We start from the raw sequence: 288,358 nt of genomic DNA on the forward strand, positions 1-288,358 counted from the left end.
CTGGGAAGTAACAGCACTAACCACTGCACCACCATGAAACCCCTTTCCAAAAACACTAAAGAAAAGTTATAATCCGTACGATTGGTTTCTAATCTCAAGGGCTCATGTAACTCTCTCTCAGCTGGGTTAATGTCCCCTCCTACTCCATGAACTGTGTGTGGATGAAGTCTCTCTGCTGCTTCCAGCTACTTGAAGCTGGCCAGAGTCCAGTTTGATGACCTGTTAGCTAGGGTCAGGACCAGGCTTTATCTGATGGACACCAACTACCAACATTAAGACTGCTCTAGGTCTCAGTTTCACTGTTTCTAGCTAGTTAGACTAAAATCCCTGGGTACTCTTAATACAGCACCAAATACAGATATATTGTGATTTAAAGACAGTAAACGGGCTAAAGGATGCTGAAATATCTGCATCATGATGCTGATTTGTAGAAAGTCTAAAGGCAAAGATGCGACAAGCACAAGACTTATAAAAGGCTTGTGTTTTTAAAATGAGGCTGGGAGAACAACTATGCACTTGTGCTAGTGGATGCTAAACTGCTCACTGCATATTTAATTTGTCAATTAGTCTTAGCAACCACTTTCTATGTAAAAATACTGACCTTGCCTGTCAAAAGGAGCTGGGAGGAACCTGTCTATCAGTATTTGCTGAGTCTCAGTTTCGCTGTATATAGCAAATGACTAGTTAGCTGAGATGTGGCTTAAGATACAGACAAACAACAACAACCACAACAACAACAACAACAACAACAACAACAACAACAACAATTTCACTGAGACTTGGTTAGAAAAACTGTTTAAAAGTCCATCCATCCTGTTCTGCTTGACAGGGGTCAAGTCGCAGTCGTATCAAGTTTAATAAGTCTACCCTGAAATCTCTCTCTCCAGCATCGTTTTCCAGCTCCTCCTGAGAGGTTACCAGACCAGATTGGACATGTAACCCTTTCAACAAGCTTGAGGTCTACCCGGGGGGTTCTTCTCAATTAGATGTGCCCAGAAAAATCTCCAGAGGGGGGTGTCCAATCCTAATCAGCTGCCACAACCACCTAAATTGGCCCCTTTGGATGCAAAGGACTAACAACTCTCCTGCGCTCGCACTGGACGTCTGAGCTCCTGACCCTATATCTCTGAGGCTGAGCCCAGACTCATTAAGCCTCTTGGGAGTTGGAATACTAGAGTTGGGTACACTGGAGGCTTTCCCTCCTGGCACAGTTCCCTCTTCACCACGACAGTCCAGTACTATGCTTGCATTGATGCTGACACAGCACCTACATGCCTGTGGATTAGGGATGGGAATTGATAAGATTTTTTCAATGTCAATGCCATTGTTGATTCTGCTTATCAATCCAATTCCTTATCAATTCTCCTGATGATTCCTGAGTATTTTTGAACATGAACATATTCAACTTGAACATACTGAACTATAAGTCAGTGGCGGAGCCACACAGTTTTGACTTGGGTGGCCAAACTGGGGCACTGACTGTTGAAGGGTTGGCCAGGCGTGGAAAACATTAGGGGCTTACCCCAAACCTAGGAGGGTTACTTCCAATAATCACATCTACTTTAACTTCTTTTTATGAAATAATTCAACAAATGTTACATTTTTGTAGATTTCTAACGTTAACATCAAAAATGTGGCTCGACAGTGTGTCAACATTTAAATCTGCTGAACTGAACTCTTTAGGGACTGAAATGAAGATGATTGTCCAAAGTCAAAGCATCAACAAAAATAATAGTCTAATCCACAGAAACTACTGTCTCTGCAGCTTGCTGAAACGCAATAGCTGATTTGAATATAAGTAATTCCTCTGACATGGCAAATAGCCAATCATGTTTAAGAATTCCAGGGTGACCAATGGGGGGGGGGATCAGTTTTCAGAGGTGGCCACCCCTGGCCACCTCCTGGCTCTGCCACTGCAATAGGTTCACCTCATTCTCGGCTGCCTGGATGAAAATACTTTGAATTTAGAGAGGAAAAACGCTTTTCCTGCGGGGGTCATCGTGGAGGTATTTTACTCGCTCTCAGTGCCTCATTTTCGGCCGCGTGAGTTCGAACGTAGCCCCTGGGGCCTGGAGGAAAAGACTTTGAATTTGGAGAGGAAAAACGCTTTTCCTCTCCATGTTTCCTTGTGGTTGAAGGAGTTCTGCGTCACAGAGTATGTGAAGTAATGCAACGTACCGCGACACGACGTGACGTCGTGTTGGGAAATGAATCGTTAAGAAGAATCGATAACATTTGAGGTCTACAATTCCAATAGAATTGATCAATTGGAACCGGTTCTTAGTCTGATCCGGTTTTCAATTCCCAACCCTACTGTGGATCCACGATCAATTCCAACCTCATTTATGAACAAAACCCCAATGCTCACCCTCATCCCAGCTGCCACGTATTTGGGCATCAACCCACCTTGATGCCTGCTGGAGGTCCAAGCCTGAAGAAGCAAAATAACTACATCATTTGCAAAGAGTACATCTGCAAGAAGAAATTCTTGAGGCCCTAAAGCTGCAAACTGTTTTCCCCTGCCTGTGCCTTGAGATCCTGTCCATAAAGCTCACAAACAGAATCAGGGATCATTGAGTGACAAGCCTGGTAGGCATGTAGTTTAAAATAAAGAAAACAGTATGCATGTGGACAGGATGATAGCAACAGCCCCTGGATGCTGTTTTCATGCAGTACCTGTCACATGACTCCAAAGGGACATGATCATAGGTCTTCTCCAAGTCCAAATGCATGTAGACTGGATGAACAAGTTCCCACCAGAAGTCCTACATGGGTAAAAGTGATAATCTACAATGCCACAGCCCATGACAGACTGCATTGTTGAAAGCTTGCTGAAATGACTACATCATGAGGCAGATTTGTAAAAAGTCTGATTTGTCAGGTCTGTCCTCAAGCAGAGAGAAGTGATAATCTTTTAACATGCCTCTTTGTTGAATGGAGTTTGGATCTTCCATTTCTGATGCAACAGCAGGACATCAGGAGAATCTCAGCCTCATCAGTTTCAACGACACGGCGTCATACCAATCTTTCCTTCGATTTGTGAGAAATTAATTGCGCCAGTCACACTTTAACAAAAGTGAATACTCAATCAACATTTGGCAGGAAGCTCTGACAAATATGATAGAGCTGTCCTTTGTTTGCAGGGAGAGTTGTTCTTTTTTGCCTGTTTTTGCAATTTGAAACCCACGCGATCTTTTCTTTGACCCTTTTAAGTCAATCATGTCTAAACTAAAGACTCCTGGTTCAACTGGAGCAGGAGATGTGCTGGAGTAATTATTCAGCTTTGCGAAATTGGCTCTAATCTCCTTTAACTTGTGCAGTTTAAGTGCTGATGCCGATGAGGAAACAGGAAACATTTGTAAGAGTAGTTTTTTCGCATGTGAGTCAGATCAATGCACATCAGAAATTTTTGATATTAAAAGGACGAGGATGAAAAAACTCCACTTTGAGTTGTTTTGTGAAATACCACACTGAGGGAGGGTGAAAGAGATGAAAACAAGCCAAATCAAATCCTCAAAAATGATGCCTGAGAGACATTTGCACTTTAAACAGCCTGAACTCGTTTTTCTCCTCTCTTCCTGTAAACGCTGAGTGAAGAGGAGCTCTCTCAGCCTCAGCTTTGGTGTCTAACGTTTTGATTGACTGTCGAGGAAGAGATGCTGCAGGGCTGTTACTGAGCGCACAAACTTCACTTGGTTTAGCATATGAGGGATTTCAATAATGTGAAGTTATGCTGATAATTACTGTACACATCAAAACAGTTTCCTCTCTCTGCTCTCCAGCCTGACAATGTCTCAACTCACATCACTCATGAACCTGTTTCATTATTCTATCCTGCTGGAATGCAAAGAATTACCATTCTTTCTTCTCTCTGTCTTCTGCACTAATGAAGATTGCAAATTAGCAGCTTAAAGGTTTTGGAAACCTTTCACAAAACAGGACTGCTGAAAAATTTGACATTATTTGTGTCTTAAGCTTCAGTTTTGCAACATAGATCCATAGCACCCCCTAAACCCTACATTTATCTTAACAGTATGACATTTGGTATACATACGTATCATATTATACCCCACAAAATAGTCTCTTGGAGATATGCCCTAAACTCAACCAGGAGTCAGCCAATTCACTCACATTCAACTCACATTCACTGTAAATAGCAAGTTCCACAGAGACTTCACTCTGGCTAACTTCAGCGGTATGAACCTGAAACAGAAACTGATTTTCTTGTACTTAACGGGTCTAAAGTTTGCTGAAATAACATCATAGTGCAGATTAGCCAAAAGTCAAGCTTTTTCCTCAAGAGGAGAAGAAAACTACTTTTCAATTGTTTGTTTGTTGAATGGAGGTGGGATCCATCATTTCTGATGCATTCCAGGAAGTCAGGAAATCTGAACGCTGATTGTCTTTAGTGACGCAGCATCAAGCACATTTGTGTCTCAGTGTAAATGTTTGATCTAGAACTGATTGTTAGATGCTGTCCATGCAGATATCTGTTTAAATAAATTGTCTTCAGATCACCAAAAATGGGAGCCAGGCTGCCATTAAGCTGGATTGGGCTCCTCCTGCATTTGCTCTCCATACTGTTTTTCCTGCAGACACCAAAGATACGTGCCATATGATTGGTCAATACTTGGACAACAAACATACTACAAACAGACTCCACATTTGAGTAGAGTATAGTTTAACTTTATTGTCCCAGAGGGGCAATTCGCTTTGCACACAGTTGTCCACACAATACAAAACAAAACAATACACCATACACAACAGAGCACAAGATCAAGGTTTATATCTGTTGGTGCTGCACCTGGGAAGACTGAACCTTCTCCCAGACGGCAGCATCTGTATTACATTTGTATGCAGAATCTGTACACAGAGATTATATTCTAACCACACATTGTGATCTGAGCCTAGCTGCCACGTTGTGTTGGTAAAATAAGATAGTAACACAAATTATTCCACAGGCGCTGCAGAAAATTTGCTTTTAAAGACACTCTGAAGGTAAAGCTGCAGATACATTATGAACTATAAGTCACCTTGGTGATGTTTGAGAACTTAGGAAACGCTTGCTTTACAAACTAAGACTCTGCAGATTGCATTACAGTGTGGAATCAATCAGAAAAGACATGAAGAACAGAAACACTTTATCTGTGCCAGGAAGAGGCACGATCGGAGAGCTAAACCTGCCCCTCTTCTCTTTGAACAACTTCTGGAAGTAAAGGAGCTGGAACTGTATTAAATAATTGAGAGTTGGAAGGTAATTGAGGACATAGATCAATAATATCTAGAGGGTTGTTCTCATTACTGAGAGATACCCCGACACTTCCCAAAGTTGTGGCTCAATGATGATGAATCTGGGGAGAGCAGTAGAGAGGAAGGAAGAGGAGAAAGGGAGCAATGAGATCTGAAAATTTAACAAATGAGACCCATTTCCCGTTCATGTCTGTCTCATCAGAGGCTCGTATCAAACGGCTGGATGTGGCAGGTGGTTCGGCCGGCTCACATTTCAAAATGTCAGATCTCTGTGCTTAGAAACGGGGATCCTTCTGGGGAGCTGACGGCTTCCCAAGCCCTGATTTCCCAGAGGATTGGCAGTCTCGACACGCATGGGCGTCTGTGAGTGTTTAAACAGTCATCCCCCCCCACCCAGCAATCCAGCCTCCCAACAGCACCCAGCTCCCCATTACAGCCTCTTTTATCCTCTCATCCACCCTCTCTCCCACTGTCTCCTCCATCAGGCACGCCTCGTTTTCTGCCTTCATCACCTGTTGTGGATGTAAAAAAGGACGACTTTTGAAGAACCTGCGGGATTAAAAAGAGTCATTTCATTAAATGTTTACACAGACCCGAGTGAGGGATGAGGAGGCGATGAAGAGTCAGGTTTCAAATCAGAGATAGAATCTTTTTCCCCACCTGGAGGGGCAAATGGAGGGCTGCATTTAAACTGATAAAGTGTATTTCTACCTGTTTATCCCTGAGGGGCTGAGAGCTGTTATTCATGCTTGCTCACACACTCACTCTAACACAACCAGCCACATACACACACACACACACACACACACACACACACACACACACACACACACACACACACACACACGTGCTCACTCAGTGTTGTTTCATTACATACTTAAGGACATTAGAGACAATTACATTCATTCACTGATGTCAAAGCCTCACCACAGACCCAAACAGAAACTCACACTAAAGGCTCAGCCCAGGATTTCTCTAATCCTGAGTGGAGTTGTTAGGACTTCTTCAAAATGTTAATAACAAATAAAAATAAAAGTTTAATCAACCACATTTTAATGAGCATTTATTTTAATGCAACCTTTAACTGCTGTTGACCTTCAAATGCTGAAAGCAAATACAACCATGTTCCTTTTTATGTTGGCACAAAGCTAATTATGAACCTTTCTGAGAGATGAAAATAAAAATCCATGGCTGTAAAATTGCAGCTCAACAACAGAAGGCTCGTCAAAAACTAGTCAAAACAAAGCTATCACAACAAATACAAATATGCATTACTGCTTGTGTGAAATCTCTCTGGGTTTAGTGATTCATTTTAAGAGAAAAATATCCAAAAGCAACTAAAAGCCAACTCAGGTCAACGTTTTCAAGTTAATCAGACACAAAGGCTAGGAGCTAGCTTGCTAAGCAATGTGCCTCCATAAGTCAAAGTACATTTGCATACTTACCAACATTAGACTGTAAAAAAGAGGGAGATTTTCTGGGCTTTTCAGAAAATTGACCTATTCCCAGCAACCACGTCCACATATAACCTTAAACTAATGCTGCTAGTACCAAATACTGAACAGGACAATTTTCTGGTACCTGTTTTTGCAGTTCATAACATCATAAGAAAAAAAGGGAGAAATATGCTCTTTCTATTCACTTTATTCAGCCAGACTTTAATTTGTAACCAGTTGTGTCACCCCCTTCTGGAAATTAAGGAGTGCTCAGGTTAAAGATTGTCAGTGCCTTAAGCTCTACTTGTGTTCAGTCTTACCCTCACCCTTGTTTAACCCTCACCCTGTATTCATGTTAAAGTTTACTTTGTCCTAAAATGTTCTCTCTTTGGAGCTGTTAAAATTCAGCGTGCCTCTCAGAGGGCAGAAATACACAGTCTTAAAGCTGGATTTACCTGTTATGGGGCCTTGGGATAAAAATAAGCTGTTTTACCCACTCTGTGTGCAGTGTCCCCTAACCTCCAAGTACTCATTAAGTGAAAACTGCAGGATAAACATGTCACATTACATTTTCCCTAAAGAGCCAGTAAACAGCAGCTCTACCTGCCACACGGCTGCGGTGCATCACGTCTCTGAACCTGGTTGATGTAATTTGTGTCAAAACTCACACCTCCACTTCTCACATTCCTAACTCTGTCAGGAACACTTTTAACACATACTGTTTCTACATTTATACCTTATGTAAGTCATCTATTGCAGGGAATGTCTATTCAACATGTATTTCAGTCTTTACAGCATTGTCAGTCCATTCTCTCCAATTACAGAGAAAATTAAAATATTTCAAAAGTGTGAAACCTTTTTTTAATCTAAAATGTTAAACAGAGCATGCATAAGTGTGTATCAATGTCAAAAATGTGTGGAATTAGCTGTAAAAAGATTTGGTAGTAGATGGGTTGTAGTTTCAATTTGTAGTCTCAGTGTCTGCAGGAAAACGTCTGTATAGAGAGCAAAAGCAGGAGGAACACAATCCAGCATAATGACATCCCGGCTCCCATCGCTGGTAATTTGAAGATTATTTCTTTCTTTCTATAACAGGAGCCTGGCTCCCATTTTTGGTGATCTGAAGACGATTTATTTAAACAGATATCTGCATGAAGAGCAGTTAACAATCTGTTCTGGACCAAACATTTATGCTGAGACACAAATCTGCCTGATGCTGAGTCACTAAAGAAAATCAGTGTTTAGGTTTCCTGACTTCCTGGAATGCATCAGAAATGATGGATCCCACCTCCATTCAACAAACAAACATTTGAAAAGTAGTTTTTTTCTCTTCTTGAGGACAGACTTGACAAAGCAAGACTTTTGACTTTTAACTAATCTGTATCATGATGTTGTTCCTTCAACCTGTTAATCACAACAACATCGGTTTCTGTTTCAGGTTCATACCGCTGAATTAAGTCAGAGTGAAGCCTCTGTGGAACTTACTGTGAACAGTGAAACTGAGACTCACCACAAACAGATGAACAGACACTCCTGATGTGAACCAAGAAATTATGGTGTTTATTTTGCAGACATCTGGAGGAACAAATTTCTCTTCTCTTTTGATTGGAACACAAAATCACTCCTCAAGTTGTTTATTGGACTGTGACGAATGCAATGGGAAAGGAAAGTGTTTATTTCTTATCTCTTGCTAAACTCGAAACACTTAACATTTGGCTGTTATTCCAATGAATAAACCTTAACAGCAGATGGGTTTATACATTGGAATTGAAACAGCCAATCCTGCAATTCTGGACTGACTTTCTGAGACATGAAGTGATAGCCACACACCCAATATAATTCTAAAGTTTGACAAAAAACAGAAAAGCAAATGAAAAATGTGGATTTAAATGTAGATTGATAGATTCTAACATTTTAATCATTTGAAGCAGTACCTCCTTTATTTGGCAATACATTGGTTTCAACCTGGTAAATCTAACCTTATGATTGACTCTCCTCTTTATCCCAATCAACTCCTGAGATAAATATGTGTTTGGTTAGCCACTGAACGATCTGCTTCCTCTGCCAGCTCGCATCTCATTGTGCCTTTCTGCGTTGTTGGTGCCGGACAGTCTGTTTATCAGAGTTTCTACACTAAAAACAGCTGGTTTGTTTGACAGAAAAAAAAGCTGATGAGAGCACAGCAACAGAGACTTAACAGTGAAGGTGTTCGCTTCAGCTTCAAATGTATTGTTCCCAGGGGAAAATTAGTTTTATAGCCAAACTAAAAGCAAAAGAAAAGCACATTTTCCAGACTGTGATTACAGACAAAGTGACAGAATTTCATTCTTAGTGATACAAATCATTCAAATCACGAGCATTTGCTCGTTTGTTCATGTTGAATTTCTTTCAATTGCAGCTAGAATTACTAGCTACTTGGGTACTCTGTCAGCATTCAGACTCTTCTGACAGGCAGTGCCAATATGTAGATGGAAAGTGGTTGCAAAGACTAATGGACAAATTAAATATGCAGTGAGCAATTTAGCATCCACTAGCACAAGTGCAATTTCTTTCTCAAAGCCTGTTAGAATTAAGACTTTCTTGATGTCCTGAGTTGACATCAGGACTTCTTTTTAAAAACACAAGCCTTTTATAAATCTGCATGTCTCATCTTTGCACTCAGACCTCACAAATCCAGAATTCAGACTTTCAGCAAATCAGCATCATGATGCAGATATTTCAGCAATCTATCAGCCCATTTATTGTCTTTAAGTCACAACAAAATCTGTTTATTTTGGGTTCATAGCGCTGTAGTAAGACTAACAAGCGACTCTACATACAGTGAAACTTAGACTCAGCAGAGACAGATGGACAGGTGATCCACTGAATGCAGGTAGTTGGTGTCCATTGAAATCCTGGTACTGATCCTAGCTTGCATGTCATGAAATGGGACACAGGTCAGGTCCAAGTAGCTGGAAGTAGCAGGATATTTCATCCAGACACAGTTCATGGAGGAGGAAGGGATATTAACCCAGCTGACAAGAGTCTAGGTGATGTCACATGACCTAAATATGACAGTGTTTGTTTCTTTCTTTATTTCTAACGCGGCAATTTCGAAGATATTGAGATTACGAGTCTTCCAATGAGAGGCAGAGCTGACTTGATTGACAGGCAGGAACACTGTAGCTGTTGGCTAGGAGGCTCAAAGCTTGCCTCGTTACCTCACAATCGCTCAACAGCAGCAATATGGCTCCCTACTGATGATTGGCCTCAAAACAGCGCTTCAGAAACAGATGGGTGACGTCACGGATACCAAGTCCATATACTGTATTATACAGTCTATGGTTTTGAGGCTAACTAGAAATGGAATACATTTTTGGTCGAGATAACTTATCATTCATACGTAGTATAACTTAAAGTTTTGAGTTCTGCATACTAAGATGTGAAAGTTGTGCCAACTTATTCTTTTTTGTTCATAAAATGTCCCTTTGTTACTGCGCGTTACTGCACCATTTTCACACTTGCAAGGTAGCTGGCTAATGTTCAAGGCGACAAACTATTGGTAATGACCATGCCTTATTAAAATAACTAAACAAATTAAAGTAACATTAACCAGTAATCAACTCACCATCAATTGACCAACTGTAAAGCTAGAGTTTCAATACAATACTAGAACAAAATACTTATCTTTAGGACGATAAAATCCACACAGGACAGGAGAGATGGCGCCACGTGGGAAATTAAAAGTGTGGAAGACCCCTGTAGATTTGAGTTGGAGACCCCGTTCTTTGCCTGAAGCAGACTCAAAGAATTTAGCCTTGCCTCAAACCCATAATTTCAAGCTTTGCCAACCTAACTTATGAAATGAGACCAACTTTACACAGCAAACTTAAAACAGGTAGCTGAGATAACTACTTTGATGTAGTTTGCAACAAAATGGAACATTTTTGTTCACATAACCAACAAATCATTTTCAGGCCAACAATTTTAGGTTTTCGTTTTTACAGTGTAGAGCTATCGCAATATACCGATTCTGAAGATAACTGTCTTTATAAAAACATTGAATATTGATGGTTAATGGTGCTTTACGCTGGTTGCAACCTGTGATAAGACAAGGTAAGAGGAAAGACAAAGAAGCAGCAGCAGAAGAAGAAAAATACCTAAAAACCAGCTAGCTAGCAAGCTTTTACCCCAGTGTGTGACTTCTACTGCATCACAAATCATCCAAAAAGAGTTTCTTCACCATAACTGGATTATTGCAACAACTTATTGCAGAATCTCATGCAGAAGAAGATGGTGGGTTTTTGTTTTGTAAGTCTTTTGTCACGGGGTTGGTGATGCAGTTAAAACATAACCTTAAACATTATTCGTGATGAATGATGAGTCAGTTGTGTTTATTAGTAAAGTTTATGATGCAACATAGTGCTCCACCTGTGTCTTGTGTTTCCTTAATTTGGTTGGTAATGTTTTACTTTCTAAGATTTCCATACATTTCGAATAATATCGTCCTGAGATCGTGAGGTGAAAAATCTGATATCGTGACAGCACTCATCCACACCAAGTAATGGAAATGAAACTGGGATCAAACTCAGAGCATTAAAGAAAGGCATAGAAACATGAGAGTTAATGTCAGTAAAAAGCTTCCTGGAGATTAAGGGGGGCTGCAGACTTCACTGTGTCCATCACTGAAAGCTGTCAGTGTTACAGAGGCTCTGGATGTACTGGTGGTGTAAAATTCTGAGCAGTGCAGCTTTAGGGATTCTGCACTGTCAGCACAATACGAGCATGATAAAACAAGCTCTTAATTTGACTTAAGGCTCCTCTATGGACAGAGTGAAGAAATTATGCAAGACTCATCTTTATGCCTTCAGTGTTTCAGCTGAAATTCTGTTTTAGTGATAAATATTCAGAAATAAGGACGACAAATTAGCAAAGAAGTAATTTACAACAAACCGATTAATAAGCAGTAAACTTGAAGGTCTGAGGGAACGAGTCAGATACCCAACAGGTAATTGAACCTCACAATAATACACACACTGTATGCTGCAGATATTACACACACACATACACACATGCATGCATTTATGTAGGGCTTTTTCTTTAAACCAGCTTGTTCTCACTCTCCTCTTTTAAATGCACTAGCTTGGTCAGCATCCCAAAACTTTAGCTTCCTCCATGATTGCAGGTGCTTCAGAAGTAAAATACAGGTCAAATAATTGTTTGTCGAACATGGTTTATGTCATTGTAGTTTGTTCTTTTCATGCTGATATATGTCACAGTGTTTTTTTTTTTGGAGAAGATTAATATGAATGAGTTATTTGATGCTATACAAAGTGGTATGGAAGCGATAATGTATGGTGAGCAGGTGGTTATGCGAAACAGAATCCTGACAGGGTGAGACAAGACCCAAACTTAGAGCAGAGGGTTCATTTCTTCTCTCTCAGTCAGTCCTGTAACTCTGCCTAAGTCCATACCATGTAGTGGTTGACTTTGCTTGTTTTCTTTAATTTGTTAGAGTTCTCTTTCGCTCACTCAGCTTCTTGTGTGTTTTAATGTCCCTCACCAGTTTTTGAGCTGTTTTCCTCCCCTTGTCCTCAAGCTCCCAGCCTGGGTTTGATTCCAACTCGTCAACCAGTCCTTCCCCACTTTCTCTCCCAGTTTACTGCTTTAACCACTGCCCTGTCCTCTCATTAAAGGCATAAAAGTCCAAAAGTAGACTTAAAAACAAATGTGTGTTTTGGTGTAAGCAAGAGGTTTGATGTCAGTACCTTGGTTCTACAAGCAAATATATACCTGTGGCGACAAAATGCAATGTGTCTGTGTCCTTTGCAGGACTATGTTAGCCTCACTTTTGTACAACAGGAAGAGGTGGAGATGCCTCGTCCATATTTATATAGAATTGAGGATTTGTACATGCCTAAACCCAACCTATTTCTTTTTTCATAAACATATCCCTTAGTATCTGTGATTAAAGTTAACTTGTCCAAGACTCCAAATGTGAATTAATTTTTTACTGATATGTATATATATGTATCTATTGCTAACTTGAAAGTGGGGCCTTACAGGTCTGAATCTAATTCTATGGTACCGCCAGCGTAAGTGGAATCAAATGTCTTGGCATTTTCACACACACACACACACACACACACACACACACACACACACACACTCACACACACGCACACACACGCACACACACGTACACACACACACACACACACACACACACACACACACACACACACACACACTCTCTCTCTCTCTCTCTCTCTCTCTACATTTCATTGACAGGCTCTGTATTTCTACATCTGACCTTTGTTTTGCCTCTTTCTGCAAAATCAGGTTCACACACACACACACACACACACACACAGCATCCTCTCTGTGAGGTCAAAGGTCGTTTCCCATCAGCTGTTGTCCTCAGAGATCTGCCCTTTATGGACAGTGTCTTCTGTTCATCATCTCAGGCCTCAGCGTCTCTTGTATCCACTCATCCTGAGGAGCTGACTGAGAAAGTGGTGCATCAGTGAAATCTCTCCCCTTGTCTCCCATCCTCCGCTCTGAGTGTCCGTTGTCTTCACCCCGCTCGAATAAATCAGGCCGAGTGCGAGAGAGGAGGAGGATTAAAGGAAGAGGAGGGAGGAGGGGAGGAAGATGGAGTGGAGAAGAAAAAAGAGAAGCAGGTCTTATGGCCAAACCGTCCTCTTCAAGGGCGTCACGGTGATTGGGCTGCTGTGAGGAGGAGGGGATTCTGGGAAATGAGAAAGCACAGCATCCACTCTGCTCTGTCATTTCCTCCAATACTCATTTTATTTCCGGAGACCTCCAGTCTCTCTTCTCCTTACGGCTTTTAAAGGACTACAGCACGAATTTCAGCACAATCATGTTGTGAAAACTTCAAAACCACATTCAAACTGGTGCAATATTTTGGGTGCATTGAATGAGAAGAGATTTTCATGACATAGGCTAGTGTTTCATACATTTTTCGACCAACTAAAGACCATTTTCCACCTGAGCTCACACTATGCAATGTATGTATTCAAAAGGTTGTCCTCCTGTTTCTGTCGGTGTGTGTTCTCACGCCTGTGTGTAATCTGTTACTATGACAGGAAGCAGATGGTTGTCACTCCCTCTCATTAGCCCGAGAGTCACTGTGACCCAACATTTATGTTATTGATGCACTCATTGACATTTCCAAGAAGGTCAGTGCAGCTATTCCAGATGCAGGAGCTTTCTCTCTGAAAAGATAAGAAATTAGGATCACCCTAGTCTGACAGATTCTGCTTAAGAGAGAGAGAGAGAGAGAGAGAGAGAGAGAGAGAGAGAGAGAGAGAGAGAGAGAGAGAGAGAGAGAGAGAGAGAGAGAGAGAGAAGGAGGGAAGGAGGGAGGAGGGAAGGAGGGAAGGAAAAATGAATGCCAATGGCGGGTTTGTGAGAAAGAGTAAGATGTGGAGCAGATGAGATTCCTCCTTATCTTTCACGGCAGTTACACTTTGTGGATTTTTATCTCAGCTGGCAGAGAGGCATGTGAGGCTTCCTTCATCCAGCCTTTAACTGATTATCTATTTGTCAACATTTCTCACCGTTTCCCCCTCTCGAAGCCCTCGGGAACTCTGGGAATATTGACTTCCACTCCTACAGAATGTAAAGTCGGATCCCAAATTGAGTGCAGAGCCTCCTCTGCTGTCAGCCGTGATTCTGTACCTTCAAAGTGAAGACTGGCTCTAAATCAACCGAGTATTTAAAGATCGACCCCACAAACAACAATAGATTGTCAATTAGCGGTCATCCCGTGTGGAGCCTGCAGGGAGCGGCCTGTGAGCGAGGAGGCAGCAGCACCCTCAGCTTTCTGTTGGTTTCCATTCATGAGTTATTAGCAGTGTCATTCCTCCGTCCTCACACAGACAACGTTCCTACCCGGATTGAAACAAACAATTGAACGTGTTGAAAGCATTAATATGATTAAAAAATGATCAGCGACGGCGCTGGCAGGAGCCAGTGTGTGTAATTGGATTACTAATGTGGAGCACAGATGAATAGAGGGGGGTAAAGAGCTCAGGACAGACCTGGATGAAGTGTGACTCGTATTCTCGTGCAGCATATTGTGAGGAGAAAATAAGCACGATAAATCATGTCACTGTCCCTGATGTAAGGAGTCATTAAATGTTTCAAATGAGTGGATTTCAGATAACCTCGGTGCATTTCCCTTTAGAAATGAAGTCCAGGACAATGCGGCCACTTCCAATTCATTTGACCAAATTAATGATTTCACAGCAGAGACTGTAAGAATAATAAGGGACTTTCCTCTATTTTTAAAACCTAGTCTTTTTATTCCACTTATTTGATGGTTTAAGAGACAATGTATAAAAGGTTTTGGAGCAAGCTTTAAAAGCTGAATGTAATCTGATCAAAGCGCCAAAATTAATTCACTAAAAGTTCTTGTTTTTGTCCCTGACAGGCTCTGGTTGTTTTTCTAAGTTTCTGACAACATCACTGATAGCGACACCCAGAAAACAGTTGGTACATCTGCCTTTCAAAAGCACCAGACTCCATTGAAGAAAACATTTCACTGGCAAAAACCACACCACCAACATGATGCTATGATAACGCTGAATGAGTGTGGGCAAACTTCTTATTGCTGTTGTTTTGGAGAAGCTTATTTCTACTGTAGCAGCATCACGAACCCCATCAGAGCCGAGTGGATAGAGGGACAGGAAGAAACAGAGAGAGGGTACACCTCAGAATGACCAGGTTGAAATTAAAAAGAGAGAGCTGGAAGAGCCGTAGCTGAGAATGAGGTCCTGAAACTCTGCTTTATATGATCTCTAATGTAGTTCACAGAGCTATATAGTCAAATACTTCCTCAGGGACCCATCACACGAGTGCAATTGGGGACTCATGGAAAAGTGCTAGCGTTAGTTAGCATAGCCACATAGCTACCTGTTCGTCGCTGTGTACCAAGACACACGTCGACATACTGACAAATAAAACAACAAGAAACACAAAATCTGTGACCAATCGTTCAGAAAGGTCCTGCTGCAGGCGCCTCTCCATCAGGATCAGATTCTGGATCAGATTCAGAGGGTTGAAGTAACGCGGGTCTGTGAGCAGCCGTGTATATTCAGCCAATATGTAAACATTAGATCAACGTGCTGGAGAGCCGAGGCCTCATCCACTTCTGGAGGGGGCATGGTCAGAGAGCTCATTCTCATTTAAAGGCACAGACACAGAAAACAGCCTGTTCTGAGCAGGGCTGAAAAAGAGTGGTTTACAGGCAGACCAAAATCTGATTTCAAATTGTTTTTTGAGCAATAAACTTTAAAGACATGTTTAGGGGACCTCTTAGACCAATATATCTTGATCAAAAAGAGCGTAATATGTCACCTTTAAATCCTGTTCATAGACATTTAGCTCATTTAGCTAGCAGAGCCCCGGAGTTTCTCTGTCTGAGACAAAACTTTGACAGAAATCGCATGTCTGTTTTCTAATCCTGCTCCAGTATCTGACATGAGGACTAAGCATTGCCTCTATCACCTCTAGATGAACCTCTCCATGCAGATAGTTGTGTTTGTTTGCTCAGGTTTTCATATATCTGCATCATTTCTGTTTCCACTCCCATGAATGGATTGTCTTTGTAGTGATCACAGTCCTGATAAATCATGTGAAAAAAAAACCAACTTCTCTTTTCAGAAACAGTGTCCCACTTCCTCTGGATCAGTACTCCAGCTCAAATAGAAAGTGGCAGAACTCTGAGAAAGCAGCTCTCTGTTTTCTTAGAGCTTTGCTCATGCAGAATTTTGGGCACAAGTTTCCCAGAAGTGATTTAGCAATGAGTCATTTAATATGCACAGAATAATCTGATGATCACATGCAGTGGACATGCACTTTGGGAGAGATGCCTGAGTGAGGATGCTGCCATCACCCAGCGCACCCCCAGCAGTTGGGGGTTCGGTGCCTTGCTCAAGGGCACCTCGGCAGTGCCTAGGCAAGTGAACCAGCACCTCTCCAGCCACCAGTCCACTTGCCAAACTTCGTCCATACTGGGACTCAAACCAGTGACCCTTCAGTTCCCAAGCCAAGTCCCTATGAACTGAGGTACTGCCGCCCCCAAGAGCGAAATATGTTACCTTTAAGCCGCATGTTTTGCCACACAGCTGCATGTTTGAGGTGAAATTACATCTTTCACTAAAAAACCTGAGACTTACAGAGAACTGAAACCTGCGCGGTAGTTCAGGCAGTCAACTGTAGCCTTCCTTTACCTTCGTAGTGTACACTCTTCCATCACTTCATTTTCACACTCAAGTTTCATCCTTTTTACTCTTGAAGCACACCTCTCACTCTCTCCATAGCCTCCTCCCCCACTGCCACAGTGCTCACAGTAAAACACATCATCACTAACTGCTGCTGCTGCTTCTTCTACAGCCCTTTGTATCCCAGCATGCACCTGTAGGGCTTTATGATTAATAATAGGGAGTAATGGGTTCACAGTCTAGACACCACATATCATTTCTGTTCATCTTTTACTCTCAGGAGTGAGCTGATGCAGCTTCACTGTGATCACTGACCCTTCTTCAGAAAGTGTTATAGGACTGAATAATGGCAGCAGAGGAACCAGACACAAGCACCAGCTCATGTTTTATAGGTGACAGTTTTCTATTCACCTGGTTGTAGGTTGAGCATCTTAAAACTGTTGTAAAGTAATACAGGGAGAGTGAAAAAAACTTCTCTTGATTTAACAATACAGACTTGACCTTGATGAAAAAAACAAGATTTAATGATTGTGAGATTATGATTATGAGATTCAATGAAACTGTAGTTTAAAAATAAAATAGTTAAAATAATGAGACATTAAAGTCAAATGTATGATATTAAAAGGTGAAGTCATGAAATAGAGTCGCATCTAAGATATAAAAAGTCAAACTCATGCGATAAAAAGTCGATTTTGTGAGATGAAAATTTTAAAGGGTTTTGATCTAACGATGAAACCCCAAACTATTAAGTTAAAATCATGAGATAAAAAAATGACGAGAATTAGGTATAATATAATATAATATTTCCCCTAGTTATGACCTTCGTTTATCAGTATCATTTATTTAATAGTTATGGACTGTTGTATCTCATGATGGTGGCATCTCCTTATTTCAAAATTATAACTTAACATTGACTACGACTGACCTTTTCATAATTTAGGTTTCTCCTCTTCCACGATCTCATATGAATGACTCAATGATTGTTCTTGTTTTTGTTTTCATTCAGGGTAAGGCTTCACGTTTTACTTTCTTTACTGGCAGAAATGGACTTCCTTAAATATGTCTGTCGCTGTGAATCACTCTGAATATGATATCTAAGTAGTTTGTCACAAGTTGGATGTGTGTTGAAGTTGCATGAACATTTTAAATGTTGTGTTTAAAATCTTGCCATGCCAAACGACTGTATGATGTTGAACTGGAAGCTAAATCTCAACAATTTTTCAGACCTCTGTTTTATGATGGTTGTTTGAGGAGGAGATGCATTTCGACAGTTGATTTTTGTCTCCAGACGAACAGAAGTAGAATGCACTAACACACAGCACAAGATGTATTTTCTGCATTACACACTGCCCAGGTTCAGAGCACTAAAACTACTCGATGTGTTCTGAACAAATGTGAATCGAATTTGTTGCTCAACGTAATTACTTAGAAAGTCAGTGGCTAGATGCATTTCTGAAGTGGGGCATGCAAATATGCAGCAAGCAACACGAGATATGTGATTGACACAGTGTGAAGTTTTATTGTGTGCTCGTGTGAGTTTGAACAATTCACTCCAGCACCAAATTTGCAGAAGCCACCAAGCGTTTACATTTCCTGACTTCCTTGAATGCATCAGAAATAATTATCAAACCTCCATTTCAAAAATAAGTCCTTAAAAAGATGTCTTCTTGTCCTCTTGCAGTCAGATCTGACAGAGCTTGCATTTCCAAGTTTCACAAATCAGCACCATGATGTTATTTGTGCATCAGTTTGATCTTTTGATTACAGTTAAATCAAAATAAAATCTGGTTTGTTGGGTTCACACCACTGTATTGAGCCGAAATGTTTCCTCTGGATTACTATACTGACAGTGAAACTGAGACTCACTTTAATGAGATGAGTGGTTGAATGAATGGTTGTCAGCTGAAATCGGATGCTTGTATTTAGCTTCCCCAGATAAATCTGTAGGAAGTTTAATGAATCAAGTAATGATGGTATTTTCTGTCACATCTGGAAGGCACATTTTTTAGGTCACTTCTGACCAGAACACACGAAAATGATCACACTTAAACTTGCACGAGTAAAGTACACATACAGATACAGACTGAGCCTTCTGCCTGTTCTCATCGTATATTTGGTCCGTATTTCTTCAGATTGGAACTGAATGTCAGTTTGATGGCAGCAAAGGAGAAGTGGAGGGTCCGTGCCAGACAAGTTGTTCAAGCATCCTCTAGTGGATACATTGTTTAATATCCATTCAAGAGAAGCCGGGTTACCTCAAAGCCAAATTCCACCTATTCCGTGTCCAGTCCGTCTCTGATCCATCATGGCACCGGATCTGATAAGTTTCTATTCTAGTCAATGTGTTAACTTCCACTGGATTGTTGCGTTCCGGCAAGACTTCTATTTTTACCTGATGCTGGAACGACCCACCATCTGCATAGAGCAGATCGAGAGGGACAGGAAGTCAGGCACCAAAACAAAATAAATACATCTGGTTAATTTTCAGAATAAAACACTCTGTGTTATCACCGAATCATATTTCACTTAACTATGAGACGAGCAGAGCCAGGCCTGGAGTCAACAGGTCAGAGGTTTTCAGAGGACGATAAAGACAACATGGATGAGGAGAGGAGGAGGATAACTGTTGGTTCAGTAATTACCGCAGGAAAACCTCGGTCACATTACTGCAGCTGTCCGGAGGTCCTGCTCCATGCTACATTTTGAAAATGCAGCTGGTGTGTTGATGGACTAGAGAGAACGGAGCCAAACTGCTGCAGATCAGAGACAGACAAGACACAGATTTGGCGGAAGTACCATTTCGGTTGGAAGAGCAGACATGCCTTGTAGATGCCACACTGGTCAAGGGATCAATTCCAAGTGCTGCTATTATTTGGTGCGTGTCATTCCCCAACTTTCTCCAATCATTTTCTGTCTCTAGCAGTCCAACAAGAGAAAGGCACAAAGTAATCTCAAATCAAAGTCCATTCCAACTAAAGTACGCCTGAGAGAATATTTTCATATGAGAAGGAAGCATAAATGAAGTAATGTGATGCAGTTTATTTTCTTTATGTTTGGTCTACAAACACCTTAACGCTAAAGTGTGTATGTTTTAATGTAAAGCATGTGTGTGATGTCACAGGTATAGACCCTTCTTATTTTTTAGGCTGCAGGAGGATTTTTTTGCTGCAAAATGGAGAGTAGCCACAGGGAAAAATTGGAAGCAAGACTAAGCGGCTGAAGCATATTAATGTCTTTACAATAAATCAATAATTCAGAGACATTTTGGTCCCATAAGGAATCTTATGTATTTTCCTGCTGATGCCTTGCTTGAACAAATACAATAAGACCCTCTTCGAAGAAAGAAACAGGTTACCACCATTGATTATCATATCACCTCAGCTTCACAATTAGGCCCCCTGATGACACCTGAGTAAACTCCATTTGCTGTGGAAGTACCTGAAACCTTGAAACCCTGCATGAAGTGAGAAAAATCTAATGTTCTAGTGGCATTTACCACTGTGTATAAACCCAATAAATGCTATATATAAGTCCTCTATTTTTCCTCCCTAATGGCAGCTCTCTTCCGTTGACTGTCCTCTGCAGATTTTCTTTTTTAACAGGGAATTTTGTAGAGGACAACATCAGCTATATGAGATTGGTGGCTTATGTGTTTGGGGACTGAGGAGATGCTATCCTCTCTTCAAATTTAACCTCATATGAGCTTCACTTTTTTTGCAGCGTTTTCCTTTTTTTGGTCTGGATGTGGAGATCTGTCTGCGGTTTCTCAGATTCTCTGCGCCCGCAGGCGTTAATAAACTACAGACATGTTTCCTTGGCTCAAACTCCACCTTTGCTGCCCCCTCTCTGCGACACCAGCCACATCATTATCCTTACCAAGAGGCAACAGAAATGCCTCTGCAGTCGCAGCATTGGAGGAATTTCCTCTGCTGCGGTCGGGACTTGCACTGAATGCACAAAATAACAATGAAAATCCACACTTCAGGCAGATATCGTGCTCCCTTTAAGAAAAGAAAACGTGAGGCTCTCCTGACACCATAAATCTGCTTCAGAGTGTTTGTTCTGTTAGAGATGCTGTTGTCTCAGAAGAAAAAACATGCCTAACCTAGTATGGAACTCGTCTGCTAACATGAGTGAAGTGACACAGATAGTAAGCGCAGACTACAGCGAGGATACAAGTGTTTCTGGCTGCCGTCCCAGAAAGCTATTGATCCTCCATGTTCTGTGCTGTGAGTCTGCGCCACTGCTTGTGTGCATCTGTTTGTCTGGCTGAGGACCAGATAAGGAAACAGAGTGCAGAGCCTGAGACGAGGAGGTGCAGATGATGGTGTGGAGAGAACGGCGAGCAGTCTGAACGTGACTCTTTCATGCTTTCAAGCAGCTTCTGACTGCTCGTCTGCAGGCAGGAGACGTACTGAACACTAGATGGCGATGTTTGTTTCTGTTTGGGAAACAAACTTCTCATGCACAGATGACAAAAGTTGCACTCTTAATTCAGATATTGATATTCTTATGCGATAAAGCACCCACACAGCATTAACTGATAAATGCTCTTGTTTGAAATGCTGCTTATTTCTTGCAGCATGTATTGATTTTTGAATTAGCTTGTATTGGGTTTAGCTTGAAGGGTTTTTATTATTCTTTTTTAACTTTTTACACATAAAAAGTAACAATAAGAGCACATTTGTCCCTCAGATGCCCCCTGAGGGCATCATAACAAGGGCTGGGATCAATTTTCAAAACACATAATATGCCTTTTCATTGCTTTGCTGATGACATCCAGATCTATGTGCCTTTAAAACAACATGGAAAGGGTCGGTGCAGCCATTCCTGAACTGTCCAAAAGATGAAAAACTTAGATGAACTTGAACAGCCTTAAACTTTCTGAAAATAAAACAGAGATTGTTATCTTTAGTCAATCAAACCTTCAGGATGACTGCGCTGCAGCTCTTGGTCCTCTAGTGCCCTACAAATGTCCATCGACAGTCCTTTTAATGTGGGAACAGATAACTTCAGATGTTAAAAGCAACATTTTCTGGCTAAAGTAACGTCTTATCTCCAACTTTGAAAGTGTTTCCATGCCTTTATTACATCCTGGACAGACTACTGTAAGCTATGTGGGTTTAGATGAGGGCTGTCATGATATCAGATTTCTGCCTCATGTTATAGTGGCCAAAAAAGTCAGGATATAGATACCATTGTAACATTTATGGAAAACATCGAAAATACACACAATATAAGTCAAATTAAAGACAAGGGTGGATTAACATGCCAATAACTTTACCCGGAGATTAACCTTTTTTGGTTCGGGTAGAGTTTCATCGGTCATCTCCTCTGACATGGTTTGTGCTTCAGTAGAAACCACATACTGCAGTAAAGACTAGCTGGCTAGTTGGTTACAGAGTCTTCTTCTGCTGCTGCTTTGTCTTCCCTCTGTCAAATAGCGGGTGGCACTACAAATCAGTTAGTGACATGGTACACCCATGTTTTATGTCATCTATTGGGGGCACCTGTTCATCACCTGTCATATCATTCTCAAGTTACAGCAGTTAAATCGACCAACCAAGAAGTCTTGAGATCCAACTTAATAATGGGGGTCGAGCCTTATCGCCTACAGAAGAGCTACTCAGACCAGTCCCTGTTAAAGACCCATGTTGTGTTTGATTCAAGCTGATGTGACTCTTGTTATTTATTATACGGTTTTAGCACTGCTCATATTAGTTAAATCTGTATGTCTCATGTAATTTTGTATTCCTGTATTTCTGTGATGTGAGAGCTCTCAGTATTTCATTGTGGCTTTCTTCCAGTTTGACCGCCTGGCTTGGTTGCCCAGCTTCTGTCAATGTAAGTTGCTTTTAAATGTGCTCTACAGATACATTTGACTCGACTTGACTGCCTTTCTCAAAATGAACAACAGACTCTTTAGAGAGGTTGGGAAAGAGCCTCTTCTTCTTCTGCTCCTGCCGTTATTCAGGCAGAGGAATGTAGACTGAGATGCCAAGTAAAGCGATCCATCGATATGCTATTGCCTGGCAACAATGACTCGCTAGGCATAATGTGAAAATTGGATTGCAGGACTCGTGATGAGAGTCTCTCTGTTCCTGCTATCACCGAGGTGTTACTGAGCGTGTTTATGCTCTCAGCGTCGCCCTGCACGTCCGAGCTATGAGAGCAAATACCGACACTCTGCTCTGAATCAGCCTGATAATTTATGCCCGAGCCTGCAGCGTGCATGCAAGTATTTTCTCATGGGAGAGGCTGCTACTGAGGGGTCATTCGTGGGTTTTATTATTGGCCAGAGGGGGGCAGAGGGTCCCACTCTTACCCTTTGTGCACCGGGTGGAGCAGAACACGAAGTATGGCCCGTTATTGACAGCTCCTGTTTGTCAGAAGGAGGCAGTGGACCGGGCTTGGATCACTTTCCATGTATTGATCAAAGCAAATGGAACGACCTGAGTGGAACACAGCCACCAGATTTAATGTGATTCTGAAGTGTGTGTGTGTGTGTGTGTGTGTGTGTGTGTGTGTGTGTGACAGGCGGGTTGATGTGGGGCCTGGGGAGACCTGATTACACCAGACCTCTGTCCTGTGTGAGACAAGGGACCTCGCCTCTTAGCGGTGTCCTTGACAATGCTGTCATATCCACCTCAAACACACACACACACACACATACACACACACACACACACACACAGAGGAAGTGTTCACATTTGAGAGATTGGAGAATAAACTCATCAATAGAGAGCTGTTGTTATCTGTCATCCTGTCCTCCTCTGAATGTTATCCCGCGCTGAAATTGGCACAGTGCACCTCGAGACAAAAAGACAGCTTCGTCTTTGTCTTATCCTCCACCTAAAGGAAACTCACAGTTTATTACAACTTTGCTGTCATTTTGTGGTTGTGTCCATCATGTCTTTGGTCATGATGCCACCAGGGACTCTCTGTAAACAGTTTCACCTTGGAGAGTCGCTTGAAGTCTCGTGTCCCTGCTCGTTCACATTGGGTTGTACTTTTTGAATCAGCTTTCAAACCTGCGACCTGGAAAGTGTTTTCTGGTGCCTGTTTTTGTTCACCTGCCGTGTAAAGCTCCAGAAGAGAACTGCCTGATTGTAACTTCACACAAAGACGATTTTGTGTTTGTTTCATATTTTAAACGTTTCACTTGGTGGAGCGACAGAAACCAAAGGCCAGACTCCCTGCAGATTTTCAAATGAAATTGTGTCGACTGTTGTTAAATGATTACACTGACCAACAGGAAGTTGCATTAGGCCATTGACATGAGACTTAATATATTCATATTTAAATGAAATATATTACGCACAACAACAAAAATCTACCCTGAGTACGAGTCACTATTCTGATATGAATGTATTACGTCTTTGGATCATACTTTGACCCAAACCCTGATCTTTTGCTGAAAGTAACCAGCCTTTGACTCTATAGATTGTAAAACAGCGACAGCTTGGTTGTTTTTCGGTACTAAAAAATTCAGTATATATGACACACTTCTAATACCGTATCTGTCATCTAAATGGTGAGCTGTGTCCTATAGACCAGTGACCAATAAACCAATATAAAATGCAGAGAGAGGTATTTTATTGTTGCACAGTATTACACCAAGAATATGATGCTTGAAGAAGCAATTTTATTATAAAAAAAAAAATCCTTACTTACTTTTGTGCATTGCCTTTACACTGCTTGGCAGTACCTGCACCCAAATTAACTTGAAGCACTTTGTTACTCTTACTGATCTTGTTTCCTCTTGTCTAGATATTTGCTTGTGTTGTTCTTGTTCTTGTATGTACAATAGAAGCGTCTGCTAAATGACATTGTAACATTGTAACAAGTGACTGCTTCAATGTGCAAAGTATGTGGAGTACGTAGTGAGGAAGACAAGTCCAGCAGCACCACTTTATAACTGACTCCAACTGATGATGTTGATGTTGTTATTGTTGTCTCTGTCCATCTCCTTCTTTTTGCATCTCCCTCTACCCCTCTTTCCAACACCAACACAGTATGCGCAGTTGGCTGTCTATCATGAGTCTGGTTCTGCTCAAGGTTTCTGCCTGTTAAAGGGAGTTTTTCCTTGTCACTGCAACTTACTGAATGCTGCAAAATGGTGGATTAAGATGAGATCAGACTGAGTCCTGTCTGTAAGATGGGACTGGATCTTAAACTGTCTTGATGTTGGGTCTTTGTTAATAATAGAACATGGAGTATGGTCTAGACCTGCTCTGTTTGTAAAGAGTCTTCAGATAACATTTGTTCTGATTTGTTGCTACATAAATAAGGATTGATCGATTGTTAACAGCTTTTCTCCCTCGTTAGGTCGTAACCATTCATCTAAAGAAAACAGTGGTATACTATAGTAAATAAACAGAGTGCTGGTTTGATTGATACGACTCTTGTGTTTAAGACATGAAGGGATCAGTAGACAGTCCTACGTCTACAAATGCTACCTCGACGGAGCACTTGTAGCTGGCAGGGTGGTGAAAACAGATGGTACCAAAAAGAGCTACACAGTTGAACTGAAACTGCTCATTGCTGAATGCAATGGAAGTCTTTGTGTAGGAGCACAATCGAAACCTTTTTTCCTCTGGGGGGCAGAATACAGAATAGGCAGAATACGTCCTTTAAACCGATGGGACTAATAAGCTATGTCCTAAACCAGGGGCTGCAGCCTCTGCTGGACTCAACCCTTGTAGCCTTCATACACTAAGCTTATTTGAGATGGTCTGGTCTATAGAGGATTCCCTGCTTGCGTCACAAACTGTTCCCTGGAAAAATAGGACACATTTATCTGCTGCATTTGAAGAGGCCTTTAAAATTGGACAGCCTTCAACGCGCTGCAGTGATGCATTCAGTCTTCAAATGCAGCCTTCAAAGGCTGCAGCATCTGAATTGGGACACGGCTATATTCTGGAGTTTATGATGAGTAAGTCAGCATTACATTTTTTGTCTGGAGTTTGAAATTCACAGCTAATGGGAACACACGGCCAGGAGTGGTTTAGGGTATCTTATGTTACATGATGATGGTTTGTTAATCTGTCGTTAAATCCAGATATGTGGCCTGATGTCTCTTTGAAGACATGTCGTTTTGATTGTCTTTAGTGACACAGCATCAAGCAGATTTGTGTCTCAGTGTAAATGTTTGATCTCAAACAGATTGTTAGCTGCTCTTCATGCAGATATCTGTTTTCCCTTAGGTTACCAATGATGGGAGCCAGGAGGTCATTACCCTGGACTGTGTTCCTCCTGCTTTTGCTCTCCATACAGACTGTTTTTGTTTGCAGACACCAAAGCCTGCTGATATCAGACTGGTCAATGTTACTTGGACTGCAAATAGAAAGTAGAACACTTCCCAAAACATCAAGAACTAAGACTACACTGGTTTTATCTTTGACAGCTTATCACAGAAAAGTAGAGAGCAGGAAACATACCCACACAGACATGTATGTTCCAACACATACTGGAGTAAGTGTGTCACACTTACAACCCCCCCACAGAGAGGGTGGTTATTATGAAGACAGTGATATGACCACACGTTTCACCTCTGCCATGTGTTATAGGCAGAGCGACATGGGCACCGCATCTCATTCTGCAACGTTTGACCTCATGTCAGCTTCAGTGAGGAGGCCGACACCTCATTCAGAAATGAGGCGTCGCTTTCTCCAGCTGATTGCTGCAACCTCTGCTCTGCAACCAACCTGAGCTAACCACGGGCAGAATGTGATACATCTAAGGATGCAGAGAAAAGAGGAGAGATGCAGGGGGAGAAAATATAAGGAGAGGAAGCGATGCAGAGGGGAGGGAGGGGGAGAGAGGAACACAGAGGTAGAAGTGAGGAAAAAAGGGGTCGATGTGATGCAGAGGAATGAAGGGTGAGGAGGTGAAGGAGCGAATCAACCTCTCTGTTTCATCTCTGCAAGACTGAAGCCTGGTTCGCCCTCAGACAGCAGTAAATAGACCCAGCCATTTATCTGTTTACGGAGCTGCAGAGACCAGATGAGCAGACCTGTAAAACCCCGATCCAGGGTCAGTTTCTCTCTGATCGGATGAGTTCAGAGGTGGGAGATTGGAAAAGCCGGTGCTACATCCACAGTCTGACACGGCTTGACTGCTTCAACAAACAATGAGGACAATCTGTGAGTCATTGTGGTTTCCAAATCACGACCCTGCCAATCAAAAAAATAGACGATACATGACAGGCTGGATGGCTGTCTTTACACAGAGAAGACAGCTGGGAACATCACCATCAGCAGATTCTACAGCATCAATTTAAAGCTCCTGTATATAAATTAATATTCACGCCCTTTACAAGTCACACAGGCAAAACAGATCATTAGCACCAAGATTGATAATATCTATGTTGTTATTTTTTTGTCTGAAATTGCTGCTGTGGGGGGTGGTAGGTTTGAGATGAAGAGATCAACAGCATGCTGCAGAGAAAGACTTTCTTTCTTTAACATTTTCAACCGCAAAGGTTCTCAATGAGTTACACATTTGACAGCCAAAAAGAGCAGGCCATGTTTTTGCTTTAAACACAACTTAAGCAAGTTCAGGGCAAAATTAATGATGTTCAGAGTTACCATTCTCTCCACAGGGGGCGCCAAATTCAAGACACACTCAACGTTCCTCACATGGGCTTGATTTGTATGTACAAAACAAATTAATAACCGGTTCTCTCTGTTCCACTTGTGGTGTATTTAATAGTAAGTATTAAAGTAACCTGAAATTCTTCTCGCCATGTATTTTTTTGCATCTTCAAATATTGTTTTTTTAAACTGAAAAGGAAAATTCATGTACAGCTGTTATGCAGAAACTCCTGCCAGCATTGCGATTCTTCTGACATCCTCAGGTTACATCATAAATACAAGTTCCAAACTCTTTTCACAAAACAAGCATTTAGAAAGCTGTTCCATGTCTTGTTTGTCAAAAGACCTGAAAACCCTTTTCTAACGATATGCAGGATCTTGTTATTAGAGCATCCTTTTGACATTTGTATTGTAAATCAAATTTTTACCCAGCACTGTTAAATACTTGGGTCTGGTTGGTAGAAACCCCCCAAAATCTGATATTAACTCTCAATAGCAACAGCTGCATCATGGAAAACCTGGTCACACATGTCGTATCAAATCAACACACAGAAAGGAGTCCTGCACAGAAAGGAGTCCTGCCCCCCCCCCCTTCTGGTTGAAGTGACTTTGTAGAGATCAGCATCTCTAAGCTACTGATCTTTACAAAGTCACTTCAACCAGAAGAGGTAGAGATAACAGCAACAATGTTCATTTATGTTTAAAGGTGTGTCAACGTCAAAGCAAGAGCTGATGCCTTCAGAAGTCCTGTTCACCTTGTCTAATGTTACCTTCAATGGAAATGTTCACTTTGGTGTGAATTAAAACAAATAAGCAGGATCAGGTTAGAACTGAACCCTGAATTTAATTTATTATAGAAAAAAATCTACATATTTTGGGTCACAGTGTAGGATATCTCTTAATGGTGCCTTCTAAAACAGTCCTGGAAACCCCCCCACATAAAATGAATAACAACTAGAACAAAGAACTGGAACCATGTAGATATTTGTGCAATGAGGAAATCCTTGAACACCGAAACCTGAGACCTCTTGTTATTTCTAGCAACTATGGATATAAATCGGAACACACAACAAGAAACTAATACATATTCTATGAGCATACAAGGTGTCAAGTTGCATTTTTGCTCCTCAGCTTTTCAAAGACACACTATTTTCAGCTTTTAAAGGAGAATGTCTTCACTCTCAGGAGAGAGTTGCATCTCTTTACCTCTTCTTCCTTTCATTTATTTTGCTAAAGGCTTATCTTGTGATGAATGTGTTGTGTGTAGTTTACTGTGTCACACACACTTCACGTGGGAGTTATCATCAAACAAGTAATACTTGACAAGTGTTTTTCCCCCTGGATGATCAAATATATCTAAATTAAAGCTGAATAATACAGATACTCCTGAAAATAACACACACAGGCTTCACGTTGGCCATTGTTAACGGCTGTTCAGTTAATTAAATGCTCATTTAAGAGAGCTTTATTGACCATGAACGGCATCTTATAGCCTCTTCCAACTAATTCTGCTGTAACACTAAACTCAAGCTTGTTAGTCAAAGCCACTGCAAGTGTCTCCCTATAAAATACATTTCAATTTAGGGAGGATTACCGTAACATACTTACAGTTATTCTTCCAGTCATTTCTGTTTGTCTTTGGCTGTGTAGTGTTGGTGGTAATTTATTTAAGATTCATTTTGGGAGTGAAAAAAATTGTACAAAGTAAAGCAATAATAATAGAGGTCATTGGTTGTTTGTTATCAATTCCTAGAATCAGAAATAGCTTGTTTGCAGTCATGTCAAGTGACGCTCAAAATTCCAATGGGGGTCAGGAAGAGACAGGAGTTGGAAACTATTAATAGCTATAATCTCTATATGCAAAACATCAGTTACTACAGCTGTTTGTAACTGGCAAAAGTTGAACAATGTAATTTGCATTGTTCCTATCAAATAGACTATATAAATAAATAAATAAAGAAGTAAACTTCAGAACGGATGCAAGTGAGGAAAGCCTGTACTGTTCTGCTTTAGACATCATTACAAGACAATGATATCACCAGAAAAAATGCTTGTAGTTTGCAGCAAGTAAAACGAGAACTTCACTAGCTTGCTAGCTAGCATTCCTAGATACTACCTTTTTTTGGCATTAAGTAATGGGTCAAATATCTAGCAGAACAAAGACGGAAAATAACCTTATAGAGTATGGGAGCTGTTCGCTACTTAGAATACATATATACTGAATATATATATTACTTAAACTTTTCTTGGACAAAGTGGTCACTACACACACGGACATAATCAGACTCCGTGCCTCCGGACCATAAACGAATGTTCGATATCCATTGGTTTAGTCTGTGCATTGCATTTATCTCCCTTATGAACGATTACCATTGGTACAAGATAAAAACTTATCATAGTCTCTCTGTTCGATCGATTCGAGCAACCGTAAACAACTAATACCTTTGGAATTTTTTTCTTGCATTCATGTTCTTGCGTTAACAGCTGAAAATCATTTCCTGACCCCCATCTGCATTTTTAGTCACTGCTATGCAGAGAATGTGACATTTGCAAACAAGCTATTCCTGGATTGCATCAAACGATCCAGTGGGACTACCATTGACAGTCTGAGCATCCAACATGTGCAAAAAGTGGATTTCATCAAATGTGCAACAACATTCCTCATGCAAGGCGATGAGGTGGAGGACAGCTGCCTAGCTGTGAATTGTTCTTCCATTAGCAGTGGCAGCACAGGACCTGGATGACACCCTGCTCACATTTTATCCCAAGAGGGGTGCCAAACAGACCTTTACCTTATTCAAAGCCGGCCTCTCACCACCAAAGTGCTCTGAGCTGTGATCAAGCATGGCCCATGTCAGCCTGGTTTGAAGGACAACTATAACCATCTTCCACAGGACAAGGAGAAACAACCCTTTAATCTATCATGGTAAACGTCAAGTGGGAACCTCCAGCACATTTGAGCGACTGTTTTGCTTCTGTTGCTAGCTGTTTAGCAAAAAACAAAACAAAATAACTGGGAAAGGCTGAGCCAATCCATGGCTTCTCTGCATACAGAAAAGGGATTGATTGAGATTTATGAAAATCCAGTGCTCACCACGAGGCAGAAAAGTCATATTAAATAACCAAGTTCCGTATTAGTCAGGACAGCACTGAGGTCGCAAAACTCATAAAAGCTGAGAGAGAGAGCAGGTTGAAAGGAACAGGAGGATCCTTCACAGGTTGGTCAATACCACTCTTTTCTTAGCTTGACAGGGCCTGGCTTTTCATGGCCATAGGGAATATGCTGGGCTTGGAGCCCCTAACTCAAATGAAGGTAATTTCCTGGAGCTTCTGGAAAACTACGACTCAATCTTTGAGCAGCACCTGATAAAACCGATAAAGCAGTCCTCAGCAACCAGTCACAAAACGAGCTCATTGCAGCTCTTGCCAGTGAGACATTGGACACTATAATCGACCAAGTCAAGGTAGCAAAGTTTTTCTCTGTTAGCGTAGATTTAACCATCAACATAACAAGAGTAGATCAGTTTTCTTGCTCACTGAGATATGTCACCAAAACAGGAAATAGCATAAAACGCTTTGTGAAATTTGAGGAGTTGCCTAATGGTGGAGCCGAGTCGTTTTATGATTGTCTGATAAACACACTCATGAAGGACCTTGGTCTCATTGTTACGTACACGAGGGAGCATGATGTGGCGAGAACGATGTCTGAACTGTTAACGAGGATGCAAGCCAGACTACAGCAAAACGGTTTCAACAACATGTTGGATTTTGGAACGGTTTATGTAGGAAGACATACATCCTGTCTAATTATCTGCAACAACAGCCCCACAGATCTCACCAGCACTATGACCTAGATCAGAGAATTACACACAGTTGACTTTGACGCAATGGAGAGCACCCCAAAAAATCTGGCAACAGAAAGATACACGACCACTGAGTTTGTGGAAGGAAAGAGTCCGCAAGAAGAAGAGGCATTTCGACGAGGAAGTCGATCCAGTACAGAAGAATTTGCTTTAAAACTGAGGTTTATTTTTACATCCCGTATAATACTGTGGATCACTTTGAGAATCGATTTTAAAGAAATGGCCAAACTATTCGCGACACTCAACCTGAAGCGCTTAGAGCACCCTGATGCTGATAAGAAAATGCTGGAGCTCGTACACTTCTATTCAGAAGACATCTCCAAGCCAGAAGAAGTTATGGAGGAGTTCCATTCTTTTTGTTGTGCAGAGTTAGCTATGAATCTTCATACTGATGCAATCCTACCTTTCCTCATTACCAACGACATGGACCGAGCATACCAACATCTGACCATTCTCCATAGAATTTATAAAACCTTTCCCATCTGTAGCACCAGTGCCGAACAACGCTTCTACGTTTCTTCACCCCCTCTGGGTTTAAGCCTCGGGTCCACAGGATGTGTGGTGTTACGTTACGGCTGCACTGCGCAGCCGATACGTTCCCATTCTAGTCAATGCTCTAGGGTCCACAGGGCGCGCTGCGGCACGTCTCAGCTCTGCCTCGGGAGCGTGCCCATGCCCAGCACACGTCAATATGCGCAGAAAAGAACGACCTGGACAGGAAGTCGGGCACGAGGATCGCATGCAACATCCGCCAATCTCAAAATAAAACACCATATACGGACTCCCGACCGTTTAAAGATCATATAGATCAGAAATACTCATCGATTATGGATGTAAGCTACAAACAGCCACATATCAGTGATCCAGGTCGACTACAACCAGACTTTAATATAACTGTGTCAGAAGGTAACAGTACAACAAAATAGAGCCAAATTCTTATTATTAAACTCACTGTTAAACTGTTAAGTTTCGTTTTTGCAGGTTTAGAACCTGCAAAAACAAAACTTAATAGTTCTGCAGCATACTCAGTGATGATTAAAGCACAAAAGTAATGGAATATTATCCAAATGAGCAGAAATTCAACCACAGAAAGGCTCTGTGACCTGTTGTTTGTATGTGGTTCTCTGTATGCTGGACCCAGCTGATCCTGCCTGCTCTGAGCTGTGCTACGCTCCCAACACGTGTCCTGTAGACCAGGGCGTGGGCCCTCAGACGGCGCAAAGCAGTGTCGCAGCCCTCACGCGGCGCACACGCATCCTATGGACTCCCCGGGTTAAAGTCTAGCTCCACCCCTTTGCAAAAGTATAACGTGGACAAAATGTATTGGGAAAAAAGTTAAATGTGCAGTAGTTACTCTTATTAAAGTGTGTTACAGGGAAGTTCATATAAAATAAAACAATTTAGTCCAAAACTCTCCCAGTTTATACTCCACATATATTTAATTATGTGATTAAAGTCCATTTTATTATTATTATTTTTTTTTTTTGGCATCATGGTGAGATGGTCCCTCTCCATCTAAGTGTGTTAGGTCTCTCTCTCCTTCTCTCTCCCTGTCCCTTTGTATATCCTTATGTAATCTTTCTTTCACTTTCTCTTATTTTTTTTTTATTTTATTTGGCCCACCTAGGTGTGCACGCCCTCTTTTACAGAACATGATATTAGCTGCCAATAAAAGATAGGCCAGAGTTCTAAGAGGGATGGTGATGGTTGCATGCACACAGTCACAAGCACAGAAGAAAAAGGTTTTCTTTCTTTTCTTTTGCTGCAAGAATAAATTGCATTAATATTTGACAGTTTGTGACAAACATGACACAAACCAGAAATATATATGCAGACAAGGGAAGAAAGAAAAAAAAAGAGAAAAAAAAAAAAAAAGTCCATTTTAAGTTTACTTAAACAACCAAATAATCAACATTTCTTTATTGATTACAAACAGTGAAAAAAGTTATGATTAAGGCCATCACTTTACCTGCCATATCTAATTTCATACACACATTTTCAACACAAGTAAGAAGAGCTCGGTCCAGTCGATATGCCTCTGGAGGTATATGTAATAACTTGAATGTTTTATGAGCCTTTACTTTCTCAAAATTGTAAAAAATATTGGTGCAAATCCAAGGCTTTGTCAGATTGACGACTTCCATCGTTGTTAGGTCATTGGAGGGTTTTCGTGAGCGTACCTTCTGCCCTCTTGTGGATTATCGTTACATTGCATGTAGCTGTATTCATTTGTGTTTTCTAGAACAAAATAATCTGAGACTGTAGAGGTCTAAAAAACTTATGTATCAATTATCATCAACTCCAACATAAAGATTACAATTTTAACTTTCTTAAATAGTGCAGATGCTAGGAGGACAAAAGTACATGAGCAATATTGAAATATTACAGCCAGAGAGTGAGCAACAATATTGATGCTTACATTCAAGTTCTCCTAAATCTCTTTGTCTCCGACTCTGTCACCCTCTCAACGCTCTCTTATTAGTTTCCATCCTTTCATAAACCCCAATAAAGACAACAAATTGGGACTGTGTCAACTACGTTCATGAGGAGTAAGCCGTGCAGAGTGAGAGCGAGCGAGCGCGAGGGAAACAAACCAATTACAAGCATTGATTTACTTCCAGGCTGCCTTATGGGCGGCTTGGCTTGCTGGTCAGGTTCTAGGTAATTCAGAGGATTGCATCCATCGCCATGTACTTCAGTTATCACTGCAATCCCATCTCAGCCTCCATGAAAGCATGCGCTGAGACAGGAATATTAATAAGCCGCACTGGCGCTCAGAGTCTGGGCCCGTAGGATCATACATGATCCACAGTGACACCTCTCGCCTCTTTCTGCACTCGACGGGCCACCATTTCATGGTTTATATTCTCCTGGTGTGTCAGTGGGAAGCTGAATACAAAGAAACCTGGCAGCATGTTTCTTTTATACCACAGGTCTCAGATGTTTCTGGATGAAACGCTTTCAAACATGCCACAGTGCACTTTCATCCGATAACGATTGATTAACATGGCACACTGTAATCATTCATGTGGAGGACTTTTTCTCACTGGGTTTCTCTAATTGTCAGGACATGGAAGACCTCATTCCCCTCTATGTTCGATGGTTGAATGCTCCCGTTAGGAGAAGCAGAATTATACAGTTCTGTGGTTTCAGAGGCTCAAGGACGACATCTGAAGGACAAGAGACAAAAGAGAGGCTTGGGCGTCTATCATGACCCCCTCCACAAGAAGTTAAACACGTCCAAACGCGCCGTCTTCACAATTCAACCATCCACTCCTTCTGCATCCTCAAACTCGTCCTCTCACCTCTTGACTTTCTCCTCTTCTCTGCCCCCCCCCTCCTCTGACTGTTCAATCCTGGGCGTTCAGCTGCCAGTGGGATCAGACCGCAGTGAGATGTAGGAGCGTGGAGAAAAATGGATAGCTAATTCAATCAAGTCTATTATTCCTGAGGCAGCGCCGTGTTATCAGCAACACTGCAAAGGCGTTTTGATGCATTGCCTTCATGCTCGGCCTCGCCCCCCTCCTCACTCACACAGAAATCAAAGTTGTTGTGGTCCGAGGGGGAGGGAGGAGATGAGCTGCACAGAGTCATCAGAGACCATAGAGGGCTCGTTTCAGAGGAGCGACACACAGCAGCGAGCCGTTTACCGTCACCGCGAGGAAGCTGCTGTCACAGCAGCGGGAAGTGGAGAGTCAGGTGTCAACATCATGTGAGAATAAGTAGAGGATAAAACTGTTACTGACTGTGTTCAGGTGCACAGATCCCTCAATTGCACCATTAACAAAGTCCTTTAATGTGAATCACTTTTCTTCTCTTTCATCCTTTCTTGTATGTAATGATAACTTAACTAAAAAGGACTCCCATACAGCTTTAACCTCTGAAGGGACCCTCCCTTGCCAAATCCCTTGAACATTACGGTGACAAGTACTAAATATTAAACAACATTTATTTTCATATACAGTATGTCCTTGTTTCCATTAACATGTACTTACCTTGTTATGAAGTCATATTATTTAATGTATTTTTTGTTATGAATCTCATTATTTCAGTCTTAACAATTAACAGCAATAGCGAGGGTGAGCATCCTCTTGTTTTCACTTATTTTGTCTCTTTTATAAGAAACCGTTCAAGTACTTCCATTGGTCTCAATATTCAACACTAATGGATAACAGCAATCTTGGAAACCATCAACAATCATCGTCTGTCGACACTATGTGATATTTGCTTCTGAGAAAGGATGCCAACTTCTCAGATATTTGAGGCCGTAACTGTTCACCAACTTCCTTTTCCATGTGCTTACAACTGCAATGTGAACACTGTCATTTTTTAGTCCATTACATCCCTTGAGAGAAGCACCCGTTTATTAGTTATAAGTGGGTCTCAGTTCAACAGCTTTCTTGATACACAGAGGATTCTTGTAATTAACAGGAAAAAACAACATCATGATGCAGATTAGTCCAAAGTCAAAAGTCAAGCTTTGTCAGGCCTGTCCTCAAGAGGAGAAGAAAACTACTTCTACAATGTTTGTTTGTTGAATGGAGATGGGATCCATCATTTCTGATGCATTCAAGGTAGTCAGTAAATCTAAACGCTGATTGTCTTTAGTGACACAAGCAGATTTGTGTCTCAGTGTAAATGTTTGATCTAGAACAGATTGTTAGCTGCTCTTCGTGCAGATATCTGTTTATAGAGAGAAATAAATCTCATCAGATTACTGCTGATAAAGTCAGTGTGCATACCTGCTTTTGCTCTCCATACAGACTGTTTTTCCTGCAGACTCTATTCGGCCAAATTCCACCAGATCTGTGTACGGTCCCTCTCCGATCTGTTACGGCACCGGATCTGATAGGTTTCTATTCTAGTCAATCTGTTAACTTCCACTGGATCTGCTCCATTGCGTTTCAGTGATACAGCCAGAATGCAACGGATCAGATTCACAAGACTTCTTTTTTTGCCGGATGCTTGAGCATGACGCATCAATTCAGCACAGAGCAGATGGAGTGGGACATGAAGTCAGGCACCAAAACAAAATGAAAACATCTGGTTAATTTTCACAACAAAACACTCTGTGTTATAACCAGATCGTATTTCACTTAACTACAACAACAAACCGTCATGATGAGCGGAGCCAGGCCTGGAGTTAACAGGTCAGAGGTTTTCAGAGGCCAAAACAACATGGATGAGTAGAGGAGGAGGAATTTATTAATGCAGTAATTACCGCGGGAAATCTCTGTCACTTGACTCCAGCTGTCCGGCGGTCCTGCTCGGTTCTGCGTTCCGAAAACAAAACCGGTGGGTGTTGACGGACGAGAGAGCATGGAGCCAGACCACAGGGGATCGGAGACTGATCTGGTGGAAGTCTCGTGTAAAGCCTGCTGCTACCTGATTGGTCTGTACTGCTTGGACTAAAAAGGTACAATTGAAAATCAGAACATTTCCCATGCTGAAAATCCAGACGCTGTGTCCAGATTCTCGATTTTGGATGAAGATTCTGTAAACAAGATTAAAGTAACATTGAAAAGAGAAGTTTTGGGCCTTGAGTTTTATTTTTGTAACATCTCTTGGTGCCTTCTGATAGGTTGAGACCATCACTTTGTAAAACACTGCCCAAGTGGAAAGTTTGGTTTTTTCGTTTTCCTTTTCATCTCCTTTTCCTCTTCTCTCCCCCTCTTCTTCCATGCCCTTCCCCTGCTTTCATTCTTCTTCTGGGCCTCTCCATCTTCTCTCTCCCTGTCCTCCTCCAAACCTCTGGAAAACTAAACCGAATAGTTGTGTTAGCACTCTTTTATTTCTAGAAATGTGTTTTTTCTCTTTTGTAAAGGACATCTAACAGTTACCTATAACCTTTTTTATGGAGGCTTTAAAGTAAAGCAGGCCAGTCCAGGTGCCCTGCATGTATAGAAAGTGTGTGATATAACAACAACATAATAGTCAATGTGAGCAGAGTGTGGGATGAGGTTTATGTTTAGAAGAATAGATGTATTTTTATTTTTTTTATGTTTTGCACCTTTTTCAATGTAACAACATTTCTTTCAGTTTGAGACCAGATCCCTCTGACAGGCTGGATCAGCTCCCTTAAATAAAGTAATGAAACCATATGTTGTTTCTTCTTTGTTGCATACTGTTTATTCTAACGCAGCACCATTTCATCACATCCAAAATACATGCATCTTTTATACACAATACCCAAAGTCAGCCAGGAACATTTGGTGTATTTGACACTTTGTGATCTTGACTAGAAAATTACATTTTTTTTCCAATTGTTCAGAGACTCGGCTCTGAGATGAGACTGCAAATTCCCCCTGAGCTTTCTCCTGGCAACACTTTTAATCCTCTCCCTAATGTAGAGAGAGCTGTTTCTGCTGTGCTGGCTCAGTCCGTGTGTGGAAATATGTCCTCTCACTTTGGCTCGGGACATTCAGGTGTTGTCGCCTGCTGTGTGTTACAAGTGTTGGAGCAGATGTGTAAAGCTGTGTGTTTTAAAGGTGGCAAAATCTATGTACATAACAGCTGCAGATATCCAGGAATATGACAGATCTATTAAGCAAACTGCTGAAGAGTGTATTTAGATAACCTAATGTAAACGACAGGTAGGACAGAGCATTTAAACACCATCTGAGGTAGTGTTTGTTAAAGAGGCTTGTTGTCTTTCTGCTGTCTGATGGAGAGATTTTTTGTGTCAGCGTTTTCTTTGCAGACTCTTTTATGTAATTCTCTTTTATTCCTCCAGTTTTGAGAACATGCATTTGCTTTTTTTTAAAACTGGAGCAGAGTTTTTGTGTCACATATTCTCCAAAGAAGGCTCTTTGTTTCATCTGCAGACGTGAACAGTGGATGTTTGCAGTTTGATGCTGTTATTTTTTTTAAGGCCTGTGTTTGAGAGCTCTGAGAATTGACAGGAACAAATCCTTTATAAAGCCTGTAACACCACTGCAGCATACCGAAGAGCTCATTAAGTCTCTGTATCCGGTCAGAAGTTGCTTACAGACTATAATATCTTGAATTGCATGTGCAGTCATTTCCTTAATAACCATTTTGTACCTGCAGGAAAATCTGACTCGGAAACAGTCTTAAAGTTTCAGGCTTATTCTGGAATTAATAAACTGTACCTCCTCCTGAAAACAGCTGATCCGTCTTTTGTCTTTTTCATTATTAAAGCCCTACAGACAGGGAGTGTGTGCTGTTTTAGACTGTAGATGTTGTCATGTATCATCTCTGTTATGTTCTGTATTTAATTTGAATGTGTGTCATTATTGAATGCTATATTTTTAATTACTTTTACTCATCCAAGACTTCTAGTCAATGGATGGATTGATGGATGGATGGATGGATGGATAGATAGATAGATGGATAGACTTTCATTTTTAAGAGAAAACTTTAACTAATACTTTGAAATGCTGTAAAAACATCAAAAACAACATTACATTGTAGCACTGAAGTCTGTGACTCAGACTCAAGTCCAGCTAGAGTCCTGATTTTCAGAGCTCGTGCCTGGACTTGGATTTGATCACAGGTGACTCAGAATTGGACTCAAGCCCGAGCAATGATTGTATTCATACTCAGAAGATAAGGAGGAGGACTCAGACTTATTTATTGATAAAGACTGTTTTTGCATACGGCTCTAATAATTTGTCCATTTTAGAGCTCGGGGAGTCACGTGTGTTCACCAGCAACAGCTCCAGGGTGCTTTCAGAGGTACCACTTACTGCTGCACAGTAAGTGCAGCAAGAGCAGAGCAACATGTTCAATATGTAAAACAACCATTGAGGAAATGCGGAGATAAGCTCAAACATCAACAGATATCTGTCTAAGATGAATCCAGAAGAGTTTGAGATGCTAATGTTAGCCTGCTTAGACTGTTGATTTTGTCGGCCCAGGTTCATACAGTCAGTAGTTTGGAGTCAAACAGTGCTCTTGTTTCTGATAAATAACAGTAAAAACAAGATTCTTCTTTGGTGACTCAGAGTTGTCTTGAAGACTTGAGACTCAACTACAACACTGCACAACAATTCATACACATATTACACATGCCATCATCATGACATTTCAGAAATTGTAAAAATTGAATGTTGAGTATGTGTATTACACCTTGCTTCTCACCTTGTGTTTTTTCTGTCCTGTTTAATTGTGTGCTTTGCCCAGAGTTTACCTTAGCTGGTATTACGTGCAGCTGTACGTCATGTAAAGAGGCCAAAATGTCAAATACCAAATATAAATAACTATATTGGTTTGATTATAAGAGTGTTTTTTCCCCTGGAAATACAGTATAAGGGAAAAAGTTGCTAGTCTTGTACTCTGGGTCTACACTTTTACATACCAACATATGTTCACGACCATGTATTGAAACACCTGATGTTTTTGCTCAGACCTAAACGCCACACGTCATCACCTGAATGCCCAACAATACAGCAGGAAAATGCTTCTCTGTTGATAGTAAAAGAATGAGCGGATACATAGCCTGACTTCCACTTCTGTCTGAGAGAGACAATAAAAAAAGGGACTTGGGTATAGGCAGGGAAAGGATTAACGAACAACTGGATGGTAAACAGTGCAATGGAATTCACAGCATCCAAGCACAGCATCGATCGGTATTAGTCTTCCACAAGTTGATCAGGATGAAATCCAGAGATATCTTTGGCTGTCTTTATAGATGAAAATAAACACAGTAACGGTAGATTGTTTTCTCAGGCACTCACAGATATCATACAGTATGACATATGCATTGTAACAACAGATCAAACACAATGAAATGTTTTGACAGCTCCATACCCCTACATGTCTGGAAACACTGGTACATGATTATATTAGCAGGGGTCTCTCTCCTTACCCCTCTTCCTCAATGCAGCAGGTTGGCATTGACGCACTGTCTCACGTTGCATGATCATGTTTATTAATAATTGATACATTTTGAAATTTAAACTGGATCTGTTGTTTTATGGTGTTCACATTTTTTTTTGTTTTTTTGGTAAATGTAAGTTATTAGGTATATATGGCTGTTCAGAGCTTATGTCCGACAGTTGTTCTGAATCACCAGCCAAACTGGCAGAGATAAAATAAGCCTGCCATAAACTCTAGCCTCACTTCTTTCTGTTTTCACCTGTGTCTGCACCTGAGATTGCTAATTTAGTCAATGGGCTCTTTTCATCCAACCTAATGTGTCCTCACATCCCTCACTCATGTAGTTCCCTCAGAGTTGAAGTCCTGCCAGCGAGGATTTCCATCAGAGACATGTGGAATCTAAATGTTAATTTGTTGCTTCTTTTGAGTGAAATGATTAAAGAACACAAAACATTTATTTTAATTAATTATTTTTGAGAGCTGGAAGTGGAAAAACCTCAGGGGACCCGACTGAACGCTCCCCAGACGGAGATGACAAGCTCCAACACATTAGATAACAGTATGTAAATGACAGCAGCATCAGGACAGCTGGGAAAAAATAGTCGGGGTGAACAATGTGAGCACAGAGACAATGGAAGTGAGAGTAAATTGTTTTAGACGGGGTGAGAATCCAGAGCAGAGACAGATATGGACTGAGACAGAAGAAACAGGCAGTCAGCGGAATAAAGAGTGATGGCTGAGCAAAGACAGAGAGAAAATCAAAAGAACACAAAGACAGAGATGAGATGAGTGTAAGGGCAACGACGTGCAAGTTCATGAAAACAGAGGCTGATAAAAGAGCGAGCGGTGGAGAAAAAAGGAAAAGGGAAGTCAGAAAAAAGACAAGAGTGAGTAAAATCTTTCTTTTAAGACACAGAGAGAAAACATTTCCCCTCAAATCTAAGCTGTGTGCTTTGATTAAGGCACTAATCAGAGCTGCTCTCTTTATTACACACACACACACACACACACACACACACACACACACACACACACACACACACACACACACACACACACAGTAACCCACTGTATAATGGATAGAAAGATAAATGGCATGACTGCGACCCCAAAGTGAAGCTGAAATATCCCCCTTCTGACTGGTTGCATAAAAGATCATAAACCACGCCTCCTCCATGTTAACAGATGGGACATAGGTCAAACTCTAAAGTCCAAGTACAGGTCAAATAAAGTGTGTCCAATATGGTTTCTATCATTAAAGTTAGGTCTTATCATGCTGATTGTCAGTGTGGATCTGACATCATGATTGACAGCTCAATTGACCAATGAGGCTCCTGCAGTGCTTTGTGCGCTGGATTATCATAGCAGAGGAGGAACGGTGAGAGGAAACGCAACAAAGAACTAACACAAGAGTCATTGAACTTTCCAAAACTGTGTCTGCTTCAAACCCACACAATAATCTGTTCAGTTGTGGACCAGACCCACCTGAGGGAACAACAACACTTTAACAAGTTAAATGTGGGTTTAGTTACAAGAAGGGATGGGCACATCAAGCCAATCGCTACATTACAGAGTCTGATTTTGATCACTTAAGATGTCAGCACTTGTTGTAGGGGCAGTTGGAGGTGAAGATGCATCACTCATCTTTATATACAGTCAGTGGTTCTAACTAGTAACCCTACTGGCACCCAAAGCGTAATTTCATCCACACACTCCTGAAAGTTTCTAGAGCTGGCTCTGAAATTGTCACCTGAAGTTGTCACATATCCCTCGCAGTGTGAAGTCTTCTCTGTTGAACAGGGGGAGTGGTGAGCAGAGGAAAGTCAGTCTTGGGAGGCAGGACAAGACCTGAAGCCCCACTATGATTACTTATTTTACATTTATATCAATGCTACATGTAATGGGACGGATGTGCAGATATCTTTTTTGCTCTAATCTTGGAAATGATTCCCCTTCTTCAACCTCAGATTCATTCCCTTCACATGATATAAACATCATCAACCCTAAACCCCTGTGTTCTCACATCAGCTAACCCTGTCTTCACATGGACATTTTACTAGCTGGCAGGAAAGTTCCTGTTAAAGTCAGGGTGAAGAGCTTAATTTTTTAGTGTGTGCATATGGCCTTAGAGAGAACTAGACTTCAATACAAGCAAAGCTTGTCTCTCCAAACTAACTGGTTGAAAAGCTGTCCCGTCCCCCTGTGTGAGTGAATCAGGGCGTGAGATAGAGGAAACTGTGCAGATGGATTTTCAGTTGGTTGTCTGTGTAAAGAAGAAGTGCTGCGGGGCAGCTTCATTTTCTGCAGAGAACATGTTTGAAAGACACTGATTTTTTGATTGGCATCGAATGAAGATCTTTTTTCTGCAGAAGATACGGCCTCGAGACTTCATCTTGAATCTTTGCTCTCACTTCAGGGGGTGGAAGAGGGTTAGCCTAGTTTATCACATGGCTGCTATAAGAGCTGACTTCTGATTGGTCATGACATAGCAATATTTCATAGCAGCAGTCTATTATTTCTTGAGAACAGACGATAGCTTTAAAAAGCAGTTCATCGCTCGAGATGCAACTCTGGACTCAGGAGGACAAACTCAAATCATATCAATGCGTCAAAAGAAATGGGACAGAAAGTCTGACATCTTTGATTTTTCTTCCTCCCTTCCACAATGTTTGACGTTGACCAATGACAGCACAAAGCACTCTGCATGCACAGTAGTCACAAGAGCAAACCAACTAAATAGTGAAGTGGAAGAGGAGGGATGAAGTTAGGGCTGCATGAAACTATGAGACAGAGGGAAGACTGTTAAGCTCTGGCAAACACACCGTTTCAGACGCCGTTATTTGTTTTCAGTCTTCATTACAGGTGTTATTGAGCCCAGCCACACAAGTTTATGGCTCTGTGATTGCCTGATCTGACACATTGACCATTAAAACAGACCGAAAGATTGTGTAGTCTGAGTTCAGCGTCAGGAGTTGGAATCAGAGTAAGTAACAATATGATACAATAAGTGTTGTGTGGTCCACGATAACATTAATGTCTCAAAACCGTGATTCTGTGATAATGGATATATTACTAGGCAATCAAATAATGATGTGTCATCATATCTGATAAACTGGAGAATACACAACATCGCCTTAAAGGTAAAGTGGAGGAATAATGTCATTAGCGCCACCACAAGGACTCATGAAGGAGTAACGAGGAGAGTCTAATCCGAAGACAAATCTGTTTAGAGATGTTTATAGCTTTGAATTAAAATAATTAATAACATTTTGCACCATTGATACAATACTCACATTGCATAAGTCAAATTCAATATTTCTTCCCACTTCTAGGTCTGATTATACATTTTGGGTCAATTTACTTGAAAAAATATGGACGATGATGTCACCAATTTTCTCCTAAATGTGTTTATAAACTCTGCGTCACAGAAAAGTTCTTACTTTTTATATTTCATTTATTTTTTGACATGTTTGGTGAGAAAAGTGACACAATATTGAGGTTCAGAACTTGCCCCTGTCAGCTTTAATAGTCATTTCTGAGTTCAAATGAATTAGGATTTCAGTTTGACTTTAATATAAAGGTTTGAATAATGGATGGAGAATAAATCTCCAAGAAAGAGAAAAGTTCAGGTGGGGTTACTGCTCGCCTCATAAATATTAAGAACCAGGATCAAACAAATCTGGGACGGTTTAGTGAAATGAATGAAGGAGTCAGAGACTGATATTCTGCCTGTGAAATAAAAGAAATACTCATCAAACTTGTGTGCATTTTCAACACAGATTCAAAGCTCTGCTCTTAAGAAAAGCCTGAGTCTGTCCTTGTCTGATGATGTCACCTCCTCCTCCTCAGAACTCCTTCATCAGCAGGGTCAGGAGGCGCTCAGCGTGGGGCTTCGCTGTGGCAGCTCTAATGCAGTCAGCTACAGATAATGGGGAGTTTTTGGGAAGTGGACCTTCAGCGCGACCCTGGAGGCGAGGTAGAAAAGCTGACTAAATTATTCATCGACCGTCACTGATCCCAATAAAATAATAAATAAATATGCGATGAGTCCAATGCAAATGAAGATGACGGATTCAGCAAAGGCCCAGAGTGAAGAAAATCAGAGATTGCACACACGCCCACCACCTCAGGAGCTCCTTTAAACGGAAATCAAAGCAGAAAATTTCATTTTTGCTCTTTCACCGCTCCATTTCACTGTTTGTTATCTCGCTTTGTGTGTAAGAGCTGCAGAGACAACCTCTCTGTGATGAGACATTATCTCTGTGAGCCAAAACGTGGGGGCGTTCTTCACATCATCATATATACGGTGCAGTCACAAGCACCTCAGGGAGCACATACACTACACAGAGAACAATCAGAGAGACATACAGCAGCCTTTATATCGCATTAGGAGGGTTTCACAGACTCTAACAAACGTTTTGTTTACCAGGTTTATTCATTGGAGCTGCCTCCTCCTGTCCAGCGTGGGCTGCATTAATAATTAATCAATTTTCTGTATTTGGAGTGCCCTTTATATATTTATACTGTGTGTTTGTGCCAGCGTGATGTTTGGGAGTGAAAAGTTTGCAGCCCATTTTTTGTGCTGCAAAAGGGCCACCAAGTGCTTTTCCCTGCGCAGACGTTATTGTTCCACAGTCAGCTCTGAAAAGCCTGTTTCGTTGGGATCCATTAGCTTGTTTTGTACCCTGCAGCTTTTACAGTAAAAACCCCTCACTACCCCCGCTGTGCTGCATACAACCCATATGCACAGAAGTAGGCTAGGCGTACTCTCACCCCCATGCCAGGTCCCTCCCCCACAGCATGCAGACACACTCAGGGGGGAAATAGGTAGGAGGTCAGGCTAGAGAGAGATGCAAGTCAGTGTTAGTTACTATGGCAGCGAGTCAGACCCTGCGTCTCTGGATGAGGGCGGCATCATGTCAGTACATAGATTGCTTTTGCACTTTAGTAGAGCCTGTTTCCAATCCACACAAACCAACAGTGAACGATCAAATGTGCTGCACAGGAATCAAACAGTGCAAAGCCCACGCAGTGTCACAGCTGTTGTTACTGTGTTTGTGAGGCCACCTGGTAAAGTGCTGAAATATGGGGCGGGTCATGCAATGAGCCGGAACTTGCCTGGAGGGGGGCTTGCAAGTAATGCACAGCAGACCCTTCATGACTTTAACCAAACTGACAGAGTGTCTACTGCTCTGGTCATTACAGCAGCATCTTCATCATGACTTTTTAATCCACCAGCTTCCCTTTACTCCAAAGCTTGGGAATCAAAGAGAGGTGTCTGTCCAGGTTTATTCAGTTTGTGCTTGGTGTCGCTGGGTTTTGAATTTATATGTAGATCATCTGTAGAGTGCACTTCCCAGGAAAAAATATATTACCTATGATGGCTGGTGTATGTGGTGTTTATATTTAGAATACAAAATACATGAAGAATTGAATGGTCAAGATGAAGATCTCTCTCGATGCTCGCCATTTGTTTGAATGAACTCGTACACAAGTTAGATTCCATATCCCATTTTATGTCCCTGTTGATGACCGACAGATTTCAGTCTCTGCTTCTCCTCTGTCAATGCCAACACTGCTTGGCACCAGTGCTGCTCTCTAACTTCAGCCCCACTACCTCGGAGCATCCACCTGCAGACTCTGAGTAAGGCTTTAAGATATTACCTCATCACTCCTCTAATTTCTGTGTATAAATTGAATCAGTGAGGAGTGATGAGGCTGGAGCCTAGACGCCAAACACAAAACACATAAAAACTTCAAACCATTAAAGAGTGAGTTGTCTGACTGAAATGAGCTGTATTTCTCCTGCAGAGTGTTCTCATAAAGTCACTGATAAGATGCAAATTTGCCCCAGGCTTTCATCAAATCAATGTAAACCCATCCACAGTAATATGTCAAGTCAACTTAACCAGGTGAGGATCATCTTTAGTTTTTTAAAATTTAAACCAAATACAAAAAAACGAAAGTACACACCCGTATTTTTTTTGTTTGTTGGTCAAAAACGTGGGAAAAAAACTAAAAATGTCGTCAGGTTTTTTTTTTTACATATAAGGTATTAAATAAATATATGTGATGGGAACCTGACTAAATATTCAAAGTACAAATTTCAAAATAAAATCCCAGAAAACAGAATGGAGTTTATCTACATACCTACCTATATTCTGTTCCCTGGGCTTTTATTTTGTAATGTTTTACTTTGACTTCCGTGTCTTTTGACCGCCCCAAATCCTTGTGTCATGCCTTATGTGAAATACAAAGAAGAAATGGACAAAAACTAAATTGATCCCTTTTTTAAAATTTGTTTTCATGTTTTATTGTTTTTGACGTATAAACAAGACACAAAAAAACAAGCAAGAAAAAGCTTGTGTACTTCTGATTTCTTCTTTTTTGTTTTGAATTGAAATATCTAGAAGAAACCTCACCTGGTTTCTGTCTGTCTGTTATATCAAAGAAAGAGTCAACATTTCCCCTGATCAAAGAGCCTCTGTGTTGTTCATTGATGCTGTCAGAGTTTATATTTGATGACCGGGAATGAGAATACATTACTCTCTTACAAAGACTCACTCTTTATGGAGTGCATTATTACCCAGGAAAGCTACCATGTGCACATCTGAATATAAAGGTATCATCAGCTTTGAGACTGATGAGGCTTGTAAACAAAACTTGGATGAATAAAAAATCGTCCAGGAACATTGCTTGTAATTTGGATTAAAGCTAAGTGTGTTTAGAGCAGTTTATAAACCTCTGCAGAGAGTGTTTACTCTGTTTGGTTCCGATTTGATCAAAGTGAGAACAGTTTGAATGTTACTGAAGGTTTTCTGGGAAATGTGCCCAGAGAAGTCCATCGAGGCCTGCTTCCACACCAGACATTAGATCAGATTAGTTTAGATTTCTCCATCACAAAATATCCACCCATGCGAAAAAAGCAGGTTTGAAAAAACTCCTGAACCTTCATCTGAACCCGTATGGCTGCTTGTGAGCTCTGCTTCTTGTAATATGATGATTTTCTTACACAAAACTAATTCAAAAGAAGAGTTCAGTGAACTTTCACCACAGAAATCTGTCCAGATATCAGCTGAAAAAGCTTCCTCAGTGCACTGTCACAGAATTTCTGCACAGAAATCTCCATGTTTTTACTGACCCCCCTCCAAAGACACTGTTTGACATTGTCTAAGTACAAAAGTATATTTCTTTGAGTCCAGTACCTTAACGAAGGCACTTGTCTGTGAGCTTTGTTCCAGGTTGGTATGACTCAGAGAGGACCACAAAGGGCCCCAGAGACACTCTCCAAACTGAGGCCCACAAAAAGAGGCTGTGTAAAGTGTGTGTGCTGCTCCGAGCTGTTAGAGGCTTCCCTATGAGTCACCTGAACACTTCTATTTATCACTGTCTCTCTGCGGCAGCACACTCATCCCTCAGCTGGGACACCACCATATGTGAGAAATGATTTTGGAGACTTGTGGAAGCAGCAGGCTGCTGTCCGACCTCGTCTTTGTGATGTTTGAGGGGAGGTCCTGAGCAGGTCGAGGCATGCCTCTTGTTCTTTTAATGGTATATGTCACTCATCCTCATTTTATGTTATATGAAGAAGGATGTATAAAAGGTTTAATTCCCTAATTTAAGCAAGTTAACAATCTGACTGCTGTAATCTAAAACATTTGGTGTATAGGATGCCCTTTTAATTAAATTATTGCCATCTAAAGGCTGATTTATACTTCTGCGTCTCCCCTACGCAGCAGGGGCTGACGCGGACTTGAGCCCCACATACTTGTGCGTCGGTGTGTCTGTGTCGCGCAGCAATTCTCCGCCGAAACACTAGAGGGCAGTGTGATCTCTCTGATAGCCGGTCGCCTGCTTCCTGCCCCGCTACGATCTCTGTTTACTTTACCACGGAGATTCAGAGCGTGTTATGTTAATCTACAGCTGATACATGTTGCTGTTTATCATACAGACATGATTACATGAAGAATAGAGAGGAGGAGATGAAATACACAGCCGATGTGCGGCCGCTGTCCGGGATCCCGGAAGTGTTGTAAATGCTGGAAATACAAAGCCGTCGAGCGGACCAATCACAGGGCTTGAGGTCCGCGTCGGCTCTACGGGGAGTTACATTTTGGAGGAGGTGCACGTCAGCTACGTGCGTAGGCCTCGGCGTAGGTACGGGAGCTACGCGGACCCCCAGCGTAGGGTACGCCGTTGATTCAACGCAGAAGTATAAATCAGCCTTAAGAAGCGGATTGTATCATATACACCAGTATAAAGTACAGAGGTAGCCACTTATTGTAGAAGATGGCTCTCAAAGAAGCAAGAAACAGGCAACCACATCGCTGCTCAAAGCATGCTGGGATACAGGCTAACACCACTTTTTAACACTTTCTCCCTTTCATCAGGTCATCATGCAAACAGATAGCAGAGTTCTATTTCTAAGAAAATAAAGTGAAGAAGTTCTTGTTTGAATAGAGATTATTCCTCAGATTAAAACAAGTGATAAGCAAAGGTTGGGAGCAGGACTCTTGGTTGATTGACCCTTAGGAGCACGCTGTAAAAGCCAGAATGTATTTACAACATTATGGTGTACAAAGCAACAGAGACCAACACTATGATGACAGTTCAGTCAGACAACTCACGTTTACTTAATAAGTTTATTGCAGCATACAGTATTGTGTTTGGCGTGTGGGCTCCGACTTCATTACTCCTCGTAGATTATTTAAATGCAGACATTAGGAGCAATGAGATAGGACTAACCCCCCTGGAGCCCGCAGGTGGAAGCCGGGGAGGAGGTGGGGATGAACTTCACACAGAACTGAGCAGAACAGCAGGAGCGCTGCAAGCAGAGGCAGAGACAGGGAGACTTGCCGTTTAAATAGACCGCCGAATGAGGATGTTGAGATCAGCTGATGGAGAGGTGGTGACGTGTCAGTATGATGAGTGCGGCTCAAGTTGTCTGCCTGAACTAGCTTGCAGGCGGCGCTCCATTTGTTTTTTTTTTACATTTATATCAATGCTACATGTAAACAGACAGATGTGCAGACATCTCAGCTGCTCTAATCCTGAAAACGATTGTCTGGTTTGTAATCCTCGAACAGATCGCTCTTTAAGGTTCACACCTGTTGCATGACACAAACTTCATCCCCCTGTTCGCTTGCGCAATAGCTGTGAATTTTCCTGAATATTTCCTGCTGCACTCTCACATCAGGTCACCCTGATTACACACTTGTAATCTTGTACTAGGCACTCGGGCTGTCACGATATCAGAATTTCCACTCAAAAAAAAATCAAGAAGGAACAATTACACTATTAATGAAGAGTGAAAAGGCAAGCAGATAAACTGATAAGAAAACATCCACAAGGCCTAACATCTGACACCATAATCAAAATCACTAGCTGGTGCAGGGACGGAGAGTCCGTAAGTGAGACCACTGACAGCTAACTACTCTGATATCTTTGGCTTAATATTCTCTGATCATGTCTTTAGCTTTTCTCAGTCCATTTTTCATTTTTGCCCTTTTGCAGTCTCTGTTGTTCCTCATTTCCTGCAGACTGAAGTGGCAACAAACACCCCGCCTTTGTACTAAATCCATAAAACTTCCAAACTGGCGAGGAAACTTTTGGGGGGTTCCAGTAGAGTACCTCTCTCTCATCTTTCATGTCCTCTGATATGATTTGTGCTGCAGTAGAAGTTACACACTGCGGTTACGACTAGCTGGCTTGCTGAGAACCAAGTCTTCTTCTTTTGCTTCTGCTACTTCTTTTTCGTCTAAGCTCAATTTTTCGTTGAGCAACAACCAGCGTAAAGAACCACTACTGCCCCCTACTATGAACCAACTAGTTACACAGTCATCGTCAATACTGATTATTGCGGCAGCTGGCAGGAAAAGTCAGGGGGAAGTTGTGGCGGAAATTCTGTCTGTCAGCGTTAACACATGCAGCCCAACCTTAAAGATGTAGACAAGTGTGCACAATTTTTGTGAATGTGAAAATACAGCTTAATGACTCTGTAGCTCTGTAGTTAGAGAATGTTCTTTTCTGTTCATGCACAGATAAAACAGACCAGAGCATTAGATTCAAACAGGTTTTAATGATGTGGATGAAGGTGTTTGTAAAACAAACATTGTGTTTAAGTGAATGAGTGGCGAGTTCTTTCAGATGCACTGCCAACTTTGTGTTCTCTGTTTTTCCCGTCACACTATGGTCTTTATCTTAAAAAAAGGGATCAGAGAAAACATGAAGAAAGAGGAATCCATCACTTCTGTTTCCAGATGCTTCACCTCTGGACGACTACCACACAATCCCAGAATTACACCCGGCCTCGTCACCTCCAGTGTGTTGTGCGTGTGTGTGTGTGTGTGTTTGGAGAGAGGATCAGGGCTACATGAAAATAGATTAAAGGGATTCATCCAGTTATCAAACTGCTGCAGACAATCTCTGCTAAGTGATAGCAGGGCCATTCAAAGAGGAGGACTGCACCCCCACCAACACACACATACACATACTGCTGCCCCCCGCCTCCACGTGTGAGCAGTATTTGAGCTCTACAGCCGTAACTATAGATTTAATTAAAGAGGGAAGCGGATTACTGATGAAATGCTGCAGTTTAACAGCATCTGTGTGTGTGGAGCCACACTGTTTTCACGAGAAGCTCTCTGAGGGATGTGATAGCATTCAGTCCAGACTTCTCATCATGCTCACTTTGATGTGGACGGTGAATATCATTGTCCGTCTACCTGATGGAACTCACACGTGAACTGCTGCATCGACCTTCTGTGGGGAAAACCCACACGGCTGACAGTCAGCTCTCTGCTATTTTTCTGTCAGTAGGTGAAGGAAAAAATCTTTCCTTAACCCTTAAGACTCATCTGCTGTCCTCTATGTATGGAAAACGATTTTAAAATTATGTTTTCAGAGAAATGCCAAAACATAAAGAAGGAATGTTAACGGTCACAAAGAAGCAAAAATCTGCACAACACTCTGAAGTCTCTTGGACAATTGGATAATTGTTGATTGTAGTATCAACCAAAGAGTGATAAAGAACAGATAAAAACACTTGCTGGGGTGCGTGTTGCAATTTTTTTTTGATCCTGTTTGCTTCCAGTTTCTCTCCACATACAGCATACATCATCATCTCACACAGCCTACTCACTGGATGTGACTTTTCTCTTATCTTTACCTGCTACATTCATACATTAGCTCACCCCGATTCTGTCCAAGTAAAGTCAGAGTGAAAAATCTGTCTGTTTGGATAAACATGCAGCTCAGCCCCAAGATTTCCAGAGTTTTGAGCATGTGTGAAGGAGCATCTTTAAAATGTTTTGTCATTTTTTAAACAAAAAAATGTAGCAATGACTCAGCTCATTCACTCTGAAACACTCCCTGTGACCATCATCCAGGCAGTGATCAGGTATTGAGAGAATGAGCTGTAAGGACAGTTTGCTTCGAGGGAATAAAGCTTCAGAATTTGAAGAACCCTCTGTTGACAATATCGCAATGCCTCAAGAGTTTAGTGACTGCGAAGCCAAAACATTTAGAGCTCCCTCTGCAACCGGCTGCAGTAGAGGTCATACACCTCACCTCCCCCACGTTAACAGATAGACATTAAAATAAACATCAAATGTTTCTCCATCATAGTTTCTGTCATTATTAGTTAGTTCTTATCATGCTGATTTATGTCACAGTGAGAGGAAACGTTCCAACACAAGAGTCATTGAACTTTCCATAACATTGAGTGTCTGTCTCAAACCCTGTCAAAGAATCTGTTCTGCTGGACTGGACCCACCTGAGGGACCTGTGACGTTTCAGTATGGTTGGTGTTTGCGCTGGTTGGAGGAAAGGATGTGACGTCAGTCCTGCAGCTCTACCAGCTCCATCAGCCAGGTCATGTCTGTTCATGCCTTGGCTGCAACGGCGGTGTTTTGGCTTCAAAGCTCATAATGCGCAAAAAAGAGTACCCGCTGACCATATTTTGTACAGTCCATGATATAAACAGAGCCACTGTTTGCAAATCTTTTTATTCAACATCTTTAAATTATTTCACTGCAACAGTTGAGCTGTGTTTAATGTTCTTCAACTCTGATCAGCACCTGAGACTTGCTTTTCTTTACGCAGCTGCAGCACTGAAGCTTTTATATGTTGTAATGTGAAGTCTTACGTTGTTCTAAATCATTTAAAAATGTATTCTTTGATTGAAACTGATATAATCCAGACTGATCAGCATGAAATAAGCCTGTAGTATCCTTATCTTTTGCAGCTGAATACCACGAGAGACTGTCACTGTTTCAAATCGTACAAGCCAGAACTGACTTTCAAATTATGTCACAGAAGTAAAATGACAAATTATTTTTCACTGTTGGCTGGATCATTCTCCAGCAGAACGAAAAACAGCCTGCAGCTCTGACATCAGAGCTTTCATCCAAACCCTGTGGACATCAGAGCCAGATGTGTCACTCTGACATCTCCATGTTCCTCCGTCCCTCATGGTCCACAATTACGAGGCTTGGATCAGGCTTTTGAATGCTCCCTTACCTCCGTGTAAAACCTCTCTTCCCCTCTGCGTGCTGGCTTTTCTCTCCACACGTCACCGGGACTCCTTGGCAACCGAATCAGCTTGCTCTGTGTTTCATTCATATTTTTCTGTGACCCAATTTTCTCTGGTTTAGTCAGAATGAAAAGATGAGGCACAAAGGCAATTTTTCACAGGGATTAGGGCCTTTTCATATGAGACAAATTGTGCAAAAGGAAAAGGGTCACAAAATTGTTGTAATGTAATCACCGGTGCCATGTGAATTAGGCTCAGCTGTATCACACGATCATGCCAGAGCTGATTATGGTAATCCACAGCAGTTGTATTTTGCAGGTATTGAAGCTGACTGTATGTACACTCACATCCACTCCAGCCGAATAACTAAATATCAGCTGACTGCAGAGAATATTAATTTTGCAATGCCATAAATTATTCCCACATCAAAGTAGAAATATGGATTTACTTCTACAGGCACAGAAAGACACTTGAAAGATTGGAGTCGGTCCTGCTAACATCGGCACTGATGAAACATGGAAGGATTGACATAATATGCTCCAAAACAAAACAACAACTGGACCTGTATGCACTTAAAAATAATGTAAAAGCTATGCAGTAAACATGTATTCCCAAACACTGTTATAGACTATTATACATGCAACCAGAAAGTTGTGTTTGCATGTTAAGTGATAGAAAGTATGTGGAATTATTTCAGATACTGCTCGTGTCTTGCATCATTTGAATAGGTCTCAGCAGAGGCAGCATGGTGGAAGCTTATTCACATATTTTTGGTGCATTCTTTATTTATTATTTGGAGAACATGAGACCATTATTATGCCGTCATGTGAAGCTCTGAGGGTTATAAAAAGTGGCATTTTGTTTATGTGATGTTTCCTCTGCCTGAAAGAGTAATGTAGCTTTCAAGACTTGAGTGTTGCAGCCTGTCAGAGTTTGAGACTCACAAAGAGATGGATTTTTATTTTGACTAAATTACAGATGCAGAGGAGCTGACTTTTCTTCAGGTTGTGCATATTCAGTCTTCAATATTCATGTTGTGTCAGTCCTGACAGCAATAAGCATTGTGTTATACTATTGATCAAGTATAAGGTTCTTGTCAATAGTAAGTGTGTTACCCACAGAAGACCCAGGTCAGCTCGGTCCCTTTGTTGAGAAACCAGCCGGAGAACCAGGAGAGAAGCTAGGCTATCAACCTCTACAGATGGGGTCAGCTCTACCACGTAGTTCAGGTAATTTCAAGAAAGTATGACCCAAACACATATATTGTGAATTTTGATAATTTTGCATCTCAGTTTGAGATACTTTGAAGCACCACAGTTTGAACATGATGCTGCTGACACAGTTTATAGAGTTTGTTAATTCAGCTCGGTCTTCTCCTTCAGCAGCTAACACGCTGTGTTTTGATAAGGTAAACATATGGTGTGGACCAAGGGTTGTATTATTATGCAATTAAAAAAATAGAGAGAGCTGAAAAATACTCTGAACACACACTTCCATTCAGCTTTTCTGGTTTTCTGATGTAGCTTCTGAAAATTGAAGCAAGTGAGTAAAACAGCAGCGTTCAGCAAGGCAGGGAACTCAGGATGGTGAGGGATGCAGACTGCCGCCGTATGTGAGCCGCTGGTATCCTCATTATTTAGAAAGGTCCTAAAGTACTGTTGATACCAAGTCCCACTCCTGACAGCAGGAGCTCTCTGGGTTCATGGGCTCCCAGTTTACACACCTGCACCACCAGGTAACTTGGGATCTCACCTGCTCATTAGTTAACACTTAGCACAGGCATTTCTCCTCTCTATCCTTTGGTCCGTTGGGTCTCGTCCTTCCTCTGTTAACTCTGGTTCCTAAAGGTGTTCTCTTGTGTCCACAGTAAACAGCATGTCATCTTCTCTGTCAGAGTCACTCATTTTTTATTTTTGTTGTATTTTTGTCTCTTTTGAAGGCTGAGACCTGAAGAGCTGATTAGTGGCACTGCAGGTTGAATACCATGGATGTGTTGCTTCTGCATAAGAGAGCCAAACACAGGCTTACTGGTGGTAGAGTGAAGCACCAATCATTTTCTATATAGTGTGTATAGTTACGTCTTCATCAGTGTTTGGGTCACACTTTCTTAAAATCTAGCTCTCGTGAAAGTTCAGACAGGAAGACTATAAAAGCAATCACAACAGTTGTTTAACTCTCCTCTCACTCGTTCAATATGTCACCCGCTTCCAGCTGCACGCTCCGGAGCTGTCATTGGTTAATCAGCGGCAGCTGTCATCCAATAGCTCAGTGGCACGCCTTTATTGTCAGCCTATCAATTTTTTGCTGTCTTTTTAAATGTGTCTCTCTCTCCAGATAGTACCCTCTTGCATTGATGGTGCACACCCCTCCACCTCCCATCTCCACCTGGATTCCGCAAAGTCTTCAATTCCTAGGATTCATCAACCACCACCACTAGTGTCTGAACTCTAGGGGGATTTCTTCTGCTGCCAAATTCACACATTCTATGGTCATAAAAGTATCCCCATAGAGTCCTTACGCCAAAGATTTCTGTCAAGTTTCATTATTCATTAAATTGTAATAAATAACCTTTAATCTTCAAACTGTGTCTCTCCTGATTGAAATGATCTTAATGACGTGGTAGAGCTGATCCTGTCTGCAGAGGTGGATTGTCAAGCTTACGTTCCAATTTTCCTGCCAGTTTCTCCACAAAGGGGCCAGGTTGACCAGGATTACATGTGAGTAATATAGACTTGCCTTTATAAAATTTTATGCAATAATTTACATAGAATGATTTTATATGTATCACACGCACAGTATATTTTTTAGTGTCAAGGAGTACACACTGAGCTTTGTGGCATGATGTTGTAGAGACGTGCAGGTGAGATGAGGTGCCCCGACAGATAATTTGGTTTAACTTTGGATATATCTTTTTCTCTGTATATTTTAACTCCCTGTCTAAAAATAACTTAACATATATAAATATAACTACTTTTATTTTGCAGGTACTGATCATAAAGGATTTTTAATCTGACCCAGGTGAATCTTGAAAAGGGAATTTTAGCAAACATAGTTTGGCAGAGTAAAAAGAGGGGGAAAAAAATCTGTATTCAAGGTTAAAATATTCCACCAAATAAAAGTGCATTCAGGAAGAAATTTAATGAGGCTTACTTGTGGACCCCTGGTCAACTCTGGAAGTAAGATTTTGCAAAACTTTGTATGCAATGAATAATGCAGTCAGTAATTGCTATGTTGTCATGTTTATTATTAGAGATCTGACTGCAGAAGTCTCTCTATCACAATGAAAAGATAAAATCAAGCATGCTGTTTGCTATTTTGCCTTTGTTAAACATTTATTTACATAGTTGATGTGAATAGATGTAGTTTGCAAGGTCTTAGATATAAAGTAGATTGTGTGTAGCTAAATCGAGCTCAAGGTGGTAAGTGAAAAATGTATTTCTTTTCATAAGGAGACTTCACATCGAGCCAGTTTCTGCTTTGTGAACAGACGTTTTGTTTAGCCAATATGTTTCACCCCCTCGCCTGTGCAGGTTAAGACATCAATTTACCTTTTTCAACATCTAAATGTTTGCGGGGAATGAAGACATTGTTTCCTCATACTGATCCAAAAGCGGTGATTTGAGGGTAAAGTGCTAAACAGACGGGCAGAGCGATGTGTATTTTTCAGACTGATAGTAGCTTGATTTGAAGTCACTCCTGAGACCTGGCTTAATGATCTGTGTACCTCTGAAATCAGCCTGCAGGATATCGATGTGTGTGTCTGATAAACTGAGCAGAGTTTGACTTCCAGCAGCAAGCTGGACCTGGTCCAGGTGAGCCCGCTTCACTTTGAGGCTCTGCTGGCTGCAGAATGTGAATGAGTCTCCCTCTCTCTCTTGCTTTGGCCTCTGCCCTGAAACAAAATGATTATTCTTCACATTTCAGTTAATGACTCTGGCACATCAGCATATCCTGCTCCCGAACACATATCAATTAGCTGGGGCCGCATGAATGCCTGAAACTGTGATGTGTGCAGAGTGCTGACACCAGCAATGTGACCGAGTCATCCTCGGCTGACTCTTAAGTAGTTGTGATAACTCCAAAGTCCAAAGGTCCCAATTTAGAGAGTCATAACAAGCCCAGTTCAGTCCAGTCACGAATGGACCCAATTAGTCAAAAATAATTACCAGCTCCACATTAGGACAGTGACATGTGGGAAAGTTTGGTCTGGCTGCACAAATAGAAAGTTAATAAGACAGAAAAAAAGACAGAGGGGAAGATGGAGAGAGAAAGGATTAACAGAAGTGGAGAGAAATGTACAGAAAAAGGAAGGGAATAATGTAGGAGTAAGTAAGGAAAGAGTTCATGAATATTTAATGATCAGACCTCATGTTCGGTGTAAAATCTGAATTGCAAAGTCTGCAGTAAAGGAAAAAAGAAACAAGTTGTGGGGCTGAAAGTGTTCTTGATAGTTCATGCAGGTTTGTTTATGTTCATGCATATGTTATGTGTAGATCTATCAATTGTTTAAAGCTCCTATGAGGAACTTGGAGTATTTATTCCAGTTTTGGCGCCTCGTGGACAAGCGAGAACTCGTATCTCCTTGCTGATCTTTCCTTGTATGTAAGTACCCATACATACATCGGAATGGGATCTGAAAATATAAACAGTCTGTTTTTAAAGTGTTCTGTAACCCTGAGTGTCACCACAAATTCTGGGCCCCATAATATGATATCACATCAGGCCGCACAACACTTCCCAAACCAACCTGCATAATAAATAATAAATGGACAGAAACAGCTGTCATCCTGTGTGAAGCCATCATTTTTGGAGCTCCCTCTGCCGACTGGCTGCAGTACAGGTCATAAAGCCTGCCTGCTGCATGATAACAGAAGGGATTTTGGTCAAACTATAAAATCCAAAATACACAACAAATAAGTTTAAATTAGTAATTTGGTGCTATAAAAAGATGATTGATTGATAGCTCTGTTGACCAGTGAGGCTCCTGCAGCGCTGTGTGCACCGGATTATCAGATTAGAGGAGGAACGGTGAGAGGAAACATAACAAAATACAAAGAGGGCAAAAAAGGAGCACACTCTAATTCAACACTTTTAAAGGTGCATGACTACACAGCAACGCTAAACAGAAAAAAAACAGCACACTACATGTCCTATAAACTATCTAATCTGGGCAATAGCAAAGACCAGTAAAAGCAATGGACATGTTTCTGTTGACCAGATTTAATAGTTTAAATGACATTTAGTGTGACTTTTTTCTATTTAGGGAACATGACAAACACTAACACAAGTCATTGAACTTTCCATAACCTTGAGTGTCTGCTTCAAACCCACACAAGAATCTGTTCTGCTGAGGACTGGACCCACCTGAGGGATCTTTGAAGCTGACATCAGTCGCGCAGCTCCAGCATGCTTCCGGCCTTTGCTGCACTAGCTGATATGTCAGCGCCGTTCAAGGTGTTATTGTGGCTTCATGATGTGACAATGGGTGGAAATATATGTATGTTGTCTATTATTTCTATTCAATGTCAATTCTGCTGTATGTTGTTAAAAGCTTTAATAACTTTACTTTGTGTTACATTCTAAATGTGGGATCAGTATTTCTAGTGTTGCAACATTGACATTATCACGCTGTCTGACCTAAAAACAAAGCTAGGATCCAAAAACACAGTGAGGATAAACAATAATACCTGTTGACAATATTAATTAGGTATTTGAGGAAAAGATATCAACAGATATCTTTCGGGCAGCTAAAGGAGATGTAACAATGCAAACCTTGATGTCACAAGGTTACTCATCCTTTCACATTACTACATGTCATCATGTTTCCTTGCGTGTTTACACCCCCTCTTCGAACTCTCTCTCCCCTCCTCTCAGTCCAGCTCTGTGCTTTCTTCCCTTGGCTGTGCCCTTAATTCCTAATGACAAGAACAGGATGGTTAAAAGCAGCACGAGTGGAGACGAGTGACAAGAGTCTACTCAGACCTGAGGATACCAGCCAGGTTCTAAAGGGGCCGGTCTTGCTCGAGTCTCTATCTGTTAGAGGAAACGAGAGAAAAAAACGACTCCCTTCTCCAGCCCGGCATAGCTCAGGTTGCTGGTAGCAACCATAGACTGTATAAAATATGGACGTAGTATCCGTGACGTCACCCATCTGTTTCTGAACGCTGTTTTGAAGCCAATCGGCAGCGGCAGCCATATTGCTTCTGTCGAGCCAGTGTGACGTAAAGAGGCGGGCTTTGAGCCTCCTAGCCAACAGCTGCAGTGTTCCCGCAGTCAGCCGTGCCTCTCGTTGGAAGACTAGTAATCTCAATAGCTTCGAAATTGCCGCGTTAGAAAAAAAATTCAGCCCCCTCACAGTGAGAGGACAATGAGAAATTAGCTATTCAGACTACACTCGTCTTTTGTACCAGGTTGTAAACATGTTTATTTCTGCTGTAAAGATCGACTTTTTCCCATTCATGTGTATGTGACTTCCGGTACTTCCGGAGCCAGCCTCAAGCAGATCCTCGATGAAATGCAGCTTTTTACACTTCCGCATTGACTCATGTTTTTAGACCGGAGGTTGCCGCTTGGTAGCAACTGATAAGCTAATAGCTGTCAGATCAGACCAGTTAAAATATCCTTTAAATGGGTCAAAATTGTGTGAAGGCTGATTAAGAACTTTAGAGAAGTGTTGCATTGATCAGACTTTTTTTGTCTGGACTAAGATGTCACAGGGGGGAAGGGCATGGAGCTCTGAAAACTACTGAATCAGGTGTGTGTTAACATGACATTGCTGAAAAACAGTGACTTCACAATCAGATAATCATCATATCAAGCTTAGTACACTGACAGGTTGGCATGGGCCATCCTTGGTTCCACCCCGAAATCCTAATCTATGATTTGCCCTGTCAGAGGCGGGACTTGGGTTTTCTTGGTTTACCCTTCATATCTAAATTGTGGCTGGAGGAATGTCTTCTTGTGGATCCTTAAAGCTTAGAGGATTTAAATGTGGTACTTCCTAAAGATGAAAAAAATATCCACAGGAATATGACTTCTGAATGATACTTAAATGTTAGTACTTTGGGTAGAAATTATAACTACTTGAGATCTTCTGGTGAGTCTCAGTTTCACTGTATGTACAATAGTAAGTCTTCAAGAGGAGAAGAAAACTACTTTTCAAATGTATTTGTTGAATGGAGGTGGGATCCATCATGTCTGATGCGTTCCAGGAAGTCAGGAAATCTGAATGCTGATTGTCTTTAGTGACACAGCATCTAGGAGATTAGTGGCTACGGTTACTTGATGTTTTTTAATTCAGAATTAAATAATTCGGAATTAAAGTATTCTCCTTCGTGTTTACATGGAAATAGTAATTCCGAATTGAGGTTCACATGGAAAACACGTTTAATCGTCTTTATTCAAGTCCACATAAGGTCTGGGGGTTGGGAAGGGTTCTGATTGGACAGGGGCGGGCTTGATGTATTTACGTTTACCGGAAGAAAACAGACACCTGATTGGTCAGTACTCAATCTGGAAATGTACAATAAAACCAGTACTATTTTCAAGGCTAAATCCAGACTCCTGCCTGCAGAGTATGTAGAATATGTATATAAAGGTTACATCTTGTGCTGCACTAAAATAGAGCAACTCTAAAATAACACAATGAATGCAAATGTTCCCATAGATCAGTTTAAAACCATGATTACAAACTACATCACTAATGAATGTTACTGATATTAAATACTTTAATACTCTCTGTGAGTTTTCTTTCTTTAGTTTTTTTTGTGTGTGTAGATGCATTTATTCAGTTTTAAATGAACTCCAGACTTCATAGAAAATCAGACCACATCCTCAGTGAGCCCTCTGCATTTAAATAGCTGTTGTGTAAATAACAGGCTCATTGAAATGTAAGGTTTTATCTCCTTTGTGGGGTGGAAAAGTGCTACAGACCAATCCACTGTCCCCACAACACCACCTTTACACGTAAACCATAAAATACACTTCTGTTAGTGGCCTGAACATTGTCACTCAGTGTCATTGGTTGTGTTCATCTTTCTTATTTTGGGGAGGATGCACAGTTCAGAAGAAAACAGCTATTAAAGTACAAGAAGTCCCCACACTGTCTTTTTAGGACTTACATATGTCTTGAAATAACACCTGACATCATCTGGCTGAATGGGGGAAGAAGAGAGGAAAGAGGGAGGGAGGAGGGAGGGAGGATGCACAATGGTGAAGGAGAGTGAGAGTGACAGCTAGAAGAAGGAGTTCAGGTAATGGAGATGAAGACAGCCTGACAAAAAGAGGTCAGAGCAGGAGGATGTGATGCTGATTTGTGGATGTCCTGCGAGCTGGACAGCAGACGGACTGCTGGTTTGTGTTTGTGGAGTTTCATCACGATGTTTAGAGGCTGATGAAAACAAGCAGCAACAAACCGCTGAAGAGAAAGCACAGGTAGTCTTTCTTTGTCTTTTAGGACACTTCTTCCTCTCCTTTTTGCTGCTGTTGCTTTCCAGCCCATGTTACAAATGGAGCACTATAAGAGCCTGAAATTGGTCAGAAATCTCTGAGGCATCATTGTGCGGGCCATCAGAGTAATAGACTGTCTGGATGCATTATCTGGCTGCATTATCTCGCTCTGGCTGCGGCCCGGCTTGGATCGGATCCCGGAGCAAAGTGATTGAAAAGCAAGAGGAATCGTGCACGAGTCGAGAGAGCCAAAGTCGTAATAAATGATAAAATACAGCAGCTTCACTACACTCACAAGTCAGGAGGTGAGAGCAGGAAAAGATTCTTTATAAATATGTTCATAGGGTGGAAAGACTGAAGTGATTTAGGAAGATGGAATGAGCTATTTGTAGTATGACAGTTTATGATGTGGAACCTTGCTCAATGAAAACACATCCAACAGTCCTTAACACCTAAACTACTCAGATGCTACAATGGCTATGGTGGTCATTCAACTTTAACTTCATTTTCTCAGAGGAGGAATTTGTTTTTCAGCTTGGTTTAACCCTGAAACATACACTGATCAGCCACAACATTAAGACCACCTGCCTGATATTGAATAGGCCTCCTTCACATCAACAAAAACAGTCCTGACCTTTTTTTTTATCCCTCTTCTAATGCTACATATCATTAAGCCACTCTCCACCCTTCTGTACAGTAGATTTCATCCAGATACAGAAACAACAAAGAGCAACAAGCTGCCGATGCATTCAGTAGGGCAGAAAACCACCAAAATGTGAAAATATTAAATATTATAAGTTGTACTTCTACACCAGCTAAGATATTCACCTTCCCTAATGTAGGTGGTTTAGTACGGAGCCCCTCTGGTGGCATTTTAGGAAGAAAAAAAAATCCACGACCACAAAATAATGACTTGTTGCGACGAGTTAGTAATTTGTGGCTGAGAGATAAGTGAATAATAGCCACAAATGACTATTCATGGCCATATTTATCTTTGTCTACAGTGGAACCAATGATTATTCAGACTTGGGGCACTGATGTTTTACATCCGACTATAGTGGCTTTACTTTCTGGCTCTAGCAGCCATTTCATTCAGGTGCCATGTGGTTGAGCACATATCTATGCACACTCAGTGCGTGTTGAAGCTGCTTTTATTAGACAGCTCTGTTGGATCACACTGCCACATACTGTTGGTGTATGTGCAATGGAACTATCTATATGTAAACAATGGCGGCAGTGGAGATGTTTGAGAATATTGTTAATTTAGCTTTTAGTTGTGTGAGAGAGCTTGGGTTTATGTGATCATGTGTGCAACAGTGTAATAAAAGCTGTAGTTTTTTTTTATAACTTGTTATTTTTGAAGATATGTAATTTACAAGTTTTGCCTATATAAGGGCAAGGCTGATTTGATTGACAGGCAGGCACCCTGTAGCTGTTAGCAAAGAGGCTAAAGCCCTGCCTCCTTACCTCACACTAGCTTGACGGAAGTTAGCTCAAGTTAAGTATTTCCAAAATGTCACCGCTTCAAAACAGGGCTTCAGAAACAGTTGGGTGACGTCACTGACACCACGTTGTTTCATTTTTTCCCAGTCCGATTACTTAGGATCTACAGACGGTAACTTATAAATTATTTCAAAATAACAGCATTTTTTTTTAATACAGGAAACAAAGCAACCGAAACACAAGAATGATGTTAAAATAAAAGCATCAAAAATCGTTTTAAAGGGCAACACAAGGTTAACACTACCTGGGTTACTCACACTAGCCTTTACTGCAGTATGTGGCTACTACTGCAGCGCAAATCATGTCAGAGGAGATGACGGTAACACTGCCATTAAGGTGCACTTTTTTTTTTTTAGCAAATTAATGCTTAATTCATGTTGCAGTAATCATTATAATTTTTGTTTGAATTCAGGATGCACCATTAGTTCCTGTTTCTCATCAGGAACTAATAATCAAGTTACACTGACTTCAGCTAATGACTATGACCACATCAGTTTGAGAGTTTTATGGGGTTTGTTAAAAAGAAGTGTTGTCTGTGATGGATATTTGGATAAATATTTCAATAATATTGCTGTTGTTAATTATTTTGACCGCGACAATCGTGAGGTGAAAATGTGATAGTGATTCCATCTTTCATTTTCTTAAACATGTTGTGGATTAAAACTCAGTATATTGTGTTAATGTTGTGAAGAAAAATGTCAAGAAGTAAATATTTTATGTTGTTCAGTGAAATCTGTGGCATGTAGAAGGACTCAACTCTCCACTATGTCACAGTTTTACAGGGAATGAGCACGCCTAAAGGTCTGATCCTCTGATGTATAAACAGCTGTCAGCCACACCACAGATATAAACAGGAGGGGTAATGAAGCTCTTTTAACTGCTAGCGAATTAGCCACGGTTGTTAACTGTTTTGCTTTAATGATTTCCTGTAGGCAAACCCTCACTCCTCAGAAACATTCTCTCCTCCCTGTACGACCACTTCTTGATCCAGAAAACCAACAATCTGAACTCAAGGCTTTATTTACACATTAAACAAACCAGTGGGTAACATCACAAAAATTACATCCAGTATACAGTCTTTGGATAATAATGACTGTCATGGCCCTCCAAGGTAGACTTTAAACTCTGTGTTACATAATTTAATCCTAAATATTCCCATACATATAGAAAAAGCAGGTTCTGGTGGGTGCTTTTTTTTATTTCATCAGAGTTATTGTACAATTATTTAAAGCTCAGGAGTCCTTTTAAAGAAAACCTGACGCTGCCTACTTCTACATGTATCTAACTTTTCAAAAGATCTCAGCCCCTCCTTAACAACATGCCTGTTGTGAATAAGTTGCAGAGCTTTATAATAACCTGTGTCTCCAACAGTGGAAGTAATAGGAATGAGCCTATGGACTGAGACAAGCAGCCATTTTATAATGAGGGATGGAGTCGCTCAGCCATACAGCAGCACTCTTCCTGTTAGGATTCTTAAATTAAAGAAGCAAACGATGCGTGCAGCAAATTCTCGCCCCTAAATCTCCAGGGCTACCTTTCTCTGAGAGGAATCTAACTCCTCTTTCTAGCAGCTCAACTCTGGTCTGCTTCACTGACTCAGCCCGCTCTGCTCTCTTCAGTGTATCACTGAATTGGAACTGTATTTATCTACCAACCATTTTCATCAGTGTGTGAGAGCAGTTACTCCTACATTTCATCACTCTGGAATCTATGGAACTTACAGCAGAGTTTCTTCAAATTCTGGAGTGTTTACCCTTCTCTTTAGACGGTTGGTTCGGTTAGGAACATCGCATTTCCATTTTAAGATGCCGCAAAACACTACCACTGAGACATGTGGGAAATAAAAGTTGTGACCATATGTTATTGAGCTGAGGGCAGATGACTGGAAGTGAGGTCAAACCAATTCATAAAGATCCCTGAGTTTAACATGAAGGTCTCAAAGAGCATCAGTACTAACTTAGCACCAAACAGTAAGAGAGTCTATGAGAGGTTTTACGTGATCCAAGGGTCTTTAAAATTGTAATCCTTCTTTAAATAGTTTACTCAGAAATAACCAGTTTGGGAAAATGTGTGTATCTGTTGCTTTCACCTTCCCACAAAGCATCTGAAAATAGAAGGTCAAAACCCAAGTCCCAAGAAATGCAGTACCTCCAGTGTCCACTAGAGGCTATCTCCTGCAGTGAGTCAGTCCCCATAGAGCCCCATGTTAAAATGTTAAACTTTACGGCAGAAATAAACATGTTTAAAAACCATAGCTCTATTATATTCAGTCTGAATTTATATACAACTCATCTGTTTACAGTAGATTAAAGGGATATTTCAGTTTTTTTGAAGTGAAGTCGTATGACTTACAGAACACTAATGCTCCTGCTAGCCACAATGCGTGCCCCTTTAATGAGAAAATTCCCAGAGGACCGGCTGGCAAGCTAGGCTACAATTCGCTGCGGTCAGGGCCTCCTATTTCGCGTAATTTCGCTAAAGTTGAGAAATTATTTTCCAGGCACTCATCATGGTGCAATGCATGCACCAGTAGAAAAAATTGGAGCTATTCAGTTTGCCGTCAGAAACCCCCTTTGTTTTGGCACTATTTTCGACGCACCTCGCAGACCGGTGTTCTTCCGCTGCATGAGCACGGATACACGCCGATCAGCTGTTTGGATCAACAAGCACGGAGCAGGATCAAGTAGTGGTATTGGTCTTTACAGTGAATTAAACTCACTTTTCTGCAAATTTAAAAGATGGGACATACCTGTCTTTATCCTGGCTGTTCAAACAAGCAAACCTCCTGTAATGCAGGGAACTCTGGATGATGAGTGATGCAGACTGGAGCCGTATGTGAGCCTCTGGTATCCTCTGATTCAGAAAGGTCCTGAAGTATTGTTGTCACTAAGTCCCTCTCCCGATAGCAGAAGCTCTCTGGGTTCGTTGACATGGGCTCACAGTTTACACACCTGCACCACCAGGTAACGTGGGATCTTTCCTGCTCACTCATTAGCACCGGTTAGCACATAACTTTCTCCCCTCTCTTCTTCGGTACGTTGGGTCTGCATCTGGAGTTCTTCCTCTGCAAACTCTGGTTCATAGAGAGATCCTCTTGTGTCCACAGTAAACGGCATGTCATCATCACTGTCAGAATCACTCATTTCTGCATTTTGTAGTTTTTGATCCTAAAAGTGTCTGGTAAAAATGTTATGTGCTTGTTGATCCAAACAGGTGATCGGTGTGTATCTGTGCTCAAGCAGTGAAAGAACACCAGTCTGCGAGGTGCATCCAAAAATAGTGCCAAAACCAAGGGGGTTTCTGATGGCAAAATTAATAGCTCCAAATTTTTCTATTGGTGCATGCATTTGCACCGTGATGAGTTCCTGGAAAATAATTTCTCAACTTCAGTGAAATTACTCGAAATAGGAGGCCCCGTCCGCAGAGAAAATAGCCTAGCTCCTCTGGGAATTTTTTCATTAAAGGGGAAGTGCTCACCGGCACGCATTGTGGCTAGCAGGAGCAATAGTGTACTGTAACTCATACGACCCCACTTAAAAAAAACGGAAATATCCCTTTAAAGGGGTTAACCTGTGTATTAGGCTTATTTTCACAGCCATAATGAAGATTAGAAAAAAGAGAAAACACAGGTATATATTTTTTGTGTTATAACAATAACTAGGAAACAGTTCACTTAGCTTTACAGAAAGACTAGTAGCAGGGGAACCTGCTGACTGTTCTTAATCCAAATGTCAACATAACCTTTAATTGAAAGCTAACAGTCGGTGTCTTTTTCTTTTTCTGTACCTGTTTTTTAAGTTATTGCTTTTATTGAGTTTGATGTCACTTTACTGACACCTTGAACACAATGTTTGGTTAATGGGTTAACAGTAACAAAAAAAAAAAAATATGGTTTCAGTTTTATTTGACATTGTCAACCAGCAGAAACAAGGAAAACAGCTAAAAATATTTCAATTCAAAGAATCACCAAAAAGTTTGTCAGAACTGATGAAGCTTCAAAGGAGGGGTGAAATGTCCTCAAGACCCTCCACAAAGTCCAGTTGCCTTATGGTGCGTTCACACCAAACGCGAATGAAATCATTCGCGCGGATGAATTATATGTAAAGTCAATGCAGAGACGCAAGTAGACGTGAGTAGTGGTCTGGCGGCGCGTATCGCGCGAATTGGGCAACGCAAATGGCACGCATCATTTGCGCGAAAAGGGCGCATATGAAGCAAATTCATTCGCGCGAATGATGCGCAAGAGTTGAAATATCTGAACTCCAGCTAATCCATCGCGGCGCGATAGCCAATCAGCGTGCAGATCCCCCGGTGATGTGTATTGTGTGACTTATGGACCAGCGGAGATTCCCTCATTTAGAATATATGGGAAACTTTGATTCTATCACCGTGCAGCTTCCCCAAACTCTGTGATACTACCTGTTTTTATGGGATCAGGAATAAACAGGAGCACACTGTGAGAACAGAGAGTGAGGAGGATTATATGGTGAGTTGTTAAAAACTTTGTCAGCTATCGGTTGCTGTAGTAGGAAGTTAGCTCTGCTCCCTTTAGCATAACCGGTTTCCCCATTCAATGTCCACGAGCTCTACCTTGTTACTGCGGTCAAGCCAGCCTCCACTGTAATCTTTTTGTTGACAACACACAATTTTGACATGCGAATAGAGCGAGTAAACACAAAATATTTTCGCGTCCATATTTGCACGAATAGCGCGATCATTCGCGTTTGGTGTGAACGCACCATAAGTCATACAACCCTGCTTCAAAAAACTGAAATATCCCTTTAAGGATTAAAGGGGGGTAGAATTAGGGGCGTGGCCTCTTTGAGTGACATGTGGGAGCTGCAAGGTTTCCCCTTAGCTAATGTAGTCCCTGAACTCAACCTTTTGGCTGTGTTTGTGGTGTTGGAGCCTTTTGTAGATCTGATCATGTAAATATCAGACAAATAATCTGTCAGTCTGGGCACTTTATTGGACTAAAATACCACCCAAGAGGGCTGACACAGTCAAATTCTAGTGCTGTTTTACAGTTTTGTTTGTACAAATTAGTAGACATCTGTCTGTGCTCACCCCCTGGACTTGTTAGCTTATTCAGTGTTTGCCATACATCGATTTATTTGTTGTGGACAGTGCGTGACAGTCAGGGTTGTTGTTGGATACTCCCTTCAGAAAGGATTGCAGACCAAAGAGATTCAAAGAATACTCCTTCAAGTGTCCTGGTTTCTTTTTAGTTTGATGAAAAATAAAGATCTTTCGGTCAGACTCGGGTCACTCACCAGCTGATGAATTTGCCTTGGGCATGGATTGTAAAGCTTTGATAATTTCAGGTTTGCCATCTCCTTGCTCCTCCCCAACTCCACCCTCATTCAAATATGGTCAAATGGCAAGGGCATTTGAAACCTGAGGCTTCAAAATGTCAGTTCACAAATTAGAGGATGATTTAACAGCAGCCCTTTCATTCTTCTTATACACAGTCTACAGTTCTCCTTTCCAGCTCATTAAATACAGCAGCCTAATCAAAGCCCAAATGATTCTAATGTTGATGATCTGGATATCCCTCTAGTGTATGTTTGAATTCGACAACCTCTTGTGTCGAAAAATGAATCTAGTTTGCAAGGTTTAAAAAACTGCAGTTCCTCAAGTATCCAACCAGAAATCCCTGTTAGGTCCCGTGTTAAAATGTTTCTATCTACAGCAGATTTAAACATGTATACAGCTGGTCCAACGAAATAATTTATGTCTCAATAACTCACTTTATCACTCATACTGACTGTACAGAGGTTGGATACTTTTATGACTCATTCAGTTAACAGACTTTAAGGCTAAGATCACTCATAGATTTGCATAATAAGTGGCACAGCTGAGTTGGTTGACAGGCGAGTGTGATGTAGCTGTTTGCCAGGAGGCTTAAGACCCCCCACTGCTCCACCTTTCTGTCTCTGTCTAAGAAGACTGTAAGTGAGGTTGAGTCAGCATTTTTAAGCTTTTCATTTTAACCGCATCATTCGGCTGCAAAAACACTTCAGAAACGAATGGGTGATGTCACTGAGACTACGTCCATGTTTTATACAGTCTATGGTTTGCTTAAGCAGAGCTTAATGAGCATTAATGATGATAAATAAGCCTCAGCCAAATGGACTTCTAAAATAGAGCATAGCATAATCAATTATAAATAGGTAAAATAACCTATTCTACATTGGGTAACATAAATAGGATAATTTGATCAATAAGTCCAGATCTACTGTTAGTTTCCCACAGGGAATTTTAGCCTTCTGGATAAAGGTTGGTTGGCTGGTAGGTTAGATGGCGAGGTCATCTGGGTGTTTGGGGGGTTGAGTGGTTAGTGGAGTGGTTGGATGGACGGCTGGTTGGTTGGTTGGTTGGTTGGTTGGTTGGTTGGTTGGTTGGTTGGATTGGTTGGTGATTGGTTGATGGTTGGGTGGGTGGTTGGGTGGGTTGGTTGGTTGGTTGGATTGGTTGGTGATTGGTTGATGGTTGGGTGGGTTGGTTGGTTGGTTGGTTGGTTGGTTGGTTGGTTGGTTGGTTGTATTGGCTGATTGATTTGGTGGCTGGTTGGTTAAGGAGTTGGTTGGCTGGCAGGTTTGTTGAATGGTTAGTTGGTTGGTTGAGTGGGTGGCTGGCTGGCTGGCTAGCTTGTCCTGGGGTTGGACTTAAAATTCAAGCACCCGGTCAAATTCGAGTTTGATTCCCATTGACTTGGACCCCACCTAAACAGACTTCTGTGCTTTTCAAACTGCACCAAACCTAACAGCTTAAACCTAACATTAAAACAATAAGAGGCAGAAAACACTGAGGAAGTAATTCACTAAGACTGGACTGGAGTCACTAGTAGCACCGAGAGTTGCACATCATTTACCGAAAATACTTATGGCACGCTAACTGATGCTCACTTACTTCCTCTGGCCTTACATTCCCTTGTCTTTTTTTTCTGGAGAGTTAGATCAAATTAACCCAAATATACAAGTCTCTGCAGTTATGGTTATGCAAGGAAAATCTGAGTGAAAGAAAACAACAGCAAAGTTAGCCTGGCTTTTAAAGGGCACTAAGAGAACATGAACCAATGCAGAGTTGGATAATGACTTAGGTCTGTGAACATTTAGACAGTAATAATATTGATTTACTGATACTGGCCACACATAAACAAACCAATGAATGAGTGGATAAGGGAATTACAGGCACTTATTTTCTTAACTTAAAGCACTGACTCGATTCGGCAACGAGGCTGTGCATTTAGGTGAATTAGATGTTTTTGCAATGAGGCTCATGTGCATAGAAGCGGGCCTATTTTGCCCCATTAATGCATATTGACTCATTATAATGCATGCAAACCACATAGGTGCACAGTGAGACTGTTTGCTCTGCAGCTCAGTTTTGGGAGCATTCATCCTTTTGCACATGCTGAATGAATTGGACAATGTCTCTTTGGCTCATTTGCACATGTTTAGCAGACATTAAGGCTGTGCTATCCTTTTGTGACTGTTTATGGTGTGTGTTTGGTTTGAACAGACTGAGCAATGAGTTCCACAATCTACAAAAAGCTTAATAACTTCTACACTTTCTGTGGCCACATTAAATTTGTAGTGCAGATCATGGATTCTAACTTTATCGTCATGCAGCATTTGTACGTGAGAGGAGATTTGATTCCTCTATTTTGCTTGTTTTTGCCTCCAGGCACCTCAGTAAAGATGGTAACAGAGGCATGCTGAGAATCTGTTCAACATTAAAAACACACCTAAGGCCAAACTGCAGACGCCTAAACAACTACAGATTCATGCAGCTACAGCAGCGCTTCATGTTTTTATAACTGCTGTGGACACGAGGGGAGGTCGATTACAGCAGGAGGTGCAGGAGGGAGTTACATGTTGATGCGTTTTTTACACCTCATAACAAATCTCTTATGCCAGTGAGGTCAAGCTGGCTCATTGAGTGAACCTAAAGCCACATACTTAAGTGCTGCAACTTTTCCAGTCTGATTCAAAGCAAAGAGAGACGAATTGAAAGCGTGAATTTTCTTTCACTTTCAGAATCCTGCACTCTGACCTGCACTCAATCCTCTCCCCTTGCTCCTTGTAATAACAGAGGGAAACTCCTTCTCACAGACCGACTTTACTCCAACTTGGGCGTGTTAACTGATAGAAAACCTCCAAACCGTGCATCATAAACTTTACAGGCTCAAACTGTGCAGAAAGAGGGAGAATGAAAATAAATGAGGTATAAACACATGCAGGATGAATGTGTGCCTTCAGATCAGTGTAAACACTGGTTATTCATTATCAGACGGGCAGTTTAATTGGTGGGAGAATAAATGCCGACACTGCAGCTGGTATGAAAAATCATATGACAGCTCTGACAGGGGGTCGACTCCTCTGCTATTTCTGTTGAGAAATGAGCTGTGCTGTCCTGCGGAAACCTGTAAACCAGGAGTGAAACAGCCCACAGGAGCCTGCAAACCCTTCGTACATACTGTATGTATGGATTATGGGGAATTTGCCTCTGTTAATCAAGCTTGTCGGAAATTATATAAACAACAATTGGCAATAGCTGCAGTTGAGACTAATTATCCACAGTCTTTATTAAGCGGTGTTGGGTAATCCTCCAAAGATTCCCTGCAGTGGCATCTCTCCAACACTCACCCTGCAGTCACGAGAGAAACGAAGAAACTGTTTGTATGTACTCTTCATCAAATCCCCATTGTTCTACTTGGCTCAGCCTCACACTCCATATGTGTGGAGTTTAGTCCAAGACGGCCCACAGACAGATTCATCAGAGGAACAGATCAGCTACAGACCCTATAGAAACCATTCAACTGCTCCACTTGGAAGTTTTTGTGCATCATCGTTTTATAACGCAGAACCAAAGGAGATTCAATCAAGCTTTTTGGACTCTGACCCACAAAAATAACCTCCTATATACAGTATCTCTATAAAATGATCATAATCATGATGACTACAACATGCTACATACATGCGAGCAGTAGTATTTCAGCCAACAAATTGAACATATCTAATTCATGAAAGGTGAGGGTAAGAGTGATTAAGAAGAAGATCACATACTTGTATTGGATGTTTTTTTTCCTTTTTTAATTTTGTGTGCTAAAACCTTTGTATTTGGAGGTAAGACTTTGGAGTGTGATTACATTTTGGATAATACTTTTCACTGTCATCAATTTATAAGTCAGACAACATGTGTTTGTAATGAATGGAATTTGAAATGGGAATTGCAGCAGAAGAACATTGTTTGTGTTTGGTGTCATCTCTACTTGCAGATTTATTTGACATGCAGAAATTTGAGAAGTTGCTGAATTTGCAGGAGCCTGCAGGTGGATGCTGGGAGGTGGTGGAATAGAAGATAGCATTCTGTGGTTACTGGAGCAGGGCAGCAGTGGCAATGACTGGAAAGAGTGAGAGACATGAGGCAGTGCAGCTTAAACAGCAAAATTGAAGGGAAGTCTGGTTGAAAACAGGGAATTCACCTCATTTGAGACATTCTTCAATCTGTATTTACAGATACAGTGCAGGACATCTATACAGAAATTGTTCAGCCATCCATAAACATAAAGTACCAACTTGGTCATGAAAAAGAAACAGACATTCACATTATCACTCTATTTTAACTTCAATTTAATGTGTATCCAGAATCAACCCCACATCTCTCTCTAATCCCCCAAGCCTCAGTTCTCCCCAGCAGTTTGTTTTGATGAAATCTTGATTGTTTCATCAGTCCATCATTTTCTGTGAGGACAACCTTGAGTTCCTCCAGCTCTGCTGCTGTGATTGAGTCCAACCTTTGAAACACTGAGGTGTTATTGGCTCTATTCAGTACCTTTGTCCTGTCACTGTGGAGACAAAGTGCAGATGATCGGTCAGAGTGGACCAAGCCAACCTCCCAATATATTCAGCCCTTAGGACACCAGGATGTAGAGCAAATAAGGTAAATACCTGTTAAATAAGTTTGTTCTTACCTTCCAGCAATTGGTTGTCATCCACATGCCCCATCTTCTGAAGTCTGTTTGGTGTCCCAGTGATTCTGTGTACTACTTTATATTGAAAGAGCTTCCCTCTAGCATCTCTGATGCACTAGGACTTCCTCTCTCCATTCAGCTCTTGTGTATGTGGACAGAATTTAGCACCGTCAGGATGAGGCCACACTCATGACTGATCCCAGTCACATTGGGTGTAAAACTGAAGTAAACTGCACAGAGCTGCAGAACTTTGTGGTTGTTTTGTGCTTCAATATCATTAGCTATTTGGTTGTGAATTAGACCTGATGTGCAATTCTTTGTGCTGTTAGCAGCCACAATCCTTCCTTCCTGATTCCCCATGAGGCCGTATGAGTTTCTTGTGGTGGCCTGAAATATTAAGCTAAAATTTAAATTCTTCTGAAGATCCAGATGAGATGTTAATATTCCTTTGTCATACAGATACCAGTTGTGTTTCTTCACTGAAATGCCTTTCTAGTATACTGTACTTTAAAAATCTTGAGTGTGTTCCAGAGAGAAGAGTATAACTGATTAAAATGTGACATTTTACAAACTTTTACATTTTTCTGCAGTTGATGAAACTGGTCTATGCAGAGACATTATTTTAGTGCACTGAATTTTACATTTAATAACACAACTACAACACAGTATGAGCTGTGTGACGTTTAGAAGAAGGTTCAGAGACTGCTTTAAACATTCTTCACATAGGAAGACACAAGAAGACTGAGCACGTGCAGGTACTTAGGCTGTGCAGCTCTGAGTACAACTGCAGAACAACCCCTGGATGCTGACTGAGGTGGCTGATGTGTATCGGTTAGTGAAATGCAGAGAGACACTGTTCGCTGCTGGTGATAAACACTGGATTTGAATGCTGTTTGAGTGTGTTACAGTCTATCGCACAAACCCAATTGTTTTTCAGTGGTGACTGTGATGCAATGCACACTCATACAATCATTTTTGAAGCAATGCATTTCATCTTGAAGATTGCTGTTTATAAATATGTGTGAATGTGTGAGAACTCTTGTGACAGAAGCAGAAATCTGGTCCAAACATAAATGCTTAATTAACTTCCACAAATAGCTTGTGAAAAAAGAAATCTACTTTTGAACCAGTTTTCTTTTCATCATCTTGTCGTCAGTGGCCATAGAGTCCAGCTTTTGACTTCTATTTGGTGAAAATATGTTAATTGAGACACAGTGAAACACAACTGACATCAAAATAAATAAATAAAAAGGATGTTTAACATGTTTCCCTTGAGCTGATTTAATGCCACACTAAAACTTAGTTTCAAAGCCTGATCTCGAACGTCTGATCCAAAAGCAACTGGAGTCGTTTGACTTTCACAAAACAGAGATGATTTTTGGATTAAATCTTAATACTGTGACATGGATGAAATAGTACCAGCATTAAAAAACAAAACCTTTGCATGCTGATGAGCGGAGAAGAGAAAACCTTTGTCATAAAATAACCATACATGTGTAAACAGCCTCTGAAGCTTTGAACAGCCACATTTAACCCATGCAGGTGTTACTTCTTTCTCTAATTTAAGTCGTTGCTTTGAGGTTGTGTGCTACTTAGTTCTGCATATTAATTGAAATCTGAATTGTTTTCATGCTTAATTTTCTGAAGACATATCCTGCATGAAAGCTCTTCAGTCACTGTTTTGCCATTATGTACAAAACACATGCACTGCAGGTTTAGCTGGTATAAAGGTGGACAGTTTGCATTACATGTGCTCTAAAAAATTATTTTTGTAGATTGTATTATACTTTAGATTTTAGATTTATACTTTACATTAGAGGATTAATGTTTTGTATTTGCTTTGTTTAAGTGCTCTGTTTGGTTACTGATATTGAAATGATGCAGTTTGTATTGGTATTTACTGTCATAGTCTCATAGTTAAAAGCACACTCTAAATAAAAGGATGAAACAGTTGGTTGGATGCATTAAGAATCGTTGTGTATGAAGATGCATGCTGATAGTAGTGGCTGGCCGAGGAGTGGAAGAACTGGAAAATGGCGTGATCCATGAATTGATAACTGTTTCATGATCTGTTTGTAGGATCTGTTGCATCCCTTGATCAGTGCAAAAAAAAAAAAGCCACATGAAATGAACCTTTTGATCCAGGGTTTAAAACAATAAAACTTCCATGAGCAGGTGAATCCATTTATCATCAGTGTACTGTAGCTGTTGTTACTCTAAGAGACCTGTGACATCGGGGACCTTTGAACCAGCCCAGGAAAGTCATACATAATTTAGGTCAATCTACTGCAAAGCCACTCTGCGGCTGATGAGCTGTCGAGAAAGTCAGCGACAGAACCCGGCCTCTGAGGGCATTAAACAATCCTGACTAACAAGCCTCCTCCAGCGACGAGCTGCACAAAATAAACACAACAGAGCTGCAGATCAATGAAAGCAGACACACAGAAAGTTCCATGTGAGGAGGGTTTGTTAGTGAGACACACGGATCACATGCACACACACAGACAGGGTGGAAACATGCTTTTGACAACATGAAAGGCAGGAGTCAATGAGTCTTACTGGAGTCTGCATGCACACAATTATATAATCAACAGCATATTCTCCTCACACTGAGTCATTTTGGAGATTTTTGACTGTGCTGTTGACTTCCATCCATACGGTGTGTGTGCTCTGCTTCATGCTGGAGCTGAGTCTTCCAAAGGCATTCACAGTTTAATCAATTAAATACTGTCAAGTCTCTGGCTGGCTAACAAGCAGTTTGTGTGTGTGAGTGTAGAGAGGGGGCTAATCTCTTCAAAGGGAGCTTGATTTGCTGTGATTTAAGCTCACAACTTATTCAGGCAAAAGTTAGGCTGCATTTTGTGGGATCTGAGGGAAATTCTAAGGTTTGTTGTGTTGCAGAATCAGAGGGGAAACAAAATAAAAAAGCTCAGAGCTATAAAATCAACACATCTCTCTGCTGAAGTGCTGAGCGGAGAGCCGTCTTTGTGAAAAGTGTCCCTTGCGTGAGTCATCAGCCTTTACCCATGAGTGTCCCAATTTGCATAGTTGCAAACCACCAGAGAGAGTGTGTTTCTCTCAGCTAACTTCTGTCCCTTTTTGTTTTCAGTGGTTTAAAATCATCGCCGAAGGGAACGTGGCTTTCATCCCTGCACTTGACACTGTTCAAGGACCAGAATCAAAGATTTTTAATCTAAACAGCAGATGCTATGATGGTTACAGTATGCAGAATCCCCCTCTCACTTCCTGATTGATTGTACAGGAAGGTCATGCTGCAGCCTGCATTTCACAACCTCTGCATCTATCACACCTTTTGTATTTCTCTGACGTTAACCAACCATCTGTTACCTGTAGGAGTTTCATATATAACAGTGCTCTATACCCCTGAATAGAGGAGGATAATGTTCAACAAATCGAGTCTGCTATTTGTTGTTATGTTGGGGCTAACCCTGTGTGTGTTCTCAATCTATACTCTTGGCTCTGGATTTTAGTATGAGAAGGACTCTTATCCCCGTTTGTGGTCTGAGTAGTATTGACCAATCAGGTATCAGCAGCTTTGGGTCTGTGGAAAATAGTCTGTATGGAGAGCAAAAGTAGGAGGAACACAATCCAGCGTAATGGCATCCTCGCTTCCATCCTGAAGTAAGCCAGAGTGAGGCCTCTGTGTAACTTACTGTTTATAGTGAAACTGGGACTCACCTGAAACAGATGGATGGGCTCTCCTCTCAGGGATGTGATGAACCAGGAAATAACTATTTATTTTGCAGACATATCTGGAGGGGTGGATTTCACTTCTCTCTTGATCTGAATACACGGTCACTCCTCCTTAAGTTATTTTCTGGACTGTAAAGAATGCAGTGTAAAGTAAAGGAAGTGTTGTTTGCTAATCATCTACTGTTAATCACGTGATACATCAGAAATAGCAAGAAGTGGGCCATTTGTCCAAGAGGCATATATCATTGTCACACTGTAGGCGATTGATTGTGAGAATGTAAAAAGGCTGCTGATTTCTGCCAGGATTGACAGTGAGCAGCGATCGATGAGTCAAACAAAAGCAGGATTTCACCCAGGAGAGTTTGAGTCCCCTATGAAACACTCATTAAGCCTTTACAATACCACGTGACTTATTTTAATGATCCTCATGGGGACATTTGTGTAGTGCTCAAATGCTGCATATTTGTAGCTATTCCCATTAGTCGTGTCTGTATCAGATTTAACATAGAAACATAAATTACATATATTCCACATTAATTATAAGTAAAAGTAATAAGAGCACTCCGATGCCCGAACCTGCAACAGATAAAACTGAGAATGATGTAGACATAAATGATTTTTAGAAGTGCCTTTGACTTGCATGTTATTTAATGGAGTAAGGCAGTATGTTGTCTTGGGTAGAAAGGTAGCAACACACTTAATTTGAATTTATGTAATTATAAAGGGACAAAAATTTTGCATGGCACAAATACAGAAAACAAACTGCATTTTCAGTGAAAAACAAACACTTCCAGTGTTTCTCTCATCAACATGCTCTCAGCCCCTTCCCTTGAGGAATCCTGGGAGCTCAAGCCAAACTGCTCATTAAAAACAAAATAACAAATCAATTTTAATAACTGAATTTAACATGTTTTATTTTTAAAAGAAAATATCTGAAGGACTTGTAATACTTTAATTACATGTCCTAACTGTTCTTGTGGAAAAAAAGAAAAAAAAAGTTTACAAATAATTAAATTAATACATGTGCTAGCATTTAGTGTATTAAGCTACATGTTAGCCCTTCCAGGCATTAAAGCTGTGTCTAAGTGTGGTCCTTCTAATGAGGTCGTGTTTACCATGTTCTCAAGGAGAGACCACATGAACGACTCCCTCTTAAGGCATTCACAACATGGTAAGTCATGTTTTCAGAAAACTTTGAATCATGATATGTGACATGTCTGATAACGTTTTAAGAAATGGTGGAGCCCATGAAACACACAATAAACATTAAAACTAGTTTTTAACTTTAACAGTTTAGCTTAAAAAACATCTTCATATATACAATGCCTTACAATTATTACTGATGGAGTCTGCAGTTAGATGACCTAAGTTAGTTAACGAGAGGAAGAGCGGTTTGTACAACATAGTTGGATTAATAGACGGGATTGAAAGGAGCTCTGGCAAGTGGTAATCTCGATCGTTGTTGTTTCGTATTTTGTTCCTGGACGTGACGTTTCATCACAAAGAAATAATTTAGTTTCAGTATTTTCACCTAGAAAACCAGGAGGGGAACAGTTGATCTTTATGCATCCATGTTGCCATTGCAGTGGTGTTCCCATTCAGTTACCACTTGAAAGCCAAGTAATTTCTGTACAAGACTTCATCCCAACTTTTCCAATTCCATTTGAAGGCAGCATTTAGTCAGTGTTAGCATCCTTCAGAGGTTCCAGTCTTGGCTCTATGAAGGATTTCTTATGTGCGTCACCAGCTGTTCCTACCCTACCCTTTCATTAAAAAACCCTACTCATGTCACTAGCTCAGGGCTCTCAAGTCTCACACCTTGGGCGTGAGACACACGCATTTCACACGCTCACACGCCACACTTTGTATTTGTCATGCAGAGTAATCACCAGGACAACGCCCACCGAGTTGCGTCGCTTTTCTTTAAATTGTGGAACAGGTAGGAATCAAGTGGGTTTCCTGTAGAGTTCAGAATGAGCTTGCCACGCACCTGCTAATCAAAAAGAGAGAAAGAAATATAGCAACGCAACAGCCAATCAAACATAGCATCACTGTATCCGGGTAAAACAACTCAACAACGTGACGTTCAAAAGAAAAGGATGCACATGCGCAATGCAGACTGAACACAGAGTAGAAGACGTGGTCTGTCTGCATATTTAACATAATGTGACTCAACATATTATTTGAAAGATAAATGTTTCAAAATGTATTTAACATTAGCATCACTAACTATTGGATTGAGTTGAAACCAATAATTGACATTTAAAGGTGTACTCCTGGGCAGCTTGGGAGTCCACCAAGGTGTTTGAATTGGGAGGCAATGAATGTCGGACATGTTGAGCCATGGATGGGTAGAGACAGACCCATTAGTCTTACGCATATGAGGACCTTTGACATAGTCAGCCTTAAAATACATCGTTTGAAAGATGCAGCCCCTTCATCAGGACTTTTTTCAACAGTAGAAGGGACTGCAGGAACACCAACTCACCTGACCACAGACAGACATCCACAAAACACTCCAAAGAGATTAATCAACCTCATATGAGATGGTCTGTAAGCTGCCTTGATATTTAAACACTTTTTCAAGCTACTACTTGGCAAAGTCTACAGTCATCCTGCATCTCGAGCCGTTTTGTTTCTAAAGTTTATGTCTTAACAGTGTAGTTGAGATTGAGGTTTTCATGACATGATTTACTCTCCCATCGAAGAACACAGGGCTCTGTTTTAAAAAAAAATCCATCCTCCTCACATTTATATTTTAATTTTATTTTTTTCTATTTGGGGATCATAGTTCATCTACTTATAGTTAATATTAGTTTGTCGATTAGATCAAGTTGTTTTTGTCTCTTGGACATGTTATAAACACAAGAAAACTTTCAAAACTATCCATTGTCTTTTAGTTTTTGGTAAGTATTCAGCACATCAGTTCATTTTTTGATTTGCGTCAAATCAGATTGGAACATGGTTGCACTGTATTACATTAATTGCACCATTTAATCTGCTGAATTAGACTATTATCTACAAGATCTTGAACAGATCGTCTTGTAAAAGAGAGATGCTCACCCATTCTTATCTTAAAGTATTCTTGAAACTAGCCAGGTAGTTTTGGCGTCTTCACCAGAACAGTTTCACGAGTAAATGTATCTGAAAAGCTTTCTTTGGATGGCTTCATTTCACAGATTTCTTGAAGGTCAGGTTGTTTCAGCTTCATGTGACTGAACGAGTGTTAAGAGCAACTTCCTCTGACACCAGCCAGGGAAAGGTTGCATGAGCTGCTTTAATACTCTGTTCTTCTACCTTCTCTCTAAAGCAGGAGCAGATGGTGCGTTTTGGCAGCGTTTTGTTGGCTGGAAGAGACCCCTTTGATTGAGATGCCCATTCTTTCACGTCTAAGAGATGATGCGAGGAGAGCATACTGTGAAAATAAAAAAGCACAGAAGCAAAGCCAAGTTATATCTTGCTATGTATGCAAAGTCTTATGGACCATCTGGAGGGCTGTGCAGGTTTCACTGAGCTTCAAAGAAATCTCGGAAAAGTCAGAGTCAGCGAACGCAATCAGGTTTCCCTTTGTGCCATTCAGACAAACAGACGACTGTGAATTTTGTAAAGCTGGGCACAAAATAAAAGCTTTATTCTCAGGCTGTTCCACATTAGCAGCAGTAATCAGCTAATGGCTAAATTTGGTCTCAAACCTCAGCGCTCTTCAGGCTGTTTTACAGTCGCCATTAGCTTTAGATTGGTAGTGACAGCACATGTTCGCCCGGGTTTCTAAGTGACTCCTGGTAGGGTGCCTTCTAATCCAGTAATTGGTAGAGAGAATGGGCAAGAGAGGGAGATGGACAGTGAGAGAGAGTGTGCAGAGAACACACACAGAGGATTGACCCTTTTCTCTCTTTCTCTAATTAGCCGTATTAGACAAAGAGCCCCAGGAGAAGACAGATTGCGTCCCGTCCAGAGTGTGAGATCACTCATGTTGGAGTGGCCCTCTGAGTAAAGCGAGAGCAGCGTGCCAGAGTCTGAAATAAAACCACTAACCCCACACACCTCCTTCGGCTGCGCGGGGACGAGGGCAGGAACTCGGAAGACTCAGTGACATCAGTGGACACAGAGCTGATCGATAGGGAGGTAAATCTGTGAAAAACATTGTTAACACTAAAATGTTGGTCTAGATTAATCACTTGATGCTGTGATAAATTATACACACGACACCCTGAAAACTGAAAAGCCAAACCAATCTTATAAACCTGACTCTAATCTACTAATGCTGCATTTTGGAAGATAACTAATATTAATGCTTGAAAAATATGGAATTTCCGAGGTGTCAAAAAAATGATTCTGTGTATGACATAGAAATGTAATAATGTTTGATCTTTCACCATGTCAGGAATCTGTTTCACATAACGACCTGGTCGCTATCCGTTATAACCTGGATACCAATTTGGCACAAATGTTGATCATAAGATTATTTTGTTGATTTAAAAACAATTGACATTAAACTTGTCATGGTTGATTAGTTTACTTTGCTTTTCTTGTGTTTCATGCCTTGGTTTCTCCCAGTGTTTATTCTGTATTAGTTATCCTTAATCTCCCTTGTGTGTTTAGTGATCCATGTCTTTTGTTGTGTTTTCTTTGTCTAGTCTTTTGTTTACTGTTATATTTTGTAGCTCTGAATCCTTATGTCTCCAGCTTAGTTTTACGTCATGCCCTTGTGTGTTTCCCTCCTTTTGGATTACCCTGATTCGTTTCACCTGTGTCCTGTGTTCGCCCTGTGTTGATTACTCTGTATTTAGTTCCTCTGTTTCCCCTGTCCCTTGTTGGATCATTGTACATCTTCCCTGTGTTCATGTTTTTCCTGTGTTCTGTGTTCCCCATGTTCTTAGTGCTCTTGTTTTTCTGTGGATTTATTATAGTAAGTTTTAGTTTGTCTATCTCAACTTTTGTTATTAAATCATTTTATCTAAAAAAAACCCACACCTCGGTCCTCCTTTTAGTTCACCCCGCATCCTGACAAAACTGAACATTTCGTTAATAGTAAAGTCTAAACATTAGCATTTTTCTGTTGTCATTTTTAACCAGTACACGAAATTACAAGCACCTTTGTGAGTCCTCTTCTCTGTAACTTTTCTGTTGACATTTCCCTCTCACTCAGTCAGCCTGCCTAAGCTCATTGCGTGTTGTAGTCTGTGGTTGCTTCATGTGTTTTCTTCAATTTGGTCGATGCCACTTTCATTCAGCTCCTGATATGATTAACATCCCTGACTACTTTCTGCACTGTGTTCCTCCTCTGTCTTCTTTAATCACTCTAAAGCTTGGTGCTCTACAAAATCCAAATAAACTGAGAGTGATATTGAAAATAACCTCTTTTGTTTACTGGTACAATCAGAAACTAACGTTTTTGCCACAGTGTCAACAGGAAGAGGGGAAATCATAAACTTCATAGATGTGCTGAACTCCATACACCGATTGATTTGATATGATGTTCACTATCTGTTTTCCCCTGGCGTTGCTGTTGCTATTGAATGAATAACCTTTGTTATGAGGTTTTGACCAATCAGAATCAAGTATTCAACACAGCCGGAGGATTGGTAAGAAAGCTTGGTGACAATAGATGTGAAACATTTGCTCTTTCTTACTTTTAATTTGAACCCTACGGCTCTATGGAGATTGACCATAGACTGTATAAAATATGGACGTAGTATCTGTGACGTCACCCATTCGTACCTGTATCATCCATTTCTGAAGAGCTGTTTTGAGGCCAATTGTCGGCAGCAGCCATATTGCTTCTGTCAAGCCAGTGTGACGTAAAGAGGCGGAGTTTGAGCCTCCTAGCCAACAGCTGCAGTGTTCCCACATTCAGCTGTGCCTCTCATTGGAAGACTAGTAATCTCTTTTTCCCATTCATAAATCAGGCTTTACACATTGGCTTCCTTTTTGGCACCACATGTTTTGGCTTGGCTAAATCTCTCCTTAGAGATTAAGTCTTTCACAGGTATCATTTGTTTGTGCAACTAAAGTCACTTTGTCTACGTATAATGTCGTCTTATCTTCCGACCTAGAAATAAAGATATAATAAGTGTGACCCCTTCCTTGCTTTAGTATCCCTGTGTTCGCTGAATGTTTTAGATATTAAAATAATTTTGAACTGAAATCTTTTTGTGGTTTTGTTTTAAACAGGGTTTGTGATATGATAATTCATTTCTATGGCTTTGTGTGTTCTTTATTTGATAATTAAATACTTTAAATGAGTTGTAAAATACCCTATCCATGAGTAACTCTCTTTCCATGAATACAATATTTCCCCTGAACCTTAAAGGTGTAAGCTTTACACCTTTTTTTAAGACATCAAACCTTCAAATTCACCCTGTAAATGTGAGAATGAAAATGTGTCTCCCCAGATAATACAAGGAGACAAACAAATCCCTTTTCAGCAAAACATTTGTCATACAGTGTTTTTTCTGTTCTTGTAGCCAAGAGACTCATGGCCATTCCTCAGACTGTTACAACAAAAAGCCATCTTCCTCTAAGTCCTGCGCCAGAGCTTTTAGCAGGATCATTTTGGAAGGATGAAACAGGTGACTTAAGGACAGGGACTCTGCTGAAGGTGTCCTCCGTCTATGAAGTGTACCAGTCTTATCCATCACAGGAATACAACCAAAACAAACCTCTGATTATCCTCACAAACAACATTAATCTAAGCTTAGGCTAGATGAAATAATGACGGGGTAAGATAAAATCATTGATGGGATGGCATTGGAATACATCTTATCGTTATCCTCATCTCCAATGCAGAAATAAAACGATTAACAGAGAAAACATGAAGACTGTGCTCCTGTTTGTGATGATCCCACATTGAAAAGTGCTGAAGATGATTGCTGGGGGCTTACAGAGCAGGATGGGAGGGGGGTATGACAGCCCATACATACCAATGACATTGATCCTTGAGCCGGCCTGTGAGAATGCTGATCCAGCCAAATGCACATTTTTTTATTCTGGTTAGAAAAATGTGTTGTTCTTCTACATGACATCATCTCTGTGCTGTTCTGATGAGCTGCATGGTATTTGGATGAGCAGGCCACCTCACTGTCCTTCAGATTTTAGAGCAGCAGCAGGTTAGGCTTTAAGTAAAGGCTCTTCACACTTTTCATAGCTGTGATCCCAAAAAGGGCCCCTCTCTCCCCCTCGAGGGCCTGCAGCACTGTTCTCCCAGGCCTTGAAGCACAATGCAGCGTCTCTCCAGCTCCAGGGACCTGCAGGGATCCAAACACTTCGATTCTGATATCTATCACACTTTCATGTTCTGCCTTACATGTGTGTGTGTGTAAGCAGCTGTTTAATATTTCATCCATTGTATTATCCACACTCTCCACCTGATGCAATATTTAGCACATGCACAGTGTTTTACTAATGTTGTTTTGCTGCATACAATTGCCTCTCAGAATATTCATGATTCAACAGTATTCAGTTGACGTAGCAGTGCTGAAGGACTCAAGTCTTGCAGTGGATCCTCAAACAGTGATTCTTATGAAATCAAAAGTCATGTACCTTTATGCCGTATAAATGTACAGCATATTCTCATTCAGTACTAAACACAAACGCTGTCATATCCCACTTTGATCTCTCGTACAGACTCACAGGATGGCATCACATTAGCTTCTGATGTATGTTTATCTTTTCCAGCACGTCTCCTTTAAGGTCCCCTCTTTTGTATTTTTAAGTCCTTTTGAACTCATTCTGATGTCTTTTTTAAGGTACATTATAGCATCTTTATTGTTTTCCAAACTATCCTAAAGTCCATTTTGAGGTACCCTTTGTGAGTTCATTGTTTTCCTGACTAACATGTGTTTAGGTCTAGTTTGAGGTACCCTTTAGATTAATTTGTATCCCTTTTAATGCAGTGCAAATATGTTCACTTTCTTTCTAACATTTCTGACAGATCGTCACATCTTATTAAAGTACTTGTAAAGTCTGTTTTTTTCCTTTCTCACTCATCATGAGGTGCTTTTAAGGTCACTCTTTGTATCTGCTGTCTTTCATTCTAATACATTAATAGGTCTTTTAAAATATTCTTTAATGTCCATTGTTTTCTTTTCTAGTAATTTTTAATCCATGTAAGGTGCCCCTAGTGTTTCTTTTATACCGTCAGGTCTGACTAAGGGAACGTTTTATATTTCTTCCTTTCCTACATGATTAAAACATGTTTTGCTCCTCTAGTGGTTCATGATCATCTTCTTTACTCCTATACTTTTCTATGTTCTGTATCAAGGTCACCCTTAGAATTTGTATTCACATGAATTGGACGACGTAAAAAAGTCACTGATCAGGCACAAAACTACTTGCTGCAAAAGTGTCCCTGTAAAAACGTTCACTTAAATTCTTCTGTCTGTTTTAAAACAGCTTGAAGTGCTCATCAGTGTGCAGCACCCTCACTCTGATATATCTCCATTAGTGCAAGTTTGAGGTCCTGTTGGTGCATGTCTGTGTGTATTTCGGCCTGCGTGTGTAGCATGTTCCATGAAAATAAGAAAAATATATTGATTTTCCCTTGAGGATTACTTCAGCGTGCCTTCTTTGCATTTCCTTGTCAGTTTGTGATGCTGAGGGGCGAGAGGATTATGGAGCAATAAAATGATAATTTGTTTTAATGGGCCTGATGTTCCTCTGGATTTTATTTTAATTGGTGATTACACAGGTTATACAACAGTATTCATTTTATCAGCTGTCTTAGATTTAGTCTCACTTTTTAAGACAATAATACCCATTAGTTTTGTTAACAGTTAAGTCTTTTTGCCTTTTATAGTTTTAGTTTTAAAAAAAATTAACCTTATTTGAGTCATTACTTTAGCCAAAATGTTTTCTCTCTTTAAACTTTAAACTCATTCATTAAGCAGATCAGTAACTGGTGTTCAAACTTCAAATGTCCCTCTCTGAACACTTTGTCTTTAATCTTAGTTGAATTATTTAGCATAGACTCTCACACCAATGCAGTGCTGCTCTACTGTCCCTGCTGATCTTAAGGTAAGGAAAGGTCATTACACACAGGTAAATGTGGTGACAGAGGAATGATCCCTACTCAAAATCAAGATCATCAGACTAGCCCCTAGTATATTTTATTTCTTTGACTTCAAATAAACTGCTGTAGAAACATATACTTATGTGTGTGTTCACAAAGTTAAGGGTTGAATTACACTTTTATGAAGGTCTCTAACTGTGCCTGCAGCGACAGAGCTCACTGGACCAACATTCAGTTCTCTGCATTCTGAACTGCATCATCATCTTTGATCATTTAGAGTTGATCACAATTTTGACACATCTTTCTAGAAATGTTCTCTAACGTTCCCAAACTAAAATAGATCAGGCTTTGAAATAGAGCTATTAACAGTAATGGCCGCAAAAAATGTCAAACATCAAATATTAAGTTGGGTTGTGTCTTTTTCACTGATATTTACTGGGGGAAAAATCCTTACCAAAAATGAGAACGATGCATGGAAGGAGTGAGAACTTATTCCACAGCACACTTTGCATGCATTGCTCATATTTTGACACAAGACAGAAAGTGAGAAAATTATCATGGGTTCTGAATGTCCGACAGTACACCACTAACAGTATTGTCATCGTCTTGTTAACAAAAACAAAACATACATACATCACAGTTTTTATTTTCAGTGACTATTTAGGATTGTCATCATTTCATCTTCGTCATGATAAAAAAGTTGTGGACGAACATTTAACGTCATACTTTCAGTCAAGAAAATGAATCCTGTGGAACAATGATACTTTCTGTTAGATTTCCTATATTTTGAACACATAAATATTCTGTTCTATTTTGATGATAGCATTTAAGCTTCCCTTACAGAGTACAAAGTCACATGAAAGTGGCTGCTTTTATAAAACAAAAGTTGCATACATGTTTTAACGTGTAAAATAGAGTCACATCCCTTCAGAGCTGACAAAAAGAGTAATAAGTGTTGATATTCTATTTTTTGTTTGCATTCAGCTCTGCTGAAAACACCTTACTTGGAGTGTTAAGAAGAAAACATTGGGTTTCTTCTCCGCATACATACAAGTGGAGATGTCAAGTAAGATGATTTCCTGTTGTGTTTGGCATGTCACACAGATGTACATCTTTTATATCCCTGTGTGAGAGAACCGCAGCGTAAAGACTTGTGCATCTTGACCTCTGTCATTTCATGGCTTCCCCATAAGAGGCAGAGTCAGCAGGCAGACGACCTCCTTACACACGCTCATAATGAAGGTCAACGTGAGGTCATCCTCCTCTGGAGTCTGAGCAGGGAAGCTACTAAGTCACACATATGCAACACACACACACAAGAAAATACACCAGAACATGTACAAATGTAAGAACACTCATAAACACTCATGCATGCATGCTCACACTCACACACATTGACTACACAAAGCCAGCTCAGTGCAGCTGTGGCTCTACTTGTTGTGAGCGTGTCCATCCACGCAGAAGAGGTCGTTTTAACCATCGCTCATGGCTTCCAACTCTGATCTCTGTGCCTGTCTCTCTCTGCCCTTCCCTCAGCTCCTCTTTGTGTCCAGTCAGAATCTCTCTGTGGCTAAACATAGAGTTCAAGACAAACATATTTTGAAACCCAACTTAAACCAGAACCAGTCAGCTCTTGTTGCAATCACAAATCATGTTATTTTTAAATTGTCCCTGCTCTCCCTTTGGTTGTACAAGTGCTACAATGAATGCACTGTCATCAGGCTGCTGGTTCTTTTAAATCCACTGCGCCACAAAGTGCCAAACACTACAGCAGTCACATAAAAATGGAAGAAAAGAATACAAGAGTGTGGTAAAAATGTAACACTGGTATCACGGATTTGACTATTCTCACTGCATTCATTAATGAAAGTTAGTTTTATAACAGTGCAAATAAAGGAAACTGATACATTAGTGTTAGAGCAAGAACAGGAAGTACCTCAAAAGAGATATAATAATTCACCTGCCTTGGCGACAGGTGGGAAAATCACAGACCTTGTCAACTCCCAGAGATCCTGTGCTATATGCTAATTTACATACACTCAGTTAGTGAAAAGATAAAAGCATTCACAAAGACGAAAGTTCAATGTTCTGTACATATTTTAAAATGTGGTTTTGTTTATTTTTCATCAGCTAGCTTTATTGTAGCCGTCTATACTAAATCTTTTCATAACATATCCAGTAAAATACTGGACCAAGTACAAAAGCTCTTTAAATGTATTTGTTCAAAACTTTTATTTTCCTTTTTAAGCTTTGTCTGTGTAACTTAGAGGTTACACAAACCAAGGTTATAGCAACAGTAATCTTTAGAGATGCATTGTAGAATATGTGGGTGAAGATCTGGATTTTAGTGTAAAAAGTGTTCTGGTTTCATTGGTAATACATTTGGAGTCTGACCAATCAGGTATCAGCAGGTTTTGGTGTCTGCAGGAAAACATGGAGAGCAAAAGCAGGAGGAACACAATCCAGCGTAATGACATCCCGGCTCCCATCATTGGTAATCTCAGGACAATTTATTTCTCTCTATAAACAGATATCTGCACGAAGAGTAGCTAAAAAAAATTTCTAGATCAAACATTTACACAGAGACAAACCTTTGCTTGATGCTGTCACTATAGACAATCAGCGACTTTAAGAGGTACTCCTCACAATTATCAAATCAAAGAGAAGTGTGAAGTTATCATAACTTGGTGGACTGGAGTGAAACCAACAGTTTTCAGGAGAATGAATAGTTCCTACATGCGGTACCAATTAGTTGACAATCCTTTTCATCTCTTATGCTTTGTGATACATTTTCACAACGTGTTTGTCCTTCAAGTTCTGAGAGTCTGCAGAATGCATCAGCAGGAGAAAAAAACTTTTGTGTGGAGTAAAACCAAATCACAAGGCTTTAAGATATGTGAGGTTGTTTTTCAAATTAGTGTTTGAACAGAAAAACAGTACAATAATCCTGTTACCCTACTTGAGTCCAATATTTCTATACAGTGATCCCCGCACAAACAGAATGATTAGCTGTTATTTCTATAAGGTCATACTAATCCCAAATAGCTAAGATAATGTGAAAATGCAAACCAAACAAAAGCTCAGGTTTAAAAAATATAGTGTACACATTTCAATGTCAGAAAAAATAGATGACAGTGGCAGCAGCAGGGAATATTGTGCTCAATAGAAAACAAGGGATACTTTCATACACAGTCAGAGACAAGGATGCACAGACAAGAGGGATCATGAAACAAAAACTGTTTTTATCCCTAAAACAAAGTGTATGTAATTTTCTGTAATATGAAAACATCTTTATTTTATTTCAGATGAACTGTTTGTTTTTGCTGCTTGAATGACAAGCTAATATTGAAGCGCAGGATAAAAATGAGCATACAAGCAGAGCACAGAGCGAGAATAGCTTCGTTTTTCTGGCAGCCCTCAGGCAACATTCAATCCCCACAGCAGTGACAGAGGCAGTTGATGGGAAATACAGTAGCTGAGGCGGTTTACATCATGTGAATACGGCCCGCGACATATGGATGATGCAGAGAACGAGAGCCTGGAGCGCTCATTAGAATCCTACAAACCGTAACACATAAAAGCTCTCTGCATTCTGCATCAGCTGCTGTTTGTTCTCTTTGTTCAATTATCAATGTCCACAATGTTGCTAAATTCATGCACTGGGCTTTCCGGCAGCTCCAGAGATCCACTAAAGCACATGGAAACATCTCTCAGGAGACACATGGCGGTGCAGGGAACTCTGGGTAATGAGCTGGAAAACAGCATTGATAATGTTGACCGGCACTCGCTGGAGTGACGTGAACGTGTCGGGCTTGATAAATAATATGTGAGGTGTGGTCTCAATTCTGTGGATGTTCCCCTCACCGACCCTCTCAGCCCTCTGTGTCTCACTGAGACTGTTTAATTATGCAGAGAGAGAGAGAGAGAGAGAGAGAGAGAGAGAGAGAGAGAGAGAGAGAGAGAGAGAGAGAGAGAGAGAGAGAGAGGGAGGGAGGGGGGATAGAGATACATACTGTGAGCTGAGAGAGAGGAGGGTTATTATAGGCCAAGGACCAAATGTGCTGCAAGGATCCTAATGTAACTGATGGATTTATTCCTTATTTCTGTTTCTTTGTTTTACTTCTTGGTAGTTTATTCAGTTTGATTTTATTGTTATCATTTTGCATACTTGGTGGGTTTCTGGTGCAAACCTGTGAATTTTTGCAAGGAATATGAGAAGTGCCAAAAATTGACATTTGGTGCAGGGATTTGGCAATATTCTCATTTAACACCCAATACTCATGTATCCCACAGAGGGAATTATTATTTCAACCTTTTTTTCTCCGCTCTGTTATTGATCATGCTACACACACATAGGCCAAAATACACATATGCACCTGCCAGATCTTTTGCACATGCTCTAATGGAGAAATATCAGAGTGAGGGGGCTGCACACGAACAAAAGCTGTAACAGGTTGGAAATTTGGTGCCTTCTGGAGGGCACCTTGGCAACACTCAGGAAGTCAACTGGCACCTCTCCAGCAACAATTTCTAATTTGAATATCTGTACTTTGTTCCATGACAGGTGTGACTTTATTGTGGGTATGATGTCACTTTATAAATGTCTTTCAGATGAAAGTCATTTATAAACCTCAGGGCAGAATGATTAGAGCAAAAATTGAAGTCAAAACCTCGCTAGAAAGGAAAATAGATAAGTTCATTCATCTTCAACCATTCTCAAGTGAAATCCAAGATGAAAGAAATACTCAAAAAAATGTAATTCAAATAAAAATGTAAAAGAAAAACCTGTGATTTAACGGCTGCTTGGTGTGCATGAGAGAGAGAGAGAAAGAAAAAAGAGAGCAATCATCCAGTAGGGGAACTCCAGGCCAATCCTTGAGGTGAGAGTTGAGAGTCCTAGTTAATGGGTTTTAACATCTCATGGGTTTTAACATCCTGCGATGGGAGGGATGAAGTGGTAGTTTTTAATTTCAGAAGTCCCAGAAGTGTCACCAGAGCCCAGAAAACCTCCAAAACAACATCCGTAGCTACACTGGAGCAAAAAGAGGCAACCAAACAATTCAGCTCGCTCCAGTTGTGGTTACTTTCTCTCACAAACAGTTTCTTTGAACAAACTCCTCCTTTTTTTGATAGATTCCTCTTCCCCAAACCTTCTTCAATGACTCTTCTTTGTTCTCCACTCACACACAGGTCACAGGTGTCAGTAAACACCTCACTCTCACTCTCCTCTGCTGGGCCACACCGACTCCTCTGATGCGGAGCAAAGGAGGATTCTGCCTCTTGGCTGGCTGACTGCTACTCAGGACTTGAACCAGCAGCCCCCTGGTTCCCAAGCCAAGTATGTACAGAGTGAGGTATTACCAGATGCTGTTGCTCACTGTAGCCCCTGCTGTAAGTGAGATGACATTCTTTAGGTTGAACCTTTGTAAGACCTCCAAGAGAGAACTAAAATCCTGCAGGTTTTTATTTAGACTTAGCATTAATAACTATTATTATCCCTTACATGAAATTGCCCAAATAAACCTCATATATGCCCTAAAACCAGAGGTAAAATTTAACAGTTATTGTACTCCAATGTTTTCTGGGCGTACATTTTCTAGATGAGGAAATACAGCAGAGAAATGTTGTGAACATGTGGCTGCTGTTATTGTGGCAAGAAGGGAACGTAGGCACAATGAAAGAAGCTGTAGGGAACGTGTTTGTTCCACTCGTGTTAACATGTTTGGTATGACAGAGGTGACAATATGCATCAGTGCGTCAACGGGCTCGTCTCATCCCTCTATGGGATTTCCTGGATTGAGAGACCTCACTACTGCTTGTTTCCCATCTTCGGCCCCTCTTCCAAGGACATTTATGGCCATTGTCAGACCAAATACAGCACTGACCAGCTGTCTGGTGTGCACAACAATGGCCCGAGTGTCACACCGGAATGTCCCCACCTGCTTTATTTGCCAGGGATGTATTATGAGCCTATTTATCTTTTCTATATGCCTTTCTTTTTGTAATATTCAGATGTTTGTGCTGTAGCTCGCATTTTTTATTTGCTTCAAACACTCATACTATGGGTCTGAATTTCCAAATGCGCTAACTGTCATGCTTTCTGATGTAAAAGCGTAATTCAAATACTACAGCCTCCAAAATCGTTGTACTTGTTGTCATTGCACATTTTTTCTTTGCCGATCAAAACACTCACAAACATGCAATATGTTAGAATGAACATGCATTTAAGTGCTTTGATATATGTAATCTTAGTAAATCAGGCCCCAAGACCAATATGACTCAAGTAGGGATGCTTTATAGCAAAGTTTCAGGAGCAGGACCACACTTCAACCGCGCCTCTTCCAGCACTTTTATAAATCCCTTTTCTTTCTTTTTCTTTCTTTCCTTCTATACAAAAGGCTCCAAAGGGGGGTTCAAACACGGCAGATCCTTTAATAAGCTTCAACAAACCAGCAACCGCAAGAAGTTCAAAGTCAAATTCAGAATCACTATTACAATTAAATCAATAAATCATTGTCAAATTACATTCTGTTGATGGTGCGGTCCTTGCTAGTGAAATATTCGGTTGGCTGACTTTCCCTTCTAGCAAAGTCATTCCCGCTTTGATATCTGTGCTTTTATTTATTATGGTATTAAGTATTAAGTATTAAGTATTACAACAAACTTTGAGCACGCATCAGAAGTCACAAAAACTTTGATATTAACAGGCCTCTCCTGACTGTGGCAAAATTGCTCTGTAAGCGCTCCCTTGAAATGTAAAAAAGCAGCTGTCCACAGAGGTGTCTTTTCATTACACCTATGAAATCTGGTAGACATGTTAGCCATGTCAAGACCTACAAAAAAGCCATTTGTACACTAATGCAAAACCCAAGCGCAAGCCAGGTATTTGATTTACCCATCAGGCTACAGCCTCCTTCTAGCCAGCGTGTGTAAATATAGAGAGAGAGATAGTTCCCAAAAAATGTAATGAATTCTGGTAAGCTTGAGAACAATAATTAAAAGGTTGATTATCTATGTATCATAGTTTTCAAATGAGATGTAAATAATGAGGCAGGTTTTATTGGATGCTGGTGTGCTTTTATCTATTTGAATGCTTAACTTACCAGGAACGACAATTTAGAGCTACGTCAGCCCCTCTCTGGTCTCTCAAAAAGACACCACAGCTCTCGCATACTCCAGCAGAGGTGAGCAGGTAGCCACACAGCTTCAACTTAACCTGCGTTCTCCTTTTACGCTTGTGTAGTAAAGAGCAAAGAAATCAAAGAAAGAAGAAGTGTCTGAGCTATAAACTGTGATGTTTTTTTCTTTGTTATGATGTTAAGTCTTCAATTGCAGACATAGAATTCCTCCTTCACACAAAAAGCCTTCTGCTGTTTATTAGCAGGGGTGTATTTGAGATGAAACACACATTCAGAAAAATACTCTCAGTCCAACAATCTGCAGAGAAAATGAAAATGCAAGACTTTATAATGGATTTTCCTCAACAAAAAAGATAAGACCGACCTGGGAAACAAGCTTTGGTGGGGTTTGGGAGACGGAGCAGATATCAAAGAGGGGGACGGGGACGAGAGAAAGGCCTGTGAAAGATAGAGGGAGAGACGCACATCAGTGTGACAGACAATTTGGAAAATTTATGCTCTAATATTTCCTTTTTGTTCCTCTCACCTCGGCATTTGCTCAAACGAGAGCAGGGAAGGACAAGGTTGATTGTTGGTTCAAGGAAAGCCCCTGTTTGGAGAAAGGCTCTTATTTTGGCAGCTGTGACCCACTTTTACACGTTTATATTTGAGCTATGATGTGCACGCACACACACAGGCACACACACACGCCCACACATGCTGTAACGCCTCAGTGAAGAGGAAAACAGAGGCATCTGGAAAAGTCGTCCTCTGGGAGGCGTTGACATGATTTGCGGGGGCTTGCTGTGTTTCCCGTAACACTGGCCGTGCAGCACTCTGCTCGGTGACTTCCCTGTGCGATCACCGTGGCAACTGATGGCTTCACAACTAATTGGCGAAACACATAAGCAGACCTGCACGGGGAACTGTGGAACGTACTGTACTGTAATGTAAGGAGGCATGTGAGACCACACAATGTATAAATAATTGCACATTAATGTTTAACTCCAGTTTAAGTGTCTCCTCAGGAGCGAAGTAGAACCTTTCAGCTCCCCGAGGCTCAGCTGCAGCTGAATCGACAAACTTCATTTCTGATGCGATGGAATGTTTGTGGCTTTAGATTTTTTTTTGAATACCCTTACACTTTCTGCAAAGTCAGGATATTGTTACTCGAATAGCAGAGAAAGTATAAAACACTTTAAGAAACACATTAAGATGGGGCCCTGGGTTTAAAGCCCCCTTATGTCGCGTTTAAGCTGTGACTCTGACACCTGAAGACATGTCTCTGTGGCCTTCTTAAACAGTGATCACAAAATAAGCCCAAATAATGGGTCCACCATTACACCGGCTCACCTCTCAGACACCCAACCAAACACTGTGGGTTTATTACTTTCAAGGTGATTTCAACTCCAAGCTCTCTAAACTTGGTCATCAGCTGGAGGCTCTCTTCTGTTCCTCTGGCGTTTCGTTATGATACAGAGTTGAAGTTAGTTAAAGTGGCATGAAGAAGCAGAAGTCTGTTTGTGGTGGCTGAATGAGGCAGAGGAGGGTTCAAACTAACTGAGGAGCTTCACCCTGGAGAGAGCAGGATTTCTTTGTAGACCTCTGTTTGCGTTACAGAAGATTTGTTAGTGGTGACTATATAAAGATGGATGAAACATCTCCAACTCTTGCTGGTGTACAAAAAATAAACCAAAACACCCCCACAACAGGTGCTCATACCTTGCACATTTGGAGACAAAAGAAGTTTAGTGAAGTTCAATAAATCTTGTGTTAGTCTTTGTTACGTTTCCTCTCACAGTTCCTCCTCTACTCTGATAATCTGATGCACACAGCGCTGCAGGAGACAGCTCAACAGAGCTGTCGATCATGGTGTTATAGCAGTTTTTATAGCGTCAAACTAATTCAAACTGTAGTCCGGATAATGCACCACAACACACCCTGAATGTTAGTCTTTCATTGTGCTGTTGCCCATTTCAAGTATGGCTCTATCTTCCTTCAGTTCATTCATTCGATGCGTGTGACCCTCCACCTCCCCATCACAGCCCAGTTTTGCAGCTTCATCAACCCTGGACGTCTTCATCAACCGCCCCCCAATCACCGCCCAGTCTTTTCAGTTTCGATCAGCTCCTTTATCTCATCAGTCATAGACATCTTCATCGGCAAAACCTCCACCACAAATGTATGAACTCCACAGGGAGATAGGATTTGCTACCACTCTGGACAGCCGCCCTTCGATCAACCTATCACCCTGTAGAGTTCAAGCACCAAAGAGACTCTGACAATAATTCAATAACACTTAATCTTTGTTGAAATAATATTTTCTTTACTTCATGAACTTGTTTCTCCTGATTTAACTCACTATAATGACAGAAGCCATGTTTGAGAAACATTTATTTGACCTGTATTTTGATTTCAGACTTTGACCCATGTCCCACCTATTCACATGGAGGAGGAGGGCTTTATGTTGGGGCTACAAATGTTTGCCTTTACCAAAAGACAACCTCCTTTGTTGAAAAATTAAGCCCACACAGAAGTGCAAAAAATGCAGTCACTCTAGTGTCCACTAGAGGCTATCTCTAAAAGCCAAGGGAGGTCCATTAACACCCATAAAACAACAGAAGTAAACAAGTTCACAGCCTGGTACAAAAACAGTTACGGTCTAAATGGCTCATGTCTTTATTTCACACACTGACCTAGATTGAATAATTTATAACTCCTGTGTCTTGATTATATCAAGCCTAAGTGTTATGCCTAGATTTGTATAACTAATAGCATGACTGGGCTGACTGGGCAGCAACCTCCGATCTATATGAAGCTCATGCAGAAGTGTTATAAACTGCAATTCATTCAAGCGTCAGCTTGAAGCTGGCTGCAGAAACACCGACAACCACATACACACCAATTCAAAAAAAATTATCTTTGCAGCATTAATAAACATGTTTACAGCCTGGTTAAAAAAACTGTGTAGGTCTGAAGTGCTCTTTTCTCTATCGGCAGACACTGTACGGGGGTGAATTATTTTCTAACACGACAGTTCAAAAGATATTAAGATTACGAGTTTTTTTTATTTAAGGACGAGACTGACTTGATTGACAGGCGGGAACACTGTCGCTGTTGGTGAAGAAGCTCAAAGCCCGCCTCTTTATCTTACACTAGCTCGACAGAAGTTAGGTTGAGTTCAGCATTTCCAATATCGCTTCCACCCTTCAAAACAGCACTCAGGAACAGATGGGTGATGTCACGGATACTACTTTCATTATTTATACAGTCTATGGTTAAAACCCACACCGGGTTATCAAATACAATTAGTGTTTCATGGTCAAAATGTGAAATGTCCCTTAACAAACTTTGATTTAAAGTGCACACAAATAATTCATCTTTATTATTGTCAACTTCGTGATCCACCCCCAAATGTGAAAATCTCACCAGACTCTTGTGTTACGTAGATTTTCCTATTAGTAAGCGTAGGACCACTGACCAAGTAGGCAGGAAATGAGAGTTGACTGGTGTGATTCTGAACAGCACATTTGCATCATACAAATTGAACAAGCATGTCAGGTGTGAGGTTTGAAATCTGCGGAGACAGAAAACAAATGCACTGCTCTCAATATAAATCTATATTTTTTTTACTGATTGTTGTGAAGTCAATCTGTTTTTTTCTGTGCAAAGGGTAAAATGTTTGCTGTTCTTGTTCAATTCACTGGCCTGCTGTCGGTTGCACACAAAAAAACATCTTATTTTGTCCAGCCTCTATCCTGTCTTGCAGGTTGCAATTCACACAGAAGCTGACCTGGCTCTGTAACTTTACAGTCAACTCTTTTTTTATTTATGCTACTTCTGCACCCCTCATAACCCCTCAATTAAAGAAAAACAGAATCTCTTAAAGGGTATGAAAACGTAATTGCAATTTCTATACAGGGCATAAGTTTCATACAGGCAGGGTGGAATTCCATGCAGTACTGCTGCCTTGAACAGGCTGTGTATTAGATAAGAAGGTGAGGTGTTAATTGTCATTATGAGATAGGCTTGCATTAATCTGATCACAAACACCAGCTGTAAACCATTACTTCCTGAAGAAAACATGATCACAGATGCTTTGAACAAGACGCTGCAGTCAAAGCAGATCTTAATGGGAATAAATTATCCGTTTAGAAGTGTTCTTCACGTGCGGATGCATCCGTGTGGGAGCCAGAGTTCCAACAATACTCTGAAAAATGAGCTTTTCTTAGTCCCTAATGTGATGTCAGCAGACTACACACAGTGAGGGGATGATTACAGACCATGTTTCCTGTGGTGCTTTTTTATCAAGTGATAAAAAGTGACAAGAGAGAGAGAACGATCTCAGAGTGATCAGTCCAGATTTACCTGTTGAGAAGTGTGAGAAGATTATGTCTTCTGGAGCTTTGTATAACTCGAAGTTCGTCTGCTGGGTTTTTAATCGTCCAAATCAAAGGTGAGTAAAATAAATGTGAACAGGATGAGGTCGTTGAACTTTCTGAAGATGCAGATTCTTTAATAATAGGTGCTGTCTCTGAGACACCAGCTGTGCCGAATAGGATTTGTCATCCTTGCTAATTACTTTCTGCCTCCCAGCGATTTTTAACACTATTGAAACTATCGTTATCATTGACATATTTTCAACAGTAAATCTCACTTTCATATTTCACAGTACCAGGATTCGTACTTGTTTGTCTCTCCTCTTAAGGAGTGAGAATGTGATTCCTCTGTTTTTTCTGTTACACAGTGATAACATAACTGTGACTGCATGTGCCCCAAGTTGACAGACGCATCACTCAAAATGAAACTCTGGGTCCTTTTAATATTGAACACACAAGTTCACCTCAGTGTCACCTGATTGGCTTTAAAAGTTTCGAAGTTACATTAAGTGACATTGTCAGCCACTTGGAAGAACATTAAAGCTGTTTATGTAACATAGACATACTATCGCTAATTCAAAAGTTGACATGTGTTACCAAAGAGCGGTGCATATTTTTTTCAGGCCATATGTTAAGTCGGTTGTTCTGGTGTTTGATGCAGGGGCAGGGACTTTTGGTGTGTTTATCAGTGATTCTTTGTTGAAAATCGGTTTTGGCAGCAGTAGGAAATAAGAGAGGTGAAGATGGAGTGGTGGAATAGAAACTCTCAAAAGAAGAGGTCAGCTAAAAGCTTGAATAGAAACTCTGCAGAGTTAAGGGAACCCTCTGTGTAAGCTGTTATTTCTCTCTAGGTTTGCCGCTGACAAAGACCTCTGTTTTCAGTTATTTGATCTCCTATTACCATGAAAATGTTTACTGCTGTAGTTTTCACAGAACTACAGAGAGATGTTTCTCATAGGAAGTTATTTCATGATTGTAGTCCTCCAATCACACTCAACTCAATTATGTCCATTCGACCTACACACTGTTTGAAAGAATTGGACATAGCAGCCATCATGTCACTCATTTGTCTGTTGAATTTGATCATTTTAAAGCCTCAAGTATTGTGTATTGTTCTAAGCGTCCCCGTTTTGTTTTTGTTTTTTTAATGCCAAATATGGCTCAAAACATGAGGACAAGAGGTTGGATGTACCTTACAGTGCATCTGTCTGAGATGAGAGGTCACCCTTGTAACCAATTGTCTACTGCAGGTGCCTCGCCCAAATTTTCCCTGCTTTATGGTCTATTTGACTCCAAATTGAACCATAATTCACTTAATGAGCACCATGCTATATTGAAGAAGACTTAAAAAAGGTTTAATGAGGAAATGAATCAGCTGAGAAGCTGGACTATTTTCCCTCAGACTACTTTTAACAGCCGATGGAGTCGTCCCCTAATGGCTGTTAAAGAGAATGCAGGCTTCACAGGACTATTAATGGTGACATTTCTGTCCTCACCCAGCTCTCCTTCTTCTCATAGCTTTGATGTTGACACACCTTTAAACATAAATGGGGCAAATGTCAAAACTTTGAACATTGTTGCTATCATCACTACCTCTTCTGGTTTAAGTGACTTTGTAGAGATCAGCAGCTTAGAGATGCTCTCTCCAGCTCTGCTGTCGATGTCTGGATTGCAGGACAGGATGTTGCTTCCTATCAGAGATGTTTGTGGTCCAGTTGCTCCTTGGGCTGCTCTCACATCTGTGCCCGCTAAATTTCATTATTTCCCAACTCTCAAGACTAGCCCGAGACGACACTTCGTTTTTACCACAGTGTCATCAGGAAGATAGGGGGATGAACTCTTTTCAGCAGATGAATTTGACACATCAGATCAGGTTGTCCCTGGCATCGCTTGCTCTTGCTGCTATTAAGTGGTTTCAACCAATCAGACTCAAGGATTTAACAAAGTCTGGTAATGAGCTCTCTTACTGACCTGCTGTAACACGTTTTAGACAACAGACACTGATTACAGAAACATCTAGTCTTTGTCTTATCTGTTGCAAATGTAAATGAATAAACAAAGCCTAACCTTGCCAGCATCAAATCTTTGAGCTGTCTGGAGCAACGTGACCACATCCTTTTGTCTTTTTTATTTTGAGTCTTTTGTTGCATAAGGTCAAATTCTGTATGCTCTGGGCAGGGTTTCTCTCCGGAAGTGTTGTAAATGAATATTAATCGTAGTCAGTCTTGTCATTATTTTTTACAGTGTACATTTGGTTTATGGCAAGATTCCCAGGTGACAATAGAAGCAGATAATAATAATAATCTTCCACAGATTACACTTCCTATAAGAAGAAAGCATTCCCCAGGCTCCCACACTGCACCATTGATGATCATTCATTATATCCTACAAAGCAGCTCTACAGTAATAATCATTTATATCCCCAACCACTGAGCTCTGTGAATATACGGCCCTGATCAAACGCCAGCACCCAACATCAAACGGCCTCATTCAGTTGTAAGTCTGGCTGTAAATTAGTGAGACATTAAAGCGTGCCAGCAGTGGTGCCAGGGACAGGGCTTTAGACTAATAAGACAGTTATTGGAAGTGATGACAGCATGTTGGCAAGAGCCATTACTCCAGAGCTGACCCACAATTCACTCTGAGGAGAGAAACGACTAAAAGCTGAGGGAAATATCGACAGGGCGGAAATGTTTCAGTACTCTAAAAATGACGTAGTGCTTTCAGCTGGTTCCATTCTGAATGCAGTCAAAGGAGTATGAATTATTCCATTTTTAAGCAGTGATACATGACACAAGAGACACCTCTTCATCTCCCCTTTTTGGGAAGTCTGTCTCCATATTAGAGAAGCTGTTTGCACTTCAATTCTCTGCCCGGCTCCTCACTCCAGCAGCCCAAAGCCCGTGGCTCAGACTTGTAGCCCTGTGGGCAGAAAAACGGAGCATTATCAGAAATTCTTGACGAAGCACTTTCTTTGCTACGACTCAGCAGCACGCATAGTTAAACTCAAGGGGACAGTTTCTCTTTAAAAGCTCTTGTAGCAGCCCTGGCTCTTTCTGCAATTCGGAAAACACAGTTTTCAAAAGAAATTGGGTCATGGTAATGGCAGGAGAACATGGCATGTATAAAGAATCGGCCCCTGGAGAGAGAGCAAGAAGAGTCAAGAACAATGGTGGCCCGCTCAGACGAGGCCGTGCTTCACTGCTTTGTCAGTGCTGTAACAGCAAAGTCTTGTCTTTTCAAAAGCTGGTATTGCTCAGCGCGCCTGTCTGATTCCTCCACATTTAGGTAATGTGTATCATCTGAAGGCAGAGAGTGGACACGCCGCTGCTCCCGGGTCATTTCATAAACAAATAAGAAGCTTAAAGTGCTGCTTAGCCTCTAATGATGGTGGAGTTTAGAGCCTTCCCCGGGATGAAAAAAGGTCTTTTGGTGGTCATGTGGAAAAAGGAGAAATCCAAGGCACTCTGAAAATGTGTGTGAAGCCTTTATTCTGCATGGCCAGTCATAATTGCAAGCTTAAAATTACAGAAGGAAAAAAAACAAGATCCAAGCACTCAAGAAATCAGTTAAAGGCTTTATTCTGCTCAGCTGCTCACTGTGAAGTTTTAAACTCACACTTATGGCTTCACACACACACACAAGCTTTCCAACACATTTTTAAAGCGCCTTGAATCTTACTTTTTCACTTGACTACGGACATTTCTAAGAAGTGCCTCATTGCACCGGAACTATATGGAAAAAGAAATGAAATATAAATGAGAATGCAAATACTGTATACTCTATCAATGGTTAATAAGAGACTACAATGCTTTCCCCATTGAGATTACATAACACCTGTTTTATAACTCCACTTTCTCCTGTTTTATAAAAGTGAAACTAAAATATTCCCTGTGACAAGCGCTGACAGCTCGCACATCTACAGTCATGGCCAAAAGTTTTGAGAATGACACAACTATTAATTTTCACAAAGTCTGCTGTTTCAGTTTTTATAATGGCAATTTGCATATACTCCAGAATGTTATGAGGAGTGATCAGCTCAACTGCAATTAATTGCAAAGTCCCTCTTTGCCTTGAAAATGAACTTTATCACCAAAAACACATTTCCACTGCATTTCAGCCCTGCCACAAAAGGACCAGCTAACATCATTTCAATGACACACAGGTGTCACACACATTAACACAGGTGTGGGTGTTGATGAGGACAAGGCTGGCGATCAATCTGTCATGATTGAGTGACTGGACACTTTAAAAGGAAGATGGTGCATGACACCATTGTTCCTCATCTGTTAGCCATGGTTACCTGCAAGGAAACACGTGCAGCCATCATTGCATTGCACAAAAAGGGCCTAACAGGGAAGTTTATAGCAGCGAGTAAGATTACACCTCAGTCAACCATCTATCGAATTATCAAGAACTTCAAGGAGAGAGGTTCAATTGTTGCCAAACAGGCTCCAGGGCGCCCAAGAAAGTCCAGCAAGTGCCAGGACCGTCTCCTGAAGGTGTTACAGCTGCGGGATCGGGCCACCACCAGTGCAGAGCTTGCTCAGGAATGGCAGCAGGCAGGTGTGAGTGCATCTGCACGCACAGTGAGGCGAAGACTTTTGGAGGAAGGCCTGGTGTCAAGGAGGGCAGCAAAGAAGCCACTTCTCTCCAGTAAAAACATCAGGGACAGACTGATATTCTGCAGAAGGTACAGGGACTGGACTGCTGAGGACTGGGGTAAAGTCATTTTCTCTGATGAATCCCCTTTCCGATTGTTTGGGGCATCTGGAGGAAGGCTTGTTCGGAGAAGACGAGGTGAGCGCTACCATCAGTCCTGTCTCTTGCCAACAGTGAAGCATCCTGAGACCATTCATGTGTGGGGTTGCTTTTCGGTCAAGGGAGTGGGCTCTCTCACAATCTTGCCTAAAAACACAGCCATGAATAAAGAATGGTACCAGACCATCCTCCGAGAGCAACTTCTCCCAACCATCCAAAGGCAGTTTGGTGATGAAGAATGCCTTTTCCAGCATGATGGAGCACCTTGCCATAAAGCAAAAGTCATAACAAAATGGCTCGGGGAACAAAACATTAAGATTTTGGGTCCTTGGCCAGGAAACTCCCCAGATCTTAATCCCATTGAGAACTTGTGGTCAATCCTCAAGAGGCGGGTGGACAATCAAAAACCCACAAATTCTGACAAACTCCAAGCATTGATTATGCAAGAATGGACTGCCATCAGTCAGGATTTGGTCCAGAAGTTGATTGACAGCATGCCAGGGAGAATTGCAGAGGTCTTGAAAAAGAAGGGTCAACACTGCAAATATTGACTTATTGCATGAATTCTGTGTAATTCTCAAGAAAAGCTTTTGATACTTATGAAATGCTTCTAATTGTATTTCATTATACCATAGAAACATCTGACAAAAACACCTAAAAACCCTGAAACAGCAGACTTTGTGAAAATGTAATATTTGTGTCATTCTCAAAACTTTTGGCCATGACTGTACAGCTGCAGTCTGGTGGAGCCACAGTATTGATACCCAGCCGCCTTCCTCTGACCAAGTAAATTAGTCTAAAAAATGAACACTGTGACATAAATCAGCATGATAAGAACTAACAATGATGACAGGTTGTTTGACAAACCTTAATAAACGCGTATTTGGTTTTTATAGTTTGACCCATGTCCCATCTTTTAACATTGAGGAGGCAGGCTCTGAGATCTATACTGCAGCCAGCCAGCAGGGGGAGCTTGACATTTGTTGGCTATTCTTTCTCGAAGTGGTTTTGTCATCCATTATTTCTGTGCATTCTATGATCTTTACTTAGTGTTCATAGTACAGGACACCAATTTGTTGTTAAAGTTAGTAGATTTGGTTAAATGTGTTTAGGTCAACACTTTCGTTTGTTACTTGCTTCCAAATGAAATTTTATCAACCTCAGATCACAATTGTTTTCGAAACTTTCAAAAGGGCTGCAATTTTCCCCAGCAGCAACTTCCTCGTCTGAAAAATAAAGCCAATGTGGAAAATCCACAAAGTAAATCCATATGGTAGAGCACTAATAATTGAGCGTCAGACCTAGAACAAACTTCAGTCCACGGCAAAGTTTTTTCAAAGGCTGTTGCAGCTAAAGGCAGCAAGAACTCCAATTTATTTCAACTTCTTCAATAGAGGCAGGTGAGTGGGATAAATGTGTCTCACTAGGAGATTCACCAGACCGCTACAGCCCACAAACACCCACTAAAGAGCAGCCAACATTAGCAGAATCATTTTGGTATTGCATCATGTATGACAAAAGAGAGACATGGTGGAAAGCTGTTACTGCTGCAGTCACTGCATATCACTAAGGACACGATGCTCATATACAGAGGAGAAGCCTGAATTTATCCACATGTTTCAAACTATCCAGGTATGCGTACCAGGCTTCAAGTATTTAGCTGCCTCAACTGAACACCTGTACACACAAAAAGAACTCTAAGAGCTGGACAGGATGTGGTTTTAATCTACTACAACAGACACACGGTCCGGTGGAACCATGCTGCCTTACATGGGTCTGGTTGTGCTTTATATCTGGGTAACAGCTAACTTACCTGATAAATACAAAGATGAACTATTCACCCAGGGGCTAAAAACTAGTTTTGACTCATTTCTCTGTCATTTTTCAAAAATCATAAACCGAGTTTGGTGTGAAAAAATCAGAGATTTTATATTCTGGCCAAATCGCCCAGCCCTACTTCATGAAGTTATTGATTCAAAATAATCCTCATGATCAATAAAGCTAAGGTCCTGGATGGGGGTGGAGCACGGCTCCTGTTACAAGAGTATAAGGAGTAGAAGTTCAATCTTGAATAATTGTCTTTACAAAGTCATGACCTCACCATCTGTCCATTTTATTAACATGCAATGTTTGTTCAATTGAAACCCCAATAAAAATACTGTCGGACAAAAATGTCCAAAGTTTGTCATTACTATCATCACTAATTTGGTCATGACCCCCTGCAGACATTGTTCCCTCCCCCAGCCCTTCCATATTACTCCATGCAGTAATGATACACATGTAGGAAAAAACAGGGCTGTGGTAATAACAGCAAATGCAGCCGCATGCAGGATGCATCCTCAATCATGTTTATTGCAGGAACAGAAATGGGCCTGAAACATTAATGGAACATCGTCCCAGTCGGTCACAAACCGCAGCACACAGATGGAGGAGACTTGGGGTGAAACATCAGCTGCTATCTCTGCGTTTTGGCAGCTTATAGCCCATATTTTGGCCCTGTGTGGATTTGGATGTACAGCAACATGAATCATACTGAAGGAGGAAGGTGTGTTTGTTTTGCCCCGCTGTGTGCTCAGCTCCCAGCACCAATCCATAGGTCTCCGAGCACATCCATATCTCATGTCCGAGTCCCACAGAATACTTCAGTAGTGAGTTTAAATTTTTCATTACAACAAGTATGGATGGCATCGCAAAACGTGGTTACCAAGCAACTGCCTCTCAGCCTCCCAATCAGTGTGAAGCTGGTTTGAGATTCAGACACAAATATCATCAGACTCTCTTCTCCTCCTCTGCGTGTCACTCAGTGTGCACCAATAAACTGAATGGATTAATTTGACATGTAGTAAATGAAAAACAGAGTGCTTTTGATCAAAATGTCTTTCAGTTTCACCTCCATGAAGATAAATCGGTTTCCCAACTCAGCCCATCACCTGGAGCCTGATGTGCTGGAGTTGTGTAAGCCATCCAGGATACTGTAAGTTTCCATGAAAGGCTTAGACTTTAAATTAGGATCTTTGGGTACCCTAACCTACTGCCAGTCACACCACTGGTGATAGTGAAAAAGATGCTTATGCAAAGCATTTCCCCTACTGTTCCTGTCAGGCAGCTTTTGAAATCCTTTTCTAATGAGAGCTGGCATTCCACCTTCCTTCAGTGCTTCCTCCGGAGGGTTAGCGACAGAAGGATGACAGCAGAGAAAGTGCCTCAGTCAGGAAAAGTCTCCCGCTCTCGGCTTATGGAGGACTCGCTCTTTGAGGGGTTGAGATTCGTCTGTTTTATAAACAATGTCATATGACTGCGCTGCGGTGGTCAGCGGCGTGACCTCCATCTGCAGCAGTGATATCTGATCTGGCACCGCTGGCTGCTGCTGCTGCACCGCTCTGACAGGCGCTGCTGATGGAGGCGGATTCTGGCAACTTTAAAAGGTCCCAGATTTATCTGTTTCTTTGTCTTCTATCCAGCTCATACAAAAGTTCAGAGGGATATATCTATTTTTTTTTTTAATAAATGGAAAAAAGTTTAGGGATGGTGGAATTGTACTTTTTTAAATTATTGTAAACAAACATCACAATAAAAGCAAAAACAACATTTTTCCTGGCTCTGCAGCTGAGTTTGGCCCTGAGTTTGGCTGAAGCCCAAAGACTACTGCTGGATATGAAGCTCTTTTAATGAGAACCAGAAATGACAGCCAGTTAACACGTCCAAGTCCTCAAATAGAGCAGCTGGTCAGTTACCCAACACTTCCAAATGTAATCCTGTCCACTAGTGTCAATTCTTTTTGTAATATTAATATGACCTTTGTTATTATTGCTGCACGTCCAAAAGTCATAAAATGTGATGAATTAGAGACTGAGAGGCAAAGCAGGCATTCCATATCTATTAAATATAACTTCACTGCTCAATTTTTAGAAGCTGAACCACATTTTTCATGACTGTTATTTGTTCTGACTAATTTTAACAAACTAGTTTCATCTGAAAAGCCTCTGAAGGGTGTGTTAGGAAGTATTTAAGGACGTGTTCAGCTCAAAGTAACAAATCAGTGTCCAAAGTGCATCATCTTTTTAGATATGTTGGTCCGTTCATTTACATTTGCTGCAAATATTCAAGTTGTTAATCATGAAGTTAATAGTTTTTTTCTTGTCTATCTGTTGTCTTGTTTGCTCACTTTGTCCCGCTTTGCTTGTGTTACTTTTTTATTGGGCTGTTGTCCTTCCAGTTGTTGCAGTTCTGATACTTATCACATGTTTTTCTGTCCCTGTACATCACTTTGCAAAATAAAAGAAAAAAAAAACATTAATGCAAAAAGATGAGACAACTAGCCTACATCAAAAGCAAGTGCCCTGCAAGTACATGAACAAACAGAAAACACATGCAAAAAGAAAAACATGCAAATCAAGGCATAACAAGCGGAAACGCTCCAGGCCTGTAGGAGGCACAAGTTTATTAGTGTTGGGAGAGAGAGAAAGATGAGGCAGAGAATTTATTGATTTTCTGACCACATAACAATAAACACAGCCAGAGGGAAGAGCCTCACTGACTGACTACTGTGCAAAAACATGACCCAAGAACATATACAAACCCATAAAACATTAATTCAGACTTTTCTTATGGACAGGGGGGTACCTCCACTAAGGTTACCACTGTAAAGTGTTGCTTAGCTTGGTGTGGACCTCAGTGAGCTGCGCAGTTCATGGTACTATTATCTGACTCTGTCCTCTGCCCTCGTCATTGAGCACAGGGGGAGTGTTGGTGCAGAAGCTGTGATGCACTGTTTCTGAATTTGCAGTATGTTTCTCTGGATGTACATTTTTTGGGCTGTAACAAGTTGATTGCCTCTTTTGGCCGCTGTAGATTTGGGAGTGAGTTACTGCTAGTATAGCTTCATTTATTTTAAAGGAGAGTTGTGCAGGTTTCTAAGAAGAGCAGTTATGTGAAGGTGATGGTGTCATTATTTCCAGCTGAGGATTAATGGATTAATGTTTGGTTCTCACGTAATTATTTCAGGTACAAGTGCAGTTGAGATTTAGTCAAAATAAACAACACAGTTTGTGTTTGTGCATCAGGATAAAGGAAAATGTCACCCATTGCACGAGTGAGGCTCAATGATTTGTGTAAAGCTGTTCCTCGATAGCTTGTCCTGTCAACTCAAGGTCACTGGAAAAACTTTGTGAAAACATGGTGTTGCTTTAACCCAGATTTGGCTAATTTCTAAAGCTCATGGTGAGTGTGCACTTCTTTTCAGTTAGCAGGGTAGGTCATGGTGGACGGTTGGCACAGAGCAGCTTTAATTAGTGTGCTCTCACCTCCTGACCTGCTGAGTGCTGCCTCTCCACTTCAAATCCTGCAAACTGGCATCACTGCAGTTTTTTTTTTACTGAGAAACCTCTCCGAAAACCAGCTCCAACCCAGACGCAAACACAAACACACATCTTAACTAACTATAGTAACAGTGGCTACAGTTCAGGCCTGTTATACTATACCAGCTGTGAAATGAGCCCCTGATCTTTGTAACAAGATAATTCCACAATCACTCAGTGTGGAATTGTAAAGGAATCAACTCAAAATGAGACATTTTGATAACATATCTGACTTAAGAACAAAGGTGGGAGGACTTCAAGCTGCATTAGGGTTTTTTCTACCAGTGGGCAGAGGAGTGAGCTATAAAGCATACCACACTGCATTTATATCACTTTCCTTTTTTTATTTTCACAATGTTTTATTACATATTCAACATAGGATGGAATCGTCTTGTTCTGCAGCCGTGTTTGTGCCCAATAAGTTACAGTAACCCACAGTTCAGTCTCTCTTAAGGCTCTGTTTGGGTCTCCACCACACATGAGAGAGAAAATCTGTATCTATGGGTTCTAAATGCTTCTCGTTTTTTTGCTAACTGTGTCCATGAATGTTTTACTTTTATTTTCTTATGTATTGTCTTTTTATCCATCCATTATCTTGACTGCTTATCCCACTTGGGATCACAGGGGGCTGGAGCCAATCCCAGCTGACTTCAGGCAGAAGGCAGGTTGCCAACCTATCACGGGCAAACATGGAGAGACAGACAACGATTCACACGGTCATTGTAGAGTGACCAATTTACCTCCACACAGAAAAGTACCTGACCAACCAGGGACTCGAACCAGGAACCTTGTAGCTGTGAGGCAACAGCGCTACCCACTGCACCACCGTGCAGCCACAGATCAACATATAGGACAGTAAAATGTATTTTTTCCGTTCATATGCTGATGACACTGAGATGTACTTTGTTGAAACCTTGTGAGCCATTCAGTGTTAACTCTGTTTTAAGTGCTTTAAGATACAAAATCCTGGATGGATCAATCTGTATCAGCTTCAAAGTAAATCTAAATCCAAGGTGCCACTCAGCCATCAGAGTCCCTGCTCTCGGTCCCCTGACACAAGACGTAAAGTTTCACACAGTGGCCCTTTTCTTAAACCTCCCCACTTCCACTTCACTAAGGAGTGAACTCTGTTTGAAGTAAGATGAATGAAACTCCCAGCATCAAGGTGAAGGTATCATGTTCACCTGCAAGCTTTGGGACAGACTCCCCTCACTGCCATGAAAACAGGAACATTACATAATCATGATTACACCTAACACACGTAATAAGCAGTTTACATAAATAAGCGTTTCAGGGGCTCACAAAAATCCCCCTCTTCTTCTTTAGGGGCTTTGTAGACATCTTATTATTTTCAAACCATTGTTCATAAGCTACTTCTTCTGTAAGTAGCCGTCTTGTTATGTGCAGTTCCTTGAAAGGTAAGGTGTTAATTAGATCCTGAACATCGTTTAAACTTTTAGATTTGTACATCTTTCTGATGTATTGTTTAAATTTGATAAAAGCAGTTTTGGAAAGGCCCAATACATCATGTCATCTTTAAAACTGTAATCCAAATGGTCGTCTTTGTAAACGTGTTGTCTCTGGGTTTAATTGTGTGCATGTTTACTTGTGTGATAAACTGGTATGTTAGATCAGAGAGTTGGAGTCAACCTTTTGTGTGGTCCAACTCCAGATACATCACTCTATTATGCTGAATGGCACTTTAATGAGCTTATTTGCACTGCTTTGTATATCTGAAGCTTTTGTGATGTATTGTGTTTTCATTGTCATGCAATCATGATGTATTGTTTCCATCTGGTGTTATTATCTTTATCTCTTACACATGAAAATTAGCCTTACCACTATGTTGCAAGTTTCTTTTCACCACTCACTTCTTTGTATAAAACACTTGCGTAATTGGAAAAAATTGTATTTCGGTGGAATTTTATTGGTTGCCTGCCTGCCTCCCAAAAGCGCAGTGCAAATATTTACAAAAAAGTGCAAAAAAATCAAAATACTACTTACAACAATTTACAAATAAAATCCCATCACGGCACGAGTCCACAATCACTCGTTATCACGATAGAAAATAAACAGTAGTATTTGGAAAAACACTGCTCCGTAGTGATGTTACGAGAGTTTCGAAGCTTGTGTCGAGTAATGGAGGGGGCGTTTCCGAGAAGCGCGTATCAAAGCTTGCTTCATTGAGGGGAGGAGCCGAAAATGATGACGTCTGAAGCCTCGCTGCCCGGCTGTACCACATGACTGCTTCGGCAAGTGGTTCAGATTTTGCTGCGAGGTTTGACAGAAATATAAACCCCTCAGGCTCCATTCAAAATGTGGGTGTTTGATGGAGAGTTGCGGTCAGTTCAGAGTTTGGATAGAGTTTTGATAGTTTGGATACTACAGTTTGGATAGTTTGGAGAGTTTAGAGAGAGAGAGAGAGAGAGAGAGTTTGAAGATTTAGGTAAGTGAGGAGAGAAGGACAGGTAAGACGGAGCCAGCTAGAAAAATGATGATTGGGTGCAGACCTGATGCAGACCCGATACGGACTTAGCCTAATGGTTAAGTTGCACGCCCATGAATCAGTTGGCCTCGGTTCAGCATTAGCCTGCGGCTTTTTTACTGCATTTTTTCCCTGCTTTCTCCGAGTTTCTACACTGTCCTCTCCTCTAAATAAAAGGTGTCAAAGCCCCAAAAATATAACTTAAAAAAAAAAAGAAAGAGGAGGATTTCCCCTGTGTGATAACATTTTGATTTAATAACTCCTAATAACACAAGCATATTCAGTGCCCTCTTCCTAGTTCCACGATCACGTTCACGTTCACTGTCCTCTGCCTGCTTAGGAACATGCCATTGGCCTAAAGTGACAGAAAAATATAATTACACAACCTGCCATATCATGTGATACTACCATTTTGGGAAAATGTACACACACAGTATACATTCAAAAAAAATTAACCATCACATATGATAAATTATATACAGAAATGATTTGGTCATACATTTTTTGTAATTCATAGCCATTCCCATAACAGACACAAAAATTCAATGCATCACACATTATGTGGTGATGAAGTTGTGACATATTACGGTCTTTTTCATCAAAATAAATTGGCCTAAGAGTCCCCAAAACATGTCTTTAAAGTTTATTGCTCAAAAAAACAATTTGAAATCAGATTTTGGCATGCCTGTAAACCCCTCTTTTTCAGCCCTGCTCAGAATAGGCTGTTTTCTGTGTCTGTGCCTTTAAATGAGAATGAGCTCTCTGACCACGCCCCCTTAGGAAGTGGATGAGGCCTCGGCTCTCCAGCACGTTGATCTAATGTTTACATGTTGGCTGAATATACACGGCTGTTCACAGACCCGCGTTACTTCAACCCTCTGAATCTGATCCAGAATCTGATCCTGACGGAGAGTCGCCTGCAGCAGGACCTTTCTGAAGGATTGGTCACAGATTTTGTGTTTCTTGTTGTTTTATTTGTCAGTATGTCGACGTGTGTCTTGGTACACAGCTACGAACATGTAGCTATGTGGCTATGCTAACTAACGCTAGCACCTTTCCATGAAAAATAAAAATCATCCACTAGCTCTTCAAATCTACAGACGTGGGGAGTAAAACCGACCTTTGTGTTGATTAAGACAGCCTACAACTCACATGCCTCCCTCCTAAGCTCCTTGTTAGCACACGTGTGCAGGTAATGAAAAACGGAGGAGGGGTTGAGTTGTATTTTATACAGTCTATGGGCTGAACAAACTCTGAGCTCTGACTACCGTTACAGACTGGATATTGTTGTGACGTATGAAAAACACTGAACACTGAAACAGCTTGTTTCGGCACACATTTACAGAAAGGTGTAGAAATCAGAACAGGGGCAGATTGAATATTTTTCATTCTCTGGGGGTTTGTAGACATGCCAGGGAAACATATTTCAGGTAGAGAACCATTAAAAAGTCGATTTTGCATGATATGTCACCTTTAAGTTCCAGCTGCCTATGATTATACACCTGGCCAGGAGGTGGTTTCGTGTGCATATGAAGCTTTGAGAGATGAATCCTTTCACGAACCAATTGGCTCAAGTGGTTCGATGCCTCATGAGGCTTCATCTCACCACCACTACTGCTCCTCGAGTTACCTTCTTTGTAAGCCAGACAAGACTGAGAGAAAGCCCAAAGCAGCTCTGTTTTAAACCTGGTGGCTCCTCCCACTGGGCATCACTAATTACCAAAGTTTAGCCAAAAACATTTATTTTTAACATTTAAAGCATATCAACATTTCTAAACTATATCACCTTTAATAACAAAATTATTGACATTTTTAATTTATTCAAACCTAAACCCCATTTTTAGGCAATAAATTACCACAAGACAAAAATATTAAATTCTTGAAACCATGTGGCACCTTTCGCCCGCCATAGAGCATATCTATTGTGCGGAAATGGAACGCTCTGTTTCCTCATTTCAAATATGAGCGGGCTATGGCGGAGCGCAGATTTCACGCACCCAAGCAGGTAAGTGAACTCTATAGATATATGCTTAAAACAATAGTTGAGGTCCCAAGTGTGCACCCCTGTTAACGCCACAGAACGAAGAGGGACAGCGGAATACTGGAGTTGTTTACGGGTGGAAACTGAGGGAGAGGGAAAGTTTAGTGTGTTTGTTTGTGTGCGTCGGTGTGTACGTGAGCACTGCCGCTGCGGTCACAGGCTAACTTTGGCATATTTACTTGGATGCTGAAATCTTCATTAAGATTGTCCCTTAATAAACAAATAAATAAAATTAGCCGCAAAATCAGAATCTGCAGAGTTAGTGTGGTGGTCCAGTTAATGGGTTTTAAACAACCAGTTAAAAACAAGTGTTTACACATTTATCATTTGTCCTTATTTTTAACATTTTGCAAACAACAGTAAGGTCCAATTCCTCCGATGACGTCTTTAAAACTTGTCTTAATACTGACACTGTGAGTCATTTGGATAAAGTCAGGCCTGACCATGTAACAGCTGTGTCTATTATATTTGTTTTTCTTAAAATGTTGTTTGTATCATGACCGCAACCCTTTTTAAATGACTCACTCCAATTCTTGTTCTTCGTCTTTTTACTTTGACTGTTCCTGTTTTAGTTTATTTTTTTCTGTGCAGCACTGGTCAGTGCTTGTTCAAGTCAAGTATAATCAACATTAAGCTCTTTAACACATAAACAGCCACTGTCTCAATCTATATAACCCATTGAAAACAAATCAAACAAAGAGCTGTACAGGCTTAGAATACAACATCAAATTAAAGAATAATATGAGCCAAAAAAACAAAAACAACACAACAAATATGAGAAACAAGTTGCATAAAAAAACGGAGTATGTTGTCTGCAGTTCTTATACGAACAGGTTAGCTGTTCCACAGATCAGGAGCAGCTGTCCCACAAAGGCTCTCCCCCAGTTTAAGCCTTGATCTTGGAGCATCCGAGAGCATGTGATGTGTCAATCTCAGTGCTCAGACTGGAGCATGTTGGTGCAACAACTCCCAGCCCATTTAAAGTTTTAAAAGCAAATCTCAAAATCTTGGACTGGATGCCGAAACTGAAGAGAAAACAGTACTGATGTGATCTGATCTCATCGTCTCTTTACAGTCAGAAGACGTGCAGCTGCATTCTGAACCAGCGTAAGCAACAAAGACACAACTGATTTAATCTATAACACAAGGAGTTAGAACACTACAGATGAGAGGCAAAACATGTGGATGACTTTCTTGAAGTCATTCTGGGGGGAGTATGTCTTTACCTTCAAGCATAAAGACGTCAGCGCTTGCAATAGAGCTTTAGCAGATGTTGATTCGTATTAAAAGATATTCTTTATTGCGAGTGCTGACGTCTGTGCTTATTGTGTTTACTCTGAGTCAGCACAGAGTGACTTTTATAACTTTTAGAGTTAAGCACACAGGCTCTTTGTCAAACAGGTCCTTACCGTCCTCAGAAGCTGAAAGAAGCTTGTCTTGATGACTGAACTTGTTTGTCAGTTTTGAAAATTACAGACAGATTTCTTGTCAGAAGTGCAACTGCAGGAGGCTAACAGGCCAAGCTCATGTTTTCCAAATACAATTATTTAAGTTTGCTGTTAGCTGTTAGGTTCAAGAAGCTCAGCTAACTGAGGTGTGCAACTTCTCTGACTTGACTCTGTCTGTGTCCTTTTGGTGCTGGGCAGGTTTGTGTACACTAGGTTAATAAGGGGAGCAAAGGGGAGTGCATGCTGGTGAGAGTGGAGTCAATTGTAAGACTTGCAAAACTTAAAACACTGAGCTGAGGGACAGTGACCTCTTCTATGAAGCTGTGATGGAGTGGAGTTCAGTGTTTGTCACTGTTAGCAGAATTTGGCCTGATAGAAAAACACAGAGCTGAAAAGTGTAACATGCTCTGTGAAGGTGAGGGGAAGCAGAGAGGGGTGATAATTCTCTGTGGGTTCATCACTTGAAGTGACTCATTACACATTACACATGGTTATTTGACCAGTCTTTTGGCATTAAAATATTAATTAGTGCAGCTTTAACGATAAAGAGCTTACCCTGAGTATACAGCTCACTGTGCAGAACATCCACCACTTATTCTACTTTGAGTCTTCTTCACTTCTTTTCATGCAAATCATGATTGTCAGCAGAGGTTCACACACGACTCTGCTTCCGTTTCCTTCTTTAATTGGTGCTGTTTATTTGAGACTGAAAGATGGAAATTGGTTGTTAAGTTTTTGCATTCTTCAGTCTTTCCATTGTAGTTTAAACTGTAAAACAATGCCTGTAATTGCTGTATGAAAGCCCTGTGTAATCTGGTGATCTTTTTAAAACCTGGTCCTATTGCTCTTGTTTCTGAGTCTAGAACTGCAGAGCAATTATTTTGGTAAGATCATTTTTAAGAGTTACTTTTATTTAATATATGAAAAACTGAAACTTACTGGACACTGATATGGGGCGCCGTTGTTAAGCTTTTATTTTGGTACTTCCGCTAGGCGACAGTTTGAATTTGTATTGGGCGCGGTTAGTACCAAAATAAAAGCTTTAGAAAGCGATACAGATATCCCAACCATAGTCTGTCAGTACACCTACGGGTTATAGCTGGACTGACCGCCGTAAAAATGTTTTAAAGGCAGCTTTGGAGGCCATACAGAGATTTCACAGTGCTCAGAGACAATACTGACCAAGTCTAAGGTACACGCAAGCTAAGTTGCTATTGCTAAGTCTGTATCACTTTATGAAGCTTTTATTTTGGTATTTCTGCTAGGTGGCAGTGTGAATTTGCATATTAGCTAAATATTTAGGATCGCAGAGCAACATTTAACATTTAGATTTAACATTTAGATTTAGCAGTCAACATTTAGATTTAACATTTGTATTTATATTTAGAATTTGGATTTAACAGTGATTGTAACTTAATGTATTTTTCACAACAAAATAAAACGTGAAGAAGATCTCAAATATTGCTCTAAATGTGATACGAAAGTGACTTTTAAAAATTCACACTACATTTGTCTGATGTTTTAGAGCTAAATATTGAGAATTGTAGCTGTTATTTTCAGTGTGCACAAATTTAGAAATGGCGCCCAATACACTGAGGGAAGGGATGTTCTGCGAAAGTTGATATTTTTTTTAACCTGTACAACTTTTCTATTTCTTAAATCTGGGAAAGGGAACTGCACCAAAGAAGATTAGGGGCACTGAATTTTCCTTTTGACCTTTTCTCAGAAGTTTCACTTAATCTAAAGTTGAAGTCAGATTTCTGAGATCAAAGTCAGAATCGTGTACTACTGTTACGGAAACAATGTCAGTGAGAGTCTGGGTGTTTTGGTTTGAAGAGTGACCCTGTTAACTGGCCTCTTTTTGCTAAATGTGTTAGTGGTTGTTGTCATCACAACAGTTGTTGAAACACAGAATGAGTCCTCACGAATACATCCTAGTTATTTTGTTATTATAATGCCAGACCATACTCGCCACATGTCTCAAACGAAGAACTAGAGTCATTCACAATTAATTTTTAACATTTGTTTTGACTAATGCTGCAATATCAATAGTTGTGCTCCTGCTTTCTATGTAGAAATACAAACATTATTATTCTCTATTTGTGCTGAAACGCTGCATGGAGGAACAAAAGAAAAGACAACAAAGTTAATGGTCTACATTAACACATGTCATTGCTCCTTTTGGTCCTGTACATGGCTAACGTTAATCAAACTACATTGGACAAGCTGCGCCTTCCCTCACTTAGCTAACTTAGCTAACTTAGATAACTCAGCACTTCTAACTGCAGATCCCGTCAGTTACATAATAATGGAATGTATTCATGTGAAACCATAGACTGTATAAAATATGGACGTAGTATCCGTGACGTCACCCATCTGTTTCTGAAGCGCTGTTTTGAGGCCAATTGTCGGTGGCAGCCATATTGCTGCTGTTGAGCGATTGTGATGTAAAGAGGCGGGCTTTGAGCCTCCTACCCAACAGCTACAGTGTTCCCGCCTGTCAATCAAGTCAGCGGTGCCTCTCATTGGAAAACTCATCATCTTAATATCTTCCAAATTGCTGCGTTAGAAAAATATTCACCCGCGTACAGTGTGTGCCGATCGAGAAATGAGCTATTCAGACTACACTCATCTTTTGTACCAGGCTGTAAACATGTTTATTTCTGCTGTAAAGATTGTCTTTTTTGAATTGGTGTGTATTTGGTTCCGTATGTACTTTTGGAGCCAGCCTCAGGCGGACCCTCGATGAACTGCAGTTTTTAGCACTTCCGCATTGGACTCATATTTTTAGACCGGAGGTTGCCGCTTGTATGAAACTGAATTCCATGGGCTGCACCATTTTTGAAAGCGTCATCAGACACATCACAACTAGTGAACACAAAGCCTTCTGGAAAATACCGTACATTGTTGTGAATATGATAAGAGAGATTTATATATTCACTTCTTGTGAGCACTATAAATACGACACCGTTTCAAGGCACCATGAGACGAAAACAGACACATTTGGCTGAAGGTCAGGCATTGATTCTCCAGGCGTTGTACTCTGACTAAGTGATTCAGTGATCTCACTTATTCTTCAAAAGCAAATATTTGAATTACCAAATTAAAAGCAGCAATGGATTAAGTCAAACGCTGATAGATATAAAAGTAACTGCCCAACCACATAAACTTACAGCATGCTACATGCTAGCCCCTTTCTGCATAAACATCCTTATGTATCCGTGTCTTTGTTTACACTAAGGTAGCTGTGATAATGATTCTTGAGCCAGCCTCAAGTGGATCGAGGATCCACTTGAGGCTGGCTCCGGAAGTACCGGAAACCACATACACACCATTTCAAAAAAGCCGATCTTTACAGCAGAAATAAACATGTTTACAGCCTGGTATAAAAGACAAGTGTAGTCTGGATAGCTCATTTCTCGATCGGCACAAACTGTATGGGGGGTGAATTTTTTTCTAATGCAGCAATTTCGAAGATTTTAAGATTACGAGTTTTCCAATGAGAGGCACCGCTGACTCGATTGACAGGCAGGAACACTGTAGCTGTTGGCTAGGAGGCTCAAAGCCCGCCTCTTTACATCACAATCGCTCGACAGCAGCAATATGGCTGCCACTGACAATTGGCCTCAAAACAGCGCTTCAGAAACAGATGGGTGACGTCACGGATACTACGTCCATATTTTATACAGTCATTGCTCCCCACTGGTGTTTGTGTTTTATGTGTAGGCTGAGCGCCCTCTGCTGGTGACCCTGCAGATATCAGCGGTGCGCCCTGTGTATAGTTGCCAGTGTGCTGCATCCTGTCCCGGTGGTAGGTAGATTTGTGAAAAAAAGAAATCAAAACAGGTTCCTGTTTCTTGTTGAAAGTGTTGTTTATAAATGTGGTGTGTTCAGGCAAATCCTTGAGTTGAATTTCAAACACCTTTGGGTCATTATTCCTTTGCTGTAGAGTAATTTAAGGTCACCACGTTTTAATGTTTTGCTACATGACTAAAAGGACAGGACTGAACTAACTCCCGCCTGCACAACCACTGACACATCATTTTCCTTTCTTTCTTGCTGGCATTTGATTTATTAATGGGTAGAGAGAATGACAACACATATACCATAAATAGATGAAGTAATAAACCTGGGTCAGGATCCGAAAAAACGTACCACCAGATCTTTGTTCATCTCCTGCCTTAAAGCACGTTCATACCTTTGTGATAAAGTTGCTGCTGAGGGATTTGAAATGTGTTTTAAAAGACTGACAAGTACAAATAAACAGTGTCCATTTGATTTTGTGTTTCATGGTCATAAACTTGTGTTTTTCCACATTAGTCAGTGTTGCATGACCAACAGCATTGCTCCACTTTTGTGGTGTAAATTGCTATGTGACTGATACATCCGGCTCTCTTTGGCACATCTTTTCTGGGATTGTTTTTCACTTTGCATTGTTTATGACTCTGCAGCATGTTCTGTGTTTATGCATTTGTTTAGTCTTTTTGCAGTACTGTTTCGTTTTTCATTTGTAGTGTGTTTCTGTTTAATTTGCATCATTTCTAAATTTGCAATCTGCTTCTCCTCACTGAAGTAGTTCTGGCTGCTGCAGCAAAATCCCACTTGTCGGCCACGATAAATTACACCCAGCAAACACAAAATCATTCATGGACCCATAAAATACACATCCATGATCACTGTTCAGCAGTTTGGTCGAGTGCATCAAGTAAAAATTGAACAAACTACAGTTAGTCCCTAAAAGAGTCCCAGGACTCGCTCTAAACTATAACAGAAGATCTGACAGCATCAGAGTGCTCATGACTTTGAGAAGTCACATTTTTCTCCTCTCGTTTTTTAAAGAAATATTTCATCCCCCCATGCTCTGTACCTTCAATTTTCATACAGCTGTAATGGCCTTGAAGTCAAAACGAAGCGTGCACCGAGAGGTTGATTTTCAAGTTAATCAAATTGTGGCTGCATGCCAAACCTCATTTAAAAGTGTAGAAAATAATTAATGTGACAGAAGAGCAGGCGTCCTACAAACATCCCATGTTTAATTACATAATATGTGACAACACTATTGTTGAGAGAGAAATACCTCTGTCATTTCTCATTCTTCATATTATTTATTTTCCTGAGATGCTGATTGAAAAACGATTTCAATCATTTTTTATTTCTATCACATTGAACTGTCTGGAGATATAGTGTTCATGTTCGTTGTTTTGACTTTTGGTCCCTTTGGCCTTGTAATAAATCTTCTTGTTTGTCAGGATGTCATGTTAACATGTGTGACTTAAAGGAAGAGTTGCTACCTTGGAGTGGGAGAAGAAACAGGAGCGGGGCAAAATCCTGAAAATACAAATCAATCACATGTTAACTGTTAGATCATGGGGAAAACCTTAAACCATCCTACAGGCTCCCTTTAATTCTTTCCCTTCCAGGTCCTCTGACACTCTTCCCTCTCATCTGATCTTCACTTCTGCTTTTAGGCCCACATCATTACAGACTGCTGTCTGCAGAAACAAAGAGCTGTGTATTCTCATCACGTTGCCTGCGTTCCCAACCAGAGCAGAAAGCTGCGATTTAAGGCCCCGCTCTCAGCCTGCAGCTTCCTCACCTCTGTGGAGCTGCTGATGTCGAGACACCCTCGGCACTTTGTGATAGAAAAGTGTTGAGTTGCAAATATGGTGTGCACTAAAGCTCACCGCCTCCCAACCCAGACAGAACTAAGCCCGACATACCTGCTGATGTGCTCACACCAAAGGTGTAAGGTGCTTTAATCATTTGGAAAGACAAAAGCAGAAATACTATGAAACAAAAATAATAACAAGCATTTTCCAACCACTGATAGAGCTGTGTGTAGGAGTGGTTCATTTCAGAGCAACATTGTTGAAACACACTTCAGTGCTAATTTAGCCCTATCAGTCCTCCACAATCCCCAAGGTGTCATGGCTCTGCTACAGACCGATATGAACGACTTTATCGAGAGAGAGAGAGAGAGAGAGAGAGAGAGAGAGAGAGAGAGAGAGAGAGAGAGAGAGCTCTACCAATTATTATTTTATCCTGCTTGTTTACAGGCACGATAGCACAGCTGTAAAAGAGAGGAATGTGGATAAACAATCAGAGACTGTGTTCTGCAGGACAGAGGTCTGTGCAGCCATTTAATTTAAAAGTGTTCATGCTAATAACCAGGCTTGCTTTCTTGCTCGCTTGAAGGAGGAGGAGGAGGAAGAAAAGAAGAGGAAGAGGAGGGGGCTGCAATTTGCCGATACTTGGCTGAGTTCTGACGCCAGCACTGAAGTGATGTAAGAGACGGAGGGAGGGAGGAAAGCCGAGAAGGAGGAGAGAAGAAAGAGAGAGAGTGAGATAGGGAGAGGGAGGGAGAGGGGTTCCGAGCTCCTCACTTTCTGAGACCCAGACGGAGAGCAACTCCCCAGCGGGGATCCAAACTGAGGTAGGCGCATTTTTTCACTCCACCCTTTAAAAATACGCAGAAATTTAAAAAAACGTCACACTTCGAATCGAATTTTATTTCGAAAAAGAAGGAATAAAATGTCCTTTTTGCAAAGTACATCAACGCTAAGGTTTAATGTTTAACATAAATATGAAATATATCTATTAGGAATTTATTTCTGCTGTGTGGGTGTCATGTAACCAACTTGAATGCGTCGTGCGAACTGCAGAAATGACTCCAAGCGGGACTAAAATCTGTCAAGTTATTTGAAGGCTGCTTATTAATTAATGACGTGACTCTGACGTGAAGATAATATCTAATGAGCCCTCTTGGTTTATGTGTTGGTCCAGCTCGCACTCGAACTGGAGCAGAGCAGACTGGAGCTCCAGGATTCAGCACCTTGGACAGAGACGCACCGCGGCTCTCACTCCCCGCGCAACCGAGGGAGAGCGCGCAGAGCCCGGGCACCCATCAGCGACCCTCCCGGCCAGGACATGGTGCTCTCCTGTCTCTGTTCCCCGATGGGTCGCGATGGGCTCTAGTGCTACAAAGAAATGCCCTTGACAGCAGTGTCCACAGAGTTGTTTTCAGCATGACGGCGGCGCAGGAGACCGAGCGAGCATGGGAAGAGTCGGTGTCGAAACTTTAAGACTGAACCGTCGCATGTTTGAACACAGTTGAAGCGTCTTTGCCAAACATCAGTCTTGAGTTCTCACTCTACCATGGGGATAAGGCACCTTTTGTTGCTGCTGATTTACCTGGACCCTCTGAGCGTGCTGAGCGCCGCTGCAGGCGGGAAAAAACCCAAACAGGCGTCCAGGAAGTCTCCCAAAGCCACTGCGGTCCCCACGGTGGTCCCGCAGAAGACCCCGCCGCCCGCGCCCGTCAGCAACCACGACACCTGCCTGGGGTACTACGACGTGAGCGGGCAATATGACAAAATGTTCGAGTGCAACAACACGGACCATCGGTACTGCTGCGGCACGTGCTACCTGCGCTTCTGCTGCGAGTACAAGAAGGACCGGCTGGACCAGAAAGCCTGCAAGAACTACCAGACCCCGGTGTGGGTGCAGACGGCCGCCCCGTCCCCCGTCCCGACCGGGGAAACGTACGATCCCAGCATGGACCAGACCAACACGGCGGTCTACATCACCTGTGGGATCATAGCCTTCATCATCGTGCTCGGGGTGTCCGTCAAAGTGGCGTACGACAAAGCCACAGAGCCGCCTCAGGAGATGAACATACACAGGTGAGCGCGTGAGCATCGTGCACAGTGAATGCAGCACAAACCTACCCTTTAGTTTTTCTTTTAAAGGGAAGTAAACTGTTACAATGAAAAAGAACAAAACACACTAAGCTCATTATTAGAGGTAGGGTTGACCCCTCTGCAGACAGGGGTCAAAGGTCAACAGTAATGTCAGAAACAGGTTTATGGGCATGTCAAAATGCCATACAGTTCAGTTCAACATTACATTAATGGTTATATTCTATCCCCTAGTGTACCCCTGTTACAGATTTGTAAACTAGGAGGATCAAATGATGCTACACTTGTGTATGGATATTTTTTGTGGTGCTGTATCATCATCAGAAACCCTCTATTAGTTTTCAACAAATAGTTTGTATGCAAAAACGTTAAGGTGAATATAAGCAGGTCCAATGGCTCTGCTTGCTTAAAAAATCTGTTTTTTACTCATAAATAATGCACATATGTTGTTGTGTTCTTATTTCCTGTTTGTCTTAGATACGGTTTTAAAATGGTGATGTTATGTGACATGCAAAATTGTAAGCCTTGCACCCCGAGATATGTATCATATCTCCAGAATCTTGCACACACACAGGACTTTAATGAAGTGAAAATCAGACTTTAATGTGTTTAATTGAATTAGCAGATCCTTATCCAAAGCCTAAAACTGATGAGCACGTTTCAGATCAGATTCTATCAGATCTGCAGCAGATGTTCAAACCCACAGCCTAAAATAATTATGGGGGAGTTGAAAGAGAACGGTTACAGGGTTTGTGCTGCTCACTGAGTGTGTGTGTGAGTGTGTGTAAGTGCGTGCATCTGTTATGTGTGGGAGTGGAAAGGACTGATGTCCAGCACTCATATTGGATGTTTTTAGTTTATATTGCAGATAACATCTTTTTTTTCTGTCTGAGATGAGGCTCAGAGAAAACTGATGGTTCCTTTATTGAAATTCTTTATTCTGAGGGACAAAAACGGCTTCATTTCTCTGCCATGCTCAGATATTTTAAGATTCAAGTACTGAATACATCCTTGAAGAGGTAAAGTGTGCACACAAGAGTAATGAGCAGAGTGTCAGGGAGAGACTGGAGAGAATATAAAAGGAAAATCAATGAGGTTTGTTCAAATGAGACAGAATAACAGGGTGATTCATTGGTTACCTGTATCTGTCCACGAGGGGCCTTTCATATTTGACCCGTTTGGTCCAGAGTTTAATGAACTCATCATTCTGAGGATGCAGACAAAAAGTGAAGCTATCCATAACATAACTGTCTTTGTCTGTATCGATCCACTCCTGTGTTCTGTTGAAATCGGGAGAAAAATGGTGTTTAAATCCAACTGTCGCCCAGATCTTTGGCTCATGAGGCAGCCAAGTCAGCTCTGAAACATCTTTCCCACAATCCTCTGCCCCCCACCCTGCCCTCTGCACATCAGCTCACATCTGTCTGCTGGTTCAGGTGGGGATTTGGCCAGAATGTTTAGCAGAGGTGGTGAACGTCTGCCTCTCACCTCCTAAGCTGGCTCCTGCCTTCTCCTGCGGCGTCTCCATCTGAGCGCTCTCATCCATGAGTGGACCACATGTAGTAAACTGTTCCCACATCAGTTAACAAACGCTGACACACATTATTTCCTCAAGATTGAGTGGCCTTTTTTTATTGGATGCATTATTCAACACTTGAGCAATCTTAAGACTGTGAATAATGGATGGTGTTAACGTTGGGGCTGTATCAAGGTCGGGTGACATGCATGCACTGCTGCACATTCAATAAGTAACAGGAAGTGAGGGGAGGCAGGGGGAGGGGTGAGGCTAAAATATTAATTTAAAAGCAAAGGTTACATCGCAGATACATTTGTCGTTCCGAAGCTATGAGCCGCTGCAGAGCTGCAAAAGTAATTTCCTTTTCAGACAAACACTTTTTGAACTTTCTTTCATCGTGATTGCTTCTCCCTCTCCTCCCCCTCTCCCCCTCGAGGGCTCCTTCCTCCATATGCACCTGGTGCGATCTGAAAAAACATTCAAATTCAACCCAATTAAACGAGAGAGATACTCTCACACATCCAATGTTGTTTCTCTTGCAAATGAACATTCATCATGTTCCCACACGTTACAAAAAACAAGAAGAAACAGAGCAGCTCTGAATTACTCATAATAGCACGACACTTAGCGTGCAGTAAACAGACGAGCTATCACCTCTTTTTCACTCAGTTCAGCTGCACTCAGAGAGAGAACTGTACCAGAGGAGGAACATCATTTTGGTGCATTACTAACTTGTTGTTTTCTTGGTTTCAGGGCCCTTGCAGACATCCTGAGGCAGCAGGGGCCCATCCCCATATCGCAATACGACTGTGAGAACTTTGCAGCGATGAATGGCTCACCCAAAGACAACACACCAATTAGAACCTCATCCAAGAACCACTACACCCCAGTCCACGCCTCCAAATCCAACCACGGTAAGAGTCCTCCTCTCTCTGCAACCATGTGTGTCAGCATGCCATCCAAATACAGTTTGAACATAGATTTCAGGAGTTTAAACCTCCCCCACATCCCTTTCAGTGTGCCTTTTGGGATATATTCTTTGTTTCTTTTCAATATTCTGCATCCCCCTCCAAATACCTCCCGCTGTGCCCACCCTTTCAGCAGTGTAATCTCCAGTGTTAACATCCAGTAATCATCCGATTTGTGTGTTAGAGTGCAGGCAGAGAGCGACACAGAGAAACACAGGCCTGCTAGTGGAGATAATTACAGGCTGGGAGGTAATGCGGCCCTGCAGAGTCTGACAGGCTGGAAGTGATGACCTCTCAGTCACACTGTGGGTGAATCACACACGGCGTGATTTAACCCCACGATTCAGAGAACAGACAGAGAGCATCAATTGCTAATATGGAGGGAAACTGTGCAGGAAACACAGGAGAAGCGGGGAGGTGCTTCAGCACAGCAGATTTGAGGGGGCACCAAGGACTGATGTGTAGCACCAGATTGTCAGGAAATATACCAGTAATAGCACATTACGCAAGAAAGATGGAGATTTAGAAGCTGTCAAAGCGTTAATCTTTATTGACGGAGTTTACATAAACTGTGTAAACTGTCTCTGAGGGACAGATTTTCACTATGAGAAGTATTTTGGTTACTTTTTGCAGTACATTTGTAGTCCCAGTTGTGTTGACCAATCAGGTATCTGCAGACTTTGGTGGAAAGACCGTCTGTATGGAGAGCAAAAGCAAGAGGAACATAATCCAGCGTAATGACATCCAGGCTCCCAACGTTGGTAATCTGAGGAGGATTTATTCCTCTCTATAAACAGATATATGCATGTTGTTATTTCAGAAAACTTAAAATCTGTTAATTACAAGAAAATCAGTTTCTGTTTCAGGTTCATACGGCCGAAGTAAGCCAGAGTGAAGCCTCTGTGGAACTTCCTGTTTATAGTGAAACTGAGACTAACCAGAAATAGATAAAGAGGTGCCGCTGTGAGGGATGGAATGAACCAAAAAATGGGTTGGTTTTTTTTTTTTACCCCTACTATCTGTTGGGGTAAATGTATCTTTTATTTTGATCTGAACACACGGTTGCTTCTTAAGTTGCTAATTGAAATCTAAACAATGCAACGCATGCATGAGGAAGTCTTGTCTGTAGGATTTTTATTGCTAGCTGACTGCTACACTTGAATACTTGAACAGTTCAGTGTTAGTCTCAGAGGCATGTATCATCACCATGATGATGGCCTGTAGCTTCTGAGATTGCTGAAGAGTGATGAGGCAGTGGAAACAGTGGTGTCATTCAGATACAGGGACAGATGGATAGATAACAATGAGTGGCAGTTATAACAATGCAGTGCAGAGGGGAAGAAGTCTAGGCTGTGAGTTGTTTATTTGCACTGGAATTACAAGTTGGATATTGTTTCTGGAAGTCTGTCTTGTCGTCAGATGATGGGTTCTGAGATGGCCAAAGCACCAAATTGATGCTGTATTGTAAGAAACTGTTTCCTTCTGTCTGCAAAGTATGACAAATCTGTGGCATCGCTGTGGGGTTGTGTGCCTCATATGCCGCCCCTTTCCCGCATGTCACTCCCCACTCTCTCTTCCACTTTCCGTCTCTACCCACTGTCCTGTCTGCTATTAATAGGAACATAATAGCCCAAAAATAAAAGTTAAAAAATAAAGAAATTATGCCAAGAGAACCTTTTCCCCCCGATTTTACCTTGAATACACATTTTTATAGTAACAACTCTTGTTGTTGACAATTTGCCATATTCAAAATGATTTTTAGTCCAAGCATTTGATATTTGTTCATGTTTTCAATCCTGCACAGACATAAAATACAAACATTGTTTTAGGCCACGGTTGTCTTTTAACCTTGGTTAGTTTTCAGAACAGAAACTTGTCAGGTTTTTTTTATTGTTTTCTAACATTGTCACTTTTTTATATCAAATCAAATAACTCATATATAGATGTGATAAAATGATAAAAAATAATTATGATAATAAACTGATATGAAGGACACAAAGCCAGTTTGATTTCCTCCATAGATACACAACATAATCTATCCTTGCTTACATGTAACATGAAGTAGTGTTTATATACTTCCAGATGTGTCCTCACTGATGTATTTCATGTTGTCCCCACTTTGTTTATCAGCCCTGTCCTTAGAGCCTACAGACTTTTGTTCAAATGATGCTTCCTTTGCCAACTCTGTGAACTATCCATGGAACAGAGCTCACCTGGGTTCCAGTTTCTCATTATAATTTGTTTTCCAACCGTAGTACTGGTTTGAACAAAGCCCATGGCTCCACAGTCAGACATCAGCTGTGGATCACTGAAAACGCACAGCCTGGGGCAGAACTCAGTTTGTTTGTGTAATGTTTTTATATTTTTATGAATCTTTAGTTCTGAATCATGGGGCATCGCCAGAGTAGGTGAGTCCCTTCAGAGCTGCAGCCTCTTCAGCAGCCAGCGTTGTCCCTGAGTTTCATCTTGAACAGTCTGAAGGGGTCCAACAACAGTAATGAGGAATCTTGAATGAGATTAGTTTATTTGTTTGACTCTTGAGGAAACTACTTGGTTAAGTTAAGGACAAAGATCTGGGGTGGGTAACAGGACTTGCAAACCATTCCACTGGGAAAAAATCCAGCCCTTACTGTGCCCTGATAGAAATTTGGCCTCCTGTCCCTGAGCAGCCCATCGTCACTGCAAAGCTCCTCTGGACGGAAAACCTCTGCTAAGCCCAGTGAGAACTTACCGGGATGTAGAAGTTGAAATTTCCGTGAAATGTATGGTTGAAAACAGGTCTGAACAGCCACGACTAATCTTAGCTATCAATCAATCAATCATCAATCAATCTTTATTTATATAGCGCCTAATCACAACAAACGTTACCCCAAGACGCTTTTACACACAGAACAGGTCTACTCTAGACCGTACTCTATGTTATAGTTTAGTTTAGTTTGTGTGATCGTGTCCTGCACCGGAAAGGTGCCCAGCCCGTATGGACTTACAAGACACTACTAAAACAAAACAAAATAAGAGCAACAACACAACAGTAAAAGAAAAAGAAGAGAGCAATTATAATACTGTACATGTCCAACAATGATCAAGGAGATACCTTGGTTATATTATTAACAAATACCCAACATCAAGACAGGGTAAGACTCAGTCTGATCTCATCTTAATCCATGGTGAGCGGAGCACTGAGCAAGTTACACTAGCAAGGACAAACTTCCTTTAACAGGAAGAAACCTCAAGCAGAACCAGACTCATGTTAGACAGCAGGCCGTCTATGGCAGAAATCCAGAGAAACCTACAAGACAGGGAGCTCAGGAACTCCAGAAAGGTTACAACATCAACATGTCAGAAAACACAATGTTGTCTTATAATTTTGATAATTTGTTTATTTCAGGGGTCATAAAACCTAGATGCGGGGCATTATTGGCTTGGTGATGTTACCAAAAGAGCATTAACCAGGATTTCAATGTTGAAATTTGGTTAAAGTCATGTCAGAGACTTTCAGCTGGATGCATCAGTCAAATACACTTATTTCGGTAATGAAAACCTAAAGACGTTTACGAAAGTCTTCATTAGCTTTTATGACCACAATAACAAATATGCATACGGGTGAAAGTCACCAGTTAACACAGTAACTCTTTAAACTGAAACACCGGTCAAAGAGTGCTTCCCCGTCTCAGCAGAGCAGTGAAGGTACGTGTGTCCTATCCTACGTTAACACTGGCACAAAGAATGCAGGCTGTGGAAAATCTACAGGATATGATAAGCGAAGCCATAGAAAATTGGATTGATAAGCAGAATCAATAGTAGCCTAGTGTCAATCAAATATTATCAATCCCCATCCCTAGACATAAATTCAATGTTGTTTCAGAGACGTCATAAAGAGAACTGTTTAGACATTACCCACAGAAAGTGGAAACGAAGATTGCACATGCTCAGACAGTAAAGCTATGAATCTGTGATTATGACAGGAGAATCACTCGTTAAAAAGGCTGCCACTTTTTAATCAGTTGTCAATATTTTTCCACTGAAAGAATGTGTGGGGGCACCCACTAGCATGGATACAGACGATATAGTCCTCGTCTCAACTGTTGCTGGTTTGACCCCTGGCCACGACCATTTGCTGCATGTCTTCCCACATTCTCTACTCCCCCTATCTCTCTTCTGCTGTCGTACCAATAAAGGCAAAAAGAGAAAAAAAAAACTGCACTGGGAGGAATGAGAACATATGGATCAGACCCATAGTTTAGGCTTCGGTAGAGATTCATGCTCAAATGTGAATTGATTACGTTAATCTGAATGCATTAGTTTGGCAGAGTGCCACATGTTTACCCCGAGGGGAAATTTGCAACAAAAAATATTAACATTACACCACTTCAGCACCTCATTTGATTAATCTTCACCTAGCCATCAGATTAAATCATGTAAATATTTGAACTTCACTAATGAGAGGATAAGAACGTTTTTCTGTAGCCTCTGGGCAGCAGTTTACAGTTCAGGGTTTGCAGTGTGTATCAGGATGTTAAATAAGATGGAGCGCTCCAGATATGTTCTCACTGAGGGTGTGTGTGAGCGTTTGGGAGGTTTCACAGGTTCTGACAAACCTTCAGCTGCATTGCTGAAGTTCTGACAGCAGAACATCACAACAGTCGATGCACTGCGTGTAGTTGTTCCGCTTCATTTGAGCTGCGAGACAGCAGAAGCATTTTTGCATCTTGGTCTCTAAATAATAGATTGTGCAAACTTCCAGCTTTATTTGGGTTTACAGACTCTGGTGTGTCGTGTAAACTTGGCCTCTTTCTGCCATGTCGCCGTCGATCAAACGTTGTCTGGGAACATTTTCTTGCAGTTCAGCGTTCTCTGCAGAGACCACAGACTGCGTTCATTCACTGGGTGTCTTAGAGGCTGCAGCAGTCCTCTGAGTCCGTTAGTATTCCTCACGGCCTCTTGGCGGCCGTGAAGGGGACGTGGTGGGTACGTGGCTGCACGTGGCACACTGCATGCATGAACACTTAGAGGTCAGGCATGACTCTATCTGTCTATCTGCCGCTCAGCTTGGCTGCGACTATGTGCCTGCTCGCACACAATCACTTCTACTTAGGCCAGCCCAGCTCAATCTACCTCAGCCAAGCCCCCCCACACTCCCCCATCAGGGACCACAGCAGTCCTTACGGGGTTGGACATGAAAGGCAGTGACAGCCCTGTGAGAGCGTGGTTAATGTGTGCATGTAAATTTGGAGCTCCACTCCAAGGTGCCGTGGAGAGGGAGCCCACTCACTCTTAGAGATGCATATTCATGGTCGCCTAAATGGGCGTTTGGCAGCATGCAGGAGGGAGGGGGGGGCGGCCTCTTAAGGAGAGGGTCCTCTGCTGAGAATGGCTCTTGACATCCAGAGGCTTTTTGAGACACTTTTAAATCGGGGGGAGACCTCATAAAGCGAGTGGCTAAAGGGCCCGAGAGGATCCTATCAACTTATTTCAAGAGCGCGAACAGCTTCCAGTCCTTTCATCCTCTACGTGTGATGATGCCCGCTTACTCTCAGCAGTAATCACTCCCTCACCAGAGTCTTTTTTTAAATACATGCTGATTTATTTTTCACATTGCGGGCCTTGTGTGATGGCATGGTTCCCTACTGCACTCTGGGAGGCTTCTTTGAAATCACAGATTTACACGCTACCACTGAGAGAAGTTCATCTACGCCAAAGATATGAGAAGAATAACTTATTTTTATCAATCTTAAAATATATGTGATGTGTCCATGTGACACATAAGATATGACTTTTATGTATTTCCTTACCCCCTATGGGATAGGAAATGTCATTTCCCAATCGTCAAAATGGTCACGCCACCCTTTTTGGCCAAGACAAGCGCTGTACTAGTGCTGGTGGTGGATTAGCAATCACCTGAAGAATTGTCCCTCAAAGCTGCTGCGTTAGCTCTACCATACTGTTAACCTTGGTTAACTCAGGGGAGTTGTTGGCTTTGTAACTTTAATACTGACCACCCAAACTGATCCCTCATGTGAAATAACACAGTTACCAAACACATGTACTTGCACACATGGCAAACCTGAGACTCCTTAATGAAACAATTCAATCTGGGCTTTTAATGAAGACAGAACCGCCACAGGTGTTTGAGTTCTGTTCTAAGCAGATACATTTTTTGAAGTAAAAAATAACAAGTCATTGATAGCTGATTCTGATTGTAATGCTCTTTTTTTTATTAGATTAATGTTGTTATTTTATTTTTGTGTTTATGAATATCTCCTTCTGGACAAACCTTCATCATAAAAAATGAGGGAGTATTGTTGAAGGTGACTTCAAAGATATGTTGTATTGAAACTGGAAGACTTCTCTTGCCTGTCTTAATACTCAAAGCCTGTGTAGCAAGTTCCAATCATGTTATCCCCTAAAGCAGTGAAAAACATCCACACCGGTGATGCCATTTTTACACTCATCAGTTGGTTGAGGCTGCTCTTGTTCTTCTTCTCTGTATGTAATGCTGGATCAAATACCACCTCATTTGTTTCAGAAAGGCATGTTAAAAAGTAATTTAAATCAACTTTCATTGGCTGTTTATATTGAATGAAACGGTACTGTTTAACTGATACATAATACAAAATTCCTATTATCCTATTTATTGTGTGTCCAAAAATCTAGAATAAAACTAGTGTATAATTACCAACATAAATAGGGCTAACAATTAGCATGTTTATATTTAACAACCTTACAGCAGGCTAAAACATGGGGCTTGCTAGCTTGCCATCATTAAGTTGAGATGCAACAGATACACATCAGTTAAAGCAATTTTCAAATAGCTCAATATCCATGAATGGGGGAGTACATTCTGTAAGTCTATTGATGTGTCCCTTGGTTCATATTCAACAGTAAAGACTCATATTTAACTCCCACATACTTCATTTTATCGTTGATGATGAAGTCCCTGTTTGTAGCTGCATTATCTGCATGAAAATCAGGCAAGATAAGGAATTAAAGAACTTCAGATTATCAATGTTGTCAAACTTGTAAAAAGCATCTTGACATTTATTTGGCTGGTTGAAGCAAATGTAGTTTCCTGCATATAAACCCTGACTGCACTGCAGAACGGCCGTCCGCTTTCAGGACGATGTCCTCCTTTAAAAAACAAGCCCTGAGCAGAAACAGAACAGACAGCATAATATGATACCTGAGTGCTGCTATATTTATTCACATCCACTCTGCATTGTTGTGGGCTCAGATCCTCTCTTAGGTTGGGGTGTAAACACGGAGCGCCCCACAGCCACAACACAGGCAGAGCTTGAGACGGGCGGAGACGCACCTTCACCGGAGTTCGCCTTCAGTTAAAGTAAACAATAAGCGCCTGTCTGTGTAATGCAGCTTGGCCTGCAGCTCTCTGCAGATGAAGCTGATTTATTCACCACACACTACAGGCTAAGATCTACCTCCTTCTTGTTCTTAGAAAAGTGTTGCTTGGTTTCCTCGCTGACATTTTCTAAATGCACAGGACGATGAAATACAGTTTTCAGGTGGAGCAGAGAGAGAGTTTAGTCAAAGAGAAAACAACCGCTCCCGTGTAGAAACAAACCAAAAGGCAAATAGGATTATGAGTTATGGGTCTGTGTTTACAGCACCAGAAGGATCAGAACAAGCAGAATGTGAATAATGCGAGTGTGTGTGTGTTTTTTTTGTGTGTGTGTGTGTTCATGCAGAGGTCTGAAAGCCTTTAGTCATTCAGTTAATTTAGTCTGAGATTAGCGACCTCTCAGCTGAAAGGTCAGCTGCTGTGGACAATTAGAGGTCGTGATGATAGAAAAACATTTCCAGCTATTTAGCAGCTTTGACATGACCTTCAGATATTTTTAAAACACAAAGCTTTCTGTGTGTGTGTGTGTGTCCATGTGTGTGTGCCCTCAAAAAGTTACCCAAACAAGAAGTTTTGACTCTAAAACAAAGCAGTGATTTAATTATTGTTGTACTCACTGGAGGGCACTTTCATTATCATATTCCTGCTCAACTCATCAAACTGCAGCTCAGTAGCCCTGCGCTTCAAAATATGAAGCTGCAGGTTCTCCTCTGCTGTAATTTCTGGATGCTGTCATCGTGTTACCAAGGGCAGAGCAAGACTCTTTTGACTTGGGTGGCCAAACCGGGGCACTGACTTGTGCAGGGGTGGCATTAAGAGTGTTTGCACACATGATGAAAATCATTTTTATCCCACTCTTCATACTTTACTAACATGAAAGTATTCAGAAGATGTCACAATTCTGTGTGCTCATTGTTTTTACTTTAGTAACACAGCAGAGTGGCAACTTTTAAGTCTTCTTATATAAATCCTCAAGGACTAAATTAAAGCAGCTTGGTCAAAATCACAATTTGAAGAACTAACTACGTGACATTGAAGTGCAAAGCTAGCAGCCTGTTGCACCACGGCCCAAATACGTTATTTAACATAGTGCTGCCTCTCGCAAGGCAAATACCCAATCATTGTGAAGGACTTCGAGGTGGCCAGCCAGATTTTTGGGACCCTGAGCAGCATCCTGGAGGCGCCCCTTCATGTTAAATTTTTTTGAGCTGTTGATGATGACAAGCTGCAACTTCCAGTCTTAAAATATGAAGCCAATGCGGAAGAGTGAAAACTGCAGTTCATTGAGCGCCCTCTTGAAGCTGACACCAGACACACACCCATCCAAAAAGCACAATCTTTACATTCGACAAACAAATGGAACTAGTTTTCAGGACAGCAGCCTAAACATGACAGGAATTCAAGTAGCCTAGGTGTGAGACATTAAGAAAGGCAAAATGAAAAATCACAAATGACACTTTTAAGAGACATTTTGTGAGCATATCTTTGCTCATATCCTCACATATCACTGCATCTCCAGAATAACCAGATGGTACTTACTGTATACATTTACATGTACTTCCACTACTTTATTTAATGTCAATAATGGTGTTGTTTTAAGTCTACCCAGAAATTGCTTAGTCATTATCCCTGAATGGATTTCTTTATTTTGAAGGTCTTTATTGATGTTGCCTGTTAATGATTCCACACAGGCTGCAGAGCCCTGCACGCCTAGAAATGAAACTAGAGGTATACGTAGATGGTCATATTTCAAACTTCAGTACTGCTGACGGAGCTACTGTATCTCAAAAGTTTGGAATGAGAATGTATAGAGTATTCATTGAAGCCATTTCCCGCAACCACTCCTACACACACAATTAAAGCCCCTCCTTGTGCTTCCTGCACCACTGCCCTTGAATTAATCCTTACACTGCATCTATAACATCCCCTCTGTGACCTCGGTGGATCCCTATTGGTCAGCTCATCATCACCCACATGTTCAAATCAACATCTCTGTGCTGACTGCATCAATGTGTTTAATATAAACTTCCTCCTCCTGAGTGTTGAAGCTCAGCCTCTGAGAGACCTCGCCTAATTGTCTCCTGCCCTGCCTGACATTATTGCCCCTTATTGTATAGCTGGACCTTTTGCCCCCTTTGTGTGTGAATGTGTTTGCATGTGTGTATGGAAGCAGTTAATTATGGACCAGAGCAGATCAAGACTAACTGCCCTGCACCATTAGTTTCCAGAGGGGGCAGGGTTCAAAGAGAAGTGGGCATGTTTTAGCCTGGGTGGTCTTTAAGAAGCTCCTCAAGAGGCCTTAGCGTGTGACTCCACTGCAGAGGATGAAGATATGAAGATACGCAGCTGAACGACTTTATCGAGATGATGCACACTGCTCCGTGTCCACTCCAGCACATCGACGTCTGATAACGCTTTAAAATCAGAAAGCATGTGAATTACCACCGCCCTGCCTCGCTGGCTGGCGGGATTCAAGCATAATCGACCTTGGGGGCGGATAACCTCCCTGATGCCAACCACGCAGAGCTACATCCAGCTCAGTTCATGATAAAATTATCTTATTATTCACATTTCCCCGCTCTCTGTTAATTCAGAGGTGTATGTGTCCAGTGAAAAGTCTGATTAAAAAACTATTACCATATGAATCCTCGGCGCCCGCTAGCTGCTGCTTCGTTGGGCTGAAAGTCACGATTTTTCTTTGTACCAAGGACGATAAATTCCTAATGCGTAGCCTTCCCTGGCAGCTCTTCATGCTACCTCACCTTAATGAGCTGGGAGCGGAGCGGGAGGAGAGGAGGGGGATTGCTTTTGAAGGGTCTTTCAGATTGGAGGGTTGTCGCAGTGGCTCGTGGAGCAGCCTACCAATGATAGAGGTGACAAAGGAAGACAACAGTAGCGTGTGTGTGAATGTGTCACACACAGAACTGCTGCTATGATGGGATGTAAAAACCCCGGCTGGTATTCTATCTGCAGCGAGCGCGGGAGCGAGCGGGTGTGATTGAGTTCAAAGTGCATGTGTGTAAGTGTTGAATGTGGCTGTTGGAAACATATTGCCTTTTCTTTTTCCGAGGATCACAACAATATGCTTGGTTGTACGGTCTCACTTTTACATTATTTCCCATCTGTGTATGCCCCAGGGAGAAAAACCACAGGGAAGTTTTCATCTGACACCGTGACAAAAACACAACTGAGAACATGATGGAACAGCACAAACCACATTTTCATACCTGTAGCAGCTTCCCCCGCTGAACTTCACCGCTGTGTTTTTATGTCAGAAACAACCTTTGAATCCTTTAAGGTGGATTCCTGAGAGATAAAACAATTAGTGGATGAATATATAAATGAATTTTCACAACCCCTTCGGGCTTATCTGGCTTTTTTCTGATTCTTGCGGCCTAAACATGACTGACTTCACAGCTGAATTCTGAAGAAGTTGCAATGCAGGTGTGATATCTGAAAGGCTTTTTTTGGAGCAAACATTTCACATCCACTGCGGTACAAAGACTTGAATAAAACCTAATAAATCTATTGGCGGCAGAACTGTTTGTCCTCTGACATCATTTCAAATAAAATGTGTAAAATCTGAATCAGTTATATAAAAAAACATCAAACATTGAAACTGTATGGACCCCTATGATGTGCAAATACCATAGTCTGTATAAAACATGGACGTACTCTGATGTCACCCACTGGTTCCTGAAAGGCGTTATGAAGCCTATGGCAGTTGCTATGTTGGAAATGTTGACTCTACCTGTCAACTCATTCACTTGTCAGTCAGCTCCGCCTTGCCTCTAACTATGCAAATTAATGCGTAACTCTTGGACTCTTAGATCATACTGTACAGATGTCTTGAATAGAGAAATGAGCTTTCAAGGAATTCCTTGGCTTCTGCAGACAGCCTCAAGTGGACACTCGAGGAATTGCCGTTTTTGGCACTTTAGCATTGGCTTCATTCATCAAGGCTGCTTGAGTGAAATGAAAGTCAGTTACCATGAAATACTAATTTCACACTGGGCATGCCCAGTTTAGTGCCACCTAAATGTGTTTTGGTTCAATTTGCATGGATTAACTGATTTGCAAAATCAAAACTACTTGTGCAAAGAATAATCGACATGTTTATTACATTTGTACTTTTCTAATCTCTATTTTTGTTTATGAAACTATTAATAAGAGTAATAAGCATTACTGTCTCACTTTACAAACACTCTTATAGATCAAACACAAGATACACAGACCCTCTTGTCAGTGGAAAGGTTGTTACACAGCCTCTGATTGGTCAGTTGAGTCAACACAAACTAACAGCTAACAGTTTTCCACAGAGATAAATAATAAAAAAAATACTGTTATGGATTTACTGTTTACAGTCTATATGAAGACTTACTTTGAGCTCAGATTATGAAGCTCATGAAAAAGAGGTTTACTCTGCAGCTGTGTTAGATCAGAGCAGCTATACAGCAAAACAAAAAGCCCCGTATCAAGCAGTGTTCAGAGACAATAAAGACAGATAATCCTACCCTCCAATATTTAACCTAAGATAACTTACATTCTGATTATCAGTGAAATTGTTTTGGTGACATATATATTGACACCCAGGGAGGAAAGGGTGATCAGTCAAATGGTGCAGGGATTGGTTGAATTGTATGCATTCAATGCAACATTGTAACTTCCTGGAGGGAGTGATAACTGACAAAAATGAAGAGACTTCGGTTCCTCTTCAAGTGAAATATTGTACATATCCTACAATGAAATAGTCCCACACATTAGTTTACAGGTGTTTTAGGGTGCCAGAACAAGTCTTCCAATAGCAAAGACCGCTTAGCATTTACTTTAAAGCTCCTGTAAGGAACCTTCTGTTGGTGCAGATTTTGGTGACCCCTGTGGGCAAAGTAAAACCTCTTCTCTCTGTGCTGACTATTAGATTTAGGTCATAAAAAGGCATAACTGTTTATTTAAATCTGTATTTTAACTAGTCAAAAACTAGTACCTAGTAACTAGTACCCAAATACCTGAGAGTTTATGCAGCATGGACACCAAGGACTGGATGGTTGATTTCAAGAAATGTTCTGATTGGTTGGTTTCCTCTTGGAAAAAAAAGACTGAGATTTGAGTTCAAATACTTGTAGTGTTTTTCTGACACCATCAAGAAGGCTCTGTGTTTTTGTTGTTTGGTTTTCAATTTGGAGACATTTTACAGCAGTAGTCAACATTTATTGTTTTTGCAACAGTCTCATAACTGGTGTTTATTTAGTCTCATTGTTGTTACCCAACTTGTTACTCAAGTTTATTGTCTAAACATTGTTTTTTTTTTTGTTTTTTGTTTCCCCAAGTTTTTACTGACCTTACTCTGGTTTATTGTTTCTCATTCAAGATCATTTTTTGGCGCTTTTGTACTTTTGATAAGAGGATGTCGGGACGATGGTTAGAGTTTGAAACTGAGAAGAGAGTGTGGGGGAATGACTAAATAGCCATGGGTCAAATTTGGACTTTAGCCTGCTCTAGGTGTGCAATTTAACCAATGTGCTAAAATGCCCATGCAACCTCTGACTCCATCTAGGAAGTTATTTGATAAAAAGCTCAGTTATACAAATAACACCCTTCCTTCCCTCAAGTATAGCATGAAAAATGTGCTGCAGGGAACAATCCTTACCAGAGTGCAGCCCAAGTTTTCATTTTCATTCAGCCAAAAGGAATCAACATAAACACAGGTCATTTTACCAAAGAGTACAAAGAGAACATGAACAAAAAAACAACTTGTATTCTCCATTTCATCTCAAGTACACAATAATGTCTGTCATCGTCTGGAGATTCATCCTCAGACGCTGTTTCTCCTCCTCTTTAATGATCCAGAACAAATCTTTGCTCAGAGCGACGTTTGTCTTAATTTTGTTTAGACTTCTTGCTGAAAGTAGTTACCCGTTTGTAGCCCATCGTCAGACAAAAAATGAATAAACACTGAATAACATCCAACAAACTGTCTAAAGAAACATCTGTCTTGTCATTTTTTAAAGAAGGCAACATGTAGAGTGAGTGGGTTGATATGACAGATGGATCCTTACAGGGTGTGCAAGACCCAGATGTGGAGCCAGGCCAGCCGACAGGACTCACGGGCCCCTGAAAGGCCCACTGAAGGGGCTGTCCCAGATATTATTTACATTCCATTGATATTATTTATTCTATTTATGTAATATAAAGATAATATATTGATACCGACACATGCACACCCTCTCTTTTCGTACACACGTTCACGTCCAGCAGCCTTTGGTTTATGTCCTGGTTCACTTTCATCCAGTGGTTTCCCTTAATTCTTCTTCTCATGGTGCAGTGGTAGCACTTTCACTTGTAGCTGCCTCCAGGTCAGTAGTGTTAGCGTTAGCTTCCTGGCCATCAGCTGGCTCAAATCGACTTTGGTATTGAAAAAGAAAAAAGTTTGTTAAAGTTTTATCGTTGGGGTCAGAAGCTCCCTCTTTTTCTTCTCCTTTATTTTTTGGCATCTTGACTTTGGTGCAGGCCGTTGCATGACTAAATTGATGCGACATACTGTAACCTGCCTGTTAGTGAAGTTTAATGGGCTCAACCACTACGCTACAACATTATACGAGAGGATCATACATTGTGCAACTACAAATTAAAACATTACCCATCAACAATAACAAACTGCTGCTTTAATAAGTTACTTTGAGAACTAAAGTTACGAATAAATTACTATACTTATGAATCATCATTGCTTTATTTAGGATGGACTATTTTTTTCCGCATGAATTCTGCACATTGGTTTGATGACAGTTAGGTCTAGAGTCTCTGGTTAAAGCTGCAGTCCTATGGTCTGTTATTAAGAAATAACCGATTGTTGCTATAGAGGATTGGCCAATCAGAACCAAGTACCTAATATGGTGTGGTAACAGTTCCTGTTAATGGGCAGCTCAAAGGATTTTAACCAGCTCATGCCAGAGTCTCCTGCTCAAATATAACATGATTAATCTCTGTTTTATTGTTTTACAATCAAGATCTAAAGTCTTCATCAAGCCGTCTCGTAACTCCAGTAATCAGAAAGACTACTGGTGTTCTCAAAGGACTGAAATTTAATACGATTTTTAGTAATTAGACTCTTTAATATCTTTACAGAAAGTGTCCACTCAGACATCTTTATTCATTTTGGAGTCAAAACTGAAGCCTCAGATTGGAGGAAATCTAAATCTAAAAGAAATCTGCCAAACTGATGGTCTCTCTGTTTGTGTGTGTGTGTCTCCCTGTTTGTGTGTGTGTCTGTGCAGGTCTCCACTATGGGAAGGAGAGCGTGCGCAGCAGTGGAGGCGCTGACCTTCACAACTTCATCTCCTCGGGCTTTGTGACGCTGGGTCGAGGCCATTCCAAAGGTAAGCCACCTTTTCTCTCTGTCTTTTCTTCTCCTTCTCTCACAACACAGGACTCTGAGTTAACTGTTATCAACAAACAATGTTCTTTAAACCATCTGAATGCTACAGCTACCAGTGTAATGTCCGTCTTTAACAACAGCAACAATGAGACACAGAGGGAGGTTAAATGTTTCCAGATTCAATTCCCCTCCTGAACGATTCACGTGACCTCCTGCCTCGGCTTTTTGCAATTAAATACACACAAACACACACACATAAAGCTGCTCACGGGAGACACCAGGGAGGGGAAGGTGACTTCACAACAACACAAACACACAAGCATACACACACACACACACAACCATTAGTTGTGGGGCAGAGTTTTCCCGCGGGTAATTCACTGATTAGTATGCAGCCATGTCGGCCGAGCTCTTGTGATTTATTCCCGTCCATTTTGGCTCCAAACACCGGACCCTGTGTGTGTGTGTGTGTGTGTGTGTGTGTGTGTGTGTGTGTGTGTGTGTGTGTGTGTGTGTGTGTGTGTGTGTGTGTGTGTGTGTGTGTGTGTGTGTGTGACCTCGCTGGAATTTCACGGCGAGCTCTTATACCTGATACTGTTTTCGAATGTTTAATTGAATGTGTTTGTGCCAGAGGGGGAATGCTTGTAATGTTTCATGGTGGCTGAGTGCTTCAGTAAAATCCTTTATGATTTAGATGGAAGTTGGTTCCACTGCTGCATTCTTCCACTCATCTTCTCTGCTCTGAAATCCTGCAGAATTCCCCTTCATCCTCTTCCTGATGATCTGTCCTTAGGACTGGATGATCTCAGTAGGGGATCAGGGTAAAATGTAGGTGTATATGATGTGCAATGATAGGCTCTGGACTGTTTCTCCTCGATACCGATCGATCACACTGCCTCGCACACAGCATTAAAAGCAACAACATCCTGTCAGTCTGCAGTTTGTTGTTTACATGTCAAACAGAAGTCTAAGAACAGCGTAAGATTAAATATCTGAAAGCTTGAGCTGCAGAAGAAGAAAAATGCAGGCGTAGAAGGGGACAGAATGAACACCAGTTAACCTCTTAAGTGGGTGTTACTTATGATGACAATTATGTATGGTAGTTGCAGCTCAGCTTGCAGCCCCCTCACTGAACATCCTTTGTTTGACTGAAAGCATTAGAGACACTTAAAAAAAATCCTGAAATGGTTTTATGTAGTGATTTTACTGTCCTTAATGAAAGGGTCTGCTTGTTGGAGAGAGGAGGAGGAGGAGGAGGAGAAGGAGAAGAAGAAAGAAGAGGAGAGGGAGGCACTCATGGATAATTCAGCTTCTTGTAAGAACCTTATGAACAATAGAGCTGAAGGGGTTAAGCTTAGCCGGCAGAGCAGACTCTTCATATGCAGAGCCATAGCCCTTGATGCATTGAGTCCTGGGCTCAAATCTGGCCCTTGGCTGCTTCATGCATATCCCTCTCCTCCCAGTGTGTGAAAAGAATATAGTTCACTGTATATTTATGCTGTTTGTGCAGGTACAGGATAAAACAGGTACATTGGAGTTTGTGTGCATTCCTCTAAGACTCAGATTCATAAAATATAAAAGAAGGAAGCAATAAAAAAAAATCACAAAAATACATTCCTTCAAAAAATGGCAAAAGCCAATAAATAAATAGATGGACAGATAAATAAATAATAAATGATAAACCTGAAGGAACGCATTCTTAGTATCAAGCTCTCTTATCTGAACAAGCTGAGAAAGTTGCAGCTCAGCTCACAGTCCCTCTCAACCTTGGAATCACAAATTTTGGCTTCACCCTCTGCTTATTGTATTGATCTCTATAACAACAACAATGCTTGTAAACTTATTTATAGATCAATTTTATAAACTAATTTTATAAAGTGCTTTACAAGGATGACATAAAGCAAAAAAAAATGACTGAAATGTCTCAAAAAAACCTGTAACATCACAGAGACACCAACAATAGGATGGTCTGTAAACTAAAGCGAGTCAGGGGGAAGCTCTGGATAAAGGACACTGCATAGAAACGAATGTTAGAGACCTTTAGAGTGTGTTTAAACAGAATATTAAAAAGTGTGACTGATTCTTCAGCTCTGCTTCAAGGATCTCTTCAAACTGGCGGTGTAATAAAACCATGCAGTAATACATGTCTGTGTTGAGTAATGTTTTGGTCATATTGTTGAGCTCTAACCTGTCATTGTTCCACAAACATCCCATCAGACCGAGTGTAGCTTGCAAGGTGTCATTAATTTGTTTCCATGTGCACCACACTGCAGGGACCTGGAAGCTCCTCTACACTTTCATTTCGACTGTTATGTTTGTATGAAATTAACTGTTTTTCTACGGCTTTTTTGCTTCGTTTGTTTTCATCCCCAGAGGGGGTCCATTTCACAATCATATTCATACACATCCAAGAAAAATAAAGCATGCTCCCCACAACCACCCCCACCCACACAGCTCTACTCGAGATGAGTAATGAGAAAAAACATCTTGTTTTATGAATCTGGATTCTTTAAACAGAATTTATTTTCTGTACATCTCCAGCTGTAGGTTTGCTGTAACAACAACAGCATGTGGTGGTGTTTAGCATTCAGCATCTGTGCAGTCTGTAGCCTTTGATTCCTCTGCTGCAAAAACAAATGAAACGTGACAGATTGAGATCTTGGAAAGGCCCGCTGACACGAAAAAATCCCACCAAAAAAAAAAGTATGTGAAGCATGTGCACGAGTGTCAGAACTTTAATCTTCTTTCCTGCCTCTCTGTTTGAGTGTCCCGTGCCCACAGGCGGGTATTACTGCAGATTGAAGCCTTAAAATCAATGAAACACAGCTCTGACTTTAGTTGTGGTATTGTTGCGGCTTGGTATTATCTTTAGCTTTGCACAAGTGTACAATCACTTCAGGGTGAGGCAGGGAAACGAGCAGTTTAACCGAGCCTCCCCCGCTCTCTCATCGTCTCTTTACAAGCACTCTTCACATCCACAAAAGCAGAATAGCCTCAGCTACATAATATTTCACTTCTCTCCTTGACTGATTGAAGAATATAAATTGCTCCTGCCTACTGTGTGTTCACTGTTTTCCACAACACAATGTCGTTTGTGCTTCCGTGTTTAATGACTCGCAAATAGTCGGTAAATCACTTGATCCGTCACTCGACCCACAGCTGAATTTATCCAAAACATGTGGATGTATTGTAGCGTCCAGAGTGTGAACCTGTGGGCCGCAGTGAACCTGCAGTTGGAGGTTAACAGCAGGTAAACAGTCCGCTGGTATTTAAATCATAGCGAGCGTCATTATTATTGAAGAGGTTTGCACAGCTTGGTTTACTCTGGCCGAAGGTAACGCCGGAAAAAAAAGAGAACGCAAATAAATATTCACTGTTCTGTGAGTGGAAAACACTGAACCTGGAAACAGATGTTGTATTCTTCATTTATTTTTGTAGTATAGATGTATTTCGCCGTACAGACGGAACAGGCTGTGTTAGGAGACCTCTGGCTGAGATAGGGTGTCTATGTCGTTGCTTAATTAAACAAACTGAAAGTGTGTTTGGTTGTTAATTATACGGCAGGCCGTGCATATGTGTGTGAGTGTGCCCCTGGGGAGGACGTGTGGGGTCATAGCAGCTGGATGCTTCACATCTGTGTGCCGGGGTACAGAACAACCCTGTTCTGAACTCTAAGTGAGATCAGCCATGAGCGTAGGGTCAGGAAACTAAAATCCAATCTGCAGTCGTAGAGCTAGTTTGTTAAAATGTACCTTTCTGCTGCTCTAACCTTCCCCTCAGCTCACCCTGTGTAACTCCACTTCAGTTTTTGGTGTCCTACATTTCCCAAAATGCCTTTCGGCAACCTTTAGACAAAGGTCAGAGCTTGTTGTTGCCATTTTCAGGGAACACAGAGTTTTCATCTGTGTCCTCATCTCACTCCAGGATCCACTTTTAAACAGTTTTTGAAAGTTGTGTGTTGCACATTGAGAACTGAGCTCTTATTTTGAATCAGCTGCAGAAAATGAGATATATGTCTCTCTTAGATTAAAGCAGCTTTGTAGGCAGTGTGTGGGACGGCAGACGCAGAATGAAGTACAGTGAGCTGGCACAGAAGCTGCAGGTTTTACAGCCGTTTGTGAGAAGAGACATGTTACTTTTAATCACAGAGAGATGCTTATTTTCTTCAGCACTGTCCCCACAGCCCTGCGAGCCCTTTTGGCAGCCAAAGTAGAATTATGGTTACCTTAATGTGAGGGTAAAAGAACACCGAAATGACAGCTGAGCACAGTTAAACACTGCCAAACTAATCAGAGTCATGTAGAAAAATATCAGCTTTTTTCACAAAACACTCGGGGCTCTATGTAAACAACTAAAGCACATGGAGCGAAGTGAATTAGGGCGTGTCAGACTATCTTTTTAAAGTTAAATGGAGCACAATCTGGGCTATAACGGGGGCCCAAGGGGTTGGGGTCGTACCAAGTCTCTTGAATACACAGGTGTGTTTTGGCATGCTGCGTGTTCATATAAAAGCTGGACAGTTTGCACTGAGATTGCATGCACGCTTGTTGCAGTTATGTTTGAGGTTAATAAACTGACCTCATGCATGTTTGCATGTGAGTGTGTGTTTCTGTGTTTGTAAGAGAAAGTGTCGTGCCATCATGACCCCAATGGTTAACTTTGATTAAGGCTCAAAGTTGCACAGGTATCTCTCAGAATAGTTTGGTTTGGTCCTGTAGATCAGCCTGCAAATGTAGAATGTCTAGCCCACAAACAACTTACAGACCATCCATCTTCTGTTTGACGTCAATTCAGTGTGAGGTATTTCTTTCCCAAACCATAAGATGAGAGAGTCTGTTGGTGTAGGATGTTTCATTTTCTACAGTTTCATGACTCCATCCTGAAGCCTTCTGTCTCTGTATGGAGTCAGGTGTAGAGTGAGGGTGGGAGGCCATCTGTTCCCTGCATCAGCTCTCTTTGCTCAAAGCGCCGGGTTTGTCGAAACAGAGATGAACACCAGAAAAGCCACCAGCTGAGGAGGTTTAGGTTTCAAAGTCAGTGTATCCTTTTTCCTTCTTTTTGGGAGGATTTGACGTCTCAGAGACTCGGGGTCACTTTTATTTGGTACTTCTATTTTTCAAAATTCCTTCACATTCTTTACCTCCCTCCTGGTGTTTTCCCAGAGTTCCAATCTTTTAGTAATGCTAACCTTTATTTAGCATGCACAGCTGCCCCCCTCACTCCTGTCCCCTCAGCCATCTGTGCAGATCGATGCAGCGCCTCACACACTCTCTGCTCCGGTGTATTCTGTTGTCCTCTTGTCCAAAAATTAGGAGGCAGGAAGGTTGAGGCTTCTGTCAAACTGAGCCAAACTAATGAGGATGCTCACTGGTCTGTTGTGTGTGTGTGTGTGTGTGTGTGTGTGTGTGTGTGTGTGTGTGTGTGTGTGTGTGTGTGGAGTGTGTGTGCAGTGTGTGTGCTGTCAGATGGGACTGCACTGTTACACTGCCTTGGGTGTAAAAACTGCAGAACTCAGTTTGAGGCTTCAGAGTCTCCAGTAATTGTATAAAAGTTGTGGAAACATAATCTCAGCAGATAGATAAGAGGAAGCCGTGTTTGCTGGCAGCGGTGATGCGACTCTACACCACATCATCGCTCCTGGCCCACGCAGACTGAAGCCCATTGCAGCCTCATATTAATTGTTCTTGTCACAGAGAAACTGCAGTGTACTTTTCTATTCAGTCACTGTCGCCGGGTAAAAGTCTGCACTGTAAATCACTGTCACATTGTCACACACATTCCTCTGTGCTGCAGTGTGTTTAACCCTCCAGACCCCAGCAGAATGTTAAGTCCCTGCTCTAAGACTGTGGCATGATAAATCTAAATTTTCCCATTATCACAGTAGAAGCATTCGCAGTAAACATAATAAAAGCCTACATTTATCACAGTAAGTCCAAACAATCGCTGCTTCCACACTCAGCAGGTATACGTTCTACCTGTTGGATGGAGGCCTGGGTGTAATTTTCATGCTTTTACACCATTTTGAGCAGTAGGCTGAAGCTAAGCTATCTATCACCTACCCTCAGATTGACTGCTGATAATATAGTGGTGAAAAAAAACATCTTGTTGGATTTCTTTGGATTAAGGAGGGATATGTTGCAAACACAGGTACTTTGTAAAGCACGAAAAATAGATAGACATTGAAAAACATCTCTGAAATTGATCCTGTGTGCACTCACACTTCATAGTATTATCACAATACTGAAGGATGTAATTGTACATTGCGTACTCTTCTTATATCAACAAGACCTATGTAATTACCCAAAGAGCAATTACACTTGGGCTGTACTTCTCTGTGCTGGGTTTAAGATAAGGCCCATTTTAAGGATGTAATGCTCAGAGTAACATCATCCATTGGTTTCTGAACAGGCATTATGGAGCTCAAAGATGGCAGTCGCCATCTTAGAAAATGTAGACACCCACTAACTGCTGGCTCATCTAGGAACAGGCAAAGAGGTGGAGCTGAGGCCAGATACAAGCAACTATTACAATGCACGTACCTGTCGTTCAAATCAGCCCTGCCTCTAATAGCATGACTCTTCGCCTTAATATAATCAAAACAGACTAATTATATGCAAAAGTTCACCCCCGTACGGCTGTTACAAATACAGAAATGAGCTACAGAGACAAAACTTTTTTCTACCAGACTGTAAAGTCTTTACTTCCACTGCAAAGATGGAGATTGTAATATAAGATCTAATGAGGTTCCTTCATTTTTGGAGACCTGGTTGCAGTTTTTGCACTTCCTGGTCTCTTCATTTTTTACACCTGGAACACAGATGTGAACAGTTGTGCAATTTAAGTACAGACTCATAGAAGACTCAAACTTTCTTAGGAACAATATAGGAAACTACTCAGGGAGATGTCTGTAAATGAAGCCCAATGTTCCTAAACCACATCCCAAACAGAGAGGTTATAAGAACTAACGACATGTATTTGGTGAGTGAGAGTCTTTGGCAACATTCAAGGAAAAAAACATCAAATTCAAAAGTGAAAAAGCTGCTGGCCTCCCACATCCCTCCTCACTCACTTTTAGTCAATCCTCTCAAGGAAAATAGCTCACCAACTGTGATTGTAAAATGCAATTTTGAGCACAATCTTGGGCTCATCACGCTTTCAATAAAGCACAGTGGCTCAGATTCTCTCATGATAAAATTTCACGCTTCGCTGGTGATGCCATTTTTACATTTCTTGGGGGAAATCTTGTTAAACTTAAAGACAAAAACAACCTACAGATTCCAACATGCAGTTGTACATTTCGTTCTGGTTATTGACGACAGCCTAAAGTATCTACTATTCAATGAGTGGACTTCATTTTCTCTGTTCTGATTCGCTAGGGGGGATTTAAAAATGACCAGGATACAGGTAGTGATGGGGTGCAGAGGGTTAAGAAGAGAAAGACAACATTAGCGCTCAAACACCTTGATTGATTGGGATTTTCCGCCTCAGACAGGAGAGCAGATTGACAGCCACCATGCTAATGTGATAGTGTATTCAAAACACGGCTCACCAGCTGTTATTGGTTGAATGCGTCCATTTTAATTATTTTTCCATATGTCAGTCTTGTTGATATGAAATGCAGCCAAGCCACAGCATCCGCAGAAGTGATTACTTCAGACAAAGCCTCCATCCTTGACTTAGCGTGTGCCATACTTCATTACCTTACTAAGCCCAACTTTTAATTCTGCCCTGTGGAGGAAGTCAAATTGGTTTTCATGGCAGGCAATTATTGTTTTTCTGAATATGTTGTGTCTGGGAATGGTGGATATGGCGATGCAGCAGCAGAATTAGCGGGGGATGTTATCACAGAACTTTATTTACAGTGCAATTTCAGCACATTAACGAGTGCAAGAGCCACTAATTGGCAGCTCGTTCTGCAGAGAGTTGTACTGTACGACAGTGTGAGAGAGTGTTGGGACTGTGCAGGGGAAGGACTCGAGGAATAAAAGGATCTAACAAAGCAAACAGCCGTCATTTGTTCCGCTGTAACAGTCTTGCAGCTCTAATTTGTCCATTTTGTTTACCTTTTGTGAGATCTTGATGACAGGCTATAAAAGCGTCTCAGTGCGTTTCAGCGCGTCCTCTGATTGTGAAACAGTCATCTCCTGTTCCTCCACATGAATCAGGCGCTGCAGAACAACAAGCCTGCAGGCAGTATCATCATTTCCAGCCCGTGTAATCAACACTCGGGGCTGATGAGGCAGAAAGATGAAAACATCCGCCCGTGAAAACCTTTGGTGTTGTTTAAAGCAACAGAAAAACAGCATAGACAGGACGTGATTCACGCAGTGACCACCAAGTACTCAAACGCGTCACATAACCAGAGACGGAGAGCAAGATATCTGATGCAAGATGCACATTTCATGCAAATCAAACAGTGTTACATTCGCTCACTTCACCTTCTGTCCAGTTTGTCACCCTCCACTGACTCAGTGTTGGTTTGTTCTTTTTGCAGGGCTCACTGTGAGTCTGTTTTAGCTGCAGTTTTGAAAGGAGTGAAGGCGTTTCACCTTCCTCTGACAAAAGCTTCTATGAAATAAAACCCATCTCAGTAATTTACAGCAAGATTATTTATCATATACCCTTTGAGAAAAGCCTGGAAAGAGAGCAACACAGCTCTTATTACAGGACCGTAGTGCTATTCTACTACAGCTCCATAAGAAAGCTGAGAGTGAAATAGGGATTTTTTCTTTTAACACAAACCATGAAAAAAAGGGCTTGTGTAATTGGAAATGGGGTTTGGGGAATCTACTGAGTGTCTGGTAGTGACAAACACAGAGCCAAAGTCTGCAGTCCTTCACAGCCATAAGGAGCAGTTCAGTGTCTCTCAGCTCAGTCTGCTGTTGTTTTCTGATACAGACTTCGATGGTGTTGTGGTATTCTGTGAAGTTGTTTGTATTAGCAGCCTGTCTTCTAAGTGAACTTGTTTCGCCAAAGCAATAAAGATAAGTTTTAGTTTGCTCGTTTGTCTGTTTGCATTGGTATTCTTAGACTCTACGGTGACTTTTGGGCCACCGTAGATCGATGTGTTTTGCTCTCTGGAGATGTTCCCATTAAGGATGTGTTCGATTAGTCGCCAAAATGTTTAATTACTAGTTGATTTAACTGATTACTTAAAGTTATATTCATATAGGCCCACAATGTTGCCTCCTGTAGCTCCAGCTGATGGGCCCGCTCCCTCAGCTCTCCTACCTGGATGCAAACAAGCACAGATAAAAGATGTCATCTCATAGTTTGTCAGTATGTTGATCTAGTAAATGGAGATAAAGTTGTATGTAGGCTGTGTCTGGTTAATCTGACATATAACCACTCAACCAGAGCGTGAGTAACCAGCACAGACATGTAGACATTAACCTGCAAGGAGGACTGAAGGCTGGGGGTGCTAGCTCTGCTGTGAGTATTGTGCGACCTGTATCAATGAATCATAAATGAATAAAAGACATCTCAAGATTATGCTGATTTCCCAACATACAATCATTTAAAAACTACTTCAGTGTCACACTAAAGAACTTCTGCATCACTGTGCGCCTGTCCAGTTTACATCAGGCTATAAGGGCTACATACAGCAGCTTTAACGTGTGATGCAAATAAGTCATTGTGCCTTTTATGTAACGTCTACAAAAGGACCTGAGCGTCATGTAGTGCGTCATGGGCAATTTATTTTAGGTGCTATTATGAGAAACTGTAATCTGGAGAGTACAGGAAAGGGTTCTAGCAGCTGGTAAGAAGTCCCAGTACACTGAAAAGGTCCTGTTATGCCATGGGGTTACATTTAGAAGTGGTTGTAATGGTACCAGAGCGTACCAGCCCACTCAAAGCACTGCTCACAGACTCTGTGAGCTCAGTCGGTGTCATAAAATAACAGCTCATAATGACAAAAACTGTGTCTATGTTTAGCCATGCTGACTAAATCCTGAGTACTTCCTGAGAGTTTTCTTACCTTCAGACTAGAGTCGACTCCTCTGAATTTTAAATTCCTGTTTAACTGACTTTGAAATCAGCCACCTAGGAGCATCCCTTATTGCCATTACAGCATCAGAGTTTAACTTAACACACTGCCAGTCAGTGAAGCAAGGTTAGTGTAGGTTAACATCATTAGTAAACCTCTCAAAGTGAGGGAGAAACAGTTTTCTTATGATCTTGAAGCTGTTTCTTGAGCTAAACTCATATTAGATGTGAATGTGCTCTGTTTTACGACCCGTGTGGCCTCTTTAACCAGCCAATCAGTGTAAATGAACAAACTTGTAATCCATGAATTCTCCCAGTTTAATCAGATGAAACTTGAACTGTAATATTGACTCTGGTGACTGTGATCTCAGATGGAGAGAAATGATTTCATGAAGTTAAACTAAATGATTTCATGGAGCGGAGATTTGTTTTGAAGTTGATCTTTTTGGTGATTAATTGTTGGAGGATTTGATAACACATCCAAATCATTGTGACTCATTAGCTGAAGTAGTGGGAGTTCCCTTGGACACATCTTTCAACAAAATCTGAAAATAGAAACATTTAAACTGTAAAACTGATTTGTTTGTTGGTGGGTTGTTTAGTTTTGCCAACAACTTGGAGAGAGAGAGAAAACTCAGACTTGTTGTAGTCCTTGCTTTAAACTGTGGATCCTGAACAAACAGAGGTAAATGTGGTCTGTTGCAGCAACTCTGTAAACGTTGTGTCTTATATTGGGGTGCAAAGTCCATGTTTGTTTGTTTGGTTGCACCACGCACATGTAAGGTTCATCTTAACTTGTAGAGTGCAACCTCCAAACTAAACCAAATATGCTCACTGAAAATGTTTCACTTCTGTCATCGGTGTAACCATTACAAACATTCGGACAGCTGTAGCCAAAAGCTGCTGTTTCTGCTCCCTTGTTCAGTTTCTTTCTTGTGGATTTCCTCCAGGAGCATGATGGGAAATGATCCAAAGTCTAATTTTAGCCTGCAAAAAGAGTTACCCTCAAAGATACTTTAGTATTTCTAAAATCCTCTAGACAGACTCAGACCAGAGACCAGGTCAACAGTTTTCTGTCAGGATAGAAATGTACATATTTTCTTAATTTCTGCTGTGTGTGGACAATAAGAGTTCAAAGTAAAGTCTTTATCACTGGTTGATCTTGTCTTCCCTTTGTGACAAAACTTCCTCTTTGAGCGTCTTTGAGAGGAGGTCTTACTTCAGGGAGCAATCTGAGCCCCCGATCACTTTAAGTGGCTGAAAACGCCCTCCTTTTTTCTTCTCTGTGGCTGATTTTGATTGACAGCATGCTCCTGTTGGGCACGAGTGAACCTGCTCATACAAATGGATGGTCAGGATCAGGGGAGGTGGCACAGCTGACCTGCTGGCTAAGCACTCTGCAGAATAACCAATAAGAGGGTGTTAATAAGGTCCTGCAGAGAGCCGGGCCGTGGCACTCATTAGCAGAGAGAGATCCAGACTGATTTCTCTGTCACAGAATATGGAGAGGTGACTGGACGTCTCTATCCCTCACACTGTCTCTTAGATACGCAGGTGATGGATCTTTGCTGTAAGTAGAAGCAGAAAGGAGCAGGTTTGTGAATCGATGCATTAATCTGTTTTCATACAACATTCCAGTCAGCTATCATCTGCCGACTGTACTGCTTTTGTCATCATTGTTTACAGTCCAAAAAGGAACTTCAAATGTGAGAAGTGAACAAAGAAGTCAGCCGTCGGATTCTTAGCTTCACATGCATGCAGATCTGTCTGTAGAGATTTATAAAAAGCTGAATTCAAATTCTCATCTGATCTCTTGCGGAGGGCTGCAAGATTGCATTATGATGGTGTGTCCGCCCTTTTGCTCTGTACGCAGTCTGTTTTTCAGTCAGAAGTAAGAGCAGAAAAGTAGAAAAGTATCTGTTTGTAGAGATCAGTCATCGGGGTAGAAAGTTATCAATGCTCAAAAAAAAGATCTGCAGTCAGATTTCCAGGCCAAAGTTAAGGGATAAATCAACATTAGTCAATGTTTCACTGTGTTTCTGTTCGAATCAATCGCAGTTCCCATCAGCTGTGACCTGGTGATTATACATGCCTCCCGAAATGATGCTACATTGTTTAGAGTCTTATCAACAACTTCAAAAGTGAAGCAAGAATCGGAAATGTCTGCAAAATCACATTATGGCTTAATTAAACCTCACTTTCATCTGTTTATGCTAAGTCTCAGTTTCACCATACAGAGTACATAACACAGAGGCTTCACTCTGACTTATTTCAGCAGTATGAACCTGAAACAGAAACGGATATTCTTGGGATTTTCTTGTAATTAACGGGTCTTAAGTTTGTTGACATAAAAACATAATGATGCAGATTATTCAAAAGTCAAAAGTCAAGCTTTATCAGGTCTGTCCTCAAGAGGAGAGGAAAACTACTTTTCAGATGTTTGTTTGTTGAATGGAGGTGGGATCCATCATTTCTGATGCATTCCAGGAAGTCAGGAAATCTAAACACTGATTGTCTTTAGTGACACAGCATCAAGCAGATTTGTGTCTCAGTGTAAATGTTTGATCTAGAACAGATTGTTAGCTGCTCTTCATGCAGATATCTCTTTATAGAGAGAAATAAATCATCCTCAGATTACCAACGATGGGAGCCGGTGAAGATATGGCAGATTCACAAATGACTACGAACAGAAACCTGAACACTCTCTGGACTAAAATTAAAACAACAGATTGTACATGAAAATATCGAATCTGTTAAAAGAGATGATGTTATAAGTCACCAATTAACAATCCCACACCTCCTCAAAAGCCAGCATTTGGCATGATATTGTTTGTTTGCAGCTGAAGTGTTGCTTCATTCCACTTGCACTGCTTCCTCTCCGCTCTGCCTGCCACCCCACCTAGAGCTCTTATCCAGTCACGACACAGCAGACCGCTGTCCTTCACAGGTCCACAAATGCCTGCATTTTGTCACAACACTTGGGAATCTGATTTGGACCAACATGTTACCTTTCAGAATCTTTTACAGACGGACAAAGAGGAGAGTGAGAGCAATGTCACCTGGTTTCTTTGTCTTCTTTAAGTGCGGACGTGTGGAGTGTTGGCTGTGAGCTCCTCACTGCTGTCCAATAATTGAGTCCTAGAGTCACAGCCGAGTGTTAGGACAGAGAGCAGTTTCTCCAAGGATACACAACACTTGTACAGGTTCATCAGAAAGGATTCAAGATGGAGGATTTTGAATTCAATATACATTTTTTTAAGGAAAATCCCTATTCATGCCTTTTATTACACTTATTAGAAATATGATGTTGTGTGCTCACTGTGTGCAGGTTGATATTAAATAAAACAAAATTATCCAGTTTTGTGTGCATAGGCTTTATATCCAGTGTCAAGTAACATTTCTTTAGTCATGCCTTGAAATTTAAACTTCTTTTTTCTTGAAAATCCTTGATGTGAGCAGGTTTTTTGCCTCTTGACATGCTGTCAGCTCAGTCAGGGGTTCACATGGTGCGGGTTGGTAAAATAAGGGAGTGTTTTATCATTCACTTTGAGCTGCTGCAGAAGCAGGGAACAAATCTGGAGTTAAAGCACGACTAGCTGAGCCTTTCCTGCACTCTCACACAGCTAATTGTAATTTCTCCTCACCCTCATTAAAACGCCTCAGCAACGATCCTGGCTGACTTCCTCCTGAGGTTTGATTTAACGACTGTCTCCGAGAAATTAACACATCGCCAGACACCTTCGAGCATTTTCCAAAATACCATCAGAAGTCAAACAAGTGGAGGTCAGTGAATGACAAGCTGCCCTACAACTCCTGACAAGACTCTGGGCTGTCCCGAGGAACAATCACACTTCCACGTACACTGCAGTCAATTACAGTGATGTGAGATGCGGGGGCAGACAGAGGAAATGACAGCTCTCTTATCATTGTCCTTCTGTTGTGGCCACTTTGAAACAAGTGGAGCTATTTGTCTGGCAGCTAGGTACGCTGGAGGGGGAGAGAGAACGAGGGCTTTTATCTCTGAGAGACGGGAATATGCAGGAATGTGGCACAGACAGAATATGTGAGTGGTTAAAAAGGGAGCGAGCTAAACAAGAGGAGGGATGGGGGGAGCAGGAGTTTGGCAGGTAAAAGAGATAGAGTCCTCTCAGGCAGGTAGTCGGGGGGACAATGGGCTGACGGGTCTGCTGTGATGTTTGCTCGGGCACGGCTGCGTAAACCTAATGTGCTGCATCAATCACAAAGCTGCCCACCGCACAGCATGGCAACTTTTATCACCACTCATTAAAGTAAGTGCAGATATTTTATGCATCAGTGGGAATGCAAGGACTTTTTCATGCTAATTTCCCTCCTTTAGACTCGTTATTCATCATCTTTGATCAACGGGGTCCTGTACACAAATAAAGAGGAGCGCAAGCTGCTGCGCATGATGAATCTGGAATCCGTCATGTGCTGAAGCATCACATCTGTGGATTGCTACCGCTGCTTTGGTTTATTTAGCAAGCTCAGGAGTTTTATATGTTTAATGATAATGTATTAGACTTCCCTGCAAGTTTTAACACCACTTTTCTTTAAAGGCGAATTGAAGAAGTTCTTTTTACAAGGAGGCATTTATCATCCTTTAAAGTGAGGAACAAATAGAGTCTGGAAATCAAGCTTTCTGTCCTCCAACTCTTCCCCGGGGAGCGATTCCCTGATGAAAAGAACATTTAACAACTTTCAATTCAAACCTTCTTCGCCCACTGCTTCTCCACCTTCACCTGCACGTCTGCTGGTCCATCCTTGGCTGATAAGATGACTTAAAATGTCACGGCCCGTTCAGGTATAAAACGAACTTGTGAACTTTAACCTAAATCTCTCTCTCATCGTGGACCGCTTTGCCTCCCTGGCGAATGCGTTAGCAGATGAAAGTCTGTCAGTGTGAACAGCTGAAATGTGTTTTGGGTCCCAGTCTTTGAATTTCAGGCTCTTCCACACAGAAGCCTTCTTGCCATCTTCTTCCTCTCCTTCTTCTCCTCCTTCTTATTCTGCATGACAGCGTAAACACTGAGAACAGAATCAATGTTTAGCTTTAATTGATTTTTTATGACCGAACGTGAGCAGTGAACACCCGGGCTCATTGGAGACATGGGTGCAGATCTGAGGGCTGTTAATCCTTTGCTACAAAGAATGTGTCGGGCCTTTGAATCAAACAGACTTTTTCTTTCAACTCTCTCTGTTAAGGATGCCTCTCAGAGCTGACTACATTTATGAAATTACACAGCAGGGTTTTGTTTCCTCTGAATAATCTAACCTGGTAACCAGCATGCTCCTCACCAGCTGAGAACAGAAGTGAGGGCGATCTAGAGGTCTTTAGCTCGCCCCTGAAAATAAAACAATTACCATATATGTTATGAAGTTGCTATGATGCTAACCATACCATTAGCATTGTCTGAATGGTCACTATAGCATGTGTAAGGATGTGCATAAAGTAATACAGATGGCACTAAAGTTAGCTTTGCATTATTACAGTGCTTTTTCAAAGCTGTATAAACAGTAACTGAAGTTACAGCAGTAAGTTTTCGTTTTAGAATAAACAAGCAAACTGCACATAGCTGCAGAACTTTATGTATGTACACTTGTACACTTGTTGCATTGGAATGTCATTAACACGACATGTTGTCTGAATTTAACCTTGATATGGAGCAGATGGTGAATATTAACAAATCATTTATTTGACTTGACAAATAGTGCTTTTGGGAATCACATTTTTTGTGACATTTAAAGTATAAAAGTATTCATAGCCTAGGAAGAGATATTTGTTAGGAGTCAATAGCTACAAGTTTCTGGTTGAGTTTAGATTGTGAAGTGTCCATTATGTGTGAAAAATGCTGACAATGAAGAAGATGAAGAAGAGGTCTGACTGAACATTTTAACAATTTATTTAACAAGATATTGTTGTAACCTAAAAGTGAACAGCCACAGTCATGTGTGGCTAATATGATCGCCAGTGGCAGGCAGCTGCTAGCTAGCAAGACCTGTGTGTTGCTGTTCAATAATAAATTCAGAGGAATTTGCTTTATTACATTGGTTTTAGTCACAGTTAAAGTATTTGTAAATGCACAGGTTTTTTTTTTTCTAGAAATTGTGATTTGTGTACTGTTTGTCTGCACATTTGTTTTGTTTATTCTTAATCTATGTAGTTGGACGTTTTACATTTATACTACGTTTTAGTTGTTAACTTTGGAAAACTAAATCTTATTGTAGTGTGTTAAAATCTTTTTTGATATTGTTTGTTGTGTCAAAAATACTTCAAGTCATGCCAAAGAAAAACAGCCTTCAACTAAGTTCCCCTACGCTTGCCCCCTGATAAAGCCATGTACTGAAAATCTAAAAATCATAAACCCCGAAACAGGCGGGATGAAATGTGTTAAGCAGAGTGCTCCACAGCTTCGGTCACCAAATATTTAGCAAGTAAAGCAGCATGAATAGTCCACACAGACTGTTTATCATATTGAAAAGCATGACATTGTATATTGAAGAGCCATGTCCTTCACACAGTTGCTTTGAGTGATAAAGCAGCCGGTATAAATAGTCATGCTAAGGGCGTTTTGAGGATACTTGTCAGTGTGTTTTAGAAAGGCCTGCTAAAAGACTGATCTTGGCTCTGCTGTGTTGACCTCAAGCAGCTCCATAGCCACCTCCCTGCAAGGCAAACTCGCGTTCTCATCTGTAATCTATTATTCATAACCACGAGGCAGAAACGAAGACTGGGAAAGGCAGATAACTTGGACGCTTTTCCCTGCGTCCACCCCCACCCCCACGCTACTATTATCCAGAGGCCATTGTGTGGGAAAACAAATGGAATGATTGCCTTTTGTTGTAAAGGAAGAGGGGAAAATTTTGTATTCGGTGCAGAATTTGAATGTAGACTTGCTATTCAGAGCACACGAGCTACGGCTGCTGCCAGTTGCATTGTGCAAATAATGATGCATGGGAGGGATCAAATTAAAATTTATCAGCTCCGGGTCGGGATCCATCTCCAAATATATTTCCTGCAGATGAAAAATTGAAAAGGCAGAAGGGAGAGCCTGTTTTCAGTTTGGTGTTAATTCGCTCCGTCATTCTTTCCTGTTTTTGAATTGTTCCGGCTGAAAGTTAAGAGCCTGCAGTGAGTCTGTGGAGCAGAGGTGTCTTATATGTTCATTCCAGTTTAAAACTTGGGACATACACACTTTTTAATTGACTTGATTAAATCTACACAAACCTCAACAATAACCAGAACATGCCCTGACCATGATCCCTGCCATGACTACTACAAAAGGCTTTTGTCTGAGCAAAGACTGGGGATGCAAACACCACAGAACTTTCTTCTTTCTTTGTTTATCTCACAAGAAATCACAAACCACTTTAGCTCCTTTAAGAGGAGCTTTTGCCTTTTTTGACTCCATCATTTCTCAGTTATTGGATAGCATCAGTTGCTGCCTTTTGATAAACAAACTATACATCACAAATGAATGATATATGAAAATAACTTACACATGGAGCTGTGAAAAAAAGTTGTTGGAAAGCTTTTTCACACATCCACGTTCCCAAAACTTTTGGTGTGGATTGTGTATGAATTCAAATGCCAGATTTCCCCCTTTATCTTACCCAGACTGTTTCCTGCCTGTAAAATTTCCACAAGAAGTTGAGGTTAGCTGATGTGTGAATGCATCAGGCAGAAGTCAGGTGGGGGTTGGCAGTAATAACCCGTGACCTGAGAGCGACCGATGAGACTTTTGTGCACATAATGAAGCTGCTTCAAACACTACTCACACCAGCGTGTTGTTTTCCACTCATCCGTTGATACTGTGGATATGTCTGATTACACGTAGCTTTGATGAAGGCAAAAATATGTCATCACACACTCTGCTTTGATATCCAAGATACTCTGCACAGAGACAACCTCAGTGTCCCTCAGACTGCATAGAAAATGAACATTGTCTCAGTGACATCATGCATTTGTGTCTGAAGAGGGGTTCAGAAGGCAAATGATGGCGGTTGACAAATGCTGACTCAAAGATATTTTTGGTCAGCCTAGAGACAGGCAAAGAGGAGGAGCTGAGGTGGGTTGCCTCACACAGCCTTGGAAGTCAACTCAAATGTTTGTTTTTGCTTTGTTAATGGCGATTCATTGTGTTTAGCAGAAAGGCTCAAGCAACACTAGACATGTTATCTTTCAGCATCCTTTGCAGACGAACAAAGAGCAGAGAGAGAGCAGTGTTACCTGGTTTCTTTGTCTTCAAGCGGACTGTTGGCTATGAGCTCCTCGCTGCTGCCCATTGACTCCCAGAAACAAAGCAAAGTGCTAACAAAATATAAAACACAGACAAGGCCTCATTTTACAATCCCAGAGGTTGCTGCTTGGTTCAACGTCAGGTCCTTCCTCCTGAGACCCCACGTCTGCAGGGAAAACTTCACACTACGAAGGACAAATTTCAGGGCAGGCTGCCTGAAATTTTCTAGAATTGTTCAGGAGTGCTTGCATGAAAAAAGGCTAAGGACTTAAATTACTAGAGCGATATTTAAAAATATTAAATTCATGACCTTCACTTTATCTTGAGTAGCAGATAGTAACCTTGAATTTGCAGAAAATGTACGGCCACAGGCTCTTGACACCGACTTGTTTCTGGTGACTACAAATGTAATATTTTTCTTGGTGAGTAACCCCAAGGCTATTCTCTGTGTATCTCAAATACTCCCATAAAAAGTGTTTGTGTTTCTGGTGTAAACAGAGGTTTGGTGTGGAGTCCCTTGGAACATTTTGAAAAATACAGTGTTACAACAAAGATCAGTAAAGTTGTTGTTGCATCGTCATGTGCAACTTTGTATGTTTGAACTTGTTTCTGCACAGTCACTGAAGCTGTTCTTTCGGTTTTGCCAGCTGCTGTTTACATTTGTTCATTTTTCCTTGCTGTGGAATAATCAGTTAATCATTCTGTAGCAAAGGCAAGGCTTTTGTCTCCAGTTGTGAATGTGTTCTAGTCAAGTAACTGGAAAATTCAGGTTCACATCCATTTACTTTCATACCACAACACCAACCCTGCAATCACATGCAGACTAACAACCTTGTGTCGCAGATCTGGCTTCATTGTGAGGCTGATGAATGACTGCTGTTGTTGTTGTAATCAGTAATCATTATCAATTTACAGACAATTGTGTGCTGACTACCTAAACAATTCACTAATTTCACATTCACAGATTATAAAACATTATGAGTGTGCTGCTGCTGCTCTGAGTGAATTAGGTCTGGAAATACAATCTGCCAAACTGGGTCAAAAAAAGCCTTTAACATATCTTTCATCATCTCTGGGTGTATTTAAAAACAAGTCCAGTCCCTCTGCCTCTTCGTAAAGTGGGTGCTGTTTTTCTGGTAATCCATTTCACACTTTCGTCCACGCGAGCTGGAGGGATGAGGGATCAACACCTTGTCAGGCTCGGCATTAAGCTGCAATTTGAAAGAATCACAGTAGGAGTGAGAGACTTGATGTGTTGAGAAGAGCCTGTTGGGCTGATAGAGCTGCTCCAGGAGCTGCTGTTGGTTTGAAAAGAGAGAGTGGAGCCATGTCTACATCCCTGAGCTGTCACTGACTCCATTTCTACAGACTCTCTCCGACCATGGCGGCAAATTGCCTCCACATCGTCCCTGCTGCAGGTTCTTGAACTCCTCACATGGTGGGCGGACTTGAATTATCGCTGAGAGAGGCTACAGGTATTCAATCTCCCCTCCCCGACTGTGGGGTAATAGACAGGGGGGGCTGAGGTATTATAATTGAAAGGCCCCTTCAATAGCGATAAATAATGAAGTTTCCCTGGGGGCCATTAGGGACTGGGGGAGGGAGTGTGTCGAATGAAGGAAGGTGTTCTCACATATATCGAGCGGGCCTGTAAACCCCTTCAGAGTGAGGCATAGAGGGAATATGATACGGGTGTGAAAACACAGGGGGGGCTCGCTCACACTGCTTCATTATGAACCAACAGGAACTGGTCCATGCATGACATAACCCTGATATTACTGTTAGCTCGGATTCTATACAGACATCATGAGCTCAGTTATGAGGAAATGGTTCAGGATCATACACACGGGTACAAAAAACATATATTCTCAGGATGCTCGCTGACTGGTGCTGGGCCACGTGATAAAACAAGAGACACTATCGGAAAGCAAAATTCGTATTCGTAGCCAAAAAGATGTTAGTTTTTTTGCATTTTGATCTTTGTTTGGCACCATTTTGTACATCTTCTTCATTAATCAAAATGATATTATAGCTTATTAGACATGATCATCTCCTGTGTCTTAATTGAATCTGTTTTAGTTTTTACTTTAATTATAAATGCTTTCTTTTAAAGACACTAACAAAGATTAAACCTCTCATGTTTCTGCACCATTGTAGCCCTGCAGAGTTTCTACAGCTGTGGCTAAATACAGGCAGGAACACATATCGTTGTATGTTGTTTAGTTTGACAAAACTGGATTTACTATATTTTGTTTATGCACTCGCCATAATAGCAAAAATAAATAAGTAAATAGGCATAATGGAGAATTTCGTGGTGTCATGAAGAAGTGACCTTACTGTCAATATTACCGGCATCTTGATTTGATCAATAGAGAGGTTGGGACAAAGTCTTAATGACATATTGTGTAAGCAACCTTTCTCCCCCCTGCCTGTATGTACAGATAACGAGAGGAGAGAGAGATGTGGACTGAGATCACTTTCAGCAGCATGCATGGAAACAGATGATGTCATCCCAATTATGTGCTCTAAAGTAACATCTTTCAGAATAACGACCGGCGTCTGAACCTGCTGAAATCACCACCCTCTATTTCTCTGATTGTTGTGTCTGGTCCTCTGACTATCCTCATCAGCTGTGCGATTTTTCACACAAACAACAAAACTCCCATCAAAAAAAGTTTCCCTTTTGATTCCACTATATCAACAGGTGAGCCACGTGTGGAGCCTGAGGCAGCTTATTAATGATGTGGCAAAACTAAGAGAGTGTAAAATAACATTGCCAACAACAAGCTGAACATAACGACATAGAAGGTTCACATGTAACACAAGATGTCGCACTGCAGTCTGCATTTAAGAAGAGCTAGAACATCTCTCTCTCTCTCTCTCTCTCTCTCTCTCTCTCTCTCTCTCTCTCTCTCTCTCTCTCTCTCTCTCTCTGTCTCTGTCTCTCTCTCTCTCCCTCACTCTCTCGTTCTGTCTCTGATCAGAGACGCTACTCGTGCGTGCATGCAAAGGGTGCAGAGCGAGTGCTGATGGCACACTAGGTTATCGATCTTGGATGGTGATCAAATACGAGGGGAAAATGCAAAAAAGGTTGGCAACATACTTGAGCAGCCCACTCAGGTATGGTCTCTGTGAGTGAAACACTGAATATTGATTGGTATTGATGTCTATCACGATGCATGATGAGATGAAGATGAAGCTGCCAGTTTGAAGGGTATCCTGTTAATGACCACAACCGTTCATTGTTAAAGTCTGGTTTATTAACACACTGTAAGGATTTATTGAGCACGTTTTGACAGGTTCAGGTTTTTAGCAGAAAATGAATGATCTTCAAATGCCACTCTTCAAAACAATCCCGGTTGGTCACTTGTAATCTGATCATCCAAACCGAACCAAATTGTTCGTATACCATTACACCTCTACAAGCTTTATGTAAAGTATGTGCAAAAAACTCTTCAATTTCCTGTGAAATTTGTAGCTTTGGCAGCTCTTAATAATGTAAAAACATTTCAAAACTTACTGACCATCTTCTGTATTCACCTCTCCCTCTGGGGTTTTTCTCTCAGCAGCTTAAGAAAGCCTCTACAGTAGTGTTTGGTTCATCATGTCACACCTACGCTGAAGAAATTGTATTAAAGTTTGAGCAGCAACATAAATCAGACTGACCCACCTGATCTGTTGGATGTAAGGAAGGTCTGAGGTGTTTAAATGGTATCTTTCTGTCTAGTTAAAGTCTTTTCATGAAGCTGTTGTCAGGGAGAAACCTTAGTCCCATCAGATTTGGGCCAAATTGACAGCTGATCTAATAAAATGTAAACATGGATTAGATATTTGTCACAGACTATGTTTACAAAGATAAATACCTAATTGTAGCCTATATGGAGTGTAGTGGTAGTTCAACACTTTGTGGCTGAGGATGAACACAATCAAGATGCTAAAAACTTTACTTTCACCAAGCTGTTTTGCCCTCCTGCTGAGCGAGTCATGTCACTTCCTATAGTATATGCACATAGTAATTGGCTCATCCTCCAAGCGCTTTCAAATCAGGCAAAATTAGCAGCATGCTGCCGCCTCTGACAGATATGAGCTTTTCAATCCTCTTCCCAACCGAGTGGAGGAGTTTTCTGTGTCTTAATTACTGCACATTTGGCACAGTGCACTGCAGAGCGAGTGGGAGCCGCGGGGAGACGGGGACTCAGCTGAGACACTCAGACAGCGGTTGGTGACAGAAGCCAGGGGAGGATGCAGGGGAAGAAAAGGCTTCCAGCTAGCAAGCCTGGGATGACAGGAGCGGTGGTGGAGGGGGCCGGAGAGCTCCCTGAGGAGACGCAGAAGAAAGAGGAAGAGCTAGCTCAAGGGAGAATCCCCCTCAGGCACATATGGCAGAATTGAAACATCCATATGCCGGAGTGAAAAAACAGAAGATATTCAGTGTCGATGCTCTCAGTCTCTTACTGCTTCTTCTTTCTGAGATCTCAGCACCGGCTGGTCTGTTTTATTTTGCACATAACTTCAAATCTCAAAGGGATTCTGACAGCGAAATAGGAGCAAGAAAGGGATGTTTTAGAAGCTGCAGAGAGGGATACAAAGTCATGGTCAGCATGCAGCCAGCTACAAAATATAGGCTACTATGAAACCGTTTCATATCAAAGCTGTACTGAACCTAAAAGTCATCTTTGTTAGAAATCAGTGCATACAGTATGTATGTGTGTATCTCAGTGGATATATCATGCTGATATGTGTTCTTATTTGTTACTTTTTTCCTTTAGTGACACCAGCTCTGATATTCTCAGGGTGAGAGTTTTTGGACCCACAGCTGATGCTCGTTTGAAATTTAATTGACACACCAACCCTGTGGGCTGGCACTGAAATATTTTTCATATCACATCACTACCGACGGCCTAACAGGCCGTTTACATGCCAGGGGGCTGGTTTTGATTAAAACACTCTTCACCTTAATGCATTCTTTTCTGCTTTGAATTTCAGATCAATTTACAGCTGACTGATTGTCTGACATTTTTCTGTTCTTGTCAGCAGCTCACAGATTTAGCAAAGGCTAACCAGACAAGCCTGTGTTTATTATGCTGCTCAGAGAAAACTCTAGCTGGTGATTCAATGAAAAGCGTGTATTGCATTATGTTCTGGAGCAGCAGTGATGCTCAGGGGTGAAGTTAAGATACTGTAGTAATTTTGTGTCTTTGAGTCACAAAATTTTAAGTAGTACAAATGTTTGGAATCCAACAAATCAGTATCATACACTGCTTCTTGGGTGATCAGCAAAATCAGGAACATTGATAAAACCTAATGCAGAGACATCATTTTCCCACCAGGACTCGGCCCTTCCGTTGGACAGTGGTGTAAATCCTGCAACATGGCTGCCTTCAGTAATAGCCAAACAAAGATTGGGTAACAGGTATATTAATGCTAATAATATTGATATAATAATATATGCTACTAATCTATGCTGCGAGCTCAGCCTTTTTCTCTAAATCACAGTTATTCATTGCTTCTCTTTGTTTTAGGTTGCAGGCTCTGACTACTTGTAGTCTCTCTGAACAGTCAGTCACACAGCAGCTCTTCCCATTTTAGAAACCTTTTTGTGTTTTAGCAGCTTTCAGGCTGACAGACAATGCCACTCAGTTCCTGCTTTCTGCCACTCAGTGGGTGTAACTGCACGGATGTCCAGACCTTGTGATGTTGCGTGCATAACCTTTGTAACTACAGTAAGACAACAGCTAACAGTAGCGTTCAATCATTTTAAAGTTATTATTAGCTTTGAGGGCCTGATTCACAAAAGGATTTTGCTGCTTTGTGCTCGCTGAGCCTGTGCAAATGAACCAATAAGACATTGTCTGATTCATGAAGCACTTGCAACGGTTAGACGCTCCCCACACTGCGCCACTGAGTAAACAGCATGCACCAGTATTATTTGCATACAAAAAAATTGAGCTGTTATGCAATAATTTGCTTCTTTGCTTTACATGCAAAAAAGCCTCAATGCAAAAAAAACGTCTGTAACAACAATACACAGCTGGAGTGTAAAGTTTAGCATCTGCTCAGATTTGGTGGTAACAGTGCCTCAGTAATAATGGAGGATGTCACTCAAACTCTCCAGTGATCGTGATCGCCACCTTTGAATGACCAAAATATCCCGTGTACATATCAATACGCTGTTATATTTTTATTATTACAATCAGGAATGAAATCAGTCAGGCAGTGGCTGTCCTGAGACTCAACTTAAGCATGTATGGGAACACTTTGTCCATGTGTAACATCAACATGTCTTGAAAACTATGTTGTAATGGTGAATTTTCGTGAAACTGTCAACTTCACAATACAGTGGTAAGAAGTGTCCCCTCCTCTTCATCTCATCATCTATATGTGGACAGATTTGAGCCCCCTCAAGATGAAAGTGCATAGCGCAGCTCCGTACAGCAAAGTGGAGATGCTGACAGCTCATCTACACAAACAGACGCAAAACAAGAGCAAACTGCACAGAGCTGCAGAACCTTGAGGGCATGTTTGCATTTGAGTTGAGCAATATGCTTTGTGAATTGGACCACAAGACGGAGCAGACAGCGTGGGCAGTAATGTTTAATTCTTAACGCTATCAGCGGCCTCCACCGTTACTGTTTCATTGAACGAAAGATGGATGTAACGTCGCCCAGGAAGTTACGCTATTAATACTTATTTGGCTGATGCACACTTTGGCAGTTGTGAAACTGTGAGTTAAACGCTTCACTCTTGAATATGGCCTGTTTGTACATCAGGATTTTAACTACTCATGATTAGTTCACCATTCCTCAAATGATCAGCAACTAAAAGACAAGTAAGGGGTCACATACCACACAAACTCAGCTGCACAGTTTGTCTTCCAAACTGCAGGAACAGCCCGCCTAAATTGTGGGGAAAAAAATGTTAGTATCATCTGAGTGTGATGCAGACTCTTGAGTTTACAGTACCCTCAACACTGTTTCAGAGCTGTATCAGTTATTTGTGAATTTCTTCCCTCAAAATCTGTTTTAGTCTCAGTCTCATAAATCCCACATCAGTCGGGCTCTAAACAACATAAGTTTAAGCATTAAACACAATCCATTCAGCTTGTGTTGAGACATGCAGGGCTCAAATCACTTAAGGGTCTTTGTCTTACTTCGTCGAAATCAGTAATTACGATAAAATCATCTAATGAAAACCTCATTAAATTTATAACTACGTTAAGGAAGAATCTTGTAATAAAAGACCAGTGTGCACGTCTTGTGCTCAAGCATTCTCCACTATGTTTTCTCCGAGTTCGCCTCATAGTGGTGAAAACAGGAGAGACCCTGCAGAGAGAATTGACTCCTGCAGCCGTGAGCACGGACCGCAAAGTCTGACAGCGAAGCAGTCGACGTGTTTAGTGTTGAAACGTGTTCCTGTATCCATGCTACAATCTCTGCCACCCAAACCCATGTCTGCTGGCTCAGTCTTTTAATTATAACAGTCACTGTTGTGGGGAAACCATGCAGCAGCAACATGACAGTTACTGGTGAGGGATGCTGCCCACATAAACAAGCAGACCTGTTGTGGATGTAAAGAGACAGTCTTCATCCTCTGTGCTCAGAGTCAGAGCAGTGGCAGTTTTTGTCCTCCTGATTCGTAGCAGTGTTCACTTTCTTTCCATTTTAAAGCTCCCAAAGTAGACCTGCCTCCTGTTCAATTGTGCTCCCCTCACTAAACTGCCACTGTTCCCTTGATGTAGCATTGATCCATCCACTCCGAGCATTGTCTGTGCCAGCCTGACCAGCCCCATCAATATTGCATCAGGTTCAGTCTAAACAGCTCTGAACTCTTTTTTGCAGTCCGCCCAGGCAGAGGTAATAAAATTCATGCCTGTCTTCATTCCCTGGGCGAGCAGGTCACATGACAGCCTCTCTCTACAGATCTCTGTAGCTTTATCTTGTAGAATAAATCAGTGGCAAAGGTTAGGTGAGAAAAAGATACTCTTGGGCTATGCAAAAAGTGACTTTACATTATTAATCAGTCCAAACATTAATTAGTAATCTCCGGTAATTAGAGTTTGGTCCTTTCATCACCCGGAATCAGCTGTGCCGAGAAAATTAAATGTTTACAAGAGAGTGAGTCAATATTTGCTGGCTGGAAGTTAAATTGAATTATGGGAAGAATTACTTCTGAGCGCTCAAACCCACCTGAGCAGCGCAGGGCGTTTACGCCGTCCAGCTCTGTCCTCAAGTGGCACAGAGTTTTGGCCCTGGCATTCCAGCGTTCCCTCCTCCGTCTCTCCCCTGATGGCGTAGGTTTATCCAGCAGACACAGCACTCTAAGGAAGCATGAAGATATTAAATTAAACCAGGAGGAATCATCCATGCAGCTGCCACAATGCCCCCTGGGAAATATAGTAAAAAATGGAAAGTGTTTCCAGAGGATGATATGTACAAGCGCTGGCGGCTCATTGACTTCAGCTTTTTGCTAGCTCATTAGCCTTTTAGCTATAACTGATTCTGCAGACGCCAGTGGCTTTAATGTTATACTATTTCTCTTTTAATTAATGGCCCCTGAAACTGTTAAAACCCACAGTGTGTGTTGTTGTGGCACAGAATGGAAGTTGGATGTGATTAATGCACACTGTAGGTCATGTGACTGCGTCTAATTCGGTTGTTTTGGTTGAGTAAAGGGACCGACAGAGGCACGGCCTGTTTCTGAGGGCGCTGATGTCTGAGCGGGCTAACGATCTCGACCATGCAATGCCCCTTGGCGGCCATCTTGGTCTCTATTTTAAGACCGCTAATTGAGGAACGTCATTTTGCCCTTTAAATTCAGGAAAGCAAATCCTCACACATTTGCATGGTGAAAGATCTGAAGGATATATTCATAGAAAAAACAGGTTCTTATTAAGCGCTCTTGAAGTTGCTCTCTCTCTAATCGTTTAATAAAGCATCACTAATGTACGGTATTTCTGCTAATTGAATTTTGACTGGGCACGTTGGACTGGAGCAGATGGATTTGTGCAAATAAAATTTACTTCACTTTTATACAACCATGTCCCAACAACACCCAGATATTTGATACACGGGAAATTAAAGCTGCAGATGTTAAAAGATTAACTGCACATCCTCGTGCTGTACCACGCTCTGATAACGTTCCCATTAAAGAGTTTATGATCTGCAAATACAGACTTCATTAAGAGTTAACTAATCTTTTCCAATAACTTGTATAGAGCATTAATGAACAGGTAAAATGAAACCTGTATTCCAGTTTTAATACGACTCATTGTTTTCAGGCTAAAAAAAAGGAACCCTCTGCCTGATAACAGGAACGTGGGGGTTGGGAATTTGACAACGTTTTTGGACTAAGACTGCACAACAACTGTCATGTGATCAGGAAACAAGTGTTACTTTTGATTGATGAACTCAAACATGACGCCGCTGACAAAACTCCCTTAAGATACAAACCAATTTCCATTTAGTCAAAAGATTGTGTTTAGAAGTGCTCATTAAGCATTTTATAGAGGCCCAGTCAGTATCAGATGTTTTATTGACCAGAGCTGGATCAGGTATCAATCAGCTTGTATCTCCAGAACCATATGGGTTATATTGACTAGGAGTGTTCTGAAGCGGCTAATTTCTGAGTCTTTGAAACATAACTTTAAATTCTGACTGACTTGTCTCAAGGGGAGAAAAACGGTCAGAAAACGTCAAAATTTAGCACAGTTTATTAAACACGAGATCACAGAGTCTGCAATTAAATATGTCAAACAGGATTACAGAGTTTGGCTAACATTAGCAGAGATAGCACCACCAGCCTGCAGTCCTCCTTGCAAGTTAACCTCCACATGTCTGTGCTGGTACTCATTGCTCTGGTCGAGTGGTTTTATGTCAGTTTAACCAGACACAAGATATAACTTGATCTACATTTACTAGATCAACATCTGAAAAACATGCTGTGCTACGAGATGACTGTCATCTGTGCCTCTTTACATCCAGGTAGTAGGCAATCATAGCATTACGCAGTAGTAACTGCAGTGGCGGGTGGCTGTGTTACAGAGTGGACACAACATGTGTGTTGGTATTATAGGCATACATTAATGAAAATATTAATAATTTGTCTAACCATCTACTAATTTACAGACTGAAATAGGGGATTATTTTAAATGATTGAGCAGGACCGCCTCCAGTTCACAGGTGTGGTAATGCATTACATTGGGTGCTTCAACCACTCTTCTCATCCACATGGACTTTTGTTGCTGCTTACAGCCAGAGAAACACTCTGTAACGGCAGTTTTACCTCTGCCCAGCAGAGAACTCTTGTCTGAGTGCTCCTCTGTATAAAACACACTCCGTTCTGCTCCTGCTAAAAGTTGCATGATGAGTCTTTTCACATTTGTAACACTTGAAGCGGGTTCTGCACAGTTTACAACCTCTTTTCATGGTATTGCAAATCACCAGCCTCTACACTGTTTGTGTGGAGAAGTGTGCAAATTTAACCAATCAGCTATAGTACACATGAACACCTCTACCTCCATGTTAAATTGACTACAATTCCCAGTTGCAATGAATTATGTAAATTAAGAATTAATCAATCCATTAATCAGCCAATCTATACGTCACAGAAATGTATGTAGACAGTACTCATACTGCAAATGAAACCCTAAACACTTCCGACAAGAGAATATGGTTCCATGCCAACAACTACATATGGAGAAATTCAATGAGATTGGACTGCCGCCTCTAATGGCATGGAAATTCAAACATTATTTACCTTGCTATCTGCTCAGTCTCAATGTTCAATTCACAAATTCACAAATTCACAAAGATTATTGCCCTAATGATGCAAACAGGCCCACACAGCTCTTCAGCTCTGTGCAGTTTGCTCTTGTTTTGCATCTGATCATGGAGATGAGCTGTCAGCATCTCCAATTTTTGCTAAACATCTTAACATGTGGAAAAGTGTGCAGGTAATGTCTTGGACAGCAACATGACTGATTAAGCCCCTGCTCCGGCACACAGAGACATTATGTACTCTGTAGCCCACTTTGTGGTGCATTTAGCGCTTTTTCAATTAGATAATGTCTTTTTGTCTTATTTGCACATGTTTAGCAGACACAATAGCTGTGCAGTCCTTTAGTGAATAAGGCCCAATGACTAAATATTCTTAAATTAATTGTTTAAGAAAGAAGCCTCCATAGTAACTTTTCAGAGCCACATCAGGGACAAAAGGTCTGTTTCCATTCCCTTGATCAGCCGCCATATTGGTTATTGGTAAAACTTGACTCTAAAATCTGAAAATGTGAAAGCCTAAAAAACTTTAAAACCAGTTTGGCTCTGAAGAAGGATGTTTGTAAAATGCAGTCTCACCAACATCTGCGAGATCTGTCTCCTTCCATAAATCACACTCAACATTTCTTAGTTAACACAAAACAGAAAAAATAAACGAGTTGTGTTCAACAATAACTGTGATACCAAACCATATGAAGAGAGAAGCATTTGGATTTAAAAACCATGACTAAAGGTAAAACTGTTCGCAGCCTGTTCCAAAATTTAACACTGACTGACTGTGACTCAGACGGCAGAGACAGCGTCCAGTCAAACTTAGAAGTGACAGCTCCAGCCGCCTTAATCTCTCAAAGCTGCCGGTGTCAGTGATGTTACCTCAGTTAAAGGGTCAAACTAACACTTCATCACTGCTGCTCTCTCATCACATACAGAGGCGATTCAAGGTTAGCACAGACACATTCCTCCCAAAATACCTTCGACAGGTAACACAATGACATCCGGTGGAACAGACTGTGATGGATATTTCTGAAAGTCCCCCAGCCTGGTTCATAAATAGCTTGGCTGCTGTCTGTCCTTCATGACTGCCTTCCCCTGGCAGGCTGATTGATAGGAATGCACATAATCCATTATTTTGGCTCATTGATTGAGCCCGGCAATCAAAGATCAGTGTTGTGGCAGAGGTAACCGGACCCTCCTATGAGACGCTGCGTCGCACAAGCGCAGACTGAGGTGTCAGCCGCCGGCCTACTAATCATGGCGCACTGTGAGTAATGGCTATGAAAGCAATCACAGGGGAAATGCATCATCTCTACACAGCCTCCATCTATCAACCTGACTCGCTCTCATTTGACTGAAACGCATGCCAACGTGAAATATGAAGCTTTGTCAAAGGCGGAGGCAGCACGTTAGCTGTGGAGCTGCAGAATGAAATAATTAAACACACCCATAAAGAGCCATTGTATTTCATGCAGCGACGTGTATGTGGAGCACATTTCTGATGCTGTTTCCCTGGGTAAACATTTCATGCCTGGCTCCGCTGCATAATTACAATGCTTCACCAGTTTATACAGAGCTACAATACACTAACAGTCATTTTCCACTCCAGTCATCTTTCAATTTGTTTCCCCACATGATACCATCAGAGTTATGGTGGAAAGAGGAAGCAATGCCTCCCCTGCACACCATCAAAAACTATTTATCAGAGAGTTTGGACCAAACAGGTGCCACGAGCAGACGTCCTAAACTAACCCATCCCTCTGTCGTGGTTGTGGAATATAAAGTGCAGCAGGAGTGATTCCCTGGTTTCTTTACAAATCTGTGAAGTTGTTTTTTGCAGTTTTGGCTGTGCAAATGTAATTTCACACAGCAGGGGAACGTTCCCGCTCCAGCCGCAGGAGTCCCCCGCTCCCATCACCCTGCAATCTGCAGGCTGGCCTCTTCCTGCCCTCTCCTCTAAAGCGTCTCTCCATCATACAGCGTGTGGTTAGTCTCAACAGGTGCTCACAATCTTTGCACAAGGAGCCCTTGATTTGGTGCTCAGAGAAACTCATTCATGCCTTTATTTCCAGAACGGTTGACTTCTTTTAAGTTCTTTTTGGGATATTTTATTCACAAGAGCTCTTTGAAGAACCAAATAACTCAGCACATCTCTTCTTTCTTTAATCTGTTAAAGCTTGCTTCAGTTACATTTGAAACAGATTTTAAATATTGCTTTCAGATTAAAATCACTCAATAACTTCTAACCTTAATACATTTCTGTTCCCCGTAGGGCTTTTTGTTTTGTTCTGACAAAAAGGGAGGAAAATTAAACTGGTAACGTCCCCTGGGTTCTCCCTCAGCGGGGTTAATGACCCCTCTTCCTCCATGAACTGTACCTGCATGAACTCTCCGGCTGCTTTAAGCTACTTGAGGCTGACAAGTGTCCAGTTTGATGACCTATTAGCTAGGATCAGTACTGGGATTTCTCTAATGGACACCAACCAGCTGTTTTTCATAACAGAACATCAAACTTCAGTGAGTCATAAAATGTAAAGTGTTTAAGTGTTGTATGCAAAGAAGCAGTGCCTATGGAGCATCACTACAAGTACGTAACGGCCCCTGGTTGCTGACGTGGTTGATTGATGAATCACGGCTGTGAACGTTCCCAGATACTTCATCAGGTGATGGAGATCTGTGCTCAGTCTTGCAGTTGTTGTGAGTTCAAATCCAGTACTTTAATATTATTTGTGGGCAGTATTGTACTGGACCACTTTTTATATTAATCACTTACTAAGTAGAAAGCAAAATGACACGTATTTCATCAACAACATGACTGCTCGTGCTGAAATCACAACAAATACATTCACAGGTTTGTCCTTCCCAGGTTCATAAGTCATCAGCACAACAATGCTTTTACAAAAACTACACCTCTTTAGAACCTCAGTGAGGTAAGCTGTGAGCCATGACCTGATTTTATCATAGTCCTGCCAATTGGACATTTCATAGTGAACTCTTTGCACGACAGGCAGTGACTTGATGCAGGGGAACCATTTAAGTGCCACACATGCTTTGATGTCATTTGGGGGTCAAATCCTACTCATTCTCCACCCCGTGATTTCAAAGTAACTACTCAGTACTTTAAGTCATTTTTACTTTTCCTTGATTAGATATACAGATGGGTAGTTTTACTTCTACTTAAATCAAACTTCATCATAGTCACTGTACTTGTACTCCAGTAAATATTGTATTACTCTTTCCACCTCTGTGCACTGCTCACCTCTACAATCATTTTATCCACTAATTATGAGATGTGAGATGTTCACCGGAGAAAGCTTTTCTCTCTTTATGTTAGGCCCTGACTGTGCTGCTGACGATGAAACAAATTTCCTGAATCAAATGATATCAAATGAGTCTCATCTTTATCTACTTTCAAATCTCAGACTGAAAGAGGACACATTTCCACAGCTGAGCTTTTGATTGTTTTGCTGTCTGTTTTTTTTCTGAATAAGAGGCTCTTAAAAACCTGTTACTGCTCTCTAACCTGTTTTCTATTCATTTTGTTTCATTTTATCCCAATTTCATAATTGATTGGTGTTGTAATTGTGTTTTTGTAATCTCTTACTTTTCTATTATTCTGATGCTTATTGTTTTTAAATGTCTATTCTTGTCAGTGCCGTTTTATTTCCAATGAACTGTCTCTGTAGGCTTTAATAGTCCTGCTGCGTGGAGCATTTTTAGAGTTAAATGGAGCTAGAGGGAAACATGAGGGCAGAGTTGGAGCGAAAACTGAAGGAGACACAAACAGAGGTTCTTTAAGAGAGCGCTAATGTGCCAATTTAACAAAACAAAGTGACCGGCCGAGTCAAATGGGGTCCTTCACCCCGTAACAAATTCAGCAGATGATTTATGTTTTTGTACATCTAATGAATGCAGTATATTTGTCATTTTGAAACAAATTGCTGCTGCTTCTCTGGAAATTAATTCTATAGATTTTCCCCTCTGCTCATTCTGCTTTTCTCTCGCCGAGGTTATTACTTAATTAGATGGCAGGAAGGCTCCGTCAGATATCTCCCCGGCCCCCGACTCAGACTCCAGTTACATCAGATGCTCACGTAGAATACTGATCGCCTGGCAGACGCTTTAGCCAATTACCTGACATCAAAATATGAAATAATACATGAAGACATTTCCACTAAACCTGTTTATAACTTTTTCTCCCCTCCTGTTGTTGAGGTGTGAGTCACCACATCTGAAGTCGGAGGGAATTTAATCTTTTCCTGTTCATCAGGGACTCCAGGAAACTCGACTTGAATGGAAATCATTAAGATTAAAACTAATCACACAGAGGAAGGATTCCCACAGTGTTTCATGACATTTTCATGCTCATGATGTTGTGAATTTGTGCAGATTATTATTGTGGGATATGATGTGCTCTTTATGAACTTTCAGGCTATCACAATGGAAACTTTATCCCCGGAAAGTTCACCAAAATATCGACCAAAGAGCTCTCAAAGATTGGATTTATGTTTTAATTATCCTTCAGAGATTTGCAGAAACTTGAGTTTACAAATCTTTTAGAAGAAATCATCCCATCTTCAAAGTTTTCATGTCAAGGCATGATCGGACTGACATGTTTTGACTTTATCAGACCAGAAGAGCTTCTTCCTGCCCATTGAGCATCTCTCTTTTCAAGCTGCAAGTTGTTGAATTACAAATGCACAAGTGCTTCTGATTCAACTGTTGCAGAATTTCTTCAGTTGAACCTGATTTCGTGACTTCATTTGAAGCTATTTGTCTTTTTCTTTCACTTCAGCATGACACCAAACTCCCATACCAGCCTATATAAGTTAGATATCTAACCTGTGGGATGTATATTTATCAGAATTTTCCAAAAGCACCAGCTGTTGGCCATAAAATATGTCCAGCTGACTACATTCCTCATGTTTCAAGTCATTTCTTGCTCGATTCTACCAGTGTCTTTGTTCTGGATAAATACTTTCCATCATCGAATGCTCAATTTGCAGCCTTCTCAATTTGCAGCCTGCTAAATAACCTCCAGAACTCTGACTTCAAAATGAAACAGCTTTATTCAGTCATTTCACCGTTTTTAATCACGGGGTTTCTCTTCTCAGAGAGGAGGAGACCTCTGTGGGTAATTCAGCTCTGAGTAAAAACCTGTGAGCAATGAACACTTAAGGGTCATTTTGAGACTTTGGTTGTGAAATGTAGAGCCTGCCATGCTGCTGCTCCTGTATGCTGTGACCAAAGTACATTTTGGAAGTATATTTCTAAAGCCCCTTCTACACACAGCTGCATAGCTGAAAATCTCCAGACTATATCCTGGGCTGCATGTGTGAATGAAAACAACCATTCTACCCAGAATTTATTTTTTGTAAGAGGTCAGGGTGAGTCCATGTGTGAATGCAGTGGGTGAAGTAGATGAATTCTCTCTGCTTGGTACCCCTCACTTACTGCTGCTCTGTGTTTCATTTTCTATTGCTGTGTTAGTATTGTGGAAAAAATTTCATGTACATGTTGCAGTGATATCAACACAGTACAGTCACCATTACAGACACTTGCTTCCCAGCTGCCCCTTTACGTACACCAAATGGTGTAGTTGGACTTGTGAGAATCGTGACAATCCTACTGTGAGATGTATGTGTGAACAACAAGTTCCTGAAAATATCAGGGCCTTACTGCCTGAAATTCTATAGACTATCTCGAAAACGTTGGGAGATCATGTATGAAAAGAGCTTAACTGACTAAGAATATAGAGTATAAAACTTGCAGAACAAGTATATTTGCATTATTTGCATTAAAAACTGGAGCTCGGATTCAATAAAGCCTGTCAGGGTTTATTCTCCCTTGATGTCCTGAGATGAGATTGGAAATGGCTGATCTGAACTCCATTTAAAAACAAGTACTTTAATTGAGATTACTTGTCTAGTCTTGCCAACAACTTGACAAATAATGAAACATTATGACTTCCCTATCCTTTCAACCTGTAAGTTGCAATTAAATCACAGTAACTCTTTTTTTCTGGGTTCAAACTGCTGCAGTAAAATTCAAGCCAAAGGCCAACTGAAGTCCCTTTTACATGGGGCTATCACCTGTTACACCTGTTGCCTGCCGTGTTTAACCCATTGAGGGAACACTGGTGCGGCAAACTTATTCAACCTGCATTGAAGGTAGTAACAGAGGCGTAAATAGCTTCTCTGTAAATGCCATCAAAACAGCTCAGCCCTGTGTGTGTATGTGTGCATGTCTGAGTCTGTAGGCTCTTACATACTGCCAATTCAAGGCGGGATATTTACGCCTGTTACGCCTCGTCTGCGATGTGTAACGCATGGGGGCGAAGTGGTGGGACGAAGTGTTTCTGCCTCCAACCCTCCCTCTGAGGTAGTAACAGCAGCGTAATGAGGGGAAGACGGTGGCGATGTGTAACAGCTGAGCAGGCAGGGTGGAACAGCAACTGTGTGTGGTGCATGTCTGAGTGCACTTCTGCAAGAGGCTTGACCGCAATGGGATATAAAATACCACACTGAATACCAAGATCAAGCCCTGCAGGGTTCAATGTGCAGGCACTGTTGTAAAAAATACAAATTATTATTTGTTGTTTGTTTTATTATTATTATTATTATTATTATTATTATTTATTGAACACATCAAAAAAGAGGTGACAGAGTGCTTCACATGGGAGCAAAATAAAACAAGCAGGTCATACAATCACACAAGGCAAGATCAAGAAACAAAACATTTTAAAAGAAAGAAATCCTTTAAAATAACTAAAATAATAAATTATTTCCAAATGTTTTTTTTAAACAGTTAAACTTAAGTTAAAAATAAGAAGAATAAGGCTCTGCGATTAAAGTATGTTTCCAGAAGGTATTTAAAGAGATCACTGACTCAGCAGACCTGATCTCCTTAGGCAGATTGTTCCATAGTTTCTGACCCCTCACTGCAAACACTCCGTCCTCTTTCCTTTTCATTTTGGCATTTGGAGCACACAGTAAACCTCTGCCCAAGGAGCTCAATGTACGCGTTGCTCGTACGGCTGTTGCGGTATTGCAGTGTGTAAGAGGCATGAGTGTTTGTTTGTTTAAAAGTGGTGTCTCTGGTTCTTCCCGAACGCTGTAAGTAGTGTGAAATCACACAATGGGATGCCATTATTATACCATGTAATGGTTCAATGTAAAAGTGAATATGATCTTATACAGGACTCTTCTAGTCTGTTTAACCATTTCAGGTGCTTTACACTTGGTCACATTCACATTCACCTTTCACAATTTCATGTTCAGCTTGTCTGAATATTTCCAATGCTTTTAATGTTTTAATGTAAAGCACATTGAGTTGCCCTCATGAATGAAATGCCTTATACAAATAAAGTTGCCTTGCCTTGCCTTCAGCATCATGCCCAAAGACACTTTGACATGTGACAACAGGAGCTGGGATTGAGCTGGACCCCAGGAAGAATAGCCGATATGCTTATGCTAATGGGGATCCTAATAAAGAAAGAAAGAAACTGCCAACCTTCTGGTTCAGGGACTACCGATTCAACCACCAAGCCACAGTCGCCCCATGGTACAATGCAATGCTCAAATCTTACAGTAAAACAAAACAAGGCTGGAGCTAAAAAGATACTCAATCTTCTCTGTTTCCATGTTGTAAAACTAAAACATAAATGCTTCCAGTGAGAGTGAATAATATTCATAGGCACTCTATATAGTGTGTGTAGAGCGTTGTGTGCGAATAGAAAAAATAAAACAGCAGCAAGAGAAAGGGATTATTTCCCCGTGAGATCCAATCATGAAATATTAAAATTCCAACACATGGTGCCATAAAATTCCTCCCAGCGAGCTCCCTCCAGTCTGATCCGGCAGGCCATGAAATTAATCACTATTGCTGTGATCAGTGTAACCGATGTGACTCGTGGCACTTTTCTGAAATGTTAATAAAGCCATATTGAATGGTGCACTATTCTCGGCAGGAAGTCCGTAGCCTGTGGCTGCTCACTAAATCTCAATGACTTCATTAAGTCATTACCATGAGTCACGGCGCGCAGTGCCAACAGCAATTAAAACACGACAGAAAGGAGCTGTGTCCTTGGGCCGCCACGCAGCTCGGGACTGATACGCTTTACTAGATTTAGCAGGATGATTGACATATCAATAGACGCAGAGGTGGATTAAATGGACTCAATCAATATTCAGATTTGTCTCACTCACACCTCGCTCCTCAGGCACAATGTGCACACCTCGTCAAGTGTTGTCAGCTTTGTGCTCGGGGCTGTGTGGTGACGCTGCTGTCACATCCAAGAAAACCACTCTGAAGATTATATTTGAGTTCTTAATGCGTTAAAAAAAATCTGCTTTTTAGCTGGTGGTAATTGAAAAATTACTAAAAGCCGAAGAAAAAAGGAAGTCAGGGAAAAAAATCCTGTAGGGCATGAAAGGTCAGTAAGATTTCCTCCCAGTACAGAGCAGACTGGTTAATATTCATCCAATCCTTTTGTCTTTTTATTCCTTATTGAAGCAGGAGGCCAAAGGAGAGGGAGAGAAAAACCGTAACTTTCAATGAATGTGTCAGGCCTTTAATTCAACTGGCTCCTCTGTCTTTTGTAGAAACACATTTCTATTCATGAAGCCATTCCTCTGTAGTCATGACACTGCATACTTATGTTTCTTTTATAAAACTCCAGCAAAATGGTAATTAAATTGCAACTGTAGGCTTCAGTCCCCTATGCAGACATAAAGAAGGCTTTATCTAGCGATGACTGACAGATTATGAAAACATTCATTTTTTTCCTGGTGCGTGAAGGCAGTCCACCCACACCTTCTGCTTTTGTGAGCACTATTGTTCTGGCTCCATTGTTAATGAGTTTAGAATTAACTGGCTGTAATGAGCGGGAGCCCCTGCTGAGGCTGATTGTGCTGCTGAATGGGGAGCTGCAGGAACGTATGGAGGGATGTGTGCAGGTGTCTGTGTGTGCTGCAGAGCTGAGAGGCTGGATTCTCAGGACGGTCATGCCTCGATGCTTTCCGTTGTACAAACTGACACCAGGTGTCATCCTGCGGCCTCACGTCTCCTTCAGAGGATTGCTTTTATTGTGATTGTTGATCTCAGACATCAGCTGGTGTAGCTGCGGCCTCTGTCAGCCGGGAGCTTTAAACTCTACACAAACTAATCCATTACACCCGGCATAATTAGCACTGTTGGCTCATTCACAGACATTTACTCTGCACTAAACACTGTAGGTGTAGATACAGTTGTTACAGAGGAGGGCTAATATTGTCTTTTGTTATCGTGTGAGGCAGTAATCCATTGATACTAAACATTAGCATATGGTGTCGGATTTGCTTTGCTAATAATGCACAGTATTCCTTCCACCACATAGCTACCTTACTGTTGATTTACTCAGGTAATTATAGGAGGAATTATAAAGGATTAAATTGGGTTTTGTTCAGAGCTGGAGGGTGTGCAATCATTAAGCTTCGCTGTGAGGACAGGCGGCAGTCACCACAGCTTCACCGCTGCTATCTGCTAATGGTTAATACAGTTAATGCCTCAAACTACTGGTCCAAACCAGCGAAGAGACGATTAAGTTCTCAATAATTGTCTCTGTTTCAAGCTGGGTGTCCACACTTCTGTCAGATATCTGTGCAACTCAAAAACGTCCTTGTTTTTAACACATTAAAGTCATAAATGTCAATTTTTTGAGCTTTATTGTTTGTCTCATTATTTATTCATAATATTCAATAAACCAAACAGAAGAACATTAACTTACAGTGTTCCCTTAACATTTGATCCTTCCCTACATTGAATCAGAATCCTAAACCTGAGTATCAGCTGATACCTGATCTCTGCTCACAGATTCTGGAAAAAATCATATACATCACTGTCGTCATATTGGAAATGTTAAATCCAGCTACCTTGCAGCTAATCCATACACAGACAAACAGGTGGAGATAGGGCCGAAGCCTGGCCAGCAAACAGCTGTAACAAGCTCACCTGTCAGTGAAATCAAGCACGCCCATGATTATTCCTGAATGCCCTCAACTCTTAGTCTTAATATAACCCAGACAGAAAAGATTCACTCTGTACAGTAGTCACGAATAAAGAAATAAGCTATAGAGACCCAAGCAGTTTTTGCACCAGCCTGTTCATCTGTGCTGTAAACATGGACACTATAATTTGGGGCTCCAATGTGGAGTCCCTTGCTTTTGCAGACATCCTCAAGTGGACGCTCCAGGAACTACAATTTTTGTGCTTCTGCATTGGCTTCATTTTTCAACACAGAGGTTTCTGCTTGATAAAACTAGAATCTTGAGGTAAATGACACAGTTTTGGGTATCACAAGTGTACTACTGTAGCTTGTGTTTGTAGTCTGGAATAACGGTCGACCTGCAGACTTTGATCGTATACAGGGTACACTGAAAAATGAAAAGAGAATAGCATCAGCAGTCGTGAAATCCTGGATTCAACCAGTGATCATCTATTGACAAACTGAGATTTAATCAATCCATACAAAGAGATATCTGTGTGCAAGTGCAGCCCACGATCCGCTCTTCAGCGGCGTCACTCAACTTCAGCTCCATTTTAACTTCTCAGGTTTCTGTGATCAGTGACCTACACGATAAAATAAATAGTAGTTAGAAGTTGTATACTGCTCACTGCTGGCCACACAAGAAGCCCCCAAGGTTGTTGCTCCCAGACACAAATATGATGGCGAGACAACAGCCAGGTTTTATAGATTGGTTGATACCCCTTTGATACTAGAGTGAGGAAAAATGATGAGACATATTGATGTAAAAACACAAATTACTAACCTTCTGCTAGCTTTGATTAACATCACACTTTCTGCTTTAACCACAGTGTTGTTGATTTTTTTGTCACACAAAAATCAACATCAAACAAGCTGATTTTTTGAAGCTCATTGGTAATGGAGGCACATTGTCATGATGTATTGACTAGCACACTCACAGATGTGCATGATTTTTTTTAGCAGTATTGGAGTATTGGAAAAAACAATGCATCATGCATCTTAATAAAATACTGGTGTGGTGAGTGTATCATGAGAACCAATGTGCTTTTGGTAGCCTGTGAGAAGAGGCAGACATGGATGACTGAAGCTTGACAGAACCTGTAAGTGTGCTAAAAGTAGGCAGCAGAGAAAGTGCCTTTATCTAAAGAGCTTCAGGAGGCATAATCTGCTCTTTGTTAATTACCTGGCAACAGAAATGCTGGACTCATGGTGACCATGGTGTTGAAAGGAGTGCTCTGCAGGCCTGCTAAGAGCTAAAGAATTGATGTCCTGCTGATGAAAACCCCTGTGGTGCGTGTATATGTGCATACATGTGCATGTGCGTGATGTGCACTCACTGTACACCCACAGAACCCTAGTTTGGGTCTTGAAATACGATCATCAGTTAGCTGCTTCTTAAAGCACAGCGTCTTGTTTTTCCTTTCTACTTAAATAAAATAAATGAAGATGGTTTTAGTGGCTTTCATGGGATGCAACTCTCATGAACCTTAACTACATCAAGAAAAGCCATGAAACTATAAAAGTGGCTTTTTAAATCCCATTTACTTACTTTAACAATGCACATGTTAGCTGATGTTTTATTCAAAGATGGCCACATGCAGGTACATGCCTCTGGGTTGCAGCAAAGGTCACCGTGGCCTCTTTACAACATTTAGAATGGGTCAGCTAAGGTTTGCAGTGTGTCAGAGAGTATTAAATACACTGTAGTACACCAGCAGGATTTTGGGGTTTATTCTGTGCTCCTCTTCTGTCTCTCCTCCTCCTCTTCCTCTCTCCTCTCTGTCCTGCAGCATAATTCTCTATAATGAGCTTGTGGACAGGAGATGAGATATGATTCTTGGAATTAAAACAGCATTTTCTACTTTGATCATCCAGCAGTGTGTGAAGCACTGAAATAAGACTCTCCCCTTCTTTATCGAATCTGTGCTCTCGCTCTCCCTCTCTTAATCTTCCCCTTGCTCGCTCGCCCCGCTCTATCTGAGCTTGGGGGATTGCTGTACGAGATGGAGAGTTAATGAAGAAAGCTTTTTTACTCCCCTGCAAGAAGACCGGTAAACTCTGGCAACTTTGTACTCTGCTCTTGTTAATCACGTCACGACCGGCTTTCATGCTTTACAGTCCCAAACCCTGAACCAGTTCAGCATAAATATTTCACATCGTTATTTTCAAGCCCCGGAGAATATGCATTAACAATCACGTGAGCTGCTACAACAATGAATCGTAAGTCTTTTTTGCTCTTAAAGTTGGCCAAACAGCTTCGGTCTTTCTCCATAAAACGTCAACAACATCTTTCCTTTTCTTCCTTTTCATCACACACCATCTCATTTTACGCCACAGCAGTCACACAGCCTCTTTCTCTCATGCACACACGCTCACAAGCATAGAATGCCTTGTCTCCGTAAACTGCAAGTGAGATGCAACATTGTCAAAGAGCCATTAAGGATGCTATCATCTAATATGGGGCCTGACGTGGGCTGGTGCTGCTGGCAGCGTGGTTATGTAAGCAGCTTTCTCAGGGACTGATAGCAATCCAACACTCCCAGCAGGGGAGTCGTGTGTGCGTGTGTATATGTTTATGTTGTGTGGTGTGTGTGTGTGTGTGTGAAAACTAATCACACATTCAGTACGCTGCATAATATTGCACCCTGTGTTTTGCCACAGGTACAGAGAGAGGCTCCTCTTCGTGCCAATTGATTTGTTAATATGCTAATGTAGCGTGATTAGCGAAGCATGAAACCTGCGCGCCCTCGCCCAGTGAGGTGTTGATTGAGAGAAAACAGCAACAAGGGAGATGGGTGAGAAAGAAATGCACCTTTTCAAATCAAACTTTGAGCTCTTTATGTGTAATTAAATGCCAAAGTTAACAGTTAAAAGGTCAGGTTTTTTAAGTAAATCTTAAAAAATTATTCAAATGTCATATCTACATTTTCAGAGTCCTCTCCATACTGACATCAAGTTATGGACGGCATCAACACTGGGAGAAATGGGTCACAAAATCAAAGCCTCTTTACGTAGCTGTTGCAGAGAAGTGTGTTATTCAATCTTAGAGATCTCTTAAATTCAAATTACCTCCAGTTTGGCATTTTGGGGTCTAAGTCTTGTATTTCTTGGAGACAGATGTGACCAAATTTGGATGTGAGGGTGGAGATGGGAAGGAGAGGGGTTAGCAATGCTGAGCGCTACAGTACAAACTGATGGCTAATTCATTAGCAGGCTAATTTGCTGCTTAAAAATTGTGTTTCCTTCAAAACAAGTTTCTATTTGTGTTGGCTGCTGATTGTAGTTGAATATTTATCAGACCTAAAAGCTATGGGAGCTTGGGACGTGGCAGATTTGTAGCTTCCTTGCACACAACTTCATTGGTGCAGCGACTGACAAGTAATGAACTAAAAGCTGCTAGCCTTCTCTGGTGGCGTTTTCTCCCAGAGGCCAAGGGAAGCCAGGCGTCTCCTGTTTTTCAGACTGTGGTTGTCATTTTAATAAAACACTTAAATAGTTTAGGTGATTCTTTTGTCTTCTTATTGCCATCTCTAATCTTCTCTATTTCCAATTTTACGCTCAGTGAAACAGTGCCCCTCTAAATGATAATGTGGTAAAACTACGGTGGCCATGAATTAATTTGCTTCTATTACATCCCCAAGGAGGCAGGTGATGTCGGCATCAGTTGGAGAAAAAAAATCGAAAATCAATCAGGAGGAAGAGAGAAAAAAACATGTTGGTGTCACAGATGTCTGCCAGTTATCTGCCGTGTGCATGTTCTGCATCTGTGTGAAACAACCGGAGCTATAGCACTACATGTGTTAACTTTACATTCCTGTTTAAGCAGTAAATGTTTTCTTCTCGTGAAAGCACCCCCAGAAAGTACACAGATTGCAAACCTTCATGCAGGAAGACGTTTAAATCCTCTTTCACCCCGGACACCAAAAATCAGACCGTTTTTCATCAGCCATTGTGTCTAATATTCAACATTTTTAAATATAATAAATCTTTTCAAAACACTGACCAAGCCAACAAGCCTGGTTAGACATGGATACCTGCTCATTGGTGCTTACATTTCTATATGAAGATACTAGAATTACACATTAGACAGATGAGTGAAATACATGTTGTCTCCTGTGTCCGAGTTATCATGATAAGATGAAAGAGGAGAGATGATAATTCAGGCACATAACTCTGTACCAGTCTGTAAACATGTTGATGTAGGCTTTAAATATCCTGTGAAGAGTTTTTTAGCTGGTGATGAAACTGACTGAAATGTATATGGAGGCCTTGAAAAGAAAACATGATGATCCAAAATTAGAAGACTGATTATTATTTACTGCACTGTAAATAATTATTTTGTCACTGCTGTCAGTGAGTCAGTGTTTGCATGAAGAGAAGAAGGGCCTTTATCAAGATTTCGAAAGGAAAAAATAAATCCTAGTGAGGTTGTCTGCTGCAGGATTTAAGAGAATACAAATTGCACATGAAAAACATGAGTCATACTGATTTTTAAACAGGGGCACCAAAGTCAACATGACATGAAATGTCTTAGAGTGCTTTAAAGCTTGGTATTTTAGCATGGGCCGCTATGGGGATTGTCTCACTTTTGGAGCAAGCCTCCAGTGGCCACTCAAAGTACCGCAGTTCTTTGCCCTTATTCTGGATTGGGTCCAAGTGATTTGGGCCGTGTTGTTCACAAGTAATCTGATCAGATTTAAGCCATCATATTGAGCAACATATTGAAACTGGGTTGATCAAGACAAAAATAGGATGACCAATAATCCAATCTTACTTTTTAACCAGATTAAACTACCAGTTTGTTTAGTTTGAAACGTCTCGGTAGGATTGGGATAATTTTGATGCAAAAAAATCAGGGTTATTATATTCCAAACAAAGACGGGATTCAGTCTGGATTACAGGAACAAAGAAGGATAACATTTTTAAGAATAAGCTTTTTATTTTTTTTACAACAATATTGCTTATTTTCTTTCTTTATTGTTGTTCAAATGTTGAATTTCTTCCATGAATTGAGATAAAGTAAACTTTGAGGTTGTAAAAAGCTGAACATTTTTTTAAATTTAAAATATATAATCAAGTAATTTCAACATCAAACACAAAATATATAATTTAAACAGCTGTGACGACCTTTTAGTTTTTGAGGACTTTGGTGCCCCCTGTGGATGAAGTAGGTAGAAAAACGTTTCTTTTAGACCACTAATAACACATATTTGGTATCCTAAAAAGTCTCCATCTGGGTCAGGTTAATCCAATCTAGTTTTTCTTTAAAACAAAGGACCAAAGAGAGATAGATTTTCTGACCCTGGTCAGCTTAAAAGGTGTGTTTCCATATCAGTATGAATCCTATTCAGATGAAACCTTCTGAACAACCGAGGGGTTGGCTACCATGGATTGTTCAACCATGCTCAGTCACAGTAGAGAGAAAAAACTATTGTTGGACTGCAGTGCACAGACTAAACTCAAGAATTACAGTTAATATAACCAAGCATTGATTTTGCCTTCAGGAGGTGTCATTCCTTTGTTTGTTTGTTTGTTTGTTTGTTTGTTTGTTTGTTTGTTTGTTTGTTTCATTGTTATCTGTGTACTTGTCCTCCCTCCAGAAAAAGAGAGCCCTTTGTGTTGTATGTTGAAGCAGCTGTTGGCAGATCACAGTTAGTTCATTACAATGGTGCATTTGTGTCTATGAATTAATGATCAGTTTGTTTGAATGCTGCTCACACACTCGTGAGCTGAATGCCTCGGCACCATTAACAAACGTGCTTTATGAGATACTACACAGGCTACATTATATGCTAATATGAAATCCATGAGAACGTGAAGTCTTAGTCATAAAAAAACATTTAGTTTTATTGCAGCATACATCACAGCATGGCAGCAGCCCCTGGAGTCAGTGTTTGCATGTAGCCTCACTGAAATGCACATTAGTATCAATGAAACACAGATAGGATTGTTAGTTTTCAGACTTCTCTTTATTTTAAGATTACATTCTGCTCAAAAACAGATCAAGGTGGAGCCAAATAGCTTGCAGCATCCTAAAAAAAGTGGCCTTAAGTTCCTCTGGTGGTTTTTCATCTTGGCTCTGTAAGCATTTTGAACACATGACACGTTTGCGGCTGACATTTTGGCAAGCTGAGTCCATCATTCATCATTGATCTCAGGATGAAGCCCTGCTGATGTGTCAGGGCCAGCTGGGGTGAGGGTGGCTGGAAATGCAGCTGAGCCTCTTGTTTAGAAGTTACCTTGGGCTGAGAGTCTGACCAAACATTGTGAAGTCTGATGGTGAGCATGCTGGCAAGAAGATTTATCCTGGAAGGGGGTCCTCCTCAGTGCACAGACTCTTTCTCCTCAGTGATGCTGCTGCAGACATTCAAGAATCTCTGCCTCTTACAGCCAACATGACTGCTTCAGTCTATATGTAGGAGTAGGTATTGACTGTATGCCAGTTAAGGAGCATAACTGATGCTGTTTACTGCTGAGCTGCTAACTCCAATTTGGTCTTTTGTAGCTCTGCTTTAGAAGTCTCATTTCATACATTTGATCCATTCACTGACAGATTTAAACGATCTAAACGCATGGTCTAAAGCAGAGGGAACAAATTGTACTAGTATGAGTCAAGAGGCGCACAATCTGGGCACTAAGTAAGGCCCAGTGTGCAAAGAGGTTGGATTAAGTCCCTTGATCATTCAAAGGTGTGATTTGGGCACGACATGAGTCAAACTAATCAATGTGTCTGCTCTCATTCCCCTCAAAAGCCAGGTGCATCTGCAGGCAGAGGTGTTGCTGTGTACTTCGAGGATTTCAGCCTTTCTACTTAAACAGACCAGGCTCAAACCGGCATATTTAACTTCTCTGTCCATTGTGCTCCTATAATGTAGAAAACAAAGGTGACATATGAGTTATGCCATTGTATAGATCAATGTTAAATCCCTAAACAATTCTTCTGCAGGAAATGGTCACGGAATTTTCAAACGAACAGATGTGTACATTGACACAGCAGCACAGCTTCATTAACTATTTAAAACCCAGGACACACTGAGAGTATCACATAGGATCTAATGACAATTGATGTTCTGTGTGCTTTACATCAAAGAAGGTATTTTTACAAATGTTGGCTGCTGGATCCCATGGCTGTATTTTGTACTGCCTGTGTAATGTATTCTGTTCAGTCTTCAGTTATATCTGGCGGCACCATCGTCAGTGGCACCAACAGTTATATTTGAGAACTGGAAACAAATATACCCCTCAGATGTGTGTGAGAACTTTTGTGAGATTGAGCGTTTGTTTATGCATCTATTCAGGATATCATGCATCACACAGAGCGCCCATGATGGAGAGCTTGATGCCGTTTGTGGCCCATGCAGGGCTGAGTTGATGCAGGTGTTTGAGGAGATAGCAGCGAAGGTGTCCTCGTCTTCTGGGATCTGGCATTATTATGGTGTATGGAGATCAATCTCTGTCCCAATTAAAAACTCAATTTCTCTGTATCAGCAAAAGAGTGGGAGCACTACTGCGCCGCTCTGTTTGTGCGTAAAAAGCAAAGGAATGTGTGTTGGGAACTCCTAATCCATCTTACTATCTCACTATCTGAACTAAATAAACTAAAAATGAATTCCTCCTTGGTTAGAATTAAATTACTCTTGCATGTTATTCTGATGCAAAGTAATCAGCTTTGTGGATCTTTCCGATATGCGTGTAGCCATAATTTGCCAAATTAGCATGAATGATGGGAAAATTATTCAAAACATTTTTCTTCGCTGTAGTGTTATGACCAAGTTTGGTATGACAAAGTTAATTAAAACTACTGCTTTACCTGTTTTACTGGCTTTCTTGAGAGTCAGAGGAGCCGAATGTTTTCTTAGCCCGGGATGTGATAGCAGGAAAACTGTCCAATTAAATGAGCTATAAATGTTTTAGTGGGCAAAAACAGGCTGAGTTTATACAATAAAATAAGTACATTTTATTGTAAACTGATGTTAACAATGTTCTCCTCTCAGTTTCCTGAGCAAGGTAGCACTTACATAAATGTCCTCTGTGTTAGCTCAAAGTTGAACCTGGTCTTGGCTGTGCTAAAGCATAGAAAAAACTAGATAACACTGTTGTTAGGTATTGTTGATGTGAATCCTGCAGAGGGGGAAATACCAAAAGGTTATACTATTGTATCATGCATGCAGTCAATGAGACTTTCATGGACGTTCAGTGTAGAAACAATTTGAATTCTTTAGTGTTTAATTATTAGAATGAAATTTTTAAAAAAGAATAAAATACACAACTATGAAAAATCTGGTTCCCATGTTACTGTGGGTTTTGAATAACCAATACTGCAACATTTCAAAACACGTCCAGATCCCTGCCCTGAGTTAAAGCTATAGGTTTTTCTCCACTCTCCGCATTGCAACATTTGTGTTTGAAAACAGTCGGCTGCTTTACATGAACACACTGTGAAGTGAGACGATTGTTTGCTCGTGCAGCTCTCAGGGAAAATGCTGAATCTTCCTGTAGCTCTCTCTAACCTTACAAGTTCCTGTTGACTAAAAACACTGCACACATCATAAATACACAGCAGAATGTCGAGTCAGGAGAACGGGAACCAGAGCTTCAGGCATCAAGGTTTCTTGTCACATTTTGGTTCTAAATAACCGCACGGGAGCAGGCCTGTAACAGATCTGTTTGGTGTTCTGCTGCTCATACAGCAGGGTCACGAACACGTGAATTACCCGCAGTAATGTGAAGGGAATACATTCTGCAACAAATATAGCTGAGAATCTAACACAGCTACATGCTCTCCTGAGAACTACAACCGTGCAGCCTCATTCAAGGACATTACATTTGAGGTTTGATACTCCTTACACTTCACTAAAAACTCGGACCTCTCGTCCTCATTGTAGACACATTTTTAGGCAGGCTGGTAATAGGGAAAGCAAAATACCCCAATCAGTAACAGAGACAGGGACATTTCTGCCAATAATCATCTATTCTTAATGCCCTGGTCTTGGGATGCCTGCATGACCTGTGTAGTAGAGTTCATTGAGTACACCATGTTCCACACCACAGGACAACATGAGCATCTTCCTCATCCTCCCCCTCAGCCATCACATCTGTTCCCAACAAAGCATGCAGGAGATGACTGAGTGTGTCCTCTGGGGAAAACACTCCACAGCCATCAATACGTCGGCCTTGCATTACACGTCCGATGGATTTATCAAGCCATCGATAACTTATTGACGGGAATAACGCTCAAGGTCAGCTCCCAGGAATCCCCTGCAGCTCAGCTTAACATCGTCCAGGAAGAGGTTAACGTCAGAGCTGACTCTGTATCTCTGAGGGGCAATGAGTACAGATTTCACTGCCTCATGAGGGGAAATGAGCAAATAAATCTATGCAGGCTTTATCAAGAGAGACAGATCAATACCAGGGAAAATGAAGCTCAAGGATAATACATGAAATTAAATGATTCAGTAGATTTAGAATTTCATCTGAGAGCCCACAGTACATTTTCAACGTATACTCAGCAAAACTGAACAGACGTTTGCTCTGATTATCTTTATGTACTTCACTAATGAGAAGATGAAAAGCTGGCAACAGCTACTGTTGTCAGTGTTGTTTCCATTAGAATAAGATGAAACAAATCTCAATAACAAATCTGTGTATCGCTGCCAATGCAGGTACAGGAGATACATCAGAATTTGTCTGATTTGTTGCTCAGTGAGTCAGCTTTTTAAAAAGAGCAAAAAGTAAAAACTGTATGAAAAATACACTTTAGAAAATACATACTTAACTAAAATAAAAGAAGACACGGTCAAACACAGTAACAAATGTTTGTGCTGTTGTCCACAGAGTTATGTATGTTTACTGAAGTACTTAAAATGTCTCACTAGCATTATTGCACTTTTAAGATGTGCAGATTTGTTATTGCACATATAACATTTTGCAACTATACATTGCACATGGACATTTTCAACCAATGTAATTGCACATTAAACATTCCTCCTTCGTGATTGAAGGTCTACACTTTGCATTTATATTATTGCACCTATGTTACTGTGCATTGTAATGTTGCACTCATATCATTGCACTTAATTTATGCAGCTGTCATTGAACATTTCAATTTTGCACTTATATTATAGCACATAAAATTTGATCTCTGTGCCCCCCATATCCAATTTTGTTGAATGCACACACATTTTTTTACATCTGTTACTTCACATAAGTACTGCACATATATGTTGTAGATGTTTTCGACTTATTACTCTTTATTTTTTAGTAGAAAGATTACCCACTTATTGAGACCAGAGGATAACATTGATCGCACTAACAATTTTAAAGTGATATTTAAAGTGCTCATTTACAAAGACATCTCTGAAATTTGAAATCTTAAAATGCTTTGGTATACAGGACCTGGTAAGGCTAGTCAGTCAATAATGCAGTCAGTCAGAGTTAATACGTTAAAACTATGCTTTATTTGTAATAAGCAAGTAACTTACTGTAGACAGTTTCTGTCAAACAGAAAGGCTCACGTGTTTGTTTTCCTCTTAGAAGCTTTTTCTGCTGACTTTAAATGTACAGTTAATACTGGACACCTTCATATCCAGCTTCTCAGAGTTAAGTTTGAATGCAGTGATGCGATGTAAGTGTACAGTGTGTTCCCTACGCTGCCAGGACTGTTATGCAAACAGTACATCTCTGTTCTAAAGTACACATATTTGTTTCACAGAGGTTTCCATGTAAACCTCCTGATGTTATCTGTGTGCTCATGTGGAAAAATCTGCAATTCATGCTCATCGGTGTACCTACAGCAGCGCTCTCTGCTCTTATCATGAATTCACTCCAGACTGCAGAGGTTCATTTGGTCACTGGGTTTAAGGTCAGCCTGATGTGCATATTGTTCAGAGCATCCCTGTAGCTGTGTGAGTATGTTTGTGTGTGTGTGGGAGGCAGCGGCGATGAGAAGCTGAGGGTAAATCAATAGTGATGGATCAAAGTGCTGCATGGCTGGAGCCCTGTGGTGTCAGGGAGCGGGGAACAACAGTGACTTTTCACACCTCCTCCCTTCTTCTCATTATCCTCTCCTCCTCCTCCTACTACCCCAGTCACAAAACTCCTGCTCCTCTCTGTCTTCCCCACACCTGATGGCATTTTGTGTGCTTTTTCCATGATATGTGGGTGTGTTTGTGTGTGGGCAAGAGAGATAGAGAGACAGGTGACTTGAAGCTGTTTGTCATGGTGTCAGGTGATTTCAGTCAGTATAGTTTATTAGAAAATAAAACATTGCACAATCAATATAAGAGATTGTTTCTATTTCCAGTAGAGCTGCTGCAATTAATCACTGAACTGATTGAAGATGCTTGATAATACATGAAATGTGTTGGTGCTGGGCCTCGGTTGTTTAGAATGTTTCATCGGATTAAAAAATAATCTGGATTTGGAGGTCCACTTTTTTTAAGTGTCATGAAATTCATCTCACTGCTTTTCATAAAAACAGTGAATCTCAATCAACCTGATCCAGATACAGACATCTAGAGATTACCAAATCCAGACTGTAAAGATCTCTAAATGGGAATGGATACTTTATATTTTAAGATATATATTACAACATCATTGCAAATGATTGTATTATTTGACCAGTTTATATCGTATTACATGTACTTCCTGTAATCGAATTGAATTCAGCCCTGCCGGGATCAGGATAATCCAGATTTTGGATCAAATTATCTGAATCCATTACAAACTGGATGATTGGTCCAGAAAACTTAGAGACCAAGATTGGACTTTCTGGCTAAATGTGAGGATTGGCTGCTTGTTGTGAATGAGGGTCCTGTCTCTTTGACCAGTTAGTCTGACTAAAGAAGTAATTTGATAATGTCACTTGTGCTGAGGGAAAGACTTCTTAGCACTTTTACAACTTTCTGTTGTCTTATCGACAGAACAGTCAAAGAATCTGCAGATTAAGAGACAATGAAAATGTTTATTAGTTTGTGGGAGAGGCTAACAAGAACATTTCTGAAATGTCATAATTTACTTTGTGGAAACCAGTGCTTCAGAAATCCAGTCTAGGACTCGGACACGAGTCCAACTCAAGTCCTGATTTTCACGAGTCATGACTCAATGCTTTAAATGCTTACACCTGCTAATTATGCTATGGTTGACAAGTTAACAGAAACAGTAACAGTTACTAAAGTGTCTCAACTCCTGAGTCCAAGATGTTTGGTTGATTTGAATTCTGTTCAATAATTGTTGGGTTGGAGGTATTTTTGAGTTTAATCGACACCTACAGTGACCCACAGCTGCAGAAATGATGAGTGCATCTCCCCATTAAGAGATCTGCGGTGCATATTTGTGCAGGACACAGAGTGCTGTAACTTCATTGATCTTCTACATACTGACAGGATCAGTCAGAAGCTAATGTTAATAAATGAAATGTGTTTTTTAAACATCAAAAAGGTCCCACACAGTCAGTCCCGGTTCACACAGTCAGTAGTTTGGAGTCAAGCAGTCAATAATAATATTGATAATGAGGACTCGACTCAGACTCAGACCTGCACTTGGACTGGACTTGGGTTCTTCACTAGTGACTAGGACTCAACTTTGACTTGAAAACTAATGACTTTGAGAAATCTCACAATTTCTTGTTTTTTTTGTTGTTGTTTATTTGTGAACTTTTATGCCTTTTTGAAGTGGACATAACAGTGAATACAAAAGGAACATGACATGCGGCTGAGGGAATGGAACCTTGGCTGCCTGCTTTTAACCACTGGGCCAAACTAGCTCCCCAGAAGTTGAACTATTTCTGTTGGAAAGGCATGAAATAACTGACTAATAAATGACTGCTGTGATTATTGTGTTACTGATATGTATATCTGAGTGTCGTCAGCATAACAGTGTTGAACATATCTGTTGCTGTAACATGTATGTCACATCTAGCCGCTAAAAGACATTTTGTTTTCAAAATGAAGCTGCTGTACTTTTTATTCTGCTGTTTGAAAGAAAGAAAGAAAGACCGAGCGTGTTTAGAATGATATCCTTTTCTTTTCTTCATTTTAGACTGTATTGTTCTTTCATTTGTCATACAAGAGGCACAATGTGATAAATAACCACTTGGTTCTGTTTTCCAGGAGAAAAACATTGGCCGGTCCGCTCCCAGAGTCACCATGGTAGGGATGGATGTTCTTTCTTAAAGGGTCAAAGTTGCCTCAAAACACTCTTTAAAGCTTTCTGTGTTTCATGAGCCAATTACAGTTTTATTCTCATAATCTGAAGTGACCTGAGATCAGTGTTTGGAGGCAGCTTATACCTGCAGTGTTAATTGTAGTGCAGTGCCCTCCCATTAACCTCTCTAACCTAACCTGTGTATTTTCCACCTAACCTTTAGCTCACCTGTCTGTGTAATGAGTATGTGTGCAGTATGGTCTGTGTGCTGGCTCTAGGGGTGAAACGGTACAAATAAAAATGAACTGAGACCAGAGTAGCAGGTTTAAAAATGAACATGCACTTAAACATGAATACTTTATCACATTCTGCCCAAAAAGTGGAGAGAAGAGGTAAAACCACTCTTTTGTTTTAGGGAAAGAGTTGGACTAAGAGTTCATTAGCATTATCAGAAAAACTAGAAGCATGTAGACCCACACCCCACTCAGGATTCTGTCAGACAAACTAGATTTTGCTTTTCATGGGATTTCAACTTTTTTTATTGGTGACCTTTAGTTGCACTGTTTTTAAGTTCACTACTGTCTTTGTGCTCACAAATTATGTTTTTAATACCATTGTTTAAAGTGTCATGTACAAGTGGAAATACTGACTTAACCTAACTTTCAGTCAGCCTTGAAATAGGCAAAGAGGCTGAGCTGAGGTTGGCTTTAGCTTAAAGGGGATTCCTTGGCTTTTACCAGCCAGCCTCAAGTGGACCCTTGAGGAACTGCAGTTTTTAGCATTTGCTTTATCTTTTAACACTGGAGTTTATCAAAAGCCCTAAGACGACATCCTCTGACACAATGAATAAAGCAGCTCGGATCAAATATCAATTTTTTTTGGAGAAGGGATAGTCTAGTAACTAACTGACTCAGGATCTTCTCTATTTTTATCATCAAATTCAAATTTAATGGAATGCATTTGAAGCAAGACAAATACCAATCTTAGGTCCTCATTAAAACAAACATCTACGTCACCTCTAGAATTACAGACACACTCATTTGTTTGGCTCAGGCTGAATGTATTTTTTCCAGTTCAGCGAAGCTTACATAAAAGGCAGGTACCACACAACAAAATGCTCAAGTTCAGGAACACTTTGGTAACTTCCAGCGCTGTGTTTAAGAAATGCCATCCCAGTTTGTTGTTTCCACAGACTCCTTTGAAGCTTGCTTTGCATAGCTTGTTAAAAACTACTGCATTTAGTTTTAGTCAGTCTAAGACTCACCTCACTCTTTGAAACCAATGCTCCTTTTATACCACAACTATGACCAGCACAAGTACCGTTACACCCCTACCTGGTCCTGTTCAGATAAATGGTGTAATGTGGGCTTGCCTTAAAAAAACATCGCAAAGAGGAATTCAAATGGCTCCAAAGTTGTGTCCCTTCTCTGAGCAGAGTTTGGCCTAACTAACCAAACTGGGACATGCTGAATGTAAATATTCAACACCTCTTGATGTTTGTTATGGCCGGCCCACATATTTTATTTTGTCATGTGTTGTGCCCTAAAACCCAACTGGTCCAGTTCCAGTCTGTTGTAAATCCTGCCCTTTGAAATGTATGTTTTGAACTGTTTCACTGAAGCTTTCTCTGTGTGTACTGAACTGAATGCGCTAACCTCTTTGGTGTGCGTGGTCTTCGACTCTGTCCGTCTCAGTGGAGAGGAGGGCTGGTTTATAAAAGGCATGGATAAAGGCAGTTTTGATGATGTTACTTCTTTTATTTTAAGAAGACATCAGAAAAATCTGTGCTTATCCTTGCTTAAGATATACGGACCCTCCTCTTCCTCCTCTACCTCTTCCTCGCCCTCCGCCTCCTCTCAAAAGGAAGTCTGCTTTTCAACAAACCCACAAATGGACTCGGTTGGTATGTCAATCAACTGTTGAGAGTAATGGCTTTTTTATTGGCGTATGATTTCTCCGATGAAATGCCACACTGTTGCACTGTTTGATTTTCAGGGAAGATTATTACCTTTAGAGTCACTCTGGCTCTGTAACAGACGAGCTCTGTAAGAACATCATGAAGCACTACTTCAATAAAATGGATCTCTTATTGCCTTTCAACACACCGGGTCACAGTTGTCTGTGCTGGGGTTCACTGTCTATCACATTTCAAAATGAGCTGGATATGAAGTCCATCTCGACCTCCTGCCCTCTCCGTCCCTGCTGTGACGATCGGGGCACATTTGTCAAACTGGAGAGGCTCTGACATGTCAAGTGACTACTCGGCCTCTGGTGCCTAGGGGGTGATTGTGAGTTATGAGATAAGGAGCGATACTTACTGGCAGTATGGATAGAGACACTCTGGACTGAGTTTTTATTGCACTTGAAGAACACAGGAACTTAGTAATCTGCAGCTTTAGTGTCTCTCATTAGTGGAGTTATCTTTAAATGCAGAGTGATATCAGAGTATCAGTGTGGCTGCTCATTTCAACCAGTACAAAATGTGTGTTAATTGGTTTTCTCACATAATGTGACATGCATAGCCATAAAGCAATAGACCGTCTTTGCAGACCTTTGGTATCCAGATGGTTATGGCAACAATACAAACCATCACTAGAACTGGAGCTATATTTCTTAAGTGGCACTCTCTAAAATAGAGGCCTTTAGTGTCACCACTAAAATGGTTGATAATGCTGCAGTGCTGTACTGAAGTGATATTGTGCAATGATATTTTTTTATGTTTCAGTAAACTGTTGCAGGAGTTGATAGTGCTTTCCACCTCATACTGCTTCACTTTTCACTGCAGTGCTGATGAATGTACCACATGTTCTGTTGCTGTCATGACACAGAAACACTACACACTGGGTACAATACATAACACAATTCATTTTGGGCCTATTTATATTATGATGCATGCAGAATTGTAATTTGTTAAAGTTGTACATCAATATATTGGATGGAGGTTACATTACCGACCTTCAAAGAATGAAGTGTTTTACTTGGCTCTGCAGAGTATTTACTGACTCAGCTCCAACAGCAAACAGATTACTGATTACAGAGTTTATAACAGCGAAGTTCAACATTTGTGCTCTGTAGAAATGTGATTTTTAAAATTAATTATAATGATTCTCAATGTTTGCATTTCCCTCTGTTTTTATTTTTGGTGCAAATGTTCCATCAATACATAAAACATAGGGAGGACATCACAAGGAAGTCTTCATATCTAAAGAGAAGTGATTCTATCAAGTGGAAAATTGAGCTTTGGATAAAAGCAGTGAGAATTGACCTGGTGGATATGAACACTGATGGGGGGTGTGGCTGAAAGTTCTGTTGGCCGAGTTGTTGAAAGGTTTTATCTGCAACAGAAGGATCCACTTTTCTGTCAACATTTGGGTAGTCCAGCTTATTTTTCTTCCCGTTTCTGAAAGAAAAAATGTAACTGGATTAACTGACACACAGTTGATACAGATGCAGATAATCAATACAGAAAATCAGTACCGCTAAATTAAATGGCATACTTGTCACTTTATTTCAGTACTAACAGATGTTGGTTGAAATATTTGTGTGTACTATTTTCCCTTTTTTTAACTCATTCTACCTCATAAATTTGATACTGTAGAGATATAGCAATTCAACATTTTTGTATCACATCATTGAAAAATGTTGGTTAGTTGATAAATCCAACAGTTTTATTACATTGTGATCCAGTCTGAATCCACCTCTCTGCTGGGATCAGGAGAAACCTGATATTTGGATCACAGTTCCCTAAACCCCTCTCAAGACGTTTGAACAGCACAACTGAACACTTTAGGGGGTGAAAAACAAGATTCATTCACCTGGTCCTATTTGATTTTGTCATCCTTTTGGTTCTTAATAACATGTCTACGATTTGGTGAAATCAAAGATCTTAATCTGATCAGATACATTTTGAAAAAGCTGGGTTACAAGTGTGAAAGATGACAACTACGACTTTGACTTGAACCGTGGACAGTGGACACAGCTACCATGATGTCACCTGTTGATTAAAGGACTGGTGTTATTCTTTATTTTTGGTCGTTCATTGTGTGTTTTTGGAGCAAGAAGTTTCCATATTTGGCCGAGCTGGTAAATTACGAAGAAAGCGAAGCCGTTCACAAACACATTGTTATTACACTGTAGCGTAATACAGCAGATTAATCGTCTGGTTACTCTGATAATGAACATCACTGGTTTCCACTGAACAAGATTATCGTTTTTGTCAAAGCTGACTGGAGTTGTTTGTGTATCAAAGTACAGTGATAGAGCTATTGAGACAAAAATACTTTTTTTATTTTGTACCCGGCTGTAAACATGTACATTTAAGCTGTGAAGTTGGACGCATTAACGTGGGGCTCTATGGGGATGAACTCACTTTATGAGACAACCTCTAGTGGACATTTTAGGGGACTATAACTTTTGAAATATATGTACTTTTCATCCCAGGAAGTCAAAGCATATATTTAAATGTTAGCATGAGACTGTAACAGAGAAGAGGTCCGCTAACTTTTGTCTCAACACATCCTTCCTTCTGGTAAAAGCAGTTACAAATAGAAAACATTACCTGTGTCTCTTTGATAAGGAAATACAGCAGACATCTGCTCATGTGGATTTATTCCATGAAAATAATATATCAGACTTGTTGGTGCAATGTTCACTTTGCCCCTTTCTTCAGCCTCCGAGTAGCCACAGAAGAAATTATGGCAAAAAAAAAAACCTATTACTGCAGCTGCAAAGAAGTCGTAATGAAAACCTGTGGTTAAGTTTTGTCTCAGGACTTTGAGAAAAACATAATTTGCTTGTCTGATGGCCGTGGTGGTGAAGAACTGAAATTAAATGGATGTTGAATTATGATGACGGCCTGGATGTCAGTTGCTCAGAACAGCTCGTAGAGGAGCAGCCCACACAGCTCATTATTTCATTCTTGTTACCTTTGGTTTTGCATATTCATCCCTCTCTCTTTTTGTCAGCACAGAACGCTGCACCACACTGTTGTAAAATGAGAGGACGGAGATCAGAATTGATTCAGACTTTCAGATTATTTAGAATTTGAAAACTTTTGGAATCAATAGAAACACTGTTGCTTAAAGTGCCTGTTTTTTATGTTTGTTAGTTCTGACTCATGGGGTGTATTTTATTTTACACTATTGACACTTTTCGGAGGAGACGTCTTCAAGAATTTCTATCAGTATTACAATGACTTGAATGACTGAGAACCTTCACAGACATATTAACACAGAGCAGTCCATGCTTTGCTGTCATAGCTTTGTACTACACTTGTAGATTTTGTTTGTCATCACTGTAACAGTTGCTGTTTGTCATATTCTGTTCTGGTTGCTTGATTGTTCTCCTTGATTTCAGCACTGTCTGCTTGCATGATATTGACAAACTAAGGTAGTGCAGTTTCAGTTCTGTTGATGACATTTGAGTTGTTGGATGTTTTTTGGGTGGATTGCCTTTTTTTCTTCTTTAATGATGTTAATGTAGAGGGAGCTGACTGAATGCAGCACCTCAAGAGCCTATAGACCTTAACACTCCATATCGTTTCATATCAGATGGTTTTGATTTGTATCATATCATATATATTGTACCATATCATATCGTATTGATCAATTCGTATCGTATTGTTCGTATTGTATTGTACCGTAGCATATCGTATCATTCCTTATTGTGTAGAAAAGTGAAGTATAATAGTGTGTTGTATCATAAAATATTGCATGGTATGTAGGGGTGAGCCCGACTAAGGATTTGCTTAGTCGAATCTGATTCATCAGATTTTGCCCATAGTCAGAGGCTAGAGGGTTTTTAAATCCCTTAACAGTACCTTTAAAACAGTCTTTCATCGCGTCTTTGTCCGCTTGAGTCTTTCAAACTGTACGCGAGGAAAACCATCGTGTGTACGGGCAGAGGTGCGCTCCTTGCTTTGTTGACTGTAAATCCTGTCTTGGAGAATATCCTCTCTGATGGCGTGGAGGTGGATGGGATGCTGTGGATTGTTTTTGAGGCTTCGGACAGCTTTGGGTATTCTTGCTCGTTCGTTTGGCCCAGTACAGTTTTTGTGTGGTCCGGTAATCCTTGATCTCACAGCCCTCTTCATGAAGCTGCTCCTCATCTTCATCACTTTTTTTTAGGATCAACTGAAGTTTTATTTCTGACATTTTGAGCTACCATGAACGTAGAAAGATTTAAAGGCCAGCTGAGGTATCGCTGCTCCACAGGTTCTTTATTTAATGTAATTCTGTTCTCAGAATTACATTAAATAAGTCTGTATTATATAAAAATAGGATATATGAGACACTATTTTTACTGGAAACAGGAAAATAATGTAAAATTAGACATTGAGCACCCCCATGGTTTGAATGGAATGATCCACATTTCATATGCAAATATTCGACTATGAGATTGGCAGTCGACTAAGGCTCGTTAGAACGAATCGTCGAATATTCGACTATTTTGGGGTCACTCCTAATGGTATGGTATAATATTGTATCACATCATATGTGCCTTATCGTGTATTGAAGTGCAAGTGGAGTATTGCATTGAATTGCATCATATGGCATTGTATTTTACAGTACAGTATGGTATAATATTGTATTATATTGTATTGTGTCGTAAAGTGTAGAAAAGTTTAGCGAAGTACAATATTGCATTGTATCCTATTGTTTTGTATCATGATATAATATCTCATGATCTATCTGATTGTATTGTGTTATCGTGTTGTTTAGTATAGTAGTCTGAAGTGCTGTCGTATTGTAATTTTACTTTATGTAGTACGATATCATCTATTATTTATGCAAAAACCCCAGTTCATCTTTTTGTAACTTCTGAAGAAGTTTTTATTGCACAAAGGTTGTCAAACTGTATATAGGTAGAATCTATAGACTCTTTGTTAGAAGCAGACAAAGTCATCATGATAATACCCACACATTGGTAACTATTAATATGAGTACTTCAGTTTGGCATTTTAGCTTCCTTCATCCTCTTGCTCTTTGAGCCTTAAGTGACCATATAGTACACACTGACTGATAGGATTGATAGACTTTAAGCTATCGCTTACCCTTGCTCTAGCCTTGTTAGCAAGTTGCATCAGTAATTCATGGCAACAGTAATATTAACTGGATGACAGCTTTGAGTGATAAAAACTAAATATATATCTTTAAAATTTTAAGCTGACTCTCTAGAGTGTTTCCAGCACAAGTGAATGCTTCATTTTTAGGTTGTCTAACCTTAATCTGTCAATCCCAGGTAGCTCCGCCTAGTATCATTATTATGAAATGAACATCATGATGTGTTGAATAAGACTTGAAACTAGAGATGGATACCATGAAATCAAAGAGAACATGTTTACTTAGGGAATAAATCAGCTGAAGAGTAGAGCCATGTTCTCATAGATGGCTATACAATCAGACAGCTTTTGAAGCCAGTTGAGATGCCCCGTGTTGACAGTTAGACTAAAGCAGGCTTAGGCCACTTTGTCTTTGGTTTCACAATTAGAACCTACGTCCTCTTCTTCTATACAGTGAATTGAATTATATCAAATGTAACAGCAATAAAGCAGACTTTAATTATAAAAATTAGACTTTCACTAAGAGATGTAGGTTAAGCCTTTGTCAGGGTAATTCCATGTTTTAAGCTCAAGTCTCCGAGCAGCCATCCGGTGAAGATTGAGCAGTTGAAGCTAAAATTAGCAGAGCTATAAATATAAGCATTATCACCAGTGCTGTAATTAGGTCAGAGTTAAGCCCCCTGCTCTGCCAGAGAAATCAATGAGGAGATGGGGGCTTCTTGTGTCCAGGGCCTGAAGCTTTGTTCCCCCACTAACCGACTGAAGTGGGCTATTATAGCCGTTAACATTTAGAGATTAAATGTGAACACTCTTTGTCGGTTGTTAAATGTCAGGCCTTCCGTGGCTCCCCTTTCCTACGCTTCCTTTACTGTAGGAGGAGTGCAGGGACGTGCTGGTGGCACCGTGCTGTCAGCTGAGACATCCACATTCATACCTGTCACACACATTTTGCACACACACACACATGCACAATGCAGTGTGTACCTCCACCTCCTCTGGGCCTTTCATAACTCCAGCAGCTCCACTTGGCAGGGCTAATGGGACGGCAGGGCTGTTGGTTTTAGAGAGGGATGTCATGAGGAGAGTGGGGCAGAGAGCTGAGGAGGGCTCTCTAATAGATTGGGGGTGGGCGGTGTGGAGTTGGGGGGTGGGCGGTGGTGGGGCTGCAGTGTGATCACTGGCCCATGCTGCTTTTCTCTCCACTTCTCATCCCACTGCCCCAACACATCCTCTGTTTCATACTTTTCCTTCTCTTATCTGCTCTCTGTCTCGGTTTATCCCGTGTGCACATCATTTCTGTCTCTGCAGCCCTTCACTCACCCCCCCCCCCCCCCAACCCTCTCCTCTATGTTGTAGAGAGATACCAAGCCTTTAGGGTTTCTATTAAATTGTGACCGTCTGTCTGTTTTGTTCATCTCTCTGTGTGCACCACAATCCCACCATGTCCAGCCTGCTCTCACTCCCCAACTCATCTTATAGAACAGCTTAGTTTTAAGCCCACAATTCAAAATGTGACTCCGTCAGTTCCCCTCTTGTTTCATTTCTAGACACTGTCCTCCAGCGTGTTGTGAAGGTGGTATTGATGTGCTGCTGAGGCCAGGTTGGAAGTATACAGAGTCAGAAGTCTGTGTGGATTGAAGGTTGGGGAGAGGGATCAGTCAACAAAACATGGGACTGTGCTCCAGAAGTCTGGAACAAAGGTAAACACTGACTCTTTGAAGGTTTGACTTTTACTTTAGGATGTTTTATTGGTTGAATGTAGCTGAGCTGTGATGGTATCCAAATGTTTAATACTGCTTAGTACACTGCTTTGTGATTATTGGACATCCAAAAGACATTCAATATGATATATTATTGCTAACTTTGTCGTGAAGTTCACACACCGAAACTGAGGCCAGTATTTTCATAAGCTATCGATTATTTACATGTGTTGGCTTTACAAATCAAGTCATAAACGTTCGATTCTATACAGGAAAGGACAAAGACTCATTTGATTTACTGTAAATTATAAAAAATCCCATAACATTTTAACAGGCTGTTTGCTGTACCTATATAGAGCTGGTTTCAGTGGTTAAGCTTTAAGACAATGATCTAATTTCCATTAAAAGCAAGTTATTAATTCACATTCCAGCTGTGTGCAGAGTGAGGGACAGTGAGGACCAAAAAGAGAAAGAGAGGGAGATCACACTGTAGGAAATATCTCCCGTAACCAGATGTCATTCGCATGATTATATGAATATTTTTCATTATGTGTCACATATTTACTTTAAGTTGTCTTTTTGGCTATATCGGGGATGGTGTTGGCGTTTGGTCTGATTAGAAAATAAACTTGGGTTCTTAATGTATAAGCTGGTGCAAAATAACTGTATGCAGAAATAGAGAGACTGCACACAACAAAATACCTGCCAGGGACTTTTAAGTATTAACATACCTCATCAATAGCAGTGGTTGAGCCAGACTCTTTTTTGGAGGGTGTGGCCAAATTTGGGCACTGATTTTTGTAGGGGTGGCCAGGCTTGGTAAACGTCAGGGACTTAGACCAAACCTAGGAGGATCTTCCACAAATCACATCTACTTTGACTTCTGTTATAAAGACTCATAAAAAAAGTCTTATTCTTAAATGTAATTTTTAACTTTGAATGTAACTCAACAGAGAGGCAACATTTTGAATCTGCTGAGCTTTTTTAAGGACCCAAAAAGAAGGCGTTTGTCCAAAGTCACTTTTAAGAGTACCAACAAAAGAAAATGTTCCAACACTACCCTAATTGTTGAATTTAATATAAGTGCTACCTCTGACCAGGCAAATAGCCAAAAATGGCTTAGGATATCTTGAGGTAAAATTTGTTGTGAAATGGCACTATATAGATTGATAGATTGATAGACAGATTTCAAGGTGTCACATTTGCTCCTGACCTATGTGTCTCTGTGATTTCTGACAATGTTTGTCAAAGTAAATTAGCAGGAACCCCAAGAAAGAGCTCTACAAGTGATCTCATTCACCAAATCACTGCACAAAAAATCAGAATAACAGCATCATGTGAAAATGAGGAGAGCCTCTCCATGGGGGTAAAGCACAGATGGGGTTTTACTTTGAACATTTCACGACAGGGATCTATTTCACAGATGTAGACAAAAATATAGCTGAAAAAAGGTCTATAAGCAGACTGTTTTGGCCCAGAACTGCATGCAGCTTGGGGTAAAAACAGGCGAGTCTCTTATCCTCAAGATTCTCAGCCCATGACATCTCTCTCACGCACGCAGTCCTAAAGCTCTGATCTGTTGACACGCATGCCAAAGTGACAAAATCCACACGCAGTCAGTGTGAAACAGCCACAACGCTACAGTTGTACCTACAGCGTCATATTTTGAAACTTAGGAGCATTGACTGAGCTGCAGTGTTTAGGCAGCTGTGTGTGAGGTAAGGTAGCCATATGTACTCAAAGTTTGCATTTTTAGAGCGGAGTAATCAGTCATGCAGCTCCATAATTTGTCCCTGAATGCAGCATTTTTAAACTATCATAATCACATAATTCCACGTAGACATTTGAACTCAATGCACCAACAGATCCTCCTTGGAGCAGCAGGTGTTTTGACTTTTCTAAATGTTTTATTTGCAAATGAATGTTTCCTGTCTCAATCTGGGCGTCATTATCTTTTTACCTGGTCATAAAACTAACCACTAAATGTCTCACCTCTCCGTCAGAAAAACAGAGCCGATAGAGTGTTTGGTATTCAAATAGCAGACCTGATCCATTTATTGTGTTATGAAGCCTGTTCATTTATTATTCTGTTTATCTGTAGAGCGTTCAGGTCCTTGTTCATGCTTTATCTCTTTTCTATTTTTTACTACATTTTTACTGTGTCTCTGTTTTTATGCACAAGCTGCTCCAAATCCATTCTCACTAATTGGATCAACAAAGATATTTGATTTATTGATGATTCAAGTTTTGAAATTGTGTTAAGTTAAAGTGATAAAAAAAAACTGGACTACTCAATATACCTCCGATTTGAACACGCAATGATTCAAATTTAAAAAAGAACAACCAATCGGAGGTAACACCAACAAGTATCATAATAAGGCAGTCTGGGTCAAGATAAAATAATACAAGTTAAAATGAGAAGCTCAATTTAGGCTACAGGACTAAGATTTACAAGAACAAAGTATTACTGAAAAGGAACACATGGTGGTAAGCTGATAAAAAGAATACCAATCTGATATCTAAAGGCGGAGTACACACTGGTTCATGTTGTAAATTCATCCTAAACTTCTGACAAACACATCTACTCCATGTGACACTTTATCAGTGACATAGCTGCCTGGGTAACACTTTATCAATCACGAGTCAAATTGATTCCTGGAACTTGAGAAAGGCGACAACATTAGTTTTTAATGTTGATGGGAATATCTTCTCTAAATAACATACAATAGTACTCTGAAATACCAAAAAAACCCACTATTAATAGCTCTAAACTAAATGTTTCCACAGTTTTCCCAATGCAGAAGTCAAGGTCTGACTCTGACCCTCAGCCCTCTGTCGCACGTCATCCCCCCACTCCCTCTCCAGTTTCCTCTTCCATCATCATTTTATTTACATGATTTAATTTATGTTTTATTGCATTTCTTGACAAAGATTATGCACAACTCAAACACATCCCCATACAGTACTATACATTACAACACAGGCATTTTCCCAGAGATTTCAGATTGGATTACATAAATATGATAGCTTTATAGGAAATCATTCACTGCTTCTTACAAGTGTTCATGCCCTTTCCTCACAAGATCCAGATGTTTATTCATTGCACTGTTTATTAAACTAATTAACTGCATATCTGAAATGCAAGAATCTCCTGCATGAAAATATAGCTCATTACATGAGGACCCTGACCCTTACTCCCTACATAAAGGATACAGTAATTCTTGCTTTTGCAATACATGATTATAAGAAATAGAGCTGTGAGAATGAAAAAGCTACTGAAGCTTCTAGTTTATGTAGATTTGATGCTCATCGTGGACACATTCTCTCCTTGTTATTTGTGCCCTGTTCTCCAAGATTTTTTCCTCACATAGAAATCTAACCCTGTTTCATTATATTTTTTAAACATACGATTTACTGTGTTTCTTTTCAAAGGGAAAAGTTTATTAAGGCTCTCGGATCTGCACTCTGTGCATCACTTCATCTGAATCTGACATGGTGGCAGCAGCAGTAGGCATCAAGTATAGCTATGTAGTGGTCAATCTTTTCTTGATTGTCTTTGCATTTGTAGTACATGTAAAGGCAAAGTACTTAACAATTATAAACTCCTCACAATATGTCTTAGCATCTGAATTCCTTATTACCCCTCTTATTATCCTGGGGTGTCTTCAGTTTGTCACCTGTGGTCCTTGAAAGTGGCCTGTTGTGTTGCATTGGGTATTGCTGGCCTTGTTTATTTGGTTGCTCACATCTGGAAGTTGCTACGTTGTTCCTGCAAATCCTCTGACGACCTTGCTTGTTTGCATGTTGTCTCTTAGTTGTCAGAGGGATGACAGGGACGGACGTGATGTTTTTCAGGGCCTCATTTTGCTTCATCTCTTTAGTCAGAATGACGTCCCTATTCATGGAAAGTCATGAGACTGCGGCCAAACACACACACTTGCAGACACATTCACACACGCACACACACCACAGGGATCTTCCACTGGATATCTCGAGGAGGCTGTTCAGTTGTTGGACAGAATGCAAATTCTTACAAATCAATGTTCTGATGGTTTCCCACATGTCTCCCAGCGTGTGACCACAATTGATTCTGCAGATGCTGTTTTAACCTCTGCACAGAGTTCAAGGTGTTTTGTGTTTTGCGGCTCGGCAGGCCTTCTCCTGCCCCCCTTGTGTGCAGTTTATGAATGTGATGTTTGGAAGTGTGATGTGAGACAAAATGCCACACCAAATGTCAGATTACTGAGTCACTTCTGTGCCATCTGGATGCTGTTATGCAAACTCCCAAGGAGGTATTCTCCGGAGATGGCTTGTTTAATGTGAGTAATCGTCTCATGGAGGTGAGGACGGCTGTATGCAAAGGAAAGTGTCCAAGATTCTGCAGCTTCCTGATCACAGATATAGTCTGATTCAGGAAGTAAATCTGAGTGACACGCAGCTGTGTCATCAGCATACTGACGGATAAACATCCATTTAGCAATTTAAATAAGGACCCTGTTTAACCCAACAATCTGGAGAGCATGTCAATCATAGAATAACTAACCCACCGCATTATTAGACAACAGAACTGGCTCTGCTTTGCTCTTAATAAGCCAACTTAATTATATGTCCATAACTAATGGGCAGGTCTGTATCCAGTCAGCATGCTTTTTCACAGCAGACTGTACGATAGAATACTTAAAATTAATCAGGGACTTTTATTCTAACATTGAACATGTACTGATTCTTTGTCATTTACTACAGAAGCTGTATCACAGCACAGACAGACGCCCAACATAGACTCTGTTTAAAGGATGTTTTAAGGTACCCTCAAACATCATCCTCTCTCTGAGAGGATGTTATTTGTGTTTTTAGATACAAGTTGGTATCAGTTTTATAGTAACCTTTAGAAACCATATCAAACTTGCCTCTTGCGTTTATTAAGGTGTAATTGAATTTCTATTTCAGGGAACACTATAGCGGTTTTAAGAAACCCTTGGTTGTATGTTTTTTAGGTACTATTAGGATCTGTTTCAAGGTCTTTCTACATCATGGTAATAATTTTCATGGTGTTATTTGCTGCTTGTATTGTAAGCTTTGACTCTAGTCCGAGGATTCCTGTAGTTTTTGTAGGGATTTTAATTGAGGGATTAAATGCCTGTTTTAAGGAACACTGTGGCATCTGTTTCAAGTTACCTGTTGGTGTTTGTTTGAATGTTCCCTGAGGATCTGAACGGTATCTGTTTTCTTTCTTTTGAACACACAGTCAGTGCAGTTTAATGGTAGCCTTCTATAAATTTGTTACAGTACCTTGTTGTCTATTTCAAGGTACCCATCTGTTTCTTAGTCAGATTTAGCTCAGTGTGAATTTTGTTTTCTTGGACTATATAGTTGGACTTTTGTCCAAATGATGTTAACATCTATTTCAAGGAAACCTTCAGCAATGTTGTATGCCAACACTGTAAACTATTTCAGGTTGTCATCAGGGCATCTTTAAGTGTCTGTTTCAAGGAACACTGTGTTGTCTGTTTCAAAGTTCCCTTTAATGTTTTCTTTAAGTACTCTCAGGATGTGTTTCAAGGTGTTTTCTTTAGAACCCATGATTAAAGTGCTTTAAGGACAGCATTATGCATAGGTTTTTAAGGCATCATCTTATATACGCTTCAAGGTACTTCCCTGTTTTAAATGCTGTTAACAGCATGTTTCATGGTACCATTTAGCAACAGCTAAAGATTCTTTAGCATGCATTAGTTGCTGTTTTGAAGTACCCCTTCGTATCTGTTTGTAGGTAGCATCAGACCTGAGGTATTGTTTTAATTCATTAGTGATCATATATGTTTTAAAGTACCCTCAGCATCAAATTTAAGATAGCTTCAAGATCTTTTAAACTTGCATCATGTGCTGTTTTAAGATACCCTCAAGGTACCTTTCTAGGTACTTTTTGGTGTCTGTTGAGGTGTTCTTATTCTAATCTATGGTGAAGCCTGTTTTAGAGTACACAAGCATACATTTGAACATATCTTACTTTCTAACACAAGGTTTGGTCTCTTGAATGCAGAACACACAACAAAAGAAAATGGTTGCAAAGAGAGGCATGGATGCTTACAGAGCAACACGTGCTCAGAGCCAATAAGCATCCTCAAGGCTCTGAGAGGTTTGGAGGGCAGATCGTGCTGGGACTCCTAGTTGAATATGGTTAATTGGCCCCTAGATTACAGACGGATCACTGACCATGGCTGTCCAGGTTCTTAATGAGCTACTTTCTCAGTGGGCCTTTCAGCTCCGCCCGTCTCTTTAGACCCCTCAGACCACTTCAATCTCTGAGTGGAAATCACCAGATCGAGACCAAACCTCTCAGAGATCAAATACATTGAATGGTATGGACTTTGTCCCGGTTCTTTAACTGCACTTTAAGATGAAAACAAGAAGCTGGGCTGCCTTTTAAAGCACACTTTACCCATTAATGAGTCCCCTTGCCAATTCGACCGGTTCTGTGACATTTTCTTTCTGAGAAGTTTGTGTTTCTGTGAATTCAGAGAAGATACAAGTTTCATGACCACAGTAAACAGATCTTTTTATTGCAGTTTGCCTTATATTTGTTTACCAACAAACATCTATGTGCATGCTGCTGGTACTTACCACATATACAGCTTGTTTATGCTCCAACCTCCTCAAACACGTCAGAATGCCCAATGTTGTAAAGTATGACATTGTGTGCTATCAGCAAGCGAGCATCAGATTTCATGCCACATTGCAATGACTGCATCAGTCAAGTATACACTTCTGTTAGGACAAACAGCAATGCTACCTGATGCAGGAGTAGTTTCTATCTTCCGACGCTGAAATTAATAAACAAAAAACAGGGAGTTTCAGCGGTGTTAACACAAGTTAAACCACAACACTTCAATCACAGATATGGATATTATTGGTGCACCACTATCTACACGTTGTTTAACAAGTTCAAGAAAATCAAGAAACATGTCCTCACTCTGCATGCCCAGAACCTTTGCAATCTCCCTTCTTGCCAGTTGCCACTTATTGAGGTTTCTGTCATGAATTGGGTAGGTATTATACAACACTGTATAATCGGTTAACCGGGTCAAAAGGATGCATTGTGTAGCTTTGCTCATGAGCAGTTGGGGCACTCCAACAGGAAACAATAGTCGGGCTGAGTGTCGCGCTGACACGGTTGATCAGAGGTTAGCCATAAACGAGGACTATTGCTTAAATGTAGTAGCACTACTTTTGTGCCAGTAATTTTCCTTTGGATGTCAGAAAACCTGTTTTCATTTCACTTAATATCTGCTTGTCATTGTTGGCAAGAGAACCTGAGCGTGTGGGATGGAGTGGGTTTGTTTTGTTGTAATTATTGATTTGTCCTGCAGGTCAAAACAGAGAGCAATGAACAGGTGAACATCTGTGACATCTTTGTTATGTAACTGTTTCCTGTACATGGTTCTGCTGATTTAATTGCAGAAATAGCAGGGTTATTAAATAAAATAAAACCTCTACGATAACAGAGAGTAGAGTTACATATTAAGACATCTTCTGCAGTTTTAGCCACAGGTTTTGGAAGAATTGTTGGAGGAATATTACACTTATTTAAAAAGCTTTAACATCCTTGCTGCAGGGTAAATGACTGTAGTTACACAGCAAATAGCCAGTAGACAGACATATATTTAAATTACAATGCTTGTCATTGAATATATTCAGAGAACACAGTCTCGGATGAATGTGAATCATCTCTTCTGTGAGAATCTTTGTTTAAGAATTCAATGTGTAAGATAAGGAAGACACACAGAAGACACATCCCATTTATCTCTATAGCTTGAGCAAATATTGAACCCCCCTCACACACACTCACACACACACACACACACACACACACACACACACACACACACACACACACACACACACACACACACACACAGAGGCCCCCTTCCTCTTTTACTTGTGTGACAGATGTAAATGGACGTCTCAGTAGTCAGCTCTAATGCATTTTTAAACAGGCACAGCAGCAGACAGCAAACCAACAAGTCAGTGACGGTAACACTCAGCAACAGGGTCTCCATCTATCGCTGCCTCCTCCTCCTCCATACAAACATGCAAACCTACACACATACACACACACACAGACAAGACACACACACACACACACACACACACACACACACACACAGGTTCCTACACACTGCTGAGAATAGCTGTCATTCATCAACTTTTCTCAGTACAATGGGCTCAGTAAAGGTCCCATCTTTCAACTAAAGCACCTCCACAGTGCAGAGCCAGCTGAGCTCCGTACACTGCATCACGCTGTCAGTCTCACATGCACACACGAACACACACACACACACAGCAACATGGGCGTATGATTGGCTCAAACTGGTGTTATTCTCCTAGCTGGAAATTAAAATGTCTCTGCTTCAACAAATGACAACACAGAAGACAGTTAGTGCTGATAAGAGACAGAGGTGTCTGTACGTCTTCTTCTGTTGGCAGTAAAATGTTACTTAATACTTTTTTTTACATTAGCAACACAAATACAGAAACAAAAATAAAGAAATGTGCTCATTATCTTTGCCTTCATAGCCGAGAAGGCTGCAGATGATTAACCTCAGTGATCATTTCAATGATGTTTATTTCATCAGGCCTTTAGAGATAAAAGAAAAATAGACTGAGCACTGTTTTTATTTTACAACCTGAGGAAAGAGACATAAAAATGGAATTAATTTGCTTTATTTGTTGAAGTTGTTTTTGTTTAGCCTTTTAGCAGGTGGTGTTCAGGTGCTTTAAACGTGTGTGTGTCTCTGTGTGCGTGTGCGTGTCTGTGTCTGTGTGTGTGTGTGTGTGTGTGTGTGTGTGTGTGTGTGTGTGTGTGTGTGTGTGTGTGTGGATCAGGAGAGGGCATTCAAAAATGTTGTGTATAATGTGTGCAGACGAAGCAGTCAGATTAATGGCACTTGTTCTACACTTTCTCATTTTGCACATGGCTTTGCGCTTCATCTCGTCTCTGTGGTTGTTTTTCGATGACGATCATAGACTGCAGACGTAGTCTCAGTGACATCCCCCTTGATTTCTGGAGACAGTTTTGAGGTTTTAGAATGGTGGACGCCATATTGGAAATGCTGAGTCAGCCTAGCTTTGGGTCAACGTTGAGACGGACTTAGGGTGTAGCTGAGGCGGGCGTTCACCGCAGTGACAAACAAAACAAACACCTCTCATTCAACTCAGCTGTTCTCCCGATTATTCAAACGTTTGCCTGACTCTTAACTTTTATGATTTCTTAACATGCATTTTTAAAAACCTTCACCTATGCACAGTGTGTTTACATAAATACATGATCCACACATCAAAATATGTTCTTTGAACCAGGCTGTGATCATTTTAAATGAGGGACCTAATGGGGATTTATTAGTTTTGCAGACAGCCTGAAGTCGACACTTGAGGAACTGTAGCTTTTTACACTCTTGCACTGGCTTCAAAGTTTGCCGCTTGATTGTGATGCATTTTATTTGCAAATGTAATGTGTGATACTAGATGATGATGTTTGTTGTGCTTCTGTTTGCTGATGTTGAAATGCTCCATCTGCTGATTTTGAGGCATCTTTTATCAAAATTAATGCAAAGATTTACGTTGACTCTGTTATTTTAATATTTGATAATCTCCACAGCACATGAGCGCTGCATGATGTGGGACAGACAGTGATTAATATTTCAAACAGCCTTGTTTTAATACTATGTTTGTTTCCTCTTTATCTTACTGTACGCTCTGACTGTTCAATGTTAACATGTTTTACAGGTGACACTGCTGTGACAGACTCCACGTTACTGTAGCTGTAATCATCCCACAAACTCTCATATATTTATGTACATTTGCTTGAATTTGAGGGAATTAAAGGGATATTTCACTCACTGAATAAGTCTTATAGAAACAATAGGAACATGATTTGCTTTCACACCCAGTGCGTGCTAAAAAGGTCATCTATGATGCATACACTTATCTGTATACCATATTTTATAAGTTCTTTCAAAGCATGTAGAAGAATAAGTGAATTATCTCTTTAATCGTGGCCCTCGCGCTGCTGACAGTCTGTACTTGTGCTTCCTCGTGGACGCTGAACAGATGTTTCACTGCTTTTGTCATTGCAGGTACTCATCAGCACAACTATAACCATGTGGCTTTAGGTAGCCCCACACGCACACCTAAGAATGGTAAGAGAAACCAGCAGAGAGAGGTGGAAACTATTCACAGCTCAGTGTTTGAGATGGAGCCTGGTCCTGGGCTTTTACTTGAATATGCTGCTTGACATGGATGTGTGAAAAAGCCCTTGACACGGCCCCTCTTTTAAATGTGCCTCAATCCTCTCTGTTATTGAAAATGAGACTTTTTCTGCTTGAGATTGAATCATAGAAGTGTCACATCTCATAGGCATGAACATTTCTCTGAGAGCGGGTCACTGTCCGTCTCCATTTTAAAGGGAATAAAATTGGCTGAGGATCGACTTAATGTTCTGTCGAGGTCGGCCTGTCCTCTGGTTGACAGAGCGTGTGCAACCTGCCACGTCCCCCGCTGTTAGAACCATAGAACCAAAGTTACCACCGTAACCTGCTGCTCCCCTCTGAGGGTTTTATTACTGATGTCATGCAGCTGTTTGTTGGAGCAGCCCATGTGAGCAGAGGTGGCGCAGGTACACTCTCTTTACTTAAATAGGAATAGAGATATAGGTCAAATAAATGACTTCAGTTAAAGTAGAAGTATTGATCCAACTTGTTTTGAGAGATGTTCCCAGTGATTAATTTCACCAACCTACGAAATAACAACAGTGTGGCCAACATTAACATCTTTGGCTGCCGTGCTGAAAGCCACATACTCTGTTGAAAGTCCAGACGTGGTAGTCTGTAACTAGGAGTCCAGCAGCTGAGGAAAAAAGAACTCAGCCGGCACAGACGTTGCAGAATCAGAGATAGTTGGCAGAAAGCTTTGCATCCTTCTGCTCAATCACGAGTGGATCGTCATGAGTAGGGTACTAGTTTCCATCCAGTAGTATTCAGGTTATCTCAGCCTGGTTAGTGACGTTACCTCTGTCAGCTCTGTGGTCTCCAAGTGTAGTAAAGGGAAGCTGCTGTCTAGCAGCTCGGCTTCAAAACAGCAGAGGAGTTTTTGATGGCAAACAGATTACATACTGTGCCAGAAAATATTTTGATATGTTCTGTATTTATATTTGCAACTTGAACATTAATTAACAACATTTCTTCTTTATGTGAAAGAAAAAAAAAAATCCTTCTGCATTTTCTTTTATTAAAAATGTTTTTGATGTTGCAAAGTAGTTCAATGTGAACATCTTTTCTTGGATAAAGTTGATCATTTAACCTCAGATTAATTGAAAAATAACTCCTCTGGTAAAGCACAGACAGCAGAAAACTCAACTTAACTAAAGTACTGAAGTGTTAGCACAGGTTTCTGGACCCACTTCTGCTTGTTAGAGTGGCCTGAGGTTGCAGACCAGCAGATGTGAGGAGCAGCAGCTGTTTTAGAGGGATGAAGGTGGAGGCTGGAGGAGAAAGAGAGTAGAGATTAAAGGAGAGAAAGGAGGCCAAATGATGAATATTTACTGCCTTCTGTGTTTATTAAATCACTCTCATCTCAACATTTGATTAATATTCTGTTTGTTTCAACAAATACATTTGAATCTATATCATTGGCGTTCTCTTGGTTGCTCAGCAGATGTGCTCTGATGCTGGACCTGCCTTCACAGACACAATTGACCGTGGTCCATTTCACAAACACACACACTCACACACACACACACACACGCATACACACATACACACACACACACTGATATGAAAACCATGAAAAAACACCTTGAAGATGCGAAAAACATGAAAAGTTCATTTCAACAACACATCTAACACACACTTTGATCACAGAGTGCCTGAAAGGATCCAGATCTCACTCATTTTCTGATCAAACCGAGCACTCAAACAAGACAAAGTCAGCTCCCATCACGTGCAGAGTACACAAGCATGCATCACATGCCCTCAAATAAAAGGCTGGTTCATCAGAGTTTTAAAAAGAGGATATTTTCTGAACAAGGAGTCGCTTTCTGTAGTTTCTGGTTTTCTCCACATCAACATGTTTCTGAAATATTTGTTTTTCCACTTGGGTTTGGTAGCTCACCGATCACTGAGGCGTGGTAAGTCTGACACACATGCATTCCACCTAGTGTGAAAACGTCATTCATGACATCCCAGCACTCACACCTGTGTACGCATACACCACAATCCAGCCCCTGCGTGTGTGTCGTCCTCACCTCCACCTCAGCGTGTGTGTGTTCAGACCTGGTTTAAGAGGCTTTGTGAAGAGGTCCTGCTGTTTGTTTGATCCCAAGACATCAAGACAAATATTGTTGTTTGTCAGGAGCTCACACAATTAGTCTATCCATCTGACTGCTAATGTGCAGAACAAAGTGATGCAGTGAAGAAACTTTGTCCACAAACTCCAAAAAACGAAGAAAGAGCAAAAACCAGTTGAATCGCAATCAGTAGAATTTGTTTTTGAGAATAAGTCCCAGACATGTAACATGAAGTACAGAAACATTACCTGTATGCTTTTCAAAGTAAAAGTCTGATTTGAAATCTCTGTAGAGAGACTTTTTTTTTTGTCTAGAGAGTTTTCAATTGATTAGAGTCAACAAGAAAGCACTTTATTTGAGTCTCTGCTGAACTTTCTTTGAAGCAAAAGTCATTAATCCCATAGACTGTAGGTCATATTACTGCTTGTGCAATCTCCCTCTTGTTCCCTGCCTCACTCTCACCAATTCTCCTTTTCCTGTATGGAATCTATATTCCTGAAACTTATAAAGCCAAGACATCTTAATAATAGATCATTTGTGGCCTTACTTTGGGTCAGACTTAAAAAGAAAGACCAGGCTACAGAAGCCAATGATGCAGCTGACACATAGTCAGTGTGAAGACCATGACTGCTAAAATGAGTGTTGCTTAAGGAACTGAAACTCTTAAAGGATCATAATGCTTCAGCTGTGCCAGCAGCTACAATAACTTTCATGTTAGATGGAAATGTTGACCCACACCCCCTGATAGTTTGGAGAAATATAACAAACTAATGCTGATTATATGTAACCCTGGTCCCAGGCACATGCTGGTGAGGCCTGACCTGTGAGTAGGATCAGTTGATTTTTGGATTTGATGCTGTCTTTATTGTTGGTTTTAATAAAATCTGGAACATCCCCTGACCGGTCCCCTAAAAACACACAGCAAGCTTTGCAAAGCCTCTTTGATCAAGGTCTGTGTTTGTCCTGTCCATTCTGATGAAGCAGTGAAATGTGTTTGCTGTTCAGATCGCTAACAGCATGCCACAGTCTGAGTCGATGCTCCTGTTATTGATGCAGAGTGGCGGACAGTCCACTCACAGATCGTTCACATCCTTCAAACTCCACACTCCCTGCAGCTCACAGGACCCCCTGCTGCCAGCGGCCCTGCTGTTCTGAGATCCCCTTTATTTTCCTTCCATCATGTATTTCAGTCTCATTTTTCCCCATCTTTTCTCTTTCCTCCCCCTGTCCTCATCCTGCAGCAGCAGTTACTGAAGCCTTATTTTTATCTGTCCGCTGGAGGCTGGTGTGGAGCCGCACCCATGCCCGCTGCTCTGCACTGCGTGACAGACTCACAGCCCACTGGGGAGAGCGAGATAGAGCTGCAGCGAGGAAGATGAGAGAGAGGGGAATAGTGAATGGACAAGAAAGAATTAAGAAGCGAGGGAAAGTGGGTGGCAGCATGGTGGGACAGATAAGATTGACAGAGCGGGGAAGACGGCGGTGAATGGAACAGACAGCGGATGTTTGCCTGCGTGCATGTGTGAGAGGGGGAGATAAAGAAAAGGAAGGAATAAAAGAGGGCTTTGGTCCAGTCAGCCGCCTCCTGAGCATCTTCCTGGCATCATATCAGGTCACATCAACGACAGCCAGTCCAGGCGCTGCTCCCTGCCACATCCCAATCCACATCACAGCGCTGTCATGAGCAGGGTCGCTCTCAGCACACATCTGTTGTTCCGTGTGTTGTCTCGTGTTTTTGCTTTGACCGCTGTTTCCTCTCGTCAAACCACCACGTCACCTGTCAACTCAGTCCCACACCAAACGTCCACCGAGTGCCTGATGTGACCGCCTACACACACACCCTTCCTTCCTCCCTCCCTCCCTCCCTCCCTCCCTCCCTCCCTCCCTCCTCCGCCACCAGCAAGCTGGAGTTTTAGATACGCAACTATTTCTCACAGGCTGACACGCTCAGAGCTGTTTGTTGAGTAAAAGAAACTCTGAGCAGGCAAAGAAACTGTTTCAAGAAGTGATTTTAAACCCAACTAAAAACACAAGAAACTAAAGTTGTGTTCAAATTGATAGCATGTACGCACAAAAGCAAGAACTCTTCTTAGTGTCAAGATTGTCAAGACATCTTTAGGTTGCATTAGAAAAGGTAGAGACAAACGTCATTAAAAACAAACAATGTTGGTTTTCAAGACAGTCTGATCTAAATCTCAAAACAGTCTAAGATAGCTGCAATTCTACACGATGGGATCAAAAACCATCACTTCTGTACACGGTGAGCTTGTAAACCCAAAAACGAAGCTCTAGATGCTGTGATAAATACAGCCTTTACTGAGGGCGGGTATCGAAAAGAGTTTCATATTCAAGCTGCTGTTTTGCCAAATGCCTTTCCGTCACTGGAATTTGTTTTTCTAAAAGGCACACAGACCTTTTCTCAATTTGAAGTCCACGTGGCTTGATTTCTGAGGTAGAGACCGTGAATCGCTCTTGTTGTAAGCAACCTGATGCTAACTGGCCAGACACGCTACTCTCATGACACGTTATGGTTAACAGAGTAAGGAGAGCGTAGATGCTGATTAGTGTGCAGGTAAGCAGCTAAACCTCAGCAAACCAAGCCATTACTTTAGAATCAGGCCATTGAGTGGTGGCTCTGCAGGCCGATGAAGTTTAATGTTAAAGTCAGCGACCGATTCAGATCGTTGAGTCTTTACACCTTTGAATAAACAACAAGAGTTTGCTCCTATCGTCTTTCCATCACAACTCTTCTTCATCTTTCATGGTTGTGAGTGGATGGTCAGTTTTTAAAGCAACTTTAACTCCTAAAAGAGTCTAAAGTTATCATTCCATGACCTGGAGGCCCAATTTAACTCTTGTAATATATATTTTAAAAGTTCTAAAAGCGGAAGCCTGTATTTGGAGAAAGTAGTTAATGAAAGACAAAAGCTTAGAGAGATAAAAAACTATCTAACCACGTCTGACTCTCTCAGAATAAGCTAAACACTGACTTGATTTAAAACAGTAAAATGTTAACTCAACTCAGGTTTGTAACCCCCAAAGGCTCAGAGTCAACACCAAAGGCATGGATTTCTCTTTGCTGTAATTTATATATTCACATGAAAATATTTCCCAGTATCCAGCCTAGGTTTCTTATCTCATTTGCCTCCAGGAGATATTTGTAAAACTAAAACTCCAGCTCTCTCTCCCCTTCTCTCCCTCAGCAGGTGGTCCTCCATGATGCTCTGATCCTGGCTTGCTTTCTTTCATGTGGGGAAGGAGGGGAGAGTGTGTGTGTGTACTTGTGTGTGTGTGTGTGTGTATGTGTGTGTGTGTGTGTGTGTGTGTGTGTGTGTGTGTTTGTGTGTGTGTGTGTGTGTGTGTGTGTGTGTGTGTGTGTGTGTGTGTGTGTGTGTGTGTAAGGAAAGCCAGCCTGCCCATCTCTCTTCTCTTCCCTCCTCTGTCTCTTTATATGTATGTATGTATGTGTCTCCAGAAAACAATCGGATTAGCGGCATCCTGACGTCGCAGACGGAGCCCTATGACCTGTCTTTCTCCCGCTCCTTCCAGAGCCTGTCTCACCTGCCGCCCTCGTATGAGGCGGCCGTCAAAGCCGACCTCAGCCGCTTCTCCTCCCTGAAGAAACTCAGTAGGTCAAAGTTAACTGCACTAATGCAAGAGTAGGCTCCCTGTCCTGAGGCCCTGCATGAACAAACACTGCATCACGTGTGCTGTCCTGAAGCCTGACGGGGACTCGTTGAGCTCTGATGTTGTTCACCTCGACCTTCCAAGTCATGGACTTAGACCCTGTGACGTCCTCCATTGGTTTGATGATTGCGTTATAGAACCCTTGAGTGTTTTTATTTCTGCTGTAGTTATCTGAACTTTCTTGGGCCAGGAGTGAGCATGATGACTGTAAAGAGGGTGGAGCGTGGGTGGACGGCGCAGATGCAGAGTAATCAAAACTGTGCTTACTGGCTAACTAAGGCTAACTACAGTTTGAGATTCGATTTGTCTTGCTAATCGAGGGGAAGTTGCCTCTCTGTCAGTACCTCCAGGAGTTCACAAGCTTCCCCTGTAATTTCTGCAGCCTAAATGCCGCCTTCTGCTGCACTTTAAGTTATGATGAATACAATCTTTTAGGCTTTACCTGTGACACGTCCACTCTGAGCAACAGAGACATTTTCACACTTTTTAATTCAAGTGGTAGTTTAATATGGTAAAATTTCACTCACATTTACAGATCAGTATGGATCCTTGTGCTCCAGCTCGCTCTCCCTCTTCCCAACACACCTGTTTTGGGATGGGTGTGCAGTGAAAAGGGAACACAACTGTCTGAGAAGTTTGCACTGCTCGCAACTTCGGGCACACACAACCTTGATGGCATTATCCCTCAATGAACTGTTTAACGTTAGCTACATTCAATCAAAGTACGCCGGACTTCCTTCAGATCCATGTCTGGTCTGCCTCCACTGCAGCTCGGATCTGTGCTCTCTTGTCCATCACCAACCACCAGTTGAGTTTTCAGAACTTCAGAACACAGCCTGTAGCATGTGTACCAATCATGTCAGGACCTGAATTGACTCTATGGCCAGTGTGATGGGGACTGAAGCCTCTGTACATAGGGCACCTGCTCCATCAACTTACCTAAACCAGCACCTTTGGATGTTGTCTTTTAATCTGCGTTTAATCTATCACTATCTGACTAAAACGTTCTTGTCTCAGCTGCTCAGTGGCTGTATTGTGCAAATGCACATTTGTGCTACAATGACAGAGTAGTTTGATAGACATAAATTAGTGAAACTAGAAATTATATTTATTTAGCATACAGGCCTGAAAAGATCAACACTTAAAATGAACATTAAAGAAGTAAGTGTTGTGATGTGAATGTCAACACTCAGAAGGGGAAACGGAGATTGGTTTAATCTGCAGAAAAGTTGCAGCCATTGGTCAAAGATTCATGGTCATGTTAAAGTTTCAAGTAGTGGTTGATTTTAATTAATTATCTGATTTCTAACAAAACAACTTCCTGTAGGTAACTCACTGAGTGTGAAACCTCACCCTACTGCTGTCTAGGTCAATATTAGGCCCAAAATTGATATCACGTGCACGCAGCAACAAGGTATCAATGGATGCCAATCACTGCACAAATAGCAAGCCAGGTATGGTGAGCACAGACACAGATGCCTGCTTATTAGAGCTAAAATATAAATAATTTATCAGCCTTCCTGGACGGTTTGTTAGTCCAATAAAGCGCACAGACTGACAGATTATTTGTCTGATATTTACATGAACAAATCTCCAAAATGCTCCAAAGACACAAACGCAGCCCAGAGATCAAGTTCAGGAACTTAATTAGCTGAGGGCTAGAGGCTCCCACCTGTCACTCAAAGAGGCCACTGAATCTACCTACCTGTAATGTAAACAGACAAGTTGTATATAAATTCAGCCTGTACAGTTGTCATGAATAGTAACCCTGTAAACATAATGTTTATTTCTGCTGTAAAGCTTAACATGGGGCTCTATGGGATCTGACTCACTGCTGGAAACAGTCTCTAGTGGACACTACAGGACCAACAGTTTTTTGGCACTTCCATGGCAGCTATAGCTTTCTAAGCCTGCTTGGTGGTAAATAAGTTGAAACAGTTGGACAAAAGTACTCAAGCATTTCTTCTGGAGATTTGTGTTACTCCATACTGAGTCAATATTTCAGAGGATTGAGAGGACCTTGATCTGAGTCAGAAAATCTTCATTTCTCACCTCTGATCCTTCATGAAATCAGCCTTGTCATCTTTAGAAACTCTGAGCATTGAGATTCAGCACCCCCCTCGTCTCCCCTTAAAGTCTGCAGGCACTTTTTCTCCCTCGGAGCGTATAAGTACATTAAGCTGCTTCTTGTGCCCAGCCCGGCTCGGTATTGATTTGTCGGTGCTACGCTGGATTTCTGCTGCGTAATGAGGTCTCATCCCATGATATTCTCTGAGTGGAACGCAAATATTCCTTAAGGCTTGTGTAATTTCATCATGACTGCCCCAATTCACCGCTGGCATGCAGTCAAAGTGAAGGATGTGGATCTACATCTCATCCCATCAGGGCTCACTCCACAAAGGCTGCCACTCGCAGCTCGCAGGCAACATTGAAACTAAATAGTATAATAGCAGGATGTGGTGCTATTTACTGGTCCTCAGCTGTACTGGGAGGAAAAAACAACAAAGATTGTCCCTTTGCTTGAAGAATGCTTGTGAGAATTAACATAATAGTTTTCAATAGGCGGTGAAACAAACTAAATGAACAATTGTAGATAGCAGCCCACAAAAGAGACAGTGTTCACAGGAAGAGATCTCCTCAGGCAGCGTCATTCAGTCTCCCAAACTTTCTTTCTGCTTCCAAAGCAAATTATTTGTTGCAGCAAATAGCCAAAAGGCTGCAAGGCTTCTTTTTGTTGCTCAACTAGTGTCTGAGCGCTGATAGATCATGTTGGATTGTGCCGGAGGGAAGATAGAGCCGAGTTTTCATTGTGGGGAAAATAAAAGAGAAGAATGCTACTGCTTATTAATGCAAATTGGTATCAAACTGAAGAAAAGCGTTTTGCCCGTCGCAGCGCGGGACAGTGTACACCCCGAGTCAGTCATTCATGCTATGGTAATATGGTTGATGAGTTTGCAGTGCCCTGCCCACATCTTGAAGACTATTATGGCTGAGAAAGGAACATCTTGTTTTTATCATGTCTCATAATGAATCGATTTGCAGCGAGCACCCGTGGCTCTCTGCTGAAGGGGATTTTTGTCGGAGTGCGATCCTGACAGGTGGTGTGAGCACCGCTTTATTGAAAAGGACGGCCCACTCTCTAAGCTCTGAATAATAAATTGCTTCTATAAAATAACTCTCACCTCTGACTTAGTTTGATGATTAAACATGAGGAAGGAGGAAGTTTTGCTTCCTTTAACATAGTTAATGTGTCCATCTTTGAATGATTTCTGCTGCATTTTGTCTGACACTTCTAGTATACGTGCGTCACTGTGTGTGTGGTTATGTACTTTGAAACCAGTTTTCATGCATGGGTCTGTGTTGTGTGGCATGAAGTCGATGCTACATTCACTCCTACACTCTACTGCCTCTGGAAATGTATTCTTGTTTTTCTGATGTGCCTCTAAATGCATGTCGAGGTTGTTTGTACACATGAATGAGGAGAAAACATCCACTCAAGGACATGAAAACACGGTTCTCACTGTGAATTGATCGTGCAATAAAACAATGAGCTTTCCAGCATGTGTATATGACGTGCCTGTCTTCCATACCTGTATATGACGATGTTTGTTTATGGACTTTTACGTGACCTTTGTCAAATTTGCCCCCACAGCCAGAGCTGCCTGTTGAATCCCAGATCAAGCCTGGGTGTTTGGATGTTATGTGCCTCGCATGTAATACGGTCTGACTGTGATTCCTCTGTTTCTCTTTGTTTTCTATTCCCCTCCATGAGCACAGAAAGGTGAAGCACAGATGGGTCCACCAACACTTCCCTCTGCATTGTGTGCAATGATTTCTCCCCTTGCATTCCAACTCCTCCTCGTGTTTCCTCCTCCTATCACTCCCTGAAACTCCTTATTTCACCTCTTTTCTTCTCTTTCTTTTATTCCCATCTCTTTGCAGCAGATAAAGAAGTGGAGGACTACTACACTCGTAAGCGCCACCTGCCCGACCTGGCAGCGAGAGGCACGCTTCCCTTGCATGTTCTCAAACTCACTCAAGACCAGGTGGGTGAACAAGTGCTTCGGGTAAGAGTGCGGGCTTCTAAAAAGGACCCAGCTTTTTATGCATCTTTGAGGAGAAGAAAGGGAAGCTGTTTTTGAATTTGTTAGGAGCTATATCTGCTCCTCTCTTCTCTGTAGTGGTGGGTGATGCAGCTCTTTATCCTTTAGCTTGTGGAAAAACTCACCTACTGAAGACGAGTCTAAAAGGATTTTGTCCATCTGATGTTGGTTTGGATACCTGAATTTGCTAGCCTTGAAAATGTGGGAGAGCTCAAACATGATGACAAATAATGGCAGATTAAACAGTTTAGTTTGTATAGTGTATGGAGAGCAACAATAAGACCAACACAGCACACACTAACAGATTAATTCACCAGTCCACACTCTCAATCTCACCAAAGTCCTTTTATTGGCACAGTGCTTTAACGGTCAGCAAGCTAAATACTGAATCCATTGCAGTCATTTCTGTCCAGCTCCTCTCCACGTCAGAGTGATTATGGTATGTTTTACGGGACACTCATGTTACTGCAACAAATCAGCAAGTTGGTCCTCCATTTCTAACATCCATCTATTTTTTTACCTTCTGTTTACTATCATCACCATGGCTGCGTTAGTTCTGCCTCCTTCGGTCAGCTTGCTTCAAAATTGGCGATAGTTTCAGTCCACATGACAATCCATACAGCGCATGCTCAACTGTCCTCGGGTTTACCTCCACACAACAGGATATCTGATCATAAGTACTGCGCATGTGTAATATTTAAGCTTTCAGATTGAGCTTTGAACAAGAACATCCGACGAGATAATCTTCAGAAAAACCAGGACTTTGCTGATTTTAGTCGTAAATCCGGCCTAAGATTGGCCAGATTTTCTCGAAGTGTGTTCCCTGCTTATGCATCCGTTATGTAGAACTGATCCAGTACCAGTATGAGCCTGGCGCAAGGGAAAGACTGTCTAAAACCTGAACAAATATATGCAGAAGACAAGTACCTATGAAATTTCCTTCATCTTGTCTAGAAAAGGATATCAATGCATTCATGTAGAAATCAATTCTTCATTGTGTCGGTCCCAACTAAGGTACAATATCACATGAATGATGCAGACATAAATCATGGAAACGTATCCTGCTATGTCTGGTTTTGGTGTTTTTGACAATTTAATTTGCAGTTCATACCGTTTCAGAGAGGGGAAGACCTCTGCTCATTATTGACTTTGATGTAAACGTTGAGGATATTATGTGGCAAATTTACAAACAGGCACAGCTAGTGTTACCTGTAGCTTAGCTTGCAGCCCTCCGACTTGCTGTGTCTGTGCAGCTGCAGAGAAAAACAGATTCTAACTGAACTGCCTCGTTCAGTGTAGCTCTGACTAAGGTTAAATTCTCCTTTAGCACCGCACTGTTGTTGTTTGCCAGCGTTACATGATGAATGACCTAAAATGAGTTCTTCCTCACTGTTCTAAAGCAGCACTTACAGGTGGCAGCCATCATACCTCCATGCTGGTGGTAAAATACATCTTTCTCTGCAGGCTGCTGTTCTGGAGGCAAAGAAGAATTGATTTTTAGTCAGGGCACAGAAAGCTGTACTCACTGATATTTGATCCAGTGTTTTAAATGGAATTGGAAGCTTTTGTGGAAGTTGTGCCGTGGCAGGACAGCTCTAACCTCATTTATCTTTTGTCCAACAGCACCGGGAACAGCAGCAGCAGCTCCAGAGCCAGCCCCCACAGTCATCCATCTCCCAGGCCCCTTCCTCGTCGCAGTCTTCACAGCAGCAGTCGCAGCAAAGGCAGAGGCCCCGTCGAGTCCAGAGGGCCATGTCCCAGGATCGAGTCCTGTCCCCACAGAGGGACCCGCAGCAGGAATACACTATGTCTTCTAACGGGATGTCCCCGTACGGAGGCAGGATCCTCTCAGACGAACAGCTCCTGTCTGCCGAGCGCCTTCGATCTCAGGAGCGTCTACTTCCACAAGACCGCCACACCTCCCAAGACCGACTGTACACCAAGGACCGCATGTACTCCAAGGACCGGCTCCTGTCCCAGGAGCACCTCTACTCTAAAGACCGCCACTACTCTCAAGACCGCCTCTTTTCACAAGACCGCCTGTACTCACAAGATCGCCTCCTGTCACAAGATCCTCTGATCTCGCCGGACAAGCTGATGATGTCACTGAAGCGCGGCATGGTCAGCAGTATCTCTGGCGGGTTTCGTGGCAGTGACATGTCAATGTCACGAGCCATCTCACACACAGATGTGTTCATACCAACCACGCCTCTAATGGATCGATACAAGATGACCAAAATGCACTCCCATCCCAGTGCCTCTAACAACGCCGGTGGCGGTGGTGGAAGTGGAGGTGGTGGTGGTGGAGGCGGAGGCGGAGGCGGTGGCGGTGGTGGGGTACCAGGAGGGGGAGGCGCGGCGCACTCCAACACTTTAGCCATGAACCAGACAGCTACTAAGAGGCAGGCGTTTGCCTCCAGACGGACTCACACTGTGGAGCAGCTCCACTACATCCCACAGCACCACCAGCAGCAGCAGCAGCAGCAGCAGCAGCAGCAGCAGCAGCCACAGCACTACCGCACAGGCAGCAAGACTGAGGTGACTGTTTAACGCAGCCAGGACTACCTGACTGCTCAAGAAGGGACACTGTGTGTGCCGGAGAGGGATGTGGGTTCATAGGCCTTCTTTTAGAGTAGGACGTTGGCAATTCCACTTTCTTTGACTGATTCCAGGACCAAGAACATCTTTAGCTTACTGAGAGACCGGACAAAGAGCTACACTGTACAAACACAGGCCCAGCGAGATGTGAAGCCAGAGAGGGTCGTGAAAGGGGGAGGTGTGCTATTATCCAGCTAACTTGCCTACTATTATTTCCACTGTCTTGATTATCCAATTCATCCACGGGCTCCGGCCTCATTCTGTGTATGTTCTAGTGAGAAAACACTGATTGTGTCTGTTCAAGCCTTTATCTGCCCCCCTCTGTCCAACAAATCTACTCTGTGACCTTTTCTGGCGAATCTTAAAGGGCTTTGCATGGTTAAACACTTAGACCGATTCCTCCGTGACTTCTGTTGTGCAACACAACACTACCACAGGTGACGAACAGGATGAGCCTGTAATAACTTTATAAATATATAAATAAATGAACAAAAAAACAACCATTTGTACGCCCTGTCCTACTCATAGCTCTAGAGAATCTCGATGAGATGGGTTGAAATGGATGTTGTACGCACTTCTATCCGGTGCCTCTGACAGCGGTTCCATTTCTAAAAGGAAGTGGTTTTGTGGGTTACAAAGCACAATCAATAAAAAGTATTCTGTTCTGTTTTTTATTTGGTATCTGAGTTTGAATAGTGATGGCTAGCTTGTTTTGTTCTTAAAGCAATGGCAGGTTTCTTTGCTTCCAGTAGACGATTGTAAATAAGCTATTCTAGAGCAGTATCATGGACAAGTCTTTACTGGATGGACTTTGTATTAGACTGTCTGTTTTCAATAGATTCTTAAAAACAAACTATAAATCATCACTGTTTCGTGAGTTCAGAATAGAAACCCACTTAACCAAGTATTTGACTGGATAAATTAATACTATACTGTGTGTGTCTTTGCAAACTGTTGGTAGGACGAGAAGTGAATGAATGTGTCGTTGATAACAGATATACCACTGTTCATATTTGGATGTAGACTGTGTTCCATAGACATCAGAGGAGTGAACATCATGGAGGTGGGTTACAAAGCTTGTTACAGTTGGGTCAAATAAAACATCCATATTTTTCTAAACATTGATCATTGTTCCTCGAGAGATATCTGTGTCATGTGTTTGCTTCAGAGAAAAGATACACCACATGAACACAGAAGAATCTGCTTATACGAGTGTTTCAATGAGCCGGCACGCAGATCCACTATTTCTAAATCTAACTCCTTGGCGTGTCAGGACACCACTGTTTCCTTCCTGTGGAAATTTCTCACAGTGTCTCTTGGTGATAGCACCTTAAACACATTACCCATGGTGCACTTTGTGACAGTCACGTCCTTTCACAGACAGAGAATATCCTTAAATATACACAAACTTTCAAGTCTCTAAAGTGTTGATGAGTGAATTCTGAGTATGCAGAAGACAACAGCAAATGTGGCTAAGTATAGTTACTATAGGAGCATGGTGATGCAGAGATTCTTTGTGACACATTTCTTAATACTGATGATTTACTGATACTGGTAGCCCCATAAAGACGCCAACAAGTGAATAAAGGGAGTACCTGCCCTTTGCTTTCCCCCACTAAAAGCACTAAGTTAAACAACAGTATTTCTAAAAGAAAGAGTGTACATCAATTTATGAGGCTTACACTATATAGCAAGTTTGATATACTCAGGGTTTCGCTCTAAACCTGACTTCACTAACCCTGACATGAGAGACTGTCTGAGGCTGTCTATCAAGCTGTGAGTTAGAACGTGGAAGAGTTACAAACATGTTAACGGTCACAGATATGAACAGATCTGCTGTCAGCTGATCGTCATGTGTTGCAAACTATGCAATGCTAAGCTATGATATTATAAAAATGTTGAGAGGTTAAACACAAACCCTGGACTTTGCTGTTTTTGCAAAATGAATAAAGAACTGGCAGAAAAAGAAAAGATGTTCAGAGTGAACACCCAGGTCAGGGCTCATTATATCTTTTTACATCATTAGAGCACAAGAGAGCCGACTCCTCCCGTTTATTTCCTTCATTAATGTGTTCATTCTGAAGACACGTGGGACAGTTTCATACATTTCTTTTCAGCTAAAGCCCTGAGAGTATACAAGTATCAAACAGAGCATTATGGAGCTGATAAAACAAAAATAAAAAACATGATTCAAAATAAAAGTGTGCATCATTTTACAACCCTTGGGGTCAACCATGGTAAGTCTGCAGTGTTTTTTCAGTCTCCGCTGTATCAGAGTTGAAGAGCTGCTGGATTAACGACCTTCATTAAAATCTTCATGTTTAAAAACAACAGCAAAGACAAAGTGTCCTGCAGGCCTCTCCCTCTCATGTCTCCACCAACTCAAAAATCAGATCAGGAGCAGGTTAGGTGTTAAGAAGTTAATTTGAAATGAGGCCTCACCGGACAGAGTCAATTCATTTATTTCATTTCAACTTAACAACCTTTTTCTTTAACAACAGTAACAAGTCTTAGTAATTGTGTTAATTTGCCTGAGATAAATAAATAAATATAAATGAAGAAATTAGAGTCACAACTAAGTCACCAATCAATGAAAGAAAATACAACCTGGTCCGTGTTTTCACTCAACAACAAAAATTCACCTGAAATGAAAAAGTCGATCACAGACTTAGCTGATCAATAATCAATCACTGCCCCCCCCCCCCCCCCCCCCCCCCCCCCCCAGAACACACCACTCCTCTCCTCGTACACACAGCCTGTCCCAGAACTTGAATTTCAATTAGTTTTCATCGATGATCGGTAACAGAGGCTGAGACCCGTGAGGAGGGTGCTTGATGTTACTTACATGACGTACCAAAATGATCAGTAACATTACTGAAATATATCAGGAGAGACAGCTGGGCCTAATAAACAATGGCACAAGTTAACATCAAACAGAAGAAAACACTCGGCCCATTTACTGGAGGGATGTTACGAGACTGTAACGCCTGATGTAACCGTTTGAGGCAAATACTCCCATCAAAGTGTGCCCACTAAAAGTTCTGAAAGAATCATTACGGATAAAACACCTTTTAATAAAGGAGGAACATCATTATTTGTCAGTAAACTGCAGTAACATCTCCTCAGTGGCCCCAGACTCCACTGATCTGAACCTGCAGGATGGACAAGTTCTGGTCTACTGGTGAGATGTATGTGTTAATAAGTTACTAAGTCAATACCAAGTAACATGTTATTTCAAACTAACTAGCTGACCTAGGAGGTAACAGACCAGCAACTCATGTGTAAAGTGCAAAATAACTGTTGAAGTCATGAAGCCTGGTTGTAGGATTTTCTGGCCATTAATCCTGCCCTAGAGGCTTTTTTGTTCTCTTTAGACATGCGACCTTTAGTTGTAGTGTTTAAAGTGTTACATCAAACATTAAAGTCAATAGATGACAACTTCCAGCTGTCAGAAATGCTCTTTACAGAACCAAAACTGTGAGCAGTTTACAGATAAAAATACAAAGGACCAAAATGGTGGTGGTTGGCACAGACTACACATTTGTGAAGCTCCCAGAGATTCTTGAGATTAAAAGGCACCATAAGTTCAACTTTAAAAATATATAGGGCTGTCAAAGTTAACAAGGTAATAATGGGATAACACAAATTCTTTTTAATGCCATTACATTCTCAAAGGTGTGATAACACACTTTGGTTCTGTGATTCTGATTCTCCGCCTGCCCTGTACTTTGGGTAATCAGGTAGTGATTCATTAGTGACGTTGTAGACGGCAAGCAGAATCAGATAAACCTCCTTGAGAGGAAATGTATAAAGAGAAGGGTCCTTTGAATCGCCACTTCATCTTTAAAGCTCTGTCAGATGGTTCTCTCCACAAGACCAAAGTTATTTGTATTTTCTTTCAATGTGAACTGAGTTACCTCTGAAGTATGTTGAGTATAACGAACCTCCTGCTGGCCAAGCACAAAGCTGATGCAGAGAGCTCTCCTCCCCCTCACCAAAGGCAGCCACACTTGAAGGGACACACCTGGACAACTCTACAAGCAACAAGCTTTCAACAGTGAGAGCTGAATGGGCGGCTACAGCCAATTCCTAAATCAAGACCCTGGTAACAGTTTAAACCTGTTTTGAAATAGAAAATAATACAATTTTAAAAAGGCAATCAATTGCGATTAACTATGAAATTAATCATTATTAAAAAATGAATCATTTGACAGCCCTAAAAAATATGTAGTCATATTGTCCTCTTTAGTAGCTGACCTCTGGTATTTGTTACTGGAGACATGATGGTGAGGATTTTCTAGGCACCCATTATTTATAAATTTGAGTTTGGAAAGAGTTCAATACTTAAAGTTCCCACTCTTGGTTAGTTGGTCGGCTGATATCAGTTTTTCAACAGCCAATATTGATAATTGGAGAGCAGGTCGGCTGATGTTCTATATACACATATATAGGTACAGTATATATGTGTCATGGTGGATTTCAAAAACAAAAGCCGGGGAGAAACAACATGTGGAGAAAGCTCTAGGAAGACGCAACAAACTGACACAGAAGGGAGGAAACAAAGAGACTAAATACATAAAGGGTAATCAAACAGGTGTGACATGAGACACAGGTGAAACTAATCAAGGGGAGGCACATGATCACAGAAGAAGGAAGACTGAGGAAGTAAAACTAGACTTCATACACGAAGGGAAAATACAAAATAAAACCAGAAACACTTCAGACACAAGTAGCAAAAGAACACAAGGGTAAGGAATGACAATACAACATGAAAAATGACTGTAACTGAACGACACTGAGAAAACTAAAACAAGAAGGATTCAAGCTGAACAAAATAAACAATTTATTCTCTGGATGATACTTTATTAGGAGGGCTAGTTTACTTGTTTCACTGCTGCAATTCATGAAAAGAGCAGACAGTGAAATTGAGTATTGGTTGACTTGAAATCGAGTCAGTCCATCCTGCACACGCTGGTTTGAACCATCAAATTCACCCTCCTCTTGACTACCAGCTGACTGGTTCAGATCTGGTTCTGTTTGTTCAGGTGTGCAGTGATTGGACAGTATCTTTCTGCCGAAACCTTCATGGCAATACAGATTCCAGCTGCAGCTCTCTCTCATTTTATCCCCTCCTCCTTCTGCATGTGTTCAGTTTGCTGCCCTGATTATTCTACAGCTTCCTGTAACATCAGGGCTTTTTTTACACTAACCTCTGCTGGGTCAGTTTTCTGATGTAAGTGTCTCCACTTGAAATGAAATCGCCAAAATGCTGTCGACACAAGAGCCTTTTTCTGACCTAGACTTTAAAAAGGCTAATTTTCCAGCTGAGTTTGACTGGTTTCAGCCTGTGAATGCACAATATTTTCTCTTGCAAATGAGAGCACGATCACTTGGCCTTGACCTCCTGTTACTAATCAAACTGTGCATTTACAACAGATCATTTAACCAAATCAAAATCATCTAGCATTAGAAAGTCTGCAAACCTATCTGTGGTGTTTACTTTAAGGTATTTGCAGAAAAGTCAGGACCTCTGCTTTCCTCCTGCCAAGAAAAAGGTTGTTTCAAGTGGTTTCAAAAAAAGGGCAATGGTGTTAGTTTAAAGAGAAAGTCTGAGGAAATCTATTTGTTCTTCATGAACTCAAAATGAGCACATGAAAACATCCTCTTGGTCCCACCCACTGAAGTGTAACACAATCACTGAGATTAAATCTACATTAAGAAGTGTTTGTGTAATAACATCTCCAATCTGAGAATGAGTAAAGGTTTGTTTTCTCAGAGGTGGAGGTCTCACACCTTTCCTGACAGAGTGTCACATTTCTGTCAGTCTGACAAGGATATGAGGCACCAGCGCAGGTGATGGGTTCTTCAATGAGACATCTGAATTAAAACGGTCGACTTTAATGTTGGTCAGTGCAATTTCCGAGCTTCTTTAAATTCATGACAATCTGAGGGTGTGAACGACATTTCTCACTGCAAACAACAGCGCCTGTGATTGCACTCCTCCACAAACACACAGAGGGAAAGAAAGGGACAAGAAAAAAGCAGAATAAGTTTTGGTTTCCAATTTACACTGATCCTCCAGCCCATCAGCATTTAAATGAAAATATGAGCGTGCAATCAGAAAGAATCTGTGCACGAGGAGCAGCTGAAGCGTGAGAGGTGAGACGATTCGATCGTCCGGGACAAACACAGCTTCTAAAAGAGAGGAAGAGGAGGAAACTGTCCGAGTGCATGGCGCCACATAAAATAATCAGCAGCTTTCTCACTGAGAGACATTTCTTCAACAATGTATGTCATTACACGTCTCCAACTCTTTTACTGCAAACATGATCCAGGGGCAGAGGGCTGATTTTGTTGGATAAATATTTAGTATGCGCTATCTGTCTCTGTTTTTCTATCTCTCTTTCACTTTCGGTGGAGCTGAAGGTGAGGTCAGTCAGAGGAAGCTGCATGTCTGTTTAAAACAGAAATATTTTTTTCAGTTTGGATCCTGGTGATATTCAGAGGAAGAAGTTTTTGCCAAATAACTGCACCGTATTGTCTCAACTCTGTAGAACAATGCTGCTGTGGATTACTTGTAGAAGGTCATAAAAACATGACCGAGAGCTGACGAATGCATCTTTTACAGCAGACATTCAGAGGAGCTTGGAGTTGAATTTAACCTCTCTTGTCATACAACTTCCATCCAAAGTCAGCAGTCAGAGGCAGAATTTTCAGAGAGATGCAAGTCTTCATTAAAGCACTTATCTCTGAACCCATCAGCTGTTGTCTGATGAAAACATGCCCCTGGTTGCAATGATTGACTTCCAATCCACATCTTGAGAAGTGACCATATGTTTGGATCATCTTCTTCCAGATATATCTGAGAAATAAACAGTCTTTTCTTGGTTCATTACATCCCCAAGAGGAGCATCAGTTCATCACTTTGTAGTGAGTCTCAGTTTCACTTTAAACAGTACGTTCCACAGAGCCTTCACTCTGTCTCACTTCAGCGGTATGAACCTAAAACAGAAACTGATGTTCTTGGGATTTTCTTGTAAGTTTGCTGAAATAACGAGATCAGGATGCAGATTAGTCAAAAGTCAAAAGTCAAGCTTTGTCAGGTCTGTCCTCAAGAGGAGAAGAAAACTACTTTTCAAATGTTTGTTTGTTGAATGGAGGTGGGATCCATAATTTCTGATGTATTCGAAGAAGTCAGGAAGTCTAAACGCTGATTGTCTTTAGTGACTCAGCATCAAGCAGATTTGTATCTCAGCGTAAATATTTGATCTAGAACAGATTGTTAGCTGCTCTTCATGCAGATATCTGTTAATAGAGAGAAAGAAATCCTCCTCAGATTACCAACGATGAGAACCGGGATGTCATTATGCTGGATTGTGTTCCTCCTGCTTTTGCTCTCCATACAGACTGTTTTTCCTGCAGAAACCAAATACTGCTGATACCTGATTGGTCAATACTACTTGACTTAAATTATCCTGGGTCATGGATTGGCTCGTCAGAGAGGGACATTACAGTAAGAAAAGCTCTACCATGGAAGGCTATGGACAATATGGGCAGTGTGTGGAAGTCCAACCTGCCCCATCATACAAAGCTCAGCTTCTTCTCCATGCCCGTGGAGTCTGTTCTTTTTGTGGTTTTTAACATCAACCAGGATTTGGGGTTGGGTGTCGTGAGGGAAAGCAATCCTTTCCCATGCTTTCAATGCTGCATACGCGTGGATTTTAGACGCTGATGCTAATGTTAACAAGCTGTCATGTCCTAAATTGAATCGTTACTGTCTGTCGAAGAACGATACATTAATAAAATGAACAGAACAGAATAGGATTGCTGTCCATATGTTACAAAAGTCTAGACTAATGATCCTATTCAATGGGCAGAAGCATCATTCCCAGATATCTTTTGCTACCTGTTTGAATCACGTGGTCAGATATAATGTCACACTTTATGTAGATATGATGAATTAACATTATTTCATTCAGTGCACCTAACAATTATTATTATTATTGGCGATGTGCTAGATCATGCAAGGGTTCAAACAAAGAGCAGCCTCTGAAAACTCTGCAAAGAAAGTTACTCAGTTTTCAAAATGTGGTATGAACTTAATTTACCTTTTAACTTTGACTTGAACATTCATGGTAACCCTGAAAAAATCGTATACTGTTTGGATAAGGTGAATATAATGCTAAAGTTACTGAAGTGCTGACTACAGACACACACATGTTTGGATTGTTAGATCCCACAGGCCACTGTGTTTGTCCTCCCACTGGATCACTAGCAGCCCCAGTGTTCTCCTGCTCGTCTCTGTTCTTAAATAAAACTTTAGATTCAGATTTTTTTGGTTTATTTGTGGTGCATAAAGGCACACAGCAGCTCCTCTCTATTGTGACTAGTGGTTTGTTTTCTCCCTCAGCACGAAGCGGATATGACATTTTCTGGGATACAGACTGTATTTAGGCAGGATTATCAAGGGTGAGTGAGAAAGCAACATCCAGGAGGATGAGGCTGGCCGGTCAGTGCCAGAGACACCGGGAGCTCAGCCAAGAAACTGGTGTTATGACAGCCAACACGTGGGCATCAACCACAAGGGCATCCTGCATTATCATACGTAGATGCAGGATGCAGAAAGAACTAGAGAGTTAGCCAGATGCATGGAGGATCCTGATGACTGGAAACTTTGCTGGAGGGCTCGTCTGAGGACGACCGAATGATGACTCAGACCACTACAAACAGAAACCAGAACACCTCCTGAACTAACATCCAGGCACCAAATACAGACCACATTTTCATGTCCAAACATATGGACTCAGTCTCGTCCTACTGCTTCTTTAAAGCTGAATAACAAGGACTCACCGCAGTCTGAATAAGCAGACTCTAATTGAGCAGTTTCAAAGGTCAGGTATCAGGTACAGGTGAGTCAGTGTTTGTTTGTATTTAGCTCTCGTGGAGTTGACCTGTCATTGAAAAGAAATGGTATCAAATCAATGGTAGTTATTCAGGTAATCCAAGAGTCGACAACACTTTTATCTACTGGAGAAATAATCCCTAAAAAGAGAGCAATCCTGTCATCTTCTCTATTTCTGTCAGCGTCACAGAGTGAGGGCAGAAGTTCAGACACAGATTTGAAGTATCTTTTTACTGCTCAGATCTGACTCTTTCATAATCTCCACAGAATTTCAAAATGATCCAAAAAAGATCATCATAAAAATAATAACTGCTACTACACAAGTCAGAAACAGAGTGTTTGGTCCGCAGTGTGTAGCAGCTTGACTGTGGATGGAGATAATTATTGTCATTATGAGTCACAGCGAGCTCACTGTAGGTTTCACTGTTTGTGACTCGTTCCTGCCTTAATGCTCAAAACTCTCCCAACATCTCCGTCCTCTGCAGCTTATCTCCCCGCGCACAGGACCGGCCCCGTTATTGGTGATAATCCACAGATTGTAGGCAGCTAACAGACATTTGTTTTACGACAGATGCCAGATTCAGATAAACATTTAATTAGCGACTCATCAGCTCTGTCAGAGCTAATTACCCCCGTCTCCAGCCCAGCCAAAATCTGCTCCTCTCACAGTTGGTGTTCACAGCAGCTGACTCTGCTGGCTGCGATGGGACGCACAGAGCCAGAGGCAGCCGAGCAGAGCCGAGCACAGCCGAGCCCAGCCCAGCCGAGCCCAGGCCCTCATATAGAACCAGGACTGAGTGTCTAACCCAGTCACCCATCCTGTGTGGGTCAGAGCAGTGAGGAGGATGGTTTAGGCAGAGTTATAGGCTGAGAGAAACATGGAGCTATTTATCAGCTCTCTACACGCCTGTTGTGAAAATCACTGTTAGCGAGGTGTCTTGGCAGCTCTTGGGTTGTCACGACAGCACATTTCTCCACGCTCAGAGAGAGTGTGAAGTGAATATTAGGAGGCCTGTGTGGCTGACAAGTGATATCTGGGAAATGTAGTGCAGAAATAGCAAAGACACAATGGCAAAGATCTGCAAGAATGTAGATTCAAAATAAAAAGCGACCAGAATTTACCATCTGCTTTAAAGATAACCTCTGAGCTCCCCACATGATCTACAGGGAGAAATTGATATGATTGGAAGAGGGCTCCTGTTTTGCCTGTGACAGTCACTCTGTGTCCTTTTTTCATCAGCCCATGAGTTTTCTTTTGCATTGTTTCCCATGAGAAGAGTATATGGCAGTAAGTGGCCGCTGGAGGAAAAAGCATCTTGCCTGTTATCTGCTATTAGAATGGCTACATGTCATGTCTCTCAAGCTGCAACCATGCATCCCTCACTTGTGTCCTTTTCTTGCATCTCAGTTCTTCCCACTAGAAATACATGAAGAGATGCAAGGTTGGGTCTGGAGCAATGCGAGTGCAGGCCAGTGGGGGAAAGAGGAGGGAGGAAACAACATGCTGCGGGGCTACTGGGCCTAGAGTGAGCGTGCCCACAGGGACTTTAGGTACTGCAAACAGGCCTGCATTCTTGGAACGTAATGTTATAAGAGCAGATTATAAATTACCCACAAATGTAAATATTATGTTTTTAAGTGTTGTAGTTTTTTTTGGAGGTCATAATTGTGCATTTAAAGACAAAGGTTAAAGACATAGTATTTAGTAAATGGAGGGGGATGCGAGAGTCTTGTCCCATTGATTACAGGCTGCGGGTCAGTCCGCACCTCACAACTATCAATGACACCATTGGCTGAGCTCAAGTTCTGCTCTGGTATCCAGCAAGGTGGTGATACCAGACAGAGCTACACATCTGCATAAAAACTCCATGTTGCTGAATGCAAAGGAAGTCTTTACACAGGAACACAGATTAGACCTTTTCCCCTTGTGTACTGGTGCAACGTAAAGTCCAGATTTTATGATATGTTAAAGAGCCAGCTGCTACTACGGGCAAAAACTTATCTTTAAACAATGCAAACAGACAAATTAGTATTTTTGAGCCAGAGTGCATTACATGATAACCTAGTTTAATGAGAGTTTGGTGGTTGTATCAGATGTATTGAACTAAATTAAAACCTTTGCATCCAAAATTCATGCTAACTGTGATAACACTAGAGTACCAATGTTGTAATTTAAGCTGACAAAAACAGCTTTACTAAATGTGTCTACTAGAAAAATGAACAAGAAAATAACTTTATTAATCCCCATCGGTGAAATTCAAGTTTTACACTCTGGAGTTTCTTGATCATGTTACACACATAGGTTTTTATACATACACTCATGCACAAACATGCTATGGCGATGTCAGAATGAGGAGGCTGCCATCAACCAGCGCCACCCGAGCAGTTGGGGTTTCAGTGGCTCAAAGGCACCTTGGCAGTGCCCAGGCAAATAAACCAGCACCTCTCCATCCAATGGTCCAATTGCCAAACTTGGTCCATGACTTGAGCTGGCGACCCTCCGGTTCCTAAGCAGGGTCCCTATGGGCTGAGCCAGTGCTGCCCCCATTGCAGAGCCATGTAGCAGAGCTTGACTTAGACCTTCAGATAAAGCATGTCAGAATGAATCCAACCAACTGACTCCTCAGAGTGTCATTCAGTACAACCAAATGCTAAGAAATACAATTTACAGGTCACATTTTGCCACGACCTAACTCCACCCCCGGACCATTATTCACCACATGAACATTGAAGAAGACTTGGAGCTAAGATATTGAGAGCATAAACTCAATAGGACAATGTTTACTGAGGGAATAAATCTGCTGAGAAGTCCGATCATTTTCTCATTGACTTCTATACAATCAGACTTCTCTTTGTCAAACATTGAGTCGCCCTCCTACTGCACAGTAGAAAGAATGCAGGTTGACGTCTTTAACATTTGCTTAACAGAGGCGACATGAACTTCTTATGACTTGTATGAGCATAGATGAAACAACTCATGGATGCTGGTGTTCCTTTGACTTAATGGTAACATGATGATGGTCCTGCCCTCCTGTCACACGACTGCAGGTTATTGTATCTGTGAAACATGTAAAGAATAATATTACAGGTGACACCTGCAGTAACGGATCAAAGGTGGGAACTCTCTGGGGTTATTAGTGATTGTTGTGCCCTGCAGTCACATCACCACATTCAGTGAAACTAGAACACTGCATTCTCACACATCACACACACCACGGCATCTCTACAGTGTTCACACATTTGTAGCTTCTCTGCACTGACCTGTAACCTAGCAACCGCCTGACGTCTCCACACAAGCACATGATTAAAGGTACCTTCTTTTTCATTCTGAGCATGAACCCTTTGATAGATTTCCCCCCCCCCCCCCTTTGACTCCTGCATCCTCTCCTCAGTAGCATGCAAGAACACTCACATTACTAACAAATATGAAATATGAATCTCCACTCAGTTTTCAGCCTGCTGAGACCAGGACCCTGCACTGCAAAGCCCCATCATTAGCTGCTCTGGAGGGCTGTTATGCATCTGGCTTTTCATGTCACACCAGGACAGCAGCTGATCTGCAGGGGTGTGTGGAGGACTCTCTGGCCTAAAGAGAAGTTCTGATTCTGGGGCTGCACCACTCCATGTGCAAAAATAAATGACACTCATGTTTGAGAGTTTGAAGGTGAAGAGATTTTATTCTGTTACAAAACCAAACGACAGAAATTCAGAGGGCTACTGCAGAACATTTGTCTGCTCTTTGGTGAAGCTGTTCAACCGTTTGATTCCAGCTAATCTCTGTTAACAGATTCTACATAACAATTAATAATCTGTAAACAGGGGTCTACATTTCAATATGAGGAGTTCCCTGGTTTATGTTTGGAGATCATTTGTACTCCACGTAGTAACCCAATCAGGTTACAGCAGGCTTCGGTGTGTGCAGGAAAAACAGTCAGTATGGAGAGCAAAAGCAGGAGTAACACAATCCAGCGTAATGACCTCCCGGCTCCCTTCATTGGTAATCTGAGGATTATTTCTTTCTTTCTATAAACAGATATTTGCATGAAGATCTGTTCTCGATTAAGCATTTACTCTTGAGCGTAATTCAATCAGTGTTTACAACAAACATTTTAATATTTTAAACACTTTTTTCCCTCTCTGTCTCTCTCTCCCTCTGTAGAGATATGCAATATTTATGAGTTTACATTCTCATATGAATAATAATGAAGCACTAAAGATAAGCACCCATAAGTAAACTACATTTACCTTTTAATCTCATGCATCTTCTTTCTAATAACAACAAATGTTGATTACCCCCTGGAAATAAAGAGGTACCATTATTGTTCTCTTTTGCCCAAATTACATAAATTGTCATTCAGTTTTATAATTTTCATTATTGTTTTTTCTTTCTTTGCGTGTTCTTTTGATTTTGTATCATTTTATTTAAGTGTTGCTCCTTTTTTTGTACTCTGTGTACCCTGTCAGCTCATCACCTCCTTTTGTAAAACACATTTCTTGCTCATTGAAAAGAAGAAAAAAACATTTGGGAAGATGTTTTCTTTTCCTCGTCAGGACCAACTTGACAACACTTGACATTTTTCTTTTGACCAATCTGCATCATGATTTTGTTACAGTAAAACTGAGATCCCCTTTTTGGGCTCACCATCTTGGTACATTTCACTTGGTGACTCCATATTTCAGCTCAGTGACAGCTATTTAATGTGTCTGCTGAATTGATATCCATTAACTTAAAATCAGCATACTATTGAGTCTTTACGGCTTTTTTTTTTTTTTCAAATGCCAGCTACATACCACCTACGAATGTAGTATGCAGTACGTACTACATACTGCGTTTGGAGGTAGTATGTAGTATGACTGTTCTGTTGAATCTGAATCTGGAAAACGAAAGTGAACAACGGCCAAGATGATAGTGAAATTGCTTCTTTAGTATCCACATGATTAAAAAAGTTAAAAAGTAGTTAATATGGAATTAAATAATTATCACATCACCTCAAAACTGAGTGCCTGTCGTCAGAAAAGAAGAAAAAGAAAAAGCAGAACGTTAGTGCTGTGCATTGTAGGAAACAGTATGCAAGGGAGACTGGTCCACTGCATACTGAGACATTTCCCCCAATCAGTTTAATAGACGTATAGTAGGCAGTTTCAAAAACAGCCTTTGTTCTGGATGATCACTGTGGTTCTCCATCTTTCATCCCCCTGCCCCCTAGTCACAGCTGGTCTACACCCACACCTACACGTCACTTACCCACAGGTAAGTGGTGCCTTCCTCTGTTGTGAGGGAATGCTGGCATTGAAATGTTTAGACCTCGAATAGATCACAATCTCAGTCTTTCATGGAAGAAACACCCTGTTCTATTTTAGGGTTAATGCGATATTATAAATCTCAGTGTATGAATGCAGAGCTACTTTATTAAGCGTTTAAACTTCAAGGCTAGCTGCTCTTTATGTATAGCAGACAAATGTGTGACCTGAGTGTACCTTACATCTCCCAGCTGCATGTTTCTCATCCTGTTATGCCATGTTTTTCATACACAGCTCTGTTATGATAGAAAACATTTTGAATACACTCTTAACCACACAGTCTGCGATGCTCATTTCTTACTGAAGTGTTGGTCCACAGCTGGTCTGAAAAATAGAGCGATTAATGAAATAATGAAAAACAACTTATTCATAGAACAAGATCGTTGTGTTGAACGATTGCTTGGACATTTAATCTTTCTAGTGTGACTGCAGAGCTCCAAAATACAAAACTGAAACAGTAAATGTACCTTGGTTGTTAAATTTTTAAGCCAGGGGAACTGAGGAAGCTGCTATATGTGAGGAGGTAGAAGTGATGTCAAGTGAAACATGATGCTCAGAGATTCATGGCAGAGCAAAGGTTCACTGTTACACTACAGGCTGACATATTTCCTAAACTCCAGGTGCATGTGCAGTGAACACGTGTGCACAGGCAGGATTTGTTCATAAACCCACTTGAAGATGTAATTTGGGATCTCTACATAAATTGCCTCACACTGCATCATTACTTCCCTCCTCCTACTCCCCCTCATCTGCTCCTCACTCCTCCTGGTCTCTGAGTGCATTGTTAAAGCTCTCCAATAAGCAGATAAAGGAGACGCAGGGGAACCTGGACTGAAACGAGGAGAACAAGGAAGAGAGAACGAGCAGAGCTGGGCTATACTGCAGAGTCTGTGTGTGTGTGTGTGTGTGTGTGTGTGTGTGTGTGTGTGTGTGTGTGTGTGTGTGTGTGTGTGTGTGTGTGTGTGTGTGTGTGTGTGTGTGCATCTACTGTACGCTCTGTGGAGGGATATCTCTGTGAGACGACACACTTTCTGCTTCGGAGCGTTGTTTAATCTCAAACAGGGAGGAGGAAGAAGAAAAGAGAGAAGAGGAAGAGGAGGGGAGAGCTGCTCTGAGCACTTGCAAGAGACTGGCAGACTGGAAACAGGAGATAGGAGAATGACTGCAAACTGGCATTAAATGGGATATATATGTTGGAGAGAGAGTAAAAATAAAACCTAATTCACAATCTGGAAGGACGAGATAAAGAATCTTTATTCTGAAAGTTTTCTGGAAGAAAGTAGAGATCATATACAAAAAGATAAACTGTGTCGATCAATGAGAAGGGTATTTTTTATTAATGGTGAACACAGTGAAGGTAGTTTTCAGATTCTTCTATTAAGCTTGAAAGTGTGAAAAGTTAAATTTACTCCCAAACAGCTGCAGCTTTATAACACCTCCTCATTAAGTGACTCACAGATATGTCATTGCATTTCGAAAACACACAGATCATTTAAATTTTAATAACTTGGATAAAATAGTTCAATCAGAGTCAAACAAACCGGCCATAGGCGATTTCATCAAAATTGAACCACTGAAAGCTGCATTCAAAAACAATTTTACACATTTAATCCCTGAATAACAACAAAAAGAAAACACCATGTCCCACCCTGAACGCAACAAAGGAATGAGAGAGGCAACAGATCTGATGCTGCTTCTTTCTGTTCCTGTTGTAGCTTAGATATCAGTCCTAAGATGTCACTGCCTGTGGGCGGGAAAAGAGCGATTCCCTCTCAACCCAAACACGAAAATCCAATCTAGCAAACAGAGAAAATCTGCACTGGAGATTCAATGTGCTTCTAAAAAGCGGCATAATGATTAACAGGATAATGGCCCATTGAAACACCTTATTTCAAGAATCTGTTGACCCAGGTGATTTAAAGAGAATATATAAAGAACCTTAACTCAAGCTGGTCTCCATGAAACTCATTTCAGAGCTGAAAACTGATAGTAGATATCTGTGATGTTATTAAAGAAGGATTAACTAGGAAACAAAAAGTGCAACATCTGTTCTGATCATTTGACCAAATATATTTGTTACATGTCAACGATTCTTTATAGATATCCTACTTCAACACTTTAACTGACCAAGTAAAGTTAACTACAGAGACTGTAAAAAAATGAACAGCATGACAGCTCCCTGAAAGTGGAGCAAATACATTTAGAGCTCCCCCTCCTGACTGTCTCTAGTGTGGGTCATAAATCCCGCCTCCTCCATGTTAACAGATGTGACATGGGTCAAACTTAAAATCCAAATACAGTTCAAATAAATGTTTGTCAAACATGTTTTCTGTCATTATAGTTAGTTCTTGCTGATTTATGTCACAGGGTTCATTTTTCTTACTGGTTTAGTTTGAATTAATTATTTGACGCTAAAAGAGAGGATGTGATGTCATGACTGGCAGCTCTGTTGACCAATGAGGCTCCTCCAGGGCTGTGTGCACCGGATCATCAGGGTAGAGGAGGAATGGTGAGAGGAAACGTAACAAACACTAACACAAGAGCCGTTGAACTTTCAATGAACGTGAGTGTCTGCTTCAAACCCACACAAGAATCTGTTCACTGTGGACTGGACCCACCTGAGGGAGCAACAACGCTTTAGCAACAAGGTCAATGTGGGTTTTGGTTACAGGAAGGCTTGTGATGTCAGCACTGTGGCTTCACCAGCTGATCTCCGCTGCACAGAAAATGTTACGTCAACGCTCATCTTGGGGGAATTATGGCTTCACTTTGGTAGGATAGGAGGAGGTGCAGACGTGTTGTCCATCTTTACATACATTTGATGGTCAAAGGAAATTAAAAGTGAGGCCTTCTGTTTCAGTGTACAGTCATAGTGCCATCAGTGTAGGAGTGATGCTAGGAAACAGGAGTCTTGAAGACAGTAAACAGTCACACAACAATTTCTATCAAAGTTTGCTCAAAACAAGTATTGCTATTGCAGTAAAACCCCTGAGTGTTGTGTTTTATTTCTTTTTAATTCAACTTTTCTGCAAGACACAACAATGTCTTCCATTTTGGGAATATAACTTTAGACCCTGTTTGTACCGTCACAAAAAGAAAACACTTCAACTCCTGCTAGATCTGCAGAAGCAGGGCCACTCCAGCTAGAGTCCACTTTGAGGGGTTTTCTTTGGTCTTCAGGTTGAAGGTCCACACGTAGGTGGGTCCTCTCTGCCGGGTCTTATAGACGGGACACTGGTACACACTCCTGTTTTCCTGTTTGTCCACAGGAACCGCTCTGATGAAGATGACCGGCATGGTCGGGGTGAGCTCCTTCAGTCGAGCGTCTACAATCAAACCAGTCTGAGAGAGAAAGAAAAGTTGGAGGGGAAAAGACAGGGGGAGGGGGGAGAGGGAGGAGAGGGGGGAGAGGAGGGGAGGAAGTGAGGGGGTGGATGACAAGCCAGTCAAGCACAGACAGAAACTCTTCACAGAGCTGAGCGAAGTTATAAATTAGTTTGAGGTGCAGTGAAAACTTCCTCCAGACACTGTACTTCCCATTGAGGCTGCATTTAATAACGTTCCTTTGTTGGAGGAAAAAATAGATGTTTGACTAATCTTTGCTGGCTGGAGCCGTGTTGGACTCCCAGTTTGCAGAACACACACACACACACACACACACACACACACACACACACACACACACACAAACACTCACACACACACACACACACACACACACACTCACACACACACACACACACACACACACACACACACACACACACACACACACACACACACACACTGAGGTACCCTTGAAAAGTGTTGAAAGTCAGCAGAGTTTGAGTGGAAGTCGAGCTGTCCTGCCTCAGAACACACACTCTCTAAACACGCTGAAACAGAGTGGTCTGTCTCATTAATTAATCCTCCTACACTTAGCGCCTGACAAACACAACTTTCAGCATGCATGCACACTGACTTTCAGGAATGAATGTAAATCCGGACGACTTTGGAAAGCTCCGAGGACAAAGCCCTAATTGCATCTGCATTTGTTACAAAACTTTAAAGACGTATTAAAATCCAATAACTTTATGTGTGTTTGGATAAAAACAAAATGATGAGTGTATTTAAGAATGCCACTGAGGGATCATAGGAAGTTACTTTAATGACACTATAAACCCTTTAACTACAGTAAGAGATATCTTAAGTACGCTTTAATCGGAAAAACATGTTGAGAGAATCAAAAGGCATCAAATAAAGCCTCTGAAAATGTTGTTCTAAACAGTAAAATTAATTAATGATATCAAAGTGTAGGTCCCATGAGGTATTTACAAAAATCTGAGCGATAATGATCAGTAATTAGAAAATCAAGATCATAAAAAACTCATTATAATGAAAAGATGACTGCTGAAGACTGAGTGGGCGTGGTCAAACATATTTTGATTGACTTGTCTCTAGCTCCGCCCACATTAACAGCAAATAGGACTGTTGATTGAATGCATCTTTCAGAGGAAGAAGTAGAGGCTATCTGAAAAATGTATTACAATTATTCCTTAGGGTAGTCTGCAGTTAGAGCAAATTCTACCTAGCTAAGATACCCCTATTTGTTTCACAATGATAGCTCTGCAGCATTAGCTTTTCCATATCATTACAGATTAATGTCCCCTGAGAGTCCCCCCGCAGACAGAAACACATCTTCAGCTGTGTTTGGTACACTCTTGCAGTACTCAAATATTTTCTGGGAGCATCTGTTCTTTACCTGAGATTTTATATTCTTATCAACCGATGTTACTCCTCTACAGTTTCTGAATAAACGTGTGCTCATGTCTCATTTAGTGTCCAAAGGATCCTGTTTGTGTATTTGTGTGCATTTCCAGCCTATGAGTGTGTAGCATGTTCAATAACAGAGTGAAAATTTTAATTTCCTTTCCTCCTCTTCTTCTTTTTAAATTTCCTTCATGACTGCACACTTCTCAAAATCTATCTGGAGAGAATTTGTGGTGTGCGGATTTTTAGAATACAAATTCGGCTTTAAAGGAATGGAAACTTAAAGGTTAATTGGAGGGTGGGAAGTAATACAATATTGTGCATGCTAACCAGCGTGAAAACATCAAAGAGGAGAAGGAAGACAAACATGAAACAATGACACCAACCAAGAGAAAACTAAAATATAGGAGAAGAAATGATGACAACAAAAACTGAGAAATAAGATGGACAAAAACAGAAAAAAGGAAGATGAAAACAAAGAAAAAGAAAAAGAAAAAAGGGATTTTTAATGAGGCAGCTTTTAGAGCCTCTTTGCTGAACTGTTGGCGCCTGTTTTTGATACAAAACTGATGCAGCTCTGCATTTTTAGTGATCGAAACCCCAAACTCAAGAACACCTCAGCTTCATCTGATTATTTTTGTCACTGCACAAACACAGCGCTCTGGGTCGACAATAGTTCAGCTTATAGGACACTGTCATGTTCGTCAATGTCACTTCTCCCTCATCGACCAATCAAATACAAGAAGGGGTGGGACACCTGATGTCACCTGTGTCAACAACAGTGGTGGAGGATTTGCTACCGTTACCATACTGTTAGCCACGCACAGTTGATCTCAAGCTCCAGACTGGTTTCTTGGAGGGTATGTTCCCAGGTGCAGAGCAGCTGCTGACACCTGAACACGATTTCTTTTCATTGTTTTCATGTTATTCTATTTCAAAGAAAAACACACAAAGAATTTTAAAAGATGTTATAGTTTCTACCATGGGGACTGTTTGAACTAGCACTGGTACGCAGCGGTGTGGAGCTCTGACACTGAGGTCATAGACGCTGCCAACACAAAACAACGCCCTCAGTGGACACAGGCCCTTGAGTCAGGTCCTGATGTGTCAGATACGAGCGAGTAGGGACACAATGAGAAGAATACTGATCAGTGGTGATACTGGATACATGATGGAGGTGCAGACCGCAACAGCATCAACACCAGCTACTTGTTCTTTTACTCCCAGCACAAATAATATCATAAAATCCTTCTGATACTTCAGTACAGTAAATATTAGACACTGTTAGCCTGAGTGGATTTAGATTCCAGCTGTCTCTAAGAGGTGCATCACATGCTCAAACACTCCTCCCTGGTGTAACGTCAGCATTTCTACCACACAGTGTTTATCACACAGGACCCTGCTGTCTTTGATGTCTGAAGCCCCTCTGAATAAAAGGAGAGCTTCATTAATATAGATGAGAGAGTTTATCATAAATCTTTGACTTTTACTGCTGCACGGAGCTGTGTCCAGATGGAGCGCTGCCTCCTCTCCTGCCTGCTCTCTGCAGCTCAGGGCCAGGGGCACAGAGCCGGCCTAGGGGCTCAGAGGAGGACACCAAAAAGTGGATGAAGAGGGGATAAAGAGAGAGACATGGGGGGAGGAGGAATAGGATGAGGATGAGGAGTGGAAGGTTATGTGGAGAAGCCTTGGTTGTCAGTCCGGCTGTCTCTAACTTTAATGAAGAAAAAAGGAAGCGCTCCTCTAAAGGGCGATCTAAGTGTTCAAGTGCACACTCTGCACATTCCTTAATTAAGAAGTCTACAGGATGCTCCCTGAAAGTCAGGCGCATATACACAGGCTGTATGTATGGAGATAGATAGAGCCCTGGGAAGTTGAGTAATGCACTGAGAGCTGAATGCAGGCAGGATGCAAAGCAGAAAATTAAACCACAAAGGGAATAAGAAGGTCCTCTCGGGGCAAAATATTCAAGTTTCTTTACTCGACTCAGTTTAAGGATGCATAATGAGGTGAGCTCACCTCGTGTTCACGTGCTTTAGAAACAGTGTGAAGGAATGTTTCTGTATAGGATGTGAATCAAAGTGTTTCTGACTTAGATCCCTGTTTGTCCCAGGAGAGCCGGCATCAGAATCAGCTGTTTTCTTTGTCTGTCAGCTGAAAACAGAAATCAATGAATGCCTGACGTACCTGTGTGTCCCAGCGCGCTCCCTCCATGTACAGCCCGTGTACGTAGGCTCCCTCACGAGGAGGTACGCTGAAGTCTTCACGGTTCTTCTTGGTGACGTCACACTGCAGACCCATGCTGTCCAGAGGCCACTCGTTCCTGCCAGCAGAACATGGAAAGGTTACCGTGTCATACGTGGTCTGTATCAGTTTAACCCTTAAAGCAGAGATGGACTAGCATGCAAATGATAACTCAGATTTAAGGCCACACCTCAGCACAATATTTATCCTGATATCTTGAAATATCCTCTAAAAAAGTGGACAATACTGTATTTTATCTGTGGTCATACATGATGACAACAGCCTGCAACCCCAGTGTTACCTAAAACTTAAAACCTGCATAAAACATTTCTGTTTAAATTATGACTATTTTAAACTTGAAGGCAAACCAAAAGATAGTAGAAGCTCTCTCTCTTTGCATTGATCATATCATTTAAAACATGACAATGACTAAAAGGTTCTCTAGTGATACCACCAAAGCAGAACTCTTGGCAATCCTGAACCTGCCATGGAAATAATTTGTAGCAATTCATTATTGGTGTCATTTACTAAAACTTGGAATATATTCCACGTATCTTTTCCTCCCTTAACGCTCAAATTGAAACCAGCCCTACCTGCGAGCCGTGGCCTGCATGATGGCAGTGAGGAAAGACTGTGGGTTGAAGAAGCCAGCCAGCCAGACTGCAGAGGGTAAGACGAAGTCAGCTGACCAGGCCTCCAGCTCCCTGATCCTGGCTAACAGGTCAGTGAACCACAGAGCCATGCCTGACATTGACGGGTATGCCAGTTTAGTCCAACTGTCCGGGACCAGGTCCAGGAAGATCGCGTTCTGAATGTTCTCCATGTCGCTGGTCATGGTTAGTTCTCCCTGAGAGGGTGTTGAAGAAAAGGAGGACTGTCAATATCACAGATAATCCACTTACAGTCGTGTAGAAAGAAGGACCAGTTCATCTTTTCAGAAAGTTCAGGATTGCTTCTTGTTTCCTTGGGCTGAAACTAAGGAAGTGCATTTTATACTTTTATTCATTTTTAGCTTCTGCTGCAGCTGCTAAACAAACAACCTGTTGCAGGCAAGCCAAACAGAACCTTGAAGTATTTAACAAATCTCAGAACCCATCGTATCAACTTCCGAGTATTTACTGTGTAGCCAGGGATAAGCAATAAATGACTCCCATCCAAGACCTCCTTTTCTGTGCACTGCATTGTTTAAAGCCCAATTAGAAACTTGAAAAGCGTCTGTGTGTTCAGGTCAAATAAGAGGTGAAATTCCCCCTCCTGATATGTCTGCAAAATAAACACTGTCATTTCTTGGGTCATTACATCCCCGAGAGGAGCATCCGTCTCTGGTTAGTATCAGTTTCACTGTTAACAGTAAGGCTTGTGTTCCTCCTGCTTTTGCTCTCCATACAGATTGTTTTTCCTCCATACAACAAAGTCTGATTGGTCATTCCACTTGGACTGCAAACACACTACAAAAAGAAACTTACCCTACTAGAATCTGAACCCCTACAGATTCTAAATTTTCATGCCGAATCTTTAAAAACAGAATCTTATTTCTTATAAATCTGACTTCTCTTTGCTACCAGTGGAGTCTCCCTCTGTTGGACATTAGAAAAGACTGCAGGTTTAAGCACAACACATCAGCTTTCTTCTCAGACTCTGGGGCAACATCCACTACCTATTCATAGTCTGCGGTTAAGGTTAAAATCTGTGGCTGTTTTTGTATTTTGTCATATAGCTGCTGTCAGATTATGAAACAGACTTTTCAGCATTTGAGTACTGATGTTTTGTTCTAAGGAGTACAAGGGGGATGCAATTAAAAGTCTGCATGTTGTAGCACAAAAACAAAGTCCCTATAAAATATGATTACATTCTAACTTTATAACATTCTAACTTTATAACTGCAACAATTTGCTTTAAGTGTTTGCTGACAAACAGGCTGCTTGTTGATATTAGTAAAAACTGGTGTATGATTTGGATTTTTTTCCTCTCTCTGATCATCTGGGATGAATCTATTTTCATTAGGACGACTGCTCACACAGATGCTGCCTCCAATAGAAAATAGTTTATGAATTTTCATCATAGGAAGGAAGCAGGAGTTCAACTTGTCACTTGCTGTTTGCCTCAGCAGCTAAACATTGGAGGTGACATCTCTCAGCTGCAAAAGGTGTTGAGTGTTAACAAGCCCTCAGAAAGAACTGATGCATACATAAACATGAAGCACGCCATCATAGATAAGGAAACTGTCTGTAAGATGACCAAGAGAAGATGCTACTTCAAACTAACTCTGTATTTATATAAAAATGTATAATCTATAAGCACAGGACAGGGCTTCTGTCTCAGAGGGGTTCTGGTTTTAATTTATAGTTTGTTTTTAGTCCAAGGAGAATTGACCAATCAGGTATCAGCAGGCTTTGGTATCTGCAGGAAAAACAGTCTGTATGGAGAGCAAAAGCAGGAGGAACACAATCTAGCATAATGACACCCGGGCTCCCATCGTTGGTAATCTGAGGATGATTTCTTTCTCTCTATAAACAGATATCTGCATGAAGAGCAGCTAACAATCTGTTCTAGATCAAACATTTACACTGAGACACAAATCTGCTTGATGCTGTGTCAATAAAGACAATCAGCGTTTAGATTTCCTGACTTCCTGGAATGTATCAGAAATGATGGATCCCACCTCCATTCAACAAACAAACAATAGAAAAGTAGTTTTCTTCTCCTCTTGAGGACAGACCTGACAGAGCTTGACTTTGGACTAATCTGCATCATGATGTTGTTAATTTAGCAAACTTAAGACCCGTTAATTACAAGAACATCACAAGAACATCAGTTTCTTTGTCAGGTTCATACCACTGAGGTAAGCCAAAGTGACGCCTCTGTGAAATGTACTATTTACAGTGAAACTGAGACTCACCACAAACAGAGAGACAGGTGCTCCACTGGAGACTGTCCAGACAGCATTTTTTTGTGGACATATCCAGAGGATTAGCTTCACTTCTCTTTTAACCTGAACTCTCAAATGCTCCTCAAGTTTCTAAGTTGTCTGTAAACAATACAGTGCATAGAAAAGGAAGACTTGGCTGGATGTTTTTTATTGCTAGCTGCTGGTTCCACAGGAATGCTCCTTTTGTCTCAGAATCTATATTGTCGTCATAAGACAGCTGATGTGTTCTGAGATTGTTGAAGAGTAATGAGACTGTGAAGAGCGGTGTTGTCCTTCAGACACAGAAGCTGATAGATAGATACCAATATGTGGCAGTTATAACCATTTTTATGAGGGTGATATTGTTCTGTAGATTGATCTGCATCTGTGATCCTGTCACCCTCAGACCTCAGAATGATCCTGATCTGTCACATCTTGACACACCTTTGCACAATGAAGCTGCTCTATCTCACCAAGGCTAACATTCCCATAGTTCCTCTTCTTTCCACTATAAAGACAAAATATGATTCCATTTGCGGCTACAACAGTCTACATGCCTTTTAAATCACTGAGCCGATTTATTGAGGCTGGTAGTGTTGGGAGATCGAAGCCTCATAACTCCTGACAAATGCTTTACACCCCCCTTTTCCCCGCCCCTCCTTTTCTCCTCTCGTTTGTTGTTAACACTCGACTCAGGCAGCTCGACACACAGAGCGCAGACATCTCAGTTCTCTGAATCTCTGAGTCACTCTAAAGACCCAGTTTCTGACACAGAGAAAAAGGTTCTGTTTTTCAGGAATATTAATGGAGCCGCCTGTCAGAGTCAACAGCAGCCGAGCCAATGCGGAGTGAGTCACAGGTGTTGATGATAATTGAGGGTTTTGGGATGGATTTGGATGAACAGTTCGGCTCAAGTTTATTTGTTTAGTGTTTTACGCATTTAGCTCGTAGCACAATCCCTGCTGAGCTGTGTTCTTAAAGATTGGATCTTGATTTGGGTTGTTCAGGGGGGTTCCCAAACAAGCAGAAAAAAAGCCTCATTCAGACGGGGAAAAAATTACAGGGGGAGTTGGTAAATGATATATACTCTGTGCGTCTTTGTAATCTCAATCTGCATCTGAGGCCATTTGAACTCATTTTAAATGATAGGATAGGGTTCGCAGTAGACTCAAACATCCAGCAAGATAAAGTTTCAACATGAGGGATGGAGAAAACAATGAAGAGGAGGTGTGGAAAGTCAGACACTAGACAAACATGTCGTCCTGTGTATGACAGTAAAACAGTGAGAGCTGTCTGTACATCCATGTGTTCACCAAAGACTGTATAAAAACACGAATAGCACTCTTCCACTCACTAAGTGGCTTCAGTTTTTACACCTTGAGCTTTTATATCGAGTCTTGGGTCAGATGCTCCTACAAAACAACAAACCCTTTCACTTCCTTCTTGGTGATTTTGTTACTTTGCTGCAATGAGAACAGAAAAAGGTCATACGGCAAGATGAACCTGTTGGAGGACCTCGGGTGGGAAAATTAGAAATTGAACCCCCATTGACTTCCCACGCCCACAGACAGCCCTCTGAGCTTTGTGATCCAGGAATAACCAATGGTTTCACAGGTCAGTCAAACTTCTAGCACAAAAAAACAAACAACAAAAAGTTTTGGTAAAGCAAATAAAATGTAATTCATCAGCTGCCATTTTCTGAGCTTCAATAAAACAAACAGCAGAGTAGTTGTTTCATAGTTCACATAATGTTAGGGCCGTCCAAGAGCAGCTCAAACACGACGAGAAGCAACCAGACATTTTTTTTATGAAAACGATTTGAAAGCAGCTCTTTAATAAGCTTTGAATAACTTTGAATCTTAGTAGATACTTAGATTTTGATCTGAACTATGTGAATCTGTTTTGGTAGCACATGAAGGAAATACTATATATCTTTCTAACACCGTTGTTTGAAGATATGCAGCAAAGCAACGGGGTATCGAATTGTGTGGAGTGAAATAAAAAGCAGTAAGAGCTCAACAAAGAAACTTGAACACATTTTTAAGTAGCTTCACTCTGTTCAGTCTGCAGCTTGCAGCTTTGACGACCTGGTGATAGACTGTTTTTTTTGTTGCTGAGTTAGCTGGAGTGCAGAGACTGGAAGCTTGAGGGGAGTGTTAGTGTTTACACCACAAACCCAGGGGGACATAGAGGAGTGCTGGCTGGGAGTGACCATGGTTACCAGAGTTTGCAGAGGAGACAGAAGAGCCCCTCTCAGGACCCTGGTGTCAGCTGTAATCAAGATCAAGGGGTGAAGGTGGGCTTTGGACCAGATCAGCCCCAAGGCACCAGGAGCAAAAGGGACAAAGTTTACCTTGGTACTAGAGATGTTCTTAATAAACTATCTCTCTATATCTATATATATTAGTCTATCAAACTGGAATTTAAGTCCTAACCAGCTGACTAGCTGACTATCCTAAAGGTAAGAAAACAGAAATGTAGCCCAATCTGTGTCAGAAGGCTCAACACTGTCCAAACCACCCTGGTGTTTACCCTGTTTAATTTCTATTTGGAACATCACTAACAAACCTGAGGGCTGCCTTTCATAACTTTGAAATGAGTATCTCTTTGGGGCCATCCACTATAAATATGTCACATTATAAACTGTAAATTGACTGTGTTTGTATAGTCTTCTGACCACTCAAAGCTCTATTACATTACATTTCACATTGACTTGTTTACACCACATTCACACACACTGATGGTAGAGGCTGCTATGTAAAGAGCCCATCAGTATTAACTAACCCCATTCACACACAATGGCACAACACTGGGAACAGTTCGAGGTTAAGTGTCTTGCCCAAGGACTCTTCTGCATGTGGACAGCAGGACCTGGGATTGAACCCCCGACCTTCCGATCCAGAGACAACTGATCCTACCACTGAGCCTCAGCCAGCCCAAAGTCACCAGTGTAAATACTAAAATATACGTATAAACATCATAGTCAGTAATCAGAAGAACTACAAATAATAAATCAACAAAATAAGACAGAGGGCTGGATTAACATTATTTCGCTGTTAAACAACAATGTGCTGTTGTCAATCAACATTAACAAGCCGGCACACACATTATACAACCTACTCCACTGATGGAACAGTTTAGTTCAGTGAAATCAACACGTCAAAGAGCTGTGCTTAAAGTCCAGACCTCAGTCTGTTAACTTTGAGTCTAGCAGCTGAACAATAAACTTCTCAGCTGGCTGACTGTCACTACTGCTCTTTGGTCATCGTTACAACGACTGTTAACAACAGTGAGACTCTTGTCTCATGAGTGTGTATTAGTTTGGTTATTCATTGAAGACATATCACATGACTACATTTTGACATTGTAATAAAAAGCGACTCTCTGTTTAGAACAGCTGTAGTAACTACAGCAACCACAGACCCATTTGGCTGATAGTCACCAGTTAACAAGGTCACTTATTATATCACAACACCGTTACAGTTTTGGAAAGCGCTGTCTTCCCACTCCAGCTTCTTTTCTATTGGCGTTATGAGCTGACATAAATAAAATACTAATAACCCATCAAATCAAATAGTAATCATGGTGCTGAGTGGTAAGGGATACAATGTTTCATTTTATGTTGGGGGTCTGTATGTCTGATGTAATTGGCCAGATAATGACCAACTAGATGTAGTATGTAGCTGTCATGTTGATGGGTTATGTTCTTAATCCTCTCTATTCTCTAGTAAGGAACTGGCTGGAGTATGATTTGAAGTACCAGTATAGTTGAACTTCTCACCTTGAGTCCCAGGCTGAGCTCGCGGAGGGAGCGTCTGATCTCCTGTGTCAGTGAGTTCATGCGCTCACACTCCTGCAGCGCTACCACCTGGTAGGGAGTCCTCTCCTCTGCCTTCCCCAGCAGCTCGGTCATGTTGAACTCCTCTGGAAGCTTCTCCATGATCTCCTCCAGCACTGCTCGCACCTGATCAAGGAGCGAAGCCATCAGTATGCGAGTGAGTGGGTGAACGGCAGCAAAAAGAAATGTTTGAACCATTTTACTTTGATGATTAAAGACAGTAAAGAGAAGAAAAGAGAAGAAAAGAGAGAGGGAACTGGTTGAAGAAAAAGACTCTAAGAGATTGGTTTTATCTGTGTCAGATAAACTTGCTTCTGCCAACGCTGACAGTCTGAGAAACTGTTACAGTTTGAAAAAGACGGTCCCATTAATATTCATGGAGCTATGTTTTGCAAGGCAGCTCTTTGTTTTCAATAACAGTCTAATCCCTCCAGAAAATCAATGCTCACATCATATTTTTGTGGGTAAGTGATGAAAGCTAACGTCCGTGTCAACATTTTCCCAGGGCTACCAGCAGTGGCGATCAATCAGCGGATTAGGTGCCGAACAAAGGATATGAGGTCATCATATCTATGGATTTTTCAGTTCAAATATCTGATCTGTGTTTGGCAGCCACTGAGCACACTGAATACAAAGTGAGGCTGGTTAGCAGCTCTGCACGGCTGTCATCTGTTCAGACAGGAGGATCCAGGCCTCTGAGCGGGAAAGGTCACACATTATAATACTTGGAGGAGCAGAAACACACACACACACACACACACACACACACACACACACACACACACACACACACACACACACACACACACACACACACACACACACACAGACACACACACACACACACACACACACACACACACACACACACACACACACACAATACACATTCAAGGTGATGGAGTAATATCAGCAGTTGAACCTGCCGTTCTTCTGTAAATCTGGCTTATTTCAAAGGACAGTGTCATAGTGTCATACAGTTGAAGTTAATCAAAAGTAGTTGACATCGTTTTTTATCAAATCCCTGAAATACATGCAGCCGGCAGTTTTTAGCTTGAAAAAATCTGAATATTTTAAAAAGAAAACTTCTACAGCTACATGACATCTTCATGTCCGTTTCACTTTTTGAAATGTGTTGTCTGTAGCTATATTTTTTAACTAGATGATATCAGAGGATATAAATTAGGATAGCGGTTTTTAGATATCTGGAAGTTAAAGCCACTGTGAGAGACTTTTTGTTCCTGTTGACTTCAAGCGATCCTTGTGGAGATTTTGGTACGTCTTGTTTCATTTATCATGTCCTGTATGTGCATAAGAAGTGTTTCCAATCCCGCTTTCCGTTAACCGTCAAACGTATGACTTGCTTTGAATCTTTGCTGAACATTGACAGCAAGTCTGTATGCGGAGCTGGAGCCAGAGACCAACGTTTACATTTTGTTATAAAAGGTTAAAATCAGAAGTGAGTGTCTGGTTTTGGTCAGCCTTGTTCATGCTTGCAGTAAAATGAGCTAGCTCAAGGTTCAGATCACAAAGATTCAAATGAACTAGTTCATGTTCATGTTAATGGTCCATTATTTCAAATTTCGAGCTATGTTCATGAATCTATTTCATCAATTAAATTGCATTATTTTCTTTTTTGTGTTTATTAGTCTGTTTCATATTCAGCTTAAGTTCCTCAAAGAGCTTTACGATCAAACAAAATGAAAAACTGTTAGCAGCTGCTCAGCTCTCAGCCCCTAAAAGTCCCACTTACTAGCAGCAGAGAAACAAGAGCTTTTCATATGAACTTCTTTTTGGGTGATTTGAACTTTTAAAAATTGGGTGTGTTTCTTTAGAGAAGACAGAGCCTCTAAGCTAATGAATTGATGGGAATCCTTAAAAACGGTGGTAACGCTGCAGCTCAGCTCACAGCCCTCTCTGACATTCAGGGATTCCAGTCCAGTTTTTGTTATCTGTCTCTTAAAACGTAAAAATGTATCCCACCTTGAAACGTTGAACCACATCAGAGTACTTAGATCTATCCACCCCAATTCCCCTCAAAACAAAACGTTTGCAGGTGTCTGCTTGAGCAGGAAAGACAAAGTAGTTGAATATGCAAGGGACCCATTTTTTACAACTAGATGGTTCAGAGCAGCTGTAGTGGATGTTAAGTGACCTTCTGGGTAACATTTAAGGTGTTTACATTTTAGAGAGAAGGATGATTATCATTTAACCTCCAAGTGAAACCTGTTGTTGTTCATTTAGAATAAGAAACATATCACATAATGCACAAGAGAACCACTCTATGGATTAGCATAATTGAAGTAAACATAATAATATATGAATAGAGGTGATTTGAAGTGAAATCAGCTGATGGCCGCAGCAACAAATGCATTACATCAACATTTTTCTGCCTTTTACAAAACACAGAAACCTTAAATTAACTTTTAACAAAGCTGAGACTCAAACAGCAAAAACCTGATTTATGAGATTAAAAAAGTGTCACTTGCTCCGTTGAAGGAGTTTGCAAAGCTGCACTCTTTCTCACAGAATATTTGTTTGAGCTTTTACACTCAAATAAGCTTCATTTCAGAGCAGTACTGAACCAGAAAATGCACCAGAAAATGCCATCCCTGTAAAAATCACCCCGGGTGCTGTCAGAGGCCCCGAACAGTTGGCCCGCAATTTATTTTCACTTCAGTGTGCAGCAGTGACAGAAATGTCACCTGTTGTCATCACACATTTAAGATTTGTTCCTGGAGCCCAGAGTTTAGAGAGAGAGAGAGTCGACTCTGCGGAAGGTTCTGGTTTACAGATCTGCTCAGAGTATCTACCATGTAGGCAGGCTTGACTTTTCAACACTGAAAATCCTATTAGAATCATAGCTCCAGTTCAAATGCTGCCATGTTACCCACATAAACCTCACTGAACTGCTACTGGGTCTGTCATAACAAATGCATGTGTGCACACATGGCTCAAAACTACATATCTACATTTTTAATGTTAGATGATAAACAACTGTGTCACACGTGTAGGAAATCACGACTCTTAAAAAGAATGGTAAAAAAAGAGTGGACCATTTCTTCCTTTTTGCAATCAAAGAGTAGAACAAAATCTTAGGAATGAAATAGAAATGTTCAGCACTAAGAATAAAGGAAACATGTCAAACATTTCCTCTCTACATTTCCAAAATACCCTCCCAAAAAAGGAATTTAAGAATCTTCCTTCAGCTTAATGTTGCCAAGAAAAAACAAGCAGGACATACAGTATACATTCAAAATGGAGAAGAATTTATGATTGTGTCTCTTTAAGACCACCTTCAAGTCCTGAGGGAAATATGAGTTTGTATCCAAATGCAATGAATAATAATGATAAAGCACTCACAGAAAACACAATGTTTTGTTATGATTTCCTACATGCTTTTGAATCAGTTATGTCTACATTTATGACATGTAAATATGCTGTGATTTGTTTTTGTCATTATTAAAACATAAAGAAAAAAAAAATTCTAACAAAAATCAGTTAAAGCCCTTTTGACATAATTTGTGCAGCTTTGATCATAAAGAAGAAGAAGTTGAGCAATGTCCATGGTCATGGTTTAAAATTCACTGATAAATGTATTATTCATTAAACAAATATTGTTTATCCGTCACCTTTTCCTCACGTGTCATCCCTCCTCCCTCCACGGCTCCTCTGTCTCTGGGCTGCATCTCCAGCACGGTGCGGAAAAGCTTCTCGGATATTTGTGTCAGGAAGCCAATCTCAGCGTTGGGATGAAGGCCATACAGGTAAGGTGACTCGGCAGGTAGGGTGTCATCGATGTACTGGGGCAGAAAAAAATCCAGTCAGGGCAGAAACCATCCAGTATTGGTTGTACAGTAGATGATGAAATCCACTAATTATTTATCCATTAATTACTAATTATTGTCTTTTTACTCTGAGGAACATTATACTGAAAATGTTGAACTATTTGCTCACACAGTCTCCCACAGAGTGGTGAACCTCTTTCCATCTTTCCCTCCAGAGAGACTCAGCCTCTCTTGAGTGTTATTTTCATACCTGGTCATGTTACTAACCTGTTGATAATTAAGCTCATTAGTTTGGAGATGTTATGCCTTCAAATTGAATTGTGTATACGAGAAGAGATCATGTGAATGCCCCCCTTCTATTATATTCATAACATTGTAAGTCTAATTTTCTGAACGCTTTGAATTCACAAGTTGTGATGCGTGTGACAAAGGTTTCAGAACTGGTGGAGCAGATGGAATCCAGTTTCACATAAATACATTATATTATAATATAACTATATGGGTCTGTAGTTAGAGGAGCTAATTCAGATTAATTAGCAAGAGCGCAGCTTGTACAAGAGTTTGATTAATGTTAGCCACTCACAGGACTGAAAGGATCTATGGCGCTTAGTAGTAATAGTTTTTTTTGTCAACAGTACAACGATTGATCTTTTAGCGTCACTGTTGCCATTTTACAATGGTGGGGTTGTAAACTGCATTCACTTTAGGTTTGACAAGAGCGCTTTGCTTTGGAACAGGGTCCTGCTCATCCTGTTGGGATTCTTATTTGCATAACAACCCATTCAATATTCATGATGTCTTATATAAACTCTTACTTTAAAGGAGCAGCCCTATGATGACCTCTGCAGTGTTCCAGACCCAGTCAAAAAGGAATGTTTCTGATCTTCTTTTGATAATTTCCCCCTCCTAAACTTCACAATAGTCCAATTCCCTGTGTTGGTTGGACTCTGAAAATACCGCATTGATTTGTTCCAAGTAGGTTATTGTCCTCTGTAAATACAGGATGTTGACCTGATAAGAACCATATTTCAGCACAAACTCTGACTCCAGCCTGGATTATGTTATATTAATAGCACAGAGATTGGCATCTCCCGTTACCTCCTGACAGAAAAGTACCAAAGTCATTTTTCCTCTCAGGTGTTTCTTCTAAAGTTCTGCTGACAAAGGACGAGAGCGGAGCTATAGAAATGATGAGATATTTCTGGGTGAGATTCAAACACCCAGGATCAATTGACAGACTGTTAATGACCATAACAAGGGGAAGGAAATGTGGCGTTATCCATCTGCTGCTCCATAATGAATATCAATATGCTTTTAAGTTGGTGCAGATGAAAGTGGAAACCCAGCTGAGAAAGGCTGCTTTCAGTGGGGCACTTAGATTAAATCAAAAAAGCTCCTCTAATCATAATGTCCTGATGAAAGTTTTGATGGGGAATATATTGTCCTTTAATTCAGAAGCACTTTGTAGCCCTCCTGTTTGATCTGTGAACATGCTGGCTAACTTTTACTGATTGCATACACCTGTATATTGTTGAAAGAGGAGTAAAACTGCTGAGTCACTTCTCCTCTTTGTGCCTCTTCCAGCCTTCTCCTCTCCTAAATATACTGTTTGCTCCAGATGGCTGTGAGGGAGGCGCTGGCCTAACAGACCCCCGGGGACCCGCAGGCCTTAACTGCCCCTGTTCTGTGGCCAAATCTCCACCACTCAGCCCTGAGCTGGGCTGTGTGGTGACAGCCGAATGTAAAACACTCCAGCCCTTCTCTCCGGAGTCACACGCTGACAGCCTGGATGTGCCCGCTGAGCAGCACCCGGACTGAGGGAAAATTAAATACGAGTCATACTCCACAGTCGCTCTGCCTCCCCGGGGACCTCATGGGGAAAATCTGGACTGTCTGCCTGAACACATTTTCTGAACCGCTGTTATTCATAGATATGTTGGCAGTTGTCAGTTTTCCTTTAGAGACACCAGTGAAGCTGGTTCCTTCTGCCAGAATAAAAGCAATCCCTTTAAATTCCAATCTGGAATGACCACAACATGTTTGGCCTTGTTTATTTATTCATTTCTGAGAAGAATACGTCATATTTTGGTCTTTTAGAGAACTGCAGTAGCTAAAAAAAAACATCAAGGCTGTACACGATTTAGTCAAGACCCAGTTACTTCAGGGCGAGCAAGATCAGGGTCTTGTTCACCCTGAGGGGATTCTAATTATCTTCATTATCTTGTTTGTTGGTGTGCATTAATCAAAAAAAAATAATCAAATGTATGAAAAGAAAAATCTGTTGTTGGAAATGAAATTTCCCTGAGAACGCTCAGTTCTTTTTTTGCTGCAGACAGAAGTGTGGCATCAAAAAGACAAAACTAGACTGAAAACTTTTCTTTCACTCGCTAAATGATCGTGTTCTTTTCACCTGTTCTGAATCATGACAGAAAAATGCAACTTAAGAGAATTCTATATCAGTATCACTAATAAAGAAACGTGGAATGCTAATGCTTGAAACAGCTTTTAGCTTTTCTCAACATTAACCTTCCGACGTTAAACAGGAAATACTTTACCTCACTTTATCTCGAGCTTCTGTATGAAGCTCCTCAAACAGAGGGAAAACTGTAGAGGAGGATAACTCCTGTCTGTTTCCATCACAAGTACCAACACCTTTTACATGGCACACTGATACAACACTTCATGCATAATCAGTGCAGCTTCAAGTTCTGCTGGATTCTTGAAGTTTATCATGATTATTTTTTTCCCTCCATGGCTGATTAAGTTTCTTCTTCTTTTCATTTTCACGTCTGTTTTATGATTTCATCATTTCTCTGTTTGCTAACATTAAAGTTTGCCAGTCAGACTTCCTGGCACTTCCTCTCCGCCCACAGAGCGGCTCCACCTTAGAGAAATATTTCTGTAACTCAAACTACAATCTGTTCTGTCCCCAGGACCCATATGGGAAGAGTTTTGTTGTTATTGATTTAGCATTGAGTTGTAGAACTCTACACGGTACAGAGGGAATATGGATGGTGGAAAAAGCTTTTAATTATAGTGATTCAATTTCTAGCAATATTAAAGCAGTATCAACTTGCCGGAGGCTGCACAGAAGTCTCCTGGAGACCCCAAAACACACCTGCAATGACAGCACTGTAATCCTTACCCTCAAAACTCTGCAATTTAAACAGCACACCAGTGCCTACAGCGGTACATTTGCTTGTTGAGATGAAATTTCTTACTGTACCTTCAAAAGCTTAACATCTTTTAAATCTGTGCAACCTTTTCTTCAATGTCATAAACGTCAGGAATCATGAAAACTGAAGAAAGTAACTTTTTAGGATTTGTTAGGATATCTTCAAACTTTTCATTTGAGTAGAATCTGTGAAACCTGAGGGCCATGTAAGTTATTGAAGTGATGGTTTTATAATGAGGAATATATTTAGATTGTTTAAAACAGATCTTTTGTTATAGGATCTAGTGTAAATGTTCACTGTCCCCATTAGTTATGAGCAGGTTTCACATCTTTCTATGAGCATACAGCTTGACGTCACTGATGAAGAAGATGAGGGCCTTTTATTTCTTAAGCAATTGACACTAACACTCAGGGTATCATTGTCTTCATCAAATAAATATGTAATCAACAATTTCCTGAAGCTAGATAGGGGTCGATCACAAGTTATCACCCCCAAGGACGTCTTTAATAAAAGTCTCAGAGCCCACCAGCTATCGGCTAGTGGAGGGGTTTCCAAAGTGTGGGTCGGGACCATAGGCTGTATAAATATGGATGTAGTATCCGTGACGTCACCCATCTGTTTCTGAAGCGCTATCTTGAGGCCAACCGGCGGCGGCAGCCATATTGCTGCTGTCGAGCCATTGTGACGCAAACAGGCAGATTTTTAGCCTCCTAGCCAACAGCTACAGTTTTCCCGCCTGTCAATCACGTCAGCCGTGCCTCTCATTGTAAGACTTGTAATCTCAATATCTTTGAAAGTACAACGTTAGAAAAAAAAATCATGTGTCTTCCAGAATGTTTTTTTTTCTTAATTCTCTAAAAATAGTACAATAGTACAAAAAAAAAAAAAGATGTAGCTATAAAACTTGAAAGTAACTTGAAATAAAACTTTGAAATTAGAAAATGGAATAAGTTTTCTGCCCTTGTTTTTGCCAGATGACTCCTAAGTTTAGGGTTAGTGAACAGTTAATCACTAAAAGCATCAGTAGCAGTAGGAAAATTCACAACGGCACAGGAAACACAGCCACATTCTCATAAAGGTAAGCTTATTTTCTGCAGACCATCAAAATGAAGCTACATTACATCACTTTGAGTGACAGTGGGGGTCACAAGACTCTGGCACTAATATTTTTTGGGTCGTGGGCTGAAAAATTTGGGAACCCCTGGTCTAGTGCCTACATATCCTCTGAAAGCTGTGGTCAACTTGTATGAAAACACCTGTTTTAGGACATTAAATAAGGCTCAGTCATTGTTGAATGACTGCAGATGGGAGCCAGTAGCTTTTTTTTTATCCAAAAAGCTTCCTTATAAAAAGAATTGCTCTAAGAGACAAAATTCTAAGAAAATCCTCACAATGGAGCTGTTTTCTAAGAATTTCTAAGAATTGACTGCTCGGCTGAATCAGCACCCCAGTGACAGAGCAACACCAGGAGAGTGCAGAATAATCGGCAGCAACAGGAGCACAAAACGATAACAACAGCAGCATCACAAGGTTCATATTTAATGTGAGACAATCAGTGCATTTTAGGAGAGATGTAACAGCATTTCTCTGTGATCGTCTACACAGGGGTGCAGAGCGAGTGAAGCTCAGGGACTAGTTTTCGTACATGGTGGTTAAAATATACCTGGAGGGCTGTAAATATATGCCTGGCCCACCCAGGTTCAGTTTAAGTGTAAACAATGCTCCAAATATCGGCTCAGCTTTTGAAGAGGTTACCTGGCAGTGTGAACTGTCTAGTACTTCTTAAAGAGACAAGATTCTCTGATTCGGCCGATTTATTTGACGGTCCTTATATACCAGTGAGGTAAACACAAGAACATTTCTGTTTTTTCTTATCATTTATTGCATCAACCAATCACAGCTTCTGAAAGAATGCGTCACACCTAGCAGCAGAGTCAGCCACGCCTCCTCACTGAGATTAAAGGTCCTGTGCCGTCTTTGCTTACAGTTGCTCTGAGAATAATCTGAAATCACTCCTAAACTAGGAGTGCTTACTATCATTTTTTGGGCTAAGTTAGGAGCTCTCTGAGAGGATTATCACAGTGCTTTTGTATACTGGATTATATTACAGTGGATTGGATTACTCTCCACAAGTCTTGTTTTCCTTCGTACAGGCTAAGGTGCCAAAACATTTGTGAATGATACTCCTCAGACTACAAACAGAAAACAGAACAACTCAGAAACCAAAATCTGGTCCCTCGCCTACAGATTCTGCATCTTTTTGTAGAATCCGTAAGTAGAGATTAACAAAAGTACAACGTGATTATCCAAGTAAACCCAAGCTCCTGGCTAAGGAAAGAATAAATACCCCCGGTGTCAGGCTTCTTATTTTAGAATAATCAGAATATTATATATTCACTCTTTTATTTTGCTAATTGTTGAGTCTTTTTAGTTCACTTTACATAAAACCTAAAGACTAGCAGTGACCTAGACTGACTCGCAGTGTAGTTCTCCTCACCTGGTGGTAGCTGTTGTAGTCCATGTTTCCAGGTAGGGGGAACCCAGGCGCCAGATGCAGCTCCCCCTCCATCATATCAGGCTTTATAAACTCCTCCAGGTAGGCCCGACACAGACGGCGGTCCCAGTCATCTGTGATGTGACCCCCGTACATGATCTCCCCAAACAGGTAGCGCAGGTCATCAAAGGGCACCTGAGTATGAGACACAGAGAGGATTGTGTGTTTAGTAAAGGTCACATGTGTTTAGATTTCCCATTAAGATCACAAACAGTGGGCTCTGTAATCCTTTGTTCGGGAATAAAAGACAAACAGAAACAGCTTTACCTTCGGATTGGCCTCCAGGTAGTTGTAGAGGACGTTGATGGAGATTGTGAGGTCTCCGGTGTTAAAGGGGTACGATCTGTTCCAGCCCTGAGGACCAAACTTCCTCCTCTCTGCCACCACCGCGTGGAAGTAACACAGAGCGAACAGAATGCTCTTAAACTCGTTCTCCTTTGCGCACATCTCCAGCGTGTCCTGGGAGAATGAAAGGGAAGCATTTAAAGGAGGCATCACATGATCACCCAACAGAAGACTGTATGGGAACTTTGAAATAGTGGGTTTAACACCTATTATAGATGACAATCAGCACGGCCACTGTTTGGAGGACTTTTTTTATTAATGGTTTCAGCACATTTTAGCTCAAACTCACAACATAACTCAACTCATGAGGCATCATTTTGGCAGACTCCTCCACCTCTTCAGTCTTGGATCCCGCTGCCTGTTATCTACTGTAGGTCATAAACTCCCTGTTTAAAAGCAACTCAAAATATGATCTGTCTTTAAAAACCCCAAACTATGCCTCTAACAGAGCCAGGTCGGTATGTTACAGGTAAAAAGTTGTGACAGGCAGCCTTGTGATCATTTTTTTTCATCATCGTACTAACAGACAGACAATGAGATGACTAGATAGCAATAAGCTCCACGATGAGATTCCCTTTTAATTGTCACAACTTGTCAGGCGCTTCGTCTCCTGAGCTCATTATTCCAGACAGGCAAATAAAAATCTGCACGTAAATGGCGTCGTGATCTCTGGGGGGAGAGACAGTTAAATAAGCATGCCAATAACCTGGAGGACTAAATTCCCTTTATTCCTGCATGTGTCATGGTGAGAGCTGACGTGAAGGCCCCTCCACTCCCCTGGCTGACGAGCCACGGGGAGCTGAATCCTGCACTGCACACAAGCACATACACACCAGTACAGTGAAGGCAGACACACACACACACACACACACACACAAACACAGAAAATCACACACTCAGACCTACACACTCCCTTCCACCACCCTCTTTAGTTAATATTCTGCACGTTGCTCCTCTGCTCAACACAGCTGAAAGAGATGCAGAGCCTCTCTATTCATGACCTGTGGACTGCAGAGAGTCGACATGCAGGCAGATCGCAGGGAGACACACACTAACACACACACACGGATGCACATGTACACAAAGACACTTCTTAATATTTCAAAGACATGTACGATAAGCAACAGGTGTCCTCTCCATGCAGACCCCTTAGAGCCTTTACTTCACTCCAACACCACAAACAGTCATTGTCTTTCTATCCTTCCATGTTTATCGTAGCACAAAATACATCCTGACTCTGTGTTATCAGATAAGTTTCCAATGAAACTGGGACTGAATACAGATCTTGTACTCCATGCTTTCTTTGTTTCTGGTCTAGAAATGGTGTTGCTGGATAAACTATCCGGTCTTCATTCACTTGGAAGCACAGCCTGTCATCCATGTTGGAAAGTAACTGAGGCATTGTGAAAACTGATGAAACAGTACCTTGTGAAATGAAGATGATTCAAATCTGTGAGATGAAAAGTGAATATTTAATTTTTCACTTGCTATTTGATAAAACATTAAATTTACAAGTTTTGCCTAAATAAGGGCATGGCTGACTTAACTGACAGGTGGGCATCCTGTAGCTGTTAGCAAATACGATAAGAACCTGCCTCAACTCCATGTTTTTGCTTCATACTAGATATACTGAAGTTAGCTTGATTCAGCATTTCAATATGGCAGCCATGAGCGATGGGCTACAAAACTCTGCTTCTGAAACAAATGGGTGACGTTAAGGAGACTACATCCATTTATTATACAGTCCTGACAATGCTAGGACAACGCAAAAGTTCAGTGCATGTCTCTCTCTGAATGTATGCGAAACATGCGCAGCATGTAGAGGCCTCATCATTCATGGGGGGCGGATATTTGTGCAAGTGGTTTCAAGAGACTGTATAATATAAAAATATTACAAATATACCGAGCAGCCAGCGTTTACCACACACAGGGCCTGATCTACTAAGATCCCAAATAACGAGCGCTAATTTGCGTGTGCAAATAATAATTTTGCACGTGCTATTTCTGGGCGTGTTGCGGGTGATCTACTAAGACAAATGATAACGAATGCAAAAGTGGTGCAGACCGCCCTATTTTACGAGGATTTTGCGTGTGCTATCGGCTGTCACCATGTAGAGTTTGAGAGAACAGAGTGGCCTTAAGCGATAAATGAAGTTTGAAGCAATGCAGTTGAAGGTCTTTGTGGAGGAGGGAAATAAACACATCGGTGAACTCCAGCAGAGACATCTCAGTGTTAGAAACGCGATTTGGGAGGCCATCTGTGAAAAGGTGAATGCTGTGAGAAAAAACAGAAGATCTGCCAATGAACTAAATGCATCTACTCTACTCCAAATGCAATTTGATGAGGCTTAATCTGCCACTCTTGCTCTAGAAAAGTTAGGCGTCACTTGGATGAGAACAGTCGCCTCACTGTCCCAGGGAGCAACTTTCGGGTGAACGTTTTTAATGCCTGACATCATCATCCAGCAACTGTCCCAAAGATTCACCAGCTTAAATGGAACTGTGAACATGTTTGAGGCAATTTACCCCAACACACTGCTGCAAGCACGAGATGAGGAGTTACGCAGAGCTGCCTGGTGCAGCTCAGTGAGCGCTCATTCACGTTAAAACTAACTAAAAACCCCTTGATGAGCACGATGGGACAGAATAGACTGAGTGGACATGTCATGTTATCTATTGAGAATGACAGATCAAAGAAAATGGACATACAGTCCTTGGAGCTTAAGGCTCGTCCAAATAGTGGTGAGTAGGCCTATTCATATTGATTTTGTGTTTATATGTGAACTTGTGAGCCGCTGTGCCAATTTTACTAAACTTTATATCTGTTGATACAGTGACCTACTGTGCTCTCATTATATGAAAAAGTTAAAGTGGGTGTCAGAATGATGCAGCCGCTATCCGTGGTGCTGAACTGCTTTGAATTTGTGTTGTTTTATTATTATTATTATTATTATTATTATTATTATTATTATTATTATTATTATTATTATTATTATTATTATTATTTTGTTCTCTTGGTTTGATTGACTAAAAAATGTAGTAATGCTTGTAAGCCCAGCTTTTGCGGGCATGTTGTAAAACGATGTTATGATGAGCTTTACAGTGACCGCAGCCATGTGTGCGTAACGCTGTGCCAGTTTGCACCTGCCTTTCAAACGTGCTAAATATAGACGCAAATGCAGCGTGCGCTATCTGTTTCAGGTTTGATAAATCACATTGCGTGTGCTAAATGATTACATTTGCATCTCCTCCTCCCAGTATTTTGCGCGTTCTGATGATCTACATGTATTCTGCATATTCATGAAGGCAAACACGCTAAATGATTTGCGAGTGCTATTTTACTCATTTGAAAGACGCAATCCTCTGTGCTTCCAGTTGGTACGTCAGCTTTGCGCGCGCTATCAAGTTTGCACTTGTTTTTATACACGCAAACCTTTAGTAGATCGGGCCCACAGACTTCACAGAGCGTCGCACTCATGTATATTAACAGCCGCCTGAGTATATTTAGCAAGCTATATTAGCATCAAATATATTCATTTTGGGAGGTATGACACATACCAGGATCAATCACAGGTGCTTTTTGGAATCCCCTCTGGGCATTTTATCCCTTTGCTAATTTTGTCTTGTTTATCCCAAATGGTCTCCTCTTGCTTTCTTTAAACTGTTGAATGTGTTAAAATGTAAAGAAAGGCCACATACTTCCACATGCTGACCTGACACCTACCCCTCACAGCAGGTTCAGGCATTCAAAAGTTAAACACCAAAACGGCCAGTTTTAGGTCATGAAGAGACACCATTATGATTTCAATCTGTTTTACCACCAGTTATTAACTCCTCATATAGAGCTTTAAAAAAGTGATTCATGGGGAAGGAGCCCCAAACAAGTATTGAGTCTATTACTGAACCTACTTTCAGAAGATAGACATCTAGTATTGTATATCCTTTTTTTTGAGGGATCTTTGGAAATGTTCTATTATTAAAACTGTTCTAACAAAACACACACACACACACACACACACACACACACACACACACACACACACACACACACACACACACACACACACACACACACACACACACACACACACACACACACACACACACACTGTAACTCATACTGTACCTGAGACATACTCTTGTAACATCCCTCCTGTAAACGGGCTGAGTGTTTTTAAATGTCTCTTATATGATGTTAACTTGTGCCGCTGTGCGTTAAGTCTGGCTGTCTCTCCTGATATTTTTCATTTCTGTTAACACGTCAGTTTGGATCGTTCTGGTACATCATGTAATTAACATCAAGCTCCCTCTTAACGCAGCTCAGCTGCTGTAATCAATCGGCGATGAAAACAAATTGAAATTCAAGTTCTGCTCAAAGGTGACTCAATGAGGAAAAAAAAGCAAGAGGGTCAAAGTTTATAAAAAGAGAGAAGAGGTGTGTGTTTGTGTGTGTTAGGGGTTGAGGTGAGCAGTGATCATTGATCAACAAACTCATCTGTGATTTAATTTAATTTAATTGTTTTTACACATTTCCAGAGCAAATGTCCCTGTACGGGGCGCTGTCACATCCAACATGTTTACTGTTGAGTGTTCAGCCTTGATCATTTTACTTTTGATCATTCTTTTCAGTTTTATTTACTCCTGTAACTTTACCATCTAGTGGAAATATCTTTTGGGTCCTTTCAAAATAAGAGCGGAAAATAAGAGAGGACAGAAATCAACAGAGGCATTAGACATTAACAAAGGCAGAATAAAAGCATCATAAATACAAATGTAATAAGACATCTATTATCAAAAGCTTTCACATAAACTGAGTGATGACACCCTTAAAGAAACTGTGAGTTAAATGATATCATGAACCCAGTGTTGTAAATTGTATCATGAGTCGAGTGTATCTTCACATCCATCTGTTCAGCTTCTCTCTGTTGTTCAGAGAGAGCTGTTGCTTTGGCTGAGTGTGAAAGTTTTCATCAAAGTGCAGTGACCTTCTTCAGTCTTCTGGGCTCGCACGGGTTAAATCGCAGAGCAAACACAGACTTCATCTGAATACATCTTAACTCATTCTTTAACAGTACTGTTCAAGTGTTATTTCATTAAAACCGACACCCTTTTACGAGACGTTAACTCTCTGCCCAGGCTTCAGCTCTCAGTCTTCTGGGGCTGAAATAAGAAGCCGAGCTTCGAGCGTCTCTGTGAAAAGGTCAAGAGGAAAGAAACTGTCATTTCTCTGGCTTAGCGCTGGCTTTAGCGACGCGGGTGGGCTATTACAGAGAGTTAGCCTACCATTGATTAGCTTTCACTGAGTACACATGACTGGAATATGCTTACCTCAGTGGACCTCCCTCCCTGTTACTCTGCATAAGGCAGGGCTCACGGGCACGCAGCACTTATCAGGCCGATAGACATCGGCAGAGTAAGGAGGGTGGAGATGGACTCGGGTAATGGTGCGGAGGAGGAGGATGCATTGGCAGTGAAGCACTGAGGTAATGTAAGGTTCGGATAGAGAGGAGAACCGATAAGGCAGCGCACTGATCCATCCTAACTACAGCAGCTCCAGAGCGTGATACTGTCAGACCACTCTGATAACAAACACAAAAAGCAGCAGATTGACTTTGTTGTGATCTCCGTCCTCACGTTACACACACACGCCTCCCTGCAGAAACTTTTTACACGGGCATGTGTTACATTCACATCTGTCCTCTGGGGGTCGGAGGCAATTCAAAGGTGACTCTCTCCAGCTGTTAGCTCACATATTTCTGCAAATTGGAAACTTGATGAGAAATCTGGAGTGAAAATTGGAATGTGTTGTCTCAAATGCCACTCAAAACAAACAGGTCCTTCAAAGATCGACGCTCTCCGTCGTCATGAAGTATCAGCTGCCCTCGTGCAGAAATGATCACATGAGATGGGCTCTTTAGCTGTAAGTGGAAAATGATCACTTCTTAGAAAACATCTTCAGTGGGGACCTTCCTCCTCTTCACCTCAATAAAGAAAGAGACATTTGAACAGGGGATTCTCACATTAAAGAGGTAATGATGAGAATTGATTTTAAGGTCCTCCTCCTTATTTGCAGAGCAGTTATTAGGACACTAATGTGCAAGGACCAAGCTTCATTATTAACTTCCTTTTTTTCAACATTGAACCTTTTAGAAGAGGGCCATCGTCTGCTGCTGGTTTAGCATTAAAGGGGCCAATAAATAAATAAATAGAAGAAAAAAAAAAAAGTATATATATATATATATATATATATATATATATATATATGTGTGTGTGTACTGTATATATATATATGTATATTGAGAGAGTGATAACTATAGACACAAGCTCTGAACACACAACTCTGTAGACATCATGAAAATCAGCTCAATTAATACGAACGAAGAAGAGCTGAAGACTTATCTCTTCACCTCAGTCTTTAACCAGCTGGATTTTACCAACAGAGCATGTTTGCACAGCTGCTCTACTTTAAATTTCCTGTATTTCAATTTGTTCTTTGCTATTTATCGTTTCACTATGACACTCTATATTATTATGGCAACTGTTTTATTATAATTTGAAGTCTCTGTGCATCAATTTCCTTCCTCCTTCAGCGATGTAAAAATGTAAGCCTCTTACACCAAACAGATGTAAAACTATGACCACTGACAGGTGAAGTAAACACCATAAATGATCTTGTAATAATGTGACCTGTCAGTGGGTGGGATCTGTCAGGCAGCAGGTGAGCATGTTGTCCTTGAAGCAGGAAAATGAGTGAGATTATTACGATTGGACTAAACTGTGAAGGCAAGACGACTTGGTCAGAGTGTCTCCTAAACTGCTGCTCTTGTGGGGCTTTCCTAGTCTGCAGGGGTCAGGACCTACAAAAAGAGGTCCAAGGAAGGGAATCCAGAAAACCAGAGACAGAATGAAACTGAATGCTGGTTCTGATATAAAGGAGTCAGATCACACAGAGCATCACAGTCTGTTAAGGGGCTGTGTAGCTGCAGACCGGCCAGGGTGCCTACAATGGACACATGAGCACCAGAGCTGGACAACAGAGTGATGGCAAAAGGAGGTCTGACGTTCCAGATGTTGACTTGGTCTACAGATCCCCCACTCTAATAGATCATCTGTGGAATGTGCTGGAAAACCAAGTCTGATCAATGGAGGCCACACCTCACAACTTCAGGACTTAAAGGATCTGCTGCTAACTTCTTGTGGCCAGATACCACAGCACACCTTCAGAGGTCTAAAGGAGCCCATGTCTCATCAGGTTAGGGCTGACAGTGCAGCATCTAGAACTAATTCCTCACTGAATTTTCAAACCACAGCACTGTAAATGTTTCACAATAAAAGCTTTAATAGAAACTTTGTTAGGCAATGAATTGTTTTGATCCATTGAAGAACTAATGATCTTAAGTCACAATCTAATACAAGAAAGGAATAGTCTGTTCTCAAAGCATAATGCATGAAGAGGCAAACAGGAAGAGATGATCTATAATGCAATGCAATAAAGAAAGGCCTGACTCTTAAAGGGCCAGTACTTTCTTAAGGCCTCCAAGCTTGCCTTGAAGATATTTGAAATAGCAATCCACAAGTATTTCAACAAGCAATAGAGGTGTCGTTATCTTCCACGCCTCAAAAGTTTCCCATCATCTGAGGACCTGCTGTAATAATGGGTTCAAACCTCTGTGTTCAGTACCTGGTTGAAGTTATCCAAGGCCTTGTGCAGGTTGGCGTGCATCCCCGTTGGCGGCTCATTGGTGATCTTGATGGAGTTCTCCAGGATGCCCTGCGGGATGATGTGACCCTCAGGGGTGGAGGAGGGCTCAGCACTGACAAACACCCTAAAGTCCTCATGGCTGCCCTCTGCGTGCTGCTCCAGAAGTTTCTCTAACGTCCCGAGCCAGCGAGCCACCAGGTGGATATTCTACAGGAAACAGGATGAGCAAGGAAAGGGTTAAGAAGTAAAATCACTTTGTGTGGACTTAAAGCTTAACTGATTCTCCACGGTGAGGATAGAGAGCCTAATCTGCACCCAGATAATGTTTTCTGTAGGATACCTGAGTAGTCTGTGATTTAATGGATAACATATAATAGCTTAATAAGGTACTTGCTACCGGAATTGGCCGTATAATTTATGTTTGTAATGACAACCAGCAAAAAAGGAGCAATTAAAATGTTGGGAATCCTCCTCTCCTCACTGTGACTTTGATGTGACACCAAATTAAACGGTACACAGCACTTGAAACCCATTTGCAGGTTGCTGACATTAAGCGACCGCTCTCCGGCGTAACTTCAGCCTGACTTTTCTACACATTCATCTCTCAGCACAGCGAAGGCGGCTGAGCTGACTTGTACTATCACACAAGCATGGATGAGCTCAATTTTCCATCTCAACTGTCCTGACACTTACAGGATATCCTGTGAATGATAAGGAGTCAGCCAAGCCCCCCACATCTCACCACACAGCACTGCCCATTCCTTAAATCTAATTACAGCACTAATAACTCCCGTCATTAATTCATAAGCCTCTTTACTTTCTCATTTCCCTTTGCTCTCCATATTTAATCTTCCTTATGATGGCTGAAGTTAGCCCTCTTTCCAAACGACGGGACATGACAGCGAGCGGAACGTCAATTTTAGAGAGAGTCGTTTGAGACGGGGAGGAGAGAAAGTTTTACATTGTGTGAGAAAGGAGCTGAAAGCTGAGCGGGGGAGAAGTTAGTTAGTTTGCCTCACGGTGCCTTAGAGAATAATGAATGGTTTACAAATTAAAAGTCTAAATTCAAGCGCTTTTTCATCAAGCCAGAGAACAACCCTTCCTCTTGGCATGTAAATAGTTTGGCAATAAAGGGAGCCAACATAAGAAGTGAGAGACTGCCTGAGAACTTGTCACTGTAATGAAACCATTCATCCTCTGGCTGCGGGGGGAGACGAGGGGAGGAGAGATGGACCAGCAGCCCAACAGACAAACAAACAAGACGGAGCAGCAGCCTCTATTTTATGGCTTTTTAATTAACTTTCAGGTGCAACATTTTTTGTTCCCTCAACGTCGTCTCGATAAGGGCCTCCCAGCTTGTGCGATGACTGCGCTGATACTACATCAAAGACTTACCTATTTACATAATAATATAAAAGTTGAATCTAAAAGCCATTACAAGACACCATCGGCGAGGTCTGTGATGCATTGCTATCAAACAGGACCTCAGGGGGAAGCACAATGACACATCGAACCGCCTGTCACACCAACACACGCCGCCTCGTACACAAATACAAACACATGCAGGTACACACACACATCCGTCTCTTCACGCGCACACATAGAAGCACATTCGTCAAGGAGCCGCGCTGAGGACAGCTGCACAGCTGGGCTCCAACGCTGAGGAGGCAGCCCTGCAGAGGAAACGCAGTCAGACTCCAGACTGATGCAGGAACACGGCCAACAGGACCGACGGACAAACAGAACTGCAGACATACTGCAGGCTACGACAGCAGGACACACTGCTGAGTCTGAAGTTATAGCAGCTCCAGAAAAATTCAAACATCAGCTGGATACAGTGAGGGTGTTGAAGGATTGTATATTTGATCAATCAGCCATGATGTATTTTTTGCACAGTTTGCTTATGTCCTTATGTAGAAATCAACGCTGCTTTAAGAAACTGAAAATAATATCAGATGAGATCTGGAGCTCTGTCAAGGCTTGAACAGACAACATAAAGCATGAGTGAAAAGAAATGACCAGTTGTACCTGTGCATCCAAAATGTTCTGAAGTGAGGAACTGCAAATTGATTTGGTATGTACCTGCTTCAAACAGAACCTGCCTTTGTAGAACAGACACTGCAGCTCAGGTCTGACTCAGAGTCTATATGATGTCTCTGTGACGTCACCCCCTGTTTCTAGAGGTGGAGCCCAAAGATGGCTGTTGCTGTATTGAAAATGCTGGCTCTGACTAACTTCCAGCTAATCCAGAAACAGGCAAAGAGATGGAGCTGAGGCCATAGACCTGACTCGGGGCAAACACCTACAACACGCACTCACTGTAAAAATGAAAACTTAAAATTGTTGGCCTGAAAATGAATTTTTGGTGAAGTAAACAAAAATGTTCCATTTCGTTGCAAACTACATCAAAGTAGTTATCTCAACTACCTGTATAAAGTTTGTTGTGTAAAGTTGGTCTCATTTCATAAGTTAGGTTGACAAACTTGAAATTATGGGTTTGAGGCTCGGCTAAATTATTTGAGTCTGCTTCAGGCAAAGAACGGGGTCTCCAGCTCAAATCTACAGGGGTCTTCCACACTTTTAATTTCCCACATGTGGCGCCATCTCTTCTGTCCTGTGTGGATTTTATCGCCCTAAAGGTGAGTATTTTGTTCTAGTATTGTATTGAAACTCTAGCTTTACAGTTGGTCAATTGATGGTGAGTTGATTAGCAGTTAATGTAACTTAAATTTGTTTAGTTAGTTTAATAAAGGCTTTACCAATAGTTAGCCACCTTGAACATCAGCCAGCTATCTTGAAAGTGGAAAAACAGTGCAGTAACGTGCAGTAACAAAGGAACATTTTCTAAACAAAAAATAACAAATTAGCACAAATTTCACTTCCTAGTATGCAGAACTCAAAACTTTAAGTTACACTACATATGAATGATAAGTTATCCCAACAAAAACTAATCAGTTGGCTCAAATCTAAGATTTCTAGTTAGCCTCAAAACTCAAAAAATCTAATGCAGACAGTTGCCTTGAAATTTTTTCCTTGAGTTTTCACAGCTTTTTTGTTTTAACAGTGCTGTCAGTCAAATCTGCCGCCCCTCTACGTGTACTTCTGCACAACTCTTAGCCTTAATATGATCGTAACAAATCGGTTGTATAAGAACTCTACTTAGTAAAGATGCTTTAAATATCAATAAAGAATCTAGAGTCCAGACCTGTTCAGCCTGTTGGCTGTGAGCATGATTTTTTCTGCTGTAAAAGTAGACTTTGAGGAAACTGCATTTTTTTGCACTTCCACTTAAGCTTATGTTCTCAACACCGGAGGCTGTTGTTGAACGGGAGGATGTTTGACACTAGCTGTTGTCTGTTAGTAATAGCATGATAGTCTGTTTAACCACTTGAGTGTAGTTTAATGTGCAGTGTTTAGAGTCACACTGTGTGTCACTGCCTCCTATGAATGGGACAAATAGTGGCATGAAATGAAAAACAACAGGAAGGTGATTTTGATCTCATCAGGTTCAGGGACCCTAACTGCATAATCAGACGCACCAAAAGTAATGATTGAGAGGGATAATCACTGGAGTAATGCAACCATGCTTATTCATAAAAATAAAAGATAAGATAACATTTAAATGAATTTCAGACTGATATGTCTGCTCTGTCTAAACAAGTCCAAGCTGCAGTTCAGGAATAATCAAATAACTGACATGCATGTTGTTTTTATGTGCTATGATTGACAATATACTTGTATTTAGGTGCATTAAAGTGACAGATAAATGGACAGAACTTGTGGGCTACTCTTTTATAAATGAGGAATGTATACATGATTGTTTGTATCAAATAAATTACTGTTACATTTGGAGACTGTTGCAGATATCGATGGAATTACTGTAATTATAAGTCCATATGAACATGTGGACAGCGAAGCTTTCTACAACTACTAAGGAGCATTTTACAAAGACACATCCAACAACTGTTTTAAAGTATGTGCTGCTAACAGCAAGGTAAAGGTAAGACTGCACACTGACAATAAAATGTGGAATTGGACTTTACTTTTAAACTTTGGGTGTTTTAATTTGCAGCATCTTTAATTTGTAGCTGCAGTGGCTCATGGGGGATGTAGTTAGACTATCACTCAGCTTATACACTAATAAATTAGTTGGAATATATCTTTTCACCTTTTGGTCCATCTAGAACTAGAATTTGTTCCCCAGGTGATATCCTCGTCAGTTCTTTGAGTTCTGCCTTAAACAGCAGAGTCTGAGGGTTAAGCTATTTGATATCCAATGTCCTATTTCTGGATACAAGTGTATCTGACTTGATCCAACTATTAAAACATCATCAAGTACACTTTGTGATTTTTGAGTCAAGGGACAAACTCGATGTGTGACTGAATTTTAAAGTCTGGAAATCAGTGAGTCTTCCCACTTCTGACCTCTATAATTAAGAGTGTAAAGGGCAAGATAATTCACTTACATTAATAAATTAGACATGGCCGCTGTGATGATAGTCTCACTGTAGCTGGATTTATTCCTTATTGTCCTCATAGGTTAGAAAGGGTCACTCCTACATCAATAGTTAAGATGAATTTTGTCCAACTTTTAGTGTAAGATTTGAGGAAAAGAGAAGAATGCATGAATCATTTAGGTTTCAATAGACTGTCAAATCTCTCTGGCTTTCCCTGAAGTGAAGAGAAGACACTGAGGGAGAGCATTTTTTGTCCAATTGTCTCTCCCGCTTTCTCTCTTTCACCGGCCCTAAATGGAGTAGCTTTAGCGCTAACCGTTCGAAGAAGATGGCGAGTTTAGGCCACTCGATGCCGGGCCAAGGGGGGATATTCAACTCCAATCTGCCCGATTGATTGCCTCTACCCCTCCTCACACTCCCTCACTCTCTCCCGATGGGCTGCTTTCAAAGTTTCTGCATCTCTGTCTCCCAGGCCCATCGGTGCAGGAGCTGCTGTTCTCAGTATAATTACCCGTCAGCGGAGGGGAACCTGCCATTGACCCGGCCCTCCTCTGATGGAGCTGGCCTGGCAGGGGGAGAGTAAAGGTGGTGGGTGAGACGAGAAGAGGGAGGGTGGATAGGTAGGTGGATAGCTGGGATGAGAGGGTGAGCAGGATGAGGAGAGGAAGAGGAGGGGAGAAGGGGGTAGCAGGAAAGGTGGGAGGACATGAGGATTGATAGGAGTGTGCGAGAAACCGATGAGATGACAGAATGAAAGTTACAGAATAAGGGGGTGGACAGAAAGAAGATGAAGCGCCACATGAGGAAAACATACAAGAGTTGTTCTAAAACCTGTATCTAAAACGCCTCCAATAGTGCATAACACACTGAATCAGTTACCTGAGCATGCCAGTCTGCACACTCTGTGAATAATGTAACTCATTATCCCTGAATGAAATTATCTTGTTTCCAGAAAATCAATTCTTCAAACCTCCAAAACCGCAGGCTTCACAGAAAGTTTCTGCACCGCCATCATGGATGTTTTATGGCTGCCACTGTTACTATTTGTAGGATCATTAGTATTGACCAAACAGGTATCAGCAGGATGTTTCGTCTGCAGGAAAATCAGTCTGTATGGAGAGCAAAAGCAGGAGGAACACAATCCAATGTAACGACATCTCGGCTCCCATCGTTGGTAATCTGAGGAAGATTTATTTCTCTCTATAAACAGATATCTACATGAAGAGCAGCTAACAATCTGTTCTAGATCAAACATTTACACTGAGACACAAATCTGCTTGATGCTGTGTCACTAAAGACAATCAGCGTTTAGATTTCCTGACTTCCATGAATGCATCAGAAATTATGGATCCCACCTCCATTCAACAAACAAACATTTGAGAGGTAGTTTTCTTCTCTTCTTGAGGAGAGACCTGACAAAGCTTGACTTTTGACTTTTGACTAATCTGTACCATGATGTTATTTCAGAAAACTAAAGACCTATTAATCACAAGAAGATAATTTTCTGTTTCAAGTTCATACCACTGAAGTAAGCCAGAGTGAAGCCTCTGTGGAACTTACTGTTTACAGTGAAGCTAAGACTCACCACAAACAGATGAATGGGAGCTCTTATTAATGGCAATGTAGCAAACTAAGACAGGATGCTGTTATTCAGACACACAAACACAGAGTCATCTCTTCTTCAGGTTGCTAACTAGAAGTTACTAAAATGCAGGAACAAGTATTGGCTGCTTCCTGCAGGCCACACCTGTGTACCTGAATAGTTGCTGATGTTCCTGGAGGCAAACTGTAGACTATTGTCAGATGATGGGTTCTGAGATTTATGTTTTACAGACACTACAACCTTAAACTATTGATACAAAATTCAAAAAGTCATTCCACATTCAAACAGGACAACTGGTGCTGAGCTGTGATTGGAACATTATTTTATTGATATCTAATAGGGATTCATTATCAGCTGTTTCAAGGATTTGTTAAGAAAAATGCTACTATAACATCTCTAAAAGAAACTGTTTGTAAAAACCAGAGAGTGAAGAGGATATGATACCTCCCCTCCTCCCCTGAGTTTTCCTAGGTGCCACAGGGTGGCTCTTAGACAGCCGATGATAAAGCGAGTGGGAGGTTTGTTGCCAGGAGGACGAGGCCTTTTTAAGCCTATTGATCGGGATTCTTATGCAAAGGTAATTAAACAACTGCTTGTCTTTGCGGTCCTCGCTCTGGAGCAGAGAGTGATGGCTTCCCTGTCTTCTCTTTTTTTTTATAATCCCTACCAGCTGTGTGAATTAAAAGAAAAGGGTGTCCCGCAGTGCCTGGCCTGTGGTTCATATCTGTCGATACTCCCCATTAGAATTCTAGCAAGGTTTCTACTTAAAATGCAAACGCCAGCCTCGCCCTCCAGATAAGAGGGGAACAGACACCGTGGCCGCAGATATCGTACTGTATAATGCCTAGGCCCTTTCACTGAGGAAATTTCCACAGAAAATTAAATTCACTTCCCCAAGCAGACAAACCTGGGAGGAAAGCAAACATCCCGTTGAGTGTGGAATGAAAAACAATGCGATAATACACCTCATTCACAACATGTGCAGATAACAGAGCTGCCACCTCAATCCACTCCTGAATAAAAAACTAAATAAAGTCTGTGATCCGTTTTCAGACGTGTTTGTTGTCTGAGTGTTTGTCCCTTTTCACTCCTGGTACTTTTTAAAATAACAATCATATTAAAGTTTACTTTCATACATTTCATATCAGTGTTCAAATCCTCCAAACTATGATTGGACTTTTCCAATATGGTCGTCACTATGATCTCAGAGAAACAAATCTGCTGGTGTGGGCTCTTTGTGGAGTTATGAATTTGTGTGGAGAGCTTAAAACACCCTGCAGCTTCTATCCTGCATCAGCTTCGGGTTGTATCTTACCTGTAATATGACCCAGTGTCCTTTCTTTGCAGCCAAATCCAGGGCCTGCTCTGCGATGATCTCCTGACCCTGACCCAGAGACACGTTGTGGAAGTTCTGGTTGTTGAAAGTGAATCCCAGTTTCTTCCCTGCAAAGAAACACAAGTCAAACTTGAAATCCAAACACCCCTCTGACACATTGTTCTGCTCACAGGTTTCAAATCATAGTGTGATATTTTACAAATCCAGAGGTAGATGAAAAAATCAATGCAATATTTTCGTGGGGGGAAAGTTCAATGCAAAGGTATTTCTGACAGATTGTTATTCTCAACAATGAGAATTAGCACATCAATGAGAAAAAGAGGTGCAGAGGAAGTGAAGAGAGAATGAAACCTCATAATACAATATTTCTTTTGTTACACTTTTTTTTAACATGCTGGAGGGAATAAACTTAACTTGAAGATCATTCTCTCCACAGTTATGGTGTTTCGGAATTTTTATATTGTTACCTGTATATATGGGCATTTTTACTTTAAGTATATACTAATTAAGGATGTAACAGTACCTCAAAAGACAGTGGGAAATCGGTACACTTAAGTAATCAAATTGATGAGATGGAAGATGAATCTTGATACCCTTTACAAACAGCAGAGGGCACTCTCTGCCTTTGACTTCTCTTATTAGACGTCATTACGTCTCTTACGTTTGTAGCCTATAGAGGCGTACAGACACAGCAGCAGCAGGTGAAGTTTCTCAGTTGAAGATGCATCGCTAGTGTTCCTCACATAGACAATAGGACAACTGGATGACTCTACAAAGTATATCTAACCTCCATTTTAACATTTGTCTGTGTGCTCATGTTTGACATTCCGTTCGTTTCCTGTTTTATTTTGGATCACTTGCACCCTATGTGTCTGGTATGGATTTGCTTCCGGTCCATGTGTGCTTCTCCCTAGTTTGAATAATCAATTTTTTTTTTTATCTGTGTCTTGTGTAACACCTGTGTTTCAAACTGTTTGTATATAGTTCCTCTGTTTTCCATCTCTTCTTGTTGGTTCATCGAGTCATGAGCTGTGGTATTTCTTGTGGATTTTGTTGTAAGGAAATTTTTGTTTTTCTCTGGACTTTTGTTTAATAAACCAATCGTGGATTGATTGGATTTCAATCGTGACATTTACCACAAATCCAAGTTACCTCCCAGATTCCCTGTCTCTCTTTAGCTGTCCTATTTAATAAAGGGTGAAATGCCCCCCTCCCAAAATGATTTTAAAAAGAAACCTTGTTTCAGGTTGGCTCTACTGATTGAACATTGAACATGAATCTGATCCCCTGCTTGGAAATAAGAAGAAGACACGACATATTACGCAGCATTAAACACACTGAGACAGACAGTGACAATGATCTTCCAATCTGGTTCTCATTAAATCAGCAAATTTCCACAAAAGTCACAGTCTGCCCACAGAGAATAGGACCACAAAATACAATTATTTCAGTCCTTTCATTAAAAGTGTGCCCTGAAACAGGCAGATAGGGAGGTTCAGTCTCAGGGATATCAGCCCCCTGCAGAGCAGAAAAAATCACATCATCTATCTAATGAAAATCTAATTGAAGCCTAATACAGATGAGAAACTCAATAGTCACAGTTATAATGGAAAAGCACCTCTTTGTGGCTGGGTGTAATGTGTCTCTCTCTACAGCTGCTGTGATTGGTTACTCCCAGCTTTGATGTGATTGACTCGGCTCACAGAGAGGGTGTTGATAATCAATAATCACAGCCCTTACAGGCAGCTCCAGCAGGAGGGATGCTCCCGCTTATCCTAATAGGAGAGGATGGAGGATTTCACATAGAGCCCGAGGTCTGAGGATGATTTAACCACCTGCTGCTGCGGGGACTCTCAGTAAAAATGAGGCTTCTAAAGAACTCTGAAATACGAGCAGGCTTCGGTGTATTCTCAACAGTATTCCACTGTCGTGTTAAAATTCAGCCGCGGTGTGCTTTAAGTAGCTTAAGAGGCACTTTCAAGCTGAAACAGAAATCAAAGACAGTACAATCAGACAGAAACAGTAAACTAATCAAGTTGATGAAGAACTTGAATACTTATCTGTAGGGATGAAGGAGAATAACTGCATGTTTGTGCAAAATGATAAAGGCTTTTAAATGTTAAGTTAGCCCAAATCAACAAAACCGCCTTTTTGACATTGCTCATCTGATTTAGGCCCTTGACTTTTAAAGTTGAAGTGATTCGGGATATAAATCACAAGTTTTGGTGTGATAAAACACCGTATACACTAATCAGCCATGATAATTATGACCTCTGGTAGATGAAAAACATTTATCATGTTTTTACAGTGGCACCTGTCAGCAGGTGTGATCTGTCAGGCAGCAGGTGAACATTTTGTCCTTGAAGTTGATGTTTTGAAGCAGGAAAAATGGGCGGGTGTGAAGATGTGAGCGAATTTGACAAGATCCAAACTGTGATGGTCAGATGACTGGATCAGAGCATCTCCAGAACTGCAGCTCTTGTGGTTTTTTTCCCTGCAGTGACAATACTCAGTGGTATGTGGTCTGATCCAAAAGAAGAGCTACTGGAGCTCAGACTTCTGAAACAGTGAATGCTGGTTCTAATAGAAAGGAGTCAGAACACAGTGATCACAGTTTGTTGTGTATGGGGCTGTGTAGCTGCAGACCAGTCAGGGTGTCCATGCTGACTCCTGTCCACCACTGAAAGCTCCAACAATGGAGACATGAGAATCAGAACTGGACCACAGAGCAATGGAAGAAGGAGGTCTGGAGGAACACAATGAGTTCAAGGTGTTGACTTAGTCTCAGAATCCCCCAGATCTCAGCCTAATCCAGCAACTGTGGGATGAGCTGGACAACCAAGTCTGATCCATGGAGGCTCCACCTCACAACTTTCAGGACTTAAAGTATCTGCTGCCAGTGTCTTGCTGCCAGATACCACAGCACACCTTCAGAAGTCTAGAGGAGTTCATGTCTCATCAGGTCAGGGCTGTTTTGGTGCTGAACTGACAAGAGGGAGGACTGCACCATCATAATGTTTTGACTGATCAGTGTATATAAGTGGATCATTACACCTCTGGATCTAATACCTGTAACTGTTCCTTTAAATGGTTGTATATGAATCAATATGTCATGTTTTTAATGTCATCCAAGTGAATATAGTTTCTTTTCTCCAGTTGATTTGTGTATTTTGATAAAACAGTTTTAAATCTGTATCAGCCTATCTGATATGTGCCAAATTAACTGGCCGATGAAGCCATCTCTCCTCTGTGTGGAAGCTTTACTGTTACTGCCACTGAACTCTGCTCTTTGAAGAGAGCAGCGTTTTTACTTGAATTTAAAAATATGGACTGGAAACACTGTGGAAATCTCTCTGCTCCAGTAAAATGATACAATCCCCTCAATCTGAATATTTCATAGAGCTGACTTCAAAAACCTACAGACTGGATTATTTGGCAGCAGATCCAAAGTGTCAGGCTGTGATGGGGCCTCGTTCCAGGTCGGTACAGACGCTTCTGTTTTTGGCACTATTGTGGTAAAAAATCAAAACAGTGCCTCCCTCATGCCAAAGCATTTATTCATACCGCAATGTAAAGTAACTCTAAAACCAATGACATTTACTTTCTGCTGCCCCTAATACTCCAGTGGTGTCGTCTCATATATTCCTGACCTTTACGATAATCCCCTCAATCTACCCCGAGCCTGTTGTGCATTGGCAGAGATGGCTGATCTCTCAGCAGAGACACAGAGCAGATGTGTTGGGATGCTGCTGCTCTCACAGATAATCCTCTGCAGCAGGAATCAAAGCACAAATCATGCATGCAGGTAAACACGCAGGTATACCTACACTTGACTTCAGTGATTATAAACCCTGCGAGTGCCCACTACAAAGAAATGACAGATAAATCATCAATATATGTTCTCTGATAAAAGTCCAGAGCTCACTCAGAGGCGGAGTTTTACAGCTTATTAAAGATAAAACAAGAGCGAGAGAGAGAGTATTACCATGTTTCTCCACATCCTTCAAAGGGTCAACTCCAGGAGAGAGGATGAAGAACATGGGCGTAGCTGGACCCGACTCTTCAAAGGAGACAGCGAAGTCCAGTGATCTGCCAATCACATACTTGCTCCCCAGCTTCTCCTCTACAAAGTCTCTGCGGGGGGAGAATATGACTCAGTTCTCCTCAACACTTTTTTATCATCTTTAACGACAGGCTGAAGAAGAAGAAGAAGAAGAAGAAGAAGAAGAAGAAGTAGAAGAAGAAGAGTCGGACTCTTCTGTAGTACAGTGTATTAGACAGACTGCTGCTTAAAGAAGAAATATTAACTCCAGTCACGGCTGTGCTGTCAGAGTCTCTTTCATCCCCTCAGCGTTAAACCCTTCAGCCTTTAAAACATCATTTTCTCACTGTTGTTTCAAACAAATCCTCATCCTTAAATAAACAGAAAGTACAATTCTTTATGAGGTGATATTTTGATGGATGATTCATTATTTAAGTTAACTGAATGTCATTTTGAATGCTTAAATGGCTTTCCAGCAAACACAGCTGTTGTTGACAACATTCACTAAATATCTTTAATCATGTCCGACACATCAGAGCCTGTATCACACTGCTTTGGATGAAAGGCTTCTCAGGTTTTTGTCATCAAGACCCCCTGTCCACCTGTTTACATCTGATCAGTATTAGGACTCATTAGCTGGATGCTGACATATGATCCTGTCACCATGTATTTAACCCTAATGGAGGGAGGAAAGAAGAACCATTGTACATCAATATCTGGCCCCCCTTTTTAAACACAATTTAGAGTCTAATCGAGGAAAAGTTCAGGGGTGGAGTTTTGGAATTGAGCTGAAGCTGTGAGGCAGGCTGTGATGGCTATGACATAATTGTTATGACATTTGACATACCTGTGCTAAGAGTGTTTTGTTTTTGTCTCTGAGAGGCTCTGATTGTTATTCAAAGTGTGACAAAACCACAAAAAGGATCCTACTGCAATCACTTACCAAAACAGCAATATGACCACATAGAACTTCCTGATATAGGCCAACTATTGAAACCAATTTTGCTTTAAATTTATTAAAGTGTGACTTATACACCAAGTTTTATGTTAACTTGGGTCTCTTTATGATCATTTTCTTTTTGGTTGGCCTTTACAACCTATGGATTTTTTCATGAGCATGTTTAGATTTGTTATGTTTCTCTATATCTTTAATTCAAACCAATATGAACCAAAAAACAGCAACAAAGACGGTAAAGAGTGCAAAAAGTGTTATTTTGTGTTATTAAGCATTTATTAGCCTATGCTTTATGTTGTCATTTTTTGGGTGGTAGATGACTAATGTGTACTTGAAATTTCTAACAGACTATAACGGCTGCAACATAATCCTTGGAAGTATATGAGCTGAATCAACAGCTGTGCAGACTAAATTACCAAAGGTACTGGACGGCACTCATCATCAGAGTAGAAGTGTGTGGGGAGTGCTTCATGAAAGACCCAACATTACAGAAAGTTCCCTACAGAGTCTGGAGCAATTCCAAATTTAGTTGTACCTCTATGGCATTAATGAGGTCAGACTACACATTATAAACACGACAATCTGACTTTAAGTCAGATCTGGGGCGCTTCACAACCTCCCATCAAAAAGTCTAGCATGTTTGATTTTTCTGCCTCTTTCTGCCTTCTACGATGTGTGACATTGACCAATGACAGCACAGAGCACTTGGCAAGTCCCAAGTGTTTGCATTTTGTTAAGCTTTGGCAACAACATCCCTGCCTTTATGATGTGTCATCGATGGACGACCACGGCAGACTGGAAAAAGGGAAGTGTTGGTGAGAAATAGCTGACCCACGTCAGCAACCCTGTGAGCGACAGCTGTAAGCATTTCTAGGTGTCATCTAACTCAGTCCCTCCTCCTATCAATGTGATCACATCAGTCTTGATGATGGGTTTGGTACCACCGTGCAGTCTGTCATAGTTGTCACTCAAGTCACGGCATAAATTTATGGCTCTATGATGGCCAAATGCCACACAGTGACCATCGTAACAGACAGAAGGATCGTGTAGTCTGACCTTGGCAGAAGACTTTTTGAAATGAAGAAAACAATATCAGAACTCTCTCTGTAAGAAGCACATTAATTTCCTGATTCTCCCGGCGTCTAACTTGATGTTTAAACCATGCAGAAGTGGTGGTAAACAAAAAGTGTGTGGCATGCCGAGGGAGGAGATGTGAAAAATCCTTAGAGAGCTCCTAGTGTTCAAGAGGAGGGTCACAGATGGAGACAGACAGCCCAACACATCTGCAGGCTACTCTTTGGCAGCTTAACTAAGCAGGCTAACATAACTTCTGTTGTTAGAGGCTGTTCTCTTTGACAGACAGTTTTTCACCCTGCCTTTCACTCTGACCTCTCTGAACAGCCATAAACACTTCTGCCCCCCGACGAGGTCAAACGTCACGTCCGATAAACTTGTCGTACTCTTCTCTGAGGACTTTTCTCTCTGGGTTCTTCGGTGTTACACAAACCGCTCATCACATTACACAGGCGTTTTGTCATGTGTTTCAGGGCTGTACCCAACTCTGATGTCGTCAGTTTGAATCACATGTGGCTGTGAAATTATAAAACTTTAACAGTTTGTTCCTTTGTTTCCTGCTCAGCACCATGTCTGTCTCCTAAATAAGTCTCTGTGAGTCTCATGTTTTACCCGCCTGAGGAAAGTGTCAAAACCAACAGCTGTCAGAGAGACAGTTCCAGTGTTCTTCTATCAGAGTGTCTCAGACCAAATGCTTAATACTTGAACAGAATGAAGGGTTCTTTAACCTCATTCTTGTAAAGCTTAACACAAAGGTTCTTTAGTGGTCTGACCTCAGGAATCACCACCATCTCTTCATTACGGTCTAAATATCTTAAATTTGTGGTCTAATGATGGGTGACAACCACCATTAAGGTGCATTACTGTCATCTTCTGTGTTGGAGTGTGAATAAACTACACTAATACTGTTAGCACAATGCACTACATCTCAATACACATCCTTCAAAATAAAGGTGCAGTAAAGACTTTTTGCCACAGCTCTTTTTTTCCACCCACTGAAATTTACTGTGTGATACGTGATCTACTTTTGGGTTCTGATCCATCAGTTGAGAACCAAGAGCTTTAATAGTTTTTGGTCACTGCCCAGGAATGTGGTTTTTCTTGATGAATCTGTCCAAGTGAATCATGGGTGTCCATGAAAACAAAGACTTTATAAGAAGCTAAGTGAAATAAGGAGAGTGCCAGGACATCTAATTTTTTCATCTATCCATTCTGACTTTTATGTTGAACTCAAACTCAACGTGCTGTTTTCAAAGTCACAGCAGCGAGCTGTTAGCTGTTTGTGTTTATTTGCATGTTTTTCAAAGTATGATAAGTCGTTAGCCACCAGCTAACAGAACAGCTAACAGCCTTGAGCTAATAATGTATTGTTTCTGTGAGTCTTTGTAAGAAGGGATGCAACCAGCTTTGAAGTACCTGAGGTCCAGAGTGTCACAAGTTGCTTTGGTTAGGAGTTGTTTATTGTTCTTCCTGTGCCAATTGTAGTATTTTTCCCAGTGTTCATGTCTTGTGTTCTTTTATTCCTTATGTATGTATGTGTGTATTTTTTCTTGTAATTTTTAGTTCAGTCTCAAATGTTAACTGTTTTATTTTGGTGTACTTGTTCCTACTGTGTCTGGTTTAGTTTTACTTCCTGGCTTTGTGTGTTTCCCTCCTTTTTGATTGCACCCTAATTACTTTCACCTGTGTCTCGTTGTCACACCTATGTGCTCATTAACTCATGTGTGTATTTAGTCCCTGTGTTTCCTCACTTGTGGTGTCAGTTCATTGTGAATGTCTCCCTGTGCATCAAAACCGGTCCCTGCATTGTTCTTTGTGGCTTTCCCTGATTTTTCGGGATTTTGTCTTTTTGGACGTTTTGTTATCAGTAAGTTATTGTTTATCTCTTTTTGTTTATCAAACATTTTGTCTGCATGTTGGGTCCTGCAACTTTTTTTGCTTTCTCATCATGACATAGAGATTGGGAGCGATATCCAAAAGTAGAAAATCAGCACAACTGAACTCTGTAATAGAGATATAGTTACTCTTCTTCAAAATACGCTACCTGAAAAGATCAGAAGCAGCACAGCCTCTTTCTACCTTCCTCTCTCTTTCGTTTAAGTGAGTTGTTATGGATACAAGCACGCTCTGCGTCTGTCTCATAAACTTTGTTGTGACCCCCATTCTAAAAGAACCTTGTGAATGATGAAACCTGAGGGAGTCCTAACTTACAAACATGGTGTGCACCGTGAAACAAGCCACCAGCAGCTCACAGCAGCTCACGGCCCCCCTGACGTCATGTGTCTGCTGAGAATTGACCGAGCAGTATTGAATTTTCTTGATTTAGTGTTTTTATTGGCTTTATGAGTTCAGAGGGGGTGGAACAAACATCTGGGGATAATTTATAAATGTAGGATGACAACTGAAAAATCCAGGGTCAATTCACAGAACTCTTAGCTGATGGTTCAAACCGACATACAGACTCTGAGGTTTTGCTTTGAAAATATTGAAGCCTTGATATTTTCTTTTACAGTTTAAATAAAATGTTGAAAAACCTCCATTCCTCTCTTTGTATCTATTTTGTGTTTCAGCCACCAGATCCTGGAACACTTTGCATGTATATTGAAAGTGGAAAAGAAGTCATTGTGGTGGAGAGTTATTCTTATATTTAGGTTAGCAGGTATCTGTCAGATTTTATCCGGTTTCATGTGCAGTTGTCCAGAAGGTAAAGATATAATCAGTCCAAATCAAAACCATATTTGTTCAAACAAAATACTTTTTTGGACACTCTGACTCCACAAAAGTCTTATTTGAAATACATGTAGAAAGGTGGAATCATCTTATATTCAGATTTGACACTGCTACATGCCAACACGTTCACGAAAATGCAGTGAAGCAACTGATTTTATACTTTTGCACGCCACAAGGGAGAAAAGTGTCGCCACATGTTACATTTACTGATCGACATGGCAGCACAGAAAGAACAGAGAGACTGTAATGCTGTCAAGCTGTTAAATCTGCAGCAGGAAAACACTTCTTCATTGATTTTAAATAATGAGAGGAAACATAGCTGAACTTCAACTTCCGTCCCAGAAAGATGGTAAAAAGGTGACTCCCATAGCGGCGAGGTGAGGAGGATTAATGTTCAGTCGTAGCGTAATATGCTTGAGTGAATCAACAGTGTGTGAGCGGAGCATCGATCGGGGTAACAGTCTCCCACAAGTTGATCAGGATGAATTCTCAAACGTCTTTTCTCTGCCGCTCATGGGATATTATAAAATATACATTATGACAACAAATAAAACATACATAGACCTATATGACATAAAACACTGTAAATGATAATGTTAAAAGAGGTCTCTCTGCCTCTTCCGCTTAGTGCAGCGGGTCGGCATTGAGGCGCTGTCTCTCTCTCTCTCAGTGCATGATCAAATATCATTATATATATCAATTTAATTTAAATGTAATTCTTTTGATCATTGGGTAAGTGTTTTTGTCGTGTTTTATTGCTGTTAAATCTATGTAATTTGGCAGATTTGGCTATTCAGAGTATTTGCCCAATAGTAACCAGAATGCTGAAACATTTCCGCAAAATTGGCAAGCAAAAAAAAAAGTCCACCGTAACCTTTGTCCTACTCACAGGTTACGTCTGTAATGAAGCTAGCTGAAGCTGCAGGTGACCTCTCATATCAACATACCAAAGGTTAAGATGTGTAACCTTTAACCTGTTACCAAGTGAAGGTGAATAAGATCGTTCAAAGATCACAGAGCAAAGGCCAAGCTGAAGCTCCGCCTCTCACCTGACAGCGTAAGTCATGCGGTCCGGTCTCAGAGCTCTCATCATACACAGTCTCTGCAGTGATGTTTTATTCTTCCACTCCTGAGGGAACTTCTCCTTCTCTGGACACCCTGACTCCACAAACTTCTTCCAGCGTTTGGCTGAGCCCTCGATGTCTCGGTCCAGGTTCCTGAACTCTTCCATGGAGCACAGGGACTGTCAAGTTTGGAGGGGAAAAAAAGGTTTAAGCATTAAAAAAACGACTTTAAAAAGTGCTGCTGCTCTGTGATCGGTGATGCACATGAAAGTTTTTGACCACTTCACAAACATTTTACAATACTCAGCAAAACGGATAACTTTGTTTGCAGAAGTTGGAGTGCTTATCTCTCCTCACGCCTTCGTAAATAATATTTATTCAAACAGAAACGCTGAGTAAACACGATCCCTTTCTCGACGGGACAGGGGGGCTGAATCTGCGTCTCCTGCAGAAGCAGCGGGGGCTTCATTGTGATGCCCCAGCTGACAGGCACCTTATCTCATCTGAGGAGAACAGCAGTGTCACGCAGTGCAGTCACGAGCAGGTACACTCACTGACGAAGAACACACATGCAGACACATGCACAGTGTGAGTGAGTGTGTATGTGTGTGTGTGTGTGTGTGTGTGTGTGTGTGTGTGTGTGTGTGTGTGTGTGTGTGCTCTCTCTTGTACTCAGGCATGTGATTGGCAGAGAATAAAGCAGCATTTACAGAGCAAAGATTACCTGCCCACCACCCTCGTAAAGTGTAAATATTATTACATTTAACTTGCACAGATATTTAGGCAGCAGATGAAGTGAACTTAAACTTGCGTCTAAATTGGCAGCCTTTAGTGTTCGCCAATAAGAAGTGAGCACTGAAAGGAGGAATGAACTACCACCACCTCGCTGAGGAGACACATTTGAGAACTGCTGTGGGCATCCCTTCACAGCTAACTAACCAACACGTAATGTTAAATGTTATGTTTCTGGAATCTTTTTACACCAACGATGAATCCTTTTATTTCAGTTAGTTCATAATCCACCGTGCCAAGACGTCCAAAGGGTTTAATCAAGAAATCGGACCAGGATCAGGAAAACCTAGCTTACTTTTGTGCTGTGGCAGAGAAACAGAGCTCTTTGTGAGACTACATACTGGAAACTATGTCCACAGGGGGCGCAAAAACCTACACAAATGGAAAGATCCTCACAGCTGCTCCAAATGTAATGTTTAGAGATATATCTCATAGTAAGAAGATTTATTTCTAAGGGAAAAATGCTTCAGTGTTTAAAACCCTAATACCTACCTTGTATAATGTCAATGTAATCATTTAGTAATTTGAGTGTAAATTATTTTAAAAGGCCCAAAGTGTAAAAGTTGTTTTGAAAATGTTGTTTTGTTGGCTCAGTTAAAGCTTCTCACATTTCATTCCTCCATTTAATCCAGCCTGAATCCAGCTCCTTACAGAGATCAGGAGAATCTGTTTTTTTAAATCAAATTTATTCCAACCCTTCACAAAAGATTTTAACACAAAATGCTGCTTTGGTCCAACAATAAGATAAAATGGAGGATGACTAAACCAAAAGTGATATATTTTTTTCTTTTTTAAAAACCTGATTTCAAATTTGATTCGATCTATTTGCTTTAATCTGAACTGCTTACTTTTGAACAACTGGGCCAAGGACTTTAATAGTAGATTTAAGTGTCTATACCTGAAACTACAAGTATGTACAATAAATATTTTTTGCTAGTTGCAAGTTGTTGTTTTTTCATCATATAGTTAATAATTTATCTTTTACTTTTTACCCTATAATTCTAGTAGAACAGATTTAAAGAATTCTGTTGAAGTTCAGTGAGAATGCTGTGGGGAAGCATGCAACAAAGGAACAACCTTATTTTTTGTTGCAATCAAGTCTGATGTTACGGACAACAGAGATGTCATGACAGAGACCGTCCCAACACAGGACGCAGGATCAGAATCAGGGTTAATGCTCTGAAAGTTCACACAGATGAAGTGTCTCTGTGTTTTGACATACAATAATTTACACAAATTGAATAAAATGTAGGTAGCAAGTAAACAGCAGTTCACCTGGAGTTAAGACACCTTTGTAAAATATATACAACTACAATATAATCATAATAATACAAATGAATAAATATGAACAGGATATTTTGAGAGGGAGAAAGGCTGTAGTGCTGAGGTCAGAGCTCTATGATATCATAACTGTCTTTGGCTTTTGTAAACCTGCAATTATTTTTTCAACAGTAGCAAATGTGTCATTAGCTAGCAGTTAGCAGCAGCTTGTATTCAGCATAACAAATAAACACCAGATGTAGCACAAGGTTCAAGCTTAAAGCAAACCACCAAAAAAATAAAATACAGGGAATGACACAAATCTTCAGAAATCATCATTCCACTGACGTCCTCAAATCTTTCCAGTTTATCTCAGAACATCTCATTTAGATATCTGTCATGCTTTTAGGTCGGCAAACTCAGCATTACTTGGGTATAGTTCCGTCCCTGTGCTTTGTATTAACTACGAGGAGGGTCTTGAAACTCTCACACAGCAGACACATCTGTGAATTCGTTAAATCCTTCCCTTCAACCTCTCAGCCCAGTGCGGGAGAATCCTGCAGGTCCCACGGGATTCCCGCTCCTCTAACATCATGAAGAGGGCCGAACAATCAGAGGATCTTATCCTGCCTTAAAGCTTTCCAACTGATTACACTTCCGACTGATAAGAAATCGAGTGACAGGATTTGATTAGCGGGGCCTTAAACATCCACAGCAGGCTGAGAGCAGTTGGGGAAAGGCCGTCTCCCAACCCTCAGCGGGTTTAGGTTAAGTTAATATTCCACGCGGTTCGGATTGAAAAATTCATGAGCACAAGAAGCTAAAAAAACTCTCTGCCGCTGGGGTTTAGTTTGCTGCTAAACTGATCTGACAAGAGAAGGAACCTCTGCTGCTTCACGTCCATGGGGCCGCAGTGCCAGACGTCTGTTCCTTAAGGGGAGCTCCGGGTACGCAGAGTTTGTACCAGTGGCCTTTCAATGTTAAAAAGCAGTGGGGTCACTGAGCGAGGCCGGGCCCCCGAGAGTCATGTGCTCTCAGAGTAAAGGTTTGGGTGAAATGGAGAAAACAGTCTTTAATGCAAATTTGTCCTTGTGAGACCAGGCTGCACAAATTGCATCATAAGAAGTAACTCCACACACGGCATGAAAGCTGCTAAGTGCTGGAATAACTGCAGGAGAGAGTGAGTTAAAGTCATTCCTTCACACACGACGGAGAGGAGGAAAAGTTAGTCAAGAATTCAATCTGAAACTAGCGGCACACTCGTTTCGGTAGAGCTGCATGATTATGGTAAAATGATAATACTTTGTTCTAACTGAGAACACGAAGACTGAACACCATTATTCATTAATTTTAAATACAAGTTTTCTTGTAGTTTCACATTTGAATAAACAGAGCAATGCTTTTAGCTCTGTTTTGTGCTACTTTCTGGCTCATGTACAAATTTTGCATCACACTAAAGCTTCCTTCTCACATGTTCTGCCCCCGAAAAAAGTTGTTTGATCACACATCCCACGCAGCCTGGAGTTCTGCCTGCAGGATGAGGGAGGTATCGGGCACGGGGGTGACTCTTGGGAGGCGGCACATGATATCAAAAGCACGCTGTGAACGCCACAGTGTGATGTTTACGGCATGATGTTGGACGAAGCTACAGAGTCCAACACTGTAATGATGTTTAAGTTCTGTCAGTGCTACCTGTAAATGGACGGATGTTCAGACATCTTCCGTGTTCTCAACTTGAAAACGATTCTCCTTTTTCACACTCTAATGTTTTAACTCATCTGGTAAATGTTTGGCTCTTTCAGGTTTGCAGCAGTCACATGATATGTTGTCACCCTGCCTGCTTGCTAGCAGTGAAATTCCCTTGCTGCTTTGTCTCACCAACTCACCCCGACAAGAAAAAAACAGGTAGGAAAATGTGGCTGTTTCTTTTCACTCATGACACCAACCTGCAAATGTTGGTAAGTTTCAAAGAGCTT

The 288,358-nt window shown here is 41.2% G+C and overlaps 2 protein-coding genes and 1 long non-coding RNA gene across 6 annotated transcripts in view; 2 read left to right on the top strand and 1 right to left on the bottom strand.

The window, feature by feature from the left end:
- Positions 1–111,416: 111,416 nt before the first annotated feature.
- LOC117829576 (protein shisa-6) lies at positions 111,417–222,687 on the top strand. 4 transcript variants are annotated; one of them, XM_034707140.1, is made up of 9 exons: positions 111,417–111,505; positions 119,185–119,422; positions 119,773–120,671; positions 122,956–123,116; positions 137,799–137,900; positions 190,044–190,082; positions 208,968–209,030; positions 218,804–218,907; positions 220,588–222,687. In XM_034707140.1, exons 3-9 carry the CDS (start codon positions 120,145–120,147, stop codon positions 221,512–221,514), a joined length of 1,923 nt encoding a protein of 640 aa, XP_034563031.1. In that variant the 5' UTR covers positions 111,417–111,505; positions 119,185–119,422; positions 119,773–120,144; the 3' UTR covers positions 221,515–222,687. The 4 variants fall into 4 exon arrangements, with proteins under 4 accessions (XP_034563031.1, XP_034563032.1, XP_034563035.1 ...); XM_034707141.1 differs by having other exon boundaries at positions 218,807–218,907; XM_034707144.1 differs by lacking the exon at positions 208,968–209,030.
- A 14,392-nt stretch (positions 222,688–237,079) lies between these two features.
- dnah9 (dynein, axonemal, heavy chain 9) overlaps positions 237,080–288,358 on the bottom strand; it is a 229,109-nt gene continuing 177,830 nt past the window's right edge. Inside the window, exons 68-78 of the mRNA XM_034707459.1 lie at positions 284,316–284,509; positions 278,451–278,599; positions 274,445–274,572; positions 267,049–267,276; positions 259,290–259,481; positions 258,966–259,157; positions 253,137–253,307; positions 249,448–249,630; positions 243,352–243,605; positions 242,702–242,837; positions 237,080–239,107 (exon numbers count right to left, since the gene is read on the bottom strand). Coding sequence (XP_034563350.1) covers positions 238,880–239,107; positions 242,702–242,837; positions 243,352–243,605; positions 249,448–249,630; positions 253,137–253,307; positions 258,966–259,157; positions 259,290–259,481; positions 267,049–267,276; positions 274,445–274,572; positions 278,451–278,599; positions 284,316–284,509 — 2,055 coding nt within the window. The 3' untranslated portion in view covers positions 237,080–238,879. The remainder of the gene's footprint in view (positions 239,108–242,701; positions 242,838–243,351; positions 243,606–249,447; positions 249,631–253,136; positions 253,308–258,965; positions 259,158–259,289; positions 259,482–267,048; positions 267,277–274,444; positions 274,573–278,450; positions 278,600–284,315; positions 284,510–288,358) is intronic.
- The window catches only part of LOC117829789, a 6,817-nt gene continuing 752 nt past the window's right edge, over positions 282,294–288,358 (top strand). The window contains exons 1-2 of the long non-coding RNA XR_004634697.1: positions 282,294–282,403; positions 288,185–288,287. This is a non-coding gene — a long non-coding RNA (uncharacterized LOC117829789). The remainder of the gene's footprint in view (positions 282,404–288,184; positions 288,288–288,358) is intronic.

Source organism: Notolabrus celidotus, chromosome 18, assembly GCF_009762535.1.
Source record: "Notolabrus celidotus isolate fNotCel1 chromosome 18, fNotCel1.pri, whole genome shotgun sequence".
Taxonomy (NCBI): Eukaryota; Metazoa; Chordata; class Actinopteri; order Labriformes; family Labridae; genus Notolabrus; species Notolabrus celidotus.

What these genes read in the sequence shown, in the direction of transcription:
- LOC117829576 (XM_034707140.1), top strand. Translation starts at nt 120,145, where the DNA reads ATGGGGATAAGGCACCTTTTGTTGCTGCTGATTTACCTGGACCCTCTG. An exon ending in CAGGAGATGAACATACACAG is followed by an intron (nt 120,672 to 122,955) that starts GTGAGCGCGTGA and finishes TCTTGGTTTCAG; the next exon opens with GGCCCTTGCAGACATCCTGA. An exon ending in CACACGCACACCTAAGAATG is followed by an intron (nt 209,031 to 218,803) that starts GTAAGAGAAACC and finishes ATCTCTTTGCAG; the next exon opens with CAGATAAAGAAGTGGAGGAC.